The 283,922-nt window shown below is 38.4% G+C and overlaps 8 protein-coding genes across 21 annotated transcripts; 3 read left to right on the top strand and 5 right to left on the bottom strand.

The window, feature by feature from the left end:
• Window positions 1-14,221: 14,221 nt before the first annotated feature.
• Window positions 14,222-30,450, bottom strand: VCAM1 (vascular cell adhesion molecule 1). 2 transcript variants are annotated; one of them, XM_054213019.1, is made up of 8 exons: window positions 30,280-30,450; window positions 29,110-29,388; window positions 28,063-28,383; window positions 27,196-27,468; window positions 26,325-26,591; window positions 25,611-25,877; window positions 23,900-24,166; window positions 14,223-23,167 (listed from the first exon to the last, which is right to left on the bottom strand). In XM_054213019.1, exons 1-8 carry the CDS (start codon window positions 30,341-30,343, stop codon window positions 23,007-23,009), a joined length of 1,899 nt encoding a protein of 632 aa, XP_054068994.1. In that variant the 5' UTR covers window positions 30,344-30,450; the 3' UTR covers window positions 14,223-23,006. The 2 variants fall into 2 exon arrangements, with proteins under 2 accessions (XP_054068995.1, XP_054068994.1); XM_054213020.1 differs by lacking the exon at window positions 23,900-24,166 and having other exon boundaries at window positions 14,222-23,167.
• Window positions 30,451-66,563: 36,113 nt separating this feature from the next.
• GPR88 (G protein-coupled receptor 88) lies at window positions 66,564-67,652 on the bottom strand. The gene has a single exon (XM_054212883.1). The coding sequence runs from the start codon at window positions 67,650-67,652 to the stop codon at window positions 66,564-66,566; it is 1,089 nt and encodes a 362-aa protein (XP_054068858.1).
• A 3,543-nt stretch (window positions 67,653-71,195) lies between these two features.
• CDC14A (cell division cycle 14A) lies at window positions 71,196-134,770 on the bottom strand. Of its 4 annotated transcripts, none has more exons than XM_054210602.1 (16): window positions 134,543-134,770; window positions 133,339-133,429; window positions 121,851-121,926; window positions 113,704-113,796; window positions 107,882-107,961; window positions 99,112-99,178; window positions 96,884-96,946; window positions 93,521-93,608; window positions 91,392-91,622; window positions 88,952-89,090; window positions 86,053-86,209; window positions 83,309-83,424; window positions 82,688-82,735; window positions 80,869-80,997; window positions 79,585-79,907; window positions 71,196-72,468 (listed from the first exon to the last, which is right to left on the bottom strand). In XM_054210602.1, the coding sequence occupies exons 3-16, from the start codon at window positions 121,890-121,892 to the stop codon at window positions 72,455-72,457; spliced, it is 1,590 nt and encodes a 529-aa protein (XP_054066577.1). In that variant the 5' UTR covers window positions 121,893-121,926; window positions 133,339-133,429; window positions 134,543-134,770; the 3' UTR covers window positions 71,196-72,454. The 4 variants fall into 4 exon arrangements, with proteins under 4 accessions (XP_054066577.1, XP_054066574.1, XP_054066575.1 ...); XM_054210599.1 differs by lacking the exon at window positions 134,543-134,770 and adding an exon at window positions 133,988-134,442; XM_054210600.1 differs by lacking the exons at window positions 96,884-96,946; window positions 134,543-134,770 and adding an exon at window positions 133,988-134,442.
• Window positions 134,771-137,494: 2,724 nt separating this feature from the next.
• Window positions 137,495-146,102, bottom strand: EXTL2 (exostosin like glycosyltransferase 2). 5 transcript variants are annotated; one of them, XR_008467909.1, is made up of 6 exons: window positions 145,939-146,102; window positions 143,896-143,965; window positions 142,218-142,645; window positions 141,561-141,658; window positions 140,740-140,810; window positions 140,107-140,165 (listed from the first exon to the last, which is right to left on the bottom strand). XR_008467909.1 is itself a non-coding variant. In XM_054210603.1 (5 exons), exons 1-5 carry the CDS (start codon window positions 145,976-145,978, stop codon window positions 139,674-139,676), a joined length of 1,101 nt encoding a protein of 366 aa, XP_054066578.1. In that variant the 5' UTR covers window positions 145,979-146,102; the 3' UTR covers window positions 137,495-139,673. The 5 variants fall into 5 exon arrangements, 3 of the variants coding, with proteins under 3 accessions (XP_054066578.1, XP_054066579.1, XP_054066580.1); XM_054210603.1 differs by lacking the exon at window positions 141,561-141,658 and having other exon boundaries at window positions 137,495-140,165; XM_054210604.1 differs by lacking the exon at window positions 141,561-141,658 and having other exon boundaries at window positions 137,495-140,165; window positions 145,557-146,092.
• Window positions 146,103-146,206: 104 nt separating this feature from the next.
• On the top strand, window positions 146,207-174,344 carry SLC30A7 (solute carrier family 30 member 7). Of its 3 annotated transcripts, none has more exons than XM_054213022.1 (11): window positions 146,207-146,389; window positions 146,566-146,667; window positions 151,421-151,529; window positions 152,981-153,068; window positions 154,686-154,812; window positions 155,758-155,913; window positions 157,473-157,523; window positions 159,773-159,908; window positions 169,847-169,937; window positions 170,952-171,101; window positions 173,969-174,344. In XM_054213022.1, exons 1-11 carry the CDS (start codon window positions 146,335-146,337, stop codon window positions 174,014-174,016), a joined length of 1,113 nt encoding a protein of 370 aa, XP_054068997.1. In that variant the 5' UTR covers window positions 146,207-146,334; the 3' UTR covers window positions 174,017-174,344. The 3 variants fall into 3 exon arrangements, with proteins under 3 accessions (XP_054068997.1, XP_054068996.1, XP_054068999.1); XM_054213021.1 differs by having other exon boundaries at window positions 151,416-151,529; XM_054213024.1 differs by lacking the exon at window positions 146,207-146,389 and adding an exon at window positions 150,444-150,568 and having other exon boundaries at window positions 151,416-151,529.
• A 621-nt stretch (window positions 174,345-174,965) lies between these two features.
• Window positions 174,966-201,479, bottom strand: DPH5 (diphthamide biosynthesis 5). The gene is made up of 9 exons (XM_054213029.1): window positions 201,341-201,479; window positions 200,994-201,177; window positions 197,914-198,038; window positions 194,495-194,603; window positions 184,452-184,572; window positions 182,280-182,319; window positions 181,103-181,206; window positions 179,185-180,203; window positions 174,966-176,080 (listed from the first exon to the last, which is right to left on the bottom strand). The coding sequence occupies exons 2-8, from the start codon at window positions 201,126-201,128 to the stop codon at window positions 179,980-179,982; spliced, it is 858 nt and encodes a 285-aa protein (XP_054069004.1). The 5' UTR covers window positions 201,129-201,177; window positions 201,341-201,479; the 3' UTR covers window positions 174,966-176,080; window positions 179,185-179,979.
• LOC128914258 (uncharacterized oxidoreductase ZK1290.5-like) lies at window positions 201,407-251,278 on the top strand. 4 transcript variants are annotated; one of them, XM_054213026.1, is made up of 8 exons: window positions 201,407-201,559; window positions 217,004-217,252; window positions 224,797-224,898; window positions 237,511-237,602; window positions 242,775-242,957; window positions 243,493-243,552; window positions 245,766-245,867; window positions 250,976-251,278. In XM_054213026.1, exons 1-7 carry the CDS (start codon window positions 201,475-201,477, stop codon window positions 245,859-245,861), a joined length of 867 nt encoding a protein of 288 aa, XP_054069001.1. In that variant the 5' UTR covers window positions 201,407-201,474; the 3' UTR covers window positions 245,862-245,867; window positions 250,976-251,278. The 4 variants fall into 4 exon arrangements, with proteins under 4 accessions (XP_054069001.1, XP_054069002.1, XP_054069000.1 ...); XM_054213027.1 differs by lacking the exon at window positions 250,976-251,278 and adding an exon at window positions 245,123-245,173 and having other exon boundaries at window positions 245,766-245,817; XM_054213025.1 differs by lacking the exon at window positions 245,766-245,867.
• Window positions 251,279-254,492: 3,214 nt separating this feature from the next.
• Window positions 254,493-258,918, top strand: S1PR1 (sphingosine-1-phosphate receptor 1). The gene is made up of 2 exons (XM_054212963.1): window positions 254,493-254,769; window positions 256,118-258,918. Exon 2 carries the CDS (start codon window positions 256,250-256,252, stop codon window positions 257,387-257,389), a length of 1,140 nt encoding a protein of 379 aa, XP_054068938.1. The 5' UTR covers window positions 254,493-254,769; window positions 256,118-256,249; the 3' UTR covers window positions 257,390-258,918.
• The last annotated feature ends 25,004 nt before the right edge of the window (window positions 258,919-283,922 follow it).

Raw genomic sequence — 283,922 nt, 5'->3', positions numbered from 1 at the left:
ATACTTGACTGCCGTTGAAAAGCACCTCTCTGAATTGCTAGTCTGTGCTGCTAATGATTTTTAGTGGCTGTTTTTGGAAGAACTCAAGAGTGTATTTTTCAAATAAACGGAAAGAAAGCCCCCAAGGAGTTGTTGCCTGTGCTTAAGAAAGCAACCTCTTCTAAGACACATTTCAATGGATCTTACCTGTTTCCACAATTCAAAAAATTAATATACTTGACTAATCTTATTTCTAATGGAGAGATTCCTGCTGAAGGGATGGCTGGGTGTAATTTAATTCAACCTCCTGATCAAAACACCACTAATTTAAAAGTTGTATCAGTTTGCTCAGAGCCTTGTCCAGTCAAGTTTTGAAAGTTTTCAAAAATGGAGGTTCTACAATTTTTCTGTGCAACTTGTTAACAGAGCTTAACCCCTCCCAGAGCTGGCATCTAATGTGAGCAGGCAAAAGGGTTATGCTTTGTGTTTGTTTAGTTTTTGTGGAGTTTTTTGTTTGTTTCTTAAGCTGAGAGTCTGCTTCTTAAATGGAAGTTACTTTCTGCTACAGGAAACATATTGCGAAGGTGAGCTTAGCAGTATACCAGTTCTGCAGTATTTCTTCAGAAGAAAATTAAATAGTCAATTCTACCTTACTCAGAAGATTTCCAGTACGTGGGGAATCCTCAGGTTGCTCTGGCAGCTGAGAACAAGGAATCTTCAGTAAGCCCTAGAACTAAAATGATAAAACCAAGAATTAATTACAAATAGTTACATAGCATTGCTTAAAGTAAATACAGAAAAGCATACTGAATACAGTTTGTAACTAACAAAGTATTCCTTTTTATTAGTTTTGAATTCAATCATTGGATTCTCTATTTTAATATCTTTTTACCAATATCCAATCAAGTAACTTTCACAGAGTGCAGGCAATTAGATTTATTTTTTATTATGCAATTCAAGCATTCGTAGAAATTATGCTAATTGAGAGACATTCTTTGTACTATTATTCAAAGTAAGCCAACATTGCGTACATCTTTATAAATTACAGTCCAGCAACTAACTCTTTAGGGGTTTAAAACCCTTTAGGCTTTAAAATCTCTAGCGAGTGCCTTACACACTCGGCCTTCTTGCCCTGTAATCACAGCTGCACTTTAGCAATCAAATAAGAATGACCTGCTTTCTTGCCTAATAGATTCTTTGTGGACTATAAGCATACTTAGATGTTAATGCCTAGATGGTTTAAAGACTAAGTAAATCAGCGTAACTAGCTCCTGTCATGCTAAGAAAACCTTATGAATAAAAGCATGGCCAAATTACATCTTTTAGATTAGGCAGGCTTTTACATTTTTGTGCACGTGTACATACTGTGTTATGCATGAAAAGTAGGATAAGCTTCAGCATGATTTTATATCTGCTCAAAGGCTGGCTGGAGTACCTTGTCATAGCTTTTTCATCGCTTCTCTTTGCTTCTGAAAAACTATGCCAGTTTGCATTCCTGAGGTGTTCTCTGCAGTGCTACCAAAATTTTTCCTACATTCACAAATGCCCAAGACTGTCTTGGAACAATCGCAGCAAAAAAGAAGAGCTAGTGAAACCTTGAGAGAACTATCTCACATTGCAATTCCTAGCTCTATCCAACACTTCCTGAAGTCGGGTCTATCTAACTAAAAATTTATTTTGGAAAGAAGTTTAAAAAGTGCAGGCTTTGTTTCTACGGAGAAGAGAAAACAAATAATCAACAAAACAGAGCAAAATTCAGCTGAACAAAAAATTCCCATTGAAAAATTAAAATGCAATTCCTGTCTTCCAGAGAGACATACAAAAGCATATAAATGCTCAGCCAACATACTTAACAAATATTATGAAAACCCAGGCTATCAAAAAAAGTTTCTTCAACTTCCTCTTAGTAAATGTACAATAAATAGCAGCTCGGCAATGCTGACAACTATTACTGCACCTCCCCACTCTCCGCAAGCCTGTTAAAAAGAGCAGCTGGTCATTAATAATTAGCAGTCCTTGGTAGCTTCCTTGCAAGCCCATCAAGTGTCCAGCCTTCTTTTGTGACATGACCACTGGGCCACCACTGCATATATACCTTAACGAATTTTAACTGAGGTAATAAAATTCATAAAATTAATTTGGAACTACTAGTATCATTCATATTCTACTGAGTTGCTACTTTCCCTTTTCAATGGGGTTCCGCATCGTAAAACTTAATTCCTCTGAGTTTAAGTTTACTTTCAATTCACTTAGATTTTAAATCTACAAGTCAAAACATGAGCTGCAGATCTTGTTACACCACACTGCTAGGTAGCGCATGATGTATGTACTCAAGCTTAAATTTTACAGCATAATTAATTCTTAAAATTAATGCACTGTGTGCAAATTAGTTATTGTTAGTTAGCGGTGTAACATTTCTTTTTTAAAACTTCCTGCCCTTCTTGAATATTAACTAATAATTACAGTGCATTACTTGAAGCTTTTTAACTTTCATTTATATCCATTTACAATCATATCATTTTTAGCGATAAGGTTGGATTAAGTCACTTGTGGGAATGTATTAACCTTTTGTTCAGGAAGAGATGAGACATTGCTTGCACCTGCTCTACAAATACGCACCAGGTTTTCTTATGTTAATCAGGCACATTTGAATCTTACATAAAAACTTCAGTGTGGGTGTATAGATGCAACTAAGATGCTTACATTTAATACTGCTCAAACAAGTAGTGGCGATGACTCACAAGTTCTATACACCAAGGAAATGGGATTAATCCTCTCAAACCACGTGTCCCTACTGTACTTTGATGAGAGAGAATTGTGTTTGGATGAACGCGATGATCAGGGAAAGGCATTGCACTGAGACATGCAGGGACTGAAGTCTCAAGGCAAATAATAAGGACATTATATGCAGCCAGTTATAAAAAGTTTTGCAGGAAATACTGCACTCTGGTTACTGAAACTAAATACTGAACTCACTCTGGTACTCAAAAAGAGTAACTTTGAGCCTTTCCTCCTCTCGTGCCCTTAAATCTACTTCAGCTGGGAACTGTTTCTCTTCTGAGCCTATGCATCTCATTCTGGTCACTAAAATATAGTAAAACATTTACTATTTTCTAGGCCTTATTGAGAATGCTGCATTCTGTTATGGACCCCTCCATTCAAGAAAGACACCAACGGTCAGGTTGGTCAGGGGCTGGAGCCCTGTGGAGAGAGGCTGAGGGAAGGGGGTTTGCTCAGCCTGGGGAGGGGATGGATTTGGGCATCTCCCAGCAACCTGCCAGTGCCCGTGAAGAGGTTATGGAGGGGACGGAGCCATGCCCTTCATGCTGGTGCATGGCGGGATGGCGAGAGGCAGCGGTGGCACACTGAGACATGAGATGCTCAGGCTACACAAAGCCCTGACCAGCCTGAACTCATGGCAGATCCTGCATCGAGCAGGGGTTTGGACCAGAGCCCTCCCATGGTCCCTTCCCATCTCAGTTATCCTGGCATCCTGAATGCCCTATCCAGCAACTAATGATCACCCGAACATAGTGTGGAAGAATTCTCTAAAATATTCCAGCATAGCTTATTTATAACTGACATTGTTGAAATGAGCCATAGGTTAAATAAAACACTAGACCAAATAAAGGTGAATATCGGGAAAATAATCCAAATTAAATTCTTTACAATGGAAACAGTGGAGAAGCTTTTTTTAAAATTAGAGCTATGTATTCTTGAATTAAAAACAACAGAAATGCAAGTGAATGCAAACACAGAGATTCAATCTGTTGGTGATTGGAGACAATAGAAAGTAATATCAGTATCTAAAAATCAAGTAAGATAGGTCAACTGGAAAGTGCTTCTCTAATATTTGACTGCAGAAAAGTCTGTAAAGACTGCGGTAAAACAAGTGGGAACACAGTCCTGTGTAAACTTAGGCAGAACCAGATGTTTTCCTTTAATCCCACATTTACTAGAGCATTGCAGACCAAAGTTCAAGGCTTAGGAAATCCTCTGATAAATTCACTTAAAAGCTAAAAGCTCTTACGGAGTACACATATGGAGAAGCTCACACTATAAACTGTGTGATTTTGAGTATTTTGTAACACCCAGCTGCCTCTTAGGTGTTTCACAGTCTCTGCTCGTCCCAGGATGCTTTCCAAATCCAATACCATAATTCCATAATGATAGGGTATCTGCTAGAACAAGGATCCCTGATTTGAAAAGCCCACTTTCAAATAATAACTGAATCTTTTTCTTCACATACAAGTATTTTAGGATGAAATTTCGGGCAAATTTTCTGCTACACCATGCTCGTTTTCAAAGATCCGTAAAAACAACAAATTTTTTAGCTAGGACAACATCCAGAACTATTTCTACTTCTCTCCTTCCGAATATATTTGTTTAGCCACTTAAGATTTCCATTACCAGATGAATGATTCCTGTGTAAAATGACAATTTGTGAAAGGGTTTAATGATTTTTCCACATGGAAACCTCTCTATAAACAGAGAATTTTACATGCACTGCACTGTTCTAGTTTATACAACTTCAGCTGACCTGAAGTTCATGCAGCTCTTGTAATCCAGGAATGCGCTAGTAGATCGTATGTTTTCTCAGCCTTTAACACTTGTAGTAGAACAAAGTCAGGCTTGTTTTTATCCCATACTCCTTTTTTATACCGGTATTACATTCCATTAAAAAAAAAAAAAGAAAAAGTGATGAATAAAGCATTTTATCAGAATGGGGTCTTATACAAAAAGGCTGTGCAGACTAAGACAAATTCCAGTATACTGCATTTTAGAAACAGTGGTCAAGACTTTGCTGTTATAATACAACAGCAAACCTTTGCTTATAATATGATGAAATCATGACTAAGGGAATTTACATTTGCATAACTGAAGGTGTAATTTGGGCTATATGCATAATTGAAAAAGATTATCAGATTATAGCATTTGGCAAAGAAAGGAAGGGAGAGTAAGCAGTGAGTCTAAACAGCATTTCCATCACTTTTATTCTACTATCATCCCCCCAAACTTAGCCACAGACTACTCTGAATTATACTTTGCTGTAATAGTTTGCTAGTGAGTACTCCACAGCAATTGAATTATGCTCGCTCAATTATCTGTCAGTTATGCAAATTTACCAACTATATTGCTTTTTATGAAAGTTAGTCCTTTCTTCCCTAGCCCCGTTTTCCAGGATTCTTTAGACTTTTTCCTTTGATCAAGTATAGGTTAAAAGTTAGGTCCTCTATCAGTACCATTTTAACATGGGAGTGTAAAGAAAGATTCTCAACTTATAGCAACTAAATTCACAGAATATCCAAGTAAGTCAAAGAAGTTACTCTGCAGTAGCACTGGGGAGCACTGGCCCCAACTGAACAAGGAATATCAACACGTGCTGACAAATCTTAGATAGCTACAGTGGGCTCGTCATCAGAAATGAGGGTAAGCACATGGCTCCCTTGTGTTTAAGTGTTTTGATGGTGCTGTATAAATATCTCTTATCACAACAAGATTGCTAGCATTCTCTTCTGTGTGGGAGAGTTCATTTTCATAGTCAAATTCTCAGATGTAAAACTGTAAAGGAAAACTCTACGAGTTAAGCTAAACTGTATGAGCTCAAAATAAGGGCTTAAAAATTAATTACATTCCATAAAGACCAACAAATCTTGGGCCTTGTATCCATTCAAACCTTTCATCTTTTTATTACCCCCCACATCATAGCTCTGGACTTTAAACTTCAGTTCCTCAGCTTTACCAGGGATTTTGCTACACATAATTACCTTCTCAGCTGAACATACTTAATAGTACCACTAACTGTTTTTTCTCTTTCCATTCCAAAGTGTAAAAGCCTCTTGTCTCAAAAGCCTTTGAAAATAACTCTTAATTCTATATTTTTTCTTTCTCTAATTTTCAGTGCTAAAAAAGGAACAATTAAAAAACAACAAACAATAAAAAATCAGTCTAAGCTGCTGCTTTTGCTGGAGAGCTAAGAAAAGACCTTTGCAGCTGATTTCCTTCACCTTATTAATTACAACTGGAACGAAATTTTCAAACTTGATGGACTGCTGGAGCAAAATTTTAAAAGCAACTAACTGATTTAGAAGTTTATATCTTTCAATAGGACACAGCCTGCTCCTCTGTCAAGCAGTGTTTGCATATAAATATGTGTACAAAGTCTTATTTCCAGAAGTGGCTACTTGAGCTCCCACCAAAGTTTACAAGTGTTGCAGTGTGCTCAGCTCCTCTGAAGCTGAGGTTATGTTTAAATTTTTTCTTTCTTTCCTTCCTTCCTTCTTTTTTTTTTAAATCAATTGTAAAATGTGCACCGCTGAAGACAGATTTGGTTAGTACTAACAAAACAGAATATTTAGAATTCGTTAATATAGTCCAAAAAGCCATATACTAAATAAAAATACTTTATATATTAACCCTTTTTACTTGCAGAAAGGAATTAAGGTAACTGAATGAATTGAGATAACCACCATCAGGGAGAAAAGGTCGATGTGACTTGCTTGTAACGTATTTTGGTCAGTCAGCACAAATAATTTTGAAACTGTGCTTTTAGATAGATTTGTTTGCTTCCCTCTTAGAAGATGGTGACCTCCAGGACCACAAGATTTATGTCCTCTGGCTGCAAGCCAAATCCCTGTATCCTGTAAAATAAACACAATGCAAATGCTTTGCCACTCAATCAAGAGTCAAGCTCAAGCCCACATTTAGACAGAATTTAGACGTGTTTTATCCAACGACTGTTTAATGATCCTGAAACAGAACAAATGAAAACTTCTTCCATATGAACTCCCCAGCCACTCTGGTTATCACGCAGGAAAAGAGGCAAGGCTCTCTCCCACAGCAACCTGGATAGCTAGTGATTCCTGCAATTTGGAGGGAAAACTGTTTAAATCCTTTCTAGCAGAGGAAGAAGTTGAACCTGCATCTTTTACTTCCTGAATGTTGCTTTAACTCACACATTGTGAAAAGGAGGAAACCCTACCACCTCTTGTCCAGACTTTTAAATGACTCATGCTGTCTTTCTGTTGAAAAGATTGCTGGTCTCTTGCACTAAAATATCACAAACGGATGGGAAGGTGTCCCTGCAGGAAGAACTGGGTTTCGAACATACGCACGTACCACTTAGGTCTTGGCAGCAATGGCCAAGAATTTGGATGGTTCCCTGCTCCACTCCTCATGGGCTGCACAGTGAGCCTGGGGGCAAACCAGGCTCCCACTGTCCAGGAATTTGAGTCTCAGAGCCAGCCACCGCAATCTAATCTTTTTTCCTTATTGCTGCTTCTCCTACCACGTGACTGCATGAAACTCAAATCCCCAGTAAATCATAGGCAGGCTCTTTCCAGGAGCCACTACTCCCCTGCACATGTCAGTAGCATGGGTAAGATAAATAAGATAAAAATTCATCAGAATAAGGAAATCTCAGCAAAAACCACCCAATTTTCCGTATGATCTCCTGGCATACGACAAAATCTCTGACACTTCGCAGGTTTAAATTACACAGTGTCACCCTATTGATCTAAACCTTTCTTTTGCCTTCTTTCTCATTCTCTCTCCCTAGTCACTATTCACTTTCTTTGTGTCACTGGCCGTAGTGTGTGAATCTGTGAAGAAGTGAGCAAGCTAATGCCCATCTTCTGCACTGCAGACTATCAGCATCTCCAGATTGCAGACTCGGTTGCAGTGGAACCAAGAACTTATGACAAATAGGATCAAATTAAAAAAAAAATAATTCTTTTTTACTTCTTGTTGTTTTTTTACTTCCTCTTCTGCTTCAATTTTTATTTTGTGCTCTGCTTTCAAGTTAATTTCTTTCCTGCTTTATGTGTGTTTCCTCACCTTCCCTCCAAATTCATATTTATTTCCCTTCTCCTCCCTCTTCTCATATTCACATCTACTTACAGAAGCATTAAAATATCACAGTATTGTTAAACTACAGAATTAGAAGTACAGTCTGGCTCCAGCTAACCTTGGTCCTTGCAGAATCATTTTACTTCCTGCAAACTACAACAATTGGAGATGCAGAAAGCGTCCAAGGACATCTCTGCAAGCCCCTCCTATGGTTTAACTGGAGAGAGGCTCAGTTCCCATGAGTGCAGCGCTAGCTTCTGTCTGCAGAGACAGCTACAGTAAATGGTGGTTCATGATATCTCATGAAATAGAAGGAATACTGGAATATGGGATTCACCTTACTTCTGCAGGTATAGGGGAGAGACGCATCCTCCTACAGAGTTTGGCTGGGTTTTCTTGCATCAAAAAATTTGTTCTTCAAACCACATGAAACTGAAGGAAATTAAGCTCACGTATATAATGCTGTAGCTGTGCTTGAGGTTATGCTTAAGTTCCTGGAGCCAGCTGCACCCACAGAGCCTGGAGGGGTAGGACTTTCATGTGAACCTATCCCCATGCCTGACTCTCCTCTTGGAGAGGCTTGGCACAACCGACTTAGACAAAGTTATGTGTAGGCAGCATGGATTACCTGGGAGTTCCAGCTCAAGCAAGCTAAAAAATAAAGTCTAGACAAACATGTAGTCAAATACCACTTGAGCAAAAATGGACTCCCGTTGTATACATGGAGATTTGTGAAGGCTCACAGCTACCTCCTGGTCCTTAGCAAAATAACAGTTGTTGGCCCATAGACAACAGACATCTTTGAAAGAAAGACGTTTTTCTTTTCATTCTTTTTGTTTAGGTGACAGAGTGTTGTTCAGAGTACGCCTAAGACTGCATCCAAACTGCTGGGAAGCTGTGATGGAAATTTCAAAAAATTACTTGCATGAGATTCCTGAGGTTTCCCAACTTCATCCAGGAAAAGAACAAGACTGGCTTTTCTCACATAAATGTAAGACTGACATTCAGTTAAACCAAGATATGCAAAATCCACAAAAGCCCAGAAACAAAGCAGATTAAAGAAAACTTGATCAAATTTTAGAAAAGTCTCTTTCCCAGCATTTTACTCCTACATATGCTTTATCTACCCTGCACTCAAATTACCACCATATGAGGAAGAGCAGTCTTCTGCCCCAGCCTCTTTCTCCTAGTAGCTACAAAGTTATTTACAGGAATTAAGCTTCACAATATGCCTGTAAGATAAATCAGTGTTACAAGGCAAGGTACAGGACAGACGGACAAAGTGAAATCAATTGCTAAAAGGCATATCAGAAAAGACTGAGTCAAAAAGTAGGTTTCAGGGTCCCTGGTTCTCAGTTCCAAGTCGCGCTGCCTGACTGCTCTTACTATTTTGTAATGACTGTGAAATTTATAACTATTTTGAAGATTTCTGCACATCACTGATGGTAACGATATTTTAAATCCCTCTAGTATAGGGCTAAAAAAAATATAGGGCTATTTTCGTGGTAACAGATCTCTCAGAAGTCCAAAAGTGCCTGATATACTGTTCAAATTCTGCACAATTTTCTTCTCTGGAACAGAATCTAGCAGCCAGCTTGTGCACTGTACCACAGCTGTTCCAGTAGCGCATTAACACTCCTAAGCACACAGAACATATTTAATGCCTCTTTACAAATAAGAATGCAGCATGAAAACGGGATGAGAGTACTTCAGAAACAACATTCCTTTATGAGTCTGGTGGGTCTCAGCTTAGAATCAAGTGCAATTTTGTGGCAATTTTTAGGATTTGTACATTTAGGATGTACAAAATCCAGAGGAAAACCTTTGCAGGGAAACTGCTGCATCCAGGAATCTTTTTGAGAACCTGGGTCACCGTGCTTCATGACTCCTGGCACTTTCATGGCCATCCTTCCACTGTCTCACAAGCTGCTGCCCTGTCTCCTCTCCACATTTCTGCAATTACAGCCCCACAGCTCTACGGTCACATACCCTGTATGTGGCATAGGGTTGGGTCACAGTCCTGAAAAGACTTAATGAACCCTCAATAAAGTGCACTGAATTTACTTACCCATTTAAAAAGCATTGTGTTTTGTTAATCCACGATTTTCTGGCTCAGATTCTCACTTCATGTGAGCATCATGGTAATTTCAAAAGACTAACAAAATGTATCTTTAGCCTTTTGGATGACTTATGTCTGGTGCAAAAAGATAGGGATCAACTTATTCAGTTACTTCTTACCTTGTCAATACCATTGCAACTTAACCATTCAGAAAGGAGACAAATTTGTTAACAAAGTTAAATTAAAGGTCCACCAAATTAAATTGCAGCTATTAGTAATATTAAAAATAATGTCTTCTACTATCAAAAAAAAGACATCATAAACAGCACCAGCTTTTACTTAAACAGTTTATGGATTTTAGTAATTAACAGAGTAAAAGCTGCTCTGGCACAGCTTTACAACTGTATGCAGGCAGAGACATTTTTCCCCCTTTAATCTTACAAGCAGATAGTAGTAATGGTGGTGGTGGTGACAGACACCCAAGTTTAGGTCAGGGGACTAAACAGCTGCAAGGACGGCTGTCAGTTCACACTATATTTATACTTTTCTAAAAAGACACAGCTGTTTGTTCACATGAGTTTTGATGTTACACAGATACGTGTCTAAACCAGCTGACTCTACATTATCACAGAAAAATTATTTCCTAAGCAATTTCTTTATGAGAAGACAGTAGGAAGACAAACGGCAGCAATTTGTAGATTTATGTTCTTGACTCATGGATTTTGACACAAAGTTTTGGGGTTTTTTTTTGGTTTTGCTGTTGTTGTTAAGCAAATCGGTGATAATAAAAGATGACAGGAACAGCATGTGCTCTTAACGAACTTGCTGTTTCAAAACAATGCTGGGAAGCTGCTGACATACCAATATGTATCACTTGCATGGCTAAACCGCTGAAAGTAACCCAGAGCGCACATGCATCTACAGCTTTAGGTCTGCTCACCAAGTTCCTTAGGGAAAACACCTGGCTCCAGGCTGCAGGCTTTCTCCAGGGTCACTGAACACTGAACCACCCTGATGCAGCTCACAGCCCTGGGTTTTTCCTGTGCACCACGTGTCCCACCATTCCACCCAGTGTGGCTCTTGATTAATGCCTTTGCTGAGGTGGAAGACACCGAAGAGGTGTTATCTCAGTAACAGTGAAGCACATACTGGAGTTCATGGATGCACTTGGGATGTGGCTGAGGGGGTCATAAGACAGGTAATCCAGAGTAGATGTACAAGTGAGCACTTTCAAAGAGGAGAGGAGCAGAAGAGGTGTTCTCTGTAACTAATACTAATGAGAAGTGAAAGCTTCTCTTTTACTCAATGCTGATTCATTAAAAACAGAACATGCTGACCTTCCCCCACACGAAGAGGGGGAAAGTTCTTATAACTTTCCATAGTGAGGAAATCTATATTTTAATTGGCTTCTGATGATATTGGTGATTTATGGATGGTTGATCCTAAATGACATTTGCAACAATTTGAAAAGGAAAGGGATATGGCTGCAAAGCACTGCAGGGCCCTGGTAGGAGAGATACAGCCCATCATCACATTTTCCTTTGTAAGGGCTGAATCCTATATCCTGTGAAATCTCTGACAAGTCTCATTTATTTCGACAGTACGGGTCTTTACATTTCAAAGAATGTTAAGACAACCTTAAATTCTTTCTGGGAATAAAGATTTACTTGAATACACTTTTCCGTCAAGGATACTTTAAAGGAAGTCCTGAATGTGGTTATCAAATACACTTCAAATGTTCAAGGAAATGAAAAATATCTTTCAGTCAACTTACTTGGAAAATCCAGGTCAGGCTTTATAAATATCAAAGACTTCCAAGGAGAAGCTAACTGCTTTTGACTTCCTACAGGAAAGTTTTGCTGTGTGACATGCTGAACAATGCCCATTTAGATGAAGTTATTAAATCCACTATAAGTTTATTGTGCATGTTTCTAAGTAGGCAATTAGAAATCACTGTTCTATGTCCAGTAAACATCTCTGCTGAGTGTGCATCTATGGCTAAAAAAAGGTCAGCTATCAGAAGTAACTGGTTTCACAGACACTTTCAGTCGATGCAAGTGTGGGAGAGATGGCTCTGTCATCATGCTGATGATCACCACCACTAGCTTGGCTGCACTAGCCTAAATGTGAGTAAGACCTACAGCAATTTAGGTTCAGGACCTGGTCCAGCCAAAAATTAACCCAAAGAAAAGGGGTGGGTGGGTGAGAAATTAGTTTTCAGTAAGGAGCAGACAATTCACATTAGAAATTTTGAAATATCTTCTTTTAATACCAGCCAGACTTTGTCAGATTAAGACAGCAATATCCCAAAATATTAGGATCTGCAAAGAATGAGATGCAGAATAGTATAAGAAACATTATAACTCCTTTAAGGTAACTAAATGATAGAGCTTCATCTGGAATAGAAAGTACCAGACTCATCCCTGTCTATGAAAAGCGTCGTTGCACTAGAGGTTTTGGAGAGGGTGAGAGAGATTATTGCCACGTGAAAAGTGTTTCTAAATATAAACACTTAAGAAAGTGATATTTTGGTGATTTTATTTTATTTAGAAAAGATAAGAGTAAGACAGAATTGCACACATTAATGATTAGTAGAAAAATGGTAGATGATAAACTTTTAGTCTTCCCACATTGTAATACAAAAACAAGGGGACAAAAAGGAGAAGTATTTCAAACCAAGTAAAGGAAATACTTTTTATAAAGTGTCTAATTAAACTGTGCAACTCTTTTCCACAGGAAGTAATTTGGGACAGCATTTTAAAGGGAGTCATGAAATGACTGGACGTTTAGACTTATGACTAATACCATTAGTTATGAAAAGAGACTAAGTCTCATGCCTGCAGACTTACATTTAAGCAATTTATATAATATATCAAAAAAAGCTCAATACTGTAGAAGCAGCAATTCCTAAATCTTTCTCCATGTGTGTTTCTTACATTGTCCTGCAAAACTTTGGTTGCTGCTCATTGCCAAAGACCAGTGTACTGAACTGTTTGAATATTTTTCATTTGATCTTGTACGGGAATCACATTGGTCTTACAAAACAAAAAATGGTGTCTTGTGGAAGCCTCTATCATGCATAGTTATAGAAAAATTTAGGGGGGGATGATCACAGGAGATGATCAAGTCCAACATCCCACTCAAAGCAAGGCTAACTTTACAGTTAGATTACGTTGATCTGGGTCTTTTCCAGCTGAATTGCAAAAATCCTCAAGGACAGAGGTTCTACTGCTGCTGAGCAACCAGTTTTGAGTGATGGACCGCCCTCAGCATGCGTTTTTTTCTCACATACAACTGGAATTTCCCTCATCACATCTTTTGACCGTATCCCCTTGTCTTTTTATTGCACACCTCTGAGAAAATACTTGCTCTGTGTTCCCTCTAACCCCTGCTAAGTGGAGGGGTATTGAAAGACTACAATCAGTCCAGAAATACACTGTGGCCTTCTAAGATGCACTTCTTACCTGGCAATCATATTTAGACATATCTGCAGATTACAAACTTCAAATTGCAAAACAGATTAAATAAGATCGAAAAGTAGGCTTATATTTGCCACAAAAATTCTCATACTTTGTCTTTTAAACCTGCCATCAGTATATTTTCAAAAAGTCTATGCTTTTAATTCAATCTAATTGTGATCTCTTCAAAGTTAAGAAATCAAATTATGAAGAATTAAATTGATCAAGCATATTATTATGTGAAATTTAAGGTGCTTCTTTGTACAACTTGTGTGTGGATCATTCTAGGGTGACCTAGAAGATGCACTGTACTACATTCCTTTATCTAGACTGCAGACTTCTGTCTCTTTCCATAAAAAAACAGGAGCCTGAGGATGGCTCTTTTAAGACACTCAAAAAACATGCTTTCAAGATGTCTGTGCTTGACAGTTCAACTGCAGGAAAGATACAACTAAAAAGAGGTATTCATCTTTTAAGTACAGGCAGGGATGTTAATCTTGTGGTTCAGAACTGACAGTTTTTCTTTTCAAGTGTCATAGGCTTGAGCTCTGATTACACACTCTTCACAGGCTCCAACAAAAGAAGCTCTTGTTTCATCTGTGCTTCATGCTGTTGGTCTATTGTTTCACATATTCATTTTGATAAATCATACAAAATGCTACCTTGAAATTAAGTTTTTGTCATTAACAGTGGAAACAATACCTATGTAAACAATCTTCTATAAAATTTTATGAGATTTTAAAAACATTCTACCAATTCAGTTAGGTTCTCAATATTTATCTCTCGTCTGTTTTATTACTACTCTCTACCCTGTTTTATTACTACTCTCTACCCTGTTTTATTATTACTCTTACTTTACAGTTTAGGACATTTAACAATGTATCAGCCATTCTTCTTTAACACTCTCTGGTCAAGATTTCTACATACCGAAAACATTACACTCTCTTACACTCCAAATAACTTACCTCAAAATTTTTCCCAGGGTTGTTGTGAAAAGCATAGTGAAGGCTTTCATTTTATTTGCAATGAAAATGAGAAGGTGTGGTGGCTAGTCTTGCTCCTGCCAGCCCTGAACCTGACTGTCACAGCCATCCCTTGCTTCATTGTGTACTCCGCAAAAGGAACAGGGTAGCACAGCATAATAGAAAAACAAAAACAAAACCAGAAGTCAAATAATCCCTCAGCAACAACCCCAAGGGGACTCTTCTTCAGTCCTTCAAGGAGTCAAAAAAAACCTCTTCCCCCACCTCAAAACTGTCCTCCTTTACCTTGATTTCAGTTCCTCAGAAAGGCCTACATCTCACCAAAGGAGCAATGTTCTAAATTACTGTACAGATTCTGGACAAGAAACCTTTTTATTTTTGCTAGGTGAAAAGCAGTTTTGTGAACTGACATAACCAGTCCAAAAAGTGACCAAGCTTGGGTTTTAAAGATAAGCATTCATTTAATGTCATTGCAACACTCTTCCAATGAAATAACCTCAGTTTTTATTTCAAAGAGATACAGCATGAAAAACCTGTTTTGAAAGTTATTAACATTATACTCTTTTTCAAATATAAACCCTTAATAGAAACAGTATTACATCAGTAGATCAGTAGACATCAGTCCTCAAAAATAAAAACTCGGGTTTTCTTCCAATCCTAATTCTATAGAAAACACTTGACCTAATTTTTAAAGTAATTATCCACTCTGCTTACAATTTCTTTAAAAATAATAATTTGAATGTTAAATATCTAAGTGAGAGTTCTTCAAATGTGAATGTAGTTGATTACTCAATTGTACTGTGTAAAATACAGCAATTGGCAATACAGATTGTACGCAGAATTATTCCTCAAGAGATTTTGCACACTCAGTCCTCCAACTATAATTTGTGGGATCACTGCCAAATCCCTCCCTCCTGCTGCTGACAGCTTGTGGCAATGCTTTGCAGAGTTCTTCACACTATATTCTCCTGTGTCCCAGACATTATCTAGAAATCTAGGTAGCTTGGCGTTGACAGATTGCTCAAACTTTCTCCCACTTTGTTCCATTTTTAAAAGAACACAAACCAGAAGAGTATAAAACAGAGATTTCAAAAGCTCCCAGACATACCACCACAACATATCGAACTCGGCAAAACAGTAAGTCATTGCTTGCAAACAAGAATGTTGTGCATGGTATGAGTTTACATAATTTCAAGTGACAAAACAAACAGAAAACAAATCCATTGCAAGTTACTAAATGCAGTGAAGCAAACTCTGACTCAGGAAACTCCCAAGTTTCAAACCTGTTGGAGGCTGGGAGTGCATTTGGAGAAGATATTAAAATACTTGTTGGTTGTACAGCATTTTTTAGACATTAAGTTTTACCTACTGCTGATTAAAAAAACTTGCTCTGACCTAGTGTGGTTATTCTTATGTTCTACATCATAGTGAACCTCATTTTGCTTTCACTGGGTCTTTCTACAATTATCTTGTTACCTCCTTACCTGGGTCTGGTTCCAAAGTTACATGTGTGCACTCATAAAAGACTGCAGAAACCTTGGGGGTGAGTCAGCATTAATCTCACCCAGTATTTACTTTTGCTTCCCTATCCAATCAAGCCCAAGGCTAAACAGGTGCCTCAATCATAACTCATATCTACTCACCTGTCTCTCATCTCTGCAACAAGAGGGCTTTGCTAACAAAAACCACAACAGCTTTTAGGAGGTGGACTTTCATGTCCAAAGAAGTGGAGATCTTGGAGGTTTACGCAGCCTCATTCTATTGAATTAACAGTGAACTAGACACAGGAAAGAAGAAGGAATAATCATACATGCAGGCTGCTGGTAAAGTGTGCTCTTCAAGTGCTTGCTACTACAGATAGTTGCTACCAAAAAAAAAAAGGGAACAAAACAAAGAAGAATACAGTTCTGTCAATAAGTTTATAGATACTATAAACAGGATATTTCAGTACATTTATATTGTGAACACAGAGTTTTCAGCCTATGAATTTACCTTTAGATGTGGAAATAAATTCTCCTATATCCTATACATTTCTTGAGCTGCTTCTACAGATACACTACTTTTTTGGCTAGCAGAGAAAGTAGAGCACTATTCTGCCCCGTTCTTGCTTTCTACTTCAACTCAGACTTGGGAAGAGTGGTTTATGCTAACATTGTCACAATTTCTCAAAAGAAGTGACGTTCTTTAATCAATAGAAACAAAATCTTGCTTTCTGCTCCATCCCTGCTCTGTTATCAGCACCAAGGCCATTGTGACTATGAACTAGAACAAAAGACTCAACAACAATGTGGCGCTGAAATTGCATTTTGTTTGTGAGAAGGAATTTTTCTTTCCTTTTTCTCAGAGCTTATCTACAAGCCCTAAATTATCTCCCTAAGATGTTTATTTCTGTATGCTTTTCAGATAAGAGTGCCTGAATGAATTATTCAATGGTAAAGAATCATGCTGTCTTGCCTCACTCTACTGTTATGGTGCTTGGATATATATGGAGGGACAAAATGTTCCTGAATTTTAGTCAAACAGGGAATCAATAGAAACAATAGCAGATAGATTTTCAATGTCATTTTAAAAACTGTAGGCAGTCAGATTTTAACTCTATTTTATACATATTTCTGATATTGAAACAAGCGAACAAATGCACCATTTGTGCTAAGATTTTGTTGCTTAAGACCATTAGCTGGAGGTCAAGATACAATGTCAGTAAATAACCCAACCCCATTGTCTGAAGTTCTCTCTTCATCTGCATGTTAGAAGTAGTGCTAAAGGATGTAGTGCGGGTTTTTTTCATGCACACCAAATGCATGGGAATGTAAAAACCTAGTTTAATTTACTAGGTTTAACTAGCCAAAGCAAAGAGGCTCTGTGGCTCAACTGGTGGCAGTGTCTTAAAGTTACACCACTGTTGAAACTGATAGTCTCCATCACTGTAAGTCTCTGAGCCCTTAAATATGAAAGCACAACATAAAATATAACAGCCTGAAATAGGTGGGAGTGTTCAAGACATGACATCTGTGTTGGGAACATGAATCAATTCAATGTCTATGGCACCATTTCCTTCAACTGCTGAGAACAGATGTCCCATATCTGCCTCTCATTCAAAGGAAAGGTAAAATATTTAAGAGAAAAAATCAATGGCATTAGGTCACAACATTCTGGTTTTTACAATTAAGCACAGCAAAGAGCAGTAAAGCCATTCTGTTTTCCTCATATGCTCCTTTCTGGTTCAGTTAACATATACAGGTATAGTTTTCATTATTGCAATGAAAAAAAAAACCAAACAAAAAAAAGTCATTGTCCTACTTCAAGTCATATAAGCACAGAATCACAGACCCTCTGTCACATCTGCTTATAAAATATGTATTTGCCTTTTTTAAAAATAAATCTTCAGTTAGCCCCGGCACAAATCTTAGGATTTAAATGCCTACATTTCTTCACATTGCAAAAAGCAAAAGGCACCCTTATAAGGGTAAATTTTCAACCTGTCAAAAAACTGTTCCCTTTGTTTCATCCGCAACAAACCTTAAACATAGCAGAATCACTGAGAGGAACCAACGACACAGCAAATGAGGGGAACTTGACACCCCTGTGTCTCATAGACACACATCTGGCCACTCTGTGTACTTCAACAGCATCAGAAGGACTGTCACGTGGGAAGGGGAGAAGAACAGACAGTACCTGGTGACTACCCAAGCCCTCAGAACAACACATTTTAACTACTAAGATGCCTGGTAGCTAACAGCAAAGCACATCACTCTTTCCACAAGCATTTGCATATTTCTGCTAGCATAACTTGCATCACTTTGGTGGCAGGATACGTAGCATGTGAACTCCAAAAGATTTTGAGGCTTAAAGGCTGTTGAGATGCACAACAGACAACAGAACAAGAGAGGTTGTTTCCCCAATATAACTGCTTCTCTCTTTTCTTTTTTAAATGTGAAATGGCCTTCAAACTGAGTATAGAGTAGTGTCAAAAACTGTCAGTTTTTGATTGGTAAATCTGGGTAAAATTCAGACTGGTTGGTATGACTAAGTTTTAAATAACGGGAAAAGCTGATACAGGGATTAAAGCACAGAAAACATAATTAGTGCCAGTCAGCATGGTTTTATGGAACGTAGGCATTATCAGACAGATTTAAGGTACTTGGACTCATGAGGCATTTGACTCTGTATCGCATAGCTTTCTGTTTCAAAAAAACGTACTAAGAACAGCTCTGAGGGACTGTATCCTACAAAGGACTGAGGAACCATAATGGGAATAAGGAATTGACTTACTCTTTATTCCCTGCAGCAAGTCTCTTACCAAAAAAATGGCAAATGTGGAAAAGGCTGGTTATGGAAGCAGAGCTGCACAGAGGAGTACAGAAGCAAAATCACCTCTGTCACTGTCAGAAACAGCGCTGGAGGATCATATACAGATCTTTTGCCACATGTTAAAGAGTACGTTGAAGTGCTAGAGGGGATTTAGAAAAGACCACAATGAGTGTTTACTGCTGTAGAAAATGCCTTATAGAGAAAGGTAGCCTTACAATAGCTTAATCTGTTTAGTTTATCAAAGAAATGAGATGGCTTGATTACAGCATGCAATTATCTTGTGAGGAGAAAGGCGTGGAAGGTCAGACCAATTGGACTAGGAAGTAGGCCATGTATATACAACAGAAAGGGCACTGCTAATTATCAAGGACAATGATATATTCTCCATTTGTGAGAAACTCCCAGTCAAAATCAGATTCCTTACAGGGGGACATGTTCTGTTCAGAGAAGTTACCTGGTGGGTGAAGCTGAACGGGCTGCCGCAGGCAGAGACACCAGGCCGTGGTTCAGCCTTAAACACCACGATTGGGCCCTGTTAGTCCCTGCAAACACAGGGCCTCCAGCGTTATCTCCAGCAGGTAACGTCACGGCATATATTAACTGTTCAGCATACCCACAAAATAATTTGAAAGCCTTCTTGGAGAAGTTTAAAAAGCATATTTTGTTCTGTTTGAGCTTTACATTTTAAGGAAGAGCACATCCTGAACTAGCTGCAGGGAGCGAGATTTCGCGATCACCTTTTAAAATCCAGGCTCATTTTAGCACAAGCATTTAGCTTTTCCCCATGGTATTGCTGGGATGAACCCCCTCTCTGAGGACAGACACAAGGGCAACTGGTGTGCTTGAGCACAGGCCCAGGCAGGGGAAAATGGAACTCTACGGCCTGCGAGGTGACTTTGTGGAGGAAACCTCGGCGGAGCTGCCACAGCCCTTTCCTCTACACACCACTTTCTTGGTCATAAAGACAGGCCCTATGTCAGGGACTCTTACCTAGACCTCCAGGTGGCCCTGACCCCTTCTGGAAGAGCTGCTGTTCATGCGTTTTGGCCAGGGCAGAGGCTCTGTATTTTGCTTGATGAGAAAGAGTGCAAGGAGAAACAATATTTCTTCTGTAATTTTCAATAAAAAGAGAAGTTATTTGACTGTGAACTTTTAACTTCCGTAGGACAAGCTTCTACCCAAATCATTAAGTGACCTTGAAAATACTGAGAATCAGGCAATAGGGGAGGAGATCCCCTGGCAAGGTCCTTCTTTGTGATTTCACCGAGAGGAATCTTGCTGCCCACACAAGAGCAGCCTCTTCTAAAATGAGCACTACAAGCTCTATCTATCCACTTAGTATTTCTAGGTGAAAAACTGGCCCTGTTGAAATCACAGACCAACTCCTATTGACTTAAATGACTTAATACAAGGGTAGACATTAAGGTCTGCATCTGTATCACAAACACTGGTGAAACCAGCAGGGGAGAGCATACCGGGAACCCGTGGAGGAATTTCCAGGAAAGGCCACGCAAGCACCAAAGTGCTGTTGCAATATTACTCCTATTTCTCTCCCACTCATCTTTCTTCTTTTTATTCCTTTTAAGGGACGACGGGAGACGGAAAAACAGCACAGGAACTGCTAGGCTCCTTCTTCAAGTATATCTGGTCCAAGACCACTCGGAAAAGGCAAGACATACCTTACTGGGTCTTACCAGTGATCCCGCCACCCCAGCGTCTCCAGCAGTGGGAGACACTATTTCAGGAGAGCATGCAAACCTGGCCGATTTCTGCAGTATATTCCCTGGGGATTGCTCTGCATCAATGGCCATTGGATTAGGGATGTTATATAGTACATCATTTCTGCCTATTCCCTTTAGTATTTTTTTTATGGACCTTTAGTCCATTATTTTTTCCATTCCACTTTTGAGCCCATTGTTACTGTTATCCTCCACAACCTTCTGCAGCAGCTTCCCGTAGTTTACCATTCACTGTGTAAAGAAGTGCTTTCTATTATTTTCATGAAACTGCTCTCTCCTTAGTTTGCGTGGCCTGCAGTTCTGGCATCGCATGATTTTACAAACAGCAGTTCTACATCTGCTGTTTGCTAGCGACTGCCTTCACAATTTGGAAAATGTCAGTCACATCCCCTCCTCCTTCAGAATTCTCTCTCCAAAATGGAAAGCCCCCGGCATTTTCATTTTTCCTGTTTTCCAGTCCTCCTTCATTGTATCTTTTCTAACTACTCTTCTTGCAATGCAGATACCAGAACTATACCCAGTAGGTAAAATGTGTGTGTACTAAAGTTTTGCACAGTGGAAAAATCATGCTTTATGGTTTGTTCACAAGACAGCATTGAGACAGGCCTGACATTATTCTGAATAAATCTGCCTAGCACCACCTCCAAGAAATTTATGTCATGGGCCTGTCAAAGCTCTCCTCCTCCTCTGCCTTCAGTCTTTTCTTCACCCTCCTACTGCATGCTCACATTCCTCCAAGCCAAGTCCACACTGCTCTCCCATTTTTCTGCTACACCCCCACTTTCCAAGCCTCCCTTTCCAACTGTGGATAAGCACAGGATCCTGCATGCATTGATTTACCATGCACAAAACACTGCTGAATACACTATGAGAAATATATGGGAGATCTGCACCACTGCCTTATCCTGCAGCCAGCTACCAAGAGACATCTGCATTTGTACTGCTCTTGGGGCAGTTGTTACCATTGCTGTAATGTAAAGAAAATCTTTTCACATATCTCTGCTTGACCTTGTGTGTGCAGGTTTGGGGGAGCCAAGCCCACTTTCCTGTGCCTAACACAGTGGCTCAGGGACACTGAGACTAGATGCACTTCAACATCTCAGCCACAGTGCCCACATCTCTCACAGCCTTGCCTTCAGTGCTGAACATCACCAACCAGATGAGTCAAAGCAGCACTGCTAGCCAGGAGGAGGGATGTAAGGGAGGATGCCATCAAACTCCACTTCTCCTTCCCCCTCATCTTTGCCTCTGCACAGAAAGCCCACCATTTTCACAGCGATTTTGCCAACACTAGAGAGAGTGTGCGGTGAAAAAAGGCACTAACCAGGGTGAAGCATGCAGGCACCAATTGTCTATTAAAAGGAAAGTTGTCAGGCAAGTGGTTTAGTTTTCCACAGTTGGCAGCTTGGAAAGAGCATTTTTTCAGGAAATGACTCAACCACCATTGCTGAGGCTGCATAGATTTTGCCTCTCCCCCTTGCCTATGCCTTCAGGTCACTGCCTGCCTTGCTTGTGCCTTTACAGCTAGGGCTTCCTATGACACTTGAACTTGAGAGTGCCAGAGCACTGGAACAGGCTGCCCAGAGAGGTGGTGGAATCTCCTTCTCCGGAGATATTAAAAACCTGCCTGGACGCAGTCATGTCCAACCTGCTCTAGGTGACCCTGCTCTGGCAGGAGGGTTAGACTAGATGACCTCCAAAGGTCCCTTCCAACCCCTACCACTCTGTGATTCTGCTGTTGCTAAGGATAATAGTTTTCAGTAGTTCCTTCCATAGGAATGTGTATTGACATAATCTTAAGCAAGAATCACTAGGGGGTTCTAGTCAAAGAAACCTACTGGTAGTTCTATTTTGCAGTAGAAATCTGTAAAGCATATTTATTGCCAGCTTATATTCTAAATGAAGGGTCTGATATGTCTCATCACAAAGTAAGAGATTTCTGACATTGATTTGAGAATGATTAAACCCTACAAAAATACCTCAGCTGTCCTAAAACTAACTAGACTATAATCCCAGACGCTGTATGAATAGTATCTAAAATAAAATGTTTCACAAATGAGCCTTGTGCTCTTAAATTAATTTAAATTAATTAGAAATGCATAGCCCAGTGATTGTGTAACTTCATTGAAGGTAGAGTTTATGGCAATATGAATGAAGATAATATTTTCCAAACATCACCACAAGCAGACAAATTATATTAAAAACATTCACTCTGTAGAGTAATACAAAATAAAATATTATCATCTGATCAGCTCAAATAATGCTGATTTATATCTTTGAATTAACAACATTTTTCTGTACAGTTGCAGTAAGACTGCAATTTTACAAACTGATATTCAGTTGAACATATTTATAACACAAATTATACACTATGTACAAACCTAGTTCTCCAAGAAACTCTTTGTTCAGCATGCTTCAACATGGAAGTGATTTATCAATTTTTAGGACAGGAGGCTAGCCTTCCCTTTAAATACTGAAATACTTCTCAAAACATGAAAAAAAATCCATTTGCTATCAGATGGCAGTCTTCTTCAGTCACTTGTTTGTTACCATGTATTATAGAAGAGCAGAACCAGTCACAACAATAAATAACATTGCTTATTATGAACTTAGACTTAGATTCATGCGATCACACTTTCAGCCTGAGTGCTTTTACAAGACTGTAGGATCCATTTATTTTTGCTTTTCTTGACACGTAGATCAAAATTGCAACTACAGGTACTGCTATGGCTGCTACACAGGAGAATGCAATAATTAGTGGTATCATTTGATCTGGTTTTTCCAATCTTCCTGAAAACGGAGACAAAAGAAGAAGAAAGAAATTGTGTAAAAACTGATTGAAACAGATACATGCATATTACTGTAAAGGCAGCGTTATTAATGACCTTCATTTGGAACACTATTTCTGTTCTCATGCACAAAGCACATTGCAATACCTTTTCCCTATGCTTTTTTCTTTAGTAACTCCATATTACACACTTTAATTTCTAGCCACTATCTTGGTCTCAAATTTGCTGTGCAAGTTCAAACCCATCTGATATCATCTACAATTAAGTTCCTGAAGCACCACGGAGTTCATGAAGAATACAAGAAAAATATCACATATTTTACCCAGGAAACATCTGGGGACTTTTCTACCTCCTGGAAACAATGCTTCAGGAGAAGACCATGTTTAAAAAGCCCAATCTTCAGATTTTTTTGTGAAACAGAACTTTCTCTGGATTAGTCTTACTGTTCATGCCTGTGGACAGAAATGCAGCCAGGATCCAGCTTTTTCTGGCCCTATCCTTAAAGCTACTGCACCAGCTCAGGTAAGAGAGACAATAATATTCACACTGAAAGGAGGTTAAATACAGCTTGTTCTCACTAGCTGTTCTATTATTTGGTTTGATTTGGGTTTTTTTATAGGTTAACTGCAGTATTGTTGTGCAAGGATGAGCCATGAACGAGTTGTGCTCACTTTGACAAAAAATTCATTAGAAAGTACAAGCAAAATAACTTTAAGGCAATAGATCTACCTACCTACAACAGCTATCTCAATCACTTTGATGTTGTTTCCAACCTCATTGAAAACATCAAGCAAATATCTGCCTGTATCATTTTTGGTGACATTGTAGAGTATAAAGGTTCCATTCACTGATGGCAGAATAATTTCTTTCTCCTGATGGACTTTTTTCAGGACCATCTGTGATGGTGGGTTACTGTATGTGCTACATGTAATAGTGACATTTTCTCCTTCTTTAACATTTTCTGACGGATATACTAACACAGTAATATTTTGGGGAGGAACTGAAAAGAAAAGAAATGCAAGGTAGGATTTAGCAACAAAGAGAAGCAAAATCTCATGAGGTATTAGCAGTGTGTGCACACAAAATGTGCACACAAAATTAATGGATTCACTAGAATATTCAAGCACATAGCCTTAGATACTACTCTGTCACTAGCTATCCTTCACACACTGCAGTCAACAGCAGATGACAGAAAAAACATTTTATCAATTGATGGAGAATGTTGTGTATCTTTTACCTTATATGAAGTCTTTTCTTCATTTCTTATTTTAAATTCACCATTTCAGTTCATGAAAGGGCACAGGCCAACAGACCCAGAGGTTAATGTCCTCTTTCAACAGAAGAGAAACAGAAAAGGCAAAGGAAGGAGTCCTTGAATAGTATTTTTTTCACTAGGTTCCACAATTTTACATCCTGTTTTCAAAGGTGGAAGTGGAACTATGAAAAATTTTGAAGAAGCAATTATTTTGTGCATCTGTCATTTTGGACGGAAGTTTTCATTAGCACTAAGATCCTATGACTTATGATAAGAACCTGTGCAACTCATCTCAGTTTTTTAAAAAGACAATTCATTCTTAAAGGAATTGAAGTGAAGATGTCTTTCTAAAAAAAAATAGTAATACTAACTCTCTACAGTAGCTATTTTAACTAACCTTTGATGTAAAGTACCATGTGCTGAGACTGCTCTCCCAGTTCATTAATGATATGCATTCATATGTTCCTGCGTCCTCTAGCTGAGCCCTGTCTATGGTATGTGGTATATTTGCCATCCATTGTTTCAAGGATTGTGATCCCATCACCTATTTTCTTTCACAGAGTACTCTGAACAGATGTAACATCCGCAGATGTGCAAGAGATGGTTAACACTTTCTTCTGGTATCACTGCACTTGAAGGGAAAAAGTGTATTTTTTGGTGCAGCTACAAAAATAGGAAGAGAGAAGCAGCAGGGCTAAAGCAGAGAAGTCACTTACTACTGAAAATGAAACTTTACTATGACCGCATGTAGGTTGAGGAATCAGCATTTGGTATAGCTTAAATGCAGCTTGCAAGAACAGGATACAAAGTTGTAACTTAAAGGAGAGCCAAGGGGCTGTAATACAGTCCCTCCACAGAAAGGTTTCAACATGTACTTTCTCTGAATCCTCCACCGAGACCTATTTGGAAGAAAGTATAGACACTGCATAGCTTCTTTGCCTCATGCATACATTTGCCAATTGTGGAAGGAGTGATGAAAGCTCAACTGACATGACAACTTTGCATGAGCTATCTGTATTAAGGCAGATTTCACCCTTCATTGTTTAAAGCTTCCTAAATGACTTAATGACATGAGGGCCAGCTTTTAAATCCATGGACATTAAAGACAGAAGTGCTCTGTCCTCCACAGAACGAGATCTGGACCTAAAATATAAACCAAAAAACTTGTGCTCTGTCTTGTTCTACTAACCTTGAACAAGTAAATTCACAACTTTTTCTTCTTTGCCAAATTGGTTATAAGCTTCACATTCATAAAGCCCCAGATCTTGACTTTTTACGTTCTGTATAGTTAAAGTTGAATCTTTAAAAATTTTCTCATATTCCCCGGTGGCCTTCTTTTTCTTCCAAGAGATCACTGGAGCTGGATTACCAGAACTAGTACATTTCATTGTCACAGTTTCTCCTTCTTTAACAGCAGTAGCAGGGATAACAGAGATCATTGTATTCTTCGGTCCGTCTGAAGGGAAGAATTTTGTAGTTAATCATTGTTGGATTATTTAGAGATGGATCCAAAATGTCCTACTGGATGCCAGGTTGTCAGCCTCACAAAGTTAATTTCTTTTTCATTCCCAGAATAAGCAAAGCACACAGTATCAGAGCTTCCATACAAACTCTCTATAGCCTAAATATACTAACCAAATACGTCTAATCAAGAATGTTAAGAAGGTAGACTAGTTTCTCGCTCATTCAGATCCTGACTTAAGGCTGCCATTACATTAAAGATTTCATGTCTTTGTTTTGCTCATCAACACTGTTCCTTTCCTTGGGGAAGAGCAGAGTACTGTGCTGGTTTTTTTTGTACTCACAAGGCTTTGTTTAGTTTGATGGTTATATTTATCACTGAAGTAAGTGAAGAATTAACTAATTATTTTTAAATGACTGGGAAAACATTATATATACTTACATTCCACATTAAGTGTTATATCACTTTTACTTTCCCCAAAACTATTTTCTGCTACGCATTCATAGTTTCCTCCATGTAGGAACGTCACAGATGAAAGAACGAGAACTCTCCCTTCACTGTATGGCCCCATGTCTGTGCTATCAGCTTTTCTCCTTAAAATAATCTTGGGAGGAGGGTTACTCTCAGCAGAACATTGTATGGAAACATTTTCTCCTTCTTGAACTGTTGCTGAAGGCTCAATGGAGAGTTCTGCAATGTTTGGAGCACCTGTATGACAAAAGAAAAGGCTGTTATACTAATGCAAAAGTACTGAGGATGGAGAAGCGTTTAAGAAAGCAGGAACTGCTTGCCCAAGGATCTGTTCATTTTGGTTTTGGTCCTAGGCTCCATCTGAGACTTTTGGCTCTATTGAAACAGTAGTAGTTGTAATAATAATAATAATTATGTACCAAATACTTTGACTATTAAATGACTACTAAATTTACTGCTAAAGACTAAACCTACTAGTTCAAAGAAAGAGACTGTGATGTCCCTGCAAAACAGATATGTACATTAGCATTTCGAGGAAATAACCGTGTCCCCCACACCACCACTTCTCAGATTATTTTATCACTTTGAGTGTTTCATTGCAGGAAACATATAGAGGTATGCGTGTACAACAGCAGTACAGAGAGAAATTGCTGAAAATAAAGCATAGAAATGAAAAGGGCAGCCCATAAAGTGCAGCAGTAAATTGAAAGCTAAATCCTGAATACATAAAAAGGAAGGCCCCACAATTTCCTAATTTTCAGCTTTTCCACATCCTCCAACCTACAACGCAGTTGCCAATTGGGTACTGGATAATACAAGTTAAATTCAAGCAGACTTGTACCTTGTATAACAATGTCCACAGTTGCTTTCTCTGTTTTGTTAGTTACCAGATTAATTACTTCACAGATGTACAGTCCTGAATCATTGAAACGGGCATCGGGAATAGAAAGGACATTGTTTTCTATCAGATGCTGAATGCTTTCATCAGCCAGATGTTTTCTCCAAATTATTTGTGGTGATGGATTACTCTCAGTCACACAAGTGAGGTTTAGAGAGTCTCCTTCCATTGGTGGGTTGTCTGGAGATACAGTAATGATAGTATTTTGTGGACCAACTAGAAGAGAACAAAAGAGAGAGAAGGTCAGTAAGTTAATGGAGAATGACATGCACATCTTTAGCTTCTCTAGAGGCGCATTTCACACTATACTGAGAAAAAAATGTGTATTCCAGTAACACAATGGAACAATTTTTCCAGGCTTGATAAGACATTTAGCTTGCAGCTTTGAAAGCTAAGCTAGACAAAATGTGTAGAAATTTATTTTTTTTTTACTCTTACATTTGTCTCCCTATTGTTTAGGATTATAAACTTGGAACTGCTAAGCATACAATGGCAATTTTAAAAACAATTGTTTTTAAACAGGCTGACATTTTTCTTCTGGTCTTTCTGACCGAGCACCAGTGCCCAAGGTAAGAGAGTTACTAAAGCATTGCCTAACTTCTGTCATGAACAACAGTGAATGTTTAATGACTCAATGACTGTCATTGAATACAACAGAATTCAACCAAATACAATAGATTATCTACATAAATAATATAGATAAGCAGTGCAGATTATAAATGATTTACAGTACACACTTTGTAAACCCATTCCATGAAACTCAACATTAAACAGTACCTGGTGTGAAGGCCCTAGAATAAAAATACTTACAGTTTGCATTCAGTTTCTGAGAAGTTACTCTTTCTTTGGGTTCAAAGTCCATATTAGCAATTGGTAACTTGGCCACACAGGTAATCTCTTTCCCAATATCTTCAGACGTGTATTTAAATGAATATGTCACAGTTTTAGTTTCTGTATTTGTGCTGTCATCTTCATAAAAATTTTCCTCATGAAGAACAAGTTCATCTTTCTTTAGGATTACTTCCAGGTGATCAGAAGGATACACATCTGGGATTTTACAGATGACAGTGACTCGTTCTCCATAAACTAAGGATGATGGTCTGATCTCAATGATAGGATCACTGGGGAAAGCTAAAAGAATAAAATCCATTTCTTTAGTCTAGCAGAGATGAGCTCTGGGGTCAACATAAGAGCAAGATCCAGACATCAAACATCTTGAGTTTAGAGGCGTTCAGAACATGATGTTATATCATCTTTATGACAGTACATATCTTGATATGAAGACATACAGGTCTTTTATAAGCAGTTCATACACTAAAAGGAATTCTATCTGTACAATTGTTGAAATATGATCACAAATTAATAAGATCCAGCAAGGCACCTAGGCAGTGATACAGCTGCCTAAATATAGGCATCCAGAGCAATCCATACACTGGTGTTATCCTGTTTTCTGTGCTGGTAGGTTTAGACATCTGAATCATACCCCTGCAAACTGCAAAGGCTTTGATTAGGTGCTCTGCACTTGCAGGTTTCCCAGATACGTTCATCTCAACCAAATTGGTTATTGTTTTTTTTTCCAGTCCTATGAATGTTTTGGGGAGTCTATGTTTTGGCTTTCAAGTATGAACACGACTAAGAATAAATAAGACCAGTAAGTACTACCTTCAGTGCAGAAAGCTAAGCAGAAAGAGGGTGAGAACGAGTCCCAAACAGATAAAGGAATCTTACAAGGAAATATATGTTGAGCTATAGCAGACTCATTATCCTAGCACCATCAGTTAACTACCAACCACAATATCTAAAAACGACTGCTTTTTACGAATGTGTACTTAAAGAGAATATTACATGTTTACTTACAGTAAAGTTCAACTTTGATACTCTTCTCTTTTTTCTCTTGCTCACCACAGAAGACAGTACACAGATAATCATGAGAATTGACAATGCTAACTGGATTCATAGTCAAGGTAGAGTATGTCCTATGGTTGTTCACTGTTCCTCCAAGGGGGTTGTCCATCTGGGTTCTCCAGGAAAAACTTGGTGATGCACAGCCAGTAGTATTGCATGTGAGTATCAGTGTTTCTCCAATCTGTGCAACAATTCTGTTAGCAGGTATAATCTCCATTTCGAAAGCTTTAACTACAATAGGGAGAACATACATAAACTCAGTAGCATTCTCAACATTTATTTTCCCATTTTTTCTCATGTTCTGCTGTGGCAGACTACCCAGAGAGGTGGTGAAGTCTCTGTCTCTGGAGACATTCAGAACCCGCCTGGACGTGATCCTGTCCAACCAGCTCCAGGTGAACCTGCTCTGGCAGGGGCATTGGACTAGATGATTTCCAGAGGTCCCTTCCAACCCCTACCATTCTGTGATTCTGTGACACAAGGTCATTACCTTGCAAGGTTACTTTACAGTTGTGTGGAGGTTAAACTAATAAAGCTCATACAGTGGTTTACATCTCCAAAATACCCCATAAACTGCTATTTTTGTCAAAGATAACACAGACTCAGATGACTCTAATAGACAGATCTCATGTATAAAATGGCATAAACCCAATGCTCTCAGGGAAAATAAATGCATTGGCAAAATATTTTTTTTTTTGGCAGGTGGATCTAGTTCTAAAACTTTTTAATATTTGAGGGGAGGGGTGCTAAGTAAGATAGCAAGGACAACTGCAGAATCACTTTCAACAGGACATTTAGTACCAAACTTGACTGATACTGTCAGGGATGACAGTAAAAATCAAACATGCAGGGATAAACTGCAGTTGTCTCCTAGACTGTCTTTTAGCAAATTCAATAAGAAAATGACTGTGTCGTTGCAGAGCACAGAAAAGCTCAAAGTAAATGTCAAAAAAAAAACTTTCCTGACATTTTGACAGAACAACTTAATTGACAGTTGTATTCACTGAAATGTAAAAGCAAGTGGAACAAAGAGAAATAATGATCAAACAGTAAATTGTAAGTCAGTTTACACTTAACAAAATTAAAAACAAATAAAGCAAACACCCCCCCACCCCAACTTACCAGTCATTAATATACACAAAATTATTAGCACAGCTTGCCTTGTTCTTCCCATCGGTTTTAACATTTCTAATTGCTGTTACTAAGTAAAGAAAGTAAATTAAAAAGCCTTGCTTTCTATTTTCTGTGAAGCAGACAGCGAGATCCTGCTGCTCTGCAACGGTTTATTAGAACAGCTCCAGCGTGCTCTTTATAAAGGCTCTCCTCGAGGTGGAGTGGGAAATCCCTGGACGGGGAAATCCAGAGCAGGGAGGAAGAGACCCATATCGGGCTGTGCCGGTGGGCTCAGCGCCCTCTGCTGCCTCTTGTTATACAGGATTTAAAGCCCAGGAAAACAATACTAACACTCGTAATACAGTGTCTACCAGACTTAAAAAGATCAAGTCAAGACTTGATCCTGCAAACAACTGATAAAATGAAAGAATGAGGGTAATTCCAAGTAACTGAATGGTACGATATCTCAGATGGAAAAGTTATTTGAGTTTGCAAATATTTTTGTAGGGCTGAGTCTTGAGAATGCTTCTAACAACACTCATTTCTGTACATAACTTTACTTAAATCAGTATTCCCTTTGAAAACTGTGCTACCAGTTTAAGAGGTGGCGTTACCCAGATCCTAAGTATTTTTGATCCCTAAAAATGAAGAAATAAGTCAGAAAACAGAAGTCTGAATATCCGACTCTATCAGCTTGAATCAGGCTCATCCTGTATGGATTAATTCAGTGAACTAATTTTCCCAATTACACTTTAAAAATTACTCCACAGTGTCTCTTGTTCAAGATGCTGCTGGTATGCACTACATTACTGATACGTCTCTCAGATCTCTTATGTCCTGTTTATGTATAATTGAGGTATAACTGTTGATAATACAACTCTGGGATTATTTTCAGTGTTTGGTTTCCAGTGGGTATATGAATCCAGTTTGCAATATTTCTGAGGAGAACTATTACTGGCTAATATATGACTAGGTTATGAAAAAAGTAAAATAACATTTTTACTTAAAATTTTAAAATAAACATTTCAGTATTTAATTTTCAATTGGGAAATGCTATGAATGCAAAGAAGGGATAAAGGTTTCCAAATTTCAATTGTTGATTTATTCAACTACTTGAGTAGTTCATATTGGTCAATTATGAATCACTAAATAAAAGCGGTAGGAAATTCAAAACAAAACATATATGTTTTTAAAATGTCTCTGGAAAATCGTTTGGTATATAATAGCTTGGTCATTTGATGTCTATAAGATCTTGTCATCATATAGTATATTTTATAAACAGCACAGATTCAAATATCTAGTAAATGAGTAATAACTTAGAAAAGTAAAGGCTGATGTAACGATGCTGTAAATGCTAAAGAAATTTAATTGCTGAAAAGTGGGCACTACATCAACCTAATATTTTTTGAGTCAGGCAGACTTTACGGTTAATAAGCTAACGCTAGCTCCAAAATACCATATTCAGGTGAGAGTAGTACCAGAGGATATAAGACTCCCACTGGCCTACTGGCAGTGTGTCTTCTTCAGGCACTATTTTTTTCTGCTTTTCCCTAACTGCAGCTGCCCCTACGTTTGCATCCTCATCAAAGGATAGCTGAACAGTACAAGCTGTTACACAAACACCAAAGCACATTGTAATAAATACACCTCTGACTCTGTCAAAGATCTTACACCAGGTAGAATAAGAAGCACCAGCCACTTTTTTCATATGCTTATCATAAACTCATAAATATAAAATGATTGTGGGAAGATAAAATTGAGATCTAAGGCAGAAAGTATGTCTTAAAAATAATAACAATATTCAGAAACACGGAAAAACTGAACAAGACAACCCAAGAATTACCCAGAAAACAATAAAACAGGGAAATCTGAAGAACCTAGCAATGCCTAGCCAAAAGTCACGAAGCTGAAATTCATTCACACTGCCACAATGGATTGTCCCATAATATAATATTTTTATTATCATCATCATTGTTTTTATTAGAGGAGGAGGAGGAAGAAAAAAAATCTTGTAAGTCTCAGGACTTACGAGTACTATTCTGGAAGTATTGTTATCAAATCCAGAAACCCAAAATCTATACAGAGTAGGTAACAACATCTACAGAATGTGATTTTACTTCACAGAAAAGGGCTTTGTTGAAGAAAAGTATACTCTCTTAGTTAAGTTGCAAATAAATAATTTTTAATCATAGGCAGAGAGAAGTAAGAAATGAAACTCTTCTGCTTTGACTGCTTAAATAATCATAGGCTAAGCTGAAGGAGAAAAGGGAAAATTTCCCTATTTCTGGGAAGTCAGTTTCTAGACACAAAAAGATATAAACACGGGAGGCCATATCCGCATGCTGGAGAAATTGTAATCAAGTCCTTCATCAGATAACAAGAAATAGGAAATAACTCTGATCCAGCTCTCAGTAGATTAAACTGGACAGCTGCCATTAACTTTACTGGAGTTGGATCCTTACCAGAGGGACTACTATACTGAGTGACCAGACAAATTTAACTCAGACAGTATAGGTAAGAGCAGGGTTAGCCAACAAATAGTATTAAAGGAAGCACAGATCTGCCAAGAGATTTAAAAAATTCTTAAAACTTGCTTTTTACCCAACTTCAAATGTAAGCCCTCTATGTATGTTAAAAAGAACATGTACTTTACTTTTGTTCCTACTCTCCTGCAAATAGGAAAATGGGTATCAAGTTTGCTTATTTTCAGAACTGGCTGTTCTGTCTGAAAACAAGCAGAGATCAGTTGACAAGTTTTAGCAGTTGACCTCAAGAGTTCAGATAATTTAGCTTTTTATTTAAATGGCACAGAGGAGGATGCTGGGGATAAAAATGGAGGATGCATCTAGATTCACAGTGGGATCAAGTATTATAGGATCATCTGGAAGATATTCTGACACATGCAGAGCATAATGAAGACTGGAATGTAACAAATATTAAAAAATATTACTAAAGGCAAAAGAGATTAAAAGAATTAAGCACTGGCATGTAAATATATGTTTTCCAATACATCTAGTAATCAAAAGAGACTTTTCTCAGGCTTTGATGGACAAAGATAAAATAATTGTGTGTTTCAGAAGGGAGTTTGGAAAAACCAAACACATCATTTTTGGCCTGGCATCAAAAAATACAAATGTCCTTCAGGAAACCGAAACTTACTTCAGACTTTTCTGGAATGTAGGAAAAGAAAACCATTTTAGAACTGTGCAAAGCATTTGCTTTAACTCATACTTCTACAACCGCGCTAAATAGCTGTATGATGAAGTTCAATTCATTTCCTCCAGACAAAACAGATAACAAGTTCTTGGTACCCTAATGAATTATTTGAACAAAACACACTTTATGCAACATGTTAGTTATCCAACATTTCTAATCCTCTTCCTGCATTTTTAATGTGTCATGGAGGCTACCAGAGGAAAGCTGAAAGGCTAAACCTCACACAGAATTTGGTCTCTCAAAACATTCACCATTGGTTTTGTGATTTATGGTCAAGGAATTATGGAGAAGAGGGTAATCCTTCTCTTTTGGCAGAGATTTTTTTAAAAAAAGGTAGACGGAAACTCATCTAATTTGACATTCTGTTTCCTCTGTCAGTAATAAAATGCTTCATGGCATTTCATCCCAGTACCTGCATCTAAAGTCACCACTTGGGATTGCTGCTAAAAATACCCAGTGCTGGAATAATAACTGCTATACAGGGCCCCAACACAGAAACATAGGCAACATGTTTATTACTAAGCAACTTTGTGTCCCATGAGCATGAGAGGGCAGAATCCTTCTGTGGAAGGCATGGCATTCAGGTGAGAAGGTGTAGCTAAGTCTGACTCAACAATAGAGGTATTAAGCAAGTTCTTAATGCTTAGGTCCCCCATTCATACTGTAGCCCTCACCCATCTCATGAAAGATCTCCTTGGGATGTGCACTGGACGTCTGAGTATAAGAAAGCTTCTTACAGAGTTTCCGATGCTTTATGGAAGCAGCTGGGATGAAGAGCTTTCACCCTATGCAAAGAGTGTCTGATACCTCCACAGTATGATCATGCGTAAAGAATAAAACCGAGAGGAATGTGCTGTAACTCAAAATGAGAACTATTCTCAGAGGGAAAACATATCTGCATCAACAAAGAAGAATGCTCTTTAGGCACCACATCCAAGGTAACACCTTTAATATGGTCATACTTGATCAAGTAACTGAAAATGCATGAACCTGGAGGACATGTATGAATCCTACTGACTATATGGCTTATATAGCAGATAATGATCTGCCAGCCTCAAAATTCTCAGTTCTCAGTGACCTCAATAGCCTGCTATTGGGGTTATATACTGTCTTTCCCTCCACAGTGCCTACTGGCTTTTGGTTCCAGAGCTCCCTGGCCCTTTGCTTTCCCTAACTCCCTCCACCTGCTTTCTTATCACCTGACAATAATACAGCCTCTGTATAGCCCCCAAGAGGGGGAGGAGAGCATCATTGACTCCCTATAATTTTCATCCCTGGATGGGAAGGATGAGATCTACATGCAGATCTATTTAAATGGTTGTGTCTGTTTCAGGAATTGTAACTTTGTTCCTAGCTACAAAAAGAACACCAACGCATTACCCTGTAACCCACATCGCACCTTACAATTGTACTCCACATCTAGCTTGTCATCTATTGAAAAAAGGGAAAAAAGAAACAACTTAAGAAAGTTTTATAATCTGCTTCTTTCCCTTTTCTGGAATTTCTGAAATACTGTATATAAAAAATAAATTAATCTGCTTCCTTCATTATTTTTCTCGCGCACCAGCTCCCCAGCTATGACACTTCCTGTTTGGTTAGTCTGAAGGCATCCAGAATCCACAAAATCTGCCAGATAAAATAATACAGAAGTATGATAACTTGCATAGACTACAAAATAGCCAATTTCTTATTTTATTCTATTCAGAGGCATTGTCTATTTCACTTCACAGAAGGAACAAGAAGTTCACCTAAAAAATAAATAGAACCCGATAGAGAAAAAAGTCCCTACTTTTTATCTTAGTCTCTTGTTGCTGGCAAAAAACAAGCTGTGGAAATTCCAAATCTTATTCCTAAAAAAAAAGAAAGTATGATTTCATGTTGGGTCTAAAAGTGAAACTGTTGAATAGCCTTTAAATCCACATAGTTAGAGTGCCAAGTACTGTACTGTAAGTCAAACTTTGTTAGTTTGGGTAGCTGAGCTTCTATTGTCTTCGTAGTGACATATGTAATAAAAAGCTTCCCTTTTGAAATATTCTCCAGTGTATACCAAGAGCCAAATTCAAATACAAGCCTTGGAGTAACCAAAATCTCTTTGGGAATTTTGAAGTGAGAGCTCAGATCTACTTTTATTTTAAGCCAAATATACTGAGACACGCCAAAGTCTTTCATTCTCACTGGAAATATAGCTTTTCAGACAAAACTAATTCAAAATGGTTAGAGTAAAAAAATTAAGCGTGATTTGGGTCAAAGCATAGATGCTGGCTAGGACCTGGGATATGGCAAGATAAAGTCAACAGAAAATATTTAACAAGGAATATGAACAAGTCACTTCATTCCCCCAACGCTCCACATGAAATTCCAATACCAACTAAATATTGTTGTGTAGCTCATTAAGGCCAGCATTTCACATGATCAGATGAGGTTAATCAAGAAAAGGGTGGAGAACTTTTTGACTGAGCTTTGTTATTACTCACCAGCAGCTGGTCTCCAAGGCCCTTTTGTAGATCCTTGGCTGTGGGGAAAGGGAGACCAGTCACTTCCCTGTTTCCCACCTCCTTCCTGTTCTTCAATCATCAGGTACATGTATGTCCCTATGGGCCCAGAAAGACAAAGGGGAGCGATGACAGCAAGGTCTCTGAGAGACGATTCTAGCTGGAACAAATGCAGAACTTGGATTCTCCTAGACAGGCTACTGGTAACTGCACTGCTACTAATTGATTATCCTTCAACTTGTCTATCACAGACTATAGTCTTTATTCTCTTACAGTGATTCATATTCCAAAGAGCTGTGTTCAGCTGTATAGATGTTATTTTTGCTGCACTGCGTTATATAAATGTTATCTTTGTAGTCCCACAGTGGACTGGTTCACTAACAGATAGAAATATTACACAGATATCAGAAAGGAATTAAATGACTTAACATTCATCAAATGAATTAACACTCAAGAATCATAATTTTTAAGTCTTTCATACGGGTGAGGATTACAAGGATTGCTCAATTTTTAAAATCTTTTTTTAAAAAGACACATAAGGAAATCTTTCTTTTATCTAAATATTGTCACTTTTCCCTCTCTGGAAATAGACTGAAAGTTCTAAAGAAAATGACCCTCCAAATAGAAACATGAAGGAAGGAACTGACTCTTACTTCCATCAAGCCAAAATGACAAGTGTACAAGAGAAAGCATTTTGCAGTAGCAAAATATGTGTGTTTGTGTGTGTACATATACTAAAAAAACGAGTGACACTTAATCCATCTGCAAGTCTGTTAAGGACCCGGCACCTTTCCTTTATCTCTTGAACGTGCTCTACCCTAAATCAACAACATGCTGTTTTGGTACTTAGACTATTTCTCTCTTTCATTTTTTTTTCCCCACGGAGTCAAATACCATCTTAACTACTTGGTTTTTTAACACTTTCATGGAAGAAATATGCCAATGTAGGAATAGCTAAGTGACAAAAACCATGAGCCGCTGAGTTTTTCTAGACAAGCACGGGTAAGAAAGATGGAAGTTGCTGGGATTTATTTCTCCTTTCAAGACAATTACTTGGCTAGGCATCAAAGGCCCCGTCCTTGTTGTCTGATATAGACAACTGAGGAAGAATGACTTTCATAGTTGTGTCACCCTCTATCATAGACCATGTTACTCTCTAGTGATAAGAGAGGCAACTTGAGAAATGTGACACGTGTTTGAAATTGCTGTCAGGCAGGATAAAGGTCTGTGTCTGTGCTGAATTAGGTTGAGAAATGTCTGACTTTCAACATTCCCATGCTTCTTAACCAAGGATCCCCCACAAAATTTCCCAGAATTATATGTGAATACCAATTCATAAGGAACTGATGGTTTAATGACCCTTTTGGTTGGACAAATTTTCCCTCTGTTGACTACAGTTCTGACTTTAATTAGCTCCACAGCATGAGGAGCAGGTATTAGCACCTCTCTTCCAACAGCTCAGCCCCAGAGAAATGCTCTACCTATATGGTTTTCTGGCCGAGGTTCTCTTCCTGCTGAATGAAATCACTACTGACTGGGTTGGACGACCATGCAGCTACTGCTAGAGTTTTTACTTGGAAGCCAGGATACCCTAATGGGAAACAAAACATTTCTGTGCAGCCCACAGTTTCTAAAAGATAAAGAAAACATGTAAATGCTGTCTATGCTGTACTGAATCTTTCTGTGGATCAAGGACCAAAGCCAGTTAAATTCTGAGAGGCTCATTAGCTTGAGATTAGTCTTACCTCTGTGATATCTTTCTGTATTCATGATATCAATAAGCATGGTGACTTGGTACCCGCAAGACCATCAGGATCAAGGTGCAGGAATTTCCAGGGACATGTTCAAGGCTGAATTCATTAAGATTTTGAGCAAATTATCTTACACTCAGTTTCTCAGATTATTTGAACAAATACAATACAATTATCTCACACTGAAAAGAAATCCTCTCTAGTAATTCTGTATTCTTGATCTAAAGTGTTTGATATAAAACTATCAGCCTTTAAATGATTTATTATTACATTTTATTACACTGATTCATCTGCTACAGTGCAAAGATCCAGTTGCTGACTTTGCTTTTCTTGCACTTTCAGGTATCTTGTGCCATGACTGTATTGAACTTTGTGGCATGTTCATTCTACCTCTGAGGGCAGCATATGGATCCTGCTGTAGTTTATGGATTCAGAAAATGTATTTGTACATAGCAAATACATTCTATTAATAATTTAGGATCCCAGACAATTTAAGAAAAAATTGTTTTCCTTTATCCTGCAAATTGGATTTATTAATTGGAATGCTTACTTTTAATTTATTTTTGTATGCAATTTATTAATTGGAAAATTAGTAAATAAAATGTATTTTAAAAGATGGCTAGAAGGTTTTCACATTTAACATAAAGGAGGACAAATTTTCAGGTGGAGTCTATAGTACAAGAATGAACAGAAACTTATCACAAGGTTGAAAAATAAGGGGAGGGAAAGCAATTACTAAATTAATCTGCACTATTTACTAGTGCCCACTAGATCATCATATTACTATTCTAATGCAAGTGACAACAGTGCTTTCTAAATTATCAAAAGGACTGGAGAGTACCGTTGAAAAAGACCATTAATCTAGACTAAAGCCGCAAATTATTCTAAAGATGAATAAATGATGAGTTGACAATTCTGCATAACATTCTTTGTAAAGTTAGTTTCATTTTTGTGAATTATCTTGTAAACTTACCTTGATCTTTTATCTTCTTACTCTTCTTTACAAAATTTAATGTTTTAATTAATGCATTTCATACTATAGTGTTTGTCTATTTTTGTCAGGATTTGTATTGTGCATTATGCCATTTAAGATTCACTTTATCCTTCCGATCCCTTTTTAGAAGGCCAAACCTCAGACAACCAAGTTCAGTGCTTTGACTGACAGATGCAGTTCTCTACTGGGCTTGACTGGGACTAGCACTTTTCTGGCACATAGCTATAAAGCAAACCATTGTGAATAACTGGAAATCCTGACAGGATCTAATTAGGAGAAATAGGACATAAAACCAAGCAAGAAATCATCTGTAATTTCTTGGTAATCTCATAATAACCGAGTTATATCAGTTGTAACAATTTTGTAGCTACTCTTTAAGGTCACTGAAGGTGAAATGCTATGGAAGCCTAACTAGATATGCGATAGAGAACTTCCAGTTTTATCTCGGCTGTAATTGCTTGCTGTCTCTCAAAAGAGAAATGTCTACATTATTCAGAGAGCTCTCTCAAGTACATGGAATTTCAAGGGCCTGGAGTGAAAGCGAGTATAGCCTGCATTGTCACATCTGGGTTTACAACACACAGAGGTGTTCAGTAACGGTGAGAGCAGCTTTGTGCTTCCCAAGCGAGGATGAAGTAAGTTCCCAGGAGCCCAAGGCAGCTTTAAAATCTTGTTGTTAAAGAGGAATGAAATCTACCATTCCTGCCAATGTAACAGTGCTTTCCACAGAGGTAAACTTCACAGGATCTTCTCTGAGAAATTTACTACTCAGCTGAGAAATTTACTACTCAACATATGCATGAATGCCACACGCTGCCATGAACTTCATAAAATTTCCAGGATCCACATAATGGAAGGCTATTTGAAAAAGTAGTGAAACAAATCCTTACAAACACCTTAAGTTCTTCTTACTCTAAAACTTAAAATCTTTCCTGACGAATCCCAGCTTTCTGCTCAGGAATCATTTACAAAACACAATAAATAATGCAAATAGCTAAAAGAACAAAAAACAGAGAAAAAATGTAAATCAGAAAACAAATATTAAGGAAAAAGCTCTTCCAGAAACATTATTAAACAGTCTTAAGTACTTCACATATTTTAGGAAAAGCATTTTGTCTTTTCAAAGAGTTCAAATGGAAAGGCAAATTATGCTATCACGTGCAGTTCAAATAACAGAAAATATTATATAGATGTTCTTATTCTCTTATTCTTATTTTCATGTATTATAAAACATATGATGTGTTTTGGGTTGGAGGTTACACTTTTCATCTTCTACACCAAAAGGAACCTTTTTCATCCACAAATTCTGCTTCTGCTGCTTCTTCCTTACATTTAGAACTACATGCTTGTGATCTTCTCCATAATATATTAAAAGAAATGCAACTCTGCACCAAAACTTCTGACATAAACATCTCCTTATCTAAAAGAAAGATGTTTTTTCCAGTTAATTCAGTACTCCTCTGAATCTTTGTAAGAATCACGGAAAGTAGGCCAGGTAGCACCCCATTTACAATATTTCTGAATTCAAACCCTGTTTGAATGTGCTCATCTGTGTAGTTTTTATTAGGAGAGAGAGATGGCATTATCCAGACTTTGACACACCACTGAGCTTTTGGTTTATGAAACCTAGATTTTTAATCAGAATATATAAACACCTGCAGTGGATCAGTCAGAATTTTATCAAGGCAGAACCCCATCTCTAAGACTGGTCAAAAGCAGATGAAGGGAGAAAAGCTTGAGAATGGGGGAAGCACAAGTGATAGTTGCTTACACGGGAACTCAGAGAGAGATGGTTTCTATGCATTTAGTCTGTGTTTTTGAGAGCATAATTCAATACAAGAAAAATCCTATGAGCAAATGGAAAGAAATTTGAGAAATGTCTAACAGATTTGGAAATACAAGCCTACTGACATATGTTCCTAAAGCTTGTAGCCTTTGAAAATCTTATCCTAAACAGCGTAGAAAAATAGAAATTAATAGTACTAATTAATACGAGTTCATTTCGAACTCAGGTATCACCTGCTCCCTGCTGCTACTACTGCAAAATCTCTTTTTCTTCATGCGTCTACAAAACAATCTCAGTCATTCCCGAATCTAGAATGCCACTGAACTTCATCAAACGAGCTCTTTTGAGCATGCCAATTTTGCACAGACTCTGCCAAAATTTTGCATTGCAAAACAGCCGTTGCTGTCGGCCAAATGCTGCTAATGCATTACTCCTGGGCCATCCCACAGTCCTCTTACCATGTTTTGGATGTCTCTACTGTGTAGCGGCTTCTCCATCCGCTGACTTTGCACTACATGCTGTTACAAAGCTGCCTGTTGGCATCCGCCTCTAAAGGTATGTTTTCCATAAATTAAGTATGTCACCTTTTTACTTAGGTCTTCATTCTGGCTTAATCTAAACCCCAATGGATTCAAATAGCTAATCTTTTAGAGATGCTAATAGACTGCGTTGTCCCCTTCAGCTGTGTAATGACTTATTAATTGATTTCTTAAAATTGAAAGCATCACATTTACTACCAGCAGAAACTAGAATAACTGAAAAACTAAAGAGCTACTTTGCTGCAAGGATAATGAGTCATGAGGAACAAGATTTGTAAGTACTTTACAGGCTCTGATGGGCCACTCAGCCCAGGGCTCAAGCACAAAGCATGGCCGCAGTTCAGAAGGCTGTCTTTTCCACAGTACAAAAGTTGGCAAACTTTATCACAAAGAACCTTTTGATAAAGGGTGAAAGCTGGCTTTGCAACACAACTGGAAAACATAGGTCAAAACTGATTTCAAAATACAAAGAGGTTCCAAAGGAAACATACGAAATAGTAAATCTCTACCACTTATAGTAAAATCACTTTTTTTTTCTGATGTGTTTCTTTCCATTCTCCTCTTGGGAAAAAATTGGCATTTAGCATTTTAGTAGCATCTATCGTCACTCTTTAAACATTTCTCAATTTTAGCAGAAAGATCTTCACCTTCTCCAAATACACCATAGATGAAACCTTTCTATGGCTTTGGTCCTTGTCAAAATCCCAATGTCACACAGGGGATAAAGAAAGAAACAGGATATCCAAGTAAAATATACAAAAATAGGAAGAAGTTTGTTTATGAAATGGCAACCAGAGTCCTGACATATACAGTATTCTCGTTGTTTTTTCCTTTGCCATAAGTTTTCTGACCCATCTGTTTTGCTTTTCTGGTTGATTTATTCATCAGCTTTTTCTATCACTATGGCAAAGGCAAATATCCTTTGGAAGGAAGACCATCTTCCCTTCTCCACACTTCCTCCGGGACAGAGAAGAAAGAACATCAATTTATTGTCCTGACAAAGTTGGCCACCTGGACTGAGAGACCCATCGTTCTCAGGCCAGAAGTGCAAGACTGTCTGAGGAACAGATCATTTGCCACATCAGCAGCATTTACTGTTGGTCCACTGTCTCATTTACAGTGATAGTCAACAGCGGGTGCTTCAGCGGAAGAGGAAGACTGCACATAACAGGCCAAGTTCATCATGCAGTGCTTTAAATAATTTCCTTATTAGCACGGAATATTATGTCCCTTTACTTGAGGTATGACTTCTTTCTTTAGCTTGGCTTACTTCACTGCAAGTATTATTCATTCAACAGTGAAAACCCACAACATTTGTTTTAAAAGGCAAAATCCATGCAGAAAGAAAAATACACACAAATAGTTGTAAATACTGGAGCGTACAAATTTGTATAAAACTCCAGCATTTTATATCTGGAAACAGCAAGAAACTTCCTGCAAGTTTCCCAAAAAAAATTACTGCATAATCAGACAGTATCATTATCTGAAATCAAAACCTACTTAATTCAAGGAAACGTGAAACATTTGACTGGAAATGAGAGGAATTCTCACTTATCAAAGCACAGTGCTTGCTGTTCTTCAGATAAGAAAAGTAATCTTCCTCATTTCATCTACGCTGTGATATTTTTAACATTGGAATTGCGTTTATCTAGGCTGTGAGCTTAATATTTGACCTTTAATCAAAATAATTTATAGAAAGACAGAAGAAAAAATGTAGGGAAAAAAAAGCAATTTAAGGCTTACGATGGTCTAGAAGTTAAAATCATTGCCATGAAAAACTGATTTTTTTATTTTTATTTTTTATGTATTCCACCTAGCTGTAGGACTTAAATCGGTTTTACTGAACTTCAGTAACTGTGCAAGTTGACATATGAACACCTACAATAACCTGCAGATATCCTGTATTTAGGTGTTTATGGCTTCAGTTTAATCCCATCCTGTTATGTCCCTTTGAAAGGATATTCTTTCTCAGTTACAGTTTAAAATTCCATACAACACAAAACTTTATGGCCTATACTAATACTATAAAAATGTTCTGTGTTATGTGAAACATATACAGATATATCAATATAATACGGTATTAATGTCTAAGTGGCATATATACTAAATAATTATATGCAAAAGAGAAAATACACATCTCTTTCCATATTCTAAAATAAATGATAAGGTTTTACTTAGTGATTTATGTATATGCTATAGATTACTATTAAAATGCCTCCTATAGCCTGTCTTTTAGTAAAGCTACATAAAATACAAATAATTTGTTTCCTAGTGCCATGAGGAGCACTATATCTGCCTTTATTTTTTTAGTATTAAGAAACTCCATACCAAAAAGAGAAGCTCATTTCAACTAGTCCCACTCTCCGTAAGACAAGGAATTTATAGTTGAAATTATCTCAGATTTATGGAAATTTAAGTTCATTTATAAACATTTTTCTCACTTTGCTGGTGAAAGCCATCATCACCAAGTTGTTTGTATGTGTACAAGTGGAGACCATGGACTGCTGTTTTTGATGGAAACCGCCATTTGACTTTGTCTAACAAGCTCACAGGAAATGTGTGCTGCTATTCAAGCTGGGATGGAAAGTACTCACAGTGAATGAATTACACAGGAAAGTTAAAGACCTAACTGTAGTATTAAAGGGAGAGAAAATAATACACCGTTCCAAGTTCTATTGGAATCCTTCCAGACAACTCAAATATTGAACCAATATCTCTACATGCTGCATTACGTCAATCTTCAGAAGTACTGTATTCTCTATAGGGCACATATGCAAACAAATAGGTAACTCAGTCTCAATTTTAGTTTTCTTTAAAAAATGGTTGAAAAACATTTTCAGTTACAGAAAATAATAATTCACCCATAATTGCTTTCAATATCCTGACTGACTTTCCTTTTTTCCCCCCTTTTTTCCTTTTTTCCCTTATGTAATACATTATATTTCTTATCACATTATTATAGATTTTTTGAGTTGACATTCTAGTCATATTTTTATAAATGTCCATCGAACACTGTTACGTAGTAAAGCAGAGTTATTAATATTATTATTGTTAATAATAACAATAGAAATAGTACTCATTTGGAAAAAAATAAGGCCATTGAGGGAACTAGTATTTTTTTATTTGCTTCACTACAGAGAAATATGTGACCAGAGTGATTTGGCCATACAACATTCATGAGAGTTTCTTCATGTGGGCCCTGTAAATCTTGCCACTGATCAGGTACCGCAAGTTCTTGATTTGAAATAACTTCAGAAAGTTATTGGCAAGGATTTGTTGTTCAATTTTGATTCTTTTGGACCAATTCAAAGAGAATGGAGCCTCATCTTTCCTTGGAAGGACTTCAAAATTATGAATGACTGCCAAGACAAGCAGCCTTTGCTAGGAAAAGTAATGTTTAAACAATGCAATAGGTCACTGGAAGTTTCCCTCTACATTTTTTTATACTTGACCTTTTGGGGACCAGAGGGAGGTAGGGTCTTTCATTTGAAACAATAAACCCCAACTAAATACAATTTAAAATATCTTTTTAAAGGAAAAATATTCTTAGGACAGTTGGAAACTAACTACTCTTAGTAGCACTGGGCTGCTACAGTCTGTTCTCTTAATTCACAAACAATGTTACTCTAATCAGCCCTGCTGTGTGTCCCTAATTGAATAAAAATCTTCCAGGACCAACACAGCTGGAAGAACAGTAGCGAAGAATGGCTTTTTCTTCAGTTATTGAGGGCAATATTTGGGGCAGCTCTACGTGCATGCACTGTGGCTTGTGCCATGCCCCTGGAAGAGCTCTACATGATTCAGGATGAGCTGTTCCATATGAAATACAAACAAAAAAATGGTTTGGGTAAAATGCATGGCACATGGTAACAGGTAGGACACATTTTCACAAAACATACGGTAACATTTAGGTACATTGCAAGACCATATAGCTTCCAGTATATGTCATGCTACGCCATGGCATATGGAACGGAGAAGAATTTTTCTAAGTTTTTTCTAAGAATTTTTCAGTTAGGAAAGAAGACTGTTACATTTTGTGACAAGTCAACCTGCTGTAATGCTACTTTTGCAATTAGGTTGGTTTTGCATTCCTTCTTTTTGCTGGGTGCGGATACACATCAAGCTAACATACAGCCAGTTCACAGATGCTGAAAAATTTTAATCTTGGTTTTCAGTACAGCTTTTAGGACCAATCATTTCTAAATTTCTTTCTTAAGTCAGTCTTGCTTTGTACTGGCTGTACAGAGAATGTGATGGGAGCATGACAAAATTCCTCCCTCTGCTGTGGCCACATTTTTTCCAAATGTTTTGCTAAAGGTAATTTCCAACCTTTTGTTTCATTTTTGGTGTCTATTTGAAAGACGATAAGAGACAATTAGTTGCTAACATCAGCAGAAGCTTAAAAATATTGAGGAAGAAAGGGAAGAAAAATAAAAAACCCCAGATGCCCATGTAGCTGTTACAGAAACATAGGCATTTCACACGATTATATTGAAGAACAGTAGGTGCTTTAGCAGTCTCCACCCTAAAACAGTTTCCTGTTTTCTTCAAAACCTCAGCTACTGATGCTAAATGCTAAAAGATCCACCTTAATGCCATTTTTCTCATTATAGCCCCTATGCCCTATTTGTAAATCTTCGCAAAACACACAAAAAAAAGAAAACTGAACCATTGAACCGAACTAATTTCCTAGTTCTTGATGAGTTTTTTCATTCAGCTATAGGGTTAGCTTTAGACTTTAAAAAGGCTCATTAAAACCATAAAGATACATTTGCAGAAACACAGCTTCACAGGATAAAAGCAATTAGTCATGGATCAAATACTGTTAATAAAATGGAAGTGCTTTGTACTTCCAAACTTGTTCTAGTGAAGATGACTATTGATCAAAACACTTTCTTAGAAACTCCCACATGAATAGCTATATGTAGAAACAAAAAAAATTACATAGTCAAATTCTGTATTGACATCATTTGATAAAACAAAATCTGTCTCAGGGTCCCTTTCAAAGTGTATCTACTGTTTCAGTCCATTTTCTCTCTTTGATGAAAAGTGAATGAGTCATGGTTTTAAGAAACCTGGAGGGTAGACACTTTTCCACTTATTTAGGAAGTACTGCACTTCCCAAGTTGTGTCTAAGTTCTTAAGATACTTTTTAATCATCTCAGAAATTTGTTCTGGTAAAGTATGAATACTGCTTAAGAGAACTGCTCTAGAATATCTCAATTTGATCAATGTATTTTTTTTTATTATTTTTTTTTTTGGTGCTGATACCTCAAGCAATGGTTTTCAAAGTACAGGCTGTAACAGCATGAAATCTGATTAGACCTGTGCTGCTTTATTGCACTACTCTGGCTCTCAGACTTCAATGACAAGATCAAAAAAAAAAAAAATTAAATTTGATCCAGACATACAAAGCCTCACCAGTCCCCTCTCATTGTCTTTACAGTACATGAGTTAAAGCAGGTTGATGGCAATGACTGCATTTTTCCTATAACAGCTTTTTGGCTTTGAGATATTGTCTAGCAATTAAGACTATTTTGAAAACGTCTGCACCCCTCACAATATCCACTGAATTGTGTAAATTTTCCGTACTACCAACATCCTTAAAAATCACTACAGATTCATTTCCTAGGTAAAATCTCAAAATGCTCAACATCACTTTTGATCTTTTATGAAATTTTTTGATCTGTTAAGCTTTTAAGCACGAACCTTCCCTATGCATATGAATGCCTGTGTACATACATATTTTACAAATACAGTAGAAAACACATTTTCAGGTTTTTGCTTATTCAACCATATTAGAGTTTAAAACACGTCACCAGTATTTTAGCAACTTCCATATAAAACAGACTGGTCATAGCAAAGTCTCCACTGGATTTCATGGTATATATGCTGCTCTTATGATATAATTTTTAACATCCTGCACCCTAAAATATGTAGTTGGTCACATTACTCATTTTAAGGTGTTCCTTAAAACACTTACAACTTTGCAAAAATATTAACATATTTTTTTTAGATTTTTTGACCAAAAAGTTCAGTTATTTCCAAATGGAGATATTATCCCCTCATAACTGTTGTTTATGACCATACCATACACATACCATCCCTTCAGAGCAAATAACCGTGTTTCAGTTCTTCCTTGCATGCACCCAGGATAGTCCTAAACAGACATACCTCATAGCTCAACAGTACAGCTGATCTGTTGGAGCTGTAAGTTTAAGGCGTTCCCATGGTCTCTGTCAGTATGACCCGCTATGATGGAATTTCTGCAATAAGATACTATGTTTAAAAATGCTATTAAGGTTGCAAATCCACATGCTATAACATGCGAAAGAAGAGAATTAAAGTTTACTTACATGCTCACACACTTTTTTTTTGCCAGGAAACCTTCAGTTCCTTTACTGTAGGAGATAGATTGACTGTGGGAAGGAATGAGGAGTTGGAGGACAAGGGATACTCTTTGTACCAGAACTTTGCCTCATTTAGCCACAATTAAAGTTAGTGAGAACCATCTTTTGCCTAATTAAAGTAGTAAGGAATGCTTATTACTCTGAAAACTCAGGTGCTCAAACTAGGCATTCAAAGTTAATGGAGTCAAGGAGCTCCAGAGAAGTGGGTGGAAAAAAACAATAAATTAATCAGTGGCAGTTATCTTCCATGTTTTGGTAACCTACAGCAACTATGTGGCATAGGTACAATAAAAACACATGTGTTCATTTCAGTACATCTACTATCCTCTGAATAAGCTGCAAGGGAAGGGAAAGCTTTTAAATCCTGTTACTAATGGGAATTGCCATAATATCCTCATGATTATGAGGAAATGCTTTGAGATTACAGACAAAAACAAGAAGGCATCATAACTGAGCAACAGAAAAAAACAGTTTTAGGCTATATCCAGCTTCTAGATAGTTTTTACATGGGACGTGACACCCATTTGTCCCATTTCCTACAAACACATCCACTTCTACAAGGAAAGAACACCAAGCAAGACCCAGATCCTCACAGCAGTTTCTCTTACCAGAAATCCACATTTTTCTGTACTATGTGAATGACTCCATTCCAGAGAACGCAAGGGAAATAACACCTCTGAGCAGAGACTGAGATTTTAGTCCCTGCAGTCCTTCGGTTACACCAGTGGAACACTTCTTTTCTAGAAACGGGCCTGATAGAGAACTTGCTCTGTGACAGTCTGGCTTATAAAACACAATGATAAATCAGATTAGTAAAATTTGGAGGAGAAGCAACTCACAGATAACAGTCCAGCACTTGTGGAGAACCCAGGTGCCTGATCCCAAGCTGCCAGAGGTGTCTGCTGCAAGTCCCTCCACAGCACAGGCTCCTCTGGGCTCCTACAAGAAAGTCTTCAAGTTGACCATGATGAATCTATCCAGAGAGCTCATCAACCAAAGAACAACATTCGGACTATGGAGAGAATTACCTCATGCAGAATTTAGATTCAACAGTGATTCCCAACACTGGGGGATTTTGTGTGACGTAACACTTGTAGTAGGGAGTTACAATGGAAAAAATGAGTGGAACTGAGCTTGATTAATATCAGATAACTTTATATTATTTGTAACCTTAAAAAGATTTATTTACAACAAACATAAAAAAGTGTATGCTCTGGAGGTCTCAAAAGCTTCGGAACATTACTATTATCAATCACCTCCATTTTCAAATGCGGATGGGTCTATGCTGTGAGGGAAAACCTTTGCTCACGTTAAAATCTTATGCTTCAACTATGGTGCTATGGTACAAATCATTCCCAGCTAGATGTCCCATGCACAATAGCCTATATTATACAATGGCAAAAATAATAACCTACCTTTTAATACGTTCACAACATACACAATTTACTGCTCTTCCTAAATTTTCTGCGTAATAGCATACTTTGTCAATAGTGTGCAGAAGTTTCTAAATTTCCTTTTTCTTTAAATGTTCTAACTACATCTAGAAAAAGTAATATAACAGATAGACATTTACTAACAACTTGTTGACAGATTGATGTACATTAATAGAGCTCCTTCCTGATAAAAATACCAATGGCTGATGGCCAATGACTTCCTTGTCATTGTGTGAATAAGTACATAGTTTTTCTTATTCAGACATACAGACACCTGCAAGTCATGTTCTCACAGTAATTTTCTCTTTCTTCTTTTCCTTTTGGACAGTCAAAAGCCATGCAAACTCCTTCCAAGTATGCTGATGGCCTTATGCAGTGGGGAATAGGAAGTCATGACCTAAAAATCTAATGATCATTAAAAAAATCTAATAAGAACAAGTATCTTATGAAAAGATAGCTACAAAGAGAAATTCATCCTTGGGAAGAAAGCTGCCTCTATGCCAAGCAGTTTTGCAGTACTGCAATGGCAAATGCCCCAAGTTATTTTGGTGAGTTCAAGATCGGGGAAGTCCCAATGCACAAAGCACTGAATCACTTTAAATACTACTGTTTGAAAAGTACCTGGAAGATCTACTTCTCACAAGCATATAGTTTTCCATGTATACAAAATTGTTCTCAGACCCAAAGGAACTTTAAATATTTCCTTCTTCGCTACCACATGCCTATACTTCCTTCTTGATTATCACACGCCTCACTTAGCAGCCTCTGGTTCCCTGTAACCGCTCAGCACTTTTCTCCAAAGAAACAGCAATAATCAAGAATGATAAAGACCATCTGCTGACAAAGGTAACCTTCTCTGTCATACTATCCTTACAAGTCTGTACAATACCAAACCTTGGCTATTCTTTTGTGACAAAACAGTTGCAAGTGCTAGCATTTAAATTCACATCACGCATATGAAACTTTTGAATCTTTCTTGCAGCTATGTCTCTCTAAGTACCTGGGCTCTCCTCTTTCAATTTCTTTGCAGTTATCAGTGACTTAAGAGTTATTTTGAAACTCTTCTTGCTGGTAATTAATTTTTAATCTTATTTCAGGATTTCAGTTTTACTATCTTTCTCCTTAATTATGAAATCATTTGCAACTTTATAAATTACTTTCAGCATATTCAGTTTCCCTTTGCATATTATTTTTTTCCCAATTCTGCAGAGAGTAACTTCAAAAACCTGTTGCTATTTTATTTAAAGATTCTCTTCTACACTGACAGTTCTCACATTTTTTACCACCATAACTGTTCTTTTGCCTTTTTCCAGTCCTGTCGAGATCACAGGCTAAATGTTCTCAATTCTTTTCCGATATGCTTTACCAAAAGTCAGTTTCTAACATTTTGAATTACGGCTAATCGATTACTCAGTATGCTGGACGTCTGTCTTGCTTCTTTGTAAAGATTTCCTCACTTGTATCTGAAAAAAGTTAACAAGACTACTCAGGTGATTACTTTTCACAAGCCATTAATGGTTCAAGCAGCTAATGAACGTAGCCTGCAATTACTCTGATAGCTAGAACTAACGGAACTGTAAGATATTTTGTAGCATAATATTTGCAGGCATTTAACCTGCTTACATTTCTTATAACTTCCAATACTAGCTGAATTCTCAAAATCCTTCCTTCCAAATCCTTCCCAAAACTAGCCCCCATGTTACTTGCTAGTATTGTGTAAACACGCTATTGTTCTTTTCCCACCTAGTTCCTGCTCTGTCATTCCAGCTAGTTCATTTGTACAAAAATAGTAGAATAAAACTGATTAAGATTTCCTACTATTCTTTCTTTCAGTTATCTTGTTGGAGATGCCCCACCCACTTAGAAATTTGAAAAAAAAAATTCTAAGATATTGTAACCTTCTACAGAAGAATATAAAAGAAAAAAAAAGAAAAATGGATAAAAAATCCTCTTATTTGTGAAACAAAACAAGAGGATTTTAAAAAAATTCTCTTAATACTCTTCACACTAAGTTCAGTGTAGGCTCTCAGTACATTGTAGACTCTCAAAACTGAAAAAAATAATATTTAGATGTTACTCTGCAGGTAAGTCTTTTTCGTTATTAGGTCTCCAAAATACTGAAATATATACACATCAGTGAAGGCATTAGTTCCAGTTAACTTGTAACTGAAGTCTCATATCTACTTAAGAGTTTTGCTAAAAGGGCCCTTACTATCATTAAATAAGAGGTGTAAATGAAGGTGCGTAAAAATGCTAGATGATGCTCCCCTTAGCTGGTAGAACATTAACCAATGAACTCAGAGACTCATAGGCCTTGTGTAAAAAAACTTTTAAAACTTTTACTAGAGCAATGACATCTTAATAGCTCTGAACACGTTTTGTACATGTGTACTAAGAGCAGACAGCTGTTTAATGAGGGTTTGAAAGCTGTGGAAATACCCTTGTAAAAGAGAGGAAATGGAAATCCCCCCTTATCCCATTATTACTTCAAAAATTTATTTATATAAAATTAATATCAGTCATGGATGAAGTTGAATGTTTAGGAATATGGAAAAATCTTCCTGCATTCCCGATATTTTGTGGAGATCCACAGGGGCCCGTGTTGTTCTGAGAATCTCCTGCTCATAACTACTCTTTCCCAGTAAAAACCTCACCTCTGTTACATATTGGTCGGTTCTTTATTTATTTTTTTTTAATCACTCTTGTATTTCACAAGACTAGACTAGAACAGAAAGAAAAGGAAAAAGAACATACATGGTCAAACCAGCACCCGCTTCACCCAAATGCTGCAGATAGCAGAGCAGACACATGGAGGCAAGGCTCTTTTCTCTGGCTTGTTCCTCTGGTTATGAACGTTCACGTCTTTTTTTCTTCAGACCCCACCTGCACTGGAGCAAGTTGCTTTTAGACATTCCTGCTCATAAGAGAAGTATTCTAATTTAGAGCTGCATTACTGCTCAAAGGTTACACTCAGAGAGAAAACAGAGAAAGAAGGGAAGCAAAAAAGAATGATGCACAAGTGAGAAGGAAGCAGGAATCTCTGTCCTTCCCCTGTGCAGCGGGCCCTGGAAGGAAGGCTCCTGCTCCTGGGAAGGTCTCTTCTGGGTGGGAAGCAATTGTGGAGGCTGCAGCCAATTTCAAAGCTGTAAGGGAAAGAGATGCTTGGACAGCCAGACTGGAGTCACCTGCATATAAGCTATTACCGCAGCCAGCACAATTAAGTTTCAATGGGAGATGAAAAGAAAGATGCATGGCTTTCCACAAGCTGTCTCTTTCTCTGCAAATGCAGTAGCAGGCTTAGGGTTTGCATCCTAAACTGAGGCAAGCAGAGAAAAGGTCTGAAAGACCATTGAAAACCTCAGCTCTTACTCTGTTCTCCAGCCTGCCTTCTTCAGCAGGGAGCCTGGAACACCCATTTTATCTAAATTACTGCAACCAAATCAGGGTATCTCTGGGAATACTGGGGCAGGTTTGGGAATTTGTCCTATAATTTGCAATAGAATATTGCAGCAAATATTCACAGAGGACTGAAATAAACAAACATAAATAATTTGGCACCTTCCAAGAATGTTAAACAAATTAATTTACCAGAAATAGTTTTTTAAGCAGAATAGTGATTTTCAAGTGACTACTGCATATATAAATGGATTTATAATAATTAAATTGTAATCTGCTCTTCAAATCAGTATGGTGCAAAATGCTACATCAATGAAGAGACTATTCAACATCCCATCATAATGTCGTATATTTCTAATACATTCCTAGTATTGCTCAGAAACTATTTTCATTGTAACAAGGAATTGAGCATTAATTCAGAGCAATTAACACCTTTAAGAAATGTTAATATTTTCACGTGCTGTCTGCGTCTTCTGCTAGAAGACTCACGATGCCCTAGGCCTGTTTGACAGGCCCTGTTTGGACTTCTGTGAACACTCACCAGACAAAATTATGTTGTTCCTTTTAGTATTTTACAGATAAGTTGCAGTTTTCCCTTAAAATACACCGCTTTGATGAACCATCTTGTGGATAAATTCATCCAAGGATAGTGAAGTAAAATGAGTGGTTTCAGTGTGTGGTAAGCAATTAAAAAAAAAATAAATTAGAACAATTAATTTTAAACATTTTCACAGATTTAAAGTACATTGAATGTATCAACTCATGCTTTCTTAAGTTCACCTATGACACTAAATCCAAAAAATAGTCATGTTGGACTTCTTGCTGAGTGTGCTCATTTTAGGGCAGTCGCTGCAATCCAAAATTAGTACTTTATTTAGCATCAGCACTTTCTTGAAAACAAATACAAAGTTGATGGTTATTTTTAAGAATTTGCTGCATCACACATTTGTAAAATACAAATGATGCTAGCAAACATGAAGGAGATGTACCAGGAAACAGAAATCTGATAGAACAAGATCTTCCTATCACCAATAACTAGAAATTGGACTTGCTATTGTTTACTTAAAACATAGGGAAAAGTCTGCTTCCTGTCACTATACGTGTATTTTGCTCCATATACAACATGACCCTTGACTTGTAACAGACATGAGAGAACTTCTTGGCTTTCATTCAGTTTAGCCATTACAGACTGAACCTGCAGAAGGTTCAGCCAACATCCACACTACTTTAAAAGGATTTGACACATCATCAGAAAAAAAGAAAATGTGAGTTTCCTTGAATTCTAGGGGGGAAAGTACTTGAATGGCAAAAAAAAGAAAAGAACAGAAATATTGTTAGGTCAGACACTACTCTGTGGACAGTCTGCCTCCTTGTTGCTGAGGTGGCACAAAGCAAAACTCACAGCTATACAAGTACTGTATCAGCACAACAGTATTTTTTAGGGCTTTTGAAGGCTGAAACCTGCAGTCAGCTCTCAGACATCCAGAGCCATCCCCAGAGAGGAAAAAACTGTATGTAATTCCCATAAGGTTAAAAACAAATTACAAAATAAAGACTGGTGTTTAATAAAGCAGCAGTAATCCATGGTTAATAAAGGACAAGGCTCACAATCTGCCATGTCTTAATGTAAATTGGAGGAACGATACTACTTACAGGATGGTGCTCGTTTTTCTGGGTAACCTACGGCAGCTGAGCTTTCAATGCAAACAGGGGCACATCAGCAAGTAGGTGGTGTTTTTAAAAGGTGTTAACAGGAACTAGAGTTTTTCACATGTTGATAGAAGGAAAATATTTTGTAATTTGTTATAATTTATTCTGAATTTTGTTCCTAAATTCCTCCACGTAGCCATTGTGGTCATGGAGGGCTTTTATGTTTTCCATCTCTTGGGAAGCTTAGTTTTTCCCGTTTAAACTTGATGTCCTCCTAGCATACTGATACTTAACATAGGAGCTAAAAAGGACTCCTGAGTCATCAAACACACAATAAAGCAGGAGCTGACAAATTCAGTGTATTGTATCTTGAAAAGGGAGGAAGATCTCAGAAATAATTGCTGTGAAATTCATTTCACTTTTTTCTTATTTTTAAACAAAGTGCCATGTTAAAAGCAATTGATTTTTTGCTCTTTTCTAGCCGAAGGGAAATTTGTTTTGCTACTCCAGTGCATGGTTGTTCTAATAGCCTGATTCTTCAAATTTCCAATCCTGCTGCCAATTAATATGGACCTGCTTCTCTGCAGATTTTCTACAATTCTTTTGACCTTCTTCTTCCGCTATGTCTTCTGTCTACAGATTCCCTCTTTTCTAGCCTCTCTTGAAGCATCTTTGATAAACTTCCTAGCTCCTTGCCAGTATTCCATCTTGGGTATGTCTGTTGTATCATTTTTACTTCCAAGGAGGTGTCTTGTTCTCCCATTCCTTCCAACACCATTTTCTCAACTGCATTCCTACACATCAGCTCTATTTCTTTTCCAGCTGGTAGTCCCTTAGCTGTCCTTGTAGACAAATTCAGTGTATTGTATCTTGAAAAGGGAGGAAGATCTCAGAAATAATTGCTGTGAAATTCATTTCACTTTTTTCTTATTTTTAAACAAAGTGCCATGTTAAAAGTAATTGATTTTTTGCTCTTTCCTGCATTCCTACACATCAGCTCTATTTCTTTTCCAGCTGGTAGCCCCTTAGCTGTCCTTGTAGGATTGCAGTTCTATGAATTTGCCTCACTGACCTTCTTCATATGCAATTTTGCAATTGTGTAAGCATAAAAATTTTGTAATTATATTAAGCTTTTCATTTCATCTCACTAGCCCTTTTTTGCAGGTTCTCCAGAAGTGCCTCAAGCACTTCCCTATCAGCCACTAATCTTGAAGCTTTTCTAGCATTTCCAGATTAGTTACATGCCCTTCCATAACCCTTACTGTCACATTAATTACATACTGAACCCCAAAGGAATAGTATGGTATCCCATGGTTACCTTCTGCCATGATAAAACACTACAAAATCAGTCATTTATTGCATCTGTTTTGTGACAGATGCATGTTTCTGTAACTTGCCAATTTGCATAGCAACACCTTACCTCTAAACCAACAACGGTTGAACTCCTCTATAAAAGAGACTCTTCCTTTAGCAAAAGACTTTTGGTTCAAACACAGAATGCCACAATGCAGGCCCCTTTGTTGCATGAGCAAAGTATACTAATTAAAAAGCCTAGAGGCTGGCTTCACTAGAGGCACCAAGTTGTTTCGCTGCCTGGATTTTATTTACTTTCAAATGCTGAGACCTTCTTTAAACTCATTATTAAATAAGACCTCCCCAGACTTCCAAAGCTTAGGGATATTTTTGTTCATTTGTTTTGCGTTTGAATTTTTGCGTAAGAATCACATTATTCTAATGAATTCTTAAGCTTAAAATGCCTACTTGTACTCTTAAATACTAATTATAGGTGAGGTAAAGGCTTTGGTTGGCCTTGTAATTTTAATAAAAACTATACCAATATATTATTTTCTGACTTTCTTTTCTGATAAAAATAAAAATGGATGAATTACATATATTAGTTAACTAAAACCTAGTATAACTGAGTAAAAAAAATATTTTCTAAAAATAGAGATTAGGAAAACTGACATATGAAAGTTGAAATACATGTATATAAAGATAACTTAATGAGTATCATACAATAACTCCCCCAAGTATTTGCTTGTACAAGATTTATACCTTGGCAGTGCAGATCCCTTTATCTTGATCCTAAAAAATCAGCAAAGAAAAGTTTAGTGAGTGGATCAGGTTGGAACTTTTTCCTCTCTACCTTCCTGAACCAAATAAAATGAATGTATTGGTTTTCTTAAATTGCACAGGTATGGTGCATTGCTTATCTACTTCCATATATATTATCATATTTGAGCAGAAGTATCTAAGCGTATGTTTAAAAAACACAAATATGTTTAAGTTATGTTGAGGCAATGATGCACAGCTTATTTCTTACAGTTTTATCTGTGTAGGCAATCTTAAAGCCATTTTACATCTGTAATCTCATATCTATATGCTTAAGTTTAAGTCTGCTAATGTTAAAAAAACCAAAAGCTAAATAATTGTATCAGTGGAAACCCTGTTCTCTCTGTAATTCCACTTCAGGAATTCTGACCCTGGTTTTGCTGATATCTATTAAATTCTAGAGGCTTTTTAGATCAGATGACTTGCACAGCTTCATCTGGTTCACCAGCAGCACATGATATCTTTGGACCATAGTGCCATCTAGCTTCTCTTTTCCTGACCTCAGTAATTCTGTGTGCTGAACGCAATCGTGTGATGTAGCAAAAGGAGGCCCAGGGAGCTATTGTTAATATAATTGTCAAGATAGTCTTGGCTATTTATCTAGATGTACAGCTGAATAAGGGAAAGAAATTACTCACCAAGCCTCTCAATAAACTCCTCTTCGATCATCCCTTAAAAAATGGGAGATAAAAGTATGTATTTTCCTTTGGTATTGGTCTTACTGCTTCCCTCCAAAATGGAAAATCAAGATCCATACTGATGCTCTAGGCAAGCTACCTGTGCCTTTGCGAAAGCTCTGGCACCATACCAATACTAATACACACCTCACAGGACATCATGGGCAACATGGCTAAATCCTCTCACACTGCTGAAGGCATTTGTCTCCTAACAAAAAACCCCTGCTCTCAAAGAAGGGATATTTGAAAAGATATTTGAGGTGATAAGAAAGGAAAAAAACTAGAGAAAGATACTTTTCGTTCACATGAGGCGGGGAGATGTGTCTTCTTCCTTTAGTAACAAATACTTTTTTATGAGAATGGCAGAGCAGACATGAAATGGTCCATCATAACTCCTTGTAACAGGCTGTGTGAAATGAGAACTCTTTTTGAGTAATGGATTTCCTTGTATATACCTGGAATCTGAGACCCACTCAAAGATGCCTGGATTTCATCTCCTTTTCCAATATATGCAGGACCTACCTATAGGGAAGTATACAACCAATCCAGTCCCCCTAACAAAGGTGATAACCTCATCACAAATGCTGCAGTAGAAGAGCAGATAAAGACCCTTCCACATCTGGGTCTGGCTCACATCCTTGGCAGCTTCTGGTGAGCCAGGACTATACAAGATCCAATCTAGTTTCCTTAATTTTTCTTTCTAATTCACTGATATGGTCTTTACTGTTACGAGGGGTGTTTCCTGCTGTGTCTCAGGAGCATGGTTCGCTTCCATCAACTGTCATCATGACACAAAATTCTTGCTGCTAATGCCCAGAAGTAAAACAGCCGAGTTTTCAAACTCTCACTTCAGACTTAGTAAAGATTTTCCATGAAATTCTACTAACCAACCAACCTTCTTAAATGATTAGGACATAATAAAGCCTTAATCCCTAAATAATTAACAAACTAATTGAGATTCCACTGCCCTTATTCCTTTTCACATAAACCACTTTAAGTCTGTGAAGATACAAAGACAAATGTGCTACAGAGTAAGCTGCAGGCTAGCAGCCTGAAGAGTTCCTAAAGAGCATACAGACTATCCTCACCGCTGACAGCATCCACTAGCATCAGACACCCTTGCTTAACATCTAGACAACCTTGTGATCACTGAACGTTTAAATGGACTTTCTTGGCAATAGTTTCTTCATAGACTATCTGAATAAAAGTACCTATGCCACCCTAGGAATGGCTGGCACATAAGCAGCTTTGTACACTTGTGCTTGAAACCCAATATTGATGTCAAAATATTAACAAAAATATATTGCAACAACTCACCAACTTTGTTCTCAAAATCAATTAATAAAAAGCAGTATTTCAATATAGTACTGTGTAAGTGATGAGAACAGGAAACAAAACAACACCGCAGTATTTCTACAGGTATCTCATTTAAAGATAAAAACTTGTACGTGCCATTCTATCCTGATTATGGTGATCATAATTATTTTTAAAGTACAAATAAGGCTAATATATAATAAGCTATTTTATTCCTTAGGTTAACATAATATTTATAGTGTCAGATGTTACTAGATGAGGTAATAGTTACAAGACCCTTCGTTTTATATGTAGTGGGTTTTTATTCTGAACTATTTGCTCCCCAGGTTGCATCCACAGATTCCTCAATATGGTTGCCCTATAACTTTTTTACATTTGGGAAAAGAATTGCTTTACACATTTGCATACTTACGAGACATTTTTTTTTCTTTAGAATCAAATGAACAATTTGCTGCCAAATCCAAAAGAAAACAGACCAATGATAGTAACAAAATCTGAAGAAGATACCAGATAACGACTTAAAATTTGTTCTCAGAGTTCCGTCCTTACATTCTACAGAAATCAGATAATTCTCTGAAAGCATGTATTTTATTTTCTGGGAAGTCACCTTCTACCTGCCACCCACATTCTGCAGTCTCGTAAACACGCATCTCTGGTTCCCAAGACCAGCTTTTGGGCATTAGAAGTCACCAGCCTCTGCCACGAGAGAGACCTTGGAAGGCATAGCCAGAACGCCTGGGGCACCATGCGCTGAACTGCAAAATAGCATGAGCTTATCTACCCCACTGACACATGCTGCCTAACAAGCTTTCACATGATTTCTTTGATGTCTGAGTAATAACTGCATTTTTTTATATTCTTAAATTCCCAAATTCAGCTGAAGGGATGTTTGGCAAGGCATAAGAAGTTCTGACAAGTTTTGTTTATCTCATATGAAGTAAAGCCATTGTTCAAAAGGCTAGGTATTTTTTAATTATATACACGTATATGTACATATAAGTATATACTTTTCCTTGAATGTTACTAACTCATAAACAAAATATTTTTCCCCTCAAAAATTTCAAAAAGTATTCATGTTTGGGCTGAGACCAAGCATGGGACACTACCATCTCAAAGATACATTTTTTAGCATAGCATGACTACATTGCAGAAGGGACTATAATTATAATCTTGACATTACCATAACGACCGTGGTTGCTATCAGGTGACAGGTATAATATAGATAATCAGTAGACAGTACAATAGCAATATTTAATGATGCATGAGATAGAAGAAAATTAATTCATGCCTTTAATTCAGCTCAGAGCCATCATTTGTTATATTTGTGTGTGACTTTCCTGTACATAACAGTTACAATGAACAGCAAAGAGTCAAGCAAGATATCTACTGCAGAATCCAGAGAGCTCACATTTACTCATCATATACAACAAATAATTTTTGTGTTCCTATTTATCTTTTTTTTTAGCACGATAGATAGTTCTACTGTCTTGTTTTATTACCATACAAAAAAAAAAAAGCTGATAGCCACAGTGAGAGCTGTGAAAAGTGCCTTTGCCTTGAAATCAAACAGAAGAAGTAATGAGGCTGTTCTTTTGTTTTCCCATGTTGCAGTCTACCAACTCTCTCATTTAATCAGCCTGAGAGAAATAATGCCACAAATTGGAAAAAAACCCCAACTGATCTAGAGTAAAGGAAGATGCTCTATTGCATGAAAGAGGGACAAATATGCTCTATGGAGGAGCTAACATGGCTACACATTTCAAAACCTTCAAGATTTTACCACTACATTTATAAAAAAGCATTAATTGAAAGAGATTTTCTTATGGAAGAGGGCACTCCTGCAATGAAGCTATTCCAATAGATAGCAACCGATGAAATGCAACAGAAGAGAAAGGAGTAATACTCAAACATAGATATGAAGAAGTACTACTGATATCTTCACAATATTTCTGGTTATTACCTCTGTTCAAACCTTGCTGCTCCTGTCTCCACAGGTACAACACTGCTACAGCCATTTCACCGAGCCTTAGAATGAAAGATGCAAAGTTTATAAAGAATCACAGAAACAGTGTTTTACCAAATGACATCAAAGTCAGTGTCAGAGGCTCCAGGGTGAGAAGAAAGTGCCAGCACTACAGTACACTGAGGCAAGGCAGACAAAGGGGGCAGAAGAAAACAGAGAGGACATTTCACTGACACCTCAGCAGAACAAACATGAAGCAAAATTTGTGTAACTCTTTGCTATTGTTCAGTTCAACTTTGTCTCTCAAGCGCTCTCTTTCATAGTTTTCTCCTGCTGCTAATGCTCACTTTGTTGCTTTCAGACTAACATTGCACCTCCATCACATCATTAGCTTCAGAACAGATCGGGATGGATGCAGCTCTTGCCTGATGCATACCTGCATTTTTAATTCTGCCCTGAGACTGTCACAGGACAGGCAAAGGCTCCAGACAGCCTGAAGACATCCATTGGAAATTTACATCTAAGATGGCAGATACATAAAGCTATGAATAAAATAACAAAATATTGAAGATATCTCTTCCAGGTATGGTAGTTCCTGTTGTTTCTCCCCAAAGGACTGCACTTCTACTTTCCTCACCCAGCTGCTCTCTGAACTCTCAGGAAGAGAGGGAACAGAAAGCCCAAGTCCTGCTGCAGTAACAAAAATTTGGCCTTACTGAGAGGCCCAAGCTGCACAGATATTTTTCACAAATACTAATACCTTCTCTAAAGGCAACATCACAGGCAAACACCACCAGCGTGTCCATTCAGAAAGCGGCAAATGTGACAATAACCTACTGTATGGCTCTATGATGGCATTTTTCACCAGCAGCTGTTTCACTTTGTAGGGCTGCTCCTGAACACAAGGTGTCTTTGGTCTTAAGTAAAGCTTTTCCATAATAGCAGCTCTGTCTTTGTTCCTTGTACCTTGGTCCTTGAACCACGGGAGCTGGTTCTGCCCAGTGAAAATGAGAATATTTCTTTCTTCCTTTGTGTTTCTTTTATTATTAATACTAAATACAGGTTTCATCTGCTAACACTTCTAAAGCAGCAGGAAAACTTTTGAAGCAGAATCCTACAGAAGTATAGAAAAGAATGCTGAAAAATTTTGGCAGAGGCACATTTTTGTTATTCATTGTTTCAACCTGTCGTCTCACAAAGGCATAGTTCAGCATGCTGAAGCCTATGGTGCTACCCAGCTCCCTTGTTTAGCTTGAGCTCCCCCTCCAACGGGCAGTTTGCTTTCCTTAGGAACAACTCGCAAAAGCTTGGCTCTATACTTGTGATAAGCTTGCCGTGGGGTTGCAGGTTAGATATCCTATAGTTTGCCCTAAACACCAAACAGTTAACCTTCCTGGAGTGGTCATTATGTTTCTTCAGAAACCCAAAGCTTCAGGCCAGAAAGCAGCCACAAGTGGTTTTTCTTCAGGATTATTTTGTTTCCAGTTCTTTAATTTCATGAACACCTGTCTGGACTAGATGTAGGGCAAAGACTGCACAGGAAGCCTTGCCATATTGAACTCATCACCAACAAACAAACGAGGTGGCCCACACTCCTAAAGCAGAGCTATTTTCCATTAAGGTCATGTTTTCCAAGCCACGTTTTCCAAAAGAGATCATTAGATCACCTTGTATGGTAACAGATTGGTTTGAATACTTGCATTAGGGTGTGTATTCTGTAATGAGGTCACTTTTGATATTAATCATAATGAGCTCTACAGCTGCAGAGTTTTTTTTTCTCCAGCCTTCAAACTATTTGTGACTTTTTTCTATATTGCCCCTGGTTTTTACATAGCCTTAATCAAATGCAAGTATCTGTAAAGATAGACACAGCACTTGTCCGCTACTCTACACAGGAAAAAACCCACCTTCAAAACCTACTCAGTCTGGAGTAGAAATTTAACTATATGGGATTTCTCCCTCAGTTCTTTAGACTTAGTTTACATTTGTCTCCCAAAACTTACACTGCTCAAGGAGTCATGCCCTGATTAGCAGGATCAAGTACTTTTCCCTTAGTGAAGGAAATTACAGAAAATACTGAAGAAAGGGAAAAAGAAAGAAAGAAAATAGACTATTACCCTGGTAAAATGATGACAGTGCATGGGAAGGATTGACATAAAAGAGCAAAAAAAAGGTAGCTTTCTTAGAATTTAAACAGTCACGAGAAAAGCTATTTTCGCTGCCATTTGGGAAAGGGACCTCTGAATTTAAAGAATACTGCAATAATCTAGTTATGTGATTTAAGATGAAATAGAAAGCTAAAGTATATGTTGTCACTTTTTTCTTTAATGAAATGCTACACTTAAACGTCTTCATTTGAAAATAATCTGTATGTGGGTTTTTTTAAAAATAGCATCAATTTGGTAGTTAGAAAAAAAAGGTTCACAGCGTGCTTATGGCTGACTGAATCTGGAGGTTAGCTAAAATGCTATCCCTGCTTGTAAGTCCAGCAATGCTGTTGAATGCAGTCTCCATAAGAACACTGATGCAACTCATTCCTTTAGTCTTTTTTGATTCCAAATGTTAAAGGAAAATTTGCTGGTGTATGGAAAGCTTTGTTAAAAGAAGAAGTTGAGAATTGCATCGTTTTATTTATTAAGAAAAGCATAGAATTCTGTTTCCTTACATATATAAAGAACCAAATAACTTGAGATGGTTTATTTCATCATAATCCCAGCCCTGCTTTGGCCTTCACACTTTTCCCTGTGTTGTTTCTCAGGATGTCACTGAAAGTGCCCTTGCCCTGCTATCTTTATCTCCTCGTGTCGTATTTTCCCAGCTTCGGTTTGCTGACTCTATGTTTTCACACACTTTTGTTTAGGGCAATGATTGTTCAGTTTTGGTGGAGGCCCGTATTACTGTAGCCACCTGATTCCACAAAGCAGCTCAATGGCTTTGTACAACTATCTTAAATTAAGGGTAACTTCAAAAGATTTAATCCAAACTATAACTTCACATACACCTCTCCAAGCAATTCTCACAAATAACCATATTTTTGCCTTAGGGCGTTATTTGGAGGCATCACGATTTTACCTTCAAAAGGCAGGTCCCACACGTGTTTCAGCATGGGCAAACCACAAACTGAGTGGCAGATTTAGTTAGGCCATAATAAACCAAACGTCTGTTTTCACCACCAGTATAACTGGCCACAATTCATCCAGCCTATTACTAACTCCTAGCTGCTCTTGCTTCCAGAAGCCCTGAGAAAATAGCAAAGGAACCTATTGCACATGAACAGCATGGCTGATCTGCACTACTGTATAATAAATCCAACGTTTTAATGAGATCAGACCCTCATCTAATAGATGGAAGCCAGCTGACCAGCCATTCCAGGAAGGGCAGCTTTAGGCCGTGCTCAGACAACTTGCTTGGCACAACACCAGAGCAACAGAGAACCTCGCCTGAATTGCTGACAGGATTTCCCACCATCTTCATTTACACCTCCTGAAAGATGGTTTGGTTGAGACGTTTTAAAGGACAATTGGCAACACATCCCTTGCATCTGTAAATTAGTTGAGCGTGACAGAAATTCATCATGAAGAAAAGTCACCATTAAACTAGCAGTGGACACATTTGAATCAGCTCTAAAAGTAAAGCACAGATGCCAAAAAACTCAGAGTCAGATCAGTTTTCTTAACCAAGAAGCAGTACCACAGAAGTTGAGCTAAGCTGAGCTTTCATCGCAACTTACCAAGAAGTATTTACAATGTGGAAATACAAAGAATATGGCTGTAGAACAAGGCATAAAGGACTTTTCTGAGCAGTAATTTCTCAGAGAAACTAATCTTAAATTGAGACAATTACTCTTTCTTAATTACTTTAAATTAAAATTATTTTCTGCGTAATGCTATTTAGGTCACCTGAGTATATTAAAACAGTCAAAGATTTACAGTCAGATGTAATTACATCAAGGGATTCCAAGGGATTTCCAGCTGTTCTCTGGAATTAATGCATAGCATAAGGATAGCTGACTGGAGTTTTGTACATGATAGCATTTTTTATACATGTTTGCTTTTAAAACATAGTCCATATAAAATACAGGCATTTCAGATTTAACTTGCATGCTATTTTACAAGGGAAGAAGCCCAGAAGTTCCAGTTATCTGGTGTTTGGACACTGAATTCTGAAACAGGTTATTGCTTTAATTCCAGACTAATAAGTTCCATAGCCAAAACGAGGGTCGGATGTAGTCTAATTTTTTATTTTAAAGTTTGTTCTTTTGCTTATGGCCCCAGTACTGAGCTTTACCAACTGCCTTCAGTTCCTTTAGCCATGATGGGAAGTGGCGATGTGCATCCTTTTGTGGGTTCCAGCCTAAGGATGACTTTATAGCAGAACAGGGTCTTACCCCTGGGTGGCCCTTGGTTTAGCTTTATTTTGGCAGTGATCCAGAATATTTTCCAGAATTGGTACAGGTGTGGTTGGAACAGTTTTCCTTCTCCATTTGCTGCACAAAGCTAGCAAAAGCACAGTTGCTGTGATTAGGATGAGAGATTACAACAAGGATATAGCGGCTTCTCCACTCTCCAAGATACGTGCACAGTGTTGATAAAATAAATCTTGCATATCTTGTATCTTCATGTTTCCTTGACAGCCCTCCCCATCCTTCTGATGCTGTCTCACAGTGGCACACTGTCTCTCACACTGCCTCCAAGATGGAGGAAGAAGCTCTCTGTAAGCCTCAGACTCTAGGAAACTTCTCTTACTTTTCCACAGGTCCTTGTAAGTGGCTAAAGTTGTTTTCAAAATGTTGATACATTTTCAGAATGTCAAGGTATTATTTTTTTTCCTTTTGAGGTCTTCGTTCCTTGTCTTTGCCAAATCCTGACCTCAAGAAAAATCTTTTCAGTAATGATGGTGAATTTTTTTATTTAGAAAAATAAAATATTGGTATGGGGATTTTAGATACATCATTGTACCACAGATGCCTAACAGCTCTTAGACTTGGGCAAAAATGAAATTCTGCCCTTCCTCTTAAAGCAATTTCTGTTGAAACTCAAACCCCATCAAATAAGGCAAGAAAAGTGTGGAGCATTACAAAATGTGGCCATAGGGCTTTTTATGTTATACGCATCGTGCTTGTCTCTTCCTTGTTACTGTCCCATCGTTCAAATATCCTCATAAGAGCTTCCAAGCTCGTATTAATTACCTGTCACCCAATGCAACAAACTATTCTTGTGAAGATCTTTCCTATGTTCTCATGTGTCCATTCTTCTTCTCAAGATAGCATATTTTAGGTGGTACTGCTAGTGGATGCCCACGGATTCAGAAAACAACTACCTTCTTCCAGTCTTTTCTGCCAAAAGGCAAACAGAGCCCTAAGTATCGTCACCACAAGAACAACAGCAACTGCATTGGAAACAAGGCAGGAGGTGGTCAAGTAACAGAGAGGGAAACACAGAGATTTTAGGTCCATTTCTGGGAGGAATGAGGCTGTAGCACCCACCACCACAGTTTGTTTCCCTCGCCACCCTCCGTGCGAGGAGCTGTCGCCTTCCCAAATGCCACACAGAATCTGTCATTTTATATTTAGCAGAGGCTGTGAAATCGCACTTCAGCAATAACGTATTTAATAGAAACACAATAAACTGGTAACTGAACAGGTGACAGGTTAGATGGACAACACTGGTCTCCATATTGCATTGTATTGTATCAAGTGCATTACCACAGGCAGAGGCCTTTGTCTAAACAGGCCTTATATAAAGAGCTTTCAAAACAAAATATCTGAACCAGATCTCCACAAAGCTGTATGCGTTTTTAACAGTTTCCTCAGACAGCATCATCCAGAAGTTTGCCAGGGCAGAGCTGAAGGAGGGTCTTGTATGGAGCACAGAGATTAGGTAACCTGCGGGAAAGGAAGCCGTTCCTGGTGGATGTGTGTGTGTGCGTGCGCGTGTGTAATGAGACACTTGTCAGTTCTTCACGAGCAAACCTTGTGTTCAGAGAGCTTACTTCAAAGAATTACTTCAAATGCTGAAAGAATTACAAAGATTTTATACAAACGAACTTGCAGTAAGTCTCGAAAAGAGCTGTCTAGGTGCCTGACTCATATTGAAATCTTTAAAGCACAACAACAGTTACGTACGTTGCCATATTTACCAGTTATCCCAGATTTCTGGATTTGGCTGGAGTCCTGGCCGGCAGCCGGAGGCAGGCAGCTGCCGTGAGGGGGAGCGGGGCTGAGGGGGTCGGGGGGGGCCGCGCTGCGGATGAGCAGGAGACTCCCCACCCCAGCGCCCGTCCCGCCGCCCCGGGGAAGCCGCCGGGGCTGCCTGTCGGTGCGCTGAGAGAGGCAAAGAGCTGCGCGGGGTCAGTAAGGGGCAACAGGAGAATGTATAAAGGGGGGACCGGGCCTTGCGAAGGGGCGCGGCGGGCGGCTCGGCTCACCTCCCCGACGTGAGGTGGCCTGAGGGGACGCGGGTCTTCCCGCCCGCCTGCCGCGGGACGGGCCCGCGGGCGCCCCCAAGCGGCGGGGCGGATGGCCGCGGGCTGCGCGGGGGCCCTCGCCCGGCCGCGGCCCCTCAGCGCGGCACGGCGGCAGCGCTGGCGCTGCCCACCGTCCCCCGGCGCCGCGGCAGCTGCGGGCAGGGCGGGGCGGCAGCGGCGGGGCCGGCGGCGGTGGCCGGGCGCGGGGCGGCGGCGGGGCCCTCGCCGCGGGGCAGGACGGAGCGTGCCGCCCGACGGAACTCCTCGCTGCGCCATGTGTAGAGCAAGGGGTTGAGGGCCGAGAGGGAGCAGAGCAGCAGCCAGCTGGCGGCCTGCAGCGCCGGCGGCGCCGGGCGCAGGAAGAAGCCCAGAAGGCTGACCCACACCAGGGGCTGGGTGCCCAGGAGGAAGACGCAGCAGAGCAGGAGGACGGAGACGCTGCTGAGGCGGCGCTGGGCCCGGCGCGGCGGCGGCGGGGCGGCGGGGAAGGGCAGCTGGTGGAGGAGGTGGAAGTTGAGGACGCTGACCCGCTTGGCGCTGCCCCGCACCCGCCGCACGATGCCGAGGTAGCAGTGGAGCAGCAGCGCGGTCTGGCCCAGCACGGCCAGGGCCAGGAGCAGGGCGGTGTAGCGAGAGCCGCCGTCCGTCTGCCGCGGGGGCGACTGCTGGGCAGAGCCCGGCGTCCAGAGCCCGGGCAGCAGCGGGACCAGGAGCAGGGCGAGGGCCCAGGAGAGACCGATCATGCAGCCCGTGTGCCTCCGCTGGTAGAGGGCCTGGTACACGCTGGGCAGCTTGGTGATGAGCACGTACCTGTTGAAGGCCACCAGCAGGTGAGAGGCCAGGGAGACGGTGAGGCCGAGGCCGAGCAGCCCCCCTCGGAGCAGCCGGTACTCCGCCGAGCGCAGGGAGGAGGAGTTGGGAGGCAGCAGCCCCAGCACAGCCTCCTGGGGCATCCACAGGGCGCACACGCTGAGGTCCGCCGCACAGCCGTTCACAATGAAGGCATTGCTGGTTGTCTGCAGCTTCTTGAAGGAGAAGACTAAGTAGATGACCATCACATTGGATAAAGTCCCTGAGATAGCTAAGACCGCGTAGAGCAGCGACAGGAAGATGCGGGTCCCGGAGGAGTCCTCCCAGAGCAGCAGCAGAGGCGAGCTAGCACTCCAGGAAGAGGCGTTGGGCATCTCGCTGAATGCAGCTCAGTTTTGACTTCTCCCTGTAAATCCCATCCTTGTCCGGGTCAGAAGATCCTGCTGTAGGAGTCTCCCACCAAGCACAAGGGAGGACGTGCAGCTGAGAGACTCTAAGGCAGGTTTCAGTCATACAAGCTGCAAGGTCCAGGAAACGCAGTTGTCAGTAACAATGCAGAGAATGGCAATGTCCAAGGCAGGTAGGTGGCAAGAGATCCCACAGACTGTAGCTAGCGAAGGTGGGTCCATAGGGAGCAGATAGCTGTTGGCAGACCAGAGCGCAACTGAGGATTCTGTAGCTGTGAAAATGCCAAAAGCAGCAGCACCTTGCAATCAGCAGCAGAAACGGCAGCAACTGATACAAAGCTTTGCAGTTTCTCCTGTGCCACAGTACGTACACTGTATATCATTCCAGGAAGATTCAGCCCTTCCACTCTTCATGAATTATTCAGCAGATTTTCAACTTGTTAAATCCAGAAGAAGAAAAAAAAAAAAACCCAAACCCTATCGTGCTCCAGGAATACTGCAACTACAGTCTGACTCTCTTCTCTTTGCCTTACCAGGTTCCTGCTTCTCACTCATTTACACAACTTTCATTTGCAGCAAGCTTTCAAACCAGTATCAGTCACTTCTGTCTGAAATACAATCCATTTACTGTAGAAACTCCTCTGCTAGGTACTCAAACTGATTTTTTTTTCTGATCTTATTTTTGTTAAGAGAAAGCGTGCTATGCTTCTGCAATCTTGAAGTTAATTTTAGAACTGGTCTATAATAACAATATACTTTCCAAATTAAATTTTTCAAACATGATAGATACACAGATCCCTGGTAAGACAGTACTTCATATTTGAGGAAGCTGGTCTTCAATCTACATATTCTATGTTTCTTCATAAAAGTCAGCCTGTTTCAGCCTGCAGGAAATCCTGCATCACCAACCTGCTGGAGGTGAATATTGGTGTCAGTAAGTACACAGATAAAACAGAATCAGCATAGTGTTTGAAATGGTCTCGCACCAAAATTAATTCAGAGTTTCCGCAGAGGTGAATGACAGGTTCTTAGGCAGACTAAAAGCTGGTTGAAGATTAAGACTTAACACTCCCTTCCCAAATGGAGAAGAGTTAGTGGGATTCTCCCAGGAACTCTACAGTGCTTTACTCAATCAGGGACAAAATGTTAACTCTCCTTACCTGGAAAAGATTTAATAAGGAACTGAGAAAAAGAACTTATATTTCCTCTCAAAAGCTTTCCAGAAAAGGAATGCTGATTAATTTTGTGGTGACTTTAGGAGAAAAACTGCTTTTAAAGGTTGGTTATATGTGGGCTATAGAAGTAAGCAATCTCAGCTTGTAAGGTATGGCTTGTATATTGATCAGACACCTTTATACAGTGTTCTTAGATACTGTTAAACTCGCGATGCTAACAAATGACAATACCAAAACAATATATTAGGATGTAATTACAGTTACAATATAAATTGTTTAAGATAATTAAGTTAATTTGTGTGGCTCAATGGATTATTTTGTTGCAACATAGCACATCTTTTATTTGACAGAAGGGATGATGTTTGCAAATGACAGGACTATTGATCCAAATGTGGATTTGTTACAAATATGATTATCTGTGTTCTTTTTTAATTAATTAGATTGCTCATGTACTTAAGGTTAAAGGCATACCTGAGTGATTTACTTGATCAGGCCCTTAATTACCATATTTTTTGCCTGCTGCACTTTACAGTGTAGATCTAATCAAGTGTCAAACCTTTTGAGGCCTTTCATTGTTTAGCTGTCAGTAGAGAACAGTTATTATAGAAACTAAAATCCTCCTCTTTCTGCAGTACTGTAATTGAAAAATATTCTCTAAATCTGTTACAAGAAATATCTCCCTCACCAAAAAACTTCATAAAGAATACTTTAAAGAGATGATTAACAGTTTCATAAGGCATTAGCCCCAGAATCACAGGCCCAGTAGAGACCTCTAGATCTATTTAATCCATCCTTACATGTTTATCAAACCGCTTTTTAAAGATCTCATGTGCTACAGCTTGTTCTTCCAAAACAAGGATATATATTTCTATATGAAGCAACAGAAATGGTGAAGTTCAAGGATAAATGAACAGAGAATATAAAACAAGTTTCAGAGTATTTCTTAAAAACTACAAGATTCTAAAGACCTCCCTGGTCTTTTCACTGTCCCCAGATTTGTTGTTGTTAAGAAACTGTTACTGAATACTGGCTACATTTATCATTCATTTTTAAGAACAATAAGTTGTACATTAGCTGGCATTTACTGTATTTCATATAATAAATCAAAATTAAGTCTAGAAAAAGGCTAAGGGAGAGGCTGATGCCTCCCGTACTAGAAACTTTTTGATTAGCTGTTCTTCCTTTATATTTACTCCACACATCCAAATCAACATCCCTTAATTTTCTGAATCTAGTGGCAGAAGGCTTTTATTGTGTTTCTAGATTAGACTGGCACTAGAATTTGGGAAACTTCTAAAGCATCCACTCTACTCCTGGCTTTGCCATTCCTTTACAGTGGCTGTGTAACGGTTACATACTGTCCTCACATTGTCTATTGCAGTACAGACTAATCTGACAGGAATATCAAGCACCGTGGATAAAAAATCATGCAACAGAACAAATTTGCTGAAAATCAGCAGCCGAGTTAGACAATGTTAGAACCATTTGTGACTAGTTTTTAATTGAAGGAAGGCTAAAAAGCTAAATGAAAGCATGATCTTTTAGGTTCTTATGCACAAAGACCCTGCTGTTAATGAGATTAAGAAACCTGTTGCACATGCAAAAAAGTACAAGGAGGTTAGCTAGGAAGATCAGTTATAAAAGGTACCTGTCATACTAATGTCTTTTTGCAACGTCATCTTATTTATAAATACATTACGTGCTTTAGAAGTGAAGAGCTATTCTTCAGTTGGAGATCTAATCATATTAGTTTACATCAAAAGATCCAAGAAAGAAAAGCCAAGAACAAGGAAGCTGGTTGATACAAGTGTTTTATTATCAATTAGCTGTATGTATATGCGTATATGTATATATATCTACATTTCAAAATTACAGAATATTTTATTAAGGAAAGCTATTTATAACAAAGTACATGACAAAATTCTTTATAAGAGGTAGAATTACCTTACCATTAATCTATAATTCATATACAGTATATTGTATATATATGCACACACATATGCTACTTCATGTGTGTATATGTTACATATACACAGTTATGAAAAAAGTACAGTATTGCATGTAAATTTTATTCAGTGATTTATATAGCTGCTCTCAGTATTGCTTATTAACACTTTCAGTACAACTTTCCGTAGCAATTTGTGATCCAATCTTCTAAAAAAATAGTGTGGCACTTTATCTTAAATTGTAAAGCAAATACAGGGCATTCACAGGTCTTCAGGAACAAAGACTGACAATTCAACCAAATTTTATTTTCAAGTTTCCGTAGATATCGGAAAAACTCATAGGTAACAAATCTGTTTTGTTTTTGTCTTCTAAATTAGCGTCAAATTAAGTCCTCACAGCTGCTTACATTTTTTGCGGAGTTCTGGAAATTTTACACGTGATCTCTAGTACTTCACTGTAATACCACTTCACTCCAAGTCTCATTCCTAACCACACCTGATTAAACTATACATTAAAGAGCATCCTTACTACTGACAAAAACATTCTGTGATACAGGAGGTTACCTTAGCTGTATGCTTAACAATAGTTTTCAAATTAAAAAGTTTATGAAGCATTCAATTGGTAAGTAAAATTTTAATATATTTCCAACATTTACTTTAGTATGTTTTGCTAATGAAACTGTACACATGCTGCCAAATATAGGTTAAAAACATATAAGTATGCAGCACTGCCAAATTCATTGTACATACACATTCTTAAACGATCTGCCTTCATTTTTGCAGTATATATTGCATAGCAAAATTTAACATTCTACATTGAAAAAAGTTAAAACATTCCTTTAAGACAAGTTGAAAGAAAGCCTTAATTGTACAACTGAATTATCGGATAAATTACTTTATCTTTGCAATGGAAGATGTAAGTTACATACATCTCAACAAATATTTTCCTTTTTTTTTATTTTCATAGCGTTTCCGTATGAAACATTAGCAGCTAAAAGTGGAAAGCAGACTATGCATCAAGAGATTTCAGTTGATAGTGTGGTAACTAATCTCTCACTAGTTAGACTTCCATTAAGTTACCAGAAGACCAATTAGTGAAAAAGTAATTACATTAGGCTTTTAGCAATAATGATGGACCCATAAAACAAGAAAAACATCTTGTTCATAAAAAAATTTTCATCTTTAATAAACACGTAAAAATTCTTTAAAATACACATTTTTGTAGCAAAGTGAACAGTACTAAATTAAAATATACTCTAATCTTTACATAATTTTTATATATATTGCTTACCAAAATATTCTCTTAATACATCTTTTAACACTGTACACAAGTTAATAAATGTCTTAATGAAACTCATTAGAAATATACTCAAGCTGTCTCAGCATTAAAAATTTAAATCTGTATATAACATGGGGCAAAATAATTTCCATAATTCAACATCAGTGCATCTGCAGTAGTCATTAACAAGAGATTTCTGCCTGTTAAGAAGTCTCCTCTTGATGTTAAGGTTTTCATATGTCTTGTATTGAAGATTCCTCCTCTGAGTGAGCAGCTTCCTTCCTTAAGTTCTCCTCCTTCATGAAGGACTTCAATTTTAAGATCTGAACAGGTTTCACCAAAGCAGCAAGGCTTTAGTACTGAACATGCTCAGATTGAAGGGACTGTGCAGAGAAGAAAAACTGATTAATCCCTGGGGAGGTTATACTTGTATATAATATGCATTTTGCACTTAAAGATAAGTTAGAGGAAGGACAGGAAGAAGAAAAATAAATAGAGAGTTGGATCTGAATCTCTACATAGGTAAAATCGAATAAAATAGAAGAAATTAAAAAAACTGGATACAGTAAAGTCCATCAACTTTCCTGTATCAACACTTACTTTTCCAAACCAAATTCTAGAGATTAGTGAAGAGAGCGTGTTCGGTTTGGGGTTTTTTTGGTAACAAGAAAATGTTCTGAGTTACAAACACCACCTTAAAACAATACCTTAAAAATGTGTTGGAAAAACATACAATTGCAGTTACTATAATTGAATTGTTTCCATTTATCCTGAATGAGAATCAAAGTGCTACTGTAAAAAATACAGCATACTTTAGACGTTGATTCAGGTAATGACACAGGAAACATATATGGTGTAGCTAATTACTAAGAAAAAAGCTACAGCAATACAATTATGCACATGAATAAGTTTATGTATGATTACTAAAACCAGATGAAAATGAAGCACTGCAAATAGTTCATCTGGATTAGCAAGCAGTCAGTATAATTAAGAGGAAAGCAGAACCTGGTCTAGTCTATTTATTTACATTTCTGGTTCTATGGAAGTCTACGGGTTTATTATGAAGTAATTAATCCATTTAGACAGCATCCAAACATTTTTTTACCTCCTATACAGATGTAATGTACAGGAAGTCATCCTGATGAATAAAAAGTCTTAACTGAGAGCGCTCTTCGCTGTACTAGTATGGTTATAAACAAATAGCAAATAAAAAAGCCAAACCATATTTTAAAACTGCATGAATTCATCACAATTAGAGAGAACTACCGGAGAACAACGTGGATCCCAAGAAAGCTCAGAACCTTGGAATCTTCTCTTCCATTTTCCCACTATTCCTAACTACTCACTATAGAAATGCTCTTTGGCATCCACAGTGAAACCTATTAGTAGAAGTGCATAAAAGATCTATAAATCTTTAGAGCTGTAACTAATATCACAAACCCACTTTTTGTCTACGTCTTAAGTCTCAGTGTGTATTTCCAAAGTTGTCTTTTAAATGCATTTTCGCATCCTGAAGATCTGAGACCATCTGGATACTCTTGCCAAGGTTAAAAAAGAAGTGCTGTCAGCGTATAAAGATTTGAATGCCACTGACTAAAAACAGTCTGGTTTTAGTAGTGAACAGATTCAACATAAAAGGTATCATTTAATAGAATATACTGTAAAACTAAACAGATGTAACAAGTATTTTTTCATTATGGGCTCAGAATCACCATGGAATAAACAATCAGAGAAGCTTATTTTTCCTCACTCCATTCTCTAATAATCATTCTGGATTATTAGCTTTGGTGAGAGCATTTGTCAAGCTATTTATTACATGTGTAAGAGTGAGGCAGAAGGATAGTCCTTCATTAACGAGCACTTGAAACTTCTGCTCTCTTAATGAATCTCAAAGCTTTGTCTTTTTCAGAAGTGTATTTTAACAATTAGAAAGATGGTTACACTTAACTAGAGCAGAATTTGAAATGGCTTCTTCAAAACTGAATTCCAAGTAAAGTTGATTATCAAACATAAAAAAAGTGCATGAAATTTAATTATATACTCTCATATGTGGTAAGTATAATAGATTACTTTAAGCTTGGACAGATGAAAGATGACCAGAAAGCACCAAACGCTTTTGTTGATCTTGGGAACAGCATTAGTTGACAAAGAACTACAAACAGCAGCCCTTTACTTAGCAGACAGTAGTAACCAGGAATTGTACATCATAATTAAAATAAATAAACAAGCAAACCGTAAATTAGAGATTCTGAAGTTAAAATTGTTAGGAATCCAAGTTACAAAAATACAGGAAAAAAAATTAATGGCAACATATACAAAAGAACAAACATCCATGCTGCACAGATTGCTTGGAAACACGATAACATGTTTTGCTAATTTTCATTACAGATGGGTCAGCAGGGTTTATTTTCTTTATTTTCAAATTAAGAAATATGTTTTTCCAGTATGTTCCCACCCTCACCATAGCTCTGCTTCACATAGCAATGATTTCTTCCTAACATTTCAAAGCCTTTTCTGAATACAGGGAACAATTAAATCTAAGCAGCAATTTTTCCAGATTAAGATTAATTGCTGTGACTTCCCATAAAGTTCCTATTACTAAAAACATGGTAATAGCCATAACAACTGAACTGTTGTAAAGTTTACAGACTAATTTTTGAGTTTGAAAAATTAAATTTTAGCTGGGGAGGGTTGAGGTTTGGTGTGGGTTTTTTTGGTTTTTTTTTTTTTTTTTTTGCTTTTGCAGTTATTTGTGCCCTAAAATCTCTTCACATTGTCCAAAGTGATTGACTGTAATATTTCAAAGCCTGTAATTGTGATTTACTGTGGTGGTTTTTTTTTTTAATCTTTTGAAGAGTTTTCTATTTTAAAATTTACATTCCTACCTCCCATTTGTAGTGACTCAAAGTATGGCCTATGATTCTGAAAGCTTTATTAAAAACAAAAAGCCCCAATCCACCTTTACAAGTTATATGCTGGTATTTAACAAAATCTTATTTAAAATAGAGGTAAAAATAGAAGGAAAAAACCCAAAGAAAACTGACTGCTGAATTGCAATGATGTGAGCATGAAATCAGTTAATTGAGTAGAATTCTCAATGTGTACTCCTACAGTGGTCCCATGCAGTGTCAAGCATGGCATTTTATACCCAGGTATCAGACATTTAAACAAAGAACTAAGATAGCTTCGCTACTGTTAATAACATCTAGTGAAGTTCATGCTGAAGCAACTGCTTAGATCACTATCATCTTTCTTCTTCAATAGGACTTGTATAAAGCCTCCTGGAAAAGAAAATAAGGCACAGATCCATCGAGGCACTAGAACCCCATTGACGTGCATTCAACTTCAGGACCAAGTCAGCTGTGAGTTAACTTTTAAGAGGGAACAACCCTATAGCATTTAGGGATATTTCTTAGGACTTGAACATGTGCTTTTTCCAGATAACTGAAAAAAGTAATTTAAGTTTTTTGAATTGTGCATCAGCTCTCCCAAAACGTTGTTGTAAGAGGAGGATTGCAGCAGGCAAGAATTACTGTGAATACACAAGATCCACTAAAATAAATCAGCATATAGAAAATGCATACGCACTTGAAGAGATCCTTTGAGTCCACTAAATTTACAGATCAGTAAGATGCACTAGTGTTTGTCTCTCTTTTGCAAAGGCTGTCCTATATTCATTAATGGTAAGTTCTTATTAAGAAGAACTATTCTACAAGCATAAAGATCATGTATATGAATTTTAAAATACTGCTACACTTCTCAATTTTTTGAAATTTTTCCATCTTGCCAGTTTCCATGACAGCTATAGAAGCAAAAGGTGACTCATCTTAAGACTACCCAGTTACATATTCTTCAATAAAAATACATTTTAAAGAGTGATATTTGGATTTATAACTACTGTAAGAACAAAGTAAAAATCTTATTGTGATACCTTCAATGTGATTATACTCGATAAGAATATTTCTGAAAATTATAATTGCAAAAGATTCTGTTTAATCAAAACATCAAATGTGTAAAATTTGCAAATAAAATATTTATTCTATTTGGCTAGAATGGCAAGTTGTCTATTCCATGAAAATCAAGCTTTTCTTCTAGTTCATCAGCATGAACATGATAAAAAGGAAGTGGATGATAAGCTTACATTGATGAAGGACAAAAAACAGGGAAAAATATACGGGCTGATAACAACAGGAAGTCACAGTCATGGTTATTTTGGGTTTGTTTTGAATTGAATGTGGGACAATAGTATAAATAAATGATTTTTTAGATGTTTCATTACAAAACAGAAAAAAAAAAAAAAGAGTATTGAATAACTCTCTTCCATACCGGGCAAAAAAAAAAAAAAAAAGATGTACTTGCATTGCATAAAAATGAAGTTCCCAATCTCCTCACTAGTGAGATAAAAGAACATTAATTAGAACTGAAAATTTTCTGTCCTAACCATGTTAAAATGCTCCTGCACCACTCATGTTGATAGTTAACAAACGTAGAAAGTGAAATAAGAGTGATACGGTGATTTTCTAAAATAGAGTACCTATGCGATTACAGATGGTTAGCTTGGTACCTAACTCGGGTTAAGTGAGATTCTGCTAACAAAAAGAGGAGGAACGTAATTCCTATCATTTGAGTTCTTATAAGTTAAATGAATAAATGTAAAGACCAGTATATGTAATAGACTTCTGTCACTATCTGATGTGCTCCAATTAGAAAAAAGCACAATGTAATATAAACACTAATTGCAACAAGACTAAGATTGGTCTGACAAGACTTGTAAGTAATTTCAGTATCTAAAGCAGTGAAGTAGCTTGATGCTACTCCATATTTTGCTCATCAGCTTAAGACCACTGATGAATATCACCAAAAGCAAACCAGCTGGACGTTAGTGGTTGAAGTGGTAAGATAAAAAGTCATTGGTTAACTGGCTTCTAAGAACATGGTCCTTAGTTTTTAACATGTTATATTTTCATTCAACCTTTTAAGTTGTTTGAGGAAATGTGCTGATTGTTTCTGTAATGGTTTGTATTATCATTTGGTACTCTTGTAACTTTTGGCCTATTGTGAACAATGTCACCTTATTTTCATGACTGAGTCACATTACAGTTATAAAGGCATTTCTCCCCTTAGGGCTCTGCATGTAGGTTTACATATTTATGCACAATATGCAGCTGTAACTAGAATATGGAAAAAACCTAAGAATTGCTGCTGGCAGCATATCCTTTACAGAGGGTACAATCGAAAAGAACGGGAATGGATTGACCTAAAGAATTATTGTTCAAATACATTAAATATGAGACAATATTGAAGGTAAGAAATGAAAAAAAAAAATCAGACACTTTACCACTTAGTTATTCAGATGAGTGATTCCTCTCTACCATTGTTGGTGTATTAACTTTGGTTCCAGTATACTCAACTGGAGCCCCTGTCAGTCCTGCTGAGGACTGAACTTCTGTGAGCATGTTGGATAAAAGACTGGGAACACGTAAAAAGGCTGACTTTCCAGAACCATCAGAATTCATGAAAAAATGAAAGTCTCGTAGATGTGCCTCAAATCAAACATCCTCAGCTTGCTATACAGCTCATCTCTACACCTGGAGGAATTAAACCAAATTAGTTACTTAAACTAAGCCAGTTCTCTTGTTCTAGAACTGGTTTCATCATAAGAAAACTGGGATGGTTTCTATATCCCACTTGAGAAAAATCTCAATTATATATAGTTTACCTCAATCCCATGTAGCAGGTAAACACACAGCCAAATTAAAGAGGTAAAACTTCAAAAAACTGAAAGGATGTGGCAATATTCAAGAAGCCTCTTGCAAATAAGTTACTGCTGATGTTTAAAGTATAGTTTAAACTCAAATTTAAACTCAATGGAGAACACTCAACGATCATGGAATATTAACATTTATTTCCAGGTAAGTTGTAGTGGGTAAGAAGCTAAATGTACTTTCAAACAGTCAGAAAGCATCAAGTATTTTTTGAAGAGCTGCTTTAGGTCAAGCACATCCCAGCACAGTTACTCTACTCCTTTTCCAGTTGAAGCATCCATTGAATTTATGAGAATACAGAATCAAATTCCTTCAACTAACTCAATTTTCAATGTACTTTGTATGCTAGTTAGGTTTCAGTCACATATACAATTTAATTCCACAATGGAACAATGAGAATTTATTTCCTACTGTCATCTGTCCTCAAGAAAGTGCAGTTCATACTCCCAAGCTATAAACGTGTGGCTTTTGAACTGTATGTGGTACAACCTGGTCTAGTGGGAGGTGTCCCTGCCTATGGCAGGGGGGTTGGAACTAGATGATCTTTAAGGTCCCTTCCAACCCTGACAATTCTATGACATACTAGCTGTTAAGGAGAGGCTAGATGCCCCACTTCTTGAGGAAACAGAGAACACAATGCATGAATCATCTTCTGGCTGACATCCTCGTTACATGCAATGTGGGTACTAGCTGTTTTCAGACAGGGGACTCGCCACACTCAAAGAGACAGTAGCACTTATAGCACTAAAACTTTCTTTATGCTGAAACAATTTACCAGTGGAAGGCAACAGAAAAGAAAGGTGTCATGTTCTGCAGTTTATTTTATACAAAGCTAATTTTATTTCTAGCAACTATAAAAATAAATATCTGAAGTGTGAGTACTACTAAACAGAGGCTTACAAGTTCAATTAATTGTAGGCAATATATTCTATTAAGAACACTGCGCTAATTTTTATAATTAGTAGGATAGCAAATCTTGTTTTTATAGTAGTAGTATATATAGTTGGTTTTTTTCCCTAAAATAGCTGAAGTTATTTCTGATTTCATAACTGCAGTTTCTCTAGTCTCTCTTCTCTGCATATAGAATCACTTTCAAGTTAAATTAATTTATCTGTGCATCCTCTTTATACAGACTCTTTCATACAGAAAAAGGGCACAAAATAAGCCCAAGGCAGCAAAGTTGCTGAGGAATAACAACTAAAATGTTGAGACCATCGGAAATATCTTGCTCTAAAATACTTTTCACATCTGGTGTTAGAAAAGGACTAGGTTTCAAGTCAAATGGACTCATCTTTCAAATGAGACCTATTTTTAAGACTATTGTACCTTCCATTTGCTATGATACACACAAAGGCTTCATTAATTCTGTTAGTGCATGAACATTAAGATGCATAATAAACTTATAAACTATGTTATGGATAATTTGAAATAAAAAAAACCTAAAGGGTAAGGTGGTCCATAAAAAAAGGTATCAGAAAAGGTGTTAATTCAAGTTCAGGAGTAATTTATTTTCATGAACCCTCCATGATCTAGATGCTTGAAAGGAAAAAAAAAAAGCAGCTGAGATGAGAATTACTTAAAAAGGTAAGAGACAAAGGTGCTGTTCAGAAACATTAAAGGAAGTCAGAGAATCATGCTGGGTTAAGATTTTTTTTGCAACAGCTTTGCTTGCAGAAGCAAGGAAGATAAGCATTGGTCAGATGCCTGAAAGTGCTGTTGTGACTATGAACTTACAGGAATTGACTGATTCTGGTATCATGCTGGAGGAGTTGTAAGGCCCATAAAGGAAGTTTGATGCGTACTCATCTGTCACGGCGCTGTGAAAACTGGTTTGGCTGCTCAGGTTGTTGCCACTACTGCTGTTTCTGTTGTATAAGTTGTTGTTCAGTTCATGGTTATTTCTGTGAGGCAGCTGCAAGCTGCCATTCAAGTGGCTGGAGATTTGGCTTACAGAAAAACCTGTCCTAGAGGACAATGATGTCATTTTGCTCTCATCATCATCTGAAGCAGCATACAGGTTCCCTAGAGAACTGGCTAGTCTGGAGTTTATGGAAACGCTGAATAGAAAACACATGCGGGGAAAAAAAAAATACACACAAGGTATGTACAGATATATACAAAAAATAACAGACAATTCAGAAGACATTAGGTGAATAATGTAGACCATTGTGAAATAATTTGTGTTTGCACACAGGTTCATATTCTAGCTCTCAAATAATGAAAACCAGAATTCTTTGTCAGGAGTTCACAAACTTGGTTTATTCAAAGCATTACCATGGCCAGCTTTCACCTCTGTCAAACCATATGCACGTGTAGGAGATTGTGTTAAAAGCTTTAGGCAGTGGCTGATATACATTGAAGTACTTTGTGTACATGTAGCAGTTTAAGAACTCCTCTTCTGTTTCTTGAAATCAGTAACATGATACAGAAGTCTTCAAGTAATCAAGAAGTAATATGATAAAATTTGAGAATAAAAATAGGGTGTCCTGAAATATCTCTTTAAATTAGTTATTTTCTTCAAGTAAATATTTATGCCCAGAAGTTATTAAAAATGCATCAATCAGTCTAAGTTTCATTTAACATCCATAATTACTTAGTACAGTAGTAATAATGGAATTGAATTGCAATAAATCAAGAGTTCATAAAAATCATATTCATTAGCACTTGGTATTCTTCTGAGATTAATCGTATATAGACTTGTGGGAATACTTGCAAAACTTCTATAAACTCAGATGAGTTTAAAAAAAACCCAAACCAACCTGAGCACTGTAGTACTGTTTCTGACTTGATACAATTCCACCAAAACTCTCATACCACTAGTATGGGTTTGGGGTTTTGTTTGTTTTTTGAATCTGCCAGCAACTACAGTTTGGCTAGTGGAACAGCAAATCACTTTGTAAGTAAATTTAAGCCTTACATCCAAGAACAGCAAGCACTTCATAGACTGTGTATGTGTTGAAAACCACTGTAGTACATAGTAAGTATTTGTACCAAAATGAGAAGAAAAAAAAACCCAACCTTTTAAGATAAGAGCCTGAGGATGTGGCAATTCTGCTTATTCTTTCTGCAGATGGTGAGTTAACTGCCATCACTTTGGAGGCCTTCAGAGGAGACATGGATCCTTCTGTGCTGCCTGAAGTATTCAGTCTAAAAGGAGTGCAGAGTTTTAGTGAGAAGCAAGACTTTTATAATTGAAATATACATCTCAGAAACACATACAGTCTTTCAATACATACACGTATTTTAAAAAGTGGGAATTCTCAAGTCTGAGTACTGAGAACTCAACGGGAAAAACTCAATAGTTTGCCTGTTTTCAAATATCTGTTCAAAAATCTTTTCAAATATCCCGCTCCCAAGTTTTTCCCCTGCTGTACCATATTAGCAAGTTACAGGCTACTTTTTTCCTTGATAATTTGTGAAGACTAAGTGTCCATTTTGTATCAAATTTATTGTAAATTTGATTATAAATTTTAAATTTTGTAAGTTTGACAAAGAATACTTTTTGCACTTATAAAGCAAGTATGAGTAGGAAAAACCAACACTGTAGCTTTCATGAGAACATCATCATAGTTTCCAAATGACAGCAAGAACATTTTTACCAAGTTGCACAAAACATACAGTTCTTTCTAGGGTGGGAATCTTAATGACCAAGTTCTTCATATTTTGGTAGTGAGCTGTAAGTATGGTACACTGGACTACTCAAAAATGTTAGCATTATAGCTGTTCATATTAATTTATTAAAAATGAATAAATGAATGGCCTCACAGTAGTATGAAATTCTCTCCATCCTTAGACCAGAGGACATAATCATGATCAGCTCTTAAAGGATGAAAGACCTTGAGTACAAGCTACAGGCACAGAAGGAATGACATTAAGCAGAAATATTCCACACCAAGAAAGGGTAAACAGACATGCCCAAGGTTAGCCACCTGGAGTAATCCATCTCAAACACCCAGGTTGTCACAAAACTGAAGATAATGTGTTCTTTGCAATATTAATACTTTATAATGACAGATATTTTATCTTTCATGTTGTATTTTAGATGCAATGGGGTAAAGGATGCAATGGTTACAAAACCAAAAGACTCAATTCTGCCGTTCCTATAACTCTTAAAATTAAGTCAATTTTGATGCTGTGTTTTTATTTTCTTTTGAGGGGGTACTGTCAGTACTGATGTGAGATTAATACAGATCAGAAATGGAATAAACATTTAGAAAATGAGAAGAAACGACTGGCTTTGTTGGCTCCACAGAAAGTTCTGAATAAAGCATGTAGTAAAGTGTACAGTGAGGACCCAGTATTAAAATATGAAAGGTACTAAAACTCTGTATTTATCTGGTACCTCTTCCAAAAAAAAAAAAAAAAAAAAAAAAAAAGAGCACTGATTGTATCCACTAAGCAATACCTCTAGTTCATCTGCTAAAACACACAGGACAAAAATTGTGATACGCAGGCAATATGTGGCCAATTTAGACTTTTGAGACAAGTATTTAATTTTACAGAGATAAAGTGGTTATGCCTTAACTAGTCATCCTTCATTGCATAAGAGTTAACTAGTCATCCTTCATTGCATAATAGCACAGATATTAGAAAATGTCACTGAGGAAGTGACTTGTATGTGCTAATTATTTATTAAGAAGAATTCAAGGTATCCCTGAAGTAGAGCTGTAACCCTCTGTCCCTTAGATTTATTTTTTCCCCCTGTTTGAAGGTGTTTAGAAATGTTTTTCAGAAGTCTGAAATTGCTAATCAATTGATGTGATAAGTATAATTCAAAACACTGAAAATTTAAGACCCAAGTGTTATACATTTAGAACTATAATTTTAAAGTTAATACCTGAAAGGCTGTGATATTGACCTGGTGTGCAGTTTCGTGTCTTGCAGCCTAAAGAAACCAAAGCAGTAATCTTTATCAAAGGATTAAAAGCCTTTCCCCTCCCCCAAAGCATACTTGCGTGTCTCACACAGGCTTTAAAGCACAAGACTAACAAGAGTTAAGAGTTATTGACAATCATTATTTTAATTAACAGTTAACAGAGGACTACTTCAGGTTTATTTTCAAACTTTACATTTTTACTGGTTCTGAAAAATTCAAAATTTATATAAGGAGTGCAGAAGAGTAATTATAGAAAGATAACTAAGTTAATTGAATACTATTTTTTGAGACATAAGTTTTAAAGTGCTAGTTAGATATAAATTCGAAGGTTTTGAAATATTTTTTTACTTTGTCTTTTACTGCTACATAATCAGTAGGCATCCTGAACAGGGAGACAGAGGAAAAAAAAAAGAAGAAATTAATAAACCAAATCTGCAACTGATAGATATATACTTACAGAAATTTCCAGCACAGAAGGTGGTACAACTAGTTCCACTGGCTTAAACAAGGTCATTTACTTGCCATAAAGATCTGATACCACAGACTGAATTTCTAATTGCAAATTACATCAGAATTAATTACCTCAGAGCTCCAGTTGTAGCAGAACATAGCCGTCTCCGACTTTTTAAGGCATTAAGCTTATCTCCCTGCGTCATGCCATTCTGAGTTTCCACACCTGCTTTGTCTTCCAAATCGTTCTGGGAAACACAAAGTATGCAAGCAAGGAACTATATCAAATCCTTAGGAGTAGTGTAGTTTCAAAGTTTGAACATCTAATTCACAAGGATTATAATTAAAAGGCTAATCTAGAGTCTTCTGCATACATGGGGCACTAGTCTTGTCTTTGCACGGTTCCAGCGAATTAAATGTGTTACTGTATAACACACATTCACAGAGGCCTTTTGCAGAATCTGATCTCAGAGTCAGTTCAAGATGCTTGAGTCTAACACCAGTATTTATTTACTTCAAAGCTGTCTGGTTTTATAGAACTTAAACTCCAACTCCTTCCTCCATAACTATTTTTAGAGTTATCATCAATGTAGAAGGGAAGCAGTAACACACAATTTTGTGATATGCACGAGATGAAGAAGAAATTTAGATACAGTTGTGTGTCCTGCAAGAGGAGCTAAAAATCAGCTTTCCTAAATCGCTAATTTTTTTTTTTTAAATAAAAAGTTCTCATGACCTCTAGAAAAATAGTTTGAAAAAAAATTTCCTACGAGAACTTAACAAGGATGAACAGATTTCAGAGCTTTATCCTTCTCTTCTAGCTTTAGAAAACATTATGAACTCTAAGAAATACTAAAAGTGTGTGCCAACACTGTTTAAATGCCTACTTATAATTTCCTACTGATCTCAAAATAGACTTTTCTAAAACCCAAATATGAAGTAGAAACAGTATCTTAAGTAGCAGAGATACATGACGTGACACAAAGCAGTAACAGAACTGTGACTGCTTTTTAAATTGCCAAATGAAAAAACTTATACCAATTATGCTTCATTTGACCTCAGATCAAGTATTTGTTTGTACTACTGCAGCTCCTACTGTGGCTAAGTGATCTCACGACTCTGCATAAAACAGAGTAATAGTTTCTGCCATTAACCAACATGAAAGATTGACAGAAGTAGTAATACAACAGAAGTTAATCAAATGATGTGATGGTCCAAATGTTGCATTAATTATAGGAAAATATAAATATTTTAGCTGGATTTAATTGAAGATTATATGCTAGGCCATTGTTACCTATCATTCAGCCTCAATGCTGATAAATTTTGTTGCACTGTCTTTACCTGCCCAACAGTTCATGCATGTAGCTGTTCTGTCCTCTGATCTTAGACCTTATGCATTTTTGGGACTGGGAACATTACTTCATTTAGAGCTTCTAGAGAACGTAGTATAATAAGGTCTTGAAATATAACCAAATATCCAAAGAGATAAAGAGATAAGTTAAATATTTTGAAAACTGAACCTTAAACAGCTTTAGTACAATGTCTGTAAAAAACTGAAATATACATATTACAGAGAGGGTTACAGTGAATTCATATTGTGAATCTGTACATAAGCTGCTACACAGCATACAGGTAGTTGAGTTAGGGTTACAGTGAATTTATATTGTGAATCTGTACATAAGCTGCTACACAGCATACAGGTAGTTGAGTTAGGGTTACAGTGAATTTATATTGTGAATCTGTACATAAGCTGCTACACAGCATACAGGTAGTTGAGTTAGGGTTACAGTGAATTTATATTGTGAATCTGTACATAAGCTGCTACACAGCGTACAGGTAGCTGAGTTAGGGTTACAGTGAATTTATATTGTGAATCTGTACATAAGCTGCTACACAGCATACAGGTAGTTGAGTTACCTGCAAGTTAGTTGCCTTGAATACTGAAAGCAGTAAAGTTGGTGTAGTAGCTCATATTCAAAACCCATTACTTTTCCCCATACGGCTACGTGCCAGCAGTCTTTATTTAGCATACAAGATCATCTCTACACAGCGTTACATTTCTCCAGTTAGCAATCTAGATATTTAACTTCACATATTCCAAGCCACAAATTGAACTTCAAAAAGGGAAATAGTACCTTTACAGAAATGCATTCAAGGTGCTCTTCCAGATTATGATAGATCACATGATAGCTGATTATTTTATGCTAATAACCATCTGAAGAAGGTGACCACTACATCCTTGGTCTTTTACACCAAGCAAAAGATTCCATCAGCAACATAAAAGCTCTTTAGTTATTACAGAGCTAAGACAGGACTAATCAAATGCATAGTTCCTCTAAACTGTTTCTCACAGATACTGTAGGAAACTACAGTTTAAGATTTTTAGTAGCCCCGAAGCAGAAGTATGTTCACTTTAGTTCACACTTCATGCCTATACTTCCAATAAACAATTGTAAGGTCCTTACCATAAATGTACATGTCACATCAGTAATCTGTAACACTGGGATAAGGGATGGACACCTACACACTCATGATTATTAGTGATTATTAGTCAGAAACTTGGATTAAATATATTTCCAGGATTAAATATATTCCATTCATTAATAAACAACTGAAAACTCTGAAAGAATGACTTCAAATAATGCAAACATTTTGAAGTTTGCAAAATGACCTATAACAGTTTTAAACATAACCTAAGCTTTTCTTTTTTTGAAAAAGTGGAGATTTGTTCTATGACCTATAAAAAAAGTTTAGCTGTGAAAAAGCAATCTAGTACCAATACAAGACTAAAAAAAAATCTAAAAATTATCTATAGCTAGTTATTAAAAGGTCAGCTTCTTGTCTGCTTGTTTGAAAAATTTCCTATGAACTCTTACCTCCCTGTATTGATCCAAGTCTTGTACTTTATTCAAGCTGTCACTGATTGAAATGTCACTCAAGCCACAAAGAACCCTGTTAATGTTTCCATCAACTACTCGTCGTTTCTGCTTTGATCGGATGAGATCTCCCTCCAGCCATAACATTGCTTGCTTCCTTTAGGATACAAAACCAAATCAGTTCATATCAACAAATTTACATACACATAAAAAACAATATGAAAACATGCTACTCTTACAGATTACCAACATTTGAATCTTTTGCACATCTTCATCTGGCAAAAAAAAATTTGAATGTCTATCACAAAAAAAAAAAACCAACCAAAAAACCCCATCAGTTTCAATGGCTAAAAACAACCACAAAAAACCCACCCAGAATCACAAAACAGGTCTGCAGCCATCACAGAAATATTACGGGTACTAAAACTTCATTTTACAAAATCCTACTGGGAAAAAGAGATTAACTAAACAGAACTTGGCAATGGTATTTTAATGGCTTTTAAAACACAACTTAAAAATTTATATAAAATAATGCTTTTATATATGTAATGTGTAGAATAAATGATGATACAGCACTTTCCAACTTCTTATTAGCCTGAGTTTTGTCTATACAGGTATTGTGCGCTAAAAATACAGCTGACCTGCACATTGGAAGTGGTTATAGTAACCACTAGTGGTTATGTAAAGTTGAACAGGACTCTAGATTCAATTTTCAGAAAATGAAAGATTATATCTTTCAGACAGGTGGTAAAAAAAAAAATAATTTAATTGCTACAACACACATGGGCTAAGCAGGCTTTTTTTGTTGAGACTGCATTATTCCTCAATAAGGAAGTTTGATGGGTAGGTACCTGTCACGCTACTTCCATCCAAGAACTGAGATCCTATTGCATATTACTGTAACAAAATAAATTCCTACACTGAACAGAGAAAAAAAGAATGAGGAATTAAATCAGAATATACTTTCACTGGAAACTTTTCTGTGTTTGAAAGCAAAATATTATGGTAAAGCCTAAGAGCCAAGTAGTCTGCGCCAACTGCCTAAACTTCTCCATGCTAAATGGGAAAGCTAAGCACTTCCAGAAACTTCACTATGTCCCAAGAAAACATCAAGAGGAGAAGGAAGCTGGGGGAGGGGGAGCACCACTTATTCCACCTAACAGAAGTAGCCCAGAAAACATCTTGAATTTAAATTGCCTTGAAATCTTTCGAGATTAATTGCATTCACAGCAACAAACTGATTTGGTACGTACTTGGGTGGGAGGGTCTCTAAAAAAGCAACCCAAAAGTATTCAAACGTCCCTTATTAAACTCAAAGAACCTGAGAGATGAAGCTTTGACATCTATGAAGGTAGGGAGATCAAAGCTGCAAGATTTTACCTTTTTGTCAGATGCAACTTTGCAGCCCTGAGGGCGAGATATTTTATATTAGAACGATGCAACTGCTGTTAGCTATTTCTTTCTCAATCCCATTTTGACACTACTGGTGACATTGCTTGAATTTTATCTGATTGCCAAAACAATACTACAGCACTTAGCTATGAACAATGTAGGTATAAATGAAAAAAATCTGAAGGATCTTTACGTATCTATAAAATCAAACCAAGTATTTACGCCACTGCAGAAAAGACACAGGCCCTGTTTTTCCCATCTTTTAAGTAAACAGCACTTACAAATCACACTACCTACTACATTTCTCTCTTAATTTTGCACTTTTGTGGAAGTTATTTCTAAGAGTGCATCATCCAAGCATCAGCATGGTGTGGGGAAGTTTAATCTGCCTTTAGTAAGCACTTGTGGTTTGTGAAAGTTTGTGATTCACGGTATTTTGAATAACGGTGGGCACCTCAAATAAAGGAGTGTCCATTCAGTTGCACTGGAAAATAAATAGAAATTCTCAATCATGCTCACTTTCTCTTATGAATTACAGTAATACTCCTTCTTTCCCTCTGATATCATATGGATTTTAAGATGCAAGGTCAGTCCATGTTTTACTGTATTTACACAGTACCCAGCAGAGCTGTTGCATTCTCTTTTTTTCCAAAGAGAGACAAATTTGTGGTGGATTTTCTCAAAATGTTTCTTCTCATAACAGTGAGAATGCCTCCAACTAAATACCATCATGGTATCAACTCAAAAATATCAGCATAACCACTATAATAGTAAATGCACAATGTAGATACCAGTACGAAATTAAACTTAATGTGTACATCACTGAAACTAGTGCAACTTTGTCATTCATTTCCAGTCAGGATCAAACTTTGAATCACCCATTCAAATTATCTGTACATGAAATGTTCTCAACCCAAACTATACAGTCAATTTTAAGAAAGAGCTGTATTAAAACCATACATTTGTTTTGCCAGTGACTATTAGCTCCAAATCAGAAACGCTTCATACATTATGCTAGGAATCTGACAGAGATCATAAGCTGTCCACCACACACTTTATTTAATGCTTAGTTACAAAAAAGATAAAAACCACATCAATTATACTATTGTAAGATTCATTTTAAGTGTCATCATAGACTATATGTAAAGTGTATAAACATCTATCCTTTCTGTGTTAATATTTTAATAAATCTTTATTGTTGATTTTATCTTTTGTCCACATCTGGACTTTACACTTCCAACAAATTGATCTAACCCCTAAATCCCCCAGAACACAAATGTGCAGAGTCTTGAGACCGTCTGCCTCTTAAGGTGACAAAACACATAGCACTCCAGGGATGACGATTGCTCCTGAGTAAGTTTGATTTCAATCTCAAATTAACTAACCTTAAATATATTGCAACAGGCAGCAATATACGACGTCAGTAGACAGAAAGTAGATCCTATAAATACTGCAAGATGGATAAGGAGAAGCAGCTGATTCTTAGCAGCAAAGAAAGTATACATACTCTTCCAAGAAGTGTTGCTGGGGTCCTATAATAGAGCCTGGTCGACATATTCTTATCCAAGCAATGGCTTCAGCATGTGTGAACTTGTAGTGTTTCATTATGTAACAGGCAATTAGCGTTCCTGTTCTCCCCAGGCCGGCTACAGAAACAAAAATACCACGTTCACATAGGAAGTCATGGGCATTTGATAATTATCAAAGTATGGGATATGAGAAGACTTCTTTGCAATGTTATTCACCACCTTTTGAAGAAAGAATTTTTGATTCAGTATCCTGTTTATCATATAATTGTACTTAAATGCTGTAGATATAAGCAGTATATATAACAAATATATTATACTTATAAAAAAATCAAAGTATCTTTGAGAGGCCAACACAGATACTTCAAACTTAAAAAAAAAAAGCTGATATTTTAAAAAAGAACCATGACCAAACTGGATAGAAATTTCACATTTATGAAACCAGTAAAAAAACAAAATCAAAGTACCTTTGAGAGGCCAACACAGATACTTTACAAATCAAGATTCAAATACATGCAAATACATGTGCACATCACAGCAGATAACAGCATGTGTCTTATCAGCCAGTGGCTTTTTCTTTTTAAACCAGTTTTGTTGTGAAACCAACCTATAAAACAGCAATGAATGTTGACCAGCATATAATTTTATATATAAATAGTTTAAAATAATTTAACACTTTGCCCCCAAATCACAAACTAATCCTGGTTTTAAGGGGAGAATAGAGAGACAGAAAAATTAGCTTTTATTGTGAGACAAATCTCTAACTATACAGTAAGAATTAATCTCTTTCTAGCCCTGTGTCTCATCTACTAGTAAAGTGTCTCCCTATTTAAACCTTATTTTCACACAAATACAATATTTGTAATTTAGAGTCTCATGGTGGCCAGCTATTGTTTATGCAGTAACAACTCTCTAAATAGAAACTCCCTAAGCAGCCAGACATCCTTGCTGACAATTCTATACTCAACTACAAGCTCTTAACATTTTACCAATAACTAAATCTTGCTGTGACTTTTTGGAAAGTTAACATGATTCAGATAAAAGTTCACAAATAGTGAGATTCCATAACTGCATGCTGGAAGACTAGCTCTGAAGAATTGTTTAAAAAGGGGAAGTATTCTTAGAGGGAAAGTTTTAGGCTTGGATTTTTAGGTTTGGGGGTTTTTTAAATGCAAAAGGAAAGCAACTTGCAAATAGATAACTGAGAGCTGTAGTATACTAAACATACATCTGAATAAGAAAATGGTCTCTGAAAATTGCAGGTAACATCTACCAACTGCCTATATCACTAAGTGTTCAGTTTTTTTCTCTAAGATCCTGCTAATGTACAAACTTTCTATAGCAATCCTTTACATTAAACTATTTATAACTTCTGGGACAAGCAATTTCTAGTGTGGAAGCTGTGCTTGGAATACTTCAGTAAGAATACAAGAAAACTACAGATAATTCATTAACTCTGAGTTAACCGCTGATTTAACTTTGTATAAGCTTATTTAAAAGGCTGTAAAAAAAACCTAAAAAGAATAAGATTATTAGTTTGCTTATTAAATGGTCAGACAAAAGACCAAAAATACTTCCGTTTAGCAAGTGCATACCCGAGTCACTAGAAAAGCGTATTGTATTCCTTTAGCAACTAAGCCTGGAGAATAACAATCTGCCCCTGCTAATCAATAATTTATACTCTCATTTAGTCAATTAGCAGATGCCCAGTTTATTAATGGCAGAATTTCTGGGTTCTAGCCACAGTATCAAGTTGTTAGCAAGTAAACTTATTTATCTTTGATATGCACGTTTATTGTTCCTGGAAAAATTATGAATGAATACCACTATTCTTGTTTGACATCAGCAAGACATTCGTCTCCACAATGTCCTTACACAACTCTAAACATAAATCAAGCTGTACCCTTCAAAGCCTTTGTTAATCCTTCTTTACTAAACATGTTTTGTGTATTTTCTGGCTGATTTGCTGAAATAGGCTGGTTTGAAATGCTGGCATCACAATAACTCACATTAATTTGAAATGTGGAAGTCATGCTCCACAGAAAAATGTAGAACAGTCCAAAAGCACAAAGAAAACCTTTCAGTCTTTTGCATTTCCTAACCAATTATCATAATGCTGTGAAAGCATACCACGAAAGAGAAATCTCCATCAACTAAAATTCACGCCTTCAAATGATATTAAGAAAAAACAGAACAATGAACAACAGACTGTCAGTTACTGTAAGTAGTAGTGTAGGATGAAAGAACTTAATATGCACATGAAAGTAACAAATATTTGTCATATCATAAGCATGTATCATAAGGCAATATTACTTTCACAACCAGAAAGTGCTACTTTTTAAATGCTTTATTTCTGGAATAAGCTCTATGGATTTATACCTATTTTGAACTTCAATCTGAGAAATAACTAAATCCGCATACCTTTGCAATGTACAGCAATAGCACCGTCAGCATTTTCACAGATGTTCAGGAACCTCTGAACAATACTGTCACTTGGTGTGCTTCCATCTATGAAGAACAGGTCATAATGCTCAAAACCAGCATCAGTAAAGCGTTTTGCCTCATAAATTTTTTTGTTTAATCTTATGATTGATGTGACATTATGTTTCTTGAAATAGGGAAAGTAGGCTTCAGGTGCATGAAGAGGATAACCTATAAAAAAATAAAGAAACAATCATTTAATGTCACAGATGAAGTTCAAAGTCCTACTAACCAAAATAGCAGACAAAGCCTTTTTTGAATTATAAACATGCTAATACTGAAAATGCCTGAATATTTTATTCAGAATAAACATGGTAAATTATATAAAAGAATTGTCCACAAAATGCTCATGAAGGCCACTATATTTAAAAAAGGATCAGAAAAAAAACCCTAAAGCACAGCATATGTGAAACACTGTACTGTCTCCTGTCTAGCCTATTCCTAGCCTATTCCTCTCTACAAGTAGGGTTTTCTACATAATGCTAGGAGCATTTATGAATTCAGCATTTCAGCCCAGCTGTTTATCTATAGTCAAGCTGCAGATCAAAGAAAAAGAACGTGCTTTAAAAGGAAACACTGTGTTTATGAAGAAAAGAGATTGGTGATCTATACTATGGACAAGAGGAACAGTCAAAGGATGAACTGTAGTACCAGAAATATTCTTGCTCCACTGGGAAGTAAAAAAGCTTTAGTGCCTCCATGCAGTTGAGAGACAAAAGGATCCTCTAGATAAAGATGGGGGGCAAGGGGCAGGGAGGGTTCAAGACGAACCACAGCACAACTGCTTACACTTTCACCAAATAGATGTTCCCTGTTGACGAGAACGTGAGGGAGCGTGTGCACATGCACACGTCTTTAGGGTATACATATGAAAAATGTAGTTTATTATTTTCCATTAACAATTAAGTCTTATAAACAAAACACGGGAACAACATAGCTACCACAAAAAACAGAAGGTCTGTCATTAACCAAATTCCCTGGTTTATCTCCAGAATTTTTATTTCTGTTCAAATAAAATTGAAAAGCTTCCTCACAAAACATGGGTCACTTCCACAAGTCATATATGCATTAGTAAATGCAATTAGAGTTACAACATAATGAGAAAAATGTAGCTTTGTAACGTATACTTGCACTCAACTAGGTGAGGCTTATTTCTAGCCTCATAACTGGATTTTAAACATTAGTAATTAACTTAGTGATTTTTAGTTATATACATGTTAAAAATAAAACACAGGTTTTCCAAATTCCATGGAACAATTTAAATAATTTTAAAAAAAATTCTGCAAAAGGGGACTGTAACACTGATTGGGGAAGAAACTCAAACCAATCTAAATATTTTCCCTGGATTTTGTTTAAATCTTCAGTGGACATTATGCAATTAGCAGCATTCCAGCCATTAATAAAACATGTGAGAGCAGAAGGGGAAAAAAAACCCCACCAACAACAAAAAAAACACCCCAAAACCAAAAAACAAAACCCATGCTCACATAGAAAAAAAATTACAGGGTACAAAGAATAAGGTGAAATTCAGCAAAAAATCTGATTATAGTTTTTCAATGACTGATTCTCCTTTTAGCTGGACCAAATCTCTACTTTCCCTCTGTTGGTCAAGTTTCTCCTTTTTTTATTCCACTAGAATCACATAAGTTCTTCCCATTATCCCAAGAATCTTCAGTAGTAAAGGCAAGCTGCTTTTTAAAGTCTTTCCTGGCCTTTGTTACAAAAACTCTTAATACGGTCTCCTTTGCTTTATGTAACTCACCTTTAATTCTGCATACTTATTGCATGCAGAATTATGACACCTTAATGTAGCAGGTGTCAGGTTCCAGAAGAAAAGTAAGGGACCTGAATTTCTCAGGCACTTTGTCACTGAAAGTCACTGACTGTTAGAAGAATTAGAATTCCTCTAGCAAAAAAGAATTCTAAAACCTTTGGAATTAAGTTCTATTTCTGAAGATGAAAATTAATCTATATCTCTAACCTCTATTATCTTCTGCTCATTTGCCGTGACTGTTTAACACGCTGGAAAAAAACAGGATCATAGAACAGTATTAAAATATACACCATACCATTTTCAAGTTTGCTTTTTGGATGTGGTCCACTAAATGCCAAAAATTTTCCTGGAACAATCCAGTTAAAGTCACCATTTTCCACTCGCTATAAAAATTTCAGAAGAGAAAGAGAAAGGCATTTTATAACTGCACATACAAAGTTAAAAAAATTACTCAAGATTTTATTTTACTTTTTACTATGTTCTTTCTGCATTAAAATGAAACACTTCAAATGTAATTATCTAGTTTACCTATATGGGACAAGCTAACTAATCATTCGCTGCTTCTCAGAAGTCTCTTAATAAAGTGAAACGCAAAAAATTTTGCTTAATTTTCAAAAAAAAGCAGAAAGATCCTATACCTCAGATATTTCTCCCGTAGAGGGTTCAGCATTTTAAGATACCTACTTATAACAACACTAACAAACACCAACATTCTTGTATGTTTTAATCAAAGAATATGGAAAAACACTTCCCCGTAAGGCACTGGTTAAAAAACCCAATTCACAGAAAACAAATTAAAAACCAATTAGCCTTCAAAAACAATTATTCTTTCCCTGTAGAAACTGAAATTTACATATTGGCATAAACTCTGATGAGCCAGTAATCACAGAAGCAAAGTATAAATCAAATAAAAAGACTAAATAAAAAAAAAAACCCCAACTTTCAAACTGTAATGTTTTGCATGTAAAACTTCAAAAAGGCTCTGCAGATTTTGTCAGTGCCAAAACTAGAAGTTTCTTTGGAAATACTTAGCTAAAGTTCAAAACTGCCTTTTTTTTTTTTTTTTTTTTTTTTTAAATTGAGGAGTGCTCATTCTTCATTTGGCAATGCAGTTATTCAGTTATTCTCAGCGTGACTTTTAAGGACACGGCACTCAGTCCAACTGCATTATTAAGCTTGTGTTTTTAGCTCTCAAGCAAATCAAAACATCCTAATGAGTGAAAGATTCTGGTAATAGACGTTACTGTTATCAATTCACCAAGTGTTTGCTTAGCTAAGCCCATTAGGCTTGCTCCAAATGTCCTCACACAGTGAAAACTCCTGGAAGTTAACAAGGTTGCATAAGGACTAGTGAACCCAAGTTCTGCCAAGTCAGGACCCCTCGCCCCCCCAGTTTGTATCACAGGCTGAAATGTCAACATTGTAGCACCTCTACCCCCTTCAAGGAAGAAGTCCTGTTCCACAGAAGTATTTTTATATCTGTATTACCAGTTTTATTTTTGAATTAAATAGTTCTTTATAGTTACATAGGCTATTGCGAATAATTAAAACTTTAACCCATCTGAACTACAGATATATATGTATGTGTGTATATATACTCAACATTACATGCAAACAACATTATTTTTTTTTTTAAAAAGAGAACTTGAGTATTTTACATCTAGTCCAACAAAAGGGGAATTAGCTGCCTTGATAGTGTAGTAAGCTGAAAGAACTATTAATGTGAAATAGCATTTCCTTTAGCCTGCCCCCTTTAAGTCTTATGCAACTTTTCTCCACATAACTACACATTTGAAGACCTAACATAGCAAAAACTTGGAACATTTAAAGTTTTAGAAATATAGCACAGGACATATTGAAACATACAAAGCTGACCATGCATAAAATAATAGAAGACAGACCAAAAAATGGACAAAAAATTAAAAGATGATTCCAAGTTCTTGCTTCTTAAACTCAGACAGTGGGCAGCATACTTAAAACATTATTCACACATATATACTTTTCACAAGCTAAAATAATGTCAAGCATTAAACAAGATAATGGGATAGCTTTAGACTAGACAATTATTTTACCACTTTTTTCAGGCAGATTAACACCTATATATACAGATTCCTATGAATTCCCAACCATCATCTTTTTTTTTTTTTTTTTTTTTAGAACAAACGTTTTCCTTTTGTACATAGATTAAGCAAAAAAATAAGAAATGTTGCATTTTAAATTTTAGTTACTGTTCATTTAATTTTAGTAATTCAGCAAAGGCTATACCAATTTCTCAATCTAATCATTATGGAACATTACGGTACACAGACATCCTTCTACAAATGCTTTTAAATTTTGTGAATAGCTACGTTATAGTGTGCCTACTGCAGCCACCATAGATTTGTATAATTTGTGTTGTAAATTAAGTTTTTCCACTGTTTATTCCTCCCCTGACTTCACCCTTTCTTGAATATTTGTGACGCATTTCCTATAGCTGTATGTATTTCAGATATGCTCTCTCACCTCTATCTTCTTGCTTGTAAAACAGTTATTTATCAAATGTTACAGAAATTTAAGAAAAGCAATTATCCCTAAAACTTGCCTGATATTAGAAATATTCAACTTAAGAGAATAAATTTTTAAATAGACATTTTCAGCAAGTTTATTCTCATTATTTCCAAGTTCTCTGAAAATTGCAATAGAGAGGCTGAGGGGATGAATACTGGCTTCAATAAAGTAACACAACTCTTAAGAAGAGAGTTTAATGTATATTCAAATGTTTAGTACACCTCTATTTCATATATCTTTCTCCTTAACTAATGCAGCTGCAGGAACTTCAGGGCGTTCCAAAGACAAGGTCCAATACAACTACATGGTTGTCACTGATTTCAATAAAAGCCCTTTCCCTTCCTTTGAGTGTGGGAAATACTAGACAAAGATCACATAACTTTTCTAGACCAGATTGATGCAAACCTTCTGTGCCTGCCATTTCCTCTGTACACAGCCCAGTTCACAAGGGCAGCAGAGATATTTTAAAGGTTCTTGGTAGCAATATAGTTTGAGATAACTGTCTACTACTAGCAGATAAAGCTGTGTATGTTACAGAACAAAGTCCTAGAAGCATCTAGAGTCATTCAGAGTATCTATTCTTAAGTTGTAAGAAGGCTGGCAGAATAACAAATGGCATCTGTTAGCTTTCATTAGGGAAATATTTTGGATGTATTTTTATTACTGCAATCCCCATGTAATGCATCCTTACTAAAAAAGCTCAAAAGGTGCTTAATCTATGTGGCTATAAAAATTTATCATGTATTTGTGACTAACAGCATCTCGAGAAGCAGCTCAAGTGTTGAAAGAAAACACAGATTCTGTGGGTCAGCTGAGAGACCTTGGATCGTGTCCTGGGGGAAGGTTGGGAAAGCATGAAAGAGGTCCCAGAAGCCAGAAAGGTTATGAGAAAACAGTAGACTTATTATGTGATGCACTGAAATTGCAAGGATATTCATCCTGCATGTTTTTCACATACAGTACACAGCTTGGGATGTACATACCTTGCATATGAACACTGGGTTTTACTTGAATTAAAATGTGTTTCCAGTATGTTTTAAGTTGTGGGATACTGTATATTCTAACTCATTTTAGGTAAACCAAACACATTCAACTCATTAAATGTACAAACCTCATAGTGTTCATACTCATCCACATCAAATGTCTTAAAGTCAAAAAATCCATGCTGCAAGGCCTAAAAGGCAACAAGGTGTCAGTTTATTCTGAAATATGATATTTAAACTCATTTTATAACACTGTTTTTGAGAATCAAAACTAAATCACTAAGTGTACTTTTGGCTTACTGAAGCCTCTATGTTAAGACAACATTACATTTTGCACAGGTTAACAACACAGACAACAAAAACTCCAACAATGTCACGAGAGCACGTCAGGCTCATTATTTCCCCTTCAAAGACATTACGATGGGACATAAGTTTGTTGCATATCACTTAAATCATAAAACTGATTCTCCCCACCCCACTATTTGTGTTTTTTTCTGTAAGGCAGATGACATATTAAAAAGCAATTCCCTTTTTGTCATACAGTCATTCAATTATTTGTATGCTGAATATGTTTTCATGCAGTTGGACATAACAAAATATAGAACATTAAGAGTTTATTGATTTTATCACCACAATACCCGGGGAAAATGGCATATACAGAATACAGTACTGTGTATAGCATGTATTTTATTATTTGTTTTTAATACACATTCCACTGATAGAATGACGTTCACTACGTTAGACAGTATTTATTACAGGGCTGAAAGAAGTCATATTTTGTATTTGATTACTGTACTATTATTAAATATGCCGATTTTGTACTAAAGATTTGTGTATAATATGATACTAAAAACAATTCTTTGAATATGGAATTCATAGCCCGATTTTTTTCCAGGAATAGGTGGAAGACAGTTCTGCAGCATATATTTATACTGAATCTACTACATTCTGAGAAGTATAGCTATTATACAACATTGTGGGATTAAGGTGTCATAAAAAAACCACACCACAGATCTATGATTTAAAAACCAATAATCATCAGTCTGCCATTATTTGCTACATTTAGAGCACCTTTTTTAAGACAAAAACAAAAATAACTTTGTTACAGACAACATAAGCTCAATGATTGGATCCATCATGAAACCTAAGATACTGAGAGGTTTGTCTGAACAGCTGGTTTTGAAAAATGTATTTCATTTAAGCATGGCTGGCTGGCTGCACTCCAGAATTTGTAGCCCCCCTGAATTACATGTATATGATATATGGGCATGCAAACACCAAATTTACCCAGGTAGACTAAGATTTTACTTTATATTAAAGCATGGTTTCTGCTCAAAGTATTTTTACCTCTGTAGGTGAACTGGACAAAAATTCAGTAACAAATTTTATGGGAACAAAGGAGGAAAAACTGATTCTTAAAGTCCTTTTGACGTGCTTGTTGCAGATAAATTACAGTGACTGCACCAACTGCTTCACAGAGCTTCAGGATCTGTAGAATGCCACACAAATTAGAGTCTTGGTGTTAACTGACAGCTCCTTTCCCACCCCCACAGAACTAAAAATATTAAGCTTGTTCTCTTTTTTTTCAATTTTTAAGAAACATTTGTTTTGCCATACTTTTAAGAATTACAAATAGTCTATAAAGTGTCTGTACAGAACTGCTCATATAGCTTGCTCCATACACCAAGATCACCAGGAAATGCTGAATAAAATTTAATCTTTGCTTATATAGTATGCAGGATATCCTATAACACAAGGTTGCCAATTAAGATGTAACGTAACATTTTTAAAAAAGCAATACTGGAGCTTTTTTAATGTCCAGGACCAGGACTGTTGACAGTTACTAACACTAGTAAAATACACTAGTTTTCATTCTTCTTAAAAAATTCCGAACAGACTAGTGTCAAACACTGAATCAAGTGTTTTGGGGGAAAGTTGGGGTCAAGTACATGCAAAAACTGCGTAGAATAAATCACAGTATACCAAGATGTCTGTCTCACTTGACTTTATCAACCTATGTTATTCCCTTTTACCAGTGATTATAAATGATCTACTAGCAGATCTAGTGCACTGCCTTCCACTGTTGAGTCAAGAAGTGCCCCCAGCCAGGCCTGGTGCATTTGCACATTCCAATTCAGAAGGTGCAGTTCAGAAAGCTGTCAAAGGCCAGGCAGAAGTGTCACCTTCCATTGTCACTACTCAAACACGGTCCTCAGCACCTCGGGCTTCATGACAGCATACTACTCGTTCACACATTTTGCTTTGAAATCAGATTTTCTAATGTTTTTTAACAGTATTTTCCTTCATGTTTTAAAAGTCAATTTAAATATGTTTTGCTAAGGAAAATTGTTATTACCTTATTTATTCCCTGTAAACAGTCCAAGATCGTAAGATTGTACGTGCAGTTCCCAAATGAAGCATCCCTACAGATTTAATGCAAATAAATTTAATACATACAGAATTACTTTAAGAACCCAGGGAAAGGTAGCACACAACAGAGTATATTCAAGTAATTCAATCACCTCTGAGAAACCTGAATTAAAGTTCAAAGATGACATCTTTTTAGAAGCTTGTTCATGCTAAAGCTCTCCCCTACCAAAGATGTAGCTCAGTGTAAACGCAGTTAGATACTGCAAATTATTTTAAGTGCAAATTTTACTTCATCTGACTACACGCCCTTTACAAAATTATTTATGTTGTCCTGGAACAGGAAGCTTTGCATCATCTCTCAATTGTGTTAGGATAGTATCAAACAAAGTAAAACTTGCTTTAACCATTATTCAAGTCTTGATTGAGTAGCACTGTCTAAAAAGGAAAGGCAAATAGACTACTAGTGTGGATTTCATTCACAGGCTCTTAATTATATATCCAGATGCAATTAAGTTTAAAACTACTTGACCTTAGTTCTGCCACTACGAAAATAATAATTTCTCTTTAAAAGATGACAGGATACCCCAAGGCAAAACATACAAGTAGTAAGAGACATCAACATAAAAATAAATAATACCACTAAAAAATAACAGCAACAAATGTATTGTGGAAAAAAGAAAAAGTATTTTTCAAAGTCTGCTTCAGACAGGTTTGAATTTTAACAAAATTCTGCCTGGGCAAATTATTTCCTAATTACTCATTAAAAAAGTCTTTTATAGTTTTGCTCTAAGCTATCTTATCCAAAATGCTAAGAACTGCAATTTATCAGAATAGCAAAATCTTAGGTTTCAGCCAGATACATCTTTAATCTACAAGTGATTCAAAATGTTAATCTTTCATTGAAAACTTCTATTTTTTGATAGTCTACTTGCTGTAAGTAGATGGGAATTTGTTATATTGATATGCTCCTTCAATCCCAAGTACTTTAAGAGTAAAATATTCTCAACCATTCTTTAAGGGCAGAAAAAGTATAGCAGTTTTGAGCAAGCAGTGTTCATAGAAAATGTATTTAAGAAAATTAAAAGCTACAATTTTGGTAGTGTCATTTTACAGGAAGGCTACTCTAGAAAAGTTTTCAAGCTACTAGATTATTAAAAAATACTTAGTCACAGTGTTTTAGAATGGGAACTTCAAAGTGTGAATAAACCTTCAAATATTCAAATCCAACAAGAAAGTTTTTCAAAATTAAAAGCCATAAAGTATTTTCATTACAGTAGATAAGCAGAACATAACCAAAGCTGTAAAATACAAACTTTACAGACAATGAAGTTTTGACTGGGGAAAGTTGGATAACAGATGATTTTAGCACAAAAGCATTTTAGCAAACAAAAAGGCCTTCTGAGCAAAAAAATCCAAAGGCCCCCACGGGAGCACATACACAGCAGACAATTTTCAAAAGCTGTAGCAGTTTTCTGAGGGGGCTGACAGAAAAAAACAAAACCTAAACCAACGTAAACCACAAAACTAAGTATTTAGAGAAATATAAATAGAAGATAAGATTGCAGCAGACATGTTCTATATTACCTGTTATTTTGCTATAACAAAATAAAATTTTTATTTTACCTACATGTATACAACTACTTCTTCAACTGATAAGGCATTTGATAATGCAGTACATAAAAACAATACTGGGAAAAAAGCCATGTCATCTCTAATATATTAGTAAGAAGTGCTGTGAGAGCGAGAGGGAGAAGGGAGAGGAGAGAGGGAGGGAGGACATTGAACTTGACCTAGATGCGCAAGATAAGCCTATCACAATTCCAGGTGTACAGTATTCTTAGCTACAGTTCCCACAGACGGCTATTACCAGTGGAATGCACGCGCATGCTGGCAGCTAACATGTATTGCCTACACCATCCGTGCCTCAAACGTCTCATTTCTGTTGCTGTGCACCTAAATCATTAAAGTAGGTGTGCTCTGACTGGAGAGGACAGCTCTGCTGAGACTTACCATCCATACACCGTGAAATAACAGAAAGACAGGAAAATTCCAAATAGGCAAAGTTTTGGAATGAACAAGTAAAAAGCTGTTTAATCTAACCCTAATTTCCCAGAAACTCAAAGAATAGCAGTATTCTAATGGTTTTTTTTAAAGAATGCAACACACTGAGTTACCATCTGAAAAACTCACACCCCCATCTATCTTTTGTGGCAGAATGGATAATGTAATGAAACAATCAACAAACACTAGATACGAATGACAGTACAGCATGGTAGTGAAATAACACCTGAAGTGGTGGCTTAATATTACCTAATGCTTCAAGGGAAAGCATGATTTTTGATGAGCCATGGCATATACTGAGTGTATTATATCAGACCTTGCCATAATCTCTTTTTCTCTCTCTCTGCCCCTCAAGTATCTTCTGGTAAGAAAACACAAGCAAATCATAAAATTTCCTTCTACAGTGATTCAAAAAATGAGAAAATAGAACAAAATCTATGCATGTTTTTTTCCTTCAAGCCATAGACATTTTTATTTTAGCACTCCCGGTCCTTTTCAGGGTAAATCCAGGAATATGCATATTTTCTTTTCTATTTTCCAGAAGTAAAACCGCCTGATTAGAATCAATTCCAGATAAAAACCTCTTTCTGAAACTTTACTGTTATGCTTCAGAATTTTAAGCCAAGGTATCCACAGGTATTGAATTTCAGGTGTAAGAACAAAGAAATTCATCTGGCAGAAGTTTTACGTATAATCCATGAGGGCTCTGCGTGCCGGACCCATTGACACAGTAGAGAGATATCTGAAGTACAGCTAAGGCAAGTGCTCGTGGACTCGGTATTAGATGAAACCCAAGTTTCAGAACACACAGCAAGCAACAAAAAGCACTTCACAGAGGTGTTTTAAACATTAAACCTGTATAAAAAACTAGTTTATTTATGAAACAAAGTCACAGTGTACTTATGAAGTGACATTTTTTATATTCCATCTTCCTATCAAACAGATGATTTTATATTATTCCAGAGAAGTATTAGTATTCCTTTAGAGTATAGTCAAAGAGCATTTTGCAGAAGTATTAGAGAGGACAGATGCTTAATACAAATCTTACTGCCAACTACATGTCTAGAAAGACCTTGAATACTCAAAAAGCAAAGATTAAAGAGTTTATCATGACCTGATTTCCTGAATGTTTTAGATAAATTACTCGAGTAAAATATCTTTTTGTTTAGAGGGAGTTGTCTAAGTTATTTTAAGTCACTAACTATTTTGATTCTTTCTTTGTTAAAAGCAAACCCAAAACAAATCTCCCTCCCAGTCACCTAGAGGACTTCCTCCAGGCTGAGTTATCAAGTTCTTTTTCTAGCCCAGAGAAATCAGTCAGAAGTCATGTAAAATCATTAAGTGGCTTTGTAAATATTAAAAAAAAAAAAAAATTTCCTCTTATTTTCTGAATCTTCCTGAATTAATACATTTACTGGAGAAAACTAAATAATTAAAAACTAATGCAGAACTGCTAGTTCAATTTCACCGTTCCTTGGGTCAACCCATCTTCCTCCCTACTGATGTATAAATTTCCAGACCATAGATAAAAATATCAGATACTGTCAGAACTAGTACTAACATTACACAAAAATCCTGTTAGAAATACAGCTATTCTCATACCACATTGACTTCAGATGTCAATTATATAGCACTAGATCCACCAGCACGCATTTTCTTTCTACCAATGACAGATACATTTCAAAGTTTTAGAGCAATAATTAATAATACCAATTTTAGCTTGTATAAAATGCAATAGATTCTGAATGGGACACACTTTGTACCACAGTTAAAACTAAATGCAAGCACTAACAGTTATGAGAAAGCACTGTAAAGAAAAAAAACCTTTATTAACCTTGATGAAGCCTATAATTTTAGATTAAAATTAATTCTGGACATTCTTCCTATGTAAACTTATTCTTCTTTGTCCATTGTACACAGTCAGCATCCTATCCTACAGACAACTAATGCATGTGCTTACGTTTAAGACAGTAGTAATTTTTAACTTACTGGGACTATTTATGAATATACAAAAATATTTAGGTGTTTTTACTAGTGGAAACCAAGCTATTTGGATTTCAAGCGTTATTACTTTCTGCTCAACTCAGAAATCTGTGTTTAAAAAAGCACAGAAGAGAAGGGAAGACCTCATTTCGTAATAGAACAGAGTACATACAGACATCTGCACGGTTTTACAGTGTGGGTGCTCTGATTTCTGTTGCTGATCACATTTCATTACAGTATTCTTCCAGTCTTTTATGGTGAAATGTATAACCACCTTGACTTTTAAACAGTGTTTTACCAACTATTACCTGATAGTACCCTCTTTGCTTTCAAAATGAGAAAAATGTGAGTATTTCTAGGAGATACAGATGTAGTATGAATCTGAGCCAGCATTACAGAGCTGCAAATCCCACATCCAATTTCACAGTTATTGCAGCCGACCTAATACTGCATACGGCTTTCCCTTTCACCAAACCTCCAAGCACTGTCAATAGCAAAATAGTTTGTTTCCCCAGCACTTGCCAATAAATAAACAAACCCCAAAAGCTACAAATTAAAATCTAGCTCTGAAATTCATGTCATATCTAGAGGCTGAACACAATAACACTAATATGTATCTATATATTTTTTAATATAAAGTCAACACAGAGTAGTTCGAGGTAAAAATCTAAATCTTAGCTTCACAATAGGAAACTGGTATTTATGATGATTTAAAATGCTGTTAGCACCATTTTCTGAAATGGAAATGAGAGGACACAGTACAAGATCTACAAGAGACTACAGCATCACCCAGTGACAGTGAATCAGCCAGAAATAAGATGGAAGTGTCTCAAAGACAGTAGTGCCCTATCCTCCTGCTTTGCCTTTAGTTCTTCTATTATAAAAACAAACCAAAAAATTTTCCACGTATCTTGTGAGACGGCTATTCTGGTTTCCTTCCAGCCCTGAACAATATTTTCTGAAGCTGTCTTTAAATGAAATACCAGCTGAAGATCTAAGCCGATTAAGGGTTTTTTGAGGTCATTGAGCTAGATGAAAGTAGATCAGTTTCCCAGTGATCACTTCATGTAAACATACCTCAGTACTCCATAAAGAATCTGACAATCCTGCAGCTTCTACCTATTGCAAGTTGTCGATTTTTTTTTCTAAATAGAAGACACTTCAGATATCAAATTAAAAAAACTTGTTAAATAGTCTAGCTGTAACACTCAACTGATCATTGCTCACTGATAAACTCTTGCACTTCAATATACTCCAGAAGTTATATAATATCTAAGTTCCAGGCTCCAAGAATAAATTCAGGTCAATTAAGTACTGAATACCGATGATTATTATCTTAAATTACTTCCTTCCTAGACCTTAGAATAGGAGGGAAGAGATAAGACATTTGGGTTATGTTTTTCATCGTACATAAGAGTCATTTTAGTCCTTTTCAAGACATTTAAGATGTGGAATGAGTGCAAACTTTCTCACAGCACCAATTGTTTCTTCACAGCACAGCTCGATGCTAAGCAGATATACTACCTAAGGCAGCGCTACTGCTTCCAGCTCAGGTTCATTTGCTTGACCCTCTGTATCATGCTGTATTTTGTACCAGAGATGTCCCCAATGTCTTGGAATGGACACAGGGTGAAAATAATCTCAAAGGCCTTACAAAACCAGGGAAGGAGGAATAAATTATTTCTTCCCCATTCCCAGCTAATCTAGATTGTCCCACTGCAGGCCCTCACCAGATCCCACTTGAGCCACAGCAATTCTTAAGCTCCTTATGTATCTATTCCAGCCTTGTCCTATGAATGCAACTCCCAAATATCCCCTCTCTATCAGACTCCTCATTTCTATCAGACTCCTCATTTCTTACCTAGCCTCCTATCTTGTCAGAATCTTTCAGTTCATTTCCTCACTCCTCTGTTTCACCTCTCATACAGCTAGATTACACAGCCTTCTTTCCCAGCAGGACAAACTATGCTGCAGGTAACAGAATCTGTTTAGGCTCTAATCCAGCGCCAAGACCTGACACAGTCCAAAGCAGCTCCAAAAGAAACTTAAGTGCTTTTCAGCCCCACGCCATATAAGAAAGAAAGCTCAAGAAATCAAGATGTTTAATTCTTCTAGCAAAATCTTGTAACATTATATTCCTTCTAGAAACAGCAATGCTTTACTCAAGAAGATTGCCTCCCTCCCATCCTCTAAAATACTCAAAGCTTTGCGTTAAAAAAAACAACCACCAACCAAACACACACCAAACCCCAACCACACCACAGAAAAACTACCACAAAAAACCTACCACCTCCCAAAAAAGATTTTGTTTTAGCCAATCATTTATCCCCCAGCGCTTGAAACACGCTGACAAAGACTGCAGAGGAGTTATGTTTCAGAAGGCTGCCTACTCCATACATTTATTGCCCTCTTCTCTTGAAGCTGAAAACAGAATGAAATAATTATACTTTTGTAATCATTGTGACAACCCAGACTGAAAAAACTGAGGAGTCCCTTTGCCGAACATTGCCTACTTCAATATTTTCAGTTTGCATTCTCTCGCCTGGGAAACATGAAATGCGCTTTGTATATAATATAAAGCTATCTTCAGAAAATCTTGCTGTTTCTTGTCTTTTTTGACCCTTTCTTTGCTGATCCCAGAGTAGCTAACTATTGTATTTTGTAACAGAATTTTATGAATTCAAACTCACAAGGATTTGCTTTGAATAATTATTTAACTTGAAATTTTTTCATGTCATTAAATTTGTTACTGTGGTACCAGCCAAGCAGAAATAGCATTTTTAATTGTTATTACTACTGCTATCATCATCATTATTATAAGGAATTAATTGCAAGGCAAAGGTCTGCAGCCTTTGGTTCGAGCAAATAGGGTCATATGAGACTGTTCTGTAAACACACTATTCCTCCCAAGTCTTCCGTCTTACAATTTTGGGATCTGACAATTAAGGTTCTTTGCTTTGTCAGAATCTCTTTTCTACATACCCTAAATCTTTATGTTGGCAGATTAGAAAGGAACCTAAAGACATAACAATTTACTAAAATTCCAAACAGTAATTTTTTTCCATTGCTGAACAAGATACAGCTATTCTGAGGTAGCACGCATCCCCCACTACTAAGAGAGTTTTGCTTTTTAAGCAAGTTTTGAATAAACTAAGCTTAAGATTCTGAAAAATTTAAGTCACTTATTAAAAGCTCTTATATGTAAGAAATACTCCTACCAAAGCTGGACCACTGATAATTTGATATGAAAGGGACAATCAGGGCTTTTTTAGACTCTGCTAAAATACTACATAGTAATCCCGAGAAAGAGGGGAAATATTGCAGGGAAATATTTCACTTGTTGCTTCCCCAAAATGACAGAGAGACAGAAGAATGTATTGACACCGTTTCTGTGCTCAGAATAACAGAGTTTGCATCAAAGAATTTCTTGTAGCAATTTTCCAATAGCTGAACCTTCTGCAAATGGAAAGTAACAATGTAATTACTTCAAACTGTGAGAAAATCAGGAACCAAAGAATCTAAAAGGTGGAGAAAACTATATATTATTATTTGTTTAACTTAGATCAACAAGCCTGCATTTTATATAAAATTTGGAGATGACATGTTTAAAATAACTGCTTTTTTTATGCATTGTACCAAGTATCTTTTACAATTAGCTGAAAAAAATATGGATATTAACAGCTCAGTAAACTTCTTGGGCTTTGGAGAGCTATTGATGACCAGATGAATGTATAAACTCTCTGCCAATAAAAGCTGTCACTAATTTGATACCTTTTTTTTAAATGTGTTTGAAGGTCTAAGATTTCAAAGTCAAACTGGTCGTCACATACAAATCTACCACCCCAACAGTTTATACTGTATCTGGCTCCTATACAAGCTGTGAGAAAAGAGACAATCCGATCTTCCTTTTGTGAGTGGCTGTAGAATGAGATGAATTTGATATACACAAGGTCAGTCTACATTTACAAGTGCATCAGCTAACAGTGAACGCTACTTGTAAAACACTGACTCCCCTAAAAAAGAGGACATTGACCTTCTTGAAGTTGTCTTTTATTGACAGTGTTTGCATAAGAATAGCGTAAGGTATTTTCATTCTCAAAGTCCAAGGGCATTTCATCGTCCACACCATGAAAAAATCTGGAAGTCTCTTTATTAGATAGACGTGACAGCTAAAACTCCTCAGATTCAAGTCTCAATATGGCCTTAGTACAGAGAATACAGACAGATTGATAGGAATTATGTATGATTCATTGAAAACAGAAAGGCAAAGCAATCTAATAACCGGAACATTAGTACTTGTTCTGTAAAATAGAGAAAACGTAACAGCATAAAACTCCCTTCATTCATGTAAGTCTAGCTGGTTAGGTACTAGGTAATTTAAAAGATTTGAATGACTTCCAAATAGCAAAGCATCATATAGAAAAGTTTTAATTGCTAAATCACCAGCATGCTAAGAACTATTTTCTAAACTTGACAGCTTGCAAGACTGTGAGTGTTACTTAAAACTTTAAATCAATTGAAATGGCTTTATTGTTCCAACACAGAGCAAGTAATTCCACCAGAAGTAAAAAAATATTTTTTCTGGAGATCAGTCATTCTGATACAACATCTGTATCAGGTATGAAACCCTTTTCTGTGAAGGCAATCTGAAAAATGTGTGTTAAGCAAATTCCCAAACACAAAAGTTAGGGCTGTTTTTCATGTTCACATACCTAAATGGAAGATATGGTGGATTAGATCCAGACAAAAGTGTTCTGTAAGCTTCTTCTGGTGTTTTCTTCAAGTATATTACCTAAAGGGGGTAGGGGGGAGAGGAAAAAAAAAAATAAGCCCTGAGCCTGAAAAGTCATTAACTACATGTACCCTTCCCCCAGCCCACTAAACCCTTACAAATGTATACTATACTCCTTTATGACCAACTCCTACGACATTTATAGGTCAGAAAAGACATACGTACACAAAGTAAAAGATTCAGAAATCAACAGAAACTGAGATTTCTGGTTTGTGTCATTCCCCCCTTTAAATAAAATTTTTAAAATTACATATTGCTGCAACTGAGAGACTTCAAGACAGACTGAACATTGTGCTAAAATGAAAAATAGGCATCTACGCTAGGAGTTCTCTGTCCAGCTTCAGATGAGTCAAAATATTATCACAGTAGCTGACAAAGGAAACGTTTCTCCACCACAGCTCAATGGAAGATTTTCCAAGACAAATATTTTTTAATTCCTAATTGTCAATATCAAACTACTAATTAACAAAAATATCCCATTCAACAAGCTGAACCTGTTACTATGAGACCAACATATAGTTAATGTAACACCCTAAGCCAAGGCTCATTCTGCTATCGCTGAACAGTATCAGCTCAGCTTACTTAAGTAAGAAATTAGAATACAACCACATCTTGTTGCATTTAAATTCCAATTTGTACAGTAAAACTGATCCTAAAATAAATTTAACTCAGAATACATATGAAGCAAGTGCATTATTTACAAAGTAAGATTTCATCCAGTTTGCAGTGGTATATTCCACATGCAAAAACATGTTTTGTAAACAAAGCCACACAACTTTCGTAGCCATTTCCCCCCAACTCACCTTACAACCAGCACCTACCTGGCTACTTTTTAGCTCTACGCACATTTAACTGTTAAATATACAGTATTCTAATAATTATTTTCTTAACCAAGACATAGGCCAGTTCCTGATCTAGAAGCTTTATTCAACTTTTAACCTTGAACACATTAGAATATAGGTGAGTCATGGTCACTCCCAGAGTATTTACGATTTGCTTTGTATCTGGAATCATATCTCAAGTTAATGGGGTTCTTAGTATTCTGTAAGATGTCAACATGGTAGGTAGATTTTTTTGCATTTCTTTCTCAAGCATGGGCAAGACAGGCACAAAAGACAAGATAAAGATAAAAGAACAAAAAAAAATTGACTCAAATAAAACAGTCTGAAAAACTCTTTGCCATCTTACAATGAAAAGAGGGTCCAGAATTATCTCTCTTTTTCAACTACCACCTATTTCACTGTTTTCAACAACTGGTCTAATTTTGGACCAAAACTCCCTACACAAACCGATTTGCCTTCAAAAGATAAATTCCCTGATACAGAGCTGTATTTCAGTCTCAGGCTCCAATGTTGCTGCTCCACTTATCATGGTCACACTGATAGGATAGACCAGTATAATCAGTACTCAAGATGAGGAACAAACCCCACTCATCTTCAAATGTTAAATCTCAATACTGCAGCAGTGTCAATATTGCTTTCATTCAGTGCCCAATTTACATGTTTCTCAAAATTAATGTCCCTGTATTTGCCTGAACTTCCATACACCCCCCTCCTTAACTTCTGAAAGCAAAGGTTTCCTGAAACCTTCCACCACCAAAACAGACCACAATTTCTGGATGAAAACCATTCCATTTATTCTGTGTTGTCAGAACAATTGTTTCTAATTCAATTATTTCTAACTCCTTGTTTTTGGGACAAACCAGTAATTACCAACATTGAAACAGATTCAGAGATTTCTCTGAGATGTCTCCTTTATATTTCCTTTATAGTCCCCCTTCACCGTAAAGGTTCTGAATTTAAGAAGAATGCATTCTGTGCAATAGACTTCAGTGAGGGGTGTATTTCAGAGAAAAATACTGATTTTATTCACGTCAGTATCAATAATCACATCAATTAGCTTACATTTAAAGCCTAAATTCCTGCTTATAGTCAAAAGGTCCTTAGAAGGCAGTTCAGAGGACTTCAAGGAAAGATGAGTTTCCATCTTACACAGCAAAGAGTCAGAAATCTGAAGCAGGGGCAAATTAGTACTATATGAATGTCTTCCCAATGCCACAGCTTTTATTTCACAGATATTTTGAACCAAACAATGCTTGTTGTTGGTCCACAGAGCTTGTATAAGCTCATAATAAAGATACTGGGATGGAAACAGGAAAAAGATATTAAGAACACAAAAGGAAGGAGGAGAGGGAAAGAAACACTAAACAGAGCTCCTGAAAAAACAAAAGTATCACAGATGTCAAGAATAACGCAATAACTGGAGGAAGAAGGATAATGAAATGGAGAAGGAAACACTACAGTACATGTCTTTCGTCCTTAAAAAGTAACATTATCCATTAAGAAAAACCCAGGAGACCATTTTCTGACTCATCTTCATCAATGAAAACTCAGCAACTGAAACTTAGCTTCATTTTTTAATCTAATATATGAATCTTCGGAGTGCTTTCATTCTGCAACATATACCCAAAAAAACCCCAACACAAGGAGCCTGTAGTGAATAGTTTGTCTAAATTGAACCTGTATCTAAGAAATAATGCGAGTAAAAGCCTTAAAAAAAACCCCTCACTTTACAGATAGTAACTATCCTCTTACAAGAGTTGTTTTATAAGGGACAAGGTTCTTGTCCCTTTCCCCACTGTCACTATTCTAACTCATAACATGTGGCACTGCTACCTGTAAAAAACAGAGTTAATAGATATTGAAAATTTTCAAATATTTTTTCCTCTGACATTTCCATTCTTATGTTCCTGACTTCCTGTGGTTGAAAGATAAAGCCTTCCACAGTTGGGACACTATGCAGGAACAAGACATGTATCAATACTGGCCAGGTACACACCGCCAAGAAAATTCATAGCATATGTCCTACAAAGTTTACAGAACAAAACAGGAATCAGTATTTTGCAAGTCCACCTTCATTCATCTTGTACCCACTGGCACGTGCTATTTTTCAATTAGAAGTATATGGAACACATCCACTCTAGGGCTGCTAAGTTATCGCAAGAATTCTGTGAAGCCAATCTAAGGCAATCTGAAGAAAGGCGTTGCTTGAAACAGCAAAGTGGCTGTACACGCAGCAGTAACTGAAAGGCCTTTGTACTTGCCGACCCTCCAAGGGAGGGATTACAGATTTGAGCAGTAGTATGATACGCTTAGGTTACAAGAGAATAAACTCGTAAAAGTTCAGGTAGGGCTAAGAAGTCTAATTAATATTTTTAAATTAGGGAAAAACACTTCAGCAGCCAAATGACTGAACATGCCATAGTAGTTCGCTATTATCCAGTCGTTTGCTGTGATAAAATTACAAACTTAAGAACTCAACAGCTCTTCTCCCTTATTGGCATTACAGAAGTCTAATAAAAGCTACTACTACCAAAATACACACTTAAAGTAATTGTAAGAAGGAAATATGACCAGCCCACCTGCTAGCTACAAGGAAAAGGAAAAAGAGCTCACTGGATCTCTTTTCAGAGTTTGCCACTAAAAAAGCATTATGTTTCACCAGGACTGCTCAAAAGTCACAATTTTGGTCCGCTAATCAAGTTTTGATCTTTGAAGAACTGCAAGACGTAACTACTACTTGTCTGCTACAAGGGTAAAATTAAAGTTCTAGGTTTACCAGGAGAAGCGAGTGTCACACATATATGTTCCATCTTCCCCCTGCCCCATTTCTCTAGAACTACAAACAGGCTAATATTCATCCTGCTGTTCTCCCCTGGTGAATTCAAACCTTACTAGATAGCAGAGCACGCAACCAGGTAGGCATTCCTTAGTTTCCAACCAGAAAAGAAACATAACAAATACCTTAAGAATAAAGAAAGAGGGAGCCAGCCCCCAATTCATCCATATCTTATCAGACAGGAGAAAATGCTGTCTGATTTTGCTGTCTGAAAGAAGACACTCCTTCACGATTTCTCCAAGAATGAATTCTTTAATGACAAATAGGCAGTTCAGATAATCACTTCAGTATATTTCAGTTAAACCTACTGCCTTCTCACCTGTCTTCCCCCTAAAAACTACTATGGACAAATTGAGTCAAATCAGGCTACTTTCGTTTTGGTATGCACGAAAGTACTTCTGTTTTAAAACAATTTTTAAATACTTTTTTTTTTTTAACCATTGGGGAAGACTGCATAAAAACCCCTAACAACTAAGTCTCCAAACAGATGAAAGGGAAAAGCAAAGCAATACTAGCTTCAAAATATTCTCTGTGGCACCTGGTAAGACTTTGCAAAACCTAGTAGCACCCTGTTTCTCATATCAGTGAAACAGTCTGTTGCAGTCTTGGCTGCTTAGGAGGAAACCTAAACTTCTCTGTAAGATCAGAGAAGTCGGCATGTTCTTCTGTTCTTGTAACACTTTAAATATTTTTTTTCTTCTTAATCTGAATTTTATGACAGAGGTAATCTTTGCAGAATTCTTAAGAGCAAGGACAATAATTTAGCAGCTGGACATGATTAGTCCAAATGTATTGAAAGTCCATTGTAAAAACGAAATTTAGAAAACACATCTTCCCGAGATGCAATTTACAAACATACAAAATAGGGTATTTCAGTTCAACTTGTCTAAGAAGCTGTTTAAATCTAAATTGCATAATCACCACTGGAAACCCATTCCTAGAACCTGATCCACTGTTTTCCACGTTTCATTTGACACTTAATGTTTTAACACCAAGACGAATAAAACAAGCCTTCTCCATTAACTGTCACACATTGGCAATGTGGAAGATCTTTAAAATTTGAACTTATCCCCATTTTTTCCCCATCTTTAAATTTACACAGATCTTCTTTCTCAAGAGCATTTACACACTATCCCCATTCTTGTAGTAAAACATTTTATTTAATTACAAGAATCTGCAACCTAATTTTTTCAAGATTATCATCTGCATTTATTGAGCTTTGCTTTCAGCATGACCTCAGGCCTTAAAGACATAGATCAACTTTCACACAGTATAAAGCCTGACTTAACAGAGACTTCCAGAACTCAGCTGACCATGTGGATGTCAGCTCAGGACCAGCGGCTTGTTAGTTTCAATACTTAGTCAGCGTCTTTACTGCAAATACTCTTTGAGTTTTCTACAACTGTGCTCCAATTCTGGACAGCAGAGCACAAAGGTAAAATTGAAGTTTGAGCTACACTGCTGTGAAGACACACAAGCGGCTGTGCAAGTGTCAGCTCGGAACTATCAAAACTTAAGTGATATCATAACAAATCAGGCCTGTGTAACTAAGACAGCCCTGCATATTATCTCTAATATTAAGAGGGTGAAATACCTTAGTTTTTCCATTATTCTGGGTAGGCTATGAAAATTAACTCAGAAGAGAGATCCATCCAGTAATCACTATGCCTCTGGTCTACTAACTTTAAGAAAGGCTGTGAGGAAAAGCTTTCTCCTCCCTGTATGAATCTCACTACAGCCATGAGCAGCAATTGATCTTAAGACAGCCAAGTTTGGAGGTTAGTTTGTGGTTTGCATTTTTGACATTCATGAAAATGGTACCCAATGGGAAACATGTGCATGATCCACCAAAGCCGCTCCCTCTATAGTAAAGTAAATGGACTTTAGTGCTAAAGACAGCCGTCCCTAAAATGCATGCAGCAGAATTTTCAAAGACAGCTTAGAGAAGAATCAAATGAGAATCTGCCTACCTTCCTAAAGGACCATCCCTTGAGATGCTATTTTACCCATAGCAGATGTCTCTTAAGGAAGGTTAGAAATATCCATGTGATAAATAATACTTACAGCATATGCACCTATTAAAAACGCTGCATTTGCTCGTTTCCGCTGGTCAAAACTGGTATAGTACACTATCTTCTTTCTTGATAGACTGAAATACTGTTTAAATAAAACCAAAACAAACAGCATATTTACTGAGAGAAGAATATACTTTAAAAATACCTTTAAAAGTAACTTTTCCAAAACTGAAAAATAAATCAGAAAAAATTCTTCCAGAGATTCTTAAAATTAAAGGAGAAAAAGTTACTTATACCATGAACAATCTTCTTACTTTATAGATAACAGTGCAGGGAAACAGTCACTGTATCGGGGCAGATCTCTTAGTTTGCTGTACAAAAATACCCTATAAAATGCAGTTAAACCAAAATGTTCAATATAAAATACTGGATTTTTTTTTCAAGTTTAAATATTTGAACAATAGCTTATGAACATTGATTAAAGACATTGAAATATTCAGACTAAAACACCCTCCTATGCGTTAAATCTCTTTAGCACATAATTCTGTGGCAAAGACAAGAGAAAAACTGAAGCAATCAATCTTACAGGTATTTTATAAGTTAAACATCACTCTTCCATCTATACTACCTAAAAATGGGGTGACAGATATCTTTAAAAAGCTTCAACAACAAGATTTAAAAAAAAAAAAAAAAAAAAAAAAAATTGCACAAGTGAAAAGCCTGAAAAAAAGGCTAGGCAGAGACAAAATTACTAACACTTGCAATTCTTCTTTCTTTAGGAAGAAAAGAAGCCTCTGTCAGAATCCTGCGGACAAAACTCCCATTGAAAACAAGACCAACAAGCACCAGAACAGAACAAAAATAACAAAAACTGCAGCAAAACTATTTAAAGCCAGAGAGATATAAAATTGTAACTTTAAAAAGACGAGTTGGACAATTTATTGAATTATCATTTTTTCAGCTTCTTGAATTGCTCCACTTTCATTATATTCTGCAACACTATCCCTTGTGTTTTTCCCGACAGATTTCTATACTACTACTACAGTTTTGAGGAAGTCATCAACAGACATACTGGATTTTGTTTCTAAATATTTGAAGCATATTTTGCACATTTTATAAATTGCCTTTATACCAGTGCTACTGTTACCCAATTTCAGGTTTTTAACTCCAATTTGACAATTTTAATTTACTTTACTGTTCTACTCTGGCCACTGATAACGCTTGGGGGTGCGAGAAAAGGTACCTGCTGCAAAATTGTGTTCTATTTACTTAAGTAGTGCCAAGTATATTTCATTTCCACAAATCTGTAAACATCAACTCTCACCTTAAATCTTGTTGCAAATTTTAGGACAGCTTTAACCATAGAATCAAATTTCGCAATAAACCAAGTGGCTGATAAACTGAGGAGAAAATCGATGTACGTACCACAGTGAGCATCTTACTCCCTCCCCCCACAGGAATAGCACCTTTAACACTAGTTCTAAGCGTACATTCCAGTCTGCTCTTATGACCCACAACTTCCAGATGTGGAAGGAGTGAGAGTTAATGCAACCGAGTCTATTTAAATAGGACCATAATCCCTGAGATAGCTGCTTGCGGTTGATTGGAAGCAGTTGTAATTTGAGACCAACAGCATCATCTCCCTCAGTGTATATGCAAACATACAAAGCACAGCTAGTTATTTAATTAGTGAAGCATTCAATTATTATTAAAAATTGACAAAATTAATCCCAGTATTTTAAGATCCCTCCTTTTTCTTCCCCCTCCTCAATTTTTTAATTTTAGTGTTCTCTAACTGCAATTCCACCCATGATGTGTAGGTGGGATAAGATTACAGCAGTTATGCAACAGTGACAGAACTTCAATTATAACTTGTTGACTACTACTTATTTTAAACCAAAGTTCTTTGCAACAGTTTACAGTTCACCTGAAATACTATTTTAAACTGCAAAAAGCACATTCTGCTAGCTAGCCAGAAGTTCTAAGTAATAAGATCATATTTCTTGTTTTATTTTACAGAATGGACTTTTTTAATCATATGGGTATATCAAGTCATTCCATTTTGAGATGCTTTTGTACCTGAAGTAGCCAAAAACTGACAGCTCATCTTAAAAGTTCCCAGAACATTTAAATGAAAGCAATGTATCGTTTTCATTGCTTCGTTTTCAAAATGTAAGGGTTTAAACCTCATGAGCCATATTGCTGTATGAAATACTTAAATGTTTTTTGAATCCTGACTAAAATTTTAACACAAAATTAAAACCTGACATTAATGGCTTATAGCATAGCAACCAGAGGAACACTGCATCAAGATTTTTCTTTTCAGAAGCCTATAAAAACCCCCACTGTTTTTATTTGCACAAGTTACAGAAAATCAAGTTTTACAGTAAGTGTTTGATGAAGTGTCAATGCAATGCCTCTGTTAACATTAACACACAAATTCTTAACTTGATACACTTTCAATATCAATACTAAGCCATATGATCTATATTTTAAAAAAAAAAATACTGATTTTTCTGACCACATTTAATAAGCTAAGTCTATTCCTTTGGCTAGGTTCAATGAGAGCAAGTGTTAAAGATGGTTCTTTAAGACAGCTCCAGAGCTCCGCGTGAATGGATTAGGGCTTTAGTTCCTTTAGATACTGCGCAGCTCCTGAAGAACCAAAAATGTTTCAACAAGGAATTTTTTATTACAGGTTGTCTACAGAATAGCTGTAGTTAATATAGTTGCAAATACTGTTTTTTTCCTAAATACTATTTTTCCTAAGGCAAAACACAAGCACTACGAAGCACTATAGATTATTTTACTTAGCAGTTTCACACATTGTTAGAAGACAAAATGTCTAATGATATAACAGAACAGTATCTGTCAAGATATATCCCAGAGGAATGTACTCCAGGACAATCTTTTGAACTAAAAGCAGAGGTTACGTGAAAAGCCTAGCAGGTTTTGTTTTAGGTGATAACGCTAATTGAGTATATGAGAGGGTTCCAGAACACATTATTGTCACGGTGAGATTACTTATTTTCCTTTTAATAATACATTAGTTCTTGTTTCTTGAAGACCTCAAGAGACATTTACTTGCACAGAAATTCTTGACAGGCTTAGAAGATGCCATTGTGGATAATTACTAGATTGATAGCTGTTTAGAATTACCAAACTATTTGACAATATTTTATTTAATGGATATGGCTTAATATATTTGCACTGTTCAAGCAAGAAACTACTGCAATGTGTTTCATAAGCCTGGACTAATGCAAATACTATTTACATATTTTTATATATATATATATATACACACACGTGTATGTACATAATATGTACATACAAATAGCAGTGAAAACAAGGCTGGCAAACTATTACTAGAAGATGATGTATTAGAACAGGCACACACAGCCTGCCTCGAAGTTTAAGCTGTCCTAAAGGAGATGCTTACAATCATTATAGTTCCATGTATATGCCCAGCAGTTTATTTATACTAAAACAAAACAAAACAAAAAAAACAACCAAAAAAACCCAAAACCCAACCAACAAAGCAAATCCCTCTGTGATTCAGTCGCAATACAGTTAGCATACAGGAAGTGTTAACCCCATAGTTCATAAGCCTGCCAGAAACTTCCCTCACTTGCCTTTGATCTTCCAAACTTGTATCATTTATCTCGGCAACATGCCCTCTCTGATTACCCCTGCTTCTGAATTTATTGAGATTGTGTAAGGCTATACACACACAAAACACAGCGGTTTTTAAAAGCAGTTTTGAATAAATCAGATTTATTTAAACAGAAGAAAAAAATGTTTCTTTCATAAATGAATCACAATTGCTTAGTCAAGCACTTTTTCCCCAAACAGATTTCACAGAACAAGTAGGAAGATGGCATGGACAAGCATTTTTTTTCTTGCTGTTGACTTCGCTTGTCAAGCTCATCTCCATAGCAATCAGCAATCAAAACATTACAAACATAACAAGGTCAGAAAGGTTTTCGTGTAAAGCAAAACCAGGACTTTAGCAAAAACTTTCTCAGCAAACAGATATATGAATAAATTGTTCAGCTCTTCAGAAGAGAACTATTTACCGTTTTAAAATCAGTCAGCATAAAGTTACAATTGTTTACTTAAAGGTGTTGGTCTGCCATTAGCACACTTCAGACTGGTACCCTTCTCCTTCCCCACCTGCACCCCAAGAAAGGAAAGAGAAAGCAGAAAAATGCCTCCATGTCTAATTCCTCTCCCAAAACACAAATAGAGCTGAAAGGCTTGAAAAGGAAGTTTGTGGAGTCTGTTTGTTTTAATGACATCTCATACTCTCATTTCTCCTGTTCCTATTCATAGAAGTTTTAAACTTAATAAAAGTCTAAGTCTTAAATTCCTTTTGAGACACCATATCTATGCAAAAACTATCATGTTTTACAAACACTTTTTTTTTTGTGCCACCCTTCTTTTAAAGACTGTTGTAAAAGTACATGAAGTGCATACCAGACCAGTTATATACCAAATCATGGCAGGACTCATCTGGTCTTAAGCACCGTGATTACCTCAGGGTTCCCGAAGTGTTGCAGCATGGCAACAGCAACCATCCCATAGTAGAGGCTGGACTTCCAGAGAATGATAATCTGCAGTGCCTTTTACTTCCTACAATTAGCCAACTCCTGCTGTTGGTCACAGGGCACGGTTACCCTTAATGCAAGGGTATGCAAGCAGCAGGTTGCCCAACAAGACTCTTTCTCCACGTCATTAGTCTAATCGGCACTTCCGATCTCTGGAACACTGATCACAGCCTACCTACGTGTCGCCCTGGTGCCACGTGAGAATTACCATACTTTTGCTGCTGCAGTTGCTCATTGCATTAATGCCTTGCTGGCAGGTTAAGTCACAGGTCATGAACTTGTCTTACACCCACTAGTTCAAGCCTCAGCAGAAATCCTCTCGGGGACACTTCTGAAGGACAGACATGAGAAGGTGAGTGGCAAAAGGGCAGAAACTGTGAATCCATAATTCTCAATGAATGAAGCTGAGCAGTAGTCTTTTGTAGCTAGGCCTACGGTACACATCAGATGCCTGCTTTCAGCCCTGGGATTTGGTCTTACAGGCGTGCTCACCCATGGCAGATAGTATCTAAATTAGGACATAGTTGAGTGTTTATTTTAACTATTAGAAGAACCTGCTTACGTTAGCAGGTACTGGCCTACCTCAGTGGTAGTGCCGCTCAGCCAGACTGGAATCTATTCATGTGCCAGTTTCTATACCACTCAGGTGGTATCCCAAGCTCTATCTGTTTGATTCCAGGTATTACTTTCAAGTGGTTGCACTATCAGGTTACCCTTCTCTGTTACACACTAGTAGTTTAAATTAACCTACTTGTTATTAGCCTCTGGTAAAGTAGCAGCGACAAACAGCATCTCCTCCCAGCTGAGACTGCTGCTGATCTGCAAGAGATTTCTGTCCTGTTCCTGACCATCTGTACTCTTCACCTCATACTGCGAGTGTTTGCTTTTTTCAAAAAGTATAAAAGTTACATTAAAATGACATCACAGTTTGCTAAGTCAACCCTGCAAGTGTCAGAGTTACTAATTCGGTTTCAATTTGGCTCCCTTGTGTATTTTTTCCATTATAATATACAATCTTTATAATTACAAGCCATTTATAACGAGCAACTTGCCTCCTTCAATACAGACGACGGTCTTATAACAAGTATAAAGACTGTAGAGACATTCCTGTTTAGTACTAAATCATTCAAAAAAACCAAAAAAAACAAACACACACAAGTCCTGAGGTATATATTAATTGTGCTCTTATTTTCTGGGTGAAACTCTTCATACCTAGGGTCCAGTTTGAAGGTGTTCTAGTTCAACTATAAAACTATGCAGGTACATTTCAAAAGTGATACACGAGACTGCATTCAGGTCCCAGAACGATCATAGTCTCAATTTGAATCTGGAAAAAACAGAACTAATCTCTCTCATTCTCGTAGTTTAAATAGTGGATTTATTATTGGTTCTTCTCTGGAGTAACCACTTCACAAAGCAAGCATTCCTCTCCATCTTTAATAATACAAACATAAGGTCACAAACAGCAGAATTATGGTGAAAAAGATAGTTTCCTAGTGAGTGAGCATCATTGGTCACGTGTTTGAATGAGGCAGTGGCACTGCAAAATAGGGTGATAATGTATTTATAAGCTCTATTTAGTGCTAACACCGAAACAGTAAATCCAATGTTTTCCCTAATATGAACATTGGCATTTAAAATCAGAAATACTAGAGGGGCTTTTTTTTTATTTGTAACTAACTTTCTGTATTAAGAAACAATGTAAATTTTCACAGGAAGCACTTTTTTTTTTTCTCTTTTTTCTTTTTTTTGCGAAAAGCTTACAGCAACTCTACAAACCCCTCAATTTGCAGAGCCTCCTCTTAAGACTACCTGACTTTAAGTCAGCATGCCCCTGGAAGCAGCAGATAGTGTCAATAAACTTGCATACTGATTTCATTAGTACGGCAAACATGAGTCCCAAAACGTAATGTAATTTTTGAAGAGGAATCCTCTTAACAGTGGCCAACATTATCACATCTGTTGTCCCATTTTCCCCTTCTGTCAGTAACAGGTCTAATAATCTATAATATAAAGATTTAAAATCTTTAATATTTAGTGAAGAGTCTCCTTGCTGTTTGCACACAAGTGATATTAATTAGTACTTTGGAATTAAAACATCCATTTCATTTCTTGCAGTTGATAAATTTTATATACATACTGCAAATTGCTTTTTCATAGGCATTTGGGGACAAGGTTAAATCTACAGCTATGTGCTCAGTGTACTGGGTCTGGCTGGGATGGAGTTCAGTTTTCTTCATAGCAGCCTGCACAATGCCGTGTTGTGACTAAAACTGTGCTGATAACACACCAATGTTTTAAGCTACTGCCAACAAACCGCGCTCGCACAACATCAAAGCTGCCTGTTTCTCTCTCTCTCTGCCCCCACAGCAAGTAGGCTGGGGTGGGCAAGATGCTAGGAGGGTACATAGCCAGGGCAGCTGACCCTACCTGGCCAGGGGGATATTCCATACCATATAACATCAAGCTCACCAATACAACTGAGTAGCAGTCTTTCCAATGTAGCAGTTGCTCGGAGACTGGCCAGGCACTGGTCAGCTGGTGGAAGGTGGTGAGTGATTGCCTTTGCAGCACTAGTTTTGTTCCCCCCAACCATCTCTCCTTACTTCTTACTCCCCCACTTAAACTGTCTTTATCTCAACCCACAAGCTTTTCTTGGTTTTTTTAGCTCTTCTGATTCTCTCCCCTGTCCCACACTGGGGCTGGAGTTGGAGTGAGTGACCAGCTGCCACGTGTTTTAGTTTCTGGCAAGGGTCAACCCACATTAGGCTTGTAGTTTTATGACAGGATTGTGCTGTTAGAACCAAACTCAGTCATGGTGATCTTCAGAATTAACTGTTGCATTTACAGGTTCTAGACAACTTTATAAAGAAAGGACCAACACTTTGCAGTCAAAAGAAAAAGCTACTGTGGTACAAATACCAAAACTTTCTATCTTTAGTGAAAAGCAACTCAAAATTGCCATGAATCAACAACCATTATATGGAAGCAAGAAAATAAGAAAGCTTCTACAAATTAGTTGATAGGGAGTGACACTTCTACAAGTACGACAGAAAAAAGAACCATTTTTATATGTGTAAAAATACATTTCCGTAACACTTATTAGAAGCAACAATTTATTAAATTGAATGAGACTTAGAAGTTTCAACTTTTCCACTGAGTAAGATTTAGTTTAAATAGTGTGATTCTGGGGTCGTTTTGTTCTTGTTCATGGGCGGGGGGGGTGGGGGGTAGTTTGGTTGGGTTTTTTTTCAATATCTGTTTTTCCAGTTATTTATACTGGCACACCCACTTTATTAGCTGCAAACCCATTAAATATCCAGAAGGATTTTTGTTACTACTGTCTTGAAACTGTAAGGTTGTGAAAAAAGGTGAACACATTCTTCAGTGCCTCACCTGCTGAGCAACAATGAGAGCATACTCATTTTTTCCCATTCTTCAGAGGGAATTCAGAAAAAAGAATAACCTTAAAGTTTAGTAGTAACCATCTAGATAATGAGCACCTAACAACCACTTTCAAACTGGATAATACATTTTAGTTGAATTTCAAAACAGAAAACCAGAAACATTGTTTTTAAACAAAGCTTACCTTTAATTTCTTGTTTAGTTTACAGCAGTATCTGTATAACATAGCCAAATTTAAAGGTCCAAAATCTCCATAGAAACTATGAGAAAAAGAACAACAAAAAAAGTTATTTACACAAAAAAGCTAAGCAAATTTCAACATGCACATTATTGACAGTTAAAGCTGCAAATCAGTAACTTTTGGAAGATACTGAGTAACCAATACATATGGTGCAACAGATAAGCCCTTTATTGATTTATTTAAGAGGATAATAGTAACAATTAATTTGCAAGCATCTGTAGCTTCAGTTTAAGATGCTCCAGTAATTACCTTTTCCATTATATACACACACTGACTACAGAATTTTTTTCTTTATCCCACAACATCTAGTCTGGTTTTGGCCAAAACTAGAGTTAAGAACTTCAAGACATGATCTATTCCCCTTTTAGCCATGCTGATGTCATCCTAGATAAAGATTCTACAACTGCTTAAGATGACAATATATCATTACATACTATGAAGAATAAGCTAAATATTAATTTCTTATGGGTAGTAAAATTTATTTAATCATGTTCCTGTCTTGACCTGTCTGGAATTTAAGCTTGTTTCTTTTTATCCCATCCTCCACTATTCCAGAGAGTACATATTACATATACACTTTACATATAGTTGTGTTTCCCTTTGTCCCCCCTCCCCCAGTCCTCTTATCTCTAGGCTGCTCTTCCCATTTATTATTTATTTAATGTCCTATGATTGTTCTTGTTTCTGTCTTCTAGATTCTTCTTAAACATCCATATTACCTTTGAAGCAGCAATCACCTCCCTTAGGATAAGAGCTAGTAGCAGTAGTCTGTACAGATAAATCATTGCACAATAAAAGTAAGTTCCTGGTAGGTATTCACAGCACTTTTCCTAGCTAACCCTTCACGAGGCACCTTTACAAGCAATAGCAGCCTTTATACCAGCAACTTACAGTGACACCCCCTAGAGGCTTCTCCTTATCTCCAATATTCTTATATATATTGGAATATCTCCAATATTCTTCTTTTTGGGGTATAGAAGTCTTTATCTTGATGGTCCATTAAAATTTGCTGACACGTTATAGATTACAGTGACGATGGACTATTACTCAAACTGTTTCAATCTGCTCTGCCTTAAGTCTTTTGATAAAAGAAACAGGACACTTCTTGCCTATTGACAAACAAAACAGGCCATCAGCATCTGAATGCGCTTTTGGGAGGGAATGACAAAAGAGAAAGGTAACTATGTTCTACAACTTCTTGGCTTTGAAGTAGCGAAAACTTCCTGAAATCAGATGACAGATTAGGTGATAGTACCTTTCAAGCTTTCTTCCCCATGGCAGGGGGTTTATTTTTCAGGAAAATTGTGTTCCAGTTAAACATAAGAAGACAGCTTTTACTCTGAGAGCACTCAAACATTGGGAAGAGGTTGCTCAGTGAGGCTGTGGAGTCACAACCCACCTGTGCAAGGCTGAGCAACCTGCTCTTGTGGACCTCGCTTTAAGCCCGGCAGTCGGGTTAAACGACCTACGGAGATGCCTTCCAGCTTCAGCCATTCCGCTATTCTAAGTGGATACAACAACGAAGTAGGAGTGGTCTATCTTTTTGGTGCTTACAACTTTATTATTTATTCATTTATACAACTCCTCCCCACATTCTCTAACAAAAAAGTCAAGCCCATGCAAAAAGAGACAGTTATATTAGTCTGATCACTGTCCAGGACAGTGCCTGCCACACCAATGCTATTTCAATATCATCTGCTTTACAACACCAGATAACAAAGTGTTTGTTAAGATTCAGTTCAACCCTTCAGTAAAAGTGTTATGACATAATGCTTTAATTGAAGAAGCTTATTAGCTGGGCCAGAGACTAAGATGTCCAGCTCTTCAGACTTTATTTGTAGGTTGCACATAAGTTAACTAACTCAAAATTGCAATTGCAGCAGCAGTAAAGCAGGGTTTAACTTTAGAATTCCTCATCTTTTCTTAAATAAGTCTGACAGATATGGTCAACAGTTATTGTTATTTTTAAAACAAAACCCCCCATACAATTTTTAAGAGAGATTAAATTTAAAAAAATTGTTCTAAGAAGGACAATACATGGCAAATAGGAAGTTATAATTGGAGCTCTAACAACACTAGAGTTAGGACAAATAGGAAGTTATAAATGGAACTCTTACTAGAGTGAACGTAGCTTCTAGGAAAGCTATATAGAAGGCTTAATAACATCTCTTCCCATTCTGCTGCATTAACATCTTCTCTGAATCAAAAAAACCCCCACCCTATCTCGTTCCATGAACTTTAGCATATCCATTCACTTAAATACATAATGGAAGAGTAGAATTTAGGATTAAGATTATTTTGTGAAAAATACTTTTTAAAGTATTGTGAAAAAGTGTGGGATATGATAATTACTAGACTACAGAATACTTTTTTTTTTTTTAAAGTGAGCAAAGTAGCTTTGATCAGCTCAAATATATAACTGAATACATGGTTCATCTAAAGCACTGAATAAGTACAGCCATGCTTTAGGATAATAAGTTTTTATTTGCTAGAAGTACATCAATATAAAGTCATATATCCACTTCTACTTTTCCACATGATTAAACTCAAAGAGAAGTGTAGGAAAAACACATTAAAATGAATTTACAAATCATTTTATCTAAAATTGACAAATTACTCACGATTTTGGTAGGGATAAGGATAAAATACATTTATTGAGTCTACCCATGAAGTAATTATATTCCTACAAAATAGAGCTATTCAGATTCTCTCAGCTGCCAAGCTAAAGATGTCACAATCTTAGATTGACTATTTCTCCATCACTTATTACCATTAAGTATGCTGTGCCTCTCTTAATCTCTTAATATGGGGGGGGAGGTAAGTATCAGCTTTTAAGACTCTGGTACTACTACTGCTTGCCTATGCTGCAGGAACAAGGTATTTCTCAGAATCCAAATACAATCATAAAGGAAAGGCACTTTCGGTCACTGTTGCACCTGTGTTATTACCCATACACCAAACACTGGCAATTCCTAAGTGATCTGCGTAACACCATGTAGGCAATATAAACCAGCCATTGGCTTTGTTGATAAGATATTGTGGTAGGGAGGGGGAGGGTTATTTATTACATGTACAATTTTAACTTTCTCCACTTAATACCTCTAAACTGGAATAAGCTTGAATGTCCTTTCTTAATGGGGCTAAGTGAAACAAGTGATTTACAAGCCTGCAAATCAAAGAGTTCTCTGAAAGACAATACAAGGCTCTGTACTGAAGTCAATAGACTTCTATCTACAAAACCCTTTTTCAATTTATATCCTTAGAACTAAATACAGTTTCTGAAATGTTTAAACAGCAGGGTTTAATCTTATGCACCCTCATTACTTTTAGTATAACAGACCATTTTTGTTGTTGAATTAGAAACACTTGATCCTGACTCACCCAAAGGATTTTCTTCTTAAGAACAGAATTTTGACATAGAGTTAAATATAAGTGGAAGATGGGAAATGGGGACTAAGGGGAATGGGGAAGAAACGACACACCAAGCCTTTATCTGAATAAAGAATTTTATCTGGCAAAAAGTTGAAGATAAAAAACATTAAAAATATCAAATTTTATTATATATTAGTCACTGATAACAATCTACCCAATATTATTTTACTTACATCTCTTTTACAGGTAAAATACTTTCTTTCTAAATAGAGGTTTTAATCAGCATTTATACACAATAAGAAATCAGGATGCCTCTGAAGCTAAAGCCAGTTAAGAGAGACAGTCATTTACAACAGAGGTGGGAACCAGATATGAGAACAGAAGGCAAGTATGGTATTAATCTACATTTAATTATATTTTGTTTTAATCAAGTACTTAGATGATAGCTTAAATTATTCTTCCCCCTCATCCCATGGAAACTTGCTATCCTTATGCTTCTCAAACTAAGAAGTAGCAAACCCCCAGAATATACTACATGAATATTTAAATACTCTACTTCAAAAATACTATCATAACGCTACCTGGAAGCGGTAGCATAGGTTTCTTGTGTCTGTATTCTCCTTATAATAGGCTCCTAGAACCACTCCTTCCTCTCAGTTCTTATAGCATAAAATCTGACGTATTTGCTGTATTGTATCATAGGAATGGTCATGCACCTAGAAAGGCCAGCCCATAAAGTGCTCTTTGGTCTATTCTGTCATGCAAGCAGTTACTGCACATTCTTCCAGGGAATTTAATGGTGAAAGAAATGTAGTCCACAACTCTTTAAGATAGCAACTCAAGTTGTTTCTGACTGCAGTTCCAAGGGAGGCCACGTGAAGGTGCCATGAGTCAGGCTCAAGCCTTGGGCACCTCTTCTGAATGCTGAAGTCACTTTTTAGTAAGCAGTTGGATACCACGAACACTAGTACAGCAGAAGAATGATAAACAGCTTTCATATCTTAAAACTACCGGCTGGAGCCTGTTTATGGTCAATGAAGGAATACTATAGCCTGGCGGACTTGGAAATTAATTGACAACCTTCATATTAACATCACAGTTAATCTATTTATAGCCAAGATATCAAGTTATCTTTCAAAGATAAATTGCACTACTTATACTTTACCCAGAAGCCTGATACTTTTCCCCTCACAGATGAATACACCAGAGCAGTAGTTTTATACAGCCATTCATTTACAATTTTGTGACACAAAACCAAAGGATATTCAGAGATTCCTATCTGAAAAGCTATTTCAGGATTCTTTTCTTCATGACAGACCAGTTTAAGTTCAATGTCATTGCTACACATGAGGAACATGAGGGTGTGCATCCATTCTTACCAGGCTGTTGGCATTTCCAGTAGTTTGAATAGGGTCCAAAGCCTAATTACTATATTGGGGGGAAAAAATAGGACAGATCCACCAAGTCAGTTCAAACAATGCAATAATGCACAGAGGGATAACATTACTTGTGTGGCAGCTTACTCAACTATTGGTTTTGTATTGAAAACTTGAAAACAGAGGCGTAGTTTAACAATTGCAATCATTTTCTGGAGTATGTACACCAGAATTGGAGTACAACTATTCTTTAGGTAGGAAGCTTGCCTTCTTGGAGATGAGCAACCATATAAACTCATTTTTCCGCCAAAAGAGGAGCACCACAAACTCGCAATTACTCAAACCACAAGAACTTACTGTGTCAAGCTCTGGAGTCCTCAAGACAAGAAGGACATGGACCTGTTGGAACAGGTCCAACGGAGGGCCATAAAGATGATCCGAGGGCTGGAGCACCTATGCTATGAAGACAGGCTGAGAGAGTTGGGGTTATCCAGCCTGGGGAAGAGAAGGCTCCGAGGAGACCTTATAGCAGTTTATACGGGTTGCCCAGGGAAGTTGTCAATGCCCCATCCCTGGAAGTGTTCAAGGCCAGGCTGGATGAGGCTTTGAGGAACCTGGTCTAGTGGGAGATGTGCCTGCCCAGGGCAGGAGGATTGGAACTAGATGATCTTTAAGGTCCCTTCCAACCCGATTCATTCTGTGATTCTGTGTGTAACTTCAGGAACTAGCAGAAATACAGCTTCTGAACTGCAAAACTATGCTAATTTTACAGCATTTTACACAGATCCAGATTACTATTTAAATTAAGCAATGTGACTGAATTAGAATAAGAAAAACATTCTCCACTTGCTTTTCTCTTCCCCTTTCCTAGGCTGGATTACCAGAACATCCAGGTCACTGCACTGTCAGGCCCTTGCTGCATGTGCTCTGAATCTAGCCATTAAGCAGTACAAAACCAGCTACTGCAGAAGCAGCCAACTGGCTACTACAGAAAAACACTTCAAATCATAAGGGGAACACATCAACAAAGTTTCTGGACAAAAGCCAAGAGGATCAATCTACTCATTTATTACAACCTGACTGCTGGTCAGGAAATCTTGCCTATTCAGTCTTCTTTCTCCAACCCCTGTTTATCCTAAAGTGTGCTCCTCCTTCCTACTTCTCAAGCACATGAACAGAGGTGGGATGCTCAATGGCACTGTCTCGCTGCTCTAGCCCCACCAATTCCAGTAACATGTGAATTGCTAGGAGCTTTCTTATCTGGGATGAGACAAAATCCCTAACACTTAATACTACTTAGGGATTGCACACTTCTGACTAGACAAAGGGTGATAAAGCAAATATAACCCTAGAAATTACATATCACCCCACTGCTTACATCTGAAGGTAAGAATAATGCAGAGGCTCTGGATTATGCAAAACACCAGGTACTCACTCCATTTCCCCTTCAATGTTCCAAAGCCTCCTCAAGATCCCGATTCTTCAAAATCCAAAAGGAACTCATAGGAACAAATTAGAGATGATTAAATAGCTATTCCAGATATATGCATTTTTGATACAATGCTCCTTGATGTCAAGAACAAAGTATCAGTGGAGAGGTTCTCCCCTAAAAAGTTTCCCTATAGAAGAATCTTCAGGTCATGTTAAAAACCTACTCTCAACGGAAAAAAAAAAAAAAAAAAGTCATTTTAACAGAGTCTAAGTTCCTCATAAGGGCTTTCCCATAACAAGCTATGCTCCTGTCCAATATAAAATTGGAGCCTAGAAAACAGATCTGTCTTATCCTGTTACCCTTTCACAGCAAACAAACAAAAAAAACACTCAATACTTTTGGCAATTGCTTTTATCTTTTCCATACAAAGAAATGAAGGCAGATATGGTAAAGCAATGTGTGGGTATAAAATTTATGAAACTGTTGGACTGGAGAGACCACCACAGGTATAAAGGGATAGCACTCTACAAGTTTCAAATATAAAATTATATCAGCAGTTGATGTCTGAAGGAAAAGCTGACACTCCCGCTCCTAGATCTTCTGATTTTCTTGTTTGCAGTGAATTTAAACTCATTAAGATGGAAAACAAAATAAAGCTGTAGTACTACTCTTTAATACTCATGCATAAGAATTAGACATACAAAAGCTAGTATTAATAAATGAAGTTTTTCTGCTCTGTATTTACATTCACATTGATAGAAGTCAGTCAATTTCCTAATTTTTTTTTTTTTATGGACTTCAGCTTACTAAGTTATCTTGGTCATCTGACAGTCAAGTTCAAGTCTTCAAAAGCTACTGATGTGAACAAGGAATTCCCTGTTCTCTGTGTGAAGTGACATCTCTGTTTGTTGTAACAAGGCTAAGTTTAAGTTTTCTTTTTCCTTTCAAATAATATAAGCTGCAGAATGATGGAGAAGTTCAGGTTTCCCATGCAAGTTCTGCTACTGGGTAGTCACAGAAAAGAAGCATTTGGCCAAGCTAAAAACAAACAAGTTAACCCTTACTCTTCTCACAGGAAAGAAAAACTGCTTCTCTGCATACACACATGCAGTGAAGGAAACTAGTCCTACAAATCAAAGTCCAAACAGTACCCATTTAATATTGTTGTAGCTAAGTATTAGAGAGTCTTATTCTACTCACTGCTGCTTGAACTCAAAGTAGCAGCTAACATTAAGACTGCTGTGAAATGAGCAAGTAACGTACCATGGCTGAAAGCAAGTTTTAGTGTAAAACATAGGATGTACGGAGAATATCATATTAACTACTTCTACAGCTGTTCACAAGATGTCAGAGACTAGATCTGCAAATGCTGTTTATATAAGAGATCCAAAGTCAGAACAAATGACTGAAAAAAAACATTATGCTTTATGAAAGCTGACATAATTTATCAGTAAGAGACGACTGTTTCTCATTATCTAAATTTTTTTTTTTTTTTTGAGAAAACTACTCAACAATGGAAAGGACATTAAAAGTTGCTTTGATAAAAATACATGGAAGCCAAGTTAACCAGTCAAGTGTAGTATTCTCAACCCAGATCTGTTTACTGAAAGGTGAAACATGAAGGACGCTATTCTTAGAGAATAAAAAGCTTCTTACTAGTGCCTAACTCATTAATTGAGGCCTTGCCAAGGCAAGGCTTGTCTATTTGCCAAATGACAGTCTTCATCAAGCTGGATTATTTCTCATTAACTCCATTTTCCTGAAGTAATAGTAACCTGCGCTACATTACCCTGAAAGACTGTTTTCCTTTACAAGCAGCAGTGCAGACTCTCTCAGGAGGGACTTCAGAGAGTTTCAGAAGGACTGACAACATCTTACAGAAACAGAACAATCAAAAAAGAGAATTCAGAATTAGATAAATTCATTCAGGTTTCTTGTTCCCTCAACTGAGGAATTTACATGCCATTTCCCCAGTATAATAGGCTCAAGGTTAAATTGCAGCGCATTTAACTAAAATAATGACAGTGCTAGTAGCGAGTTCCTAGTCAACTAGCATTTGAGATGTTCTTAAAAGCATTTAAGCCTATCTTTATTATTTTTAAAAGAGTGAATGTTTAAATAAGTGAAGACAGTGTTACACATTCATTAGAAGAGTTGACAACTTCAAGTGAAAACTGAAGAGTACTCAAGATTACATAACCACACCTAATGTACAATTTAGTGATAAATCACATGACAAACTGCAAGAATAAGTCAGTGTTTATCAGACCTAAACTTCCAAAACCATTAGATCTATCGCTACAGTTGTTTTTGTTTAATAAATGGGTATACTATTAATGCATATTATTACTTCCTTATGTCTCTTCAAGTATGGGGAAAAAAAGGGAAGCAAGGCAGTGAGATTAAGTACTATGTGATCCAATAATATGCTTTCTGTAATCAGACAACCCCAAACCTATGTATTCATGAGGCTTTCAGATTATGTATTGCTTCAGTGAAAGCAAACTGACACCTCAGTAAAGTCAGCTAAATATACTTCTGCAACACTTCATACTTAAGAGTTATCACTGAAGTTCACAGAGTAACAGCCCAAAGAAAAGCATTCTACTTCCATGCACAATGAAGTATCTTTGTCTTCTCACTAGAACGATGCATGTAAGCCAAGTTAAGCCCATCAACAGTTGCATTAACAAGATTACTTGTGTTCCTCATAGGTGCCAAGGATTTGTGCTTGGGTAGACACCATCTTCTATCCCCCTCCTCATAACAATCTGAGCAAGTCATTCGATTAAAAAGCAGAAGTGGCCAGGAAATTCTGATCAGCAAGAACAGCACAGGCAAGCCATTCGAATGAAGGCTCTGGAAACCACTGTTCTGAGCTATAGCACTTGCAAACTAACTTCCAAATGTTTATTTTGCTATCATGTAATAATTATTTCTAGTCACCTTCTCAGTAAGAATGCTGCATTTTGGGGAAAATGAGCAGAAGATCTGACCTGGTTTATTAAAATCATGCTCCACTACTACTTATAGACAACCCCTGATGTCAGGCCCCTCACTTTGCTATACAGCTTGTGAAACAGAAAAAAACTGATGTCAAGCTTGCTGATGAGCATAAAGAAAAGGAAAGCTAGTGAGATCAGTATTTCCCCAAGAACCAAAAGACTTGCATTCTATTCCTCATTTTAGCTCTAGCTTTTCCATTTCAGAAAGACATTGAAATAAAATATAAAATGGTAACCCTACTGACATCTGCTTTTAGTGCCGTGAGACAATATAAACTTCCTTGGAGATAAGAGGGAAGAGAGAGGAAAAAAAAAAACAAAAATAAAATCAGGCATGGTTTTACTACCAAATATTGCATGTAGTGATGAGTGCTGCAATACAAGTAACAGGGGAAAGTTTAGCACTGTTACGTAAAAGAGTTAGGTTATTACACAAAATTCATTCATACTACCTGGTAACTGTCACTTAATTTCTACCTCATATGATGTTTTAGTAATTTAATTTGAAAGTACAAACGGGAGGGTACTATCACAACATCAAATATAGGATGATATCTTTAAAAAGGCCAAATAGATTAGGAACTATCAAGTCCAAAAATAAACCATGAGTTACATGTCCAAAGTCTTTAGATGTGCCCTAGAAGATAAAGGAAACTTCTCTTCCTTTCATTATCTTGTAATTATATCTGGTATCAAGTCACACCCTGGTATGTGGTTAACAGGTAATTGGGTTAAGGAGTATACTTACTGAATTTCCTTTATACATGTTAAAGAAAATTACTCCCCCCACCCCCCCCACTTTCTCAGTACTTTTTAAAATATGATACTGTCCTTGCACAAAATACCCCAGTTACAGCACTTGGTTAGTACAGTCATCTGTAATTGACAGAGTACAGAACTGCTCCCCCTTCCCACTCCCAAGATCAAATCCCACCCTTCCTAGAAGCATATTAAGAATTAGAAACAAAACACCTCAGGACAAGCATAATACAGAAGTCTTAGAAAAGATAAAAGATCAAATTTTTCTTTCATTAAACTTACTCATATAACACAAATTGCTCAGGATCTTCTCCGGTTGAATTCTGCTTTTACTATTAGGTCAACCTTGCCTTAGGGTACTTCTGAGGTCCCTTCCAACCTAAATTAGTTAATGATCATTACAGAACCTACTCCCAACACAAGCAGTTCATTAGAAGAGTCAGCTTTAGGAACGAATCATTGGTAACTCCAGTAGAGGAGACATAGCTTAAGATAATGAAGACTTGAAAACATACATAGAAAAGAAACCCTAAAACTGTAAGCTGTGCACAGAAAGAAGCTAGAAACCAAGGAAAATTGGTTTACACCTTCACAGAAGCAGTAGTGAAGTCACTGGAGAAGGGAATGAAGCATGGTTGATACTGACAAGTTCTTCAACTCACATGGAAAGAAAGTTATATTTAACATAGAACCACGTTTTTTGTTTTGTTTATGCTGCAGCAAACTCTTGTCAAATGGCTAGATATATCACCACACAGGAAACAGTTGATCTGGGAACGCAGGGTAGAGCAACTATTTTTTAACCATAGCATAGAATGGTTACTTTATTTGTTTAGTGTATTTTACGTCCTTTAATGTATTCACAACTATAATCAATTTTACTGTTGACCTTTTATGTACTGTCAGTGTCTTCCAAACACGTGAAGCTTTTACTTCACAGAAAACAGTTTTTCTGCTGTTCTAAAGCTACAAAAGCCAACAGGAAGTACTATCTCAAAACATTCTGCAGACTTATAAAAAAAGGTGCAGATGTTCTTCAAAAGCACGTTTAAGCTTTGCATTCTTATGATTCTGTATGAGGTGATGGCTTCATACTCTCTATACAGAAAAATAAAACAAACTATTGTTTCATCTATTCATACCAAACAACAGTCTTCTATTTAAGACACCATTTAATAAGACGTAAATAGTCTTGATCTTCTCCACCTTATAAACAAATCTTACAAAGCTCAGATATCCTTCCCCTAGCTCAACCACAATTTAAGACATATAACTGGTCTTGTAGTTGTTTTTGTGTTTTTTAAAATAGCAATCTTGTCAAACTAGTTTCAGCTAGTGTATAAGTATATCCAGGCTAACTTTATACTCATGCGTTGTGCAAGTAGCTAAATGGGGCAAAAATATCCTATATAGTATTAAAGCGTGTTGGGAAGAGTCTCGGGTGATCACTTTTGAGTACGCAAAACACAGCGGATCGCGACACTTACTTTTCATAGACCAGCTCCTCATCAGTACAGAAGTAGTGGGTATTTACAGTACTCTTCGGTTTATTTCGCAAAGTGGCGAAGTACAGCCGATCTGAAAGACAGATTAGGACAACAGCGTCGGACGGATAAAGCAGACCGGCGCTTCCCCACGGCGACGCCCGTCGCCCCACTGCCTCGTCCTGCCCCGCCGCGGCCCGGCGGCGGAAGAGGCACACGGCAAAGCCTGAGCCTTTTTCTGCTGCGTGGGAGCCAGCGGCGGCGCCGGTACCCGCTCCGCCTGCGGGCCCTGCCCACGGGGACCCCCCAGACACCCCTCGGCAGGGACTCGAGAGAGGCGGGGGGAGATTTCTGACCCAGAACGCAGCAGCACATAGCAACAGGTGCTGGCCCCGCTGATTACCGGAAAGAGAGAGGAGGAAGGAACGGCTTAGGCGTGCCCCGCGGCAGCCGAGGGGCAGGCGGCCCGCGAAAACCGCAAGGCGATGGGGGCCGCAAGCCGAGCCGGGCACGCAGCAAAGCCCACGGAGCCGGGGGCGGGAGGTGAGGAGGCCGGGAAAGAAGCGAGCGGGTTTCCTTTTCTGAGGGAGGCTCCGGCCAGCGGGACCCCCCGCGGCCAGGGGACGGGGAGGGTTCCCCGGCCCGTTCTCACCTTTCACGAACTCCGAGGCTCCCCCCAGCACTTCGGAGGCGGCTGCCGCCGGCTCCATCTTAAACAGGGCGCGGAGGAGCGAGGCGCGGGGCGGCTCCGAACTCATGGTGCTCCCGAGCAACCCCGGCGGGGCCGGGGCGCGCTCGCTGGGAAGCGATCCGTTGCCCGGAGGGGCCGCCCCCCAGGGGCCAGGCTGCAGGGAGCGCCGCTGCCGCAGCCCGCATAGGAATGGCAGCGGAGACGAGAACTAGCTCCGGGACACGGCGAGCCGCCGAGCGGGCGAACGCCCGCAGGGACTTTCAGCTCCACCCCGCCCCCAGCCAGGAGACGCCCCCGGATAAAGAGGCAGCAGACGGTTACCAAGCGACCGGCGGCGCTGTGGCAACTGCCTCACCGAGCCTTTGTTTCGCCCGGCCCGGGGCCGAGGCGTGCGACTGACCGCCCCCGGTCCGGCAGCCCCGCCCCCCGCCTCACAGCGCCTCACCACCGGGCGGGCAGCTCGCCAGCGCCCCTGCTCCGCCCCGCCCTCCGCCTCGGCCGCGCTCGCACGCCCACCTGCTGGCGGAGCGCGGCCCTCTCCGGGCCCGGGCAGTGCCTCCTCTACCCCCGCCCGAGGCAAAACGCCCCACGGAGGCAGAGCGGGGTCCTGAGGTACAGCTGGCCGGGAGGCAGAGCCGAGCCGCAGCCGGTACCTCAACAGTGCAGGTGCAGCTCGGCGCGGAGGTGGGCGGGACGCCGCCTCAGGGGAAGCGCCGCGCCGGCGGAGTTCTCTCTCCCCTACGCGGGACACTTCCTTGCGGGGGTCCCGGCCCGTACGGGTCTGGCACCACCGTTTCGCCTGATAGACAAGCTGACCCACCAATCAAAAGCCGCTTCCAAGGTCTCCAGCCAATGAGCGAGTGGTGCCTGGTGAAGAGAGAGCTGTCGCCGGGCGCACCTCTCGAGCGCGGCTGTCCTCGGCTCAGCCGCAGCCGCAGGCAGCCGCCTCATTTCCCGCCCGGCGGGGTTCCTGTCACCCGCTGGGCCTTCCTTCTCTCCCTCCCTCAGGCAAGGAGGAGTTCCATCTGCCGGGCAGCGTCGTCTGCTGTGGAGAACTGAGGGGAAGATCTCGGGGAAGCCGGAACGACGCGGGCCCCTATCGTATGGAGCCCTCTTCACGCACCGGTTCGAGCTGCGGGCTCTCGCTTTTCCCGAGAAGGCATCCAGCGATGAGGAGGTTCACCTATGCTTCTAAGACTGTCCTAAAACTACACCAAATCACTTGTAGCTTGATGTTTTAAAAAAGTGAAAGGTTGACCTTCTGGCGTTTCATTTGCAAAAGCTGAATTAGCCTGTAGTCTGCAATTAACTTACTGCCAAAGAAATGAAAACATTAAAAGCATTCGAAATGCCTTTCTTATGTGACCCTCCCCTTCAGAAAGAATTGCTAAAAGCAGACGGTCCATCTCGTTTTTACAACTAAACAAGCAAAAGGTTGCAAAGGAGAGGTACCTTGAGGAGAAAAAAAAAAGGATGCTATTCTTCCCCAAAACAAAAAACATCACACCCTTGAAACCCCTTAATAAGACATTGTAATACAATGCAATATGCAGCCCCGAGGTCCACATTATTATCACCATGTTTTCCTAACACTATAAATAACGTACTGTAACTGTCAGTTCACATAATTAATTCTAGTGTGCCTGCAGATGAGGTTAAACATGAGTGTAAAACACTTTCGACTTTTCAATTTTTAATCTAGTGTCATAAGCACTGGATAACCTTATGAATATGCTGAAGTACTACAGAAAATACTTCTCGTGCAATTGTTTTATAGTTGCTTATTTTTGGTATTGGTTCTAACAATTTGTACCTGTGTTCTTACATTCCTCTTTTTTCCTTTTTTTTCATAGCTCCAGAGCTACTATTTCTAAATATGACTCTCTTTGGGCCTGGTCCCGTGAAGTCAGGTAAGAAATCTCATTTTCAGTATTAAGTACTATTCCATACAAGATGCTTGGCAAGACTGAGACCATAGTCTTCTGTAACAGCAAATTAAATAACGGTTGTTGGAGGGTACTTGCTTTTCATGTAAATCAATGTGTTTTATCTTTCTCTGTATTGTTCTATATGACTTTCATTTGTATTTAACCCTTAATTAAATATTCCATTTTTTATTTACAAGCAATTCTAAGGGATAGCCTGTGTAAGAAAAGTGATATCAATCTATTTTATTCAGAACCATAGTTATTTTAACACACTTTTTTTACTCAAAACTTTCACTACAGTTCAATGTTACATAGATTTCTAAGTCTGTGCTGCACTCTACTTGAGGGTAGCTAGTATGAGCATACTCACATTAGCTTTAACTAAGGTATCTTGGGCAAGAAAATCAAAGATGGAGCAGCGTAACAGGATAGTTATCCAGCATCTAGAATCCCTAGATACATAGTTTGTGTTAAAGCCTATTATTTGTAAATCCATCTAGCTAGGCTGGTGAATCTAGGAGGCAAACATGATTAGAAACAAGCCCCACTGACAAGCGTTGTTTGTATGCTGCTTATATACCTTTTGCAAAATTACAAGCATTGCTTTGGTTGCATGCAAGTTCTCATTTGTGGGAATTAGGTAGAGCCTCTGAAAGCATAGAAAATACTTAAAATAATCTCTCTCTTCTTCCCTGTAAAAATAGGTACAAAATAACCTCCACAATTTTTCAGTTCCAGTATTGTGTCTCATAGCTTTTAGTGTGATTACCTAATGAATTTCACCTTCTAAAAACACTAACTTTAAGAATGTTTTCACCTCATACAATTTTGTTATTATAATCAATTCCATTTACTATTTTTAACATTTGATGATATCAAATATCAAGACTACAGTGACATCTTGTGGCATTTTTTTAACCATAGGTAAAGCAGCAATTTTCTTATAGTCCTGTTGCATCATTTTAAGACTATATCCTGTTTTTTTTCAACAAGGACTTTTTAAATATATCTTTTGGATACCATTTCTAAAATCCTGTGTTGCATAATTTCTACAGAACAGTCAGAGGCGGTGATAAATCTGTATAGACTCCAAAAATATTTCAAATGACATCTAGATATCTTAGGAAGAGCTCATCACATGCATATTTTGTTCACAATATGAACTCCCAGTAGTATATCTCATTAAAGAATTAAGGAACTTTTATAACCATCAAGGGATAAAAAGCTACCAGCTGTTAAAAAATACAAACGAAACCCTTTTGGTTCCTAAGCACAATGAATTATGACTAGAGACAAAGTCTTATCTGAATTTTCTTTGCTATCTAAGCCTGACTGCTTAAGCGGTGTTGTTTTGATGGCTTTTTTGCCTCATAAGTGAGCCGTACCTAATTTAAGTGAACATACATGCCAACAAGTACACGTGTTTTTTTTTTAAGAAATGAAATCTTGGTGCTGCTCATCTGTATGCAAACTGTGAGCTTACTTTAGACATCTAGCACTAAAAACTTCATCAATAATCTGAAAATAAATACATCCTAAATCTTTTTTATGTATTTTATTTGACAACGGTACAAATTAAATTTACCAGTATAATAAAAGCTTGTTCTGTTAATTCTTTCACTGATACAGAAGAATGACAACAACAAAAAAAACCAAACAATCACCCAACCCAGAACAACTCCTTCCCCCCAGCAAAAAAAAAAAAAAAAACCAACAAAAAAACCAGTACTAAGATTTGGCTGAGTTGACAGTTCATTTCACATTTTAAAAGTAAGGTAAACAACATCTGTGAGTCTTCACAATTCTAGCTGATACTGCACAGAACAGAAATTACAGAAGACCAGTAAATAAATGAAATGCAGTAAACTACCACTAGGGAAGTTGCTTTTCTGGAAAGATCACAGACCTCTTTGTATACTAATCATCACTACAGCACAATAATTAAAAGTTACTTTTCACTATTACAACAAAATCAAGCAGACTTTACATTGCTGTTTTAAGATTTTGCCCTTGAAATTTTGCAAAAGTACTAGGAAGACTTCACTGAACAGAAACCAAATCCTTTAACACTGATAGAACAAGAGAAAAGAATTCTCCATCCTCCCAAAGAAACCCAAAGACTCACACCCAGAATCAGCCCTGCCGTAAAGAACTTGTCACATTTTTCAACCACTTCTGTTCAGCTTACTACAAAAAATGATACAAGTATACACCATTTGTGCAGACACGATTTGTGTACTAGGTATTAGCTGTTATTGATTACCCATAGATACCTTTGAACTGATACTAAAACCCAATTAAAAGCTGATGGAGATGAAACTAAATCTACTTTGGATGCCGGATTTGATTCCTCTCTCTGATCCAGGAAAAGATTTTGTTCTTTCCTCCATACCACAAAAATGTTCTGTAACTGCAATGGAAAAGGTCTGTCCTGTCTATGTTAACACGTTTCCAGAACTACAGATTCCCAACATAATAAAAGCTGTTAATAGCAGCTCTGTTTCTTGCTATAGAGAAAGCCAGGGAATCCAGAGACTGATAATAGTCCAGCTCTGTCAAACATCACTGTACCTTTTTTTTTTAATAATGCTCTACCCATTCATTGCACAATTTAAGTCCGTTGTCATAGCCACCAAAAACAGAGATGAATGGAACCAAAAAGTAAAGTAAATAATCATTTGAAAGAGTAGTTAAAAAAAAACAGTAAACCTGTAATATTACAAAATGTGCACTCTAATAAATGTAGCACAGCTTGCTCTTGCTAGGAATTGTAAATAAGACATTTTTAAAAAGTGAGGATTTTCTTGGGTACATTTTTGTTACAATGTACATGCAAAATATCAAAATAAAACTGCGTACTAAAGAGAGTATTAATAAGTAATATCCCAACCATTTCTTCTGGCTGCTTCTGCAAATTTCATATTTGATGTATTCATGTTTCTTACATTTCCAGCTGCTAGGTTTTACTTTTCAGCTGCTTGCAGTGTTTCAGCAACTCTAGGCAAATTCACAACAGGAAAAAAAGCCACACCAGAGATCATTTTCCACTGATCATTTTCCACTATCTCAGCACTGGTAGATATCATAGCCAATGGTTTTAGGACTATCTGAGATTAAGGTGAGGTACTCTTTGCTGGCTTGCTTTCATAGCAGCTTCAGGAACATCTCAGAATACAGAATAGCTTATATACAAACTTCAAAGGGGTTTTGTACAGGAGTCTAGAAGCCTGGCCAACAGTTTACTGTAGCCCTTTATAGTTTCACTGGGAACTAGGTAGGAGGTGGTGAGGAGCAGAAAGGCAAGGAAGCATCTCAACATATAACTATCAAAAATATGCCTAGACCTCATTTGACTAGATACATGTATTTAAAAAAAAAAAAAGGTCAAAACATAAGCACTGAAGGGTAGGAGTGCATTTTTGCCTGCATGTTTCTGAAGAACTGGCCTAATTAACTGTAATAGCTCTTCAGGTTTTAAGGAAAGGGGATGATTTTATCACAGCTAAGCATTAGTATGTAATCTTTACATTTTCCTCAAAACTTACCTTGGAGAATTAGTAAGAAAGGGAAAAAAAAACCAACATAAAAAGCCAAATGGAAAAAATTCAGAGGCTACACATAAGGATGGACAAGATGCAGTAATTACACCTTCTTCTCTCCTTGAACTCCGTACAATTCACTGAGTACTGTTTAACATCTAACCACTTAAATTCATTGGCTTACATTTTATTTTTGTGATTGGCATAATTAGGAAAACCAAACTGAGAAATCATGATATTAGAATATTTTAAAGGCATGCCATCATAAATATTTACCAGTTTATTTACACAGTAAGATCTCTGTAACAAATGCTCTGCTCGGTGCCACATTCCAGAATAGCCACTGTTAGTGTCTTTTTCTAAATTTCTTATATCAACAGGCTTCACAAACACTCCTGAAGGCTTTCCAGTATGCTTGGCCACCAGAAAATTCATGGCAATATCATCGCAATTTTGAGTTTCATCTATTAAGGCGTAAACAGCTTCTGGCTGTCTTTGAAAGTCTTCTAAATACCCACTATGAAAAAACGCTGCACCAATAAGAACCATAGAATACTGATCTCCGTTTCCAAATCCAGGGTTCTGCAATTCGAAGCTGCCATAACTGTATACACCTGAAGGAGTAGAAATGTGCTTTCTAGGAACAAATCCCACTATATGCTCTGGAAATTGCTGAAAGAAAAAAGAAATTTAAAAAATGAAATTGAAGCCCACACTGTGAAACATGTGTTAAGTATTTATGCTTTTTTTAAATGAGAGGCGCACAAGATTACTGCCAAGAAAGAAGGAAATTATTGGCATATGGTCCTTTGATCTGCATAAATGTTGCCATTAAATACAGTTTTGCAAAACTGACACAATATGCCTCATTCCACATCATGTAGTGCCAAGAAACATCTATCCACAATTTACAGCTGTATATTTGGCACTCAAGTAAGTTTACAGACTATTTCTCTTAGAGAGAAAAAACCCACATACTTTTGTTTTGCAGCCTACTATCAATTTAAATAGCTTCAGCAGTCAGCAACTTCAGTGTTCATGTACAAGAAGAGTTAAAAATTTGAAGTTTATAGACTACAGGTATAGCTACCATTGAAGAATATTTTTACAATTTCTTCAGTCCTAAAATTTAACTTTATAGCTAGAAAATCAATGGTAAAACATTACAATATAGTATTACTCTAATGAAAACCATTAATCTCAATTGTAACTCACAAATACTGCTGGCCAAGATGCAAAACATTACCTGCCAAACGGAAAAGGCAAAAGCAAGGTCATGAGCACTGACTAGTGTGTCATCATCCATCATTAAAACAGCTGACGGGAGGAAAAAAGAAAGAAGAAAAACTTTTAACTTATCAAAAGATTAAATACATGAGCACAGTATGCAGCACAGTATTAGACAAGTTAGCTGTGAAACTTCTATGACTCTTACACTGAATTGCAGAACTGAATTGTAACTCCTTGAAAGTAGACTGAGAAAACATTTAGATTTCAACACTAAAGCAAGGTTGCAGCTTTGTGGTAACTGCAAGCAAACCTAAATTTTAGATATTTGCCAGGCTGTAAAGAAACCTCAGCAACCTTTGATCATCTATAGTGCAGCTGGACAGATATGCATTAAAAAACTTGGAGTGTTTGGCAAAGCAACTTAAAATTCTACTAACCTTGTGTAAAAATACAACTGAAATAAAGAGTTAGATACTGTTCTTTAGTGTATGAGATATATATGGGATTCTTAGTATAAAATTTTACCCATCTCCTCACTACTTGCTAGTTCTAAATAGGCAAGCTTAATAAATTGCACACATAACATTCAATATGATTAACTACAGAAGGAAGAATCTTTGCCTTAAATTTTAGGGAAAAGACTATCTGGAGGTGGAAAAGGAAAGATATTCTTAGATCAGAACTCCAGATGCATTAAAGCTTTTTAAGTTTGTAGTCAGAATAAATCCTATTACAGTAAATAAAACACTTGGGAAGTTGACATTTCTAGTGTCTTCTTAGAAGTCATGGGTTTTGAGTAGCAAGGCATGTTAGGAAGGGGGCAGTAAAAAGAATTACCTTTACTAATCATGAGTAAGGTCAGGTCTGTAATGCAACATTTGGGTTTTTTTTCCACTTGAAACAAACAGGGCTTATTGTTGCTCTCCTGGAAAGAGCTTAGGAAGAATATTTAGATGAATAGCCAAAACAGCAGGGGAAATACTCTTAAAAAGGATGCATGATTTGAGACAGAAAGCCAGACAGCTAAGGAGGAAAGTTTCTCTGAAGAGCAGAAAATGCTTGAGAACTTAGTCTTAAAATTAATCGATTAAATCAAGTCTTTACCAGATGATTTAAGTCCAAATTAATGCAGAGACTCAACAATATGCAGCATGAATTTCAATATACATGCAGGATATGTTTAAGTCTACACTATAAAGGGAAGAGCAGCTGAACTACCTATGTTTATCTGACAAAGGAAATGGAGAAGAGACACAGCTGCAAGAGCCCATGAAATGCATTTGACCTTCCTCTGTTCTTCCTTACTCTTAGCCTGCTGCTGGTGGTGGTGTGCATCTGATAACATAGTTTTCTTCTGTATTACGCACATTCTATGAAGTAGCCCAACAGATCCATGGATTTATGGCATAGTATAACTCAAACCATCTCTCTTTCAGCATTCAGAATTTAAGTGTGAAAATAATATTAGTAGTAGCGATATGAACTGCTCATTACCTTTTGTTTCCAGCTCAGGGAAATTCTGGAGTCTGTTCCTCATGCGATTTAAAGTTTGAACTTTAAAGACAACAGGGACAGGATGAGGCCCCAAGGAATTCCACATTTCCTCCGGTACCTTCTCACCAATGTTGTTCCACACAACAATTACTTTATGTAGGTGGGGGATGGCTTGATAATGATTTAAAAGCTTTAGGAGTAAGTCCGTTCTGTTATATGTCTGCATAATAAGAGTAAATGCATCCAAGGCAGACTGACTCTGGGTTTTTGGTTCCCTTCTCAAATTGGGCATTTTGTCATCTTTGATATTGGGAAGCAAAGCTGTTAAAGCACCTGCCACAAGAAGCAAGACAAGGATCACCACAGAAGTGAAGCGTAGTAGGCGGATTCCCATAACTCTTCCTGGAAGCTTACAGAAGTGAAAATACCTTTAAAACAAGTAACAGGAAAGGAAAAGTCATTAATCTCACATATAGTTATCTCTCTTACTTGAGCAAATCTCCTACAATATTAAGTAGACTTTTGTTTAAGTAAATAAATAAGGAGGATCTTAGGAGCCAGGCCAATTACTTTCAACTATCAAGACAGATGCCTCTGGTGCTCAGTTTCTACGTTTACTTGCTTTTCACTTTTTTTTTGGTTAACTTTCAATTTCTTTGTTCTGTGAAAACGAATCTAGAGTAACTCTTTAACTCTAGATTGTTCATCATCTCTTATTGTCTCAGTACTGCATCTTTGACTGAAAAATTACACACCTCCCCAAACCCATCCAGCTGAAATTAGAGAATAAACTCGTACAGAGATTCAGTATTTTCAGCATTGCAGGAGCTCTGCCGTCGCTTGGAAACAAAAGGGAGAGAAGGTGCCTCCTCAAGAGCTCTGGCAGAAAGAAGGAAGTTAAATGGTCTTTCTTTTTCTGTTGCTCAGGCACCGCACACGGAAGGAATAATCTTTATCACTGATTTGCTGGACATTTTGTCAATAGTTTGTGTATCTGCTCAATAATGCTTATTAATGTGGAAAATATGATTCTGATCATACTGAGGCTATTAACACAGGGGAAGCAAAAGAAACATGCCAAATGGAGTAATGTAGGAATGCAGCAACACCAGTAACAGCTGGTCTGTGAAATATAGAACTCAGCAGAAACCAGCAGATGCTAGGTGCTATGTATCAGATAACCGGGGGAGCAGCCTCAGTATAAGGCAGGGGTTTCTGGATCTTCCTGGTTTTGGAACTAAACAGGAGCTCTTAAAAACGGCTCCTTAAAAGGTAGCCTCGACACTCATGCCTCTCAGGTAGCACTCCTGGCATTTAGTAGTCTCTAGGCATTTATAAATGGTCATCTCAGCAGGATCCAGCAACCACTGCTTTCCATAGTTTGCACCTCAAACTTGTCACCACACATGTTCTTCCTCCTTTACTCGCAAGATTAGTATGAATTGAATACAAGATGAATATTCTAAGCTTACTGCTAAACAGTTACTCATCTAGGCTTTCAGTAGGGAATTCTGATCAAATTAAGTGATGCAGGACAGCCCCACCAATTACAGTTTTGGAGAGAGTATCTGTGTGGTTTTTTCCACAGAAGTTTTGATCATTTTTTTTCCACAGTGCATATATCGCACTTGAAAAAATGAATTTAAATTACTTTAGTCTAAAAAACCTCTCAACTTACCTCATTGTTGCCAAGTAGGATTGTTTTTCCACCCTTGTTTTTACAGGACAGTTGTTTGTGATCTTTGAATCTGTTGGAAATTAAAGGGACTCTATAACTGAAGATCAACAGTTATCCCATGTGCTACCCAGCATTCTTTTACAAGTAAACGTTCCTCTTAACTGCTGCTTGATGTATGCGTTCTTGGGCAATTATGCAATCCCTTTTCCTACTGCTCAGTTGAATAGTTGTCTCTGCCTTTCAATGAAGGCTCCAGAAAGAAGTTATTGCACCAGTTGGGTAGAAAGAAAAGCACAGCTATGTCTCTGCTTGTAAAATTGTTGCTTTGTACCAATGCAATATCTATGGCTTCCACCCTTAGGGGCAACTACAGGGATACAAGTAGGTCTCCAGAACCTCACAGTCTGTTGCTTTGTTCACCAAGCACCACTAAAATACCTATTTGGCTTCCACAGTCAGGTGAGTAGTCCCAATAAAATTATTTTCTTTTCTGGCTCATCCCTGTCACCTTGCACTAAGCTTAGCAGATGTGTTAGGGGTTTAAAACACAGCATGTTGTTCTTCCCATCCTGTGTCTGTTAAGGCTCCTAGGTTGTTGGAGGGATTTTTTTTTTCTTTTAGAACTAGTTGAACAAAGAAAGGGAGCTTTAATTTTAATTTAGGAATAGTACTACAAAAGTTTAGAGAGCAAGACCTTGCATTTAATAATTAAACCTATGGGAAATTTTGGAAGGGTAATTTGTTTAGGTTATACAAACTGAACTTCTTAAAAGTACAGAATTGCCAGTTTGTATGGATACCATATGTATGAATATGCCCACACATACAGGTCTTCCCAAATCTGCGTTCCCATTTTACCACTGACTTATTTTGTGAGGCTGGAGAGCTCATTGAAACTATTTCCAGAAGTTAATCCCTTGTTTTGGTTGCTTCATTTTATAGGTGTAAACAATCATGCCTGAACCTCTAAAACTGATTAGCAGCAGCAGCTACTCAGTATTTCTTAGGACCACAATATCTTGGTCATACATGCTTTTAAAAAAGGTGAACCTTAGATTCTCTTTCCCCTGTTGCAACCTAGACACAATACTTGCCAATACTTCTGTAATGATTAATTAGTTAAAATTTAAAAGCATACTTAAGATGGAAGTATAAATATTTACTGTGGTACTGAGACTGCCTGGCTTGCCATACATTCTTGCGTTTACTCAATTGCACACAATAGACTGCAGTGATAAGCAAGGATGACGTTGTTAAACATTATCCAATTGAAATAAGTGCCTGTATAATATCTTTAAGAGTTAGTGTCATCACACTTTCCAGTAAGAAAGCGCCAATCAGTTTTGCCAATTAAGTTATGAAATTGCAATGCAAGATTGACCTCCTTAAAAATGCTTACAATACCCCCTGTAGAGAGCACCTCTTCAAAACGAAAACTGAGGAAAACAAAAACCCTACGTCAAAATACAGTATTTTAATCTTCATTCCAAGAAAAAAGACATCTTGAAGGGATTCCCCTCTCTCTGCGGGCAGCAGCTCATCGCAGCGCTTCACCGTAACTACCGGCAGCAAGAACCGAACTGCTTCCCCTCCCCGGGCAGGGCGCTTGGCCGCCCCGCACGCCCCCGGCCCGCCCGTCGCTCACGCACGGTTCCGCTCACGTTCCGGAGGCCGCCGGTATCGCCGCCTGCTCCCCCCCGCGGCGGGGCTGTGCGTCCCGGCCGTCCCCGGCGGCAGCAGGACAGCGGAGAGGAGGTGCCGGCCCGGCACCCCGCGGCTCGGCTGGGCTCTGCCCGCCCGCGCAGGCCGCTCCGGTGACTCAGGGGCGGCCCGGGCGGGACCGCCGCAGCACTACGGCGACGCCGCCGTACCCCGCTTCCTGCGGGGCGTCCCTCCGCTTCCTCCCGGCAGGCCCCGGTTTGTAGTTCGGGGTCCTGCCGCGGGCGGGGAGCTGCCCCCCCGCCCGGCTCCGGCAGCCCTGGCTGTCACGGCAGAGCGGCGTTTCGCCGCGACTCGGGCCGGGCCGCCGCCTCAGCCCCGTACCAAGGGCTGCCTCAGCAGTTCCTCCGGCAGCACCGGGCATCCTAAACGGGACGCGGGCGGGAATTCACGTTTTGGGTCCGGGTTGGGTTTTTCAGCCGGCAGCGCGCGCCCCGCTCCGTGTGACCGACAGCCACGGGGCCCAGCCGCCCGCGTCCGCGGCAGCCCCAGCCCCGCCCCCTGCGCGCCACGGGCCCGCGGCCACACGCCCCCCCTCCGCCCCCCGTGCGGCCGTGGCGGTGGCGCGCAGGCGCGCAGCGGCCGGCCGGAAGCGTGACTGGCGTGTGGGCCGGCGGTGGGGGGAGCGCTGCCGCCCCGCTCCGCCCCGCCTGCCTGCCCGCCCTGCCGGTCCGGCACGCCGCGGCCCCGGGAAGATGTTGCCCCTCTCCATCAAGGACGATGAGTACAAGCCGCCCAAGTTCAACCTGCTCAGGAAGGTGTCGGGCTGGTTCAGGTGAGCGGCCCGAGGCGGGATGGGGGACGGGCGTAGCGGGGGCCGGGGCCGCGGCCGACCCCCGGCGGAGGGGCTGGGGAAGGCTGATGCCGAGGGCGGCTGGGCCGCCCGGCGAGCGGGTCCGGCCTTCCGTTGCTGCTTCCCGCCGTGTGACCCGCTGTGTGCTCCGTGCGCAGGTCCATCCTGGCGGACAAGACCTCCCGCAACCTCTTCTTCTTCCTCTGCCTCAATCTCTCCTTCGCCTTCGTGGAGCTGCTCTACGGCATCTGGAGTAACAGGTACTGGCCGGCGGGGGGGGCGCGAAGCGGGGCGGCCGGCGGGGCGGGAGCGGCCCCCGGCGCGCAGGAAGCGGCGCCTCCCGCTGCGGCCAGTGCCACGTCTCCCGCTCGGCGGGGCCGCGGCCGGGGCCGTGCGTCCGGGCCTGGCTTCCTGGTGGGCAGAGCGCTGGGGGCTGCTGCAGAGCTTTCCCCGGGCGGGAGCGACCGGCCCCGTCATCCCCTCAGCCGGGTCCCAGCGGCCCAAGGGGGAGGCGCTCCGGCCTGGCGGCGCGACCGGGCTTGTTATGGAGGAATGCTGCTCGGAACTGGGGTCTCGGCGGCCGTGCTGGTCGGCTCCTGGCTGAGGAGGAGGAGGCCCGGCCGTGGCGTGAGTTACAGGACCCGGGGGCCGTAACCGTTTCGCCCTGCCGCTTGGCACGGAGATCCTTTGTCTGGGAATGTGGCTTCGCTTGTGCGTTGGTAGCCGGGTGGCAAAACCCCAGCACTGCACCAAACATCCCGGTCACCGGGCGAGAAACCGGAATTAACGTGTCCTGGTATAGCTAAGCGGTACTTCGTGTAGCACAGAAATTCACAAAGGTGGAAAAGACAGGAAGGACTTGCCTAAATTGCTACTGAAAAATCTGTGGTGAAATATAGTCAGAAATGAAAAATAACTTTCATACTGCTGTATCGTGTGCAGGCAGAGAACAGACAATGGCAGTAGTATCTCCATCATGCTTCATTCTTTATAGAGTTGTTTTGTGGTATTTCATTCTCGGTCAATGCTTCAGATTGAAGTGGGCAGGCATGGAAGTGTCATTTAACCCCGAGAGTGTGTCCTTCCATATGGAACTTAAAGTTGTCTTTGCCAAAAGCTGTAGTATGGATGCAGATTACTGGGACTCTTAATTAAGACTCTTGAGTGAAAGCAGCAATGCGGATTTGGAAACAGTTGCATCCTACTGTTTACCATTTTTCTCTGAATGTCAAACTGTACTGTAAAATCCTCAACCTTGCTGACAGTAATTGCTGCTGTAGCACTAGTGAGAAAGCAGTGCCATCTTGGCAACCTGCAGACTGTCTTGGATGTGCTTGGTTTTCACTTTGGGGTTGACACATTCACAGTGGGGTTCTCACACTTTGCAATTGCATGAGAATTATTGTATGCATAGCCTGTTTGTTCAAGTATGGATACTTTTTTAATAGCTCAGAAGATGCAAATATTTTTCTCAGTGGTTTGGGTATAAAGAGTTTTATGTTCATGTGAGTTTGTTCTGATGCCTTTCTTTTAAGTGTAATAATTTTTTTCGTAGTGTGACCAAAAATGAAATCTATACCAGCAAAAGTCCTGTATATGAGATAATTAAACTGAGAAACTAAAGTGACGCTTGCCAGAAATTTGTCACTGAATAATTGAGCTTACTGGAATTAAGAAGAATTTTACTTATTTTTCTTCATTACAGAGATTAAGAATTGGGATTTGCTGGATAGTTATTAGTTGGACCTCTTGTTTATATTTCAAGTCACTAATCTCAGGTATCTTTCCATTAAGCCTAGATTTTGGGCTAGAACAGAAGAGTGTCTTGCCACATATCTCTTTAGTAGAGAGGGGTATCAGAGAATATAAAGAGGAATGCCTCCAGTCAAAGCAGACGGTTCATGCCTTGGAAGAACAAAGAGATAACAAGCAAACAAGGAGCCCTATAGGGAAAATTATTTCTTGAGTGCGAAAAACACAGCTGCTTTGCTCTCCATGTTAGAGATGCAGAAATGGGACATTTGTAAAGGGTATTTTCTGTATCATCTTGGAGCACTTTATTCCACTGTGTCCTAGCTTTGGGTATGGCCAGTGCCTGATGCTGCAAGTGTTAGAAGCATGATCTTGAATTCTGTTCTCTCTAGGGTCCTTGACAATGCCAGTGAGCGTAAGATAGCAAGGCTGACAGGCTGCCATGATAATTCAGGTGATTCTTCCCTTGGCTTCCAGACTAAGAAATTTCTTTTTAATTGTGATTCAGAAAACTACACTTTTATCCATTTAAATTTAGCAGACTGCTGCAAGTTCTTTGACTAGGATATTCTTATTTCAAGATCAAATCTATGATGTCAGCACCCCAAGTTTTTGTTGGCAAGCTCTAAAAGTCTTCAATTTAATTTTTTTTTAATTTTTTCTTTTTACATTTTCCTTATTTTTTGTTTGCGAAGTAAGTTGTTTCCTGAACTCACATAGCTGTAGTACCTGGCTGCTTGTTCTTCAGTTTGCAAGAACTGAGTTGTGTACATAATTGTTCTTAGACAACCAGAGGATTGGGAAAATGGAACTTTTGGGACAACTGTAATAACAAATGCTCATCAGTACCTCTGTATCAAATGTCTTTTCAAATAGGAATCAATTTTTGTGTTTGGATGCACATACTTCCTTGCAGACTTACAGAACCTGTTTATGATTAGTAATTTAGTAATATTTGGCAACTGTTGAGTGTGGTGTTAAATCCAGTTTACATACAAACTGATGCAAGTTCTCCTGACTGGGTAACTCGTGAACTAAGTTAAGTTGCTTTGAAGTCTGTAGAGTAAAACAGCATGCTAAACTTTTCCTGTGTTTATCAATCAAGATTGTAGTTGTGCATTGGTCATTGAAATAAACCATTTAAGAAGTGGTCTTTCAGCCTCTTCTTCCTTCAGCTTCTTGATCAAAGGGGAGCGTGTCTTCTAGTCAGTGCCTTGCAGCTGATAAGGCAAAGATTTGAGGATTGATAAAGTTTACAAGCAGTGGCTCATCATCAATCTAATATCACTCTATAATTTTTGAACTGGAATTAGCTTGGTTCCATTCAGCTAAAAGCACAGATGGACCAAGTGTTTGTTTGCTTTTATTTCTGTGTGGACATAGTCCAGTCAAACTAGAAGAGTAATGGTGATCACCAGCAAAAGGAGCAAATAATTGCTATCTTTACACTTAGCAAAATGAAGAAGCAACCATCCATGGCAATTTAGCACTCTTGTCTGCACTTTTATTTTTTAAAATCGTTGATAGAGCTCTGTGCTCTCAGGAGTACCATTGTTGCTTCCCTTGATTTAGTGTAGCTTCACCACAGCGTTTTAACCTTGGATTTGTGTGATCCCAGTAGAGATCTGGATGCTGGAAACCTTGCTTTTTGCTGTGAAGTAACGTTACTTATCGCTCTCTCATCATAGTCTGTTATAGTGAGAAGAACTAGATGCATCTTGGATAAATTCTATGCTTGTTTATGATTCAGGCTAAAACACTGTCTGAAGGTTTGCGATTGGAAATTTGGAGACTGAGCAGCAATAAATTAAAAAGAATGCAGATCTGGTGCTTTGGCAATGCCACCAGGGACTGGCTCCTCTGCTCAGGTAAAATGTAAAAACAGACGTAAACATAAAAGATGGTTATTTAGGAAAGGTATGTAGTAGTCAAAAATACTTAACAAGTATATTGTTTGCTGTCCTGCTTTTATTTCAGACAAAAGAGAATATGATCTTAGAATCCCCTGTGTACTGAAATTCCATTTTTTTTGGCCTGCCCAATTCATAGAAAGCGTCGAGTTGCTGCAGTGTGAATGCTCATCTGGTGATGTGTTAGTTCTGAAATAAGATGCTTGAGAGGAAAACTGCTATGCTGAAGTAGACTTTACGGTGTTGGAATGTTTGTCAAAATTATAACTGGAAGACTTCAGTCTTTACAGGCCTAAAATATTTTGTCACAGGCATACGTTTGTCAACATTTTATGAATCTTTATTTTGATTGATACATTGGGGTTTTTTTACAGCAAACATTAAAGTATCACAGAATGACAGAATGGTAGGGATTGGAAAGGACCTTTGGAGGTCAAGTAGTCCAACCCCCCTGCCAGAGCACGGTCACCTGGAGCAGGCTGCACAGGATCATGTCCAGGTGGGTTTTGAATATCTCCAGAGAAGGAGACTCCACAGCCTCTCTGGGCAGCCGGTTCCAGTGCTCTGGCACCCTCAAAGTAAAGAAGTTTTTCCTCATGTTGAGATGGAATTTCCTGTGTTCCAGTTTGTGCCCGTTGGCCCTTATCCTGTCGCTGGGCACCACTGTAAAGACCAGTTTTCCCTGTGTGTGAAAACTCTTCCAAAGTATCAAGTTTGAAAATGGATTTGAGAATATTGCTTTTGCAAGTGCTTAGTGCCATCACTGTGGTGGTGTTGGTAGCCTTCAGCAGGACGGTTTTAGTATTATTGCGCTAGTTAGCCTATATATACAATGCATATAATAGATACTCAAAAGCATTATCTTTAAACCCATTTTTTTTTACTTTTACAAATTTATGTGGGGTCAGTATTTAAATGCAACTTGTGTGTATACACTTTTCTAGCCGAATTTGCTTATGTAGTCAAACTATTAAATAGAAATATAAGAGCAAATACCTGCCACTAGAATTATGTTGGTGAGAGATGTGGCTGTGGGTGTATCTGCTCCAGGGGCTTTGGTTTGTGTCAGTGGAAACCACCCCCCTCTACCACCAAAATCATATGCCAGGAGGACTTTTCGCCAAGTGCTTTTCCAAAGTGCCTTCCCTAAGCTGACAAAAGCAGTTTTTGTCAGCAGTTTTGGGTTACTCCTCTGTGGGTTTCTCCTCTGTGCCGGCAAAACCATGTCTGAAAGCTTAGAATCACAGTGTATTCTGCTAATGTGTAAAAGTTTAAATGCTGTTTTTTTTCATACTCAACATGTAGCATATGGAGCACAACATATTTTTTTTTCTGTTCTTTTCCAGTTTAGGTCTAATATCAGATTCTTTTCATATGTTTTTTGACTGTACTGCTCTATTGGCTGGATTAGCAGCATCAGTTATTTCAAAATGGAGGTCGAACGATGCCTTCTCATATGGGTAAGAAACTTGAGGCTGTTACCTTAATGTATTTTAGTAAATGTCTAGGTGGTAATTTTTCACTGTATGAACAAAACCTTTTTTTGCAGAACATGGAAAAGCTATGTTGAAAGTGTGGGGTTTTAAGGTGAGTTGTGTAAACCTTTAAGTTAATACCCACCTGGAAATAGTAAAAATGTGAAGGCATTGCTTTTGGGGAGCAGGTTTATCACTTCTAAGATCTTTGTGATCTTAGAAGTAACTGGAAACAAGTTACACAGCAGAAAGTTGTCCTGCATTGTCATGTGTTCATGGCCCCAGTGAAGTAAGAGCAGCTGCATCATGGGTTTGTCCCCACAGCGCAGTGAGGTGTGTTTACAGGGAATCTCAGGCTGCTGGTGCCCCATGCTTTCTTTGGAACAGAAAGTTACAACTGAGAGGAGCTAAATCTCCTGGGATGCTCCTGGGAGCCAGCAGGATTCAGCAGCTGTGGCTACTGCTAACACAGGTCCTTCAGGCTGGGGTATGTCATCCCATACCAGCCTTCACAGATGCAGCTGCTACAGCTGGTTCTGTTTCAGGGGCACTTGGTTCCACTGCACATTGCAGTTGTGCCCTGTAAAACAATGCCAGCAATACAATATTATTAATTGGTGATACTGATTAATTAACAACAAATGAGCTGTAACATGCGTTGCTGCATTCTCCATGGCATTACTGACCTGAATTTCAGCATTTAGCTTCAGCTGTCTTGCCTAAGCATGGATTATGTAGTTTGAAACTTAAAGCACTGTTTAATTAAGGTGGAAACTCCAGTGTGCCTAGAAATCAATTTAGGAAGAATTGACTGTGCCATGAACTAATTGCAATGAAAGCATGTTCTGTATTAATTACTGCTCTGCATTTAAACAGCTAGTGTTCCATTTCTTAGAGAACAGCCACAATTTATTAAGTCTGATGTTTGCTGTATTGGAATTACATGTTACTCTAACCTGTCTGGTTTTATTTGAAAACTTCAGCAGCTGAAATAATGAATTTCTATTTAAAACTTCTACTAAAAGTCCCCCTATTAGAGGGGGAGCAAATTCATGTATGGCTGTTTGATATTAAACAGAACTTTACATCAGCAGACTTTGATTACATCTCATGTGCTTATCTTACTTTGTGGCTTCCAAATACACATTTATACCATAACTTTCAGTAGAGATGATCTTAAATGGGAAGATTTTGACATAATGTAAGTCTTCTCTCATGTAGGTCAGATAATGGCTGATCTAGATCAGGTGATTTCTGTCAAAATACAACATAGTGAATTTCATATACTTACCTGTAGTTTATATACTGCATCTTCTGTTTGGTAAATCCCTGTCTGAGAACTAGAAGATTGTACTCCAGTCTCTAAGTTCTAATTTTAATTTTCCGTGTTTAAATGAAGGTGGTAATATCTGCTATTGCTTTTTCGTTTCTTGCAGATATGTTCGAGCAGAAGTACTTGCTGGTTTTGTAAATGGTTTATTCCTCATCTTTACAGCATTCTTTATTTTTTCTGAAGGTGTTGAGGTATGTTATGAAGTCAATTGCACTATCAATTGTCACATTTCTATTTGTAGAGCATATTCAATGGTGATAAAATTATTGAAATCTATTATGTTTATAATTGGTTAAAAATGGAGAAAGCCTTCTGAAATTGCTGGTTTGTGACACAGAAACACAGATCTTTCAGTGTATCTGTACTAGCTTCTTAAATAGTTTATTTTGATTGTGTGTAAAGGTTCTGTGAGATTTACTCCATCCTTTTTTCAGCCAGATAAGTATGTCATAGAAAGTTCTTTACTTCTCATTGTTAAAGGATAAATGAGGCCAAGAAAGAAAGGCCAAAACTAGTCATTCAGAGAAGAGAAGTTAGTCATAAGAAATGGAAATACATCCTGTTGGACTAACACATTAAAGAAAGAGCATTATCTTCCAAATCTTGAAGTGTGATATAAATGACAAGCAGTAATACCTTTAACATTTACAAGGGCACTTTTCTTGTTTTGTTTTTTTGTGGGTTTTTTTTGCAAGATGGTTCAGGTGATAATTTCAATATTAAAATTTAGACACCCTTGATGTCTACACTGAAGTGAGGTAGGATTAAGAGTAAAATTGATAACTGATTCTGATCAGTTTGCATTAATGCTTGTCCTTTACAATGGCAGATGCACTGTAAATTTGTTTAGACTTCTAGTTCAGAATACATTCTAAATTAGTAGATAACTGAGAAGAGTTTCAGGAACATATCCTCCACATAGATAAGCCTGTAAATACTTCAAAATCAGAACGAACTGGGATGAAATTGCCTAAAAGCTTGGGAAAACTTTGCCTCAAGTCTAGAAACAGCAACAAAACTTATTAGAAAAATGAAAAACTACTACTGAAAGGGTCAAGGGTAATGTTGAAACATCCTTCTTTTCCTGCTGGTCTTGGCTCCCATGCTGAGTATTCCCTTTGCTTATGACGGTGACTCCTTTTCTCTCTGTCGCTCCAAAATTTTACAGCTGCTGAAGGTTTCATTGTCTTGCTATTGTCTGTACCTTTCACCCCTGTGGACAGATGGTGAATGTTTCTCTCCCCAGTCAATAGTAATTTACACTCTTCAACACTTAACTTCAGATGCAAATTGTATTAGGTCTATAATGTTTCATTGAAAAAAAAAAAAAAACTTCCAAAGAAAGTAGGGTTAAAAGAAAAAAAAAATCAAGATTTAAAAAGTTTTTTAAAATGCCACAATTTGTTCTCAGTCTTCATTTAATTCCCCTCGTCCCCTCACCCTTCTAAGAAGAAAGGAAGAAATGTCATTCTAGAAGTTGTTTGGATGACCTGGGCAATCCACGTACTGCAACAAACTTGACTGTTTTCACGTGATGTTAAGCCACATCCCACGGTATAAAGAAATCTTATGATAAAAGTTAGGTAGACTATCAGAACATTCTATTATACTTCCCCAGCTTTAATAATAAAACTTTGTACCATCCCAAAAAATGAAAGTCCCAAGTAATTTCTCATTATGTCTTTATATATGCCTGTTTGTATTAGAATGCTCCTGTACCTAAGCAGTTTTTTCAGTGCCTTTTAATAATGTAAAGAGATTGTAAAACTCTACATTTGCTTCTTCATTTGTTTTGTTGTTTTTTTCAGAGAGCACTTGAGCCTCCTGACGTGCATCATGAGAGACTTCTTCCTGTTTCTATACTAGGATTCATTGTAAATCTTATAGGAATATTTGTTTTTCAACATGGAGGTCATGGGCATTCGCATGGCTCTGGTAGGATATCAATAATTTTCAGGGCTTTTTCCTTTCTTGGCACTCTGTGTTCCAGGACCTTATAATCCTCCAATGAGAACTGCAGTATTAAATTTTTAATGTCTTTTTTAGTGTCAATTCTAGACAAATGTGTATGTGACTTGTTACAGTATTGACTTTTATGTTTTACTGCTAGCTCTAGTATGTCACTACCGTACTTCTCATGTTAATATCCATTAAATGGAAGACCTAGAACTCCAGAATCTGCTTTCTGGAACATGCACTCTTCTGCACCTGATTGGAAGAGATATGCAGAGTGTCTTCTGGACAAAATTAAGCTGGAGTTAAGCAAGGTCTTGGCTGGAAAATTTACAAAACAGTGTCTGAACCAAATTTTAAGTATGGGATGATTCAGCTTCAGGTGCTTCTCAACGTAGCGTCTTTTTAATTTAAATGGAGAATTTATTTGCCTAAATATATATGGTAAATATTTTGGATTGTTTGGGTTTTTTTCTGCAAAGCTAATTGATATCTCTTTCAGATTAACATATAAACTGATATAGACTGGTGGAAGAAAATAGTCTTTCATTTGTAAGCAGCAACTGAAGCTTGAATTTTTAATGTGTGAACGGTAGCAAATTTCTGGTTTCTTTAAAACAACTATTTTTAATGTGCTTGTATCTAATTATGTGTACATTTTTCAAATTATACTCAGTGTAGCACAGTGTGTCTCAGAAGTGGGAATGTATAAAAGCAATTGACTTCCTAAATCAGCTATATATTTTATACAGCTGCATCACATAGATTTAGATGACAAACAGCTCGTGTTAATTTTCTTAACTTATTTAAAGCCATATCTTAAGTTGACCTAAAAGATGAATAGGTTTTGAGTCACTTAGATACAAATGTAAGCATACTTTTATTCAATACTTAAATTTATACTCTGATGGTAATATTTGTTTATAGGGCATGAACACAGCCATTCTCTATTTAATGGTGGTCTCAGCCATGGACACAGTCACGGAGGTCATGGTCACAGCCATGAACATAAACATGGCCATGGACACAGTCATGATCATGGCCATAGCCATGGACACTCTCATGGTCAGGATTATTGTCATGGTAAGTACTTGGTTAATGTCATAGACCATCTTGACTCAATTTAAATTTGCTGTTAATGATTTACTGAAGAAAAAAAAAAAAAAGAGAGGGGGTGCTGGCAGCTTGTTGCGAGCGTACATGGAAGGAGTTTCACTAAATGTGTGGTATGGTATGCCACCACCACGTTTTGTGGCCCATTTTGGTAAATGCTGTTTCACTTGCAGTAAGTTCAGTGTTAGTTTTTAAAGGTTTTGCTTTACCTACATTTTCTCGATGTTCACAATAATGTTATGTGTTGGCAAAAGATACGTGTATGCTGTAGCAATGTAATGAAATTAGTTATGAAGTGCTCTGTTTCAATTTTTTATTAAAATCAATAGACAAAGTTAAGCTGCTTTGGTAGTGTTCTCCATTTGAAGAATTGTACAGATCACATATTAGGAGAGGTGAACAAACAATTTTACTTTGGGTACTTAGGGATTAATATGTCGTACTTGGTTTGTGGTCTCAAATATAAGGTTTTCCCCGTATGTGTAGTTGTAATCTGGTTTAAAGCTGGTTATAAAAAAGGTACTTGGTAGCTTATCTATGTTTAAGCATTTTCTATAAAGGCAAACAGTCCATGAAGAGGCATCCATGCAACGTGTGATCAGTAGCCTTCACTACAGGAGCGGGGACAGTGTGGTTACTACCTGTTTGAAACAATGCAGATTCCCGTAATACAGGGTTGTCAGTCTTTCCTGCTTAAGCCATAAACTAGAATCCGATGTGGCTGAAAATGTGCACATTCAGAGCAGGGAATAGTGTGGTAACTTGCAGACAGGAGGTGACAAAGAGTATAAAAATATTTACTTGTCCCTTATTTGCTATTTTTAGTAGAAAATTGGTTCTTGTTGGTGTTCTCCTGGAGTTTGGCTGGAAAGCAGGAGCTCCCCCCTCCTGCCTCTTCCTTGCTCTCCCCATGCCCCCCACCCCAGTGGAACAGTGAATGTAGCTATCTGTTTTGTGCCATTTGATATTCCAATCAACTTTAGCGCAAATTGCTGTATATCTTCACTAGAAGTCATTCAATACCCTTTAACAAGTTTTTCTTAAAATATTTTTCTGATGTGTTCCATGGAGGCATTAATCTGCTTGGATGAGAGGATTTTTTTACTTAATTCTGCCTTCTCCATGTTTTATCCCCGTTGTTTTACATTAGGTGTGAATGCTTGCTTAAGTGAAATACTTCTGGTTAGCAAGTTTATTTGACCTTACTCTTCTTGCTTGTGTGTGTGGCTTGTATACTTGGGAGGGCCTTATTTTGCTAAATACTAGAAAGGTCTTATTTCATTAAAAAACTTGATCTTCTTATTTTTATATATACATATATAAAATCTATTGTGTAAAATGTTATTTTCTTTTAAAAAACATGTGTTTTAGGAAGTGAATTGCTGCATTAAAAAACAGTAGCTAGAGTAAAAGCTAGTCATTGTGAGCCCCTTGTCTGTTCAAGAAATTTCAGAAAGCAAGACTGTAACAGAATATACCACTAGAGAGAACCTTTGCGTAGGTTAACATGCCAATAATTGTCTTCACAGATGACCATTCTCTTGAAGGGATGGCTGGATCCAGCAAACAGATTTTACAAGGTATGACGATAAGTGTTGTGGTTTAATTGTTTGATCATGGTCTGCCTGCCTCTGACTGTTTGTCACCCATCTGTTTTAGAGGGAACCTCTGGGTAAATGCCACATTTTTCTTAGAGGAGCTATTTTATGAAGTCCTCTTCCACCTGCAAACAGAGCAGTGTCGTATCCTGTGCATGGCTGGGGATTCATGCATGGGGGACATTCATTGAAGTCTGAATGTAACTTGGGGTCAACTCCATTTAGAAAAGCAGATCCCAAAAGCTGGGAATCATCTTCTGTTACTAATGCCGAAAAATGATGAAAACCTAGGAGTGTGGTTAAAAGAAGAAACCTGAGGAGCCTGATTGCAATGTATGCTCTGGAAAGTGAAAAACTGTATTATTCAGAGAGAAAGTATTTGAAAAATGCAGGTTGATAGAATTGTTAAAGGGTACCTGAGCTTAAAACTTGCATTTCGTCGAGCTATTACAGTTGCTTTAGACAAGATGGTAATTCAGTCTAAATTGCTTGAAGGAGTATTGGAGTCCATGTTCTCCTGAGCATTAGTGTAAATAAATTACTGATAATTTAGATGCCAGTTTTGAGCTTTGATTAATTATTTTTTGAAGTGTTCAAAAGTTAGAGGGAGAAAGTTATGTAATGTAAGAGGTAGTAATTATTTGGCATACCCAGATGTACATACTGTCTTCTCTTATTGGATGATTTTCTGGCTTGTTTGTAATCCTTGAAAAGGAACGTTTTCAAACCTCTGAGAATTTATAATATACTGTATTATGTATATGTATACTCATAACTTCAGTAGAAGATATTTGAAAGTCAGTCTTTTCATGAAAGGCACATAGTAATTGAAGCATATTAAAAAGACTCAATTTTATATTCAGTACTGTGGTGGGTTGGCTCTGGCCAGCAGCTAAGCACCCAGCAGCTGCTCGCTCACTCCTGCAGTGGGGCAGGGAAGAGAATTAGAAGAGTAAAAGTGAGAACTGATCTTGGATTGAGATAAAGACAGTTTAGTAAGTGAAGGGGAAAAGAACAAAAGAAAACCAAACCAAACTGAACTGAAAACCAACCAACCAACCACCCCCCACCCCCCCCAAAAAAAAACAAACCCAAAAACCCCAGCCAAGCAAACAAAAAACCCCAAGTGATGCAGAGATAATCACTCACCGCCTCCCACCAGCAGATCAATGCCCAGGAAATCTCTGAGCAACAGCTATTTTGGAAAGGAACCCCCCCAGTTTTATTGGTGAGCTTGCTGTTATATGGTATGGAATATCCCCCTGGCCAGGTAGGGTCAGCTGCCCTGGCTATGTACCCTCCCAGCATCTTGCCCACCCCAGCCTACTTGCTGTGGGGGCAGAGAAAGAAACAGGCGGCCTCCATGCTGTGTGAGCGCGGTTTGTTTGGCGATAGCTAAAACATTGGTGTGTTATCAGCACAGTTTTAGTCACAACACAGCATCGTGCAGGCTGCTAAGAAGGAAACTGAACTCCATCCCAGCCAGACCCAGTACAAATGTAGACTTGGAAAAAGCACTAAAGAGCTGATTTATAGTTGTGTGCTGTTTTTGTGAGGAGGGATTATCAGAGTCTGGAGAATTGTATTCAAAATGCCGATTCTGAGTGACTGTTCCCATCATTGCCACCAGAGAGCTCCAAAGGCTAAATTTTAGCTAACTGCAAAGTGCTTGTTTCTTTGTCTTTTAAGGTAATATGTTATTCTTCAAAATAAGAGTGAAGTTGTTCATGTCTGCAGTGTTGTTTACTTTTCGAAAATATTTGTCTTGGATTTCTTTCCCAAATAACTTCTACAAGATGTTGTCAATGAAACATTAGCATCTTTCAAAGCTTTACAGAGCTGTTTCTCTTCACAGTCTTTCCATCTTCTACAGTACTTACCATTGTCTGTAGGCATCAGGGAACATGAGTTTCCTTACTGTAATATGGGTGGGTATTGAATGAAAAAGTTTGCTATATCTGTTAATCACTGCTTAATTTGACAGCCATGCTATGAAATACCCCTTTCTGCTAAGTGCAGAAAATAATGGAAATTCTTCAAATGCTCTGTTTTCTACAAATACGTTGAAATCTTTTGATCACTTTCTTTGTGTTTGACCAAAAACTGACCACAAATGTAACAAGCATAAATCATGTTATCTAGTTCTTGCAACTCTTCTCTGTAAATTCTTTGACATACTCCATTAGCTTTAAGAATACCAAGTTGTAATGATATCGATTAATCTCTTACAGGTGTATTTCTACACATTGTTGCAGACACGCTTGGAAGTATTGGTGTAATCATATCTGCTATATTGATGCAGAACTATGGTCTAATGATAGCAGATCCTATTTGTTCAATGTTGATAGCACTACTTATAGGTGTAAGGTAAGCATTGCTATCACTGATATTTGGTAGTATTTTTGATGCTAGTTACAGCACCAATTACAGCTCAGCAGAAAAGGTTTGTCTATTATGCTAATGACTTACGACGTTTGCTTTTCTTCCACGAGAGATATGTTACCTCTGTGCTGCACAGCTCTTCTGGTGTGCTCTTACATGAGCTATCTTCCTTTACCTTTTCTGCAGCTGCAGCTTTTGCTCTTAAATCTGCATATTTTACCCCCGTTTGCATAATACTACAAAATGTTTTTCAGGTTCAAGCTGTAGAAAGCTTCCTCTCTGTATTTAGTACATGCTTATATAAACCAATGTACTCCAGTAAATGGAGCAGAATGGCTTCAGGGCAGCGGAGTTGAGCCTGCTGGCACAGGATGTGCCCTTGTCCTTGACAAATCAAGGCTGGCATATTTTATTTTTTTTTTATTCCCTGGCGAGAGATGTCTTTTCCTTTCTATTTGTATTCTGAGACATCCTTATTCCTTTTAAGATCTGATGGTGCTTTCCTGGTTGTTGCTACCAAGATCACTGTAAATGTGAAACTGTTTGGATTAGGCTGGGGAAGCAAACATTTCCTTCGGCGATGCTCTTACTGAGGCTTTCTGGCAGCAGTTTCAATGGTGGCAGAGGGCGGAGTGCCACAACTCCAGTCACAACATCATAACTGAACACCTTTGTCTCTTCAGCAGTGGTGAATGTCATCTGATTTACTGCCAGCTGGTTATGCTTATACCGTATATGGCATGTTTATACCATATGCATGGCAGCTTTCACAGAATTATTGATGTGAATCTCCCTGTTTATCAAAGTAGGGCAACGTGTTTCAGGCACTAAATGCCCACAGAAATCGCTGTGCTAGAAATTGCGATTAAATTGCCACTTTAATATAAACTTAATATTTTGACTTAAACCTCCTGTAATTTCATAAAGGACAAATTATTACAAACTAATTCTATTAGTGGAATCTCAAAAAATGGGAAAGAAAATGAGCGGGTTACTGAGGGGAAAAAGCTATTGCTGAGGTAATAGCTGAGTAAAACACAGGTTTCCATACACTTCCGACTTTAATGGTCTGACTCTGTGTGCAGCGAAGCACAGGCGGAGTACCACGTGATACCACAGGAATGAGAATTTTTTTTTTTCTTCCATTTGTACAGAGGTTGGAAGAAGACTGCCTTCCATAATAGAGGTTTCATAATAAAGCTGTTTGTAGGTCTTCCAGCACAGTTAGGAGGAACGTCTGAGGTCCATGTTCTATGCTGAAAATGCTGGAGAAGTTCACTGTTTGATGTGTCTTTTGACCTGATAGCAGATCTCAGCCTGTAGCATTATTTTGTTGGTCCACAGCACTATAAATGGTGTCTAGAATCATTGTGCTAACTGAGTGCAGTCAGCTGCATCGTAGTCCGTAGAAGCAAGCCTGCATTTCTTGCAGACTGACACGTCTGGCACAGCAGTGGAGCAAACACTAATTGCAGGGTTGGGCTGTTTTTATTTTTTTTTTTTTTAAGCAGTCCAACAGACTTAACTACTGATGGCTTTGCTTGAAATGCGTTTAAACGAGATCATAAACAAGATGACTGTTAGTTTCAGATGGATATTCTTTGAGAGATTGAGTCCCCTTTTTCGTTGTTTGACTTTACTAATCTTCATTTACACTTCTGGACACAAAACCATTGTTTTATTCTGCCTTATTCTTCACTGTGCTGTGTGCGTGAAGTGCTGTTCTAGAATTAACGCAAAAGGTTTTTCAGATTTTCCCATAAGGTCATCTTTTGTAACAGTAATGCAGGGGCCCAACTGCTGATTGCTAGGATATATAAAAGTTTTGTCCTTAATCTTTTCAAGTCACCTAAACCTAACCCAGAGAAAAAATGATACTGAAATTTTCTGAAATTTAAAATTTGAGCGGAAAAACATTGTTTGCAAAGACTTTAAACTGATAGTGGCAAGAGCTGTGTCTCGTTTTTTTTTAATTGTGTACTGATGGGGTGTGTGTGGGTGTGAGGTGGGGAGGAGGGGATGTTCAGTATCTAGTACAGCGATTCCTGGCCACTTCGGTGGACCTATTTGCAACCTTGATAAATAACTTGGGGTGGGGGGATTTGGCTTTAGATGAAATAGTTGTCTGCTGTTTCAGAGGACTATTTGTCAGTTTTACTTGTGCAGAGTAGCCCACTTGTGTCCCTTTTACTAGTGAAACCAACTTTGATGGGGTGGGGTGGGATAAGAGTAAACGTGCACCCCAACAAGTGAACCCATGCACGTGTGTTTAAAACTCAGGATCTGTTCTTTGTGACTGTAATAAAGGAAGCATAGTTTTGAGTCAGAGATGCAAAGGCCAGTCTGATAAAGTTGTCCCAAAGTTTAAATGCTGTCTGGGGACTTTCCCCTAATTGGGACTGTGAAGCTTTGCTTCTTCCAAATAGAGTTGTATAAAAGCCCCAAGGTGCTGCCTCTTCTTACAAGAGTACTTTAGCTGATTGGTTTAAATCTAAATAGTACACTGTATTTTATTGCTGATCTTCCAAAGCCATTTTGCATGACTCCACATTTTAGGTATATGAAATTGTCCATTTCCATTTTAATTAGCTGCTTAGACCTCTGGTTCTACATTAAATGTATTAATTATTAACTGATGAACTAGTGGAGGCAATATGCAAATGAGTATAGCAGTCCAACAAAACTATCACCAAGAACTTTCAGGTTCTCAACTCAAGCTGCTTCATTAACTGAGTGTGTACTGAAATTGTCTTGAAATTAAAAATAATTATCTCACTGAATTTTTGTTTCAAATTTTACAAAAATAAATACTTTGCAATTCAATTTTGTAATTTTCCTGAAACTGGTGTTTAAACATGGTTTAATTGAAAAATATATACCAGTAAATCTGCATTGGTATGTTACACTTTGCATGTCCAAGCAAATATTTAATCAAAATGTGGATATCAGTGCATTTACATTTTTAGTGTACTTTAAGGTGATTAATTAACTGTTGCAGTTTATTTATGCAATTGCAGTAAGCTGTGGTTTTTTTGAAAGTCTGATGATACTGTGTTCATACAGGTCATTAGATTTTAAATACAAAATGCATACATTTTAGGAATGTGTATAGAACATTTTGCGTAGTCCAAATGTATTGGGCAATGGTGTAAGCTATGTAGAGTTTGGTTTAATTTCCTTAAACTGTAAGTGATGTTTTTGATTCTTCATGTATAGTTAACATTTGAGATAAAAAGTTGAATGAGGTGATGGTGATAAAATGCCTAGAGGTTCATGAGACACTGAGGTGCATTTTAATAGCTTACTTTTTAGCAAGGAAATCGTCCAGAAAATATTACATGAAAAATGAAAGACAAACTAAAATTAAGAAATTACCATGTAATTGGTGAATTTAGTGTTTAATACTTGGTACATTTTTAGTTGTTTGAGGGTTTAATGAAGTTTGGGGGTTTTTGCCTTTTTTTTTTTGTATCCCCCCGAATAAAATGTGTCTATACTACTTAACCTGGTAGTGATTTGGCTTCAATCATTATTGCTTAGTCTGATTTTGCCTTACAGGGTGTGCAGGGCATGGGTAGGGGGGAGGTTTGATCCAGGGCTCCTTCCCCCCCCCCCCCCCTTTTTTCTTTTTTTTTAAACCTCTGTTCTTTCTGCGATACTCTCTGGGATACTCACGTCCAAAGAGGGAATAAAGGCAGAACACAAATCCTTATTCCCTTCCATGGAAACTATGTCTAATAAGCCAGTAGAATATCAAAGCTGTTGCATGTAAGTGCAGAGGGGAATCGTTGCTCTTAATCCAAGATTGCTTGTGTCTACATGAAATAACTGTTCATTTTACTTAAGAGTGTTTGCTTGCTTCAGTGTTGGGCAGCTCACTCGCTCACTCTGATTTACTGGAGTCTTGCCTGCTCCTATTATTGGGTCTTCTGCTCTGTTCAGTTTTCTGAAATGATGGCAACATTTGCCAGAAGAAATCACAAAAATATCTGTATAGGATGACTAAAGAACTTACTGTTGCAATATAAAGCTGTGCAGCCTCTAATTTGTAAGCTATTTTGTCTTGTGCAGATGCACGAAGGGTTGAGCAACGCCTCTTCAGAGAAGTCAAGCAGTATTTTTTAATTCAGATGGTTGGGGCTTCCTGTAGACAACATCTCTAATTAGTGCAAATTGTCACCTACTGACATGGTTGCTCTGTGTTGCTCCTGTCATCCTTCACTAAGGCTTCTCTAAGGTGACATATTCTCTGCCTAACTCCTCATGAGTTAGCGCAGAACATTCTGGCTGCACAGTGAAAATGCGGTGCGAGATTCTTCTGAGATTGTTTTCACTGACAAATAAATACGCTTCTAAGCTTGGTGGAAGCAGAAATCGGGTAGTTTTTACTGGAGTATAGAGAGGTAAGATCAGCCATGTCCCTTTAGTATACTATGACTGTCTACATACATCCCAGTAAAAGCCTGTCTTCAGTAGGGTTGTATAGAAATATTGTTAATACCTATTAGATCTCATGCTTTAAAACTTATCTTTTTGGAGGAAGAAAAATAGCCCACATATTGCTACTGTTCAGATATATAGAAGCAAGGGTATGAAGTCAGATACTTTCCACTTGGCAAATCTCATTATGCTTTTGCTTGCTATAGAGTTATGTTTTCTCCAGTTACGTGTTTATGTGTTGAGCGCTGACAAGCAGAGGGCTTGGTAGTTTGTGGTTTCTCAATTGGAGGGTTATATCCTGTAATCTTTCAAAATCTCTGCATCATAAATCTATGGCCAGTTCTGAAGGGTGAAGCTGATGTGAGTGGGGGGTTGTAGCTCTTGGCTGTTCCTGGATGCTACCACTAATATCTGATGAATCTTCCTTTGGTTGCTTTCTGTACTATCTCAGGCAAGTGTCCATTTAATTATAAAGCATAAATAGGACATGCTTAAAATAGCCGAGTCTGGTTTACTAGCATTTTGTTTGAAGTCTTTTTTTTTTTTTTTTTTAAAAAAAGCGTGGCTATTTTGTAGTTGTTCAGGCTGACACTCTTCAATTTTTTTCCAAGGTGTTTTCCTTGTAATTTAATGTGCCTGAATCAATAAAAATTTCTCAGGTCTCTAAACTGCTTTTAGTATTTAAAACTATATTTTCATTTATTTTTTTAGCCATAGGATTGTAAGCCTTTTTCTGAAATGTTGAAGCAATTTTAGTATTTTGATCAGCTACGTGAAATTAGTCATCAAGCAAAAGCCACAACTCCAGTAAAAAGCAAGAAGTTTGTCCGAAACCACTATTGGAGCCACATGTTTCTAGAAAGGCACCGTAGACTAAATATGATACTAGGTTGGATAGAGCACGCAGGCTACATATTAAGTGGTCAAGGAAATGAGGCAATTTACTTCAGTTATTTATTGAAGTTGTTTCCATGGGTTACATCATTTTAAATAAAGTCTAGAGCTGCTTGAGCATGGTATAATATGAAAGAGCTTTGGGGGAGGACATGCCTGTAACTTTGGGGTATATGCTTATAATGTTTGGGGCATAACAGTATAAAAATAATACTTTTTTAAATGAAGTGCTGAGCTCACTAAGATTCATAAGGAATGTTCTAAAGCATGCTAGTTTGGGGAAGTTTTGCTAGTCGTTGGTGGTGTTTTGAGCCATCATTGCTAAATGGCGTGCACTACCTTTATTTGCAGGGTAGTGGTACCTGCCAGCCTTGCTTGAGAATCAAAGTACTACGTTATTACAAGAACAGACAATCTAAAATTGGAAAAGTAAACATTAAACCTGTGATCCTTGTCTTGAGCAAAGCCTGCAGTGCGATTAAAATTGCAATTGCCTAATAGAAAAATTTTAGTCAAGTTAAACTTCTGAAATAGTCTGACAATCTTGGCACTGCAGATGTGGATGGTGGAAAAAAAGAGATTTTGAAATCTGGCTGTAGATTTTCAGCTATGGTATTTGAGGAACCAAAGCTGGCCTGGAGTCTTAGCAGTGTTCGTTTACCTTCCACAAAATCTATCATCACAACTATCCTCTGTTTTCTGTAGTGCTGAGAGCACAAAATGAATTTCCTGCTGTGCTCTGGCTACAATGACTGTGTAAAGGGTTCTTCACTCCGGGGTTGTTTTCAGCCTTGCTGTCCGAGATCATGAAATGCCAGTCTTGCTAGCTATGCCTACAAAAACAGTGGCATATACAGGATGGACTGGAATGGGTACGAGGGTTATCTGAATGTGATGCAAGTTGATTAAGAGTCTGATGCTTTCACTTTTTATTGTTAATCAAGCCGTGTGTAGTAGCGGCAGGGTGGGTTTATCAGATTCGTGTCAATGGCTTTTATCTGTTTGAATACCTTTCGCTTCCCTCAGTGTATGTGAAAGTGTGATATGCTAACTCATTTTGTGCTCCTTTTGCTATTCCGGCTTTTGTAGAGGATATGTTTGTGTCCTGAGTCTTGCTGTGGGTTAGTGCCTCTCTCAGATTCCATTGTCTTGTAAGAGTGTGATGTTTTCAATTCAAGGCTTAGTAATCAGAGGCGATTTGTAATCAGTCTGCTGTAGCAGGGAAGCTTACCAGACTGCTTACGCATGAAAAAGCTCTCCACTTGGTGAGAATTCAGCATTATTTATTCTCAATAATCTTTTTGTAAATAAAGGGGGGGGAAAAAAAAAAGAGGGAAGTACCAGTGCAATAGTTTCTGCAGAGACAACCACGTGTATTTTGCACTAATGACTAATCAAAAAAAAAAAGGAAAGCTTGGTCAAATTCTCTAACCGCATTGTCAGCCTGCTTGGTATTGTTATCTTTCCTAGTGTTTTCTTCAGTCACATGAGATGGAACTAATATTTCTAGTGCCTCCTGGTGATTAAGTAATACTGGTTTATAGTTAGTGTTTGAGAAAAGAGGATACTGTGTGGAGTTTGGGTTTTTAATTGAAGGTTTTCTGCTTCAGTAGTATGCATGAAACAATGGAAAATCTGAGACGTAAGAAAACTGGATTCTATACTTCAACATGTTTGGCTTACAATGAAAGACTACCTTGTAAGATAGTGTCCCTTTGGATGCAGAGATGCATGCGTGGGCTTCTGTGCTCTGACAGCATCTGTGAGGGCACGTCGCATCGCTGCAGCTGTCTTTTGGCCTTTTCAGCTTTGCAAAAGATAAATTTGTTTCTGAACACTGTGTCTAAGTTAGGGGAGGGAGGTGGGACCTGGGATATGCTTCAACTTTATCACCTACAGTATCAAGCCACATCCTGATTTACCTTTATTCTTTGGACTTTAAAGATGTTGCTTTTTCAGTTAAACATGATGGCTTTAGCTTTTTTGTGAAGTCTGGATAAAAGCGTAACTTCTGCAGCATTACTGCCAAAAACTTGCACAGGAGGTTTTTTTTCTTAAAGCTTTTATGTGGAGCTATTACGAAAACATGAATAGTAAAGTCTCGCCAGCAGGGAGCTGTACCACCTGTACTGGGAGTGGAGTGTCTTTCCCATTCACCTTTTTGTATATGACTTACTTTTGAGCTAATGGTTCCAATATGTGCTGCTTAAAACTGTATCCCCTTTGGTGCCTGTACACACCCTGCTGATCCCATAGACTTCACCTTGGAAGATCAGTTTCTTAGACAACAAGGTTTTCAAAATAAATATCTTAATTGTAAATGCATCTTCAGCTGAAGAGCTCTCTAACGAGGTTTTAACTTCCTCTTTTCAATGTGTTTGTCCTGTTCCAGAATGAATCAACCAGTTTCACTGACCAGATCCTTTTTTGGGATGGCTTAACATGCGCAACCTGCCAGTCTTAAATTTCCATAGGCTGTCTCTCCAAATCTTGTACTTGCCATTCCATCAGAAAATGTACATCAGTTTTATCAAATAATGTAAACAAGTTGTGCAAATCAGACATTTTTTGGTTAGATTTCTTTCGTGGATTTTTTTTTTTTTTTCCTCTTCATGGTATGTTCCGATAAAAAGGCAAACTCCTACATTCTCCATTCCTTTAGTCCTTTCCCTGTGAAAAAATATGCAGCCTGTACGTGTGTGTGTGTGTGTTTTGAAGCCTTTGGATGCATATGTTAGAGGGGCCTTGTTAAATTTATGGGGATGGAGTCGGTGTTCAAAAATCTTGTATTCAGTTTGCATCCTGAACTTGTCTATTGGTCTTTCAGGGTTCTTATTAAGAAGCCAACCTGCATTTTAAATAGTGAGTTAATCTGAAATCAATTCAGCAATGGAGTATTTTGGCAACTCCAGCTCCCTTTGATATAATGCTTGTGACATGGATATTATTTTTATTGAGATGGGTCCATTGATAAGAGAACCTTTTTCCCTAAACTTCCGTAATCCACTGTCTGTAGAATGTGACACTCTAATTAAGCTTCCTTTCGACAGATTGACAGTTATTGCATTGCTAAATGTTTAATTGTCTGCATGACGGGTCCAGTTCAGGCAGCTCCTGCCTGCTCCTAATCGCTTCTTCCTATTTCTGAAGTGGTTCCTTGGTAGCAGTGCAACTGCGTGAGGCCACTTCATCACTGCACCTGATGATGAAGTGCATCAGGCAGTGAATTTGGCTGAAATAACCAGTGTGCCTGCAAGTAGACTTCATTTTAGGGTGGTTGTTTTTCCAGAGGTTCATTAGAGAAGAGTCATGCACCCTCCAGCTCCCTCCCACCCCTGGCGACGGATTAGCCAAGGAGTGAGCTGAGCAGTCGATCAGCCAGCACTGCTTCTGTGTACAAATGGAACCATCTCTTTAAAAATGGAAAGGAATGGTTAGGTCGTGCTGTTCACCAGCTGCAAATACACAGCTGGTCTATGCAGTGCGTTCTATATCACTTCATGAGACTTTAAACGAAGCTTCTGCAGTTTTCCTTTTAACAGACAGCCCAGTTTATCTCTTGCTAATGTTTGCTGGTTGCTTTTAATCCCATCACTCTACGTACTCCAGCTGTGATGCCAGTGCTCAACACTGAAATTCAGCTTACAGTTTCTGAAATATATCATCACTTTTGGTTGAGAGTGTTAGGTGACTCACATGCTCTCGAAATTAGATTGCTATTTAAGTTTCAGTATTGGGCTATAGATATTTGTCATCCTCTTGAAAATTTTAGGATGCTCTACTAAGGCAGACATGATGTACTACTCCTAAACAAAAAATCATCATACTGAATGCTTAATAAGAGTATAAATTTTTAGCGGTAGCTTCAGGGTATGGGCTTACTGGTCTCCTGGTTTTATTTAAAAAAAAAAAAGGGAAAATAATAATAATAAAAAATATATTAAGTGTCATCTTAATTTGCTGATTAAACAAGACCATTTGGCCGGGAGGGAACCTCTGATTGCTTCCATATGTCTAGACCCTGAGCTTGGATGAGACCCTACACTTAGTTCACTTCAAGAATATGTAAAGTTGTCTGTTTTGGACAAAATAACTTTGTTATAGCTGGACTGGTCCATACTAATTTTGTTTTATGATCTCCCCATTAGTTCATAAGAAAAATATGTCTCAAGCCAAACACAAAATCAAAAACCATTTCAGTTTCATGTTTTTATGGTTGGTCGTGAGGTGATTGCCATTGAAGTAGGTTTTGGTTTTGAGCTATACTTATCAGCTGCTTTGTCATATAACTTTAAAGACACTGAGAGATTTCATCTCAAATCTCATGATTAAACTACTAATATTTTGCGATTGTCCGCCAGTTGTCTCTGTGGAAAATCTGGAGGAGAAGTAATCTTGCCTTTAGTAAGACACCATAGCAATTTTATCAATCCTTTTATTTTCTGTACCAGCTTTTCATGGCAACTTTCTCAGCTTCTCGTGAAACAACTAAAGAAAAATTCTTCAAGAGCGTTAAGGAATGTTATGTTGTTCTTTGTTCAACATCTTTTGCAAATGTAATAGTAGCTAACTTCCTTTTTTCTTTCCAGTATTGTTCCGCTTTTAAAAGAATCCATTGGAATTTTGATGCAGCGAACTCCTCCTTCCCTGGAGAACGCCCTGCCTCAGTGCTACCAGAGGGTGAGCTCTTAGGCCATCTTTGCTTCAAATCAAGGTGCTGACTGAGTGAGCCTCAGCTGTGTGTTTGAGGATATTTTATGATGTTTTCCCAGTAATGGCTCTGAAAGGTTCCTTAACTTGTGCAAATGGAGGTACTGGTTTGATTCTTAACTTTCTGAAGTCCTAAATTGCATGTAGCTTCAACTCGGTTTGTGTGTTAAAATGAGCCATGTTGGTTTAGAAAAACAGATCCTGAAACTTTTTCTCTCAGAGGACTTTGTGCTGATACGAAGTACGTAATGTTTTTCTGTTTCGTTCAGTTTTTGACTCCCTCAAAATTTAGTCTGTCTTTAGTAAAATGAGGTGGAGTAACGCTGGAAGTGTATTTTTAAGACTACATAGAGTACTCTGGATTTGATCTCTCCTGGTACTCCCGTTTAACTTACCTATTACTGTGTCATGACCTGAACATTTGAAATGCCTTTGCAAAGTTCGTTCAAAGCACTTGTACAAGTGCCATCTTTCCTCAGGATTGTAACTGTCACGTGGAGGGTTTGCTAAAATTGGACAGAGGAAAAAGAAAGGTTTTGAAAGGACAAACCCAAGCCCTCACAAAATATTTACAGAAATATTAATATATTTCCATTAATAGTTAGAATCTCTCACAAATTATTTTATGGGAAAATTCCTGCATTTGCAAAAAGTGCTGTTTTAATTGAATGCCCTCTCAAATTTAATAACTGTGACTCTTCTGTCTTGGACACCACTGTTTTCAGAAATGGTTTCAGTAAAATATATAGAGACTGTAAATGCAGCAAGATACAAAATCATGACACATACATACAACCTGTATGTTTTCACCTTCCTTACAATTACTGAGATGGTAATAAGGAATTTAAAGGAAATATCACAAATTGCACAGTGAACTAGAAGTAAAAGGGTGCATCAGCTTTTATAATATTTTCTGTAAAAAAACCCATAGTACAGATAAACATTTTCTGAAATATATTTTTTTAAATCTGCTTGTATTTTTAGGTGCAGCAGTTGCAAGGAGTTTACAGTTTACATGATCCACACTTCTGGACCCTCTGTACTGATGTTTACATAGGGACATTGAAATTATTAGTAGCTCCTGATGCTGATGGAAGGTGGATTCTAAGCCAGACTCACAATATTTTCACTCAGGTATGTCTCAGCAGTGGAAATCACATACCAAAGCGTAAACTGCCCGTCACATGATGTGACCTTGTCGTTCTTATCAAGAAAAATTAAATGTTTCTGGTTTTGGTATCAGTGTGTTTTGAAAAGCTTCTCTGCTCCAGCAGTTTAGAACAATTTCAAAATACTCAGTAGTGCAGATGGAATTGCTGTACCTCTCTGCCTTAGTTTTTGATGCCGCTTAGTGGAAATAACAGCTGTAGTTGCCTGAGGTGCATCAAATTAAGTTGAAACTCTATGTTAACCTATGAGGAACCGAGAAAATGGATGAGGCTTCCCTCAAGACAGGGCTTCGACCACAGACTGGACCTATGTAAGTCTTTCACTGTGCTGATGCTGTATTTGTCATTCATTTCTATACCTCTAAGAATCCGTAGTCTTTGCATATTTTGTTGTCTTTACTAATATCCATGCTGTGGTGATCACTAGTTAAAATGTAACCATCACCGTCATGTTGTATACGACCAGTGTGTTCCCATTTATTTTAAGTTATATTCAGGTTATATTTCAGGGAATATTACAGGTTAGATTTTTTTATAAAGATAGTGACATATTTGGTAGCACTTGTAGCTGATAGGAAATGCTGGAGTTCTTGTGAACAACAGAAACTTTATTAGAAGTTGATATCTCTTGCCTTAAGATTAAAATCTTACAAATTTCAGAAAGATTTTTCTATTGCTTCCTTATGCTTTGAACCACTAAACATGAAATTCAGTTTGGCTGCCTGTTGCAGTATAGCTTCTGGATGTGAATGGTTTACAAATAGAACCTACAGTCTATCGAGATAAAATAGAAAATTCTTGTCCAGCAAGAGAACGCCGTGAAGAATAAAGCTGGAAACTCTCTCTCTCCAATACCATTCAGAGCCAAACGTCCTGGTTTTATTCTTGACATTGGAGGACCGTATTTGAAAAAAACTGTTACATTTTTCCATAATATCCTTTCCCTGCTTTTGAGTAACGGAGAGTTCTGTAGCTGAAAAGGCAACAAATGTTCCTGTTTATAACCAACATTTTAGGTAACAAAATATTGTCAGCTAAAGGGTAATATTTTGGAGGTATGTAAATTACTGACTTCTCTAAGTCACTTGGACAGAGAAGAAGGGGAGCTTCTGATCAGGTGTATTTGATACTGAAAATAAAACCACTTCTGTAAACAGTTTAATTAGTGCTTGCATAAATGTTCTTTTAAAAGCTTTCTACAGTGGGGAAAGTCCTTGTGCGCTCACGTGCGTGTTTTTTCCCTTGTTCTAAGTGTCCTGTTGGCCTACTGCCTTGGCAGCTCCTGTATGTGATGGCTTGGTGAATTGTTTATGCATCTGATAAGCACCCCTTTTATTAACTCTTTTATAACATTTATCAAAAATTCCAGACTAGATTTTTTTGTTTATTTTGTTGTTGGTTTTTTTTTATGCATCTCACACACTCAGTTTCTGGTCTCTCAGGAGAAACACCACTGAAGCCAACCCTACAGTGTGCTGCCTGAGTGCATGAATTCTTTTGAACTCCTTGAAGTTTAAGGAATTTTAAAGTAGTCAGTCATGGGGAACCCAGTCAAAATAAACACACATACTTGTTTTTATGTTAGAGACTTAGGGAAGGAGAATTTATTCTTACAAATATTCTAAAATCAAACTTTATGAGTAAAGGTTGGTCCTTTTTGAGATGTTCCATCACATACAACTCTTGATTGAGTAGGTAGAAATCAGTCTGCATGGCTTATTCCTCAGATTGTGTAGTTTGAAACTAAGGGATGTTTCCTGTGAAGGACTGTGCAGAACATTCTGTTGCATTAAAACTAATTTTACATCTCAAGTCTCCAAAGGATTGCATTTTCCAAGTGAGTGATGAGCTCTTCGGCTGTTTTGTAGCTGTGCAGGTATCAAGAGCCATGTGTCTAGGAAGGGAATTGGGGAGAACAAGGTCTATCATTTTTCTTAACTAACCTATGGTAATAAGCGGACGAACAGTTGGAGCAAGTAGAGATTTATTTTTTTTTTCTCCTCAGTAATATTGGCCCTCATTATCTTAATGTAATTGACAGTTGGTTTTGCAACTCAACTGAGGTAAGAGCAAGTTGCTGATAGTTAAGACAAATCTGATCTTTAGCAGTGTTCAACCTAATGCTTCGAGATCACGTTGTATAACCAGTGACCATCACAGCAGTGGTGCTGGCCTGCCACTGAGGTTAAAATGAATGACTAAATGATTTTCTTAATGCTGTTCTATTTTGAATGATGATAAAACTAAGCAAGTCCTTATAAGTCTGGTTTAATATGATTTCTGAGGAGAGAAATGCTTTCGTACAATTCACATGCCTTTACCAAAAGTGATTTTAGTGCGTCATGATGTAAATGCACTGCAGCCATTGTTCTTTCTTGCTAAAATCTTAGTGTAGAACTGGTTCGAATAACAAATCCCATGTTATGCACTTGTACTTAGCTCCATTTTAAACTGACAGCTCTTCAAGCAGCTTGCTTTTCAGGAAGTTAAACTTGTTCAAAAGAAAGAATCACTTCTGTGCAGCTTCATGTATGACAGTAATTTAGGCTGAATCAGAAAAGGTAATGTAGCAAAGCTCGTGTTAATATATAATTACGTATGTGCACTTGACTGTGTGAAGTGCTATGTATTCGTACAGCGCTCTCAAAGTTTGTAGGTTTCCAAATTGCCAGTATCTTAGTGAATGATATGCTAAATGTGGAAGATGAATTACAGAAAAATAAGACATGGAGTTGTTTTGCTGGTAACTTAACTGGCGTGGGCTGGTGTTCAGGACAGTTAAATTGCTTTGATGTTACAGGGTTTTTTTAACTCTCCTTCTCTTTTCCATAGGCAGGAGTAAGACAGCTTTACATACAGATTGATGTCGCAGCCATGTAGTGAATTTCTGAAATTGTGCTGTTGGACCAAAGTTTTCTGTACTGTATTGGTGTAAGAACATACTTCTCAAGACAGAGCCTGCCTCCGCCACTGTTCTGGAATTGACTGAGTAGATTTCTGCCCTTGGGCTATGGATGGAGTTCACTTCTAAGGAGTAAATATTGAATGAATGTTATGGACTTTGGGTCTTGTCTTTTTGTGGCCCCTAAGCTTAAAAGTTTTTGAGGGTTTTTTACTTACTAAGATTGTGGTACTGGAAACCCTGTCATGTCTTCAGTAAAGCTGCTGAAACCACTGCTCATTCCCATAAAACCAGTGTTATCAACAATTGGAAACTTGTTTTGTAGATAATGTCACAGTGGCTGACATGCTTCAATATAATTGTATGTTTCTACAGTTGTTTGTACTTTGCAAACTTAATGAACCAAACCATATTGGGTTTTCAAAGTGCCTTTTATATCAGGAGGGGAATTTGCCAGCGTAAATATGGAGCATCTAAGGGTTTTATTACTTTTACAAATATCTTGTTTGCAGTCTGATTATTTACTAGTGATGTATGTGGGGGGGGCTGTGTACTTGCGTAACTGTAGATGTTAGACTTCCCTTGTACTTGCGTCTTACCAAACAGACAGAAAAATACTAAATGTAAAAGGCAAAGGTATTGTGAAGAGACTTCCTTCCAAAGCAAGCTGGATATTTTGTTGCACATATCTTGTGGAAGTTATTTTAGTCAAAATATTAGATTTCATTCCAATTAATTTGTCTCTTCATACTGTTAAGAGTAATGAGACATTACATGATGCTGCTCCTGTTCACAGTCACTGAAACAACAGGCAGCTGAGGGAAGATGCTGGTGGTGGAAGGAACGCTTGAGGTTTTTTATCTTCCAAAGTATGTGGAGGGAAAAATGAAATCCCTAAATTGTTTGTGAAAGCTTAAATAGCCTTGATTTTAATAGGTTGTAATAATTTTTATTAAAGTGATTGGTGAGATAACTTTTGGCTTTCCAAATATTGAAAATAGTAGTTTCTGGTGGTTACACCTGAAATGGAAATAAGGACCATGGTTCATGCTATTTAAAATTATGCTTTTTCCAGGTGGACAAGTCTAACATTTTTGACTGTCTTACCGTAGCCATGTGTGTTTTCGTGGGGGGAAAAAAAATAATTCCCAGTGCAGTAAGTTGTTTTTTCCAGAAACATCAGTCTGCCATATTTTTCTAGCATTTAAAATCATTTTACACTTTCAAGATCTGAGCCTTGTTTTCAAAGACAATCTGCTAGATTTGGTATTACAGATGATAATTCCACTATGCTTGTAGTAGTCAACTTAGTAATGGAACAGTTCATAAGAGGACATTTTACAAACAGAACATTGTGGAGTAAAAAAAAACCAAGACGGGGATTTTTCTGATAAATCATAGCTGTTACTAACTGATACAGATTTTAAGTATTCTTCTGGTACCTGGTACGTGGTAACACTGAAATCAAGGCCCTCTGAAGCTGACCATGTCTGCGTAGTAAGTGCTAGGCACTATGAAAGTACCGTAGATTTATTTGCAGAAGTGGTTTGTTTGCCACTGGTGCTGCTGAGTTCATGACAGAGATTAAGAACATTTTGCATTCCTACTTCATGTCGTTCCTATATAGCACCTGAATTTTGATCTCTTTTGATGTGAAAGCACGATGGTTGCCAAATTGATAGGTGGTTCCTGAATTTTCCAGATGAGATATCGAAACATGAATGTTGATTTTGCACAAAGCTTGAGGTTGTACTCGTGCTTGGAAGTGAAAACTGAGTGTAAAGAAAAATAGCGGTAAAAAGCCACATACATATTGCTTTTAAGCTTTACAGACTGTTCCAGTCTTCAGATCCTTTATCCCTACTGCTGGTTCCTGCTGGTGCGTGGTTCTCCTGGGGACGCGGGTGCAGAGTGCGTGCCCTTCCAGCTGGCTGCACTGTTCCACGTCTCTCCTGGCCTCCTGCCGGCGCCCCATCGGCCTTCCACCGTCCCACCTCGCTGATGCTCTGCCAGGCCCGGAATTCCTGACTGGAGGGTGGGATCTGAAAGTTAGACGGCACGGGGTAAGGCGCAAGAATCTGTTGAGCAGATTTGAGTTTCGCAGTTGAAGATACCATTTGCATATATGTCCACAGAAAAGGTAATTAAAATATGGTTGTGATTATAGGGCGCAGATCCCTCATACTGTTTTGTAGTATGTTGCATATAGAGTGCTTTTTGTCGGCTGACAGCATGATTTCTTGATTTTTATTTTTTTTTAATAGTTAATATTACTACTGTTTGAGGCTAGAGACGATCAGATGATATCACTTTAAAGGCAGGCACCAGCCAACTTCATTGCAATTGTGTCATGATCCAAGAGCAGGCTTTGGTTTATATCATTTTTATACCAGCGTGTTTCGGGACTGAGTGTTCCTGAACTTGCTGAAGTACCGTAGTGCTGCCCAACATGCTGGGCTTGGCCACTATTTTAGTCTTCTTAATTAAAAGACAACTCCTGTCGGTTTCCAAGTGACAATCTGCCTGAGTGACAACTGGGGTTTTTTTGTTGGGTTTTTTTTTTTTTTGTGTGTGTGTGTGTGGTTAAAATGTACATCTACCAACTTTTAAAATATGGTAAAAAGAGTGAAAAAAGCCTGTAAGCTGGTTATAATAACAAAATACTGATTTTAATAATTTTTTGGTATCTTTTTGTTGCTTATGAGTACTTAGCTGACTGTTGGAAGCCTATGTACAAGTCTGAGTTTCCTAACCAAGATAACAATTTCTTCATTATTTTCAAGGACAACTTGATGTTTTTACAGTAAGAAATATATCATTTGTTAAATATAATTGAGGATAGTGTAGGGAATTCAGATTCAAAGTAGACTTTAAGCCTTTTTAGGTTTTCTGGAAAAGGGTAAGCATCACAAAATTGTGCAAAAGGCAGTAGATGACATGTCCAGGAGGTAACTACCATCACATCTAGTACATCAGTAAGCAGCGGGACATTTGTTCTATTTTATTCACCTACTAAGGGGATATTTGCTCAGGTTTTAGGAGAGTACAAATACAATTGGAAGTGCAGCTTTTCTTCATCCTGAGAGTCAAAGCTCCATTATTTTTTGTTTTGCTAATTACCCAACCCTTAGTTTGTTATATAATGGTTTGCTTTTAACACTTTATTGGGGATGCATCACATCATTTAAATAAAGATTTGCGTGAATGACTGACATCCAGAGCTGGATGAATGTCCGCAGACCATCTGCTAAAACTCAGCTTCCTGGTATCCAGTACTGAATTTTGAGCCAAGTTTTCAAAGTATGATTTTCTCATGTTTTCGTGGGGTTACTGGTCTGCCTTTGTGTGGTGGTGTGGTGGGGTTTTTTTTCTGTGACTGAAAACAGTAACTTAAAACCATATTGTCCCAACGACCAAGCCTGCAAACTGCATCATTTTTACAGGACCTACAGCAAAATAAGAAGATAAAACAAGTGCTGCAGAGTGCCTGTACTAAAATGCCCCAAATGTTTGTCATGGTGAATAACGGGAAGAAAATGACTTTAAGAGTATGCAGAGTGAAGCCTGCTCCATCGTAGGCTAATCCTGTAAGCCTGTGCATGTGGACAGACTTGTTCCTTACATCAGCAGGGCCCCTACAGAGCATTACGTTACTTGGGCAATTTGCTGAACTAAAGCAAAAAGTGCTGGTCCAAATAAATGACTCTGCTTTTTATGTAATCCTGCTTACTAAAACAAAAGTTTAATTGCATCATTAGTAAGAGCTGCTGACACTATTTTTACATAAAAATTGAAACCGCTGCTACTAATAAAGTGGACCTTAGTGACTCGTACTGTTCTTAATATTTTTTTCCTGAAGAAGTAAAGCCGGGTGTAAAGGTGACGGAAAGAAAGGGTGTCTCCTTTTAACTGTCGTAAGGGAACCCGTTTTGGGAATATCAACAAGATACAAGAGGGGGGAGAGGCTGCTGCTGAATGGCAGTTTCCCACCCTTTGCACCCACTGTGCAACAACCAAATAGTGAAGTTCCTGGCTTTTCCCTCACAGGGCAGATTTCAGTTGCAGAAACCTTCATGCTTCTAGAAAATGCAAATCCTAATCAATACTCACGTAACAGATCTTTAAATACCAGTTCAGAGCAACAGCTTTAGTTACTAATTAAGCCCTGTCCTGTTTTCCCCGGCAGCCACCAGACTGCCACTGCTGGGATTCCTGATTATCCCACCCCTTTTAAGCATGTTTGGGAATGAGTATAAGGGATTTTCTTTTTTTTTTTTTTTTTTAAATAATCCATTTCTCTGATCCTTAATACTGACTCAGTGGTTAATTCCTCCTTTACGCTTCTGTGAAAATCCCTATCTGCAACTTGCCGGGATTCCCTTTTGGATTTCTCCCCCATTCAGGCTTTGTTGCAGTGACCATCCCTGTTGGGACTTCACTGGCCAGAGACCACTATAATGTGAAAAGATGCCAGTTCCACTTCCGCTGTGCCTGGCATGTGAGGACTTTGTGTCTGGCTGTGTGCAAATACTGCTTAATCTACTTGTCTGTTTCAGTGAGCCACAAAAGTTTCCCGCCTATGTGGTAATTTGGCGGAAATAATGTGTAAAAGGAGTTGTGTATTTCACTTCCCATGTGCATTGAAGTCTTTCATGTGTATGCTGGGATCTTGTACAAGAGTTAAATGAATCGCTACAGTATTTTGGCTGAAGCGTGAAAGATTGTGAATGAAGAAATTGCCAAAATCACTCCTGGTAGCATACAGCGTATTGCTTGCGTTCAGCATATTGCTTGCCCTCTACCTTTAAATTACAGGAATTACTCTTAGCAGTGAGCTTAAGTTGAATAGTACAGTATATGAAAATACCTGTAAAGAAATCTTCATGATAACACAAGGCAGCTCACTAAAATTCTGAAGACTATGTATGATTTTGTTCTGGAATGCTAATGTTAGTAGCTTAGCCATGACTTGTCCCAAGTGCAATATTAGAAATTTTTAATGTAATCTTTTCTACTTGAATACAGTCTATATAAAATGTTATTTGTCCTATATTGCTGAAAAGATATGGGATCAAATTTCTTTCCAATAAATCTTCAGTTTAAAAAAAAAAATTTGCATACAGGTCTGCTTTGTTGTCATACATACCGTGAACACTACTTGAAATAGCAACCGCCATCATCCATTAGCTGATTTTAAAGAGGATTTTGTCTGTTTTCTGAGAATTGGCTTAAGGTTGGTTGTGGTTGCTGCAGTTTGAGTCCAGCACTCCATAAATGTTAGCACTAACACATCAAGAAATCCAGTTCTATTTTAAGTTGCAACCTTCTGAAGTAAGAAACTGTGCGCAGCTTCTCCCTCTGTTTCACCAACCGTCCAAGGGGGGAGTTTGTGTTCTTCCTGGTTTAGACATAAAGAACCTTGTGACCTGTCTATATTCCCTCTCCCAAGGGTAAAGATGGATACAGATCTGACAGGTTTTGCACACTCATGGTTTCTGTTGCTGAGAGAATTACTAACTTTCTGGAAAGCTGAAAAGCAAAATTTAACATCTAAAATGCCACAATGTATGCAGTAGGCTTCATTTATGTCCTACCGCAAAAGTGATGGCAGACAGCTGCCTGGTACGCTTCTTCAGTTCTCTGCTTGCGCTTCTTATCCTAGTCATCAACCTAAGACTGGCGTAGATGTCAATGAACTGAATCAGACAAAGGGGTTTTAAGGTTTCAGGGTTTCCGGGGGTGTCTACACGTTAGAAGCTGATAACCAGCAGGTGCAGTTTGTAGCCTCAGGTAAAAGCAGGTCCATGTTCCTACAGTGTTGTCTTTTGAAGCAATATACAATCTAACTGCACTTAAGCAAGCTCTAAATATTCACAGGAATAACTTCATGCTGTCATGCAATTAAGGATGGAATAAAAAAAATTAAATGCCTCATTTTTATTTAAGTGGTCCTTTGAAATGCATTATTTTCAAAACTGGAACTATCTACAGAAAAAAGCTTAAGCATTTCTAATTCCAGAGGATGCATAGTGCCTGTGATGATCAAGGAATGTAGTGGGCCGCCTAATTCCACTGTGGACATCTGATGGAGTGTTCCTGAAGCAATCTTCTGATCTGGAGCACCCACACGTGCGAGGCCAACACAAACTGTGTTTTCAGTAATTTCTGTAAGAAAGGAGATTAAATGCTTAATTTGTTGACTAAAGGAAAAAGTACTCAAAATGCTTAAGCTTTAACACTGCTTTCTTAACCCTCCAATTAATAAATCGTTGGAGTGGCCTAGAAAGAAGCTTGTTCTTCAAAGAAAATAAAGCTGTATCTCGGGGATGTTCATCAGCAAGAATAGGAAGGCAGCAGAAGTGGAATATGATATTCATTCTAGAATTATGTTCATCTTGAGGACACTACTGCTTCTGATTCATTCTATATAAAGGATAAAATGAAAGGATTTTCATTTTATAGCAGTATTTAAGGAACATACTTTTAAAAGGAGAACTATAGCTAGATGAATTTCTATTAGAATTTTTCTGCGACACATCTTTATAGCTGCTGTGATTTCACTTTTGGTCTTGATAAACACCTTTCCCAGTTTGCTCTTGACGAGTGTTAAGAATTCAAGGTCAAAGTCGCAGTTCTGCATCGTTGGGTTAACCCAGATTTGTGCTGGTATTCATGTAGAGCAGAGTGTGACCAGTCTAAATAAAATGTAGCAGAGATTTTTGAAGCTCGACTGATCTAAAATGCTCTGAATCCTTCTGCCTCCTGTGACTCTAATGGATCAAAGAGCACACAGTTAAAGATGGATAGAAACAGTACAGGGTTACCAAACTCAGGCTTTGACTAAACCTCCAAGAGCCACTAGCGCTCATTCGTCTGTGCTCACTGAACTACGCTATCTTCCAGCTCTGCCAAATCCATCTCATGACTAGGATTTAAGGCAGCCCAATTCCACTGCAAAGCAAGGGAATGCTAAGATTAAGAGGAAGGGAGGAGAGTTCAGAGGCTCATCAATGCGTGTGACTTGAGAGGGGGAGGAGCAGACTGAAATCTTGCAGTAGAAGTACCTGGTTCTTCTCCTTGGAGCCTCCTGTTTTGAATAATGGCAAGAAGCTGTTCTGCAGCTTGATTCACACTCATGTAGCGTGGTGGCTCATAAATCTTTCTTCCTCTGCAGGGAAAGAAAAGTAGAGAAATTTAACATAAACCAGTTTCATTATCCCTTGCGTTCTTACAGTTTATTTCAAGAAACTTCTAGACCAGCAAATTGAACTTAAACAGGCCTGAGGGCCTGGGCCTTTTAGACAAGAGTGGAATTTTTACAGAAGACAGAAGTCTTTTGTGCTCTCACCACACCTGTGAAACAGCGGGGTCTCCAGCTGGCAGATCATTTGAGTTCTAAAAGCAAATTCAGCTGCTGGAAGCAATATACAGGTTTTGCAGCTACTCCTGAAAGATGTGTTAGGCTTAAATTCAAGGGCAAACTACTGTTTTTCTGTCAAATGCCCTGTAGACAGATGATTACAGACTAGAAATGCATTCTTAAATGAAATGCTGCTTTCTTTGCCAACTGTGGATTCAGTCAAACAGATTTCATTTTGAAACTCCAGAATAAACAAACCTCAATGATACTGTGAGACTTCACAAATGTTAATTTAGACCAGAGTTACAGCATATGTATAAAGTAACCATTTATATTCGCCACTGTCAAAACATACAGATTGCAAAGAGATGATTAAGATGTGGCAAGAGCTTTTGTGAATACAGTTAAATGAACTTTAAACCATTTTCTATGTATTGCTTATTTAGCTGTTTAAAAAGGGTGGTATGTATTCAGTACTTCACACTGTTTATAGCCCGTGTAAGGAAGAATGAATTCAGAACGGTGTTTCAGCTATTAATCCATTTCAGGATGGGACAGAACAGCAGTAAAATAACACTTCATTTGCCAAGCAGAAAGCTTACCCCATTCTGACTTAATGCTTCTCACAGAAACAGTTCAAAAAAAGCTTATGCTGTGCTGCAGCTTCATTCAGCTACTGTAAATAAAGCCAGGTCCTATTGTAACGAACAAAATGTTGCACTCCTTTTAAGAAACAAAAGACCCTGGCCACTGAGAAGCACAAGAGGAGAAGGCAGGTAAGTTCAGCATTAGACAATGCGCAAAGAACTTTTGTTCCTTGTACAAAAAATCCTTCGTAGATACGCTGTGTGTTTCTATATATTTTCAAAATGGTGACTCACTTCATTAGATTCTCCAGAGACTGCTCCTTCACCTTAATATCTGTGGAACAAAACAGATATTACAACGCAGATTCCCTACAAACCTCCCAATTAGTTTTCTATGTAGGCAAAGCTTAATTTAATTAGCAGATTGTATAAACTTTATAAAAGCGTTTTAGCTATTCCAGGCAAAAGGAATGTGGATTACATTCTACTGTTTCACATGTTAATTAATCACAAAGTATTGGCATTTTATGCATGTTATTTTACCCAAAGATAGGGCAAGTTTCACAGATTTCAGAGCAACGTAGATGAATAAAAATACTGCGAAGTACACAAACAGCAGGTATATTTACCGTAGGATAGCTAAATGCCTGTGTGTCGAAGCACACCAGGGAACTGGGAGTACTCTTAAGTTATGAGTACATCGTGGTCACTAAAGGTAAAACCGTCTGACTGATCGACAGTGATTACATCACTGCCATGCAGGAACCTGACTTTCGTTAGCATTTCCTTCCTCTCCCAATCAAAATTTAGAACAATCTTCTGTTATGGGAAAAAAAACCAACTTGGGCAAAAATAAAAAAGAGAAGGTATCAGGTAAGACTCTGCACATCTGCAATTTTATGAAACTCCAACTGACCACAATCTCTCCAAGAGGCAATCAAATGTTATCTGTATTCAAGTGCTCCCGAAATATTTTCATAGTGAAATCTGGATACATTTTTAATCTTGATTTTAAAAAAAAGTGGTGCTTAAGTTACATGATCAACTCCTAAACCAAAGTGACTATAAAGAAAGGGGTTTAAAATGTAAATCTGCAAGATTATTTGTGCGTAGTTCACCAAGTTGCTTGTATGTCTGTGAAATCACTTTGAATTCAGAAGTTTATGAGCACTAACCTTTTTAGTGCAGATTTAGTCCCATTTGCTTATCTGGTAATCTCGTCTAGCTGGATAAACAATCAATACACAGACCAAAATGACTAAATAGTATTAAGGGAACAATTAACTTGGAAATTGGTAGTTTTCAGCTGTCAGCTACAATTGGATGCAGGTACCACAACTGACTCTGAAACATGAGATTTATAATTCAATTTTACAGTTTCAAAATTTTTACTCTCGCTACTGTGTAAAAAAATTAAAAAGGGAGATCATAGAAATTCTACAAGATTTCTATAGAATAACATATTATAGTTGTAATAATCTTTGTTTAAAACATACATAAAGTCATCCTTCTTTAAAACAAATTACCAAAATTGTGATTTTTAGCCAATTTTGAAAACAAACAACTTTCAAGGCATTGGAAAGTTTGATGTGCAGTGATGCTTACACATTTAAATAGTTTCCTGCTCAGGATTCCTCCAGTTACCACAGACTTTGTTTTTACTTAAAATATTAATTTATTTAGCACAGACCGATCCCAGCTGTGTCTAAAAGATGATACAGAAAGATATATAGCTATATATACAAATATGCAAGTATCTTGTAGTCTATATGTAGGCAGTTCCACAAACTTTAAGGAGTTGCCTAGACTAGTAGAGTTACTCAGAGAGTGGCTTTCAGCCAAGGGCTGTTGGGTGGGGAAAAGATCAGCCAGCACCATGGCAGAGCCTGGGGACGCTGGTCAGGTAGGAGCAGGATTCTGTTTCAGCTCCATGATCAGTAAGGATTTTTTACAGCATTGAAGCTTCTCACGTGACAATCACCTCTTGCCAAAACATCCTTAGATAATTTAGAAAAGGGAAATCACCTTACAAAACAGAAATGTGGTTAAATGTACGATTTAGCTCCCCAGAAAGTCAGATGTGTTGAGCTCTAACCTCATTAAGTCAATAAAAGATAGCTGCTAGTCACTGCAATCTGAGCTGGATCCTGAGCTTGATCTAGCTTAAAATCATGCTGATCTTTAGAGCAAATATGGTCTTCCAGCTCCTATTTGACCTCTACAAAGACATAATTCTTACGGGATTTCTGAAGAGGAATTAAGAAATTCCTGGCCACTGTAGCATGAACAATGGCTGAACTGACTCCAAATACACGTATAGAAACATTCCAATTTTTGGTATTTTTTTAAAGATATACATTAGCTAAGAACATTTGTTTAATTGTAGACTTCATCTCATGCCTACCACTATTGTCTCTGGGTGCTGCGGAAGATGGTAGCTAAGGAACCGGGAGAGCTGCTGCTTACCAAGTAAGCACAGTGTGTGCATTCCATTCTGCCTGTTCTTCGTGATCTTGTCAAAAAAGCTCTCTGGCTTCCATGTATCGGTCCAGAAAACTATAGAAACTGTCTCTCCAAAATTGTACAACTGTAAAGCAAAGCAAATGCATTAACACATGCACAATAAGAAAAAAATAAGTAGTAGAGCATACAGAAAAATGCTATGAAAATCATGAACAACTGGCAACACTGAAAAGTCCTGAGCCTAGTTAATAAAGAAGTTTCATACTACAGGGAGTGTACTCTCCTATGAGATGCTTAAGTTTGCTCTTTCATAAATACACAACATTGCATTAAAAACAATGCTTCCTTTTAAAAAAGCTGCCCTGACCTTCTCTTGATGAGTTCTAGTGCATTCATTTGCATTTCCTCCTTTCTTTTTAGCAAAATCTGTAATTAGTAAACTGTTTTTTCTTCATAATAGAGATTTGCTGTGGTTCTTTTACTCTCCAAACAGTAAAGCATGTTAAAGAACAGCTAATGAACTACCTGTAAAGTTTTTACCTATCTTTGCATTCACAGAATCACAGAATGGTAGGGGTTGGAAGGGACCTCTGGAGATTTTAAACTGAAAAATGTTTTAACTGAAAGAGGGGAGATTTAGATTAGATATTAGGAAGAAATTCTTTCCTGTGAGGGTGGTGAGACACCGGAACAAGGCCAGGCTGGATGGGGCTTTGAGCAGCCTGGTCTAGTGGGAGGTGTCCCTGCCCATGGCAGGGGGTTGGAACTAGATGATCTTTAAGGTCCCTTCCAACCTGAACCATTCTATGATTCTATGAGATCACCTAGTCCAACCCCCCGCCAGAGCAGGTTCATCCAGAGCAGGCTGGACAGGAACGCGTCCAGGGTTCTGAATATCTCCAGAGGAGACTCCACCACCTCTCTGGGCAGCCTGTTCCGGTGCTCTGGCACCCTCAAACTAAAGAAGTTTTTCCTTATGTTCAGACAGAATTTCCTGTGTCGCAGTTTGTGCCCATTGCGCCTTGTCCTGCCGCTGGGCACCACTGAAAAGAGTCCAGCCCCATCCTCTTGACACCCACCCTTTACATATTGATAAGCATTGATGGCTATATGGACTGACCTCCCCACTTTCTCTGTAAACCTGGAAGGAAAAGCTGCTTTTCCAAGTTCGCTCCAGGAGGCACTGTGTGTGCTCTGTTGGCAGAGGACCCGCTGTAGAAGCAGCTGTGGCAGCTCCATGCCATCTGGGGATTCCCCTACACATACTTATTTTACTGCGGCATTAGGTTGAGGTTTTAACTCCTTTACACTGGCAGAGCAGAATTTGTATCAAAGCAGAAACACGTTTTCAAGGGACCAAAAGCTCAAATTTTAACCATTCATGCTGATAGGAACAGCATTTATTCAAAGATTCCTGGAATATTACTGAAAACGTTTCCTCTTTTAAATATTTCATTCTAGCACAAGGACAAGAACATGCAGCGTACATTTCACAACCTAAAGGTTCTTCCAGTAAACTAAATATAGGTTGAACCAAATGAATTGCTCCTGATGTAACTTTTTAACTATTTCAAGGCTGTGTTTTAGAAAAAGAAAAAAAACAAACCACAAGCTGTTTTGCCTATTTTTCATATGGCTAGCTAGAACTTTTTCCATTTTGTACCAAATCTGAAGAAAAACTATTAGAACAAGGAGTTTCTCTTTCTGCCCTTCACTGTTAGAGCACCTGGGAACAAGTTAACCTTTACTCTCATTGGTAGTACACTTTCAGTCATCAACAACTGCTGAAATGTCCGGTCCCAGCCTAACTAACCAGGTTACTATCTGCCACCTGAAAGCCACCGCAGTCATTTCCCAAAGAGCAGCAGCAGACCTCCTTCACTGCAGAAAGTGGCCTCAATTAACCTCAATCGTTATCCCTGTCCCTTTGGCATTTTGATAACCTGGAAGACAGAAACTTCCACTTCTGTCTTTTAGCAAAGAAAATGATGTGCAGAAAAGGGTAAAAGTTACTATCTGATAAGTATTTTGTTGGAAATCAGAGCTTTTAAACCCCATGTTAAAAACAAGTTGGGCATTCAACTTTATACCCTACAGCACTTCTGATTGTTATTTTTCTCTTTTCCATTGATCATTACAAAGATTCTCCATCATCTTTGCCAGCAAGAAGTTAAGCAAGTTATCCTTTTTGTGCAAACACTGCCAGTCAGATTCACTGAATCTGTCCTTTGTTTACCAGGTTTTGCATGAAAACTGAAGACTGAATGTCAAAAAAAAAAAGAACAAACCATTTTTGTCAAAATGGCCTGTCCCTTCAGTAGAAATAACTTCAGAATATCTTCACGAGTATTGATATCATAGAAAACTCTACTTATAGTCTCAAAAACCACTGTTTTCTCAGCACCTGGGCAGCACAGAAGTAGCTTCTACACCAACAAGATGGAACGGGGCATATTTTATTGCCCGCCTGGAAATGCCTTTGCAACTTATACCCCTCTACTAACTAAACTTCTAAAGAATAGATTTCCTAGCATTAACGCATGCATATTTTACCTTGAAATTAAAAAGGGAAAAATACTACTTTGGAAGCTTTCTGGTACACCAACAACCTATGAAGGCTGTGGAACTGAAGCAATAAATGGATACCCCTGTTGTGCTTGACTTCTTGTAACCAATTACCTTACAAGCACTTCTACAGACACAAACAAATATTTCTTTCTCATCTAGCAATTGATCTCTGCAGACGTGTGACATACATGCAAACACAGGCACTGCTCTTCCACCAGAGCAAGCCTGTGTTAAAGAAGCAACACATAACAGTATCAGAACTTAGATTTTTAACTCCCTCCCTGTACCTCATGTGGATTCAATTTGTTCCTAATACAGTTTCCTGTGCTGTGGTCTAATTTCTACCTCTTGAAATCTAGCATGAAGTATCACACTTTTAAGAAAAGTCTTGCTGCAGAGAGCAGTAAATACCAAAAATTCCACTACTATCCTAAGGATTCATCAGTTACAGAGGACAGCAGGTCCACCAGAGCCAGAGCTCACTGAAATTAAAAAAGATTCTCTCTACCAACCATAAAAGACTGAATAGGGGCCCAAAATTCCAGAAATCATGCTTGTTGTTGGAATAAAATTGTGACACGTTTGTTAACCAAGATGTATTGCAACACAACTAAGGATTAATGTCATGCTTTGAGATTGCCAAGAAGTTTAATAAGACAATGAAGAGCTCTGTATGTTGTCAGTGAAACAATCATGCTGTACAGTTGCTGGCACAGCTTTAAAGAGAGGCAACAGTAAATGAAGTTTCCCAGCGGTCTTCTGTGTGCTGCACTCTACATTAAGCAGCTGGGGTTTAGGAGTGGGCAAGATCTGTTCCATACAAGCTAACACATCTCAAGCATCACACTTGCACTAATCATCAGATTTGTTGGAGTGCCTACATTCTGCTCAGGCACAAAAGGGCCAGAATTTCAAAGGGGCTCAGTGAAATGGTTGGACACACATTTCATGCTCTCAGCTTGGAAACTGACCTTCTTACCTTCTCCCTAATGCTCAAAAACTTCACAGAAAAATTTCAAAAGGTCATTTTGAAAGACCTCAGTCTTTGGAAATACCCCTCCCCCCCCGCCCAAGTAGTAATTGGCTTAAGCAAAGCTTTGTGCACTTGAATTTTGCAATGCAATAGCTGAAGTCAGGAAAGGAAGCCAGAACTCCCTACTGCGAGGCAATGCCGTCTGCTGTCTGCTAGAGTTTTCTGCCTTTCACAAAATACTGCAGAAAGCAGTTCTTAACTCACACTTTCATCACCTCAGAATGAGCTACAACTTCACACATAATATGAAAGAACGTCTGACAATTTTTAGTACTGAGGTGACTGTTTTCAGTTAGTATTTTTAACCCTTCTATTAATGATATTTCTTATTTTGCTTGTTGTCTATATAAGCAGAATTGATTGCCAGTTGAGAGGCTGGAATAAACTATGAGAGACAAAGTGCTGCACCATGATCTCAGCCCGGAAAGCCTGCAAGCAAGTGAAATTCCAATGAAACTGCTGAGCAACTTTGTTAATGGCCAGTCTGAATGACACCAGACACCTCAAGCTATCCAGATCAACAGTCCTCACTTAAAATACTGGTGTGGCTAATCACCACAAAAATATAGGGCATAAAAAGAAGGAACAAGTTGGGACTAAATAGGGAAATTAAAAAAGGAAGATCCCCCATCCCCTCTAAAAAGTACTAGAGCAAGCAGGAGAGAAGATGCAAGATAATATTAAAGGTCAACAGGGCAACAGCTGCAGAGAAACCAAGAAGTAAACATTTCAAAATGTAAATGTTTATTTTTACAGCATCTTTCCCAGAATTATTGCTGTATCAGCTGCAATGGTGACAAAGCAATTCTTTGCCTGCCTCCTCTCCTAAAATTTCAAACAGCTTCAGAACTGGATAGATGTCAGGGGAAGAAGGTAAAAAGGAATCTTAAAAAGGACCCGGCACCTGTATCCACCATTTACAGGCAAATGCCTGTAAACCCTGCAGGACTGAAACACTACTCAGCTATGTTCTGTATAGAGATGGTCACAGGTTACACTGCAGATAGTTCTCACAGGACCGGTGTGTTCTGCAAATGAAGATACTGCACAGCTTGATCACATCCGCTGACAAACACCAAAAGGCTCTTTCTTCTGAAATGGAATTTGGAGACTGTAGAGCACCTTGCATTATCCTAGGCTTCTTCTTGGTAAATCGCAATGAACAGAAAAGCTAAGACATGTTTTGTTTATCTTTGTCATAAGAGTTTTGACATGACACTATGCAACGTTCATCCTCAAAGAAGGAACCTAACAAGTCAGGTTTTTCCCCCATCCTCTGCAACACATCAACAACCCTTCAGACCATATACATCAGATTAAAGGGCTTCTGCTGTTCTTTACATTATATACTGTTGCCAGAGAACAGATTAGGAGGTAGGACATTCATCAACAAAGAGGTAGCTAGAATCAGTCAAGCTTCATTTTTGCTTGTAATTGGTCATATGAACCAACCACAAGCCTAGCTCTAGCCCTTTACGCTATCTTACTTAGTACCACGGACCTTTAGCAACTGTGAATTTCTCTCATAAGAACCTTCACATGAAATTGAAAGCTTTTACCATTCACACATATGGGGTTATGACTCCTTTTTGCACTGCAAGCCAAAAGATTGGCTCAGCTGTCCCAAAAACCTCCAGTCCCCTTAGCACATGCCAGAGAGAAAGGAACTGTGAAGAAAAGGATGTTTGGCAGAGGGAAGCCCACTCCACATGACTGCAGTCTTCAGGAGGCAGCTGAAACAAATCACATAAAAGCAGCTGAAGGGAAGAACACATTTGTTTCTTGGCTATCTCCTAAGTGCCGATACAGGAAATAGCCACTCCACAAGCAGAATAAAATTCAGCTACCAAAAGACTCAGAAACTCCAAGCAAACTTGAACAGGACAGGATTTTTCCCTTCAAGGTAATGTCACCTTATCTTTAATAACCTTCTAGGACTCTTCCCAGTAACATCAAACAATGATTCCTTCCTACCCTGGTCACTTGGGTTACTAATCTGAAATGGAGATATCTAAATGGAGAAAAAAATCTATTCTGATTAGATGGATGTTTCTGGGTCATGTCCGCTAGAGAAAAGTGGCACTAAGTTGAACAGCAGTTGCGAGTAATAAAGTAGTGTGACTAGCACTGATTTAACCTGAATTGGTTTGAGACACAAATACCACCTTCTAAAAGGGTCGGAAGCTGGTAGTAAGTCAGAAAACCAACCAGTGATGGAAAACAGTTTGTTCTAACTGTCAGTGAATAAAAACCCCTTTGTGTAGAGGCCCTCCTGTTAGAGCAAAGAGTATTTTTGAAGATCAGGGCACAGAGAGAGGGTGGAACTCAGAGGTTCTGCTCCTACAGCTACCACAGGTTTTCTATTTGACTATGAGCACAATGAGTAATGATAGCATCCTTCAGCTTTCTTATCTATAAGTAGTATTTTTCTACTTGACACTGAAAATGTACTCATCTGTTCAGTAAAGACTCAAAAATAATAGTAAGCACTGCTTTTGCATTTAAGTGATCAGCTAGTAGTGAAAAGACAAAACTATTTTATAACTGTAATTGTCTTACAAGAATTAACTGGACTGCAAAAAAAAATCAATATGAGTCACTGAAAGAAACAAGGGGACATGCAGATGTTTGTTCTGAAGCTATTCAGGTGGAAAGTGGGTATGTCTCGAAAGAAAGGCAGGTCTTTGCCACGATGTGTTTTTTTCTAGCCACCCTACCAAAATACAAAGTAAATGCTTTCAAAACTAGCAACACTAGTCCCATGGCTTGCCTCTGGCTTTGCCCTTTAGTTCTCAATCCTCTTTCTTTATGGTAATGCCATTATCTGAAGCCATTTCAAGTTGCATCATTCCTTCACATGCATCACAGGTCAGTATGATGCAGTCTTCCTCGTGTGTTTGACCATCCACACTGCTCTCTCGAAGACACATTACCAGAACTGGATCTAAGAGAATTGCGTCCTGAGAGCACCCCTGTGGCCACTGACCTTCTCAAACTAATTTGGATGTCATGCAGATTAGGAAGGTAGGAAAACGGTGTAAATTAGAGATCCTGAGTTTTCTGCCTCTTTATTCTAGGGCTAAAAGCCTTATCAATCAATCATCCCTATTCTGAAAAACAAGTGTAGGTATGGATAAAGCCATGGAAGTCAGGCTAGGCTCTCCCTTTGCTCTCAGCTTGCAGTGCTGAATCCTAGTCGGATAGAGCCAAGGCAAAGTCTTGCTCACAGCGTAGCTGAGCTATGGTAGAACAGGTAAACAGAGGTAAACTCGTTACCTAAAACCCTAAGCTTTCCAAAGGTACAGAACTACAGTGAAGCTGATGCTGAGGAAAGCTGAACTGCCTCACTAGTTACCACCTACTAGAAGTGCTCTCTGAGAATTTTGGCCTTCCCCTCGGGATCTCAGTCCCCACTCCCTGACTTCCCTGGCAGTGTGCATAGATACTAAACTGCGTTAATTTCTTCATTGGTGGCTGTTCCCCACTACAACAGGAGTCACAGTGATCAACATACCTACATGTCAGATTCCAGACAAAAGAGGTGAACCTGCAGAGAAAATGCTAAGAGACACTCCCACACTTTTCCTGGCTTCTCCCCTGCCACTGTATTCATTTGTTTTTGAGGGAAAAGAGGTTCTTCAGCTTTGGGGAAAAAAAAATAAATCTGACACAGTGAAGCATAGCAAGAACAGCGTAAGAAAGGGAGCCACGGCAAGTCATAGAGTCTTATGCCTAGTCAGACTAATACTTTGGCAAGTTATACTATCCCTTGCTTTCAATAGCTATAGCTCATTGTATCAATCTGTGAGAGCTTCCTAGAAGTTCAAAAAGTTTAATTCTCAAAACTAAAATACCCCCTGTTCTTTATACAAATGCAGTCTTCACCTGTGCAGCCTTCAAAACAGTTGCACTGACTCTGTTAAATGGTCAAGATGGTAAAAAAAAAAAAAGTATTTGAAAATAGATATTCACCCTTCTTTACAATTTGGCAAGAAATATATCTATGAATTGAAGGTGACAAACTGTCACTAATGCTCTACTGATTTCAGTAACTCACTGCTGTACAGGAAAACTGCACAACTACCCGAATGTTGTTGGCTGCACAGAAACATTGCTCTGATGACACGAGACATGTTCTTTTGTGAACAGAGTGGGCTGTAGCTGCATTTTACTGAGGGCCTAATCAGCAGTTACAGCTCACTACGCACATGGCTTTCAGAACAGCGTATAAAGGTGTTTCCTGTTTTTCTCTAGTAAGAAAGAAAGAGGTTTTGTATCACAATCAGATTAAAACAAGAAAAAAAGCCAAGCCTTTTCTGTGGTGAAGCAAAAGAGGAATCCCTGCTATACTTGACAGCAACTTTTCAATTTGAAACACAGTAACTCCAAAACTAAATTGATGGCAGGAGACAGCCATGCAAGTAAAGACTGTTGAAAGAAATTATAAACTTCCACCACAACTCTAATTATATCAGAGGCTGCTTTTTTGTAAGATACCTCTCACTTGCTGCTTATGCCTGTAAGGAGCAATGAGGAGTTAAACACACAGCTGGTTATAGTCTGTCCGGTAATACAATATGATCACTATTTCCTATAATGCTTTATACAACAACAGGAATGTTGACTTATAAGAAGGCAGCCCCTCCCAAGCCAGAATGGAAAAGGGGACTAACGCCAGAGTGAATAACATCACATTTCCTTCTTGGTCTGTTCCCTTCAGCATGGGATAAGGGAATAGTAAACTAATCTCCAAAACTTGGCATATGTGAAGTTATGGTCTGTTCACAACATATTCCCAGTTAGTTTTCTGCTCTTTTTTTCAGTTAACCTAGAAGCTCTATATTTCTCTTTCCTATGCCTAGCTGGAGTTGTGGGGGAAGCAAACTTTCAGAAAGCTTAGTCATCTGTTCTCTTCGGGATTATAAGCCTTGCATCTTCCTTCCTAATGAATGTAAAAGAACAGTGAAAAGATAGTGGGTAGTAGAAACTACTTGTCAACAGTTTGACAGCAGAAGCAAACTTTGCACCACCATGAAGCCAAAAGGGGAAAGGGTGAGCCCCAGCCTCAACCCTTGTGTTACCCGCCCCAGTAAGTGCAGTCATGCGACAGCTGCCATCTGTCTGCTGTATGTGTAGATTTTAGACACCAAGGAGCCTATTTCCTTCCTAAAAGATAATTTTGCCCAAGTCTTAACAGCAACAGGCAGGCATCACTAAGAAAGTGCTCACGGGAAGAATTATAAGGAATGTGAATCCTATGCTGCTTTCCCATTAGCGTTCACATCTCTGAACAGGCGTCAATGCAGTGTTGCTGAACTGCCAGCTCAGACAGGGCTCTCGCATTTCTGAACCACTCAGATGTGATCAAAGACAGAGATAATACCCAACTTACTGCAACAGATTTTCTGCTGCTGGGCAGCCTTGAAATAAGGCTATTGGAGTTTGTCAGTGCAAATTTCAAGGTGTCACTTCTTTTTTTGAAACTCAAAAATGGTGTTCTTTTATGCTAAGCTAGGAAGGAGTGCTTCCTCCTTCAGTGATGATAACTTATTGTTCAAACTCTCAATTCTTGTCTGTAGTACACTTACATTCCTGTGCTTGCTTTCTGTTTTGGTAAACTGGGAGCTTGGTTTAGCAGTTCCCATACAAAGAGAACCATTCTTAACCTTGAGAGGGCAGGTTCTGTGTTAAAGTAATGAATGAAAACAAGAGGGGAAAGCTTCAACTAATTCATATGTGATTAGTTATGATACAGACACGGCCGTAACAATTTTCGTGCAGGAAAAGTAATAATGGGCCTATACATGTGTAAATGGAAGCAGTGAAGTATTTTCTTGGGGGATACTAGACCTCTTCTACTTTAGCAATTCAAGAAGCACAAAAACTGTCATTTGTTCTTCTAGTCCTTGGCTAGGCAAATCCCTCCTCTCTCAGCAGGTGGGCAGAAAGTAAAGACAGGTCAACGTCGGAGAGAAAGAATGCAACATATACAAGATTTTGGAATTAGTTATGATCTAAGTTGGGCATGTAGGTAGGCTTGTGCATGTATTCCTTTTATGACAAGACCAGCATATTTCTCAACAGGATAACAACCTAATTTAAGAATAAAATTATCAGGTGACCATCAGTAGTAGAAGGAAGCCAACACGAGCAAAGCTTTATCTGTAAAATAACTTAAATATCAAAGTCTCCTGGGGCAGAGGGAAGTTAAACAGCAGAGAAGAACAGAAGTGTTACTATTCATTTACTCATGCACTCATCAAAAGGGACTTTTGCTGACATGGAACGTGCTGAAAAGGAAGTGTTAACAAATTCTGACAACAGAAGTGTACAGTTGCTACAGATCTTCAAACTTCAGATTGCAACATGCACTGCTACAGCAGTAGAAGAGCTCCCGAATTCTAAGTTTAGCAGTTGTGCAATAGCATATATACAAAAATATTACCTGTAAACCACAGCAGCCCACTGCATTCATTATCGAAGCATTATGAATGACCGTGTATGGAATACCCAATTTTACTGCACGTAGTACTAAATCACTGTGTGTTGTGGCCCTGTGTTTGGAAGAGAAAGGAATTACAGGTTGAAAAGATAAAGTGACCAAGTGTCATTAGCATTATAGTTTCGTTTTGGAAGTAAAATGAAACCCTTCACAACTAGGGCAAGGCAGAGGTGCCAAAAGGGCAACAATAACTTGACTAATTGTTACAGGAAAGTAAAAACTCCAATAAGGCTTCCATATGTCATCTTCCCTAGCTGAAAATACAGGCATCCTCAGTATACTGAGGTTCTTTGCAGCTTTCTGGCATAATTTAAACTGTAACACCAACACAATTGTTACTTTTTAAAGTAGCTTTGGCAAGTACTTGAAAAGGAAAGTTCCCTTTATCCTTTGTCTTCTGCAGATGTCTGTTGGACATCTGTTGAATTTACAACTCTTCTTGGCATAGGCTTCCACAAAACTCCAATATTGCCTTACTTGCTGCACAGCCAGGCCGTCTCCTATCTGCACCGGTGCACGCTAGGAAAGCAACACACTCCAGCAAGAACTTCAAACACACTGAGGTAAACTGCATGCAGTACTTAGTAAAAACATCCTTAGACTAAATCAACTTTTATAATATTTAAGCCGAATTATTCAAATTCATAATGCCTAAGTTTGAGTGATCAAGTTTATTCTGAAATAATTAAGAAAATTCTAGTTAGGCTTAGAACTGAGCTAAATTTGGCTCCAAGTCTAATGCTCAATAAATGCCTTGCAGTGACTGGTGCAAGTGTTACTGGGCTTGTAGTTAACGCAATTGGGATTGGAGTCCTTCTAAGATGGTAAGTATATATAGATCCAGCAAATCTTTGAACTGCAGCAATGTTTACATATGTATCTTTCTTGCATGTATGCTTACATACATGCTATGTATGCTTGCATACGTGCTAGGCACACTCCATTTTCCACATGAAATATGAAAATCCACCTACCCTACCCCTTGCCTAAATTTATCAAACCTGAACAATGGCCTTAAACAACTCATTCCCAAGACATACCACACATTTCTGTGCGGCCATTCCAAAGAAGGAAGCAAAGAAAGAAATAGTGTATGCCAATCAGAATAATTAAATAGGAAGACTGCTTTCACCCTAGCCTGGTTCAGTTACCCTAACAGAATTCCCCTGATTTTCAGTCTGATAATTTTGACACTGCATGTCTGACTAGCAGCAATCAGTAGATCAGGTGCTTCAGAGCGGAACACAAATGCGTCAGCAGCTGGCAAGGTGGTAAGGATCAATCATATAAAAAAGAAATCAATTTCACTGGAAAAAAAAAAAGAGGAATCTGAATTTGGGAAATCGGAGACCCTGGTACAAACAGACTCCCAGACCTAGCAGAAAGCAGTGAAGTGATCTAAAACACCACTTAGGTTAGTAAACAAACTATGTGCCTGACTTCCACAAGCAAAGGTGTATTAAGAATGCCTGCTCTAAGAGAAGAGGGGACTAGTTTTACAGCCTTGTATTACTCCCTTCACATACACAGGACAAGGAGCACTGGAGGATTTTGTGGTTATGCTAATATTGACCAAGGGATCAGCTGGCTTTATTCACTGAAAACTGCTCAGCCAGTATTTTCTCCCAGTAGATCTGTCCATAATGACTATAGTTAAAAGCAGAAGTGCCCTCATGAGCACTTAGCTAATATCAGCAAAGGCTTCATGGAGTCAGCCCTCTGCACCTAGAGCTATACTAGTATTTTCTGTCACCGATGCAGATTTTGAGCTTTATGGGTAGTAATAACATGAATGTTAGCACCAGGCTAGATGAAGGTGGGTCTTCCAGTACACTACTAAAATTGTCAGGTTCCTGCTAACGCATCCATTGCTGTCACTACGAATGCAGATAAAAACTTGCAGTGAACAACACTGAGGAGAATGATATGGGCACAGCTTGTTTTATCACTTTAACCATTAACCACCAACACCTGAGACTTTTTAAGGCTGCCAAGTACTCTTCTGACCTGCAAATATACTTGAAACTCTACGATCGGCTGCAGTCATACGGCTTCTATCCTCCTCCCATATCTCTTCTCTTAGGACAGAAACAGCCAGTACTCTTCCCTAGTAAACTCATGAACCCCTAAATCCTTAGGGCCCTATGTGGGCATAGGAGCAGTTCTAGCTGCAATATTAAGAGCTAAGAACATAAACATAAATGAGAGAAGCAACTCATTCAAAAAAAGTGTCGTTTTCTACAATGATGTAGTATGTTAATCAGAATTAAAACACTGAAACTAATGATAACTGAGGCAGATCAAAATACTGCTTAAAAGTAGAAATTACATTTCAATACATCGTAGATTTTTTTTTTCATTTTGTGTACTTATATCAGAGCACAAGGGTACAGGTAATGTGGCTCTACGCTCTACGTGAATCCTAATTTTAATGTTAAGATGCACTGAGAGTACAATTAATATTTTTGAATCATCGTCTGCTAGCTTAATATAATAATCTCCTGCCAATTCCCTTCAACTTGTATTTAAATAAATTATCTGCTTTTGACAGATGTGCACATTGCTCCTCTTTTTCATAAACTCTTTCTATTTTTTCACTTACAAATAGGGTGCTCAGTGATTTGATTTTTCTTGTGCCCCTTAACACTGTGGTATAAATCTTGAATCACCAGCTGGAGACTAAAAGCTCTTCTCTGTGGCTTGACATTACAGATTGATGATGCCTGACTGAAAAGACAGAAGGAGATCCTTCTGGTGATAGAAAAAGACTATACTTTTCAGCGGGAATAAAAAGTGGAAACAAAAGGCTTAATAAACCAAAATGAGAAGACATTTATAACGGCCTAAGTGGTTTTAAAAAGTAGCATATATCAAAGCAGAAGCACTGTACAACCAACAATCAGTATTCATTGTAAAACAACTGAGCATAAAAGCTGCAGTTTATAAGTACAAATAGCAACTAAAAGAATACTCTCTCAAAACATAGCACATGTCTTAATTATGTGATATCCTAGAATTTCTTCTGTCAGCAGATAAAACCTGAAACAAAATATTCTCTATAAAAGCTAGCATGGAGAATGAAATGATAAGTGACTGCTGAAGGAAAGATTTATACATCCTGGAGGGTCCACATTCCTATCTATAAGGGATATCTGGGCAAGAAAACTCCAAAGCAAGATAAAGTGCAGACAATTGCATGTATATTTGTAATGCAATAACAAATATACAAAGGCATAAGAAGTGCTTCTGGTCTGAAAATCAGCTTCTTCATAAAAAATTACAGTTATGGAGTTTGGCTTCTTCCTATTGAAAAAAGAGAGCGATCAAGCTAGAGCAATAATTAAAATGTTGCTTTGTCTTACCCAAAGGGATCTCCAACTACAAGAAATGCAACATCACAAACATCAGCTTCTTTTAAAATGCTGTCTGCCTCTTGTTCCACTGTTTCTCGGTCAGCCAAAATCAATTCTCTTCCATAAAACTCTTCCTAGAAATTGAAATTAATAAGAAACACCAAAATAAAATACTTGAAAGTGTTTTCATATCTCTGTGCGTGCTTACTCAGGAACACAGACAATGGACACTGGGAAGGCCAACTTTATTATTCCCCCCAAGAGTCTGACCCATGTCTTGAAGAACCCTGTCTCCCGTTGCAAGAACACCTAAGCTTCCCATAAAGCAGCTCCTGAGTTGACAAAAATTAGTCAAGCATATTACTCTAATACTGACTTGGGTCTTTTATGCCTTCTGTGTCAGTTGAGGAGCTGTTCCAGAAGCAGTTCAGTCACACCTGCATACTGAAGGTACTTGGGTGGACTCTAGGTATAGTTAATTTAACTGGTCATCCTACGATAAGGCATCCCCCTTCACAAGTCTGAGCCGAACTGCTTAGGTTAGTTACAATACTGACATCAAACCAGATACAAATACGACACTAGCTATACCAAAACCTAGTTTAGATTTTTTCTTTCATACATTGTAACTAACCACATCTAAGTAATGATTTAATATTAATCTTTCATCTTCAGTTCTCTGTAAGAAATACTTTACCATGTATACAGGTAAACATGTATTAGATTGCACCCTTTGCTTTCCTTCAGCAGCTCAGTAATTATTGTGTCTCTTTGTATGTTTTAAATACCATTATTTCCAGAATCAACCTCATGTGTAACAAAACTTCAGTTAGTTCTAGAAACATGTTATCTGACCATCCTGAACATACCTGTCTCTGTAAGTCATATTTTACCATATATTTCGCATGGTCTTTATATGATTAGATAAAGGTTCTTTTTCTCAGGGCATAGATGAAAAAGGTGGTTTTGTTCTAAATAGTATTCAGAAAATGTGGGTGATATCATAAATATTAACAAATTGATAAATCTATTAATCAGTTATGATCCAGAAAGATTTTCCTCTGACTTCTCCTGTGACTTCAGTGATAGATTCATCTTTGTCCACCAAGAATAGTGAATTGACAAGACAACCATCACACTTGTTCAGAAGCGGAGTAGTGCTTCCAGAAAAAAATGATGGATTGGATGCAATAGCTTGAGTACTCACTTACTGGGTTCGGTTCCCTTTTCTAAAGATGACTTCCTCGCTATTTTTGGTTAAGTTTCTCCACCTCTGTAAAATGAGGATATTATTTTGCTTGAGAAACAGACTGCAACCTGTACAGATGCGATAGAAAGGGGACCAAATAAATGTATAAGCAAATCTTGTATCTGTGATTGAGAACAGTTGATGGCCACCCTGGAGTACTCCTGAGGTCTATACTAAACAAACTCCAAGAAATTTTGACACCCCACTTATTTTTATTAGGTGTCTTACACTAGATGCGCATTAGTAAGTAGTAGGGTAGCAATAGGAGCTGATCTATAAAGCAAAGCACTCTGTGCTGAGAATACAGTAACAATGCTACGTACATTTTGGTGAGTTTACCATTAGACCAGAGTAACTTTAGTCCAGCACTGTAAGTGAATGCACACTATAGAGCATATCAGATGCATCAGCAAAGGAGGATTTCCAGAAAATCCCTCCAGGAAAGAGGGATTCCAGATCTCTTGAGAGCTTTCCCATAACTTTTCATATTGATTAGGAGAGGCTGACCTTCAGATTACTAAATAAAACATTCAGCATTGTCACTTGTATGTGAACTGGGCTGTAGTATCGACACTTGGTGATTTATTCCTATATTCCCTCTTAGGCAAGATAGCAACTTTTACTTTGTTTTTATTCATCATTTTTCCCAAATTACCTCAGATTTGTATGAGGTTTCCAAAAGACTTAAAACAGTAAAAAACCAAAACAAACAAACCCCCAAGAATAACCACACCAAAAATATTCAGCATTTTTCTTGCTGTTTTATTTTCAGCTGGCTAGGAATCCATCATTTTTTTTATAGCAAATGCAGATTTTGCAAAGTAAATGTATCCAAGTAATCATTTCTATTTTGCAATTTTCCAACTATCCAACAATTAAAAAAATAACATTTTGTTTTGAATGGATTGATTTCAATTCAGATTGCTTCAGTGTATTGAAAAAACAGAAAAACATGGAGCGTATCTTAATTTTAAAACACAGCAGATATACCAGAGATGGCGCCAAATATTCTATGGGAATTGTACGTGGAAACCACAAAATGCTGACTATAAGCTAAAAGTCTCATGTACTGTAGGTACATACAGATGTGTATACAATACATTATGGCTATACAGCATCCAAGACCCAGAGAGCATCTCTGTATAGTACTACACAGTTTATTTGGAGATGAGATCTCTGTTCTTTGGGCAGGTTAGCCCATTTTTTGATATTATTTCAAGACTGAACTTTTTCTATCTGATGGGTGAGCCCATCAGAGTTATAATTTGTACGTTTTTACTACTGTCTTCTTCCACAAGGCGTGTTTACTAACAAAAAGCTTATCTCCGTGTTGTTCAGCAGCCCATCTCTCACTAAACTGTCTATTTTCTGGAAGTCATGGGCTGTCTAGCCTGGCCCACAAGGAAACACGGAAACTTGAGATGCTCCAGTTATTATTCCCAGCAGGTACAACACCTCAGGCTGATAGAGAGGTTCAAGGCTCCAAAATATGTATTTTTCTGGTATGTATTTTATTTATTTTCTTTAAAATTTGATCAGACATTTTTCTGACCAAGTTCTCCAAGATTTCAGGATTGCCAAGTTGCTAGAATTTAAGATGAAAACTAGTGTTAAAACACAAACATTACTTGCAGGAGGGAAAATTTATTTTTCGTTCCGGTGTTCTCACAAAGTGGTGAAACGATTTTCTCAGTACGTGAAGGTCACGTACGCACTTTTCCCGAGAACATGCACTGTCAGTTTCTGCTGCGGGCGTTACCGGCCCGCCAGCCCCAGCACCCTCCTCAGGCTTTGCGGGAGAGGCCTCAGGGCTCTGCCCCACACCAGCGCCCGGACCTACCAGCGCTTCCTTCCCCACCGTGAGGACGGACGTGTAGGCCTCCAGGTACACCCTGCGGCACTGCCTCACCACCTCCAGCCCCTTCACCGTGATGTCCTTGGCATCTCCCAAGCCCAGCCCGACCAGATACAGCATCCTCGAGGCGGCCGTTACAGCCGCCAGGCCCACAGCCGCCGACCGTCACCTATCACGGGAGGGAAAGGGGGATCAGCCGGGGCACCTCACTCCCTACCACGCCGCCGAGGCCTCACCCCGCGTCTCCCCGCTCCTGTCACCCACCCCTTGGCTTCCTCCCACCCCACAGCCGGCTGGGCGCGCCCATCCGCCGCCAACGGCCCCTCTCCCACCTGCCTCCCGCCGGCCGCACTGCCGTGCCGCTCTCCGCGCTTTGCGGCGCCGGGCGGCCGCAGGGGCTGCCGGGAGTTGTAGTCCCGTGTCCCCCCCACAGCGGCGGGGCGGGCGCGGGCCGCCGCCGTTAAGCATGGCCGCGGCGGAGGGGGGTGGGGCGCACGGCTGTCCTGTGCTGCCGTTGGCCAACGGCCGGAGCATCCCGGTGCTGGGGCTTGGTAAGTGCCGCGGCGGGGCCGGGCCCAAGGTCGTACCGCAGACGCCTCCTTCTGAGAGGCGTCGTGAGGCGGCCGGGCTCACAGCAAGGCTCGGCCGGCTCCTCGCGGTTTGGCTCTGCCGCCGGCCCGGCCTCGGGCCCGCCGCGGGCAGGCTGGGCTCGAGGCTCCTCCTGAGGTGGCCTGGGCTGAGCTGGGCCTTGCGGTCCTCCAAAGGTTTATTTCTTACTGGGTGAACCTTCGTTGCCCTGTTAAATGGGACCTTCTGGTGCTCCTCCTGCTGCCCCACAGCCAGGCAAGTGGGAGGACAGGCACTTTTCTGCCTGGGAGTACAAACCTCCTGCCTCCCCCAAGGTATTACTCGACGTTTTTGTTTTGTTTGTTTTGTTTTATGAGGCTTTTCTTTAAAGCGGACTTTCAAGCCTGAATTTTACTGGAAGTTGGGGTTTTTTGTGGGCCGCACCTGTTGCGGTTGAAGGCTTGTGTAGGAATCTCAGCACCGTGTTAGAGTCAGGCAGCCTGTGAGAACTTTGTGCCCTGCGGTTGCAGGAACGTGTGGCCTGTGTGTACACTGAAAAAATCCAAATGCTGTTAAGCCCTGGCAATGCATCAGAATCTGGTGTGCAATTTTTTTTTTTCTTCTTGAAAACCAAGGTGTAGTGGCATACTGGAATTTGGCAAACACATGTTTTTGGCTGTTGCTCGCACAAGTGTGTATGACATTTTTAATAGGTTTTTAAGAGAAAAAAAATTGTGACTGAAAAGATGAAAACACAAAGGGAAATTAATTTTCTTATAACTTGTATTTACTTTTGTTGTCAACTTGTGGTAAGAAATTCTGCAATAGAATTGGTTAAACTCTGAAGAATTTGGGTTTTAAAATGTGAACATGGGGAAGAAATTAGAAGTCCTTGTAAGACCATGTCTGCGTTAATGCTAGTGGTAGTTCAGGAAAGCTATTGCGTTCAGTCCTAGCAAAACAAATTACAGGCCGACCAGAATACACTCCTGCAATGAGAATTTGGGCCATAGAACTGTCTGTGAAATTCAAAAGAAGGATTTTAATTTTTTTTCTCCCCACAAAGCAAGCAAAGCATTTCTTTTCTTTCAGCTGTTAGAGAAAAGGGGAAAATGATTTTCTTTTCTACTGGACTGTAGATGGTATAAACCCAAGCTTGGCTGGTGGCAAAGTACTTCTTTCATGGGAATATCAGTTTTATACTATTCTGAATTCCAAATCCATTTACTCGGTGGATTTGCTAACAGTTCAAAAGAACCAAAGTATTAAATGATTAAAGGCTGTTTTCCAAGTCAGCATAGGACTGTGTGAGCAGAGGAGGGTTAATACCAGTAATTCTGTGATGTCAGAGTACTGTCCATGCTGTGTGCGTAACAGAGAAAAGACTATTCGTTCTTCCAAAATGGGAGATGCAGCAAAGAGTGCCTGGAGGGTGCGCCACGAAGGGGCATACACGTACCATACACTTACCAATGACCATTGCATGCTTCACCAGATTTTTCTGTGTTGGTTTTTTTTTTTTAAATAGTTGTCTTTTTATATAGTTGACATTAATTAGTTTTTATTTCTTGTAAAAGTAAGGTGTTAATTAATCTCTTGATTAATGCCTCAGATTCTTTTGGCACAGTATTTGAATTTCTCTTTCTGTGTCTTCTCAATAGTCTTTCCAGAAGCCTGTTTTATTCATAACATATACTAAAACATAAGTACCCTTCTCAATCAGTTTTTCATGATGCAGTTTTATCATGGGTCAATTTGATATCCCAGATCTTCCATTATTTTACATAAACATACAAATCAAAGGCACTTATGTTACTTGTCTGTGACACTGGAGTTAATCAGTCACACAAGTATCAAGCTAAGCTATAAAATAAAATGACCCTCGTGCTCTTTTCATCTTTATCTTATGAATATGTACTGACTTCAGAGCAATTATTTAGGATTTTCATTAGTATAAAGGAGAGCAAAATTGGAGCTGTGGGTTTTAGAGTGTATTAAGCCACTTAAGTCAATAGAAGTTGGCCTTTGGTTTTAATCGGACTGTTTTTTCATCCAGAAACACTAAGTGAGTAGCTAGGGCTTGTAATGCTTGTTTCGGAGGACCCAAAGTCATTTGAGCTGCACATATTAGTTGAAAAGCCTTAGCAATTCAGCATCATCAGCCAAAAAATTAAAAAAAAGAATTCAGAATTCTACAAAATGTTCATAACTGGTTTTACCCAATGCCTGAAATTGTTATTTTAGTATCTATTAAGATTACTTGATGCAGCTATCCCTTACACAGTCCCTATATAATGAGCAAAAATGCCTATGTTGTTGGGTTGTGTTTTTTTTGTGGGGAGTGTCTGCTTTAACCTGTAACTTTTTGCCAATTTAGTTCGCTTGGAGATTTATAAAAACAAATATAAATAGTCTTTTTTTAGAGAATGGACTCACTCAGTTGTCTTATGTCCATTGTTTCAGTACCTGCTGAAATGTATTTCAGACTACCTGCAGAACCATCATTTTTTACTGGTGATTGCAATACATTTTTCAGGTGATTGAAAGAATAAGCTGACTAGAAAATAGGCAGAAAGGCTCCTTTGTATGCTCTACCAAATAGCATGCTGCTCACTGTCCTTTCATTATATTAGTAAGTACTGAGGAGTTGATTGTCAAGCCTGAACTCAAACCACAATAAAATAGATAGTAACATACAAGGTTAAGAGAATTAAGTTTGAATTTTTATAGCTCAATAACTTCTGTCAGGTATGGCTTTCAAGGAGCTTCTTTTGACTTACAGTGGTGTGATGAACTGCAGGATTTGGTTCTTTGACTTCATTTATCTGTTCTTGTCTTACTAGAGTAACACTTGACATATTGTTTATACATTCTGCAGTTTTTTGACGATCTTGTAATAGATGAGAACTAGTCACATAATTTTAAGAAAGCCGTGATATGTGCCACAAAACATTGTGGATTTAAGAAAAGAAGGAGAGGGGAGGGAAAAAAACCTCAGGACTCACCAGGCTTGAATTTGTGGTCAAGCTATAAATACCATGATATGCAGCCTAACACAATGAGATCTTTATCTATGGTAGGTGTTCCTACTTAACTACTCTTTTACCAATTAATGACTTATTTTTGTTACAGCTTTACTGCATTAACTAATGTTTGCAGCACAAAAAATTTACACAGCTATAAAATTAGAGGAGAACTCTCTTTACTCAGCTGTAAAGTAGAGGAGAACTTTAATGAGGATGCATTTTCTGCAGGATTTAAGATTTGGTTGTTTCTTTGTCATTGCTTATCCCTCTAAACATGCAGACATAATTGTTATCTGTGAAAAGTCATCTTTGAGAGGGCAGATATGTATGTTGCCTCTGTTGCTAGATAATCTTTTTAAAAGCTTCAGAGATAAATATACTATGTTAAGATGCTTGCGACTATCCAGTCATGTCAACTGGAAGGCAGCTCAGATAGATATGCAAGGTATTTCCAAGTGATGAAACCCCTTTCGCAGCAGCTGAGAGCTGCAGTAGGAGACATGTAATGTGCATTCGGTCCAAAATATCTTTCTGTCCAAGCTTCAGTTGTCAAAAGGTGTTGTGGTGCTGTTTTTTTAACTGAGTTTTCCTGTTTTTTTAAATGAGTTTCCATGTCACAGCTGATTTGGCTTCCAAAGTTGTATAGGAGAAGCTCAGTAAGTTGGTTGATGTTTGATGCAAAAGGGAAGATGGGAAGGGAGGAGGTTAAGTGATCTTTCATTAGGTTACCATTCTCTTTCTGACGCTCTGCGCACGCATACGTGAAGTGTTCTTGGTGAGGAGGATCCATTTCCTTTGAAATCTCTAGTGAGGAAGATGAATTTGTACACCAGAGAAGACAATGTAGTGTGCAAAATTTATGATCTGTCTGAAAGGTTACTTGGAGTAACATGCCAAATTCTGTACCTCCAAAATTCTGTATTTACTTACATGCATATTCATATTGTATTGTATCTGTCTTGTGTCCAGCAGAAAAACAAGTCTACTAGCAATAGTAAAACAAGCTGACTCTCCTGAGACACCTACTGATTATTACGGCAGCCTGCCTTTGTGTTAGAAATATGCTGTATAGCTACAGTTTTAATTAGCAAATAAAAATAATCTACATCTTGTTTATTGTATGATTATAAAAACTGTTGATAACTTTGTGTTTCTTATGGTTCGATTCTAACAATTGTGTTATTCATATGCAGAGGGTCAGGCATGTTTACGGTCAGTGATAATGTTCATTACAAAGGCTGCTTTCAACTAGAGTAGGCTTAACTCTAAAATGAATTGGCATTTTGGCCCTAATACTTGATACAAGTGTAGAGATAAGCCTCAGAGAGTACATTATCTCATGATGGCTGTAGATTGCTTTAGAAAATCAATACATTCATTATCTTGCTAGTAAAATAGCTATAATTTATTTCCATATTTGTAATACTTACTTTTTTTAGTGTTTTAGAAATACAGGGCAAATAACTGGTATAAAATGTCAGTTTTGAAGTTGGTGTTGTTACAATTTTTCATAAGAGCTACATGTATCTAAGAATTGCATACTTTGTGAGTCTTTGTAGGATAGTAGAGAATTACATATTCTTACATTGTCTTAATTTAAATACAGGATACTTGGTGCTTATCTAAAGCAACATCTTCAAAAATAGATCACTTGTCAAAGTGGTACACACACCATCATCCTCTTCAGGCTTTGGAAGAAAAATGCATATGATTTGTGCTGTTCCTGCTTACTCCTGTGAAGTAGGAAGCCCCCACTCAGAAAGTTGCCATTTCCTTCTTTTTTCTTTTTTTTTTTTTTTGAAAGTCTGAGGGGTAAAAATGCTACCCTCTAAAGAATTTGAATATAATTCAGTCGCACAAGGGCTTTTCTTGCTTTTCTTCCTGTAACTGAAATATTAGGAAGCTTTTTCAAGGTCGTGTACTGAATGGTTAAATTCAGCATGGCATCAGTCTTTGTTGGAAGGCTTTGTGATATGAGGGAAACTCAATAAAGACTCTTAGTGGTAAAACGTATTTGATTTGTTCATGAATTTTACCAATACCATTCTCTGAATGCTTTATTCTACTAAAAAAAAAACCAAACCCTTACAAAAGGACCCAAAAATGCCAGTTTTAGACATCTCTTAAGGCTCGTTCTGGCTGTCCTTAGTGAAACTATCTTCTGTTTGACATGGCAGTTATAGTCCCATTAGAAGAGAGAGGTTTGTGGTGGTTGTTTGTTGGGATGGGTTTTTTTTTGGGGGGGGGACAGGCACAGTAATAAGGGAATTCAGGGGAGTTGGTCAAATAATATGTGATTTCCTGACAAGATGTGCTGGCGATACCAAAAATTCATAGAATGTTTCCTTGTAAAGTTGCTTTCTATGTAATCCTTAGGGTAGCTAGAATTAATAACAACTTGATGAGATATAAAGTTCTCTAATGATCCTCTTCTGTTAAAGTATAAAATTAATTGCATGCTTGTTTGGGAAGGGCCTTCAGGACAGGCAATTACTAAACAAAATAATCAAGTCTTTATACTCATTGTGCCTTACCCATGTCTCACACAGAGAGTATTTTATTAGCAGTAATGATGTTCTTTACGGGATATCATTCAAGAAGGGACAGTGCCATTATGCTAGGCACTGTAACTGGGAAAGCAGACAGGTACTGCTCTGAGCAGCTTCTGAAATAGCCAAAGCCTGGGAGGAATAAAAATCAATCCAAATAAATATGGTGTCAGTTAACTTACAGCACTACTAACTTGCTGAAATTGCTTTTTTTACTGCATTTGTCAGTATGTTGCACTACTAACACGGTAAAATAATACACATAGACACATACATAGAATCCCTCCATACTCAAGGGAAACCATTAAAATCTCTCCTGTCCTCATTTCAGGGTGTTCCATAGATAAGATTCCTCATATTCAGCTGTAGCTTTATCTAAGTAAATAAATTGTAAAAGTAAGGTTTTATTGACTTCGCTGATTGCATTAAGACATTGCATCATTTGCATTGCAACCATGCAAGTCTTCTTGTATTGTTCCCAGTTCTCTTCACAAGTGGGATTTTTCTGGAGAAAAGCATAGAATCGGATTACTCTACTTTCATTACATCAGGTTGTGTTACCTTTTTTTTCATCAGAATGCTACGTATAACTTGAATCTTCATGCTGAGTGGAAGTATTTTAACATTTCCTTCCATTATGCGTTACTAATCCTACTTTTAATTATTCTTCCTGGAGTTGCTCATATTAATTCTTAAACTTAGCTGTGGTCAAAAAAGACCCTTTCCTGTTGGGATTAGAATCAAATGAGATTTTGCTTTTCAATTCAATGGCAGCAGAATCAAGCCTTCACTTTTTGTCATTCTCCACTGTTACTGCCTTTTTTTATTCATGGCTCTTGTTTCTTCATGGCTTCAGTTCTTAAGGAAATTTATGGAACAGTGGTCCTGATACCAAGACCTATGGCACTCCCCCCTATTAATCTTATCCTGTAATAAGAATTGGCTGTTTATTTCTTCCCTTTGTTTTATGTCTCAACCATTTTTTTTATTCTGCTGGGACTTCGCTTCTCATCCATGGTTACCAAGTTGCCTTAATAGCCTCTTGTGATGAACAAAATGCCACATCTATAAATCTTTCTGTCTCAATTCATCCACAGTTTCAGTAGATCTGACCTTGAGAAGTTGTACTTGAGCTTTGAGGGCCTCCAGATATTTAACTTCTCTCGTGTACAAAATGTGGCTCCATCCCAGGCAGCTGTGTATTTGTAGACAGTGGAACTAAGCAGTGTCCTCTCCTAACCTGACTAAACCTGCTGAGCTCCTACCTTCCTTGCTTGCTTCCAACTTCTCCTGCTTCCAGTCTCGTGGCGTTTTATTCTTTAGAAAAGACTGAACGCTGTACAAACATTGTTTTAAAGGGTACTAGTAAATGCATCTGTGGCAAAATTCTGGGCCAATTTTTGCTTATATCAGAGTCCAGAAATTTATTATTTTTTTTCTGGGGAAATTTCTGCTTTGTTTCTGCTCTTTTTGTACACCTACAAATCTATGAGGCCAGGGTTTTTACCTTATTTATATTTTGACATATGAACTGTGATTTAATTGCAGAAAGATAGCTTCCTTTCTCATGCTGGATTCTTTTTGCTAATCACACTGTTGCTGATGTGATACAGATGATTTTTAAATGTCCATCACTAAGTCTAAGTAATAAAAAACAAATTTAGGTTTCTGTCACTGTTTAATAGAAGCACTTTTAAGTTTGCTTTTAAGTTTGGTGTTGCCACTAATACTTTTTATATGTTACAGGCTTAATTGCTCACTAGATGAACAAATTATTTGTAACCAGTTTGAAATGAACAGAAAAGCAAGTTCCAGTGTATTTACCTTTCCTTTGTTATTTACCTTACCTTTCACCATGTTTCTGTAATGTAGAAAAAGGCTACTGAACTTTGTGGGGAAAAAAAGAAAGCTGACTTTTATCTTTCAACCTTCATGTAGCAGATTTTAGTCATCGTACCTTTTTTTTCTTTGCTGGAGCTCCCTAGCATGGTTTTGGCAGCATTGATGGTGATGTTACCTGCTGCTGTAACCTAAATTGCAGTAGTTCCTCACGCCTCCAAATGGGGAGGAGGGAGGTACTCATTCCTAAACTTTCTTCAGTCGTTCTAATGTTTATGCCAAGTACCTCCAGCACAGAGAGTGATACAAAATCCTCATTACAGGGGGAGAGGGGAGAGAAGGGGTAAAGCCACCTTTGTGGCTTTACATCAGTTTCATAGCTGTAAGCTCTGTTCCCCAGGCTTAACGCCTGAATGGAAGTGCTTTGCATTCTAATACATACTGTTCTGAGGTTGAATGTGTGATGTGAGAGAAGGGGCTACAAGAAATGTTGTTTGTCTTGGAAACTTTGAGGAAAATACATTTTAAATTCTTAGATGATGTGGGGAAAAAATTGCATTTGATCTGAAACACTCTTTATTGTTCAGATAGCTAGGTTGCTGCTGTCCTTCCAAGCCATGAACACAGTTAGTGGTGGGACACTGCAAGTAGCAGATCTTGCACTGTCATGTGATGTTGCAGGAGTAGGATCTTGTTATGATTCACAATTGCACTGATTCCGCAAGTAGTCTGGTAGGTATAAAGGGCGCTGCTATGATGTCAAAATTGGCTCGAATGTCATCTTGAATTGGAATCCTACAATGAAGAGTTATTCTACGTATATTTTCATCTTCTAAGCTACAAGTCACTATAAATTGCAGTTCTCTTTATAACTTTTTCTGTAATATTATATTTTACAATATTCTAAGTGTTTTTGAATTTTTGGTCTCATGGAGAACCACACTTTTAAAGTTGCTGTCGCTCAACTTAATTGTATGTTGATTATGCTTAATTGTGAATTATTTACATAACTTACTTTCAGGTCAAATTTCACAGCAGGAATGATTATGATAATGTCCTACTTAAGCACGGAGTGTAGGCTTAGGGTTTTTTCTTTGTTTTTTTTTTTTTTTTTCTTTTTGATTGTTCTTTTTTGTGGCAGTTGTTTGGAGGATGGAAAAATTGCCACAGGTCTGTCTCATTTATTGTGAAGTATTTCCAAATGTCTAATGTTGCTAACCAATTAATGTAATCTTTATCAGATAGAGTAGTTTAAGGAGATGTATTAAAGGGGTGGAAAATAACAGTATTTTTATTCAGTCCGTTTGCTGTAAATTATACATATCCTTATTAGTTATGAAGCTAAAAGTTCTATCAAGGTATGATGCGTACTGGAAGTAATTTCAATTGAGTTAACAAAGGGAATAGAATGAAAATCATTTAAAACTGGTTCACACCAGCAATTCTTCGTGCACTATTAACTGCTAAGATCTAGTCACAAAACATTATTCTGAGGAGAAAAGGTTTAGTGAACCCTAGAAATTGGATTTGATTTATGCCAGAAAATCTGCCTTTTCACTGCTTGAGATTTCTATGGAAGGAAGCCACAGTCTTTTACCAAATGGTTTCTAAGGTAACATCTTATAGCAGAGCATCTGAAACCAATTTGGTTGTTAATGAGAAATAGTTCTCACGGCTGTGGGAAAGTGTGGAGTGAAAGAAAAGCCTTCAAGATTTGGCAGTCTGTGTGTAAAGGCATTTAAATAAATGTGTGCTGCTGCTCTGCTTATGAAATTTCTATGTGGATTACACAGTCATAATTGCCTTTCAAATGCATAGGTCGCTTTCCAGAGTTGTTGTTCCCTATAAATTTAATTGAGAAGTTCTCCATGATAAAAACATTTGTAAACAACAGCTGAATAATTTAAATAACTGGTGCTTTACAGTGGAAAGCTCTTTATTCCTGCAGAAAAAATATTTGCATTTTTTGGGTGATAGTGTATTTTTGTTGCCAGAAATACATTAGTGAATTGGTGCCATATCAAAGCCATAGCATCCCACTGATGATAGCTGCTACTTCCAGATTTTCCGCACTTGTTGTGAAGCGCGTTCTGAGAAGTTGCTTTGAATACCTCCTTTATAATGTTCTGACTAGATAAATGGTAGGTCAGTGATCAGAGATGTACAGTCATTTTACAGTAGATGAGCTGAATATCCTTTACAGTCAGAGCCTCTTTGGGATGGAGGGAATAGAGTGTGTCTGTCAACAATGGCTCATTGCCGTTTCTTCCTTCCTCTCAGGAAGAGAGAAAAGTAGCAGTTCTGGCTTCCCTCTCCCTGGATACATAATAAACACGTAATGGCTCTCTCCTACCGTTTTGCATTGCAGCAAGGCTCTATCCCTGCATTCTGTTTCTTGGTGCCTATGTAGAGCTGCGCAAGTGGAATTGCAGAGTTTAAAATCATGCTCGCCTACTTTTATTGTTATTGAATTCTATGAGCTTATTCTATCTGAGTCACACAGGAAAAAAACAGTCCTGGAGTGACCCCTTTTTCACTAAGCAATGGATAATATTTAGCAAAAAAAAATAAAAAACATGACCAAAGTAAAACATATATATTAAAAAAAATAAAATCCATAATCCAGATATTATGGATATTATTTCTCTTGCCTCTGCTTTTACAGAGGCAAGAGAAACTTCATGGTGTAATATCTACACTTTACATAGGCCAGGTCTATTAACAATGTTTCATTAGCATAGTGATATTATTTAGGAACATGAAAGTACCACATCCATACAGTACAGCTATAATGCTATAAAATGTGTGTAAATACAACAAAGATCCCTATGTGGAGTTCTCTGGTGAAGCTTTTTATATCGGTGTGTTGTTACAGTATGAAAGTACCTGCCTTACTGCAGTAGTGGCAGGGTGCTCCTTGCTGTCCTTTGATGTCCTTAAATGACTGAGTTTTAGATAAACCCGTGTGCTGCTTTAGTTCTGACCAAAACATTGGTTTTATAATACAAGTCTGCTCAGTGCCTTTCAGTTATCGTTGACATTGTCCTACCAGTTCTTCTAGAAGCCCATCAACTCCATAGGTTCCATTTCTGCAAGGGCTGCTGCTCTATTATACATACATAAGATGCCACTCTTGGACTCTGGGTAAAATGTTCAAGTTATTTTGTAAAAGTGATTGTGACTAGATTTTGATCTCATAACTGGAAATACTCTGTAGCCACCTTATGAAAATTTTAGAGTATTATAGCTTCATAATGAGCTTGACTTTGATTTCACCTGCTGCAGAGGAAAGCCCTACACTCTAGAAAAGAAGAGGATGCTAGGAATACTTTGTGGTGCTAAATATAGTTTTCAGAGTAACTGACCCTGTTAAGTAAAAACTTCCAAAGTATAGCAGTAAGAACACCTGAGTTCTAGTGCTGTGGTTATAGAAAATTAGTGTGACATTGTTTGGTTGTCTGAGAGCAGCTCTAGGTATGGTGTTGGGGGACATAATGGAAAGAAAGGCTTCAGAAGACAAGTTCATGGAGGTCTTTCTGGTCATTTGGTGGTTGGCTTGAACACCACTGTGATTTGTGTTTTTTTCTTTTACTGAATATATAAAAACACTGAGTATATAAAATTATTTAACTGCTGCTGAAGGGGGAACTTGCCCTATCTCTTGACTGTTATTCAGGTTTATGAGTAATTCTAAAACTATATACTTTTTTGGCCATTTAACAAACTGAATCAGCTTGTCAGAGGATCATATGAATGCAGAAGTAGGTGAAGGAGGAGGTAAGATAGTAAGGAAGGACAAGTAAGGACTGTCTATCCTTGAGCCATTTCATAGAAGAGGCATGTGCGTTTGTCAATAGGCTAGCAATAAAACTTGAAATGTGTTATATGTTCATTTGCTTTATGTGTAAGCAACAGTTTATGTTTTATCATCAAATTTGGCCATAAGGTAATTAGTGAAATCAAACTTGATTTTGACACAAAAACTTTAATATTTTCATAAGATGCGGTATGTGGCCTGAATGTTGATGTAACGTTGAAATAATAGAAATAAAATGAATAGAACAAGGTATTTCAAGCCTGTTATGGTATACAATAACATATATACATGATGAGTATGTAAACGTTGATAAAAGGATGTTTGAGCTTTTGTTTTTGAGAGTTCTTCTCTCAAATGATTACTTGGAGATAAAAAAATCAGCAAAGGAGTAGGCATTTTTGTAGGTGTTTTGTTTGCCAACTGTTCTTAATTTAGTACTGAGTACTGATGTCAGAAGATCATTAATCTCTGATACGGTCTCTAAATATCCTGGCTGGGGTTTCACTAACAGGAACCCTTCTAATATAGGTGATTCCATTGATTTCAAGTAGTCAAAGTTATACACATCACAGAACATTTTTATATATTCAGATAAATAATACTTTCGTATTTCACAAAGAACATGAAGACAGACTCCTGCACAAAGGGAGGGAGAAAGGGAGAGAAAGTAGGTCCTGCTTCTCTTTTGAAAAGCTGTTGGTGCTTTGGATCTCTCTCTGTAGTTCTGCAGCTTCCGTGAAGGAGAACAGAAAGTTTAATGAGGCTGAGAGTCAGCTGAGACGATGCATAAAACTGGGAGGGGGGGGGTAGTGTTTTGGTTTGTTAATTGTTTTACATTTTGATGTTGGGGGATGTTGTTGATTTTTTTCTTGGGGGGGGGGGGGCGGGGCAGGGGGTAGTTGTGGGGTGTGGGATTTTGCGTTGGTTTGATGTTTTTTTCCCCCACTGTAGCAACTGCATTGTGAACAGGATTCTGCCTTCCTAATATCTTTGGAACTTTTTGTGGATTGCCAGAGCATGTTTCTCATCCCAGTTTTGATAGCAGTGTACTTCAGGATATCAAGAAAGTGATGAGTAATCGTGACAACAAGAACAACGTAACTAATTAAGCCTAGTTTTCAAGGGATTTGCGTCCTTTGACCTATCTGTGGTTGCAGTGCAATATCCTGGTGCCTCCCAGCCTCCAATTTTCACAAAATCTGTTAGAATGTAATTATCTCAGACATCTTAAGATCTGTCAAATTTGGGTTAGTTCAGTCAGTGAGAGAACAGTGCTATTCCCCTAGAAAAACAAGTTAAAACACGACCTAAAAGATAGGGAGCTTTTCCAGACTTATTTATATTTGACCTCATTTATTATAAGGAATTCCTATTTTTTATCAGAGAATTCTAGAACAAAAATATATTAATTCAATGGTTACTAGTTCATATTAGTTCTAAATGCGAGATTGGATTTTGTCTTTAAATATACATGTACAGTGTGAATTACATCTCTCTGAACACATTGTAATCCCGAACATGTAAGAATGTTAATGTCTTTAAATAATGTGAAGTCTGGATTTAAAAGGTAAAAAAATAGAAATTTAAGTCACTCCACCTTCTTTTGGCACCCTCTGCATCTATGAATTGTAAAATATTTAATCAAATGAGTAAACACAAGAAAACTTCGATTTCTAAAGTCTAACCTGTTATGTTAATAGCATAATTAACTTAGAAACTTGTTGTTCATGCTTACGTTGGCTTGCAAAGTGGTAATATTAAAGAACTGTTAAGCTTTTTTTTTAATTATTATTTACTGCATGAAGTCTGTTGTAGTTCATTTTTAGGCATAGAAATTGAGATAATTCCCTCCAGACTGATCTTGTTCTCTTTATTTCCTGTAAAACAAGTGTGCATGCCATCACTGAATGGGGAACAATAACAAAATTATTCTGAATTTTCCTTCTTTCCCCCTCTCTCCCTTTAACTTAAAAGGGTTAAATAAAAAAAAAAAAGTTGTTTGTCCTAAATGTTCTTACTGAAATCCATTATGCATGAAGAGTTGGAGTCCATTTGCAAGACCTCTAAATGAACTCCATTCATTCAGTGCTTAGAAATGTCCATTCAGCCAGAAACAGACACAATAGTTACAACCTCATTTATTTGGCACCAATACCAGTTTATTAAAAGTGAAGGGATTGTTTTGAAAAAGTATAGTAATTTTTCTATGCTAGTTATATAATTCTTTAATAAAATTCCTTTAGGGTCTTAATAATGTAATTATTCCATATATATTCTTTGCCTGTAGTTGTGATGTAGTAGCATTGCATTCATGTAAAGTTCTTAAAAAATTCATGAGGATTTTGAAATACCTGTTTTGAAAATGTAAGTTGACCTAGCTTGACTTATTTTGATGTAAAACAAGTTACAGGGTCATCTATTTCTATCTGACTTGGAAATTAAGCCAGTTATTAATTATAATTAGTGGCTATAGCGAAAAGTTTTAAAGTTTTGTCTTTTAAAACATTAAAACTTTGTTTACATTTGGAAGGTAAAATACTTATGATAGGCATTTCAAAATTGTAGGAATATAGTATTAGAATTTCATCACTCTAAAATCCATGAAGATAAATCAAGAATTTAATAGTCCACATTTTGTAGGTCATAAACATAAAGTGGGGATTGTCCCATTGCGATCAGCAGAATGTCGTGATCCTCACGTGTATGTGTGGGATATCATACCATACTATGTCTTATTTTAAATGACTTGAAGTTTTGAGCAAGATTACGGAGGAGGTGATGGCTTTCCTTCTAAAATTAGGAATGAACAAAAATGATAGGCATTTAGGAGAACTTGGCTTGCCTTACAAGCAAGTAGAACTTTTGCAAGTTCTCTTCATTCTTGCATGTGTTGTTACAACATATGTGAGAAAGTCATGCGGACTCCTAGAGGTGATCTCTCTCCAGTTCAGGTATGGGAGGTTCTAAGGATGAGTTTAAGGTAACTGTGTGTGTTTTCATTTGTTTCCCTTTTCTGACAGTCTGGGTAGCCATATACACTAGTTAATATCATAACATGCAGATAGTGTTTGGTGTAGAAATAAATATTATGTTTGGAGGGGAAGAGAATGTTAACAGCAGATACAAATTTCACTCTATATTACTATTCTTTGACCTGGAGTCCTTCATTTATTTATTTATATTCAGCAGTGGCTGAAGACCTGTTGCTGTCACAACTGCACAGGGCCGTTCTGAAGTTAGTGACCTAGCCATTTGCATGATGACTATTGTTTATAGCACTAGGGCCTTTCATCATCATCTTAGAAGGTGGCTTTGGTAGCTGGCTGGAACTGACTGAGCATTTCCTCCAACAAACTGTAGAAAATACTGTTTGTGAGAAGTGTTTGAGTGAGGGTGAATGGGTGAGGGGCTCATGGCAGGAAAAACAACTAACAGGAAAGGGTAAGTAGAAACATCATCCTCCTTGCACTCAACCAGTTCTTTATCTGACAGTCCTCCTGCTGGTTGCTTTTCCTGCTGAGTCTCCTCCTCCTTCCGTCCCCTTGACATGCAAAATACATATCCAGTGAATACCTACACAATAAGAGTTACAGTATTTGTTACTGAAACTCCCTTTATGCCCTTTCTGTAACTCTTGTGTAGGATTCCATTGTTTTGGTTATTGCTGAACTTGACATTATGTGAATTGCACGTGCATGTATGGCCCTGTCTGGGGTTGTACAATGTAATAATAACTTGAAGCTACCAGGAATTCAACAGAGTAAAGGCTTTGGGATATGCTTTCTGTAAAGTAAATTGCTTTTTAAGTTGTATTTTATTTCTTATTGTTAATATTCTAATCTGTAAATATTGTGCTCCTATATGAAAATTAAGTGCCATAAATTAATTTTCCATAAAGTATGTATTTTCTCTTTGATGGTCTTCAGCCTGGCTTCTGAAATCACTTCTTTACAGTTAAACGCTGGTGATACTTGATTTTGGTGGAGTTACCTCTGATCAGTGTCAACGTTTTAGCACCTTATGTATTTTCCCAGCCTAGAAAACTGTCAGTTCCTATTTTTTTATTATTAGGAAATGAAAATTGAATAAGAAGGTTCTGTGACAATATACAAAAGGAAAGCAAAAATTAAAACGAATTATAAAACATGTCCCTCATAATTCACCACTGACAATTCACTCGTGATTTTATTTGTTTAGGTACTTCCCATCAAGGTGGCTATTCTCATGATGCTGTGGTCTATGCATTACAAAAATGTGGCATTCGTCATATTGACACAGCAAAAAGATATGGCTGTGAATCCCTTCTCCAAAAAGCCATCAAAGAGAGCGGTGTGAAGCGAGAGGACCTCTGGATAACTACCAAACTGTGGCATAGTGATTATGGCTATGAAAACACAAAAAAAGCCTGCCTGGAGTCATGTGAAAGACTTGGTGTCGAATATCTTGGTATGAATCTTTACATATAGCTCATTTATTGTTCCTTCCGTGTAAGTATTGGCAAAGATGAATGAATTCCTGAAAAAAAAACAATGTAGTACAGATAGATCATGGAAACCAAATTCTGCTTTTATTTATGCATTTGCAGATTTCTTGTTCTGTTTTTTCTCTGGGAAGTTCACATATATATAGTTGAGAGCACAGACTTCTTCCTTGTTGCAAATGTTTTAAAACTGATCAAGGTATGTTTTGTAAAGGTACATTTCATTGTCAAATTGATTTAAGGAACCACTGCATTAGTTTTATATATTTTGCTAAAAACACCTGAAACCTATGAAACAAGGATTCATAAACTTTACAATAACGTATTGGTAATAGGGCAACAAAAATGCCTGGTTTCTTCTTTGGTCTATTAAATCTTAAGGAATGTGAGTCCTTTCTAAAACTTATTTTGTAGGTCTGTTAACTTTTTAAAATTCTGAATAACTGACTTTGGTTTGGTCTGACTGATGCAACATACTTTGGCAAAAATGTTGGAAGTATCTACCAGACTTTAGAAGACTAAATCTAGCTAACACTGAATTAGACTTACATGCTTTTAAACTTACCCTGATCATAAACTTCTTGTAGTCAAAGATGTGATATTGTTACTCCCTTAGTAGACCGTTGAAGAGCTGCAATAACGACAGCAATTAATTATTTGCAACAGATCATGGGAGAGGAGATACCTGATAACAATAAACATGGTGTTTTTTTGAAATGCTTTTGCTGCTTCTTCCCTACCCAGAGCAATGAAAAGAAAATGGAGGTACAGGAAGGTGAATTTAAAGTAATAATATAAAATGATGACACTGGTGGAGATAGTGTTTATGCTGATAATTAAGGAATAATTGACCTAACCATCAGACATTATCTGTCAGTGTCCTGAAAACCCTCGTTTTCTTCTCTTTACTCACCCTGTCGTCCCCCCCATTACCAATAAATAAACTTTAATGACAAAGTGAACAGCTTTTGTGAAGTACAGATTTTGCAGAATTAATGGCGTATAATATTAATGGCAGCTGTGTGCTGTATGTACTGGCTTTTTTGCTTGGGTACTCTGCAAGATGAAGTGAAAAAAACCTGAATCTGTTAAAGACTGAGATATTTGTATGCACATCTTTGGCTCCATTCTTTCTGGAAATGTATCTGGTAACTTCCTGCACAGGTACAGAATAATGCAAAATTAATTCAAATCTTTTTTCTGTTCTGTGCGAATACAGATCACTGCAAGGGCACTTCCATAAACAACATTTCAAGCCCTGACTTTCTCCTCTAAATTAACAAATAACACATTTCCTCCTCTCTGCTTTCTGCTTGTTATGTTTTGTGTTTGCTTTCTTTTTTCTTCTGCTTGCTGTGGCACTGGTGCTGAATGTCGATGAGAGGAAAACTTGACTCACTTCCAGGAAATCATTTTCGGTGATTCCTTTTAATACTGTAATTTGCTTTTATTTTCTCATTTAGTAGACTGTTTAAAGTAGGTGCTCACACAAACACTCTGTTTACATATTGCTGCTAAGAAGAAATACATGAAAAAAAGAAAAAAATCTGAAAGGAAGAAATGCACAAATACTGTCACCGTGTGAGTGAATTCCTGGACTGGCATAAACAGAACTTCAGTTTGTCAGATATGTTCAGCTCTGAGAATTCTTCTCTCATATTACTAAGACAAATTAAGGAGTATTACAACTGCCATTTCCCTCCATACGAGATTTTTTTCCTTTTTTTTTGTTTTGTTTTATACCTTCACCCGTCTTCCCATCTTCCTCACCTTTCTTCCGCTGATGTGGAGATGTCTGAAAAATTTATAAAGCTCTTTCTGAACCACTACTTAGTCTGACATAGTGACCTAAATCAATGCTGGCTTCAGCTTGCTTTAACTTAACAATTTGTAAAACTGTGATGGCTTAGGAAATAGTCACATGCAATTCACTGATCTGTCAATGAGGATGGTGACCTCTGCAAGAAGGATGGGATGGCAAGTCGAGTAACGGTTTTGGCTGCTTGAGTTTAATCTCAACTGTTGGTTCAACTCCATGCACCGTTTTTGTTTAACACAGTGTGAACTGCACTCATGTGAAAGAGGTAAGGCTGAGTTCTGCATTTAGCGCTATATATGCTGGTGAAGTAGACCCTTGGAAGAGGTACAATACATGGTGTGTTTCATGGGGTTCACAGAAAGCATCATGCTTTAGGGAGCCCTATATCTCCTGTTGGAAAGCACCCAGCTGGAAGGTGCTATCGGAAGGATTTTTAAGCAAAAAGTGACAATATCTTGAAATACGTACTCTTCAAGTATTTCAAGAATGGTCAGAGTTAAGAGCTTTTTGTTGGAAGTTCTGAGGGTTATCACAAGTCTAACAAAAGTAATTGGAATGCAGTTTGAAAATACAGTTATAAGCTTGTACGACTAAGCTTAGATATCCTAGTTCTGTTTTCATTCATACCTGCATTTTATGTCCCTTTTCTGCTGGCCAATGTATACCATAGAGAGGACATGAAATCCATGACAGAAAAAGATCTGGTAATAACAAAGCAATTTGTGTCTAAGCTTAGTGAGGAAAGTAAATTCTTCAGTTGCAAGCATGTGTTCAAACTGGCAGTTTTTCTATGAAATAGGAAAGTGAAATAAAGGTATGTGAAATGTACCTAAATCAGAATTTCCTGATTTCATTATATATTAACGAAATATGTGGTGGTTCACAGCCTTTCCATGAAGATACATGTGTCATATAGAAAATTGAAAGTTCCTAAATAATACCATCTGTGAACTTACGCCTTTATGTTGGAGGGAAAGTTAGTCATTCAGAAGACTGCAAAAAGAAAAAGCTATAGGAGCCCTGGCAGCTCAATGTGCAGCTAAGCTCTGTTCTAAGGAGAGTCCTGTTAATTTTCTTGAGGATCCCTATGGGCTACACAGTCCATCCGTGTAGACTGAATTAGAGACTTGGCATATAATCTAACAGGAATTGATAAATCTGTGTATTAGCAGTATATAGAACGCCAGCTGTTAAAACAGATGCACTGCTGAAAGCAGTCCCAGCTTTTTAAGAGAAAAAGTGTTCCTTGTAAAATACTGTTATGAAACCTTTTCGATAAATGCATGGGCAAATGGTATTGGGAGAGCAGTGTTCCAGGAACCAGTAGATTATATATCCATGAGAAGCTGGAAATTTATATTATTTGTGGGCAGTGGTTGTAACAGATACTCTGCTCCTTGCATTTTCTAAATGTGGTCCTCAACTAGCAGTCACAGTAAACCAATATGAAATGGCAGCAAATCTTACAGGTTTGGCAGTAGCAGAATACATTCCTTGGTATTTGTCTCAAACCTCCAAAGGAACTTCTTCTTGAATGTCATTTGTGGGTTACTGAATTCATAAATGATTTTATTTTCCTTTTGACTGTTCTGGTATGTCACGTTCAGGAAAATTTAACGTGTCACAAATCCCCAGCTGGCGCTGGACAAATGTTCTAGCAGCATATTTAGTATAATAGGTGAATCGCATGAATGGTGAGAATACACCCAGTTCAGGTTGTGTATGAATTCAGAACACTTTGGAGGTTACTTCACATTGATCCTTGTTCCAATAGAATAAAAACCACCACCAACAACAAAAAAGGCTGGTCAGGAGAAAAAAATACATAATGTGGATACTAAGTGCAGCGACAATTCAGAAAAGCGGGGAAAATACAACCATTGCATTAAGATAACTGTGCTAAACATTGAGAAAAAAATACTTTTGGGTTTGTTATGAGCCAGGGCTTGTTCTTCAAAACTAGGTTTGTTATAGTGAGTTTTTGACCTTTTTTTAATACTGTATTAGGAATTTGAATAGAATTGGAAACTTTTATTTCCATGACATGTTGGCTTTTAAATGTGTGAAATGGCCCTGTGCTTTTAAGTTAAGAGGAACTGCGTTGATTGTAAGTGCTGCAACCGCTAAGAAGTAATAAGCCACTCTATTTTAAATGCCCGTGTGAAAGCAGTTCACATGTTAATTTTAGTTTTCCTGCAGCACTGTGTTTTCAACATTCAAATGAACTTCAGGCCCTCTTACCACTGCACTGCTACAGCTTGATTGTCTTAAAGGATGCTGTAAAAAGTTGGTAAATACAAAATTTGATTGTAAATGTTTGGCTTTGGTTGGTTTTTTTTTTTTAATTCTTTCTCAAGTACATCTTGATACTGTGAATCATTGGTTGCTTTTTATTTTGAGTTAAGATTCTTTTAAAAAAATACATGGCTGGAAGACATCTCAAAGTATTGATTAATCTATCCCACACTACAAGGCACAACCACATCGTTCTCAACAGACAAAAATGTAGTCTCTTCTTAAAAACTTCCAGTTTCCTGATTAATGGAACCTTAATCTATTTTGATAAATAATTTAAAACTAGTTTCTTGCTTCCAGAGTGAAAATAAGAGTGTTTGTATTCATGTAATTTGCCAGGAGTGGAAATATTTTTAGCAAAAGAAAATGTGTGAGTGCAGGTGTGAATGTGTGTACAAATGAAGATGAAATCGTAGACCTTGGTTTGCTGAGGCGCTTACTGTTTTTATTTGCCTGTAGGTATTACAGAAAGTTTTCTAACAGATGCAGTAAAAGTAAGCAGATCCTAATTTAAAATGAACTATGCTTAGTTTATATCTAAATAGAGTGGTAGTTCCATTGCTTATTGTGAGGTGCATTGTATTCCTTCTGCTTCTAGCTGTGCTGGGGTGGTTTGTGCATGACTGGCAGAAAGACTATTCTACTCTTTATCTCTGAGATAAGGTACCTTTGCCCCACATCTTTCCCAAACACTTCTTGCAGTCAGGAGCACTGTGCTTTGTGGTCCAATAGATGCTTTCTAGCCCTAAATGTGTATATTTATAACTGTGAAGTAATTCTTATGTCAACAAAAAGCCTAAATTAAAATAAACATAGTAGGATGATATGGACATCACATACCTGATAACATCACCTTTCTAAAATAAAGGACCAACAGCTAATCGTGTTTGCATTGAAGAGGTCTCAGACACTAATACAAGGAAGGGTGATGTACTCCATTTTTTAAATATCCAAGGCCAGAGATCTTTCAGTTATCAAATCTGTTAGAAGTTGTTCTTCTGAGAGTGCTTCTGAGAGGTCTGAATACAAAGCATCTTTGTATGTTGAAATCCATGGTGTAGCTATTTCTGTGAACATTTGCAAACTGTGATGTCTAACTGAATATTCAGGCTTTTGGAAAAGTAGCTTTTGGTGAAACTCTGCTGAAGTTAATGATTGTTTTTTGTTGGTGCTCTACAACACGTTTCTGCATAGTTAAGCAGTTCTTATTAGTCTGATTTGAAGACCATAACAAGCAGCAATTAAAGATAAGTGATTCTTCCATTTTTACATGAGGTAAACTTGCACCTACTTATATGTGACATTTGCTTTATCCAAGCAAAGAAGTTTAAATTAAAACGCAGCAGTCTCTATTCAGTAAGAACCACCAATGGCATGTATAATTTTGGATCAAAATTAACACTTGATACTAGCAATTTGTAATGCTAATCCTTGGGATTTCATCTAATATAAGTCAGTGGAAATTTTAAAAGAGACTTTATTGACAACAGAATTAGAGTAGTCCTGAGTTTTGAACGTAACTTTACAAAATGCTTTAATCAATATCACAATATTAGTTTTCACTTAAATGTCACAGAAATTGGTATTTATTCCAGTATCATACACTGGTATTTATTTTTAATAAATACAACTTCTTTCTTCAGAGCAATTAGAGAAGAAGTAATTATTTGCAGATCAGCGATGAACAACACTGCATGTGTGTTTTTACTCTTTTCTACGTTGGGAGTGTATTTTATGTATATAAGGGCAAAGAATGAGCAACTTTCTCTTTAAATGTGACATAAAGCTAGATGCTGCAAATCCTTATATATATATTTGCTTGTCTGAGCAATTGCGTTTAAAAATCTAATGGATTCTTGATATAAGAAAGTGCAAATTTAGCTCATGATTTTTGTCATACACCCAAAATAATTTTTTTCCTTGATACATGTGTAATGTATCTTACTGTGCAAAATTCTGTACTGTTGTAATTAGATTCTTAGTGTAAGCAAAATACTCTGTTTAACAGTGTTGCAGTGATGTGCCCAAATGGGAACTGGTGTATTATGATGAATTTGATGTTACCTTTTCCTCTTAAATTGAGGTTGCATTTGTATTTAAAGAGGTGAAAGCTAATATACCAGCCCGGTGGTATAGTAATCATTAGTTCAGTCCTTAAATGTGAATTGAAAAAATATCATGGCAGAGGATCTGTGTTTTCCAAAATAGGTGCTGTAAATGAATGGGGTAATGCATTCAGAGAACAAAAAACTCTGCTCATTGCAAACGAGTCTATTTTTTTTATTTCTTAACTCTATGTTTGAACTGCCAAAAAAGGAGTATTGTAAAGCACAAAGACAACGATGCACATCTCAGTCATGCATTTATTTCCTTTTCCTGTTTTGTGTCAGACAAATGTATCTGTCAAAGACCAACACCTCTTTGACTGGGATGCCTGCAGTTATCTGTTTCATCTGCAGTTAGAATTTAAATAGAATTTTAAAGAATAGAAATACTGTTTTCAATGTGTCTCCTAAGTTTCTCCTTCAGAATGCCTAGCAGTGTCTACAAACTTACAAAGGAGTTATAGATTCTATCATTTTTTTAAATTTAGGTAATCTGATTTAGAACTCTGAGTCCAATACATGTAGATTTCTCATTTTTAATTTGTGTTGGAAATACTTCCTTTTTCAGTAGAAGGATAGTCTTTTCTTGCATGGATACAACAGAAAGAAAAATAAATCCTTTCCTGAGACAGCCAGTTTCAATAGCTGCCTGGAGAATTCCATCAGCAGTACATCTTGCATTTGAAACTGTGGTAACATTTCATAAATGCAGTAAAGCATAATTTTGTTCCCTTAACATAACATTTTAAAAATGTTTTAAAAAAAATCACCAATGCTGCCACAAAATTATAGCAAAAAAAAAAAGAACCTTCATAAGAGAATGTGCTTTAATTTTCAACAGAAATTCATAAATGGAAGTATTCTTTAGAAAGGAAAAAAACAGATCCACTGCTGAGGTTGTATAAAATATCTGTAGAACTGCTGAATATATTTATCTTCCAGCGTTTCAGCAGTAGTCCAGTTTTAATTCCAGGGACCAAAATCCCTTTGATTTAAATGGGGCTTGTTATGCGTTGGAAGTTTAAGTGCATATGTGACCATGAAATTCTGATTACAGTGACCTGAATCTGTGGCACGTGTGCAACTTATGCTACCTTTAGCTGTTAATGAAATGTAGATTTCGTTTATTAAAACTAAATGGATGTATACAGTAATGACCATGGAGTAGTAATTGTAACTATTTTAATGGTAATATGTTAGGGGCTGTTATGGAGGGAAAATGCTGTTTCACATGGTTTGATATATATTTTTTTTTTTGACATTTCAATGAATAGTCTGGTTTCTTTTTTAGATCTTTATTTAATACACTGGCCTGATGCACATGTTCCGGGTAAAAGCAATCGAGAGGTCCGAGCTGAAACCTGGAGAGCGATGGAGGAGCTCTATGAGAAAGGTGATTATAATAATGAAAACCTATCTTGGCAGAAGGAATAGTACATTTTGGGATTTGGGGAATTCATAGTGAGAGATGTTCAAAAACTTAATTGGAGCTGGATGCTCATATTTCAGTGGGATTTGGGCAAGTGAGTTATGTGAATCTCTCTGGAAACTGCAGCATTAGCATTTTGGTAAATTAAATAAGAGAGCTTTGTGTTGCTTGTAAATAAAACATTGCCAAATTCTGCCCATGAGACTAATGATGGTGTGCGTACTTGCTTGAGGAAATCTACAGGTTACATTGAAATGTATGTAACACTATAGAACGTCTTTTGTAGCAGTCTCCTCTGTTTTAAGCATAAATCATGCTAAGTTTTACTTCCTTCAGATTATTTTTTTAATTGTATGATGCCGTTTTCCAATTTATCATATATTGTGGTACTTCATTGATCCATTTGTGTTTTAGAAAGGGTGAACAAAACAAAATGGCTTGATGAGGAACAAATACTCAACTGCAGATTCTTTGGTACTAACTTTTGGAGGAAAAAAATATCAAAGAGGAGAGCTCTTCTCTCGAACTCTGATAACTGTCAGTTTGATTTTTTGGTGCAAACTTCAGTTTATATTCATAGCAATAGGAAGATGAGACAGGCCAAAGCAAAATTTATCATGTAGTTTTAAGAAGAAGATTTTGTTCCTGTAGTATGCAGTATTATGAGAAATAGTGTTGTAAGAGAAGATCCTGTCATGTGGTTCTTGGGCAACGTGGACCACCCTGTTTACAGCATCAGAGAAGTTCCACAGACAGGGAGAAGACTTACTGGATTAAGTAGTCTATCCGCAAAGCCAGAATTACTGAAATAGTGATTGTAGCAGGACAGTTGTACAAAGGCAATTACAGGGTTTGTGCCACTATCAGTTTTATCAGAGCAATAAATAAAGCAGTACTCTTACACTTCAATCCTTCAGTTACTTGTGGTCTTCCTCTGGAAACACAGAAGTAAACTATCTTTGATATATCTTTTGTTCTTGCTTTTTATAATAAGCATAAGGGAAGCTGCAAAAAGTGTTTTCTGCCATGTAAGGGATTACAACACTCAGGTTTTAAAGACACACTTCACCGACCTAATATTGCAAAGCATCAATGACTTTTAAATCCAAAAATGGATTATTTGACAAGGTACTTCATCTTCCCATTGAGAAAGCTTTTTTTTTTGATGAGTATTTAAGTTAGTGTGTGTCATTTGTGCTTAGATACGCCATCCTAATTTGCTGCAAACAGGTTATATTTTCACCTTCTATTATTATTCCTATCCTATTAGCTTTATTATGCTTTTGCATGTGTTTGTGATTTTTACTGTTTTACACAACTCTTTCTTTCTGTCTTTATCTTCCTACTGTGAAAGACTGAGCTATTCGATGGTCTCCCAGTAAGACACTGGAAATACCATTCCTGACTTCATAGGCAGAGAAAAAAATTACTTTTATTTTTTGTTCCTATGCTTGTTACCTCTTTAAAGGCATCCCATGTTATAATTATTTTTGTTGAAATTGCATTTCTTCAACAGTTTTATCAATTTGCATGTTGCTACCCTCAGTCTTTTTCTGAATTTAAGCGTTCTGTAGACTCATGATTCATTTAGCTGAGCGTAAGGTTTCCAGCTCTGCTTGTCTAAATTACCTCAGTCAGATCATCTACAGGGGAAGGAAAATTTATTAGTCTGGTTGAATCAAGTGCCTTAGAACATTAACCTCTACATTTTTGCTTTAAGGGATACAGACTCTGGATGTCCTGACCATGACCATGTGTTACTGTAATTATACACAAATGTTAACCACTCTGGAGATGGAAATGCAATGATTCCTGAGGAAAATGTTAAATAATTTGTTTGCATGGTTAACCACTAGACTTTCCACTGAAGATTAAACACTTGCTGCATATCTTTATGTGACTCGCTATGTGTTACGTGAGCAACATGTTAGCCTTGGTATGAATTGAATATAGGACTTGGTCAAAATCCTTAGTTGAGGAAGAAAAATCATCTTCACTTATTGGGGGAAAAATTGTAAGTTCTATACTAAACAGGTGAGTTCTTTGTCTTCTCTGAATTTGACATTGGTTCAGGTAGTTGTCGGTTCCTGTTTGCAATCCTGTTACATTTTATTTATTTTTTTTAGGAAATGTTTACTCTTGGAAAAAAAATTAGTAGAAACTAACAATTTCACATATAAGGATTGACCGTTTAAATGAATAATATGCTTCCGCAGTCAATTTGTGAAGCAAATATTGAAATTATTCAACTAGCTAGTGGGTTTAGCAATTGTGTCCACACTGAAGAGTTTTAGAAAGTGCAGTGACAATAAAGGCTGTTCTCTGTGGGGAAAAAAAATGGTTTCTGTTATGGGACTGATAATGCATATCTATCTGCAAGGGACTCATGAGATGGTTAAAATATCTCAATATTGACCTAAGTCTTTGGTCTGGCTGAAGTTAATAAGATTTTCTTTAATCACTTCTCTGTATTCACAGATCGTTTTGAGTGCAGATGTTTGAAAATCTCATTCTTTCAACTTGGATTTAAATCCAGGTTAATATTTGTTCTGCAAAATTCCACTTACCTCAGGCAAGCAACATTTAAAAATAATGTAAATTATTAGTAGTCTGTATTAATGTTATAATAAACAATTCCCCTCCCCTAGGAGGAGGGGAAATAAACTGTTACTACCCAAAACTGTAAAAGTCTGTAATGCAGATTTTTTTTAAGATTGTGTTAAGTTTTAGATTGGTCACAAGTTGACACAAGAAAAATCCCAACTGCATCTACATTCATAGCTTTGAGAGAATTTATTTTTTAGGTCATGCCTACAAAGATAGATTCAACCAGGTTCATCTGAGAGCGGCTGAGACACAGGGTCGCAGCAGCACAAGTTGCAGGGCTTCTTGCCTGAAGTATCTTCTCAGCCAGCTAACTGAGGAGAGACCAGAGGGTGTAGTTCTGTGCCCCTGTCCTGGTCAGCATGCACTAATTTATAAGCCTCTCCCCAGATAATAAAAATTCCATTTGACAGGTTAAAAAAAAATAAAAATTTGAATTATTTGTCAAAATGTTTAAAATAAATACTTTAGGGAGCAGAAAACTTGCATTAAAAAGTTAAACAAATCTCCTCAGATTATAGTGAGTCCAATATTAGTAAACTCCTAAGTTCCTCTGGCTGTAGAAGAAATAGCAGGTCTATTGTTATTTGAATGCAGCATGTGCCAATGAAATTGGTGTGTAAATTGGTAGATGTGGATTCATTGAGATGTGTGGGCATCTGTAAGTTTACTGTTTCTTAATCCTTGACTGCTTAGTAGTGCTTCCTATATATACTTTTAATGAAAGTTTGGAGTTGAGCTATAACATCAGAATATTCTCAGAAATAGAAAATAATAGATTCAGCTGACGAGAGAGATCCTTTGCTATCACTGAAAAATCCCCACTGTGGCTTACCACTATACTGTTTCTGTATTTCATCAAAAGGAACTTGGGGTTAACATTTTCAAAAGAATCTCTTGTCCTGGTACCATTTGAACTGGAAACACGAACAATTTAAAGTGAGAATCTTAATAGTATTTGTTACAGATCTGGTTACCCTCTCCAGTTGATTACTTCCTATACTGAAGTTTTGGGCTGCACTCCTTGAATCCAATGTGCTTTATCTCTTTGGAAACTGAACAGAAGCTGGTTATTACCCCAAGGCTGGGGTCTCAGGAACACGCTTGAAAGAAGGTTTCGTATTTTAGTGCTCTCACCCCTGTGGTTGAATCCACCGTTCAACTACTTAATGCAATTGAACAGCTGTCTCAAGATCTCCCTTCAGAATCTTGGGCATTTTTCTTGAGACTTCATTAAGGAGACCATGACAGAAATGAGACCATACCCAAAAACACTTGTACGGATTCTGAAGCCACTGTTGTCTGTTACTGTAACAGTATGACATAATACACGTATTATCTATATTAAAATCACACACCCTGAAAGTTTTACCCACTTCAGGTATTCCGATCCCTCTGGGTTGTGTCTGGAACATGGACCTGTGTCCTTCTGGTTTGCCCTTGAGCTACAGAGTATTTGGCTAAACATACTCATCTTTTATTTCCTCCTGGCTAAATCCTTTAGTATGTTTCTTAGAGTCCATTACAGGTCCTGCCAGCATCTTTCCCTCTTTAACCTGAAATTTGTGTATTTGTACCCTCTATCCTCTCTTCCTTACAAACAAGGCAAGGTTATACTTTTAGTTTGCTTTTTTAGTATTCCTGTTGTACAGACAGAGCTCAGTCATTAAATTTGCTGGTTCCCTTAATATCTGTCCGGGGAAAAATGTCATACAGTCCTGGTGAACAAAGGTAGATGCAGATGTGCAACGTACAAATCTATAGCAATTGTATCATTCCATAACATGAACCAAAATTTATAAATTGTATGTATCTTTACTCCAATCATACAGAAAGTATATTAGAATGCTTATTCCTCATATTAATGAATTATAACACTGCTTGATTTGTGAGATGTTCACATGCTGGTTAAGAAAGGATTCAATGCAGAGATTTCTGTTTTGTCTTGCAGTCTGTTGTCTCCCACAAGTCTTCAGGCCCTGGGATTTGCATGCATTTAGGCCCAGCCTTGCTACCAGAGGGAATTGTGCCACGTCTTACGGTAGCTCAGGCATCAGAATTCTGCACCTGGTCTTGGTAGTCAGCCCAAGTGATCGGAAGATTTTCTAATGGAAAAGCTCCTGAGGAACTGCAGCAATTTCCACTGATCAGTCATTGCAGCTTTTTTATGTTGAGAATTAGGAACAAATGAATGGGGGAGGATAATTATTATTTTCTTTACTGTTTTTAGAATTGTAGTGTGTAGCTGACAGTATAGGATAAAGGCACCACCTGCACTAAAAACTCCCATTTAAAAATACTAGGTGACTTCTGATAGACCAAGCTGATAGCTCTTTATTCATAGCAGGAAAGATCTTATTGTTAAACTGATTATCCTCTACTAGCTTAGGGCAACCTTACAGCTTCAAGAATCAGTTTCTTTAAATGCTGTTATGCCTGAGAATGTAGCATTTCTTTGTTGTTTTTTGTTATCTTCTGTGACTTGTCAATCTGCTCCAGTTCGGGGCTGTTTCACAGGAGCCGGGTGACTCCATTGCTGTACGTGCATCTGTCTTAAGGTTGCAGTCAGAGTGAAGAAGTCTCTATCTGTACTGCAGTGCTGAGAGGCAGAGAATTCTAGACGTGTGTCTTTGTTCAACAGCCTGCATACATGTTTTCCTTTAAAGAGTTATGGGATCAACAGTGCTGAAGGGGGAAAAAAAAAAAAAAATCTTAATTTTGGTCAGTGAGACACTTGTGTATAATAACTGGTTCTTCCTGTTGTAACAGCTGAAATCAACTAGGATTCTTGTAATATCAAGGCTATGGTTTGAATTTTTGTGGCCTCGTACATTGTCATTTTGTGGAATTATCCTCTCCAATACCTCAGGACGGAGGCCAGACTGCGTACAGAACCCATTCCAAGATATATACATTGAGTCAAATATTCCCTTGACAGCTGCAACATTCTTGTATAGGCATTTGTCTGCTGGCAGATGAAAGCAGTGTGGCAAGCTGCTTTGACATCATGAATAGTCATTATATATGCTCACTGGTAATTGGTCTGTTCCTAGCAAAATGACCCTTTCCATATGCAGTATCTTTAATGACCTTGATTTTGGCATTGTGGCTAGCCCATCATCTCGGCAAGCTTTTCATACACACATGCACATGATTACTTGTCCCTTCATCTAAAAATGCTGGGAAGAATGAGGGCTTCCAGCCAGCTTTTCCCTGAAGTTGGCAAGAGTAGTAATGTGGTGGTTTTTCTGGGTTCAGATCCCACAGGGACTCTCTGCCATTTTACCAAGAGTAAAAGTTTTTGCTTATCTTTTAGTGTAAGCAGTACAGCTTATGCTTACATGAAATAATCATGCTTGTATCAAAATCCTTCAATGTTTTAACACAGAGAAATGCTCTTCAAAATAAATACAATTATTCCATTAATATGTTAGTATAATAGTCTTCATGTATGATTTGAAGAGAGTCCCATAAAGTAACAGAAATTGTTTAGCTCAGTAATTGAAGCAATGTCACTATGTTCTTGGAAAAAAAGTTATGTTTTGCCTAATTCCAAGTGACAGAAGAAATCTAATCAACCTTAACAATATTCTTGTCCTTTTCATCTTTGAGCATAGACCAGTTCAATCATCATCTTTTCCTTCCTCCATTTTCTCTCAGCTCTTAAAAGTATGAGCGAGGGTTCAGTAAACCAAATACAGTTTTTGTGTAGGTGGCACAAACTTCTGATACATCCTTTCCTAGATGACATATTCTGCTTTTATGCTTACTGAAAAATTACTTTAAATCTTTGCTTATATTGTCAAATGATGAACAGCTAACAATTCACAAACATTTGTGTTACACCTCCACAAAATATTTGTCTCAAGAGTGTTTATGTTTGTAGAAGTCATATGTGAGTATGTGTATGTAAGTTGCACTACAGTTTTAATAAGTAAAAGCAAGTAACTAATTTCCCTAGCAATACATCTTTTTCATGCTCTTTATAGTATTCTCTCTGTACAGATGAAGATGTCTCATGGGTTTGTTATTATCAGAAACAGTTCAAAGATGTGTTTTCATGGGTTGAAGGTGGTTGCAGTTGGTGAGGATGTTGGTTGCACCACACCCTGTTGATCAGATAAGACAGCAATTAAAGAAGTATGCAAAAAAAAATTACACATATTTGTGTTAAAGATCATAAAGAAGTCTTCATAATGCGCAGTATCTTATTTAAGAATAAGAAATTGCCATAGAAGTTGTCATTTTGGTGCAGATGTAAAAGTGGGAACAAATCTAAACTTCCACGAATGTCTATCCTTATTTGTTATGTTTTTCTCTTTTTTTCTTTTCTTTTCTTTTCTTTTTTACTATTTTAAGGACTTAATGGGTAATCCTAACTGTAAAAATAAGCCCTCATATTTCTTTCTTTAATGATTTATTGCAATGTATGATTCATGGCTTTTCTACTACCAAGTGCATCCTTTTTGTCAAAAATTGAGATAAATCTTTTTGCTTAGTTTATTTAAAGCAAATGTACACATTTGTGTACCTACACAGAGGTGCCTGGAGGTCCCAGCGTGAACACAAGAACACCTGAGAAGGTGGCAATGCTGAAATACATTTCAAAGGAAAGTCCTCATCCAAAATAACTTTTTGTCTCAATAAATAAGGTACACAATTTGGGGAAAAGGCATCATTTATCTATTTTGTATATGTTGAATTTAAGCCCTAGATTCGTAGCTACTATAAATCAGTGTTGCTTTATTGACATCAGTCAGGTTGCTGTTATTCATACCAGTTGGGAATCATTATCCCCTCTGATATGGAAGTCCAAAGGGTATCCCAGGTCAGGAAACTGTGCCATCAGAGTTACAGGGGGGACAAACTATTTAGAATCTAAGTGTGTGCTCTCCATAATAATTTGCAAAGTGCTAGTTTTAAGGGTACGTATTCTAATAGCCTTTAAGCAGTTAGCTGAGATGCTGATAATTTTTATCACATTTTCACAACATAGTGTGTGGTGGCAATACTGATTTAGGGTATAGTGGGATTGATTCTGTACCATGTTGCTTTTGCAGTTTGATTGCCCAACTGTTCTTATTCTACGCACTTAAAACTGGCATAAGAGAAGGGAAAATCTGTGACAGTACAAGGGACTTGATTCAGTTTTGGAAACAACCAGACAAACAGCCTTTTTGGTGGATTTCTTTTAATCTGATCTGTTTTGTAATGTCAACTCGAGAAAAAAATATGTCAACATAATTAAGATAGTGTTGCATTGAAGCAGTGAGAATAAGTAGCTGGGTCAAAGAGACAGAATATGTTAAGCTAGTATTGCTGCATTATGCTGTTTAATTAGTCATTTAACAGTTGTGTAAACTGAATGTTTATAATGAATTTTCCACCACAGAAGTTGTCAATTTGACTTCTACTCATCCTTCCGCTCCTGTTGTCCTCACAGTTCACAGATGATCTGTCGCAGGAGTAATGCATAGGATAAAAAGAAATCCTTTGGGGGAGGAAGCATGATTTTTCTGTTTTCAATTTTGCCAGTCTTCCTGTATATCTTAGGCAGGACACTTAGCCTTTTGGTGTATACGTTTTTTAGTCTGTGAAATGGGACAAGTGGTATTTCATAGATTTAGAACTTAATTCCTTATTGGTTCTGTCCGAGGCATCTGCTGTATTTGTCAAGGCTTTGGCTTGCAATCTGCATGTGGGACACACTCAGTCTACAGCTTTGATTTAGCAAGCTGTGCTGAAATCAAATCTTGTATGGTTTCTTTGAGTAATACCATTTACCCACAGAGAAGCGTGTATCAGAGAGAATGTGGACCTTTCCAACCTGTGTAACCTCCTTTAATAAAGACACAGTTACTGCAGTTGACCTCTTGTGAAAAGTGGATCCATTTGTGTTTTTATTCTGTGGCCTGAATAGAAGATATAACAGAATGGGCACTGTTCAGTGGACGTGGGAATTCTCCCTTGCTGTGACTCATGTAGCACAGCAGGGAGGGGGAGGAAAATGGGCTCCACAAACCCAGTATCCAGTTTTGTTATTTAAGAAACCTTTTTTGATCTGAACTTTGTACATTTAATATTCCAGAGGGTATTTAGAATTTTGATAAAAGTAGTGCAAGAGAAAGATAAGGCTCACTATTGTACTAAAACAATGTTGTGGTGCCAAGACAGTATATTTATGTTGCAAGACTAACAGTGCCCATCAAACTTTGTATAATTTGGTATTATACGAAGTAAAGGAAAAAATACCCAATCATTCTCTAGGTTGCCATAAAAAAAATGCTTTAGCTTAATACACAACTACATTGCAAACCGTCCATCAGCAATGATGTATTACTTCACAGCAGCTGGGAGTAATATGGTGTGGTGAAATTACCGATGTGGTGGAGAGCAAGATTCTTTTGTGTGTGTAGAATAGAAAAGATACTATTTTTTTTCCCATTATAATCAACCATTATTTTGCCAATATGTTTTCTAATGTGTCTTGCAGAGTTTCATGATAGTTTTTTCAAAGCTGGATGAAAAATTCTGTTCCACCATTGTGGTCAGTCAATTTTTAGCATGCATAAAAGAAGCATCATTGCCAAGTTTTTCTTCGAGCCTGTGAAGTCAGGGTCACAAGGAGTAGGACAAAGCTTCAGTAAGCTTTGGGAGCTAATGGGGAAATGCAAACTCTTTGTTTGTTGCACCTGGCACTTTCTCAAAATCTGCTTCATATGGGCCAAACCACTTATTTCCTCAAGCAGATAAGGAGGATGCTTTTTCTCCCTGAGTCAAAGCTCTGTGACTTCGTAAATAAGGCAGTATAAACGTGTGTTTTAAAAAGTGTACTTTCTAGAGGGATTGCAGCTAGCACACAGCAAACTTTTATCTCGGAAGACCTGAACTTCAGATCTTCTTACATTTGTTAAGTTGAAAAGAAGAATAGACTTTAAAACCACCTGTTATCATAGCAGCTAAGATGTGAATTGTGCCTGAATTGTCTGAAATGGGATTTTTAAGCACACTAAACATGTATTAAATTGAAAAAAAAAAATGCTTCCCGCCCACCACCCTTTTCAAGAGCATTCTGGTGGGTTTGAGACCCGTGGCACAAACTCTGGGGAACCTGCCTCTGTCGGAGCTCTGTGAGAGAGGAAATGTAAGGAAATGTGTCTCCCCCTGCCCCCAGGTTGTTTCAACGCAATGAGTCAGGACCCTTTTATGCGAGTCTCTCAATATGTAATTTTTTTTATTTCTACTGCTGATGTGATTATTTCATGTATGCTGTTTGATGTACGTGGTCACAAATGTTGGTCTGTCGGATAAGGCCCAGGAGCTAATCAGACCTTCATTTTCTTGTCCATAATTTTCTGTTTCTTCATTCTTAGGAAATAATCAGCAGACGCAAATGTGGAAATAATTCTGTATAATCTCCTGCTTTAAGGCAGTCTTTCCCAGATTTGGACAATGCAGAGCAACTGTGTTAATCTTCCATCAAGCAGATGGAAGCAATGCTCTGGAGTAGAATCCATTGATTGTTTGTTGAAATTTAGACTTTCTGTTTCTCAGGAAGTTCCAGTGTTTTGAATTCATGTTTCTACCATGCATTGAAATAAGATTTTTAATACAGTCAGGCTGTGCAATTGTTTTCATATTTATTGTATTTTACATTGTAACTTAATACAAAAGTCAAACCACTTTAACTTTCATTTATTAAACTAACTAAAACCAAAGCAATGAAGTTGAAACAAAGGGTTCGAACTTTACCAAAACTAAATATGTGGATTTAATGAAAATGAAATATTTAAATTATATTCTCTTAAAAAAAAAAGTGTTAAGAAAATGCTGGTTCCACAAAAACACTGAAATTCTAATTATTGTTTCTCTGTTGTCTGAGAAAATGTTTATTTTCTTGGCAATTTTGAATTTAGCTTTCTCCGTGTGACATCACTCTAAACACAGGGATGCCATAATAGTGATTTTAGTAGCAGCAACTCGGATGACTTTTAAGACAAAATGTAACTGACCTGAAATTTCTTGATGGGAAATCTAACAAAAAACTTACCAGTGAATGCAATGGGACTATGGAACAGACTTCAAAGTCTCCTATGAGAAGTACGCTAGAAGCAAAACATCTTAAAATTATATTGTAGGGGGAAAAAATGAAAGCTTTCTGTGGAAGCGGACAAGCTTAATAAGCCCTTTCATCTTTCATGTTTGTGATTGAGTTTTGTTTTATTTCAGCCTGAAATAAAAGCTTTATTCTTCAAGGGCAATAACAGCATGTTTTTTGTAACTCCTTGCTTTCAACAATAGAGTACAATATTTGGTTCACCATTGTGTTAAAACTGCAAGTGCTTTTCTGGCTTCTTTGGCGTAATGATTTATTAGTGTTGACACTGCAGGGTTGTTTGTCAGTAGAAGTCAAAAGCTCAGGTTTTGCTCCTTCTGGCGGATTATATACAAATTATGCAAATCGCTACAGTGCAGCTTGTAACCTAATTATGTTATACATCTTGAACAATGATAATTTCTGTAAGGGAAAGCTGTCTAGCATTTTAGTCGCTAATGTATTTTTTTCTCCTTTGTGTATTCTACGAAAGATACCACATTAAAAAGTGATAGTATGTGTGCAGGTTTTGCTGCTCTGCATCTTATCTGCTTGTGCTGATGAAATATGTAAAAGCAACATAGCAGTCAAATTGCCTATATTTACACAGTTAGTGGCTTTTCTAATGCAAAACTGATTTTTTCAGACCTCAAGAATGTGGCGATTCTAACTGTGGAATGAGGGCAATTTCAGTCCAGAAATCATTCCTTTGCCATCAAATGTCTGAAATAGCCCAATGACTTCCTTTTTTTCTTTTTTTTTCCTGAAAAAATAGTAGTATAACTTCGGGCTTTATTCCTTTGGATTTTGCTATATATATTTGCATGCACATACATAGATAAGAACATGCATATGCATTATGTTAGCCAGCACAAATACTGTATTAACAACAGTGATTGGACTTAGGCGTTCACGCACCTTGAGACAGGCTTTCCATCTGCAGAGTGACAGATTGAAATGCAGATCAAATCAATCAAGAAAAAGTTCACATCCTGAAGAAATGAGTCTGATTCATAGTCCGTGGAATCAGCAGCTGAAGAAGACCACTGCTAACCTGACCGCAGTTGGTTTCCCTATTAACTGTGTTTAGCCCAGAATAAGGACCAAACTATCAAAGATGAGTCAGAGTCGAGGTGTGGTGACAGGCCACTACTGGGAGTTGTGCTTTATCGCACGTGAGGTTTGAAGGAAGACATCTGATTTCAGGACTGTCAGTACTTAATATGTACATGTGCATGCACACTTAAGACTTATCTTAAAATAATCTTCATATCATCTATATGCCATTTAACTTTATTTGCATGTCAACAGGAGCTAAGAAATCTAGCTACATTTTTAAGCTTCTTGGTTCTTGTTAGATACTGCTCAAAGTTAAAGTTTTTATACTGAGTTTTACGTAACGTCTCATAATGATCAAACAAATATAAGCAGTGTTACATAGTTCATTTGAGCTGCGTGTTCTTGTGTTGTATTGCTCACACCTTATTAGTCTTCTGCAAATGTTCCACTTTTCTTTAGTTTTGGCAAGCTGCTCAGAACACCATTTCCTTCTTTTCATTCTGGTGGAGTCCAATTGTTCTTTGCTTATACTACATCAGCCTTTCCCAGAATTTAGCCTGGAGTTTTTATACACTGGGGAGTTTCCAGTGTGTTTACATTATAAAATGATTTCCTAGTGTGACTGTGACGGAACCATGCCTTCAGATAATACTGTCAAACTAGATTTCGGTTCTGCTTTTCTGTGTTTCTTCACAGTATTTTGCTGTACAGAAGTGATGAGTACAGTTATTTTGTCTCTTGAAAGTGGTATTTTTCAAGTCATCCTCCCAAATAGTTAGGGTTGTCCCAAAACTTCCTCTTGTTCTGTTTCTCATTAGGTTTGTGTAGATCAATTGGTGTAAGCAACTTTCTTATCAATCATCTTGAGCAACTGAAGGAAGACTGTGTGATTACTCCACATGTTAATCAGGTGAGTGGATAAATATATTTAAAGTATCTGGGTTTGGGGTTTTGCTTTGGTTTTTTTTGGTTAATAATCCCTTATGCCTGAAAGACTGCACCCAAACTAGCCTTAGTCATACAGTTTCTTCTCTTTCATTTCTATATACATATTGGAAACCAGTCAGGAAGATGACCTGAACTGGGGATGGGGAAGGAAGTCCTTTCTCCTTTCTTTTTCCCAGTTTCTTCCAGGCTACTTGTTTGTGGCTGGTCTTAAGGCACAAACAAATGGTCCCTGTACCAGTTTCTAATGATAAAACAGTTTGGAAATAAAATTCAAGGAGCACTGAACATTTAGCATCTCCAGATTAGAGAGCCTGTGTTCAAATACTATACATAATTCCTCTAAGCAACACTGAAAGCCTCAGGTGATTATGTATCCATGCAAGGGTGCCGTTTCCCTTGCTCCCCCCTTATTTCATACTCATATTTCAAAATCATATTAAATTCAGTGAACTTCTCATTTACAAAGGTGCTGCGACAGCCCTGGCAAAATTGTTTTGCTGCTGTAGGCAGATAAAAACGGGCCACCTATGTGCCGGCAGACCTCCACGACACAACTTTGCCCTTGTTGCAGTTTTCTGCCTGCAGCTGGGCTGAAAGTTCATGCTCCCATTCCTGCCACCTCCTGCCAGTGAAGGCATGCTTATGCTGACGTAGAGCTGGGAACTGGCATGGATGAAGTGCAGGCGCGTGCTTTTCCCCTCTGTACAGGTGGTGAGGATTTCTGGCAGCTGTTTCTGGTTGAATGTCATAAACCACCACAAAAAGGTTGCTCAGACTGTGACTGTCAGAACCTAACATCTCTGATTTTTTTCTGTCCACTACGCTAAAGGTTACTAAAGGACAATTGTGAGTAATGTTAAATCAACCTAAAACCATATAAAACATTTAAGTTCAGTTATTCAAAATAAACCATTGAAATATGCCTTAAGACGGGCAGGTTGATGACTGTTTAAGAATCAGTGAGTTTTCCAAGGTTCAGTTGTGTCTCCTTTTCAGAAATACACATCTTCAAAGTCTTACTGGAGTTTGGCATAAGCTTTTACTGTCTGTTAAATCAGAAGAGCCTTTCAGTGTCCTACTAAATCACTGCAAGGGAAAAAAACATGTAATCTTGGATTTGTTTTGAAATTTCCTCTTACCCACAATGTCAAAAAGTTACCAGTCTTATTGTGTCAGTAGCGTTAATGGACAAAAGTTATTTCTTGATACTATTTGACGGCATCTCTTTTTCTGTGTCTGAAAAAGGAGATAAAAAGTTGACACGGTAGTGATACTGGGGGTTGGGAGGGTGCCCCTGCTGTATTCAGATCATCATTTCTTTAAGGTGATGCACTGCGTTGTTCCAAATTAAAACCAAAAAACCCCAACAATGAAATATCCGTGCTACTGCAAACTGCTTCACTTTGAACAGGTTTTTTTATAGGATTAATTTAACTTTTTAGAGTTACAGAAATCATAACTACAGTTAAGGTTATCCTGAAAAGAGTATTTATTCTGTTTCTTGCTTAGTGTTGGAGAGTTGCTGAGTCTGGTGGTAAGATTATCTAAGCATTACCAAATGACTAATAAATTCCTAAATTTAAATTCGGAATGGAAGTGCTATACTGAATTCTTATTTCACTGTCCAGAATTTATAATACAAAAGATCTTTGCTATATTTGTGCATAAAATAGTGTACTCTTTCAATGAACTTATTTCTAAATACAAAACATTTGCAAACAATCATTGTATACAAAGTCTAAATATTTAACAAACAAGTGAAGGAAAATCACTTCCCTCTTAGCTATGTTAAATTTGCATAAAGAATTTAGGGTGTTCCTAGAATTCTAACAGTTCTTATGATGTTAAAATTGAAAGTTATTTTTCTGTGAAGAGGAGGAAGTAGGAAGGCAGGAGAAAGGAGGTTCCGTATTTGACTTCTATAGTCTTTGCAAACGAGACAGTAAGCAATGCTTCTTTCTATTTTACAAACCAAGTTGTAAGTACTGCCTCTCTTCTTTGTTCCTGGAAAAAACCTGTACCATCATGGCTTTTAAAGAAGTAGGAAAAGCTTGTCTTTTCAAGAATATAGTATTGTTAAGACATTTAGTAGTAAGTAAGCACCTTTTAAAATTACATTCTACTATTAAAAATACTGCTAAACACTATTTTAATTTTATCATCATGTAGAATGAAGCCTACAACCTAGAAGTTAGAGGCTTGTATTCCAGAGTTTGTAATTGACTTGGCAGTAGTAAGCTTGGGTTTATGGAAGTCTTTGAAGGCTCTTATGCCTGTCACTCATTAGGGGAAAAAAAATACATTTTATAAGAATTTAATTAATATATATGTTGCACTTAATAAAGTGATGCATTGAAACCAAATATAAACTGTCCCTCTCCAGATTCTGTGTAGGAATGTTCATCAGTATTTTTTCTACTTTTATAGAAGTGCAAATTACTGTGTCATGACCTCAGAGAGATTTAATAATGTTAATATTGCCATTAATATTGAGCTCTATTATGTAAATTTGTACAAGGTAGAAATGTATTTTAGTCTTTTGAGGCATTAGGAAACAACCCCTTTGTACATAAACTCACGTCAACTGTTCCTCTATAGAGAAAGCATTTCTAGGCTTATATTTCAGTTTTTTAAAGAGAAATAATAGTAAGACTGTGCATTATTCCCATTGAGAAACTGACTGAAGTCCAGACGCAGGGAAAGCTTACCAGGTGAAAAGAACCCACAGCAGGGTGGAAAGAGCAAGGCTCTTGTATACCATCATCTGACGTATGAGTTTGTAGGTCGGTGTGTCAGGATCATTATTAGGCTCAGCTTTTCCCCATTGCGCTATGACTGTTGTAAAAACACAGTGCTTACTTAGAGTTCCTCTGTGACTGACCAGGTAGCAGCTGGGAAGAGTTCTGTAATGTGAGCTGCAAACTGTTTTATTAAACAAATGCCAGATTTTACACACAGATCACTCAGGGCAGAGTGCCAGAAAAGATCAAGATCTTCTACCACCATATGACAGACAGCCCTCTCCTGAGAAAAGTTTGGTGACTAAAATAGCAAGGGTGGGGCAAGCTAGGAAGTAGGAATTATTATTTTGAGGGGAAGCACATGCTGGCCACTCACCCTGTGCCTCTTCTAGCTCAGGATGCTAGTCCCTTGCATTCAGATGCTGCTAGAACCTTCCAGAAAGTTTTCACAAGAAAAATAATTTCAAGAGTGCTTATTTTATGCATTGGATTATTTTAGCAACATATTTAAGAAGAAAAATACTTGCTGCTACCAGCACACAACTGCATGTGCCAAAATTCAGTTCACAATATTTCGGAGTCTCTTGATTCAGTGAAAGGCACAAAATATAATTTTCCTGTAGTTGTTGTCAAGTAGTTGTTGCTGTGTATTCTGCTTGGGAAGAAGGCAGGTGACATCTCAGCATGCTGCTCTTGCTTGAAATATTTCTGGTGTAACCTGGAACTGTGCTGCCTAGAAATCTTATTGGACGAGCGGGTAAATTCTGCTTGCAGGTATATTAGTAATAAATGCTGAATAAGTTACCTGATGCTATAGGGGTACTGCAGATTTTTCAGCATTTCACCCTAAATACATCATTCTTTATTTAGTATTTTCTAGGCTATGTTATTTGTTACACTTAGTGTAAAGAATGTCTACCAAAATTGCTTATTGCTTATTGTTGTAATAACTGAGTAATACACCCCGCTTGCTCTTTCTTTTTTCCCCTGATAGTTTAGTGTAAAAACAGTGAGAATATTTTCTAGTCAGCTCAGGTGCAAACAAGTGAATAACTGTATGACCTAAACACCGGTCTTACACATATAAACATGAACTACAAAAGCTACTCAAAGGTCAAGAAACATCAAAGGTTGAAGACATGGATGTGTCTGCTGCTTGAACCTTGTTCCAGAGTCTACCTAGTAATTTAGATCATAGCAGCTTTGGGCTGACTCAGCCCAGCCTTCGAGGGGCACAGTTTTTTTTTCTCAGCACATATTGAATGACTGCCAGCCTATTGTTCCCGACTATTGTTGTCTGAAAAGACAACATGTCCTAAAGATGAGAAACAGGAAATGTTCATTTGTCCTTTTCGTGGCAGAAGAAATTTTCCAGATTCCATGTGTTGAGGTAATTGTTCAGAGGAGTATTTTTCTTCAAAATGTGCAAGAGTTAGATCACTGAAACAACGGTGACGGCCAGTCACAAAAATACATCACATGATTATGTATTTTATAAAAGAAAACACTACCCATTTTCATCGGAATGCAGAGGAAGGTATGCTTCTTACAATGTATAAACTGTGATATACTTATTTAAATGACATAGTAAGGAATAAACAGCGGTTCTCTTTTAGCTGTTGTTACATGCCAGAACATGTGGCTTTTCAAAGATATTTACTTTCCGGTAACTTTTGTTTCCTTTTGCTTCCAACGACTGTGTCTTTGTAGCTTGTTACTTTTCCTCTTTTTAACTGGTTCTTGGCAATTTGTGATCTTCCTTCCTACAAAGGGTCTCCTTCACACTTCATCCCACAGCACGATTGCTTCCCTGCATAAGCTGTTGGTGACACCACACACAGAATACAGGATTTTCCATGTACAATCCATGCCAACGGGCTTTGCTTCCGAGGTCAGGCCCTCATCCTAAGCAAATTGTTGTGGTTGGTCTCTTGCAAACCCAGTCCCTGCCCAGCACCCTCCCCTTGCCCGTGCAACTCAAATATCATTAGTAAAGACACAGGAAAGGAAGTAGAGAAGGTAGGCTCACATTGCCAATAAAAATGATCTGATGCTAACTTCTGCTATACATTTGCATATATTTCTCAAACATAGCCCAGAACAAGAGTGCAAGTCCAGCTGCAAGTAGGGCAGACAGCTGCTCCATGCACCTCACTTCTGGGGGAAGCATAATATACCCAGTAAAATATTGTGCCAATTAATGGCAAAATGCTTGTGGATTAATATACTTCACATGTCTTCTAAAACTGGTAACTTGTATCTGTCTACCAGAAGCAGTGGTTTCATTCATGTTGTATTTTTGAAACAAGAGAGGAAAAAATAGTTATCAGTGACATTTTCTACTAAATGTATTCTCAAGGCTTTTACTAAAAGTTTATTTCTATTTATCTAAGGTTGAATACCACCCTTTCCAAAGACCCCAGGAGCTGGTGGATTATTGTAGGAGCCGAGATATTGTTTTCGAAGGCTACTGTCCTTTAGCCAAAGGCGAAGCACTCACTCATCCTAGTATCATTCAGCTGGCAAAGAAATATGGCAGAACTCCAGCACAGATTTGTATACGCTGGAGTATACAGGTAATGGAGGGTGGTAATAAAAACATGTCTCCTCTCTCAGGAAAAAAATGCAAATAGTTCGGGTTTTGTGCATCAAACCAGAATTTATACAGAAAGTCTTTTTCCTTCAATATGTTGATATCACATGAACTAACTAAGCTGTACTGGAAATTTGGAATGTAGTACACAAAGCATGGCAGTATTTTTAAATATGCAAATAATCTGATTGTAGAGAATAAAAAGAACCACTAATAAAAGAGATGTTTTCAAACTAAATTTTACAAGCAGCACGGGGCATCATTCCATTTCTATCACTCAACATGAAGTACTAAGCAGTGAAATAGCATATTAAGTTGACATAAACCACATAGTCTGTGGTGGAATTTAATGGAGTGTATATAATTGCAATTAAAAATAGCATATAGAAATGTCACTGTCCTCTGAAAATGAAATTAATCCTCAAAAGACGTGAGGAATGTCTTGAAATGTTTCGAAGAGAGAGTATTTTCTTTGAAACTATGTACATTTTAATGATGAGAAGCATTATGTTTTTCAGAATGGGATTGTCACTATTCCAAAGTCCACAAAAGCAGAAAGGATACAGGAAAACTGCAAGGTAAGATTTGATTATGCACTCAGGTCTGACTAACATCCGTATTACTGGTTTTAATACTTTGGTTTGCTTGCCCATTTTCCTATACCAGTTTTATATTGGGGCAACTCAGTTAAAATTGGCAAGTTACAGTACCATAAAATTACTGCAGTATAGTAGAAAACAGTAATTCACAAATGTCAGAAATCAACTGGAGAGTTAATCACCATGTGTAAAAAAGATATTCATAGGAAGAGCTTTCATAGTTCATTTTTATTATTAATATTTATATTTATTCCTTGGCTGATTGTAGAACATCCTAATGTGGTTATGGTTAGGTCCTTTTTGTGATAGACACATAGGACAAATGGAAGGAGTTTGTATGCTGTGTGTAACATTATGAAAGCTGTAAAACTCTTTTGGAGGTATCCCAGATAGAGATCTTCTAAAGAAATCACAGTCCTGCCAGAGCTGACTCTTCCCCTGCCTTCTTCCTTCCACTCGGCTTGCAGAGAAGGTCCCAGCATGAAAGGGATGGACAAAGTGGGGAACAAATGAGGACTGGCAGCATGATTCCTCCCACTTTTTTTTTTTCTCTTTTCACACCATAAGTTTTTAATTCATTATTTAATTTTTCCTCTCCATTTCTCTAATCGGAAAGTGTGCTTTCTTTGGGGGAGGGAAAGGGAAAACACAACCACCTTATTGTTACTTCCAAAAATATCATAGGGGTATGAACTGTTTGGCAAATCAGGTAGCAACTTTGCAAGAAGATAGGAAACTTCTGTCTCCTAGTTAAATCAGAGTGAGTGAGTGTGTGTGTGTGTGTGTGCGCACGTGCAAATCAATGCACATGCAATGAGGATTTCTCCTGGTGGCTGTGCCTGTTTATATAGCTCCTCCCTTGACTATTTATTCTGACATGCACACTGCCTTCTGTGGTATAAGCACAGCTGTTTGTGGTACTGTATTGTGAACCAGATCAGAGAACAAAACCAGGTTTAAAATCCTTATTCATTTTTATTTATTTTCCCCAATGATATTTTACATCCAGATTAATTATGGCTTTTACAGTTTATTCTATGACCCCAGCAATTAATTTTACACAACTGAGGGAATGCATTGCAGCAAAACTTAAAACACTTAGAGTGGAGAGGAGGAGAGGAGAACTGGCACAGTTACCAGACATTGTTTATCACGCCTCCTCTCTTTCCTTTCCCCTGTGCCAGTGTGTTGGCCTGAGTGTCTACCGCCTCTAGTCAGGTTGGTGAAAGCATGGACCTCACTAAGCCCTCAGTGTATAGTATAATACATAGCATTTCTAGTGCTGTGACTGGTCCCTGGTTTAGGTTTAAAAAGCTTGAGCACCGAGATTTGACTACAAAGGTCATTCCAGCAGACAGTGATTGCTGGATAATGCAGGATGGGAGGAGCTCATTTGGCAGCAGTTCAGGCTCTACGGGATCTTTTTATTGAGCATGGAGGAGCACTAACAAAGCCAACAGACCAGCTTAAAGCAACTTCTGTTCAGAAGTGATGATGTCTGAATAAGACACCTGCTAAGAAAACACTGACACCATCATTCATGTTGCAGGTCTCACCACAGCAGAAGTCGCTGGCTGTAAGAACCTATGCATGAAGACAGGTGGTTGCTTTCAAGTTTGAGTTAGAGCTGAGACACTATAGCCCTGTATCTGTTTCTGTACTTTCATGAGTGTTTTGTCTAAGTGCACGTAGAAAAGATAGATACAGCCTTTGGTTTGTTAGCTTTGTGAATGTCCTGTTACCTTCTAACAACTCTCTTTGGCTTAAATTCTGAGGAAAAGAACTGTAACATTCTAAACTGAAAACTGGGATATAAGTGGAATACTGAGCTCAGGTTTCCGGAGGGATTGTGGTCAGGTTATACATATACCTCTGGCAGTGACCATATAGAGTGCTGTCAAAAGCCACTTTGATACTACCATTGTCTTTGACCCTTGCCTGAGGTCAGAGTGCTACAAAGCCATCTTAACAGACTCTACAAATGAAAACGAGTCACAAAAGGAGCAAAGAACCCAGTGGAACCTGTCAGCTTAATGGAATATTTGTCTGTGACAAAATATAAGAATTTCCAGAAGGAAAAATAGAGAAAAATTTCTGCCTCACATTTAGATGAATCTTGGTCAGTTCAAATAACAGAAACACTTCTGATTCTCTCTATGTTCATGATGTTAACTGTATATGCATTCCCATAGGTGTTTGATTTTACAATAGCAGAAGATGATGTTGAAATTCTGAATGGAATGCATGATGGGAGACATGTTTCCTGGGACCCAAGCCTTATTGTGTGAATGAAGGTTTGAGCTTTTTCCTTTGTCAGTGATCAGTGAGTCACACCATGTAATTTAAATTCAGGGAAGGTCACAATAAGAATGTAATCATAAGATTAATATCTGCTATTAATGATAACTGATTTGAAATCCTTAATGTTGATAACAGACAGAAGATATTTTTGAGGGTAGCACTTTTGTACAGAGGTCTTATATTTCCATCTCAAATCCTGATCCATAGTTCATTGAAGCCGATGCAAAGCCTCGTGTTTATGCCATTGACCCTGCATCAGGCCATTTAATCAAAGAGCATGAGGAGATACCCCTAAAAGTGTAAGAAAAAATGCTAACTACTAGTGTACAACACAGGTGTTAAGTCCAAAATATTTTTTCAAGTGCTTCGTTAGAGGGATACAATGTATGAATAAGAAAAAGCTGTGTGAAAAAGATACATTAATACCATTACTATTACAGTATTTATACAGTACAATCTACTGCAAATCTCCATAAAAAATAGAATCTCACTGTAATAAGCAATAACTGAGCATCACCAAAAAAGGTTTTATGCGATTATTGCATAATAATGCTGTTGAACCAGAGAGTTCTATGCATATTATTTACTAGCCTGTAGGTATAACAAAGTAGAAATCTTTCCAGAGAAGTCCATGTGCAAATGGATTAAGAGTTGAGCAGCAAGCTCTAAGGTAAGCTCCTCTAACAAAGAGGCATCTTTGTTATTACTGATCTTTTTCTCTTACTGGAAATTCTGGTGAGTTTTGTGTAGCTTTTGGTGAGAATTAGTTTGTCTTTCATTTTGGACTTGTCCAGGAAATCTCATTAAGAGACTATACTGTTCCTCAGATTTTCTTATAAAATATGTATTTATATTGAGAGATAGATGTAGATATATGTAGTTTACAGATCTGTTTTGAGCAATGTCTGCAGTCTTTTATCGACTGAGTATTCAACTTCTAGTCACATTGATTTGATATTTTAGGAGTTCCTGTGTCTAGAAAGGTATGGAAAATCTGACTATGATTTATATTGTGTGTGGACTTCCTGAGGCAGTTTTCCCAGTGCTGTTCTGCTTTAGTCATATCGTGAAACAAAGCTCCTTAGTTTTTTATCAAGAAGTGACTTACAACAATCCTATATTCTAGCCTGCATTGTTTGTCCTCAAAGTAGAGCTTCTATACAGCTTGGCTAAAATACAGACAAACTTACCTTTTTGGTAACAGCTCCTCAGAATAATTGGCTGTTTTTTCCTAGTGAACACTTCCGCAAAAAATTGTCTAGATTTGCTTCTGGAATCATTAATGTATTATTTATTATTTTAAAATACAAGTTATTGTATGAAATGCTGTGCTCGCTCATACCTGTACAATGTACTGTTCCAAGAAAGATACACAATCTCCACAGTAAGGTTATCTTCTAGAGTTTCAAGCGTGGCCTGCAGTTTGGGGTCCTTCAGTATCTGGGAATGCCCCTTCAGGTGTCTAAGAACAGCTATGTACCTGGCTTAACTGTTGTGATGAGGCATTCAATAGTTCCAAAAAGTAAGGCTTATTTATGAAATTAAGGTAATTCTTAGGCTTTTTTTAGCTTTTGCAGAAACGATGGCAGTGACTAAGTGAAAACTGGAAAGATTCCCCAGAAATAAACCTTTCTACCAGTGGTCATTGGCTAATCCTGCTTTTGAAAAGTCACTTCATAGAACAATACTTCAGCAATATGAAAAAAATAAATCCTGTTAATGTGCTGTTGAGGGACTCGGTGCTTCAGAGCGTATCTGAATTCATGAAGGGAAGACTAGCAGTGAATCATGTGCCTAGTGTTCACTCAATGCGGCTTTTTGGCAGTGAAGACTTTCTGAGAAACTACAAAAGAGAAGTCGGAGCTTTACCTCTAATTCTCTCTAAAGAAACAGTTGTCAGCCACATCAACATACTATTTCCAACACAGATGATGCATACAAAGTGAACCAAATCTTTATATATGCTAGAAAATTCTAGCTTTTAATTTTTATTACCAGAACAATACTGGTTAGGACTAACTATGTGGCTAGAAGTCCCATGTTGGTCAGAACAGCTGTTTTTTCTACACTTATTTCTGACTGATCGCTTCCCTGCTCTGAGCTAAACGGAACTAAACCAGATTTTCTTGTTAATCCCCCACGTAGATGACTTTAGGCTACAGTGAGGATGGGTTCCTAATTCATGGTTTCTTCTGTCAAAGAGATTTTTATGATGGTTTTGTGTCTGCATCTGCTTTTGCTAGGAAGTCAAGCCACCATTTTCTCTGATCTAGATCATGGTCTCCAAGCAGTGTAATGAGTAATGAAAGGAATAATCAGATAGAAATAATATTACTAAGAAAGCATTCTTCTGGAGGAGCAGTTGTGGCAAGTTACAGTTTTAATCTGATATGTAGTTTCCTAACTTCCTTCAGGCTTAATTATTGTTGGTTCAGGACTTTTCTGGGTGCGGTTGGTTTTTTTTGGTAATCTTTCCTAACAATTCCTTTGCTACAGGTAGTGACTTTAGAACTACGAAAGAGTTTAATTTTAACTATTTACAAAAGTGCAATTTGAGGCAATATAAGCTTTTTAAGTGCCAGGATTCAGCTGGCCCGTGGTGTCTTTCTCCGGGGTGTAGTGTGCAGCTTTGCACATTGTGCCATCGCTAATAGCCATTATTTTCTGCCAGAAGCTGTAATTGCCCCAAGAGACTGGAACCCTGTTATCTCCTGTGTGCTTGGGGTATATCACTGGAGCCTCTTCCTTTGAATACAGCATTCACAAGTTTTATACCATGTTAGTTAATTTAGAATCACTAAGCAAGTCCTCTTCTACTCTTGAACAGGTTGCAGAGGGAAAGACAGGCTCAGTGGATTCGTATTTTATGCGCCTCTCTACAATTAAATTGACATTACAGATGTGGTAGATAGTTTTGGTTTTAAGCAAAGGCTGTTGAAGATAAGTCCACATCACCTCATCGAAATGAACGTTTCTGAAGTACTGACAACTTTGATCCATGCTATAAAGAAATAACAGAACTGATAAGAAATTGGGAGACAGTAGTGAGATTTAGGGGTAGTTGTGAGGAGTGATGTTCTGTAATAGAAGCAGAACCTAGAAGACCAAAAGGATGTAAAAGTACTGAACATACAAAATCAGGAAGTTTAACTCCATTATTTCTCCTTCGGTCAGTTGGCCTGGAAGTGCTTATTTTTTGATATTATTTTTTTTTTTAAACTCAGAATTCATCCCTCAAGTGAATTCTTGGAATGATATGCGTATTCTTCCCCAGGGCTGGAATTCCTCCTCTTGTCCATATTTCTGTCAGACAAGCTTTCTCTAGGGAGAAAACTTTTTCACCTTTCTACAGTGACCATTTTTAAGATACAGCAATGCATGCATTTTATCAGTGTAACCCGTCATCTTGCCAACAGGAACAGGGAATACACCTGAAAATTGAACACACGACTGATTGGGGCACTCCTTTCTAGTTGAGATAAACCATTATTTAAAATAAGATACAGTTTATCAGTGTTATCTATCTAAGTGCAATCAGCTGCCTTTGCAGGAGCACTGTGACTCTTAATGGAAGGGAACTCTCTTGAAACACATAAGAAAAGATAAAAAATAAACTGAAAGTCAGTGGAAAGGGTGAGGCCGTTTTCTATGCAGCCAGATAGCTTCCTGTCTGCCTCTGAGTGGCCCCCTCTCTCCTTTTTCTTGCCTGTTTCTGAATTTCATCTTTTATATTACTGGAGATGAAGGTACCTAAGAACATTTAATTGGAAAATAATGGGAATGGTTTTGTAAAGTGCATACTTCAGGAATTTATTTTTTTTTTAATCAGGCTGCAGAAGTGTTTCTACCGCACCTGTCCCCCAAAATAACTTTCGAGACATTATTTTTCTGACTAGCATGTATAATAAAGAAACTATAATACTAGCAAGTTCACAAATCTACTAAGCCAAGGGAAGCTTGTGAAATTTGGAGGGGGAGTGTACAATTACTTTCACAGTTCCCTGGTAACAAGGAGAGCAGAGATTGTTGGGTTGTTTTACATTTTGTTTTTCTTTTTTCTATGAATTTATTTTTTCCTAATGGTTCTCCGTGACCTGGATTCATCTCGTTGGATATCCATAAGCGTAATGTTGCCAAGATGAATTTGTAGTAAATCACTTCTTTGGGTACAGTATAAAGGTGGTGGAGGATTAGGCCGAAGCATAGCTGTCAAGGTCATACATATACTGTGCTATAAATTAACTTACCTGATGTTGAAAAATATGTATTTAATGGACTCTTTATATTAATGAGACGACAACCAGCTATTTTATATCACATGGTTTGTGAGATTTTTGCATGATTATCATGAATGCATTATAAAACAGATATAAGTACCTTTGATTAATCTGAAAAATTATCACAGGTGGTTTTGGTTTGGTTTTTTTGGGAAATGGCTATTTTACTGCTTCCTCCCCCACCCCCAGTATTACACGTAAATAATATCTGTAATCTGCCAAATAATTGCAGATTTTCCATCCGAGACTTCTGTTTCTTTAGAATGGCATGTTAAGTTCAGTTATGCCTGTTAATGTCTTTAGTTTATCAGAAAACGTACAGTTGGACTTCAGTTGACTGATCCACATCACTAGCATAAAAAATTTAACCTTCAAAAAGTTTTCTAATGCTGCATTATACAGTTTCATTACTGTAGAACTTCTGCTATATTTTAATACACATGAGAAAAACGTATGCCATGATGAGATATACTAAAGTGTGCTGTGGCTTTGGGTGCAGTGATAGCCAGTAAAGCTGTCGTATGTCGCTTTCTCAACTACTTCAATTCTTTCCAATTGGACTTAAGCTTTTCCTAATGTTATGTTCAGCTTAGTGATCTAAAAATAAAGTACCAATTCTCACAAAAATGAATATAGCAAACTTCTTACAATAGCCTTTTAAAACCGAAAAGGCCATTTAATTGATTATCAATATCAAAAATTAAAATAAAACAGACCATCTAAATTACAGAATGTTAATACTAAACAAATATTTGTGCTTTAGGCTTTGCAATGTTCTCATCACTTTTCTTTTTCTGTTTTTTTTTTTTTTTTCTCCAAACCAGGTTTTTGATTTTAATCTGAAGGAAGAAGATATGGAATTTTTGAAGGCTATGAATATCAACAGAAAATTAATTAATCTAACCTATCCACTGTGGAAAGGATAATTTAAAACCAGATCGTTCTATACAGCAAAAGTGATGCCACTGGAACATTAATTCATTTTAAACTGAACAATAAATCTAAATTGTTCTCTTGGGTACTCAAAGAGCATCTAATAAATACCAATCAATAATCAAAAATCAGTATCAATGGCTTGTATTTACTGTTACATTAACAAATTAATAAAATCATCTAGTTTACTCTTTTCTTTGTTGCTTTCTTACAGATACAGAAATGCTTACTTTCAGCATTGTCTCTGCTTTCTCAGAACTTTCTAGCATATTCTCCCAGTAAGGGTTGAGCTATCTCACAATATTATAATTAAGTTTCTTCTGCCTGCATGTACTTCATTTAAGGTGTCATTTTAGCCCATTTGAACAAATTACCTTGGTTTTGGTTATTTTCCTTACAGATTTTGAAAAGTATTAGTTACTGAAAGGGACTCATAAGAGCATGCTACAATGCATGTAAATCTTGAAAAATTATTCAAAATATGGAATATTTGTTTCGTAATAGCAGCAGAAATCTGAATCTGACTTTTTACACTGTTTTTTACATTTCTTCTAGTCATGAGAAGTTTGGGGGATTCTGCAGGCCATTCTTGGTACTTTCTTGGTGAGCAAACCTGTTCTGTCAGTAGTGTTTCAAGGATCTCCTGTCTTGACCTAGCACGTCAGGGAGGAATGGCTCTGGTTTGTGGCCAAAGTTGCGTCAGAATGAATAAAGGTACTTTTTGCTTATATAGATAAAGATTTTTGAAGGTGCAGAAGAGTAATGTCTTGGAGAAAAATCCTTTGCTAATCTGTTTTGTAGAGATTTCTTTATCTTTTCAAGATGGATAATGTTCAGACATTCCTCCAATGGAATTGTGAGTTGCCCAGCAGTGCTAGCACTAAGAGTATGGTCTTCTGCTGGTGTCAGAGGCCACCAATCTATTAGTATGCAGGCTTTGGGAGTACCCCAGCTTGCAACTTCTCTTCTCACAAGATCAAAGGAAATTGCCCTGTGACTATCCAGGTTTCTGAAACCCCCACCACATTAAGTTCTTATCAGAAGTTCCACAAGAACTTTGGTTTTCACAGGCAGTCAGTATTTTATTTTACTGTTGCCATGCCCGAAAACATGACTTTCTGTTCATCCTAAAAACTCAAGTATCTAACAGCATATTCACGATCCCTGTGAACAAAACTGTCTGCCTCTTTCCGCTTGTGAACATGTTGCAGACACATTCTTTTAACCAGTTTGCCCAGGTCAAGCAGCTCTTATGTATCAGTTTGGTGTCCCAATGCGCACAGCCCTCCTGCCGGCACTCAGCTGAGACCTGCGTTCTGGTTATTTCTGAAATGGTGCACGAATAATGTTGCATTGTCCTTTTGCCTTATTCTGACTGTAGGCAATTCCAGAGTCGAGTTCTCAAAGGAGAAATATATGCCCTGGGCTTCTGTAGTGTATTTCACAGAAGTACAAGCTGCCTTAACACTGGACCTGGCAGTTGGGGAGGTACTGAGAAAAGAGTTCTCGTTCTGTTGGTGGGGATAGAGTATAAGCCTGGTGTAAGTCACCTCACTGAACACTTACCAGTGTATTTTTGATAGAGTTGGCTGGACCAACCTGAGTGTACCTCTGTTTGTGTTTCAGCCCGTGTAAGCAGGCTACAACCTGTGCAGCTGAGCCACTTTAACCTATCATCTCTGAGGTTTTAGACAACCTCAGTTCAAATCCAGCTGATCTGGCTTCATTTGCCTGAGAAGAATGAAGCCGTACTTCAGCTTCCTCTCTGCTGAGATGTCAAGAGGGCTATAAATGTGTGTGGTGATCTAATTTTAATGATGCTTTTTGTGATACAAATACCCAGCTGTTTGGAGTGCAACTGAAACTGCCCAGGTATTTTACACAGCCTCTGACAAGTAATTTGTTGGATGTCACATCTCTGCGTTGGAGCCCTCTCAGCTGGTTAACCAACAGCCTAAACATGAAAGGCTGTACATCTGACTTCTGAAACCCTGAGTCATTCTAGCCTTTAATTAAAGCATGTTCCTTTAATATGTCCCTCTTGCTTAAAATTATGTGTGAATTATTTCCTAGAGGAAAATGCCAGATGAATACACCTTTTTTTTTTTTTTTTTTTTTTTTTTTAGTATTTTCTATAGATTAGCTAAATAAAGGGGGGAAGCTTGAAATATCTAGGGTATGTCAGGCAGTTGCAGGGGATGCATATGTCAACCTCAAGCATGATTTATCTTACATGCCTTTTTGACAGTTGTAATTTAACGGCTGTATTTTCCTCCAAGCTCTCAGGAGGTTCAACATCTTTTCAAGTTTTCTAGCTTTGTGGTGGAAGAGTAAATGTCTGTTTGCCAGTGTAATTTATCTGAGTCATTCTGGGAGAGGCGTGGAGCAATTGAAGCATGACTATTAGCATAAATGAGAGGGACTCTCTTCCTGAGGGTAGAGTTACTCTTACCGGCTTTCACAGGAAAGCTGCTTCCCCATAACAACTGCTACTGCTCATTTACTGGTGTGATGCTGTGAACTAAAAGACCTAATACTTAAGCTCTGGTCTACTGTGATATTCTTTTGCATTTCATTATAAAGTGGAGTTAAAGAGAACAGAGAAGGAAGGAAGAGGCGCAACAGTAGATTACCAATGGAGGTGTTTTTTTCTTTTAAAAGTTTGAATAGAGAAGGAATTGTAAAACCTAAACTCACTACTTCTTTCTCAGTCTCTATGTAATAGCACTGTTACTACTGTAAGTAGTTGTGATTGCCAATTTTGTTTTAAAAAATGAATTTAAAACTTTCCTTCCTATTTTCAAACATGTAGGTATCTTACAGCATCCTCTGAACAGTCAGAGACGATTTTTCCACATGGGAACACCAGCACCGGGCCGTGTTTGGTAGTGTCGGGCAGTGAGCCTGCAGTGGGCCGCTGCCAAGTCCTGCCCCGCAGCCCACGAGTGACGGTGCCGCCCTGCGGGATGGCGCCCGCAGGCAGCGGGCCTGCCGGGACAAACCCACACCCACCTGGCAAAGTGGGAAAGGGAAGAGCCTCCTCCAGGTATTTCCTTAAACGTTACTTATAACGTCCCCCAAGAGCGAGGGCTGAGGCGGCGTAGAGGATGCTTCCTTTGGCCTTTTCCCTGCTGTGCCTACTCAGGGGGGAAAGGGAGGCGGGGGCGAGATGCTCACCAGCACCCGCCGAGGCGCAGGGGCCGCGCTCGGAGCTGGCCGGGCCCAGCCGACACCTCCTTTCCCGGGGGAGCCGCCTCCTTCCCGCGGGGCCGGCGGCGTCCAGCACAGGGGCGGCTGGAGCCCGGCCGGGGCGTCCCCCTCCCCGCCTCCCGCGGGGGAGCCTTCCCGGGCGTTCCGCTTCGGCCCCCCCTTCCTCCCCAGGTCTGTGGGGTGCCGAAAAGCCCCGGCACAGCAGCGCCCGCCCATGCTCCCTCGCCGGCGGGCCGGGGCGGGGCGGTGAGGGTGCCCCGGACGGGCGCTGCCAGCTCCCGGGCAGGTCCCTCGTAGGAGGCGCCCCGCGGCCGCAAGCAGGGAGGAGTTAGACGGGGATAATCGGAAACGGGGTGGAGAGCAGCAGCTGCAGAAACATTAAAACTATCGAGCCCTCGGCCCGGCGCCGGGAGTTGCTCCGTGAGCACGCAAGATGCGCAGGGCCGATGTGGGCTCCGCGCCGCGCTTGAGCGAGGTAAGGCTCGGGCGGCCGCGGCCGCGCACCGCGGGGCCGCCCCTGCGGAGCCTGGGGCCGCCGCCGAGTGCCAGTTCCGCGGCTCGGCGCGTCCCCCCGGAGCTCCCGAAACAAAAGAGGCGGAGGGGGCTGTCCGGGACGCGCTGTGGCCGCCCTGGCGCCGCGTCCGGCGGAGGCGGTGCGGGATGGAGCCGGGGAGCGGCGCCGGACAGGAGCGGGGCGGGAGCAGCGCGGAGTGAGGGATAGGAGCGGGGCCGGTTTGAGCCCGGGAGCGGGGCGAGCAGCAGTGCGGGGGCGGTGCGGGAGCAGCGCGAAGTGCGGGACAGGAGTGGTGCGAGCAGCAGAGCGGGAGCAGTGTGAAGTGCGGGACAGGAGCGGGGCGGGCTGGAGCCCGGGAGCAGAGCGGGGAGCCGTGCCCGCTGCCCTCGCACCTCCTGCTTTGCCCCACTCAGGCTGTAATTTAACAACTCTGCCTGTTCTTCTTTCCTTGCATGATTTCACGGCTTTAATTCTCTTTAAATGCCCACGAGCAAATGTTTATATGTAAAGGGACTTTCCCTCATATCTGCATTCCTTAATCATGCCTACTTCAAAAGCTTGCAATGCTAATTATTCAAACGCAAGGTATTTTTTTTGCCGTTCTTTGTTTCAGACCCACTGAATGAGCCTCTATCTGGCCCATTTACATATTTTTCTTTATTTTCTAAACTTTTTACTGCTCCAGGTTTTGTAAAGCACGTTCTTACTTTTATTTAGTACGGGCACCCCTTTCTTGTTTACAGCTTTGAGATGATCTCTTGTTTATATGTACATCAGTGAATTCACCACCGTTCAAGATGGCATTAGTAAATTGTATAACTGCCCCCTTCCAAAACATATTCTGACTTTATTAACGGAGGAGAATTCAGGTCTCCTGTCAAGTAATTTCTGTGCAGGCTTTCATGCGTTTGCAGTTAAATCAAATCAAGCCCTTTCCCTTTCGAAATCTCTGCTGTTGTATTACAAAGTGCATTTCCTCCTGAAGAAAAAGATACAGTAGAACTTATTGCTGGGGAGCTTTGAGATCTTTCACACTGGAAGAAGTCCAGTAATGCAGTCCTTGCCGACTCCAATTCACCCGTTCAGCTCTGCGTGACAGAACTTTTCTTGCCTTATTAGCTTTACCTATTGAATACACCTAACCAGCTTTTAAATGTATTTTAACAGCTGAATGAAACTGATTCCTGTGTGATTACATTTGTGACTCTGATGTACAATTAAACTAGCGGATTATCTTAAACCATTTATCACTTGTTACGTTGTTTGCCTTCCTTCTTTTAACTCTGGGCTTTGTGCCTCCTGTTCTCAGGGCTGCGGTTTCTGAGGCTGTGCAGCAGTGTCGGGAAGGCTGCGGGGACAAGGAGCTGCGGGGCAGCCACCGGGTTTGGGCTCCGCGTCACCGTCCGGTGGCCGCTGGGGAAGCGGCGCCCAGGCGGGCACCATGAGCTCCAGCACCACCGCCCCGCTGAAGGTCGTCAGCAACCTTGCCAACACTGATGTCAACTATGTCATCAAAGAGCATTATAATTACACGGGAAAGCTAAATGAGAATGCGGACAGTGGAATAAAAGTGACGTCGGTGGTTTTTATCATCATTTGCTGCTTTATAATCTTGGAGAACATTTTTGTCTTGCTCACCATCTGGAAAACCAAGAAGTTTCACAGACCCATGTACTATTTCATTGGGAACTTGGCTCTTTCAGACTTGCTGGCTGGTGTGGCTTACACTGCCAACCTCCTGCTATCTGGACACAAAACCTATAGCCTCACCCCCTCCCAGTGGTTTGTAAGAGAAGGCAGCATGTTTGTTGCTTTGTCAGCTTCTGTGTTCAGTTTATTGGCCATTGCCATTGAGAGATACATCACCATGTTGAAGATGAAACTCCACAATGGCAGCAACAGCTTCCGTTCCTTCTTGCTGATCAGTGCTTGCTGGGTTATCTCCGTGATACTCGGGGGACTCCCAATCATGGGCTGGAACTGCATCAGCCTCTTATCCAACTGTTCCACCGTGCTGCCTCTCTACCACAAGCACTATATTCTTTTTTGCACCACTGTTTTCACTGGCCTTTTGCTATCCATCGTTGTCCTCTATTGCAGGATCTACTCCATGGTGAGGACTAGGAGCCGCAGGCTGACATTTCGGAAAAACATTACCAAAGCTACTAGGAGCTCAGAAAAGTCACTAGCCTTGCTCAAGACAGTGATCATAGTCCTGAGTGCCTTCATTGCCTGCTGGGCTCCCTTGTTCATCCTGCTTTTACTGGATGTGGGGTGTAAAGTGAAGACCTGCCCAATCCTCTATAAAGCAGAGTATTTCTTAGTACTGGCCGTGCTCAATTCAGCCACAAACCCTATCATCTACACCTTGACAAACAAAGAGATGCGGAGGGCTTTCATCAAGATTCTGTGCTGCTGCAAATGTCCGCCAGCAGATTCTGGGACCAAATTCAAGAGGCCGATCATCGGAGGGATGGAGTTCAGCCGGAGTAAGTCTGACAACTCCTCCCACCCACAGAAGGAGGAAGGCGACCATCCTGAAACCATCATGTCTTCGGGCAATGTTACCTCATCTTCTTAGGAGTAACCATGGGGGGGTATTTCAGAGCCTTCCTCTGAAATCGGGGAGCTGAGACGCCTCGCGGCTCACGACGGCAGCGTTGGGCTAAGTGAGCAAGTAGCATTAGTTCTAACGAGGCAAACGGTGCACTTGCGAGGCTGGAGTTCAAGAAATGGGACAGACTGTTCTGGCTTGAAAATCTTTTTCCCTGGAGCATGTTTTGTCTTTGCACTGAGGCAGCTCAGGATTGTCAGGCACATTCATATCCTGAAATCTCCTTAGTAACTCTGAAAGACTGATGCCTTGGTGAAATGATGCCTGGTGTGTGAGAGAAAGAGAGAGGGGGAGGAGGGAGAGGGAGAATGAATCTTTCTTTTTTTTTTTCCCTGTGAGAAGAATGTGAAGTTATTTCTCCTTTACTTGCAGCAAACCACTGACACAAAGATCTTTCTGTACTGAGTTTAGTGGTGGCTCTGGTATAGTAGGTCAGAAGCGTTTGTTTAGCACATAACAAGGAAAGAGATCATACAAATATAACTTAGACCGTGCACAACCATCATTTGGCATCACTTTCCAGAGTTTTTAGTTAAGTCGTAAGGTTTTATTTGCAGAGTCCAAAGCTGTTGGGGTTTTATTTAGCAAGATCATAGCTGTGAATTTTTCTACCGGTCCATGTTACATTTGAAGACCACGAGCCAGACTCTGCAGTTACTTTCACCTGTACCATTCCATTGGCTGTGTCAGATTATATGGAGTAGCTCAGAGCAGCATTTGGCCCCATACATTGATTGCCTTGTTATTCTATAGCATTAAATAAACTGCATTACCATGACAAATGCAAGGTAGAACTAAAGGTCATTTCTCTTTAAGATTACTGAAGGTAAATCTTATTGTACAAGATACTAGTGACAACAGCAGCGTTTTTGCCTAAGCGAGAAGAGTAAAAAACTGAAGGGGCATTTCAGTGTCAGGTTCAGACTCTTTCCAAAGGTCAGTCAGAAAATCTGAAAATAGTATCTTGAGTTTCAGAAAAATAAAAGGAAAGGTGAATTGAAATGACTATAGATAAATGCACTTCCATAACAAAATGCAATACATTTTGTCACTTTTATTAATGTCTGTAATTTCAGCAAAGACATCTGTATTTTATCAGTTCATGGAAGAAGTACCTGTCATTAAATTGAATGTATTTGTTTTACAGCATCATTTTTACTCCTCTATTTTTCTAACCTGTGCTAATGGGGTTGAATGTGTACAATGTAAATAAGTTAATAAGATGCAGGAGTCTTCATGCACCTAGAGTATTACTGTAACAAAAGTGGTATATCTGGGATAGCTCAGAGCAATTGACTGATTTACAGTTATTGGCAATTCCTAGAAGTGGTATTTTGTAAAGAAAATTTATTGCCTTTGTAGTAAAATTTCCAGTGCAATTAAACTGATTTTTTTTCTGGTTTAAAAAATAGTATTTAAAATGTTTCTGACTTTTATTGTTCAATTTGCACATAGCTTTATTGACTTCTAAACATTAATAAACTGATTTTTTTAAAGATTCTGTTATCAGATTACTCGTAGTTTTGTACTATTGTGGGGGGCTTATGCCAGGTGTGGTTTCTTGTTGATAGAAGTCAGTGAAAGAATTCCTTGATTTCAGGACGTACTGGGATTAAGCCAATTCTGCGTGGCCGTAAGATGAATAACGCCACTTATAGGATCATGTAAAATACAAAATGACCACTAGAATATAATTTTTCATTTTTCAGCACATGCTGAATTGCTGTATTGATGAAATGCTATTAAAAGAATCTCTACAATAGCGATTTCTTTCCAACAGCTAATGAAGTACAAACAGAAGAAAAAATGGATGCCTGCTAGTTTTGCCATGACTGTAGAATAAGTGAAATAATTTGCTTGTATCACTAATATAATTCAGAAGTTTAATTCTTAGCTTATTGCAAACATCAAGGAAGTTTATGAACCATAGAATGGTGGCCTCAGCGACGTAACCGCCGCAAGTCCGTTGGGTCCACCAGCGAAGACCGTGGCAGCGTAGCTGAATAGGTACCGCGTTACTCCTTCCCAGAGGCTTGACTTCCATTTCCTCTCTCGCGGCCATTCCCTCTTGGCATTACTTTTAAGTTCCATGGAACTCGTACAGGATGCAGTTGGAGTGTGAAGATAAACCTCACCTTCTCGTACTGTATGTCATCGCTGTGCAAGGCTTACTGTGGGAAACGAGAGCCTACTCGCCGAGGAAGGCTCTGGGTCGTAACCTCACTTCCTGAAGGAAATTCCAAAAATGCCCTGAAGACAAAAGAGTGGAAACAGGCTGGAATTTCTCTCCATCTGTCTGCCTGTACGGAAGGAATGATTTCATGTGTGCTCACTTCCTAGGCTTTTAATTAGTGACCTGAGCAGGCCTGGAAAAAATGTCAAATCTGTATTTGCTCACAAGATAAAGTCCCTCTTGGCTCAGGCCTTCATCTGGGCAGGGATGGCTTACGCTGGGTGCTGACAGTCATGAGGGAAAGAGCTGCTTCGTCCCAGGGATAAAGTCACTTCTGTGCAGAGCACCAAAAGCATATAAACCATGGAAGTCCAAGTTAAGCCCTCAACGTGCTCCAAGTGAGTAAATAAAGGCAATGTATGGGGATCAGGCAATGTGTGGGGACGTCTGACCTTGCAGGGATGGTTTTATACAAAGGACGAGGGTCCTTCCGCTCTTGAAGCCTTATGGGCATCAAGGCTGTTTGTCCCACATGGATCTGAGATCCTGTGACAAGGGACGAGCTATGTCACAGCATGGCTGTGTCACTGGCCCCTTGTGACTACCACCAGCCTTTCTGTATTCGTAGCTGATAGCCCACAGGTGAGTCACTTCCCTTTGCTTTGCCTTTGTTTCTGTATCCCTCGCTTATCTATCTTGTCTAATTGCACTGCGGGTCTTTGCGGAAAATGACCGTTTCCCCTATGGAGGTGATTGTGTGATGGGAGCCCAGTTTTGGTAGGGAACTCAAAGCCCTACGTAATTCATGAAGTAAAAGAAATGCAAACATCAGAGCGTGGCACTGGGCCATGGGAAGCATTTCCTATGTCTTGATCATGATGACTGAAATCTGTTTCCTCCATAGACAGGCCACATCTATGCATGTAGACAAGATTCAGACAGGGAACAATAACGGTAATAAAATAATAACAATAATAAAAGTAAGGGTTCCTACTGGGGAAAAAATAAAAGACGGGCCATTTGTACTGCTCTACACTTCCCACGGGGGAACTCCGCAGCTCCTTGGCCAGGGGGATGATGCATTACTGTACGCCAGCATGTTGGGCCACCTGTGCAGTGCAGAGTTTGGAAGACCACAGTGTAGGAAGCCCCCGTCACAGGCGCTGGGCTGCCTTCTGTATGCACCGAAAGGGTGTGCAGCTTTGTCCTGTTGTTGGCCATGTGACAAACAGGCAGAGAAAATGAACTGAAAACTGAAAAGGTACATTACACCAAATGTTTACATGAAATAAAATACCCTGAATTATCCAGAGCAACCTGGCCCTTTGATTTATATTCTTGTTCCTAGCTGTTCTTCCACTGTAAGGAATAGAACAGGGATGGAAAATGATCATGAAATCTGTCTGTTGCTCCCGTGGCAACTGCCTGGCTCGGTATGCCTGTGTGAGACCCAGGTACAGCAGGTGTATATTGGGCAACGGAGGGGCTGCAGCGAGAACACCCTGCAGACAGCTCAGCTGGAACAAACCTTGGCCTTGCTGTACAATGCAGGCAGCCAGGACCAAAACTAGGGGACAAAAAAATGTAAAAATACTGTTATCCATCCTTTTCTTACTCTGTGAATTAAGAAATACAGGGATTGCCCAAGTGTAACATTTCCTAATTCCTAATTTGGCCTGGAAGATCTCAATGGTGATTGTGTTTTGCATGGACTGAGGCATTATCAGATGTTGTAAAAAGGTTCAGATTGACAAAGCATCCAAAAATGTGGATACGTAGACCAGAGCGATGTAACCTACTCAGCTCTGAAATGCTGGAAATTCCCCAAGGACAGGCTTTGTCATTTATGGGGTTCTGAAATTCCCCAGGAAAACATCTATTGTATTTCAATAATTTCCCATATTGTTCTTCTTGGAAAGCGAAATTAATACAACTACAACTGAACCTTTAAGGAAACAAACAAAATCCATCTAAATTCAGTTCCTATAATCTGCTTTCACAAACTTTGCTAATTCCATCTTTGCATTCACAGATGGAAAGAGTTTGCTTATTTACTACAGTCTAATTTATTCTGATAGAACCTTATTTCTTTTTACACTGTCTGCCAGAATCACATAGGGTCAAGAAATATCCCTTGCTCTATGTGCAAGATTTTCTATGATAATTACCAGTAATCACTCTGCACACAGAAGACAGATATAAGAACATGCGGTATAGCTAACAGTTTTCTGCTGAAAAAAGAAGTGCCTAGAGAGATCTGAAACTCAAGCATCTAATATAAATTAAAATTTTAACAAAAAAAAAGTGTAGTTTTTTTAAGTTTGGAACATAACTAGTGTAGATTTATGTGACCCACTGAGGAGAATTACAATGTTAAGGACCCTCTCCCTTGCAGGAACAGGGTGACACGTTCCTTGTGTCCTCCCTGCTCATCCATAAATTCTGAGAGACGTACCAAAGCAGCAGTTTCCAAACAACCCCCCCCAGGCAATGCTCTGCATGGCCAGATCTCTTAACGTAACGAAAAATCTTGTACAGGAGTGAAACGGGAACCATTTCCTTGCACTCGGACCCTCTGTGCTACCTTCATGGGACAAAAAGGCAGGAAATCCCATCGGCCACACCCAGGAATGCTCCAGCACGGAAAAATCCTAATAAAGCAGAGCTGACAAAGCTTCGTCAAACCTCTGTGAACTTTCCACCAAGCCTGGTTTAGTAGTCACATAATGGAAACCTGACACAAAGGCTAATATTTATTTTGAGCTTATGTGAATTATCGTTTGGAGAAGATCCACTTTTAACTACATGGTACAATAACTATACATCAAAATGCCTCATCAGAAATGCATGTGACCAAAGCCATATTAAATATTAACATGTGTATGTAGCATCTGCAGTGTTTATTCGGAATCACTCTTCTTAGCTAAGTGCAGGTTCAAAATACAGACTGTGTAATTTTTCATAACTAATGAACATTTGAAAAGTGCAGGCTAGAGGGAAATCATTGAATAAAGACTGGGTTAAAATTATCTGCTAGGCTTCGTGAAATCATTGATGAAAGTAGTATCACTACCCCAGAAAAATCTGTGGTTTGAATCATAGCCGACAGCTGACACTTTCTGCTGCTGACCTGAGCCGTCTGTGAAAGGTAGTTTTGCTCTCTTAAGCATAGATACGCTTGGCATACAGCAAGACTTTGTGATTTAGCAGGACACTGGTATAAATTGCTGGAATACCATCTCAGACAAATTCTTGTCCATATCGAGCACCTACAGTTGGATAATGCGAAGGTGGGGATGTGAATTGCTATAAGCAATAGAAATAGAATTTATATGGTTACAGAGAAAGTGCAATCGCAATTTTCACAATGTGAAAATTGGATTTGGCACACTATTGTAATTGAGAGTGTACGGGAAAACAGGTTTCAGGAACAATTTGGGATTGCGAGGTAGGGGTTGGACTACAGTCTGACATTTTCCACTTGAAATGAGGGGAAGGAATCCTCTGTGGTAATACAGACACAAAGCTGAAGATTTTCACTTGTGAACTCTATCCTGCAGCTCTTTTCTGAGCAACTCTGGGCAAGGTCTCATGAGTTCTCACCATCCCACAAATATATACATATAATATATACACAAGGATGTTTACAAGTGAATATTTTGAATTTTGCAGTACTATTTAAAGAGCTGGTATCTGTGGCATTCTAAATGTAGAGGATCATCTGCCAGGTCATTTATTGCCCAGGTACTTGAAATATTTCCTTATGCCTTCATGAGCGGGATGCTGCTGTACCACAGTAACTGTAAGGAGGGAGAAAAAAATAGTCCAGTAATATGTGCAATTCTCTCCTTGTGGCTGGAAGAAGGATCGAGATCTTGGCTGAAAAACACATTCTGAAGAGGTGCTATTTTTGAAAAACAACTTGCCAAAGTCTGCATTATTATCTTTCTCACTTTCAGGGAAGACACAACTATGGTCTAACGATTTCTTCTAATCTGGTGACCATTCAGATGCCTGTTGCACAAGGAATACATGTGAGCCGTTTCCCAAACACCAGGCACTTCCAGATGTTTTTTACTTCCACCACCACAACTCCCACTTCTACTGCTGGTTTAGGCGCAAGATAAGAAATTGCTTGTAGCTGGTGTGTAGTTTCTTTCTCTGATCAGGGTTATTTGATCAATGCACCTTTTGAACAAATCCTTTAAATAGGCACAGAGACGTTACTGCAAAGCAGCCTACAACTCTCCTCCAAAAAGTGCTAATAACTTTTTCCTTTCTTTCCTGGTCTTAGAAATTCAATGCACCTGCATTTTATCAGCTCTCTTACTGTTTTTATACGTCATATTGCAAATGTTGCTTGAGGAAATCTTCAAGATTAACTTTCATCTCAGAGGTTTTCAGTTTCCCATGAGAAAGTGGTTGTATTTTATTTTTCTAATAAATCATACAGGTGTGAGGGAGGAGAACTTGTCTGTACAACTGAGGCGATGGTGAAGGAATACTGAATTTTTTAACTTGAAATGGTTTGTCCGTGGAAGCGGCTCTAGTTGGGACTCTTTAATGCTCCAGCGTGAAGTTTTGCTTTTCACTACACTTGCTGAAAAATGCAAAGGCATGACAGAGGGTTCAGAGGACAACAAAGCAAGGCGCTTTAATAGGATGAACGAACATAAAAGGCTCAGTGAGCAAAGCCTTTTCCCACCAGAGAGACCAGAATGGAGAAACACAATACTCAGCCCAGCAGGCAGGCTATGGAAGTGTGCTGGGCGGTACGGAAAAGTTTTTAAAGCACCAGACAAAAAAAAGCTGACTCTGCCTACGGAAAGCAGAACACGTTAAAACATGTGAGGTATTTCAGATTAGCATTCATCTGAATTTTGATGTCTGAAGACTCAGAAGTACCTCAGTATTTCAGAATATAATTAAGGTGTTTGGTGTTTTTTAAGAAGCACGACTCCAGCATTTGCTCACGGGGTGTCTCTTGCAGCACCCCAGGCCCCACACCACCGCTTCCCTCCTCACAACATGGCGGCAGCGCCCCTCGCCCGCCCCACACCCCCTTCGGGGAGCGACGGCCCTCAGAGAGATCAGAAGTGGCTCCGAGTCGCTTATTCTGAGGCGAAAACCGCCGTCTCTTCCTCCCCAGACCCTTTTCGAGGCCACTGCAACCGCTCCCGCGCCCCTCGCCCCCGGCCCCCTTCCTCTGTGCTGTTCCTGCGCCCCCCGCCCCCAGGTTTCCCGGCCCGGCTCTTCCTGCCCCCCGTTTCCCTTTCCCCTCCGCTTCCCCCGCGCCCGGTGCTGTCTGGGTTCGCCGCCGAGGCCGAGCGGCGGGCAGCGGCCGTCTTGCAGCCGAGGCGGGCGGCGCGGCGGGTCCCACAGGGCCGGCGGGGAAGGGACCCCTCAGCTCGCCGGGCGCGATAGCGAGGCAACAACAAAAAAATCCCACACCAACAAACAAAAATAAACCAAAAGGCAAAAAAAAAAAAAAAACACCAAAAAAACCCTGAAAAACACTTTTATCTTGGTAATAAGTAAATGAATAAGAAGCGTGTGCTGTAAACGGGGAGAGAAGTTTAAGGGGTCCCGCAGCAAGCAGCAGCAGCGGGGGCGGGGGCCGCCGCCGCCCCTGGCCTCAGGGGCCCCCGCCGGCGTTCGCAGCTCTTGAAAGGTTAAACCAGCGCCTCAGAAAGCTCGAAATGCGGCCCAGCCTCTGTGAATGCTGGTTTAATGGGTGTTAAGCTTGAACTTTAAAGGTGAGAATTTAAGCGCAGCAGCTGTAAAATAGGCCAGGCCTTCACGGAGGCAGAACTTTTGTGGGGAAGCACTTAAAACACTTCTGTTTACCGCTGATTATTTCACCATTGCACCAAATCGCCCACCATAAAGCAGACACGGCCTTTAGAGCGCGGTGAGGAAACCGGCGGGCTAGAGGGGAGCGGCACATCCCTGGGAGAAGCCGAGGCCCGGTAGCGGGACCCCGCGGGCCCGACCGATCCCGCAGCTTCTCAGGTGGCAGCAAGGCCTGTGTCCCCACCCGCCCCCGGGCACCTCCCGCTCCATCTGGCGGCTTCTCTCGGCCTCCGCCTGAGGCGCAGGGCAGTCTGCGGGGGCACCTGGCCCCTGAGGTGGAAAGGAGGGGAATCAGGTAGGGCTGACGCCCAGCATGGGGAAGCTGGGCAAGGCAGGGCAGTGTCCCTGTGTCCCTTGGGTGTTGTGTCCAAGAGGAAGGAGGACCTTGGGTCTACCTTGGTTTCTCCCCTCACAGTATGGGGGGCTGTGGTGTTTGTGTGGGAGCAGTGTAGACCTGCAGTAGCTGCGGTGGCTTTGTGTGCTCGTGTAACTATGTGTGGCTGCAAGATACTTCCCCTGCTGAAGTGTGGGGAGAGTAGATGATGCTAGGTGAAATTAAAGCCCTAACTAACAAAACCTTGGTAGCTGGAGTTTAATTACAAAATCCACTGAGCACAAGTGTAAAAGCTGTGTCACAGGTCATAGACAAAGTGCTTATTTCAGTCTTGCCTTTACTGTAGTCCTCCAAACTTACCTGAATATTGTTTGTGATCCACCTGTGGGCTGCCTTTCGGGAACAGGTTATTAAAGACACAAGGCACAGAACAGGTTGCTACCACCCCATCTTGACACCTTGGGGATTATGATACGAATTAATGCTTATTCAGGCAGAGGACCCAGCTTTCTCACACAGGTTATCAAGCAGCCTTCACATCAGCCTGGCTTGATCTTGATAACTTTGTTGATACAATAACCAGAGTTTTGATCTTTCTTCCTGAAGAAGTTTCCTTAGGACTTGTACGTTTCATCAAAGCATTTGTTTACAGGGATAGGAGGGACTGCCAACAAATCTGCTCAAGTACACTGGCGAAAGCATAAATATTCCTAGTGGTCATGCTTTTTGTCCTGTTTGACTGTGTGCCTGCACGAAATGAGGTTAGGGTGGCTCTGAACCACACTTGTCTTCAGAGTAAAGTGGAACAAATAGCAAAGCATTTTTAGCTGTCTTTAAAGGCATTTTGATATGTGTCACTTGCAGCATTAGCCTTGTGTGTGGCCTCTACTTTCTTTCTGCTATGGGAAATCAACCTAATAAAGCTTCTCCTTCCCTTCTAAATGAATGTCATTGTTATAATACAATGAGTCAGAAAAGAAACAATATTAACCACAAAATAATGGCAGTCTAACCACCAGCATGAGTTCTCCCCCCTCCCCCCCATCAATCAACTGCGATGCCTTAACTGAGTTTCCTCATTGTGATCATAATCTGGCAATAATTTAATGAAACTGAAAGTGGAGGAGTTCCCACAAATCAGAAGTAGGATTTTCACTGTACAATTGCATGCATGAGACCTCCTATTCAGAGCCAGGGAGCTGAAAAAAGCATGCCACTTAAGAGCAGGTCTGTATCTGCCTGGGTTTTGGAGGCAGTACAATGATGGCTTTAACATGTTCAGAGTTTTGATGAAATAATGAACGAAGCCTATGATATTTTATGTCTGATGCATACTTTGCATTGAATTTAAAAAGCTTTCAGAACCTGCAGATTTAGGTAACACAGTAATCCCTACAATTTCTTGTGCTGTAGTAGTGGAAAGGATGTCAAAATACGAACTCCTTACATGAAAGCAGGAACAAATACGTCTTGGGTTTCTGCTTGGTTCTATCCCAGGGAAGCTGGCTGCTGAGCTCGCTTTGGTCTGTGACTGTGATCCCCTTTGGCACATGGCATGCTGGCCTGGAAATACTCTTTTTAAATTGACAGGTTGGTAATATTCTACTGTAAGTCCTGCTGTTAGACTTGGAATTTTAGATGAAGGTGGAGATAGTAGAGGACTCAGACAAGCCCTGCAATTTAAATAAATTCTTGGTCTAACAGAGGTGGGCACAAACCATCTTCATCAATGACATAGACAGTGGGATCAAGTGCACGCTCAGCAAGTTTGCCAACACCACCAAGCCGAGTGGTGCGGTCGATGTGCCAGAGGGGATGGGATGTCATCCAGAAGGACCTGGATGAGCTAGAGAGGTGGGCCCGAGCAAACCTTACGAAGTTCAACAAGGCCAAGTGCAAGGTCCTACACTTGGGTTAGGACAATCCTCGTTATCAATACAGGCTGGGGGATGATGTGATAGAGAGCAGCCCTGCAGAAAAGGACTTGGGGGTACTCGTGGATGAAAAGCTGGACATGAGCCAACAATGCGTGCTTGCAGCCCAGAAGGCCAATCGCATCCTGGGCTGCATCAAAAGAACCGTGGCCAGCAGATCCAGAGAGGTGATTCTCCCCCTCTATTCTGCTCCGGTGAGACCCCATCTGGAGCACTGGAGCCCTCAGCACAAGAAGGACATGGACCTGTTGGAGTGGGTCCAGAGGAGGGCCACGAAGATGATCTGAGGGCTGGAGCACTTCTCCTGTGAAGACAGGCTGAGAGAGTTGGGGTTGTTCAGCCTGGAGAAGAGGAGGCTCCTGGGAGACCTTATAGCGGCCTTCCAGTACCTGAAGGGGGCCCATAAGAAAGCTGGGGAGGGGCTGTTTGCAAGGGCATGTAGTGATAGGACGAGGGGCAATGGTTTTAAACTAGAGCAGGGAAGGTTTAGATTAGCCATTAGGAATAAGTTCTTTACAATGAGGGTGGTGAGACACTGGAACAGGTTGCCCAGAGAGGTGGTGGAGGCCCCATCCCTGGAGACATTCAAGGCCAGGCTTGATGAGGCTCTGAGCAATCTGCTCTAGTTGAAGATGTCCCTGCTTATTGCAGGGGGGTTGGACTAGATGACCTTTCAAGGTCCCTTCCAACCCAACACATTCTATGATGATTCTATGATGATGATGATGATTCTAAACGTAATTCATAAGGAGTTAATGAACAGATTTCCCATGTTGTCGGAATGATTCTCAGGGGTTCATTCACACACAGGTTGTATGTTACTGCTGTCCATTACAAAGAAATGTCTGGCCTGTTTGACTAGTTGTGGTTGAGCTACAGCAGTTTCTGCTGCTGATGATACATGAGAGGAGAATGTAAACACCGTCAGTCATTTGCCTTTGACTCCTAGTTCGGAATGGCTGTGTGTGCGTTTGCATTTGAGTTAAATGAGCATGACCTGGAGAGTGATTTAGGAAAAAGGCTTGGACTTGTGTCTGCCTTGATCCTAGCAATCTTTAAAATGCTGCCACAGAATCCTGTGAGTTTATTAGAGTTCGCAAAGGTGAAGTTTGTAAGAATAAGTGAGATGAAAAGCAAAAGGAGACCAGAAGAACAGGCTGCTCTTCTTGTTTCCATTTGTAGCTACATGTTTCTGGAGGTTTGTGTTTGATTTTAATTTACCTTTCACATGGAAGGTATGTCAAGTGCAGACACATCTCCTCTGTGGTTTGACTGGTCATCTGATCTTGAAAGCTGTATAGCTGGGTAACCACATAGCAGCCTAAGCTAATGTACCGTATTTTGTGTGGCATACTAGTTTCAGCAGTGCTAGCTGGTGTCTGGACTTGATCTGTCTTGCATCCTGCCAGCTCTAGATACTCAAATTTATCTGCCTCCAGGCATGCAGATGTACCCAGAACTGTTTTGATTGCAGAGACATTACTACAGTTCCGTTTGTGGTTGCTGTCTGTATTTCAAAAGAGAGCTTTTATATGTAAAGTGCTGGGGAAGCTGAAATTACACTGTTTACTTGTCTTTTCTGGAAAAGGATGAAAATGCGTTCTTCTTGTCTTGCTTTTCTTAAGTGTTTGTTTTGTTTTGTTGTTTTGGGTTTTTTGTTGTTTTTTTTTTGTTTTGTTTTTTTTTTTCCAGCAGGTCAGGCATCATTCCCCATTACTCCTTGGTCAGTGGTCTGTCCCAGGATCCTGCTGGTTGGTTTCTAAAAGGCACATTTGCTTAGTCTTTGCTATTATACAACAGTTAATTAGCAATGGGACTATGAATGGAAAACATCATAAAGCAGAGAGGAGACTGCAAGAGTTGTACAGGGATGATACTAATTTAATGCAGATTCTATGCTCAGATAAAATTTGTTCCTGGCAAAAGGTGTTGGAAATTTTATCAAAGTTGTTAAAACTTCAGCCCACTTATACCAGACCTGCATCTGACTCTCTCAGTGATCATAGCCTAATATATTGAGGCTGGCTCTGGGTTAGATCTTCAACTCTTGCTGTCAATGAAAGATTTATCACCAGGTTGCATGGGAGTAGCGTTACAACTGTGGTGAAAAATGAATGATTGTAGCACTTCTTAATTTTTCCTGTGCTGCTTCTTGCACACTGGCTCAGTTGTTACTCCCAGCATGAAAGGGAAATCCTGCAAAGCTGATCGCACCTATGAGTTTCAGAATGACAATATGGCATGTTTAAAAAAAACAAACTTCAGCCCCACCCTGCCCAGGCACGGTTGAATGTTTATTTCAGCAAACCCAGAAAGTCTGCATCAGCAGAAAATAAACTGTTTTGTTCACTCATTCTTGAGAATCCAGACTAGTGCAGAACAAGTGAATGGCAGCTGTGCGAGTGTTTATTTCTCTCCATTAAATGGAATTAGTGTCATAGTCATAAAGGTATTTTGTGAAATAACATTTGCCCCAATTTATGGTACAGAACATGCACTGCAATGGTGTGCTTCTTTCTCTGAAAGTACTAGTACTTAAAAATTAAGTCCTGAGCTAACTCAGTCTCTGCTAACTTGCACAAAATCATAACCAGAAGAATGGGGTCATCAGGGGCAGGGGGGCTGCTGCTGGGGAGCTGAAAGTTACAGGAGATCAGAAGAGAGAGCTGCTCGGTAAGGACAGGCTCTGAGGTAAACTTCCCATGTTATCCACACAACTAGAGTGCACTTCTCTGCAGAATCACAGGGTTATTTTTAATAGACAAATTACTGCGTTTTACATATGAAACCATAGTTTCTAATAAGGTTTGGGTGATCCGTGCTTTAATGTGCTGTTCCCTCCATGTACTTGAAAAAAAAAATATAAAAAAGGTGAGTCCAGGGTGCTGGACTTGTAGGAGATTAAACACTTAACCTAATAGCCGTTTAGGAGGTGAAGTTGAAGGTTTTCTTGTGGGTCAGGACATCTGTACCCTCTTTCTGTGCCAGATGGAATTTTTCTGTCTCAAGTATTCACACATCATGGAAATGATGGGAATATCCACTTAAATACATTTTAGTTGTCTTTAATCTCCAAGAATGTGCTAACGTCTTTGTTTGAAACTCAGATTTTGGGGAAGATGAACCACTTCTGAGTCTGTTGAGTTTTTGCTCATTCTTAAACATAGGTGATTCCTGGAACTGGGTACTATTTTTCTTTCAGTTTTTTGGAACCCGCCTCTGCCTTTCTTGGTTCTGCCAGGCGTGGAAGGAGGAGTGGCAAAAGTCCATGAGAAGTGAGTGTTCCCATGGGGTTACAGCATGACTGAACATAGGGGAAACAGTGCTGGCGTGTTATATCAGGGATCAGTCAACAAGATCTATGAACTTGAATTTTATGAAACTTGCAATATCACAAGTTACATAAATCATGTAGCAGAAAAGATGACAGAAAAGTACTCTAATATATTGTTGTACTTTCAATCATAATGAGTATGCATCCTAGAAACATTTTCAACATGTTTGTAGAGATCTTTGTGGGTGAAGACTTGCAAGTTCTTCAGGCCATTCATCCTAGCACTTTGCTATCCTTACAACTAAAATTCCTAAAATTCTCTTTTTGCAATTTAAGTTCATCACTTTTTATTCCATCTACTCTGCCTATAGAAGTTAGTCTTCCATTTGCTCTTGTGGAAAATTTTTATATAATTAAAATCTGGCAGGCTGCCACCTCATTCTCTTAGTCCTTAGACTAACCGATCCCATTCCTCAAAGATAGTTTTTTCCTAGACCTCCAGTGATTTTTATTTTTTCCCTTTGGACTCTCTTTAATTGGATAATACTTGTGTGTGAGCATGCCTATAAACATTTTAAGAATAAACTAAAAGGTCTTACAGCTTTGAACAGATAGCATTCTACACACCAAATAACAATGTCTATGTGAAGACAGTATGTTACTAGTTTTAGAACTGTCTTAAAAAAATTAATAAGTATGTGTTGTGGTTTCAGTTGGGATAGAGTTAACTTTTTTATTAGCAGCTGGTGTAGTGCTGTTTTGGATTTGGAATAAGAAATACTTTTGATAGCACACAGGTGTTTTCGGTTGTTGCTAAGCTCTCAAGGCCTTTTCTGCTCCTCACGCCGCCCCACCAGTGAGCAGGTGGGGGGGCACAAGAAGTTGGGAGGGGACACAGCCAGGACAGCTGATCCCCACTGGCCAAAGGGATATTCTATACCATGTGAGGTCACACTTAGTACGTAAAGCTGGGGGAAGAAAAAGAAAGGGGGGACATTCGGAGTTATGGTGTTTGTCTTCCCAAGTAACCATTACGCGTGGTGGAGCCCTGCTTTCCTGGAGGTGGCTGAACACCAGCCTGCCCATGGGAAGTAAGGAATTAATTACTTGTTTTGCTTTGCTTGTGTATGCAGCTTTTGCTCTGCCTATTAAACTGTCTTTATCTCAGCCCACGAGTTTTTTTTGTCACTTTTAGTCTTCCGATTCTCTCCCCCATCCAAACTGCGGGACAGTGAGTGAGTGGCTACATGGTTCTAGCTGCCGAATGGGGTTAGACCACGACAGTGTGACTCCTTTTAACAAGCAATAGTGATGAGAGTATGCAGGATTGTTCCAAATGTTGCAGACTTTTTCGTCAGCTTATCAAAACCTGTGTCAGTTCAGATGAATGAGAAATACTGGTTACTTAATGGGAACAGTTTTCTAGTACAAGCAGAAGAAATGTTCCTGGCTGCATTTGGGTTCATGTACAGATGCCCTCTTAAAGGGTTGTCTGGTTCTTCTCCGTCCTTGCTAGTGAAAACTTAGGAAATTCTGTGCTAGTATAAGTGAATTGTCTCTCTTGTCTTGGACTTTGCTTGCAGCCTGCCACCTGTAGAAAGATTGCAGAGAATTTGTTCAATCAGCTCAACTTATGGCAACTTAGCAAACAGGAACTTTTCCTGTTTTCATTGTTTTATGCCCCAAAATCTAATTTAAAATCACATTCCTCTCTGATTGCTGAGGGCAATGGAATGTGTTTTCCTATGGATGTGTGCTCTGTGCCTGGGCAATACAATTGTTTCAGCTATGCTCATCTTTCTTATGGCCTCCCTGACATCTCAGCGTCCCTCCAGCAACCAGGTTAGGGAGAGGGCTCCTCTGGGATTTGGCAATAGTGACAGCCGTGGAAAATCCCACTGCTTCAGGATCTTCCTGTTCCTCCCACCTTCACCACCTGCCCGTGCTCACCCCTCTACTTCTTCTAGTCTGTTCTGCTGCTCATTTTCCATTAAAAAGTGCTTGCTTTATATGGCAGAAGAGAGCTGCCAGGAGGGGATGCTTACAGCATTGATTTGGGGGGAAAACAGACAGCAAGTGCATTGCCATCCTGGAGAGCGGAAAATGGTCCTACCCCAAAAGTTCATTTTCTCATGAGCCTGAAACTGTTTTCAGTGGTCCTTGTCCCATTTCTATTATATCCCTCGTTTATCCTCCCACAACTCCTGAGTTCTTAATCATAGTGTCTCAAACAAATTCTTGCCAGTGACAGGGAGAAGAGAGAAAGCTTAACTTCCAGCCGCCCATCAGCGACCCCACAGAGCCAGGACAGAGGCCCTGCTGTGCTGCTGGACCAGTTGGATGCTGGAGTCAAGGGAACCGTGAGGAAGCAGAAGTATTTCAGGATACTTCCCAGCACACCTTTCCAGCTATATATGGGAGAGACAGTGGCGATGCCTTTGTCTTTAAACAAGCCTCCTGACCTGTTAGGAAGCAGTGGAAGTTCAGCCTGCGGGGGCTCCCGGTGCGGCGTTTCCCAGCCGGCGAGACGCGACGGCCATCTAGCGGCTGCCGACCCGGCGGGGAGCACAGCCACCGGCCTTCTGCGGAGCTGTCTCACTTCCATAGGTGGGTACTTGCGGAACTAATTGTTGGACACGGGAGTTTTAAACTTTTCCTTCTCCTGATTCGTGTAATCGAGTACTATTAATGCTATGGGCAAGGAATTAGGTAGCGCAATGACTTGGTCCCGTGTGATATTTTGGTAAAGAAAGCAGTGTGAAGCAAAATCAAATGTATACAGTGAAAGGATTTAAAATAGTTGCTAGGTCATAAAATGTCATAGTTTATAGGGGAGGCTTTCAGACTTATCTTCTTGGACTTATGGTATTTAACGTTTCTGTTATTCTGACTGTTCTGAGCTAGTCAGGAAAAGAGGGAAATGTGAACAGAAGAGAGGATGCTGTTATCAGATTTTTGTTTGTAAAGGCAATAGAAAAGTTGAGACAATAGTTTTCATAAATCAGCTGTGGGGCTGTGACTGCAAATCTATTTCTAGATTAGCCAGAATGTGCCACTGAATCTTAAGGGATCTCATCAGAGACAATAATTGTCCCAGATTCCTAGGATTTTTATGGAGACTCCATATATAGTACCTAGGTGTAGTAGTAAACTGTAAAAAATATATATATCAACTTCATGCCTCTCCTAATGATATTTCTCAGAATTGCTATGGTCCGCTGTCTTCCTTGAAAACAAGTAATGGTCCCATGGGAAACAGTGAGAAATAGTCAAAGGGGCAATTTATAGTGAAATTGTCTGAAATTAAATTTGTCAGCTTCATCTGCTGGGGAAAAAAAACCGAAACAAAACCCGAAACAAAACCACAAAACCCCCAACCCTAAGCTATGTAGAAAAGTGATCAATTATGAACAAGTCACTTTTAAATGTTACTTAGATATACAAGTTCATGAGATTTAACTACATAGAAGTGTTCTACTCTTACTAAAAACAGGACAAAAACAGACATTGAATTTTGTAATGGATTAATTTAGATTAACTTCAATTAACCTAATCTCCGAATCAGTAAGGGTGTAGGAGGCTGATCAAATGAAAAAAAACCAACCCTTGTTGTTAACCTAATTGCAGTCTTTTACATTGGAGAACAACCTATGTGTAGAGAAAGGTGCTAAAGGCAAACAATGTAGGAAGGCATTGAAGATGTCAGATCTTAATCACTTTTGAGGAGAGCAAAACGTAGTCAGTGCATATATACAGCAGTACAAAATCCTATACCCAGTATCCTTCTACCAGCGCTCCAAATTCAAGGAATATTGACACGTAACAATTGAAAACAAAAAGGGTACACTAAAATGTTAGCCTGAGAGTTTCACACAGACTAGCAATTATGCTAGGCTTGCTGTGCAATTCTGAACCTGTCTGAGCATCAGGTGGAAAGTGTGACACTGGGTCAGTGTTAGTCTGTGCTAAGTTAAGGTTGGCTGATGACTGGGGAGACTGCATCCAGTTCTCCTCTGTCTCTGCAGCCTCTCCAGCTCCATCCTCCACAAACAGAGAAGAACTGGAGGTACGTTGCCTACTGTGCCTCTGCAGAGCTTCTGGCCTAGAAATAAGTTGCTGCTGCTGCTTGTGCATGGATGAAAGAAACAGTTGATGTCCTGAAACTGTTGTCTGTCCCCTTCTACTAGAAATTTTGGGTAACACTGCAATAATTATAGCCCATAACTGAGAAACCTAAGACTTCCCTGTCCTGACATTCTCTAGGAGGAGACCAGATGCTATATTCTCTGAGACCCTCTGTATATGCACTCTTTACTCTTTTAAAACCTATTTAAGTAGCAGTCCTTGATGTGTGCAGCTTCTCTTCCCTATGTGCTGAAACATGGAAACTTGCACATGCACAAATAGAGGACAACGAAGGTCATGGGATGAAATTGAAAAGGGGAAGTTTAAGCTGAACACCAGGAAAAATATCTTGCCAGTGAAAAGTATTCTGTACTGAGTCCAACCTGCCCAGGGGAATAGTGGAAGCTCCACCTGATAGAGTACTTAACACTAACGTAAAAGTCAAATAAATATGCAGTAGGAACAGTTTTGCCTTGGCAACGAAATAGAACAGATGGCTCAGCAGATATCATCCATCTCCAACATCTATGGTTTTGTCTGTAAGATGTTAAGTCTCTAAAATATCCTGCACAGGGCTTGTGTCAACTGAAGCTGTATAAGCCATTACAAAAATCCATATCCCTTTGGGTTTTATTTAATTTTCCTTTTAGAACAGCAATAACGGCTAAAGTACATGGCGTACACTGGAGAGAAGTAACTGACTGGGATTAATGATGCTAGGTTGTATGCTGTGCCATCAGTTTTCATCAGCTGATCATGAATTGAAAGGGTTCGACTTCAGCTGCAGTCGCTATCACTTAAAAGAAAGTTCTCCTTCCTTCCCCTCCTGGACACAATCAGCCTTTAAACCTCGTATGCTCACTTTGGTCCAAAATTGTCAAGTCATATATTGGATGCTTGTTGCGATTTATTTATATAATTTGATTGACCCAGACATCCTTGGCAATAGCTTAGAAATGTAATCCTATAATAAACAGTCTTATCAAGTATTCACAGCATTGTCCTAATGGAATAAATCCCCACTAGACCCCAGATCTTCTGCTGAGCCTCACCCGTCAGTCACGTACGGCCTGGCTGCAGAGAAAAAGACGGGGTTTGCATTGCATCCTGATGGTTACTACATTTACCCTGTTATAGACTAAAAAGGGAAAAATAACTCCCCAAAGGCATGGAACTCTACTGCAGGTTGCCACTTGTGTGCAGTGTTCCTTCTGTGAGAAATTTATGTGTGTCTGTAGTATTAACGTGCACAGACAGACGTGCAGGTGTGCTGCTGATTTGTGAGTGTACAGCCTGCAGTATCAAAAGATTCAGTAGCGGGTTTTGCTGCTCTGAAACAGTTGTCAACCTGAAGTGTTTAATTTTGTTAGTGTCCACTTTATGGCAAGGTTTTAAAGCTTTACACTGGAAGTTGACCTAGTAGTGAAAGTAGTGATAGCATGGAATTCTTTTGCAAAATGCACGTGTGTTTTCATGTGTCTTATACTGCTACCATGTATTATGCAATTACATAATAAAGGCTACCTGGATGTAATGATAAAGTTGTAAAGCCAAACACTCCAAGAAGTCAGAAAGCCCAGAGTACCCCTTATGCCGCAGGGGACCCTTGACTTCGACAAGTGACTCCTGGGAAATCCCATCCTGGGAGTTGCAGCCTTGTCTGTAGACTGGTGTTTATGTTTTCATTGCCTGGTATGAAGTGCTGGAATGTGCTCAGTGGGAGAGACTCCTCAGATAATTCAGCTCCCAAAGTCAATTAAATTTTTACTGAACTAGCATTGGTGAAGATTCTGGGAGGATTTAGTCAGATTTTGGTGGTGACAAAGTGTAACAAAAGTATATGTCTCAGCTGGACCCACTTCAAAGGTAGACATGTTAGAACTTTCCAGTGAAGGTGATAAATTTGCAATGATGACAAACAGGTGGTTTTGAGTTTGGTTGGTTGTTTTTTTTTTTCTTGTCGTCCCCCTTCCCCCTGGGGTCAGATGCAGACAGCCTTGTGGTAAATGAAGGCGGAATGCCTAAAGTTTGGCAAATGGGAAACAACAGGAGAGTTTACAATGAAAAGACAATTGCTAGGCAGTGTTGTCTGTGTATTTAGTCATTTTTCATTTTTGTATTGTGAATCACGGACCTCATCGTCTCCTTTTTTTTGTAACAGAAGGCTTCAGTCATACAGAACAGGACCAAACTTCATAGCAGCATAGCTAGCTGTTTTTTTTTCAATACTTGTATGTTTTAAAACAAATGAAATGTTAGGAGGAAGTTTTTAAAATACATGTGGTGGATGGATTCCTAACTGCTCTTCACAGCTTTGAAAGCCTCCTGTTTAATACAGAACCCCTTTCAGCAAGCCTGTAAGGCAGAAATGAATTGTAATCCAAAGCACAGCTCAAATACACATCCAGAAGCTTGTAAAAAGGAAGAACATTGTGGTTGAAGCTGATACCAGAGATAAATGTGAATTAGAAGGCTTCTAAGGAGCAGCTTTGGCACTGTGTTTAAATTGCCCTTTTAGAAATGCTTTTGACAGTACGTGATGAGTGTATGTTTAAGGGAGGAATGTATCTGGGGTAGGAACTGATTAAAAATTAATTTACAATAACAGCATGAAAGGTAGAAGCGGACAGGCTAATGTTTTATTTAAATGGCTTTACCATCCTGTGTTTCTCTAGTGTAAGTTTTGTTATGAAAGCGAAGCCCATAGGATGCAATTCAGTCAGAGCCTCCATGGGGGGGTGAAATGTTTCTTTGAGGAACGCAATAAACACCCCACCTCACCCCCCCCTTTTATAGATATAAGACTAGCAGGATCAAAGCATCATGTAAAGCAATAAAATTAGGAGACAGTTAATGTTAGTTTTGAATATGATGTAATTTTCCATCAATAAGAAAAACCCACAAAGGGTGAAGCCCTTCACAAGGTGAAGCCAAGCCAAGCCCAGAAAAAGTGCTGCGTGATGGCCAGTGGAGTATTTTTGCATTTTTCATTATAATAGTATACACGCTCTGAAAGCTGAAGATCTGCTACCACATACAGACTAACTGAATTAATGTAAAATGCATGTATAGTGAAGCCCAAAGAGCAACGCTGCATATATGTCTTGTATCCTAAAGGTTTTCTTTGGAAAAACATTGGGGCTCTTTGGGGTTTGGCTGGTCTCAATCAGCTTATATGAGGAGATGAGCTAAATGCAGAAGAGGCAAAAGAAGCAGTGTGATTTTCAGAATACAATCTGCATGCTAATTAGTGTGTTGATTCTGTCAGTTTTAACTAACTATGCCTTTTCCTGTATGTTGGCTAGAATTCTGGGCTAGGATGATGGTCTAACAGATATCACAGCTGGATCTGGGTTAAAAAAAGAAGTAGTACTACAAGAAAATCTTCTGTTTTGTGACTGCCATCACTAATAAGTTATTGCAGAACTGCTGGAAAAATGCATGTTTCACTCAGATGCTTGAATCCCTGTACAAATCTTCCTTAAAAAAAAAAAAACACAAAAAAACCCCTGCTAAAGTAACTGATGGAAGTCAAGAAAATAGAAGCAAATGCTTGAAGAAAAATAACATTTTCTGATAATGTTGATTATGGTGAAGAATTACTTCAGAAGAATGGTGAGTGTAGTAATGGGGGCTGGATGTGTTTAGCGTTTTCGCAGATCCTTTGCTTCCTTACCGTCCTGAGGTAGCTGATATAGGCCTGTCTACCCCTGGTTTTGATTAGTAGCATCAGGTCCTTTCTGAATGTGGTTTTGTTGCGCCCTCTCTCTTGTGATCTTCACTTTATCTTTAAAACAATCAGTCATTCCTAATGATCCTGTAGTGTGTCTGTAGAAAGTTTTAAAAAATATTCTGATGAATAATAATCATATTTCTGGCATTTTTTTTTTAATTTCTGGTGATTTAGGACTTCATCCAGTACCTATCCAGTACTGTGTTTCCACAAAAATGGACATAGTGTATATAAAGTGCCTCTACCTGTGAAAGTGGCAATCCGTATTTTACCAGGTGCATTTCTAACAGTATAATTCAGCTTTCATTTAGACAGATTTGTAATAGTATAATTCCCTTGATTTCCACAGAGATACTTTTTATTTGCGCCAGTTTAAATGGGATTAGATTGGACCCCAGCGTTTATATAGTAGAGTGAAGTCAATGCTGGACAAATAAGACAAACGTTTATTTTGACTAGGTACATTAAACAAAATCCAACCCACGTGTAACTGCTGAGTCCCTGATGAAGCTGGTCTTCTGTATGTGGAGGGGGAACCATTTTCACGTTGTGCAGGTAAAACCGTGCTGGCGGTGCTGTATTTTTGCTATGTGTTACCAGCAGAGGGCAGATAAATACACCTTTTCCAACCTTTGTAATATTTGTAAAGGAAAGTTCCACTGTAAAAACATAAGCAGCAAGTTTTATATATTGCAGCAATAAATTATGAATCTGTAAAAAGAAATAAAATCAAAACAAGCTTTTCATATAAAAGCAAAGTCAAACAAGAGCCAAAATTTGCAATATCAGCTTTTCAGTTGATGCTTTAGCACCATCCTTTTTTAACCTTACTCTCTTGATATATTAAGCCATGACATCAGCTGTTTTCTTTCCAGTTTTTTCCTCTTTGGTTAGTACTGTAATTTTCTAGCATTATATAAATGATACATAAGGGAGGGGGGAAATTGTATCTACTGTCAGTGTTTTCTGTTTTGCAAGGTCTACTCTTTATTTTTCCTTAGCTGCATATTCTGGTTATCCGCAAGTTTCTTGCCAGATTTCTTCCAGCTGGTACTGCAGCACTCATCGCATGACCCAGGCACAGCATATGCTTCTCCCTTGGACACCCATTACTTCTTTCCTGAAGCAAAATCTGAGTAATGCCTGGATCTGAGAATTTCAGTTTGGTTAGTTATAAGCAATTTGTCTAACCTGTCTTTTCAATATCTCACCAGACTGACCATATAACAGGTCTTGGTGTCTTCCAACATAGAATCTGTGGCTTCTGGGAGAGTGGGAGGATGTCAGTCTTGCAATGAAGTGAATTTGCTTCCTGTGGAAAACTGATTCCCCAGCTGGGGAAAGGCCCTCTTCAGGACATGGCAGAAAAAGAATTTGTAGCTACAGGAATTTCACAAGCTTGCAATTGTCACACAGGGAAATTTCAGAGGTTCACTTCAGCCCAATGATACCTGCTGCTTATGTCTCGGTCTGACTCCTTGTCTTTTGTATACAGACCACCTTCATTTTCCTGTCATTTAATGAGACCATGCAACCTTCAAGAATTTGCTTTTAGCTTTGAGAAAATACTCTGAAGAAGCGATCACCGAAATAAATTCGCTGGTTTCTTATATTCAGGTGTGGCACAAATGCATACAGTGTGAGCACTATGATTTTTACTATGTCACTGTAGTTTGCTTCATGTGTCATGAAGTGGACACGTCCTATCATTTCTGCTACCTAAGTCAATATAAGAATGCCCATGTGATTATTTTGTGTATTTGAAATAGACCTGAAATTCCTGTTAGATTTTAGCTAACAAAGATAACTATATCACAAAAAGAAGAAAGATACTTGACTTAGAGTTCTTTAAATGTCTAGATGCAATACAGTTCTATTTTCACTGCATTCCACATCTCCAAGTGGTGTCCAGGGACTCCACGTCAAACTATATTTTATCACATTAAAGTAACTCTGTGACCTTCTGCAAAGTAGAAGTGTGTCACGTCAGTTAATAGCTGTTGTTATAATATTGGTAAATGAGGGATAATTCCAAAACCAACTGGACTTTGCCACATTTGTCTGCATGAAGATGTCGCTATTTATTTAGATCATAATGTCTACAAATTCCAGTGACAGACATCTCTAAGTGCAGTCCAGTGAAGAACTACAGTCTAAGTCAATGAATAACTACATATGCAGGAGAGCATCCAACTCCACTTGGATAATCAGAGGCTTTGACAACAAGTGAATTATTTTGCTGATTAAATATATAGCCCAAGCTCATGGGCTTTGAAAGTCATGACTTCTCCTCTCTTGGAAAAAAATGGCATATCTAATCAAATTCCCTTTGTCTTTAAAAAGTACTTATTCAGCATATGGAGGGAAAGGAAAAGGGTTTGGGCTGTGCTTTCCACAGCCGGTGGTCACACAGGATTGCTACTGAAGGGGAGTGTCAGCTAAAAGTTACTGTGTGATTGTAGTCTATGTTTAGGTCAGAAATAGTATCGCCGCGGGCTTCTCAGTTCCCCTCTTCTGTTGAGCACTAACAAGTGGCATCAGTCTGAATGGTCAATGAAGTAAGGAAAATCTAGCTTTTTTAAAATTTACCCTACTGTTCTGTTTCATTTAATTATATACATAATACGAGAACAATTACAGTGTAAAGTACTAGCCCTTTACTGACAATTTTGTGTATCACATGCTATTTTTTCCCCAATGGCTTATGCCCTCCTGCATTGGATTAGTTTGCTCCTGGAGTTGGCAATTAGGTTGAATATGAAGGGCCTAAACCCACAGAAGGAAGCTGGAATAGAGGATGGATGCTGGATCTGGCATAGGAGGAGGCTGTTTGGCTGGCTGCAGCCCTAGGCTGCTGTCCAAGGAGAAATTAGACATTAAATATAAGAAAAGCACTCCCACCCAAACTGCTCCTCCAGCAGTTTTGCTTTACTTCCCTCATGGCTCAGTTTAGTGTCACGTCCATCCAGTTTCATGGCCTGAGAGAGCTGAAAGTTGAATAATTGCATGTTTACAATTCCTAAGGCATTCTCGCTGTTTCTGTGGAGACGGGAGAAGAGTAAGATGTATTCTGTAATAGATTCCTTCAGTAAGAAAAACGGAGAATACTTTTATGGGGCAATAGAACAGTTGGACGTTAACTCATAGATGTCAGATAATGTCATGCTTGCATGACAGAGACAGGCTGTTTGCAAGCCACAGGGCTAATTTTTTTTTCTTCACACAGGATATGTAAGGCTGTTTGGATTATTTTGTCTGGCTTCCAGCAACGGAGCAGAGATTTCTATGCTAAATGGGTCAGGGTTTTGAACTATTTGGAACAGATGGAGAGAAAATTGGACTGTTGTGACAAGAATGGGAAGTTTCAATGCAGATGGATTAAGAGGTCACCTTTATACTCTAAACTCCTTTTTTTTCCCCCCACCTGTGCCCAGCATACAGCTAAACTTTTCCATAATCTATCCTAGTCATAGTCACTCTTTTGCAAATAAAATAGTTAAAAACCCCACCTTTTCTATGAACTAGTTACACCTTCATAATTATCTTTCCACTCTGTCATAAAGAAATACTGCTCTGCAAGTGGAGGATAAAGGTATTTTAGGAAAAATTACAAGGAAAAAAAAAAAGATGTTCCAGCAAAAGAAAACTTCTTTTGTCCAAAGTAAATGAGATGATCTAAACCATTTCCAATTGCCCTCTATTTCTGTGGCCTATGTATTGTAACTTGGGTGTAAACCTGTCTTCTGCTGGAGCTGTTAGGGGAACACAGCTGTTTGCCTGGAGTGTTGGGATGTTTGGTCACTAGTATGTATTCTGTTTAATGATTTACTGACACTGTTCTCAAGCTACAAAAAACATGAAGTAAAAGAAAAGTCATAAACACCTTACCTTCCTCTCAGTTAGTGATGCTCTTTGGCAGCTGTTAAGCCCTTGGGATATCTGCCTTTGCGGTATTGATCTTAGTTACCACCCTAACTATAGGCTTTTAAAATATTAGCCTCAGCTAAGTGGCAGGAACTGAAGACAATTGTCTGTTGTTTTAATTGCCTCTTCATAACTGATTATGGACTTTTGGACATTTCCTGTAGCCTTACAAGCTGTCCATTGCTTGTTTGTTTTTTGGGGTCAAGAATATAATTTTTTTCAACAGTGTTTGCCATACCTGGGGCTTGTCAAATGTATCCACAATTAGTAAATATTTGAATGTGTTTGTGGAAATTGTAGATTTGATTGTTTGGCAACATTTCAGGGCCTTTTTTTTTAAGCTTTTTAGCGTTTCTCAATCTGGATGCCTGGAAAAAGGCCAAACAATAATATCCTCGCATATCAGCCTGCATAGTAGCACCAAGTCCTACTGTTTCTATGACAACAAATAGCTTTTTCATCTCTCCCAAATAAGGTCAATGAAGTACAGTAGCTTGTACAACAGATGAGTGGGAATATGGCAAGCCTTCTGGATTTGAAGGTGTACAGGTATCTGTAAAGGCTCATATTTCTCAGACTTTGGTTATGCTAATGCTATAATAACAAACTGACTGCAGTGCCACATGGAGATGCCTGGATGAGCTTCAGGTTAGGTAGCTCAGGTACAGACAGCAATCTACCCAGTGCATTAAGGAACCGTGAGTTCATTTGCTCTGCTGAGGAGTGACTCGTGTGTTGGTTTGTCTTGTTCAAATGCCTCCCACTGAGTTCAAGGAAGCTGTAGCATAGAAGGGAGTTTTTCTTAAAGAAAAAAACCTGTTTGATTATCTCCTTCCCATCAGCATTCAACAGGCACACATATCGCATTAAAAGAAATTACTTCAGACTAGGAACAAATTTTCACATTTTTCTCATGTCTTCCCATGCTTTTGCTTCCGCATTTCTGGGAATGCTTTATATAGCCCATTCCTTTGTTCTTCCTGAATCTCCACCGAACATTTCTTTTTCAGTCTCACTTCACCAAAATTGCACTTCACTGCTTTTAACAATTGTTTTTTTAATGGTCAAGTTCCAGGTGGTTTTACCCTTTCAAGGCCTTCTCTGCGACCCTTGATCCTTGCTATTTCTTTCTCCCTCATCCTTTTAAAAC

Source organism: Rissa tridactyla, chromosome 8 (assembly GCF_028500815.1).
Source record: "Rissa tridactyla isolate bRisTri1 chromosome 8, bRisTri1.patW.cur.20221130, whole genome shotgun sequence".
Taxonomy (NCBI): domain Eukaryota; kingdom Metazoa; phylum Chordata; class Aves; order Charadriiformes; family Laridae; genus Rissa; species Rissa tridactyla.
The sequence above is the reverse complement of the archived record's forward strand: the minus strand, read 5'-3'. Positions and strand labels throughout refer to the sequence as shown.

Bases quoted from the DNA above. Each gene is read 5' to 3' on its own strand.
- VCAM1 (XM_054213019.1), bottom strand. From the start codon at position 30,343: ATGTTAAAACCGATGGGAAGAACAAGGCAAGCTGTGCTAATAATTTTG. The intron at 28,384-29,109 runs GTAAGTAAACAT...TTATTCTTTTAG, and splicing joins TATCAAAGTTGAACTTTACT to CTTTCCCCAGTGATCCTATC. The intron at 26,592-27,195 runs GTACAAGTCTGC...TTTGTCATACAG, and splicing joins TGTGGACATTGTTATACAAG to GTGCTCCAAACATTGCAGAA.
- GPR88 (XM_054212883.1), bottom strand. From the start codon at position 67,652: ATGCCCAACGCCTCTTCCTGGAGTGCTAGCTCGCCTCTGCTGCTGCTC.
- CDC14A (XM_054210599.1), bottom strand. From the start codon at position 134,093: ATGAGTTCGGAGCCGCCCCGCGCCTCGCTCCTCCGCGCCCTGTTTAAG. The intron at 133,430-133,987 runs GTGAGAACGGGC...TCTGTCTTTCAG, and splicing joins AGCCTCGGAGTTCGTGAAAG to ATCGGCTGTACTTCGCCACT. The intron at 99,179-107,881 runs GTATGTGAACAT...TTAAATCTGTAG, and splicing joins CCACCATATCTTCCATTTAG to GGATGCTTCATTTGGGAACT.
- EXTL2 (XM_054210603.1), bottom strand. From the start codon at position 145,978: ATGCCCGGTGCTGCCGGAGGAACTGCTGAGGCAGCCCTTG. The intron at 142,646-143,895 runs GTAAGTTGAGAG...CTTGTTTTAAAG, and splicing joins TCCTACTTGGCAACAATGAG to GTATTTTCACTTCTGTAAGC. The intron at 140,166-140,739 runs GTAATGTTTTGC...TTTTTCTTTCAG, and splicing joins TTGCCTTTTCCGTTTGGCAG to CAATTTCCAGAGCATATAGT.
- SLC30A7 (XM_054213021.1), top strand. From the start codon at position 146,310: ATGTTGCCCCTCTCCATCAAGGACGATGAGTACAAGCCGCCCAAGTTC. The intron at 146,668-151,415 runs GTACTGGCCGGC...GTTCTTTTCCAG, and splicing joins TACGGCATCTGGAGTAACAG to TTTAGGTCTAATATCAGATT. The intron at 157,524-159,772 runs GTATGACGATAA...AATCTCTTACAG, and splicing joins CAGCAAACAGATTTTACAAG to GTGTATTTCTACACATTGTT.
- DPH5 (XM_054213029.1), bottom strand. From the start codon at position 201,128: ATGCTGTATCTGGTCGGGCTGGGCTTGGGAGATGCCAAGGACATCACG. The intron at 181,207-182,279 runs GTGAGTCACCAT...CTTTCCCTGCAG, and splicing joins TCTCTGGAGAATCTAATGAA to AGGAAGAAAGATTTATGAGC. The intron at 180,204-181,102 runs GTACTTCTACTG...CCTTTCTTACAG, and splicing joins GCTCCAAGGAGAAGAACCAG to AAATTACTGAAAACACAGTT.
- LOC128914258 (XM_054213025.1), top strand. From the start codon at position 201,475: ATGGCCGCGGCGGAGGGGGGTGGGGCGCACGGCTGTCCTGTGCTGCCG. The intron at 224,899-237,510 runs GTGATTATAATA...GTTTCTCATTAG, and splicing joins GGAGGAGCTCTATGAGAAAG to GTTTGTGTAGATCAATTGGT. The intron at 243,553-250,975 runs GTAAGATTTGAT...TCTCCAAACCAG, and splicing joins GGATACAGGAAAACTGCAAG to GTTTTTGATTTTAATCTGAA.
- S1PR1 (XM_054212963.1), top strand. From the start codon at position 256,250: ATGAGCTCCAGCACCACCGCCCCGCTGAAGGTCGTCAGCAACCTTGCC.